Here is a 288,358-nt window from a genome sequence, read left to right as displayed (position 1 = left end):
ATAAAAAAAGAAAGAAATGAAGTTCTCCAGAGAGTTCATATAGTAATAACACCTACATGAATAGAAATAATGACAAAAATTAAAGATAAATGTACAAAGAGAAAAACTAGGCAAATAAAGTAATAAAAAATAGTTGATGATAATGAGTCGATATAAAAAAGTTGAATTAAATTCCAGTGTGTAATGATGAATAATGCAATGTGTATGTACTGAGCACACAGGTATTTCACCCTCTTTCCATATTAAATATGCTCGTTCACTTGTTCCTGTTGATGTATGTCGATTTGCATCTATGAGTGTCTGAAATAAATTGACTATTGATTGCCATGTGAATCGGGTGTAAATGGTCGGATAGAAAAGGTGTGAGTAAATTTTGATGAGTAACTCTATATCCTACTGAAATACAGTAGATCAGCGACAGTGTGTATGTCGTGAACGTATGGAATGGCTGAAATTGTGTTTACCGTGTGAATAGTTCAAATGTTTGCTAAGAATATTGTACGAAATGTAGCTGGTCGTGTTTATTGTTTGGTATCAGTGTGAGATGTTTATGGTAGTTTATTGATACAAGAAGTTGTGTGCAGAGTATAATGTGTATGTATGGTAATGTAGTATTAGTGGTATATGTAGCACTAGTCGTGTGATTTTCATAACTCTGGTGTCTCCTCATTTGCGGATAAATCTTTCGCCTTTTACTAAAGATTTCCGTGGGGAGGCACAACACAATGAGTCTTAACTCATTTTTTCCAACTCCGTCCTTGCACGGAGTATTATCAAACAATATAGTGAACATACTGTGATCATGCATGTGCTAAACTTACCAACCAACTAACTACTAACTAACTAACTAACTTACTACTGGTCAAACAAATCATCCACTCTTATCAACTATCTCACTAATAATACACACACACTCTTCAATCAACAAACATTCCCCATCATCTCATCATACACACTAACTAAGCCTACACAATCAACCATCACCTCACCTCACCTCATAACACTTACAATACAGATTAACCAGAATCCACTCATTAATCACTCACTCCTATCACCTATACTAGATCACCACAACTAATTGCTTCATGATAATGTGTCAATTGTTGGCAGCATCAATTCAAACTGTAATTCTTGATTATCATTACATGTGCACTATTGAATCAAATCACATAAGTTGAATTGAATTCCAGTGTGTAATGATGAATAATGCAATGTGTATGTACTGAGCACACAGGTATTTCACCCTCTTTCCATATTAAATATGCTCGTTCACTTGTTCCTGTTGATGTATGTCGATTTGCATCTATGAGTGTCTGAAATAAATTGACTATTGATTGCCATGTGAATCGGGTGTAAATGGTCGGATAGAAAAGGTGTGAGTAAATTTTGATGAGTAACTCTATATCCTACTGAAATACAGTAGATCAGCGACAGTGTGTATGTCGTGAACGTATGGAATGGCTGAAATTGTGTTTACCGTGTGAATAGTTCAAATGTTTGCTAAGAATATTGTACGAAATGTAGCTGGTCGTGTTTATTGTTTGGTATCAGTGTGAGATGTTTATGGTAGTTTATTGATACAAGAAGTTGTGTGCAGAGTATAATGTGTATGTATGGTAATGTAGTATTAGTGGTATATGTAGCACTAGTCGTGTGATTTTCATAACTCTGGTGTCTCCTCATTTGCGGATAAATCTTTCGCCTTTTACTAAAGATTTCCGTGGGGAGGCACAATACAATGAGTCTTAACTCATTTTTCCAACTCCGTCCTTGCACGGAGTATTATCAAACAATATAGTGAACATACTGTGATCATGCATGTGCTAAACTTACCAACCAACTAACTACTAACTAACTAACTAACTTACTACTGGTCAAACAAATCATCCACTCTTATCAACTATCTCACTAATAATACACACACACTCTTCAATCAACAAACATTCCCCATCATCTCATCATACACACTAACTAAGCCTACACAATCAACCATCACCTCACCTCACCTCATAACACTTACAATACAGATTAACCAGAATCCACTCATTAATCACTCACTCCTATCACCTATACTAGATCACCACAACTAATTGCTTCATGATAATGTGTCAATTGTTGGCAGCATCAATTCAAACTGTAATTCTTGATTATCATTACATGTGCACTATTGAATCAAATCACATAAGTTGAATTGAATTCCAGTGTGTAATGATGAATAATGCAATGTGTATGTACTGAGCACACAGGTATTTCACCCTCTTTCCATATTAAATATGCTCGTTCACTTGTTCCTGTTGATGTATGTCGATTTGCATCTATGAGTGTCTGAAATAAATTGACTATTGATTGCCATGTGAATCGGGTGTAAATGGTCGGATAGAAAAGGTGTGAGTAAATTTTGATGAGTAACTCTATATCCTACTGAAATACAGTAGATCAGCGACAGTGTGTATGTCGTGAACGTATGGAATGGCTGAAATTGTGTTTACCGTGTGAATAGTTCAAATGTTTGCTAAGAATATTGTACGAAATGTAGCTGGTCGTGTTTATTGTTTGGTATCAGTGTGAGATGTTTATGGTAGTTTATTGATACAAGAAGTTGTGTGCAGAGTATAATGTGTATGTATGGTAATGTAGTATTAGTGGTATATGTAGCACTAGTCGTGTGATTTTCATAACTCTGGTGTCTCCTCATTTGCGGATAAATCTTTCGCCTTTTACTAAAGATTTCCGTGGGGAGGCACAATACAATGAGTCTTAACTCATTTTTTCCAACTCCGTCCTTGCACGGAGTATTATCAAACAATATAGTGAACATACTGTGATCATGCATGTGCTAAACTTACCAACCAACTAACTACTAACTAACTAACTAACTTACTACTGGTCAAACAAATCATCCACTCTTATCAACTATCTCACTAATAATACACACACACTCTTCAATCAACAAACATTCCCCATCATCTCATCATACACACTAACTAAGCCTACACAATCAACCATCACCTCACCTCACCTCATAACACTTACAATACAGATTAACCAGAATCCACTCATTAATCACTCACTCCTATCACCTATACTAGATCACCACAACTAATTGCTTCATGATAATGTGTCAATTGTTGGCAGCATCAATTCAAACTGTAATTCTTGATTATCATTACATGTGCACTATTGAATCAAATCACATAAGTTGAATTGAATTCCAGTGTGTAATGATGAATAATGCAATGTGTATGTACTGAGCACACAGGTATTTCACCCTCTTTCCATATTAAATATGCTCGTTCACTTGTTCCTGTTGATGTATGTCGATTTGCATCTATGAGTGTCTGAAATAAATTGACTATTGATTGCCATGTGAATCGGGTGTAAATGGTCGGATAGAAAAGGTGTGAGTAAATTTTGATGAGTAACTCTATATCCTACTGAAATACAGTAGATCAGCGACAGTGTGTATGTCGTGAACGTATGGAATGGCTGAAATTGTGTTTACCGTGTGAATAGTTCAAATGTTTGCTAAGAATATTGTACGAAATGTAGCTGGTCGTGTTTATTGTTTGGTATCAGTGTGAGATGTTTATGGTAGTTTATTGATACAAGAAGTTGTGTGCAGAGTATAATGTGTATGTATGGTAATGTAGTATTAGTGGTATATGTAGCACTAGTCGTGTGATTTTCATAACTCTGGTGTCTCCTCATTTGCGGATAAATCTTTCGCCTTTTACTAAAGATTTCCGTGGGGAGGCACAATACAATGAGTCTTAACTCATTTTTTCCAACTCCGTCCTTGCACGGAGTATTATCAAACAATATAGTGAACATACTGTGATCATGCATGTGCTAAACTTACCAACCAACTAACTACTAACTAACTAACTAACTTACTACTGGTCAAACAAATCATCCACTCTTATCAACTATCTCACTAATAATACACACACACTCTTCAATCAACAAACATTCCCCATCATCTCATCATACACACTAACTAAGCCTACACAATCAACCATCACCTCACCTCACCTCATAACACTTACAATACAGATTAACCAGAATCCACTCATTAATCACTCACTCCTATCACCTATACTAGATCACCACAACTAATTGCTTCATGATAATGTGTCAATTGTTGGCAGCATCAATTCAAACTGTAATTCTTGATTATCATTACATGTGCACTATTGAATCAAATCACATAAGTTGAATTGAATTCCAGTGTGTAATGATGAATAATGCAATGTGTATGTACTGAGCACACAGGTATTTCACCCTCTTTCCATATTAAATATGCTCGTTCACTTGTTCCTGTTGATGTATGTCGATTTGCATCTATGAGTGTCTGAAATAAATTGACTATTGATTGCCATGTGAATCGGGTGTAAATGGTCGGATAGAAAAGGTGTGAGTAAATTTTGATGAGTAACTCTATATCCTACTGAAATACAGTAGATCAGCGACAGTGTGTATGTCGTGAACGTATGGAATGGCTGAAATTGTGTTTACCGTGTGAATAGTTCAAATGTTTGCTAAGAATATTGTACGAAATGTAGCTGGTCGTGTTTATTGTTTGGTATCAGTGTGAGATGTTTATGGTAGTTTATTGATACAAGAAGTTGTGTGCAGAGTATAATGTGTATGTATGGTAATGTAGTATTAGTGGTATATGTAGCACTAGTCGTGTGATTTTCATAACTCTGGTGTCTCCTCATTTGCGGATAAATCTTTCGCCTTTTACTAAAGATTTCCGTGGGGAGGCACAATACAATGAGTCTTAACTCATTTTTTCCAACTCCGTCCTTGCACGGAGTATTATCAAACAATATAGTGAACATACTGTGATCATGCATGTGCTAAACTTACCAACCAACTAACTACTAACTAACTAACTAACTTACTACTGGTCAAACAAATCATCCACTCTTATCAACTATCTCACTAATAATACACACACACTCTTCAATCAACAAACATTCCCCATCATCTCATCATACACACTAACTAAGCCTACACAATCAACCATCACCTCACCTCACCTCATAACACTTACAATACAGATTAACCAGAATCCACTCATTAATCACTCACTCCTATCACCTATACTAGATCACCACAACTAATTGCTTCATGATAATGTGTCAATTGTTGGCAGCATCAATTCAAACTGTAATTCTTGATTATCATTACATGTGCACTATTGAATCAAATCACATAAGTTGAATTGAATTCCAGTGTGTAATGATGAATAATGCAATGTGTATGTACTGAGCACACAGGTATTTCACCCTCTTTCCATATTAAATATGCTCGTTCACTTGTTCCTGTTGATGTATGTCGATTTGCATCTATGAGTGTCTGAAATAAATTGACTATTGATTGCCATGTGAATCGGGTGTAAATGGTCGGATAGAAAAGGTGTGAGTAAATTTTGATGAGTAACTCTATATCCTACTGAAATACAGTAGATCAGCGACAGTGTGTATGTCGTGAACGTATGGAATGGCTGAAATTGTGTTTACCGTGTGAATAGTTCAAATGTTTGCTAAGAATATTGTACGAAATGTAGCTGGTCGTGTTTATTGTTTGGTATCAGTGTGAGATGTTTATGGTAGTTTATTGATACAAGAAGTTGTGTGCAGAGTATAATGTGTATGTATGGTAATGTAGTATTAGTGGTATATGTAGCACTAGTCGTGTGATTTTCATAACTCTGGTGTCTCCTCATTTGCGGATAAATCTTTCGCCTTTTACTAAAGATTTCCGTGGGGAGGCACAATACAATGAGTCTTAACTCATTTTTTCCAACTCCGTCCTTGCACGGAGTATTATCAAACAATATAGTGAACATACTGTGATCATGCATGTGCTAAACTTACCAACCAACTAACTACTAACTAACTAACTAACTTACTACTGGTCAAACAAATCATCCACTCTTATCAACTATCTCACTAATAATACACACACACTCTTCAATCAACAAACATTCCCCATCATCTCATCATACACACTAACTAAGCCTACACAATCAACCATCACCTCACCTCACCTCATAACACTTACAATACAGATTAACCAGAATCCACTCATTAATCACTCACTCCTATCACCTATACTAGATCACCACAACTAATTGCTTCATGATAATGTGTCAATTGTTGGCAGCATCAATTCAAACTGTAATTCTTGATTATCATTACATGTGCACTATTGAATCAAATCACATAAGTTGAATTGAATTCCAGTGTGTAATGATGAATAATGCAATGTGTATGTACTGAGCACACAGGTATTTCACCCTCTTTCCATATTAAATATGCTCGTTCACTTGTTCCTGTTGATGTATGTCGATTTGCATCTATGAGTGTCTGAAATAAATTGACTATTGATTGCCATGTGAATCGGGTGTAAATGGTCGGATAGAAAAGGTGTGAGTAAATTTTGATGAGTAACTCTATATCCTACTGAAATACAGTAGATCAGCGACAGTGTGTATGTCGTGAACGTATGGAATGGCTGAAATTGTGTTTACCGTGTGAATAGTTCAAATGTTTGCTAAGAATATTGTACGAAATGTAGCTGGTCGTGTTTATTGTTTGGTATCAGTGTGAGATGTTTATGGTAGTTTATTGATACAAGAAGTTGTGTGCAGAGTATAATGTGTATGTATGGTAATGTAGTATTAGTGGTATATGTAGCACTAGTCGTGTGATTTTCATAACTCTGGTGTCTCCTCATTTGCGGATAAATCTTTCGCCTTTTACTAAAGATTTCCGTGGGGAGGCACAATACAATGAGTCTTAACTCATTTTTTCCAACTCCGTCCTTGCACGGAGTATTATCAAACAATATAGTGAACATACTGTGATCATGCATGTGCTAAACTTACCAACCAACTAACTACTAACTAACTAACTAACTTACTACTGGTCAAACAAATCATCCACTCTTATCAACTATCTCACTAATAATACACACACACTCTTCAATCAACAAACATTCCCCATCATCTCATCATACACACTAACTAAGCCTACACAATCAACCATCACCTCACCTCACCTCATAACACTTACAATACAGATTAACCAGAATCCACTCATTAATCACTCACTCCTATCACCTATACTAGATCACCACAACTAATTGCTTCATGATAATGTGTCAATTGTTGGCAGCATCAATTCAAACTGTAATTCTTGATTATCATTACATGTGCACTATTGAATCAAATCACATAAGTTGAATTGAATTCCAGTGTGTAATGATGAATAATGCAATGTGTATGTACTGAGCACACAGGTATTTCACCCTCTTTCCATATTAAATATGCTCGTTCACTTGTTCCTGTTGATGTATGTCGATTTGCATCTATGAGTGTCTGAAATAAATTGACTATTGATTGCCATGTGAATCGGGTGTAAATGGTCGGATAGAAAAGGTGTGAGTAAATTTTGATGAGTAACTCTATATCCTACTGAAATACAGTAGATCAGCGACAGTGTGTATGTCGTGAACGTATGGAATGGCTGAAATTGTGTTTACCGTGTGAATAGTTCAAATGTTTGCTAAGAATATTGTACGAAATGTAGCTGGTCGTGTTTATTGTTTGGTATCAGTGTGAGATGTTTATGGTAGTTTATTGATACAAGAAGTTGTGTGCAGAGTATAATGTGTATGTATGGTAATGTAGTATTAGTGGTATATGTAGCACTAGTCGTGTGATTTTCATAACTCTGGTGTCTCCTCATTTGCGGATAAATCTTTCGCCTTTTACTAAAGATTTCCGTGGGGAGGCACAATACAATGAGTCTTAACTCATTTTTTCCAACTCCGTCCTTGCACGGAGTATTATCAAACAATATAGTGAACATACTGTGATCATGCATGTGCTAAACTTACCAACCAACTAACTACTAACTAACTAACTAACTTACTACTGGTCAAACAAATCATCCACTCTTATCAACTATCTCACTAATAATACACACACACTCTTCAATCAACAAACATTCCCCATCATCTCATCATACACACTAACTAAGCCTACACAATCAACCATCACCTCACCTCACCTCATAACACTTACAATACAGATTAACCAGAATCCACTCATTAATCACTCACTCCTATCACCTATACTAGATCACCACAACTAATTGCTTCATGATAATGTGTCAATTGTTGGCAGCATCAATTCAAACTGTAATTCTTGATTATCATTACATGTGCACTATTGAATCAAATCACATAAGTTGAATTGAATTCCAGTGTGTAATGATGAATAATGCAATGTGTATGTACTGAGCACACAGGTATTTCACCCTCTTTCCATATTAAATATGCTCGTTCACTTGTTCCTGTTGATGTATGTCGATTTGCATCTATGAGTGTCTGAAATAAATTGACTATTGATTGCCATGTGAATCGGGTGTAAATGGTCGGATAGAAAAGGTGTGAGTAAATTTTGATGAGTAACTCTATATCCTACTGAAATACAGTAGATCAGCGACAGTGTGTATGTCGTGAACGTATGGAATGGCTGAAATTGTGTTTACCGTGTGAATAGTTCAAATGTTTGCTAAGAATATTGTACGAAATGTAGCTGGTCGTGTTTATTGTTTGGTATCAGTGTGAGATGTTTATGGTAGTTTATTGATACAAGAAGTTGTGTGCAGAGTATAATGTGTATGTATGGTAATGTAGTATTAGTGGTATATGTAGCACTAGTCGTGTGATTTTCATAACTCTGGTGTCTCCTCATTTGCGGATAAATCTTTCGCCTTTTACTAAAGATTTCCGTGGGGAGGCACAATACAATGAGTCTTAACTCATTTTTTCCAACTCCGTCCTTGCACGGAGTATTATCAAACAATATAGTGAACATACTGTGATCATGCATGTGCTAAACTTACCAACCAACTAACTACTAACTAACTAACTAACTTACTACTGGTCAAACAAATCATCCACTCTTATCAACTATCTCACTAATAATACACACACACTCTTCAATCAACAAACATTCCCCATCATCTCATCATACACACTAACTAAGCCTACACAATCAACCATCACCTCACCTCACCTCATAACACTTACAATACAGATTAACCAGAATCCACTCATTAATCACTCACTCCTATCACCTATACTAGATCACCACAACTAATTGCTTCATGATAATGTGTCAATTGTTGGCAGCATCAATTCAAACTGTAATTCTTGATTATCATTACATGTGCACTATTGAATCAAATCACATAAGTTGAATTGAATTCCAGTGTGTAATGATGAATAATGCAATGTGTATGTACTGAGCACACAGGTATTTCACCCTCTTTCCATATTAAATATGCTCGTTCACTTGTTCCTGTTGATGTATGTCGATTTGCATCTATGAGTGTCTGAAATAAATTGACTATTGATTGCCATGTGAATCGGGTGTAAATGGTCGGATAGAAAAGGTGTGAGTAAATTTTGATGAGTAACTCTATATCCTACTGAAATACAGTAGATCAGCGACAGTGTGTATGTCGTGAACGTATGGAATGGCTGAAATTGTGTTTACCGTGTGAATAGTTCAAATGTTTGCTAAGAATATTGTACGAAATGTAGCTGGTCGTGTTTATTGTTTGGTATCAGTGTGAGATGTTTATGGTAGTTTATTGATACAAGAAGTTGTGTGCAGAGTATAATGTGTATGTATGGTAATGTAGTATTAGTGGTATATGTAGCACTAGTCGTGTGATTTTCATAACTCTGGTGTCTCCTCATTTGCGGATAAATCTTTCGCCTTTTACTAAAGATTTCCGTGGGGAGGCACAATACAATGAGTCTTAACTCATTTTTTCCAACTCCGTCCTTGCACGGAGTATTATCAAACAATATAGTGAACATACTGTGATCATGCATGTGCTAAACTTACCAACCAACTAACTACTAACTAACTAACTAACTTACTACTGGTCAAACAAATCATCCACTCTTATCAACTATCTCACTAATAATACACACACACTCTTCAATCAACAAACATTCCCCATCATCTCATCATACACACTAACTAAGCCTACACAATCAACCATCACCTCACCTCACCTCATAACACTTACAATACAGATTAACCAGAATCCACTCATTAATCACTCACTCCTATCACCTATACTAGATCACCACAACTAATTGCTTCATGATAATGTGTCAATTGTTGGCAGCATCAATTCAAACTGTAATTCTTGATTATCATTACATGTGCACTATTGAATCAAATCACATAAGTTGAATTGAATTCCAGTGTGTAATGATGAATAATGCAATGTGTATGTACTGAGCACACAGGTATTTCACCCTCTTTCCATATTAAATATGCTCGTTCACTTGTTCCTGTTGATGTATGTCGATTTGCATCTATGAGTGTCTGAAATAAATTGACTATTGATTGCCATGTGAATCGGGTGTAAATGGTCGGATAGAAAAGGTGTGAGTAAATTTTGATGAGTAACTCTATATCCTACTGAAATACAGTAGATCAGCGACAGTGTGTATGTCGTGAACGTATGGAATGGCTGAAATTGTGTTTACCGTGTGAATAGTTCAAATGTTTGCTAAGAATATTGTACGAAATGTAGCTGGTCGTGTTTATTGTTTGGTATCAGTGTGAGATGTTTATGGTAGTTTATTGATACAAGAAGTTGTGTGCAGAGTATAATGTGTATGTATGGTAATGTAGTATTAGTGGTATATGTAGCACTAGTCGTGTGATTTTCATAACTCTGGTGTCTCCTCATTTGCGGATAAATCTTTCGCCTTTTACTAAAGATTTCCGTGGGGAGGCACAATACAATGAGTCTTAACTCATTTTTTCCAACTCCGTCCTTGCACGGAGTATTATCAAACAATATAGTGAACATACTGTGATCATGCATGTGCTAAACTTACCAACCAACTAACTACTAACTAACTAACTAACTTACTACTGGTCAAACAAATCATCCACTCTTATCAACTATCTCACTAATAATACACACACACTCTTCAATCAACAAACATTCCCCATCATCTCATCATACACACTAACTAAGCCTACACAATCAACCATCACCTCACCTCACCTCATAACACTTACAATACAGATTAACCAGAATCCACTCATTAATCACTCACTCCTATCACCTATACTAGATCACCACAACTAATTGCTTCATGATAATGTGTCAATTGTTGGCAGCATCAATTCAAACTGTAATTCTTGATTATCATTACATGTGCACTATTGAATCAAATCACATAAGTTGAATTGAATTCCAGTGTGTAATGATGAATAATGCAATGTGTATGTACTGAGCACACAGGTATTTCACCCTCTTTCCATATTAAATATGCTCGTTCACTTGTTCCTGTTGATGTATGTCGATTTGCATCTATGAGTGTCTGAAATAAATTGACTATTGATTGCCATGTGAATCGGGTGTAAATGGTCGGATAGAAAAGGTGTGAGTAAATTTTGATGAGTAACTCTATATCCTACTGAAATACAGTAGATCAGCGACAGTGTGTATGTCGTGAACGTATGGAATGGCTGAAATTGTGTTTACCGTGTGAATAGTTCAAATGTTTGCTAAGAATATTGTACGAAATGTAGCTGGTCGTGTTTATTGTTTGGTATCAGTGTGAGATGTTTATGGTAGTTTATTGATACAAGAAGTTGTGTGCAGAGTATAATGTGTATGTATGGTAATGTAGTATTAGTGGTATATGTAGCACTAGTCGTGTGATTTTCATAACTCTGGTGTCTCCTCATTTGCGGATAAATCTTTCGCCTTTTACTAAAGATTTCCGTGGGGAGGCACAATACAATGAGTCTTAACTCATTTTTTCCAACTCCGTCCTTGCACGGAGTATTATCAAACAATATAGTGAACATACTGTGATCATGCATGTGCTAAACTTACCAACCAACTAACTACTAACTAACTAACTAACTTACTACTGGTCAAACAAATCATCCACTCTTATCAACTATCTCACTAATAATACACACACACTCTTCAATCAACAAACATTCCCCATCATCTCATCATACACACTAACTAAGCCTACACAATCAACCATCACCTCACCTCACCTCATAACACTTACAATACAGATTAACCAGAATCCACTCATTAATCACTCACTCCTATCACCTATACTAGATCACCACAACTAATTGCTTCATGATAATGTGTCAATTGTTGGCAGCATCAATTCAAACTGTAATTCTTGATTATCATTACATGTGCACTATTGAATCAAATCACATAAGTTGAATTGAATTCCAGTGTGTAATGATGAATAATGCAATGTGTATGTACTGAGCACACAGGTATTTCACCCTCTTTCCATATTAAATATGCTCGTTCACTTGTTCCTGTTGATGTATGTCGATTTGCATCTATGAGTGTCTGAAATAAATTGACTATTGATTGCCATGTGAATCGGGTGTAAATGGTCGGATAGAAAAGGTGTGAGTAAATTTTGATGAGTAACTCTATATCCTACTGAAATACAGTAGATCAGCGACAGTGTGTATGTCGTGAACGTATGGAATGGCTGAAATTGTGTTTACCGTGTGAATAGTTCAAATGTTTGCTAAGAATATTGTACGAAATGTAGCTGGTCGTGTTTATTGTTTGGTATCAGTGTGAGATGTTTATGGTAGTTTATTGATACAAGAAGTTGTGTGCAGAGTATAATGTGTATGTATGGTAATGTAGTATTAGTGGTATATGTAGCACTAGTCGTGTGATTTTCATAACTCTGGTGTCTCCTCATTTGCGGATAAATCTTTCGCCTTTTACTAAAGATTTCCGTGGGGAGGCACAATACAATGAGTCTTAACTCATTTTTTCCAACTCCGTCCTTGCACGGAGTATTATCAAACAATATAGTGAACATACTGTGATCATGCATGTGCTAAACTTACCAACCAACTAACTACTAACTAACTAACTAACTTACTACTGGTCAAACAAATCATCCACTCTTATCAACTATCTCACTAATAATACACACACACTCTTCAATCAACAAACATTCCCCATCATCTCATCATACACACTAACTAAGCCTACACAATCAACCATCACCTCACCTCACCTCATAACACTTACAATACAGATTAACCAGAATCCACTCATTAATCACTCACTCCTATCACCTATACTAGATCACCACAACTAATTGCTTCATGATAATGTGTCAATTGTTGGCAGCATCAATTCAAACTGTAATTCTTGATTATCATTACATGTGCACTATTGAATCAAATCACATAAGTTGAATTGAATTCCAGTGTGTAATGATGAATAATGCAATGTGTATGTACTGAGCACACAGGTATTTCACCCTCTTTCCATATTAAATATGCTCGTTCACTTGTTCCTGTTGATGTATGTCGATTTGCATCTATGAGTGTCTGAAATAAATTGACTATTGATTGCCATGTGAATCGGGTGTAAATGGTCGGATAGAAAAGGTGTGAGTAAATTTTGATGAGTAACTCTATATCCTACTGAAATACAGTAGATCAGCGACAGTGTGTATGTCGTGAACGTATGGAATGGCTGAAATTGTGTTTACCGTGTGAATAGTTCAAATGTTTGCTAAGAATATTGTACGAAATGTAGCTGGTCGTGTTTATTGTTTGGTATCAGTGTGAGATGTTTATGGTAGTTTATTGATACAAGAAGTTGTGTGCAGAGTATAATGTGTATGTATGGTAATGTAGTATTAGTGGTATATGTAGCACTAGTCGTGTGATTTTCATAACTCTGGTGTCTCCTCATTTGCGGATAAATCTTTCGCCTTTTACTAAAGATTTCCGTGGGGAGGCACAATACAATGAGTCTTAACTCATTTTTTCCAACTCCGTCCTTGCACGGAGTATTATCAAACAATATAGTGAACATACTGTGATCATGCATGTGCTAAACTTACCAACCAACTAACTACTAACTAACTAACTAACTTACTACTGGTCAAACAAATCATCCACTCTTATCAACTATCTCACTAATAATACACACACACTCTTCAATCAACAAACATTCCCCATCATCTCATCATACACACTAACTAAGCCTACACAATCAACCATCACCTCACCTCACCTCATAACACTTACAATACAGATTAACCAGAATCCACTCATTAATCACTCACTCCTATCACCTATACTAGATCACCACAACTAATTGCTTCATGATAATGTGTCAATTGTTGGCAGCATCAATTCAAACTGTAATTCTTGATTATCATTACATGTGCACTATTGAATCAAATCACATAAGTTGAATTGAATTCCAGTGTGTAATGATGAATAATGCAATGTGTATGTACTGAGCACACAGGTATTTCACCCTCTTTCCATATTAAATATGCTCGTTCACTTGTTCCTGTTGATGTATGTCGATTTGCATCTATGAGTGTCTGAAATAAATTGACTATTGATTGCCATGTGAATCGGGTGTAAATGGTCGGATAGAAAAGGTGTGAGTAAATTTTGATGAGTAACTCTATATCCTACTGAAATACAGTAGATCAGCGACAGTGTGTATGTCGTGAACGTATGGAATGGCTGAAATTGTGTTTACCGTGTGAATAGTTCAAATGTTTGCTAAGAATATTGTACGAAATGTAGCTGGTCGTGTTTATTGTTTGGTATCAGTGTGAGATGTTTATGGTAGTTTATTGATACAAGAAGTTGTGTGCAGAGTATAATGTGTATGTATGGTAATGTAGTATTAGTGGTATATGTAGCACTAGTCGTGTGATTTTCATAACTCTGGTGTCTCCTCATTTGCGGATAAATCTTTCGCCTTTTACTAAAGATTTCCGTGGGGAGGCACAATACAATGAGTCTTAACTCATTTTTTCCAACTCCGTCCTTGCACGGAGTATTATCAAACAATATAGTGAACATACTGTGATCATGCATGTGCTAAACTTACCAACCAACTAACTACTAACTAACTAACTAACTTACTACTGGTCAAACAAATCATCCACTCTTATCAACTATCTCACTAATAATACACACACACTCTTCAATCAACAAACATTCCCCATCATCTCATCATACACACTAACTAAGCCTACACAATCAACCATCACCTCACCTCACCTCATAACACTTACAATACAGATTAACCAGAATCCACTCATTAATCACTCACTCCTATCACCTATACTAGATCACCACAACTAATTGCTTCATGATAATGTGTCAATTGTTGGCAGCATCAATTCAAACTGTAATTCTTGATTATCATTACATGTGCACTATTGAATCAAATCACATAAGTTGAATTGAATTCCAGTGTGTAATGATGAATAATGCAATGTGTATGTACTGAGCACACAGGTATTTCACCCTCTTTCCATATTAAATATGCTCGTTCACTTGTTCCTGTTGATGTATGTCGATTTGCATCTATGAGTGTCTGAAATAAATTGACTATTGATTGCCATGTGAATCGGGTGTAAATGGTCGGATAGAAAAGGTGTGAGTAAATTTTGATGAGTAACTCTATATCCTACTGAAATACAGTAGATCAGCGACAGTGTGTATGTCGTGAACGTATGGAATGGCTGAAATTGTGTTTACCGTGTGAATAGTTCAAATGTTTGCTAAGAATATTGTACGAAATGTAGCTGGTCGTGTTTATTGTTTGGTATCAGTGTGAGATGTTTATGGTAGTTTATTGATACAAGAAGTTGTGTGCAGAGTATAATGTGTATGTATGGTAATGTAGTATTAGTGGTATATGTAGCACTAGTCGTGTGATTTTCATAACTCTGGTGTCTCCTCATTTGCGGATAAATCTTTCGCCTTTTACTAAAGATTTCCGTGGGGAGGCACAATACAATGAGTCTTAACTCATTTTTTCCAACTCCGTCCTTGCACGGAGTATTATCAAACAATATAGTGAACATACTGTGATCATGCATGTGCTAAACTTACCAACCAACTAACTACTAACTAACTAACTAACTTACTACTGGTCAAACAAATCATCCACTCTTATCAACTATCTCACTAATAATACACACACACTCTTCAATCAACAAACATTCCCCATCATCTCATCATACACACTAACTAAGCCTACACAATCAACCATCACCTCACCTCACCTCATAACACTTACAATACAGATTAACCAGAATCCACTCATTAATCACTCACTCCTATCACCTATACTAGATCACCACAACTAATTGCTTCATGATAATGTGTCAATTGTTGGCAGCATCAATTCAAACTGTAATTCTTGATTATCATTACATGTGCACTATTGAATCAAATCACATAAGTTGAATTGAATTCCAGTGTGTAATGATGAATAATGCAATGTGTATGTACTGAGCACACAGGTATTTCACCCTCTTTCCATATTAAATATGCTCGTTCACTTGTTCCTGTTGATGTATGTCGATTTGCATCTATGAGTGTCTGAAATAAATTGACTATTGATTGCCATGTGAATCGGGTGTAAATGGTCGGATAGAAAAGGTGTGAGTAAATTTTGATGAGTAACTCTATATCCTACTGAAATACAGTAGATCAGCGACAGTGTGTATGTCGTGAACGTATGGAATGGCTGAAATTGTGTTTACCGTGTGAATAGTTCAAATGTTTGCTAAGAATATTGTACGAAATGTAGCTGGTCGTGTTTATTGTTTGGTATCAGTGTGAGATGTTTATGGTAGTTTATTGATACAAGAAGTTGTGTGCAGAGTATAATGTGTATGTATGGTAATGTAGTATTAGTGGTATATGTAGCACTAGTCGTGTGATTTTCATAACTCTGGTGTCTCCTCATTTGCGGATAAATCTTTCGCCTTTTACTAAAGATTTCCGTGGGGAGGCACAATACAATGAGTCTTAACTCATTTTTTCCAACTCCGTCCTTGCACGGAGTATTATCAAACAATATAGTGAACATACTGTGATCATGCATGTGCTAAACTTACCAACCAACTAACTACTAACTAACTAACTAACTTACTACTGGTCAAACAAATCATCCACTCTTATCAACTATCTCACTAATAATACACACACACTCTTCAATCAACAAACATTCCCCATCATCTCATCATACACACTAACTAAGCCTACACAATCAACCATCACCTCACCTCACCTCATAACACTTACAATACAGATTAACCAGAATCCACTCATTAATCACTCACTCCTATCACCTATACTAGATCACCACAACTAATTGCTTCATGATAATGTGTCAATTGTTGGCAGCATCAATTCAAACTGTAATTCTTGATTATCATTACATGTGCACTATTGAATCAAATCACATAAGTTGAATTGAATTCCAGTGTGTAATGATGAATAATGCAATGTGTATGTACTGAGCACACAGGTATTTCACCCTCTTTCCATATTAAATATGCTCGTTCACTTGTTCCTGTTGATGTATGTCGATTTGCATCTATGAGTGTCTGAAATAAATTGACTATTGATTGCCATGTGAATCGGGTGTAAATGGTCGGATAGAAAAGGTGTGAGTAAATTTTGATGAGTAACTCTATATCCTACTGAAATACAGTAGATCAGCGACAGTGTGTATGTCGTGAACGTATGGAATGGCTGAAATTGTGTTTACCGTGTGAATAGTTCAAATGTTTGCTAAGAATATTGTACGAAATGTAGCTGGTCGTGTTTATTGTTTGGTATCAGTGTGAGATGTTTATGGTAGTTTATTGATACAAGAAGTTGTGTGCAGAGTATAATGTGTATGTATGGTAATGTAGTATTAGTGGTATATGTAGCACTAGTCGTGTGATTTTCATAACTCTGGTGTCTCCTCATTTGCGGATAAATCTTTCGCCTTTTACTAAAGATTTCCGTGGGGAGGCACAATACAATGAGTCTTAACTCATTTTTTCCAACTCCGTCCTTGCACGGAGTATTATCAAACAATATAGTGAACATACTGTGATCATGCATGTGCTAAACTTACCAACCAACTAACTACTAACTAACTAACTAACTTACTACTGGTCAAACAAATCATCCACTCTTATCAACTATCTCACTAATAATACACACACACTCTTCAATCAACAAACATTCCCCATCATCTCATCATACACACTAACTAAGCCTACACAATCAACCATCACCTCACCTCACCTCATAACACTTACAATACAGATTAACCAGAATCCACTCATTAATCACTCACTCCTATCACCTATACTAGATCACCACAACTAATTGCTTCATGATAATGTGTCAATTGTTGGCAGCATCAATTCAAACTGTAATTCTTGATTATCATTACATGTGCACTATTGAATCAAATCACATAAGTTGAATTGAATTCCAGTGTGTAATGATGAATAATGCAATGTGTATGTACTGAGCACACAGGTATTTCACCCTCTTTCCATATTAAATATGCTCGTTCACTTGTTCCTGTTGATGTATGTCGATTTGCATCTATGAGTGTCTGAAATAAATTGACTATTGATTGCCATGTGAATCGGGTGTAAATGGTCGGATAGAAAAGGTGTGAGTAAATTTTGATGAGTAACTCTATATCCTACTGAAATACAGTAGATCAGCGACAGTGTGTATGTCGTGAACGTATGGAATGGCTGAAATTGTGTTTACCGTGTGAATAGTTCAAATGTTTGCTAAGAATATTGTACGAAATGTAGCTGGTCGTGTTTATTGTTTGGTATCAGTGTGAGATGTTTATGGTAGTTTATTGATACAAGAAGTTGTGTGCAGAGTATAATGTGTATGTATGGTAATGTAGTATTAGTGGTATATGTAGCACTAGTCGTGTGATTTTCATAACTCTGGTGTCTCCTCATTTGCGGATAAATCTTTCGCCTTTTACTAAAGATTTCCGTGGGGAGGCACAATACAATGAGTCTTAACTCATTTTTTCCAACTCCGTCCTTGCACGGAGTATTATCAAACAATATAGTGAACATACTGTGATCATGCATGTGCTAAACTTACCAACCAACTAACTACTAACTAACTAACTAACTTACTACTGGTCAAACAAATCATCCACTCTTATCAACTATCTCACTAATAATACACACACACTCTTCAATCAACAAACATTCCCCATCATCTCATCATACACACTAACTAAGCCTACACAATCAACCATCACCTCACCTCACCTCATAACACTTACAATACAGATTAACCAGAATCCACTCATTAATCACTCACTCCTATCACCTATACTAGATCACCACAACTAATTGCTTCATGATAATGTGTCAATTGTTGGCAGCATCAATTCAAACTGTAATTCTTGATTATCATTACATGTGCACTATTGAATCAAATCACATAAGTTGAATTGAATTCCAGTGTGTAATGATGAATAATGCAATGTGTATGTACTGAGCACACAGGTATTTCACCCTCTTTCCATATTAAATATGCTCGTTCACTTGTTCCTGTTGATGTATGTCGATTTGCATCTATGAGTGTCTGAAATAAATTGACTATTGATTGCCATGTGAATCGGGTGTAAATGGTCGGATAGAAAAGGTGTGAGTAAATTTTGATGAGTAACTCTATATCCTACTGAAATACAGTAGATCAGCGACAGTGTGTATGTCGTGAACGTATGGAATGGCTGAAATTGTGTTTACCGTGTGAATAGTTCAAATGTTTGCTAAGAATATTGTACGAAATGTAGCTGGTCGTGTTTATTGTTTGGTATCAGTGTGAGATGTTTATGGTAGTTTATTGATACAAGAAGTTGTGTGCAGAGTATAATGTGTATGTATGGTAATGTAGTATTAGTGGTATATGTAGCACTAGTCGTGTGATTTTCATAACTCTGGTGTCTCCTCATTTGCGGATAAATCTTTCGCCTTTTACTAAAGATTTCCGTGGGGAGGCACAATACAATGAGTCTTAACTCATTTTTTCCAACTCCGTCCTTGCACGGAGTATTATCAAACAATATAGTGAACATACTGTGATCATGCATGTGCTAAACTTACCAACCAACTAACTACTAACTAACTAACTAACTTACTACTGGTCAAACAAATCATCCACTCTTATCAACTATCTCACTAATAATACACACACACTCTTCAATCAACAAACATTCCCCATCATCTCATCATACACACTAACTAAGCCTACACAATCAACCATCACCTCACCTCACCTCATAACACTTACAATACAGATTAACCAGAATCCACTCATTAATCACTCACTCCTATCACCTATACTAGATCACCACAACTAATTGCTTCATGATAATGTGTCAATTGTTGGCAGCATCAATTCAAACTGTAATTCTTGATTATCATTACATGTGCACTATTGAATCAAATCACATAAGTTGAATTGAATTCCAGTGTGTAATGATGAATAATGCAATGTGTATGTACTGAGCACACAGGTATTTCACCCTCTTTCCATATTAAATATGCTCGTTCACTTGTTCCTGTTGATGTATGTCGATTTGCATCTATGAGTGTCTGAAATAAATTGACTATTGATTGCCATGTGAATCGGGTGTAAATGGTCGGATAGAAAAGGTGTGAGTAAATTTTGATGAGTAACTCTATATCCTACTGAAATACAGTAGATCAGCGACAGTGTGTATGTCGTGAACGTATGGAATGGCTGAAATTGTGTTTACCGTGTGAATAGTTCAAATGTTTGCTAAGAATATTGTACGAAATGTAGCTGGTCGTGTTTATTGTTTGGTATCAGTGTGAGATGTTTATGGTAGTTTATTGATACAAGAAGTTGTGTGCAGAGTATAATGTGTATGTATGGTAATGTAGTATTAGTGGTATATGTAGCACTAGTCGTGTGATTTTCATAACTCTGGTGTCTCCTCATTTGCGGATAAATCTTTCGCCTTTTACTAAAGATTTCCGTGGGGAGGCACAATACAATGAGTCTTAACTCATTTTTTCCAACTCCGTCCTTGCACGGAGTATTATCAAACAATATAGTGAACATACTGTGATCATGCATGTGCTAAACTTACCAACCAACTAACTACTAACTAACTAACTAACTTACTACTGGTCAAACAAATCATCCACTCTTATCAACTATCTCACTAATAATACACACACACTCTTCAATCAACAAACATTCCCCATCATCTCATCATACACACTAACTAAGCCTACACAATCAACCATCACCTCACCTCACCTCATAACACTTACAATACAGATTAACCAGAATCCACTCATTAATCACTCACTCCTATCACCTATACTAGATCACCACAACTAATTGCTTCATGATAATGTGTCAATTGTTGGCAGCATCAATTCAAACTGTAATTCTTGATTATCATTACATGTGCACTATTGAATCAAATCACATAAGTTGAATTGAATTCCAGTGTGTAATGATGAATAATGCAATGTGTATGTACTGAGCACACAGGTATTTCACCCTCTTTCCATATTAAATATGCTCGTTCACTTGTTCCTGTTGATGTATGTCGATTTGCATCTATGAGTGTCTGAAATAAATTGACTATTGATTGCCATGTGAATCGGGTGTAAATGGTCGGATAGAAAAGGTGTGAGTAAATTTTGATGAGTAACTCTATATCCTACTGAAATACAGTAGATCAGCGACAGTGTGTATGTCGTGAACGTATGGAATGGCTGAAATTGTGTTTACCGTGTGAATAGTTCAAATGTTTGCTAAGAATATTGTACGAAATGTAGCTGGTCGTGTTTATTGTTTGGTATCAGTGTGAGATGTTTATGGTAGTTTATTGATACAAGAAGTTGTGTGCAGAGTATAATGTGTATGTATGGTAATGTAGTATTAGTGGTATATGTAGCACTAGTCGTGTGATTTTCATAACTCTGGTGTCTCCTCATTTGCGGATAAATCTTTCGCCTTTTACTAAAGATTTCCGTGGGGAGGCACAATACAATGAGTCTTAACTCATTTTTTCCAACTCCGTCCTTGCACGGAGTATTATCAAACAATATAGTGAACATACTGTGATCATGCATGCGCTAAACTTACCAACCAACTAACTACTAACTAACTAACTAACTTACTACTGGTCAAACAAATCATCCACTCTTATCAACTATCTCACTAATAATACACACACACTCTTCAATCAACAAACATTCCCCATCATCTCATCATACACACTAACTAAGCCTACACAATCAACCATCACCTCACCTCACCTCATAACACTTACAATACAGATTAACCAGAATCCACTCATTAATCACTCACTCCTATCACCTATACTAGATCACCACAACTAATTGCTTCATGATAATGTGTCAATTGTTGGCAGCATCAATTCAAACTGTAATTCTTGATTATCATTACATGTGCACTATTGAATCAAATCACATAAGTTGAATTGAATTCCAGTGTGTAATGATGAATAATGCAATGTGTATGTACTGAGCACACAGGTATTTCACCCTCTTTCCATATTAAATATGCTCGTTCACTTGTTCCTGTTGATGTATGTCGATTTGCATCTATGAGTGTCTGAAATAAATTGACTATTGATTGCCATGTGAATCGGGTGTAAATGGTCGGATAGAAAAGGTGTGAGTAAATTTTGATGAGTAACTCTATATCCTACTGAAATACAGTAGATCAGCGACAGTGTGTATGTCGTGAACGTATGGAATGGCTGAAATTGTGTTTACCGTGTGAATAGTTCAAATGTTTGCTAAGAATATTGTACGAAATGTAGCTGGTCGTGTTTATTGTTTGGTATCAGTGTGAGATGTTTATGGTAGTTTATTGATACAAGAAGTTGTGTGCAGAGTATAATGTGTATGTATGGTAATGTAGTATTAGTGGTATATGTAGCACTAGTCGTGTGATTTTCATAACTCTGGTGTCTCCTCATTTGCGGATAAATCTTTCGCCTTTTACTAAAGATTTCCGTGGGGAGGCACAATACAATGAGTCTTAACTCATTTTTTCCAACTCCGTCCTTGCACGGAGTATTATCAAACAATATAGTGAACATACTGTGATCATGCATGCGCTAAACTTACCAACCAACTAACTACTAACTAACTAACTAACTTACTACTGGTCAAACAAATCATCCACTCTTATCAACTATCTCACTAATAATACACACACACTCTTCAATCAACAAACATTCCCCATCATCTCATCATACACACTAACTAAGCCTACACAATCAACCATCACCTCACCTCACCTCATAACACTTACAATACAGATTAACCAGAATCCACTCATTAATCACTCACTCCTATCACCTATACTAGATCACCACAACTAATTGCTTCATGATAATGTGTCAATTGTTGGCAGCATCAATTCAAACTGTAATTCTTGATTATCATTACATGTGCACTATTGAATCAAATCACATAAGTTGAATTGAATTCCAGTGTGTAATGATGAATAATGCAATGTGTATGTACTGAGCACACAGGTATTTCACCCTCTTTCCATATTAAATATGCTCGTTCACTTGTTCCTGTTGATGTATGTCGATTTGCATCTATGAGTGTCTGAAATAAATTGACTATTGATTGCCATGTGAATCGGGTGTAAATGGTCGGATAGAAAAGGTGTGAGTAAATTTTGATGAGTAACTCTATATCCTACTGAAATACAGTAGATCAGCGACAGTGTGTATGTCGTGAACGTATGGAATGGCTGAAATTGTGTTTACCGTGTGAATAGTTCAAATGTTTGCTAAGAATATTGTACGAAATGTAGCTGGTCGTGTTTATTGTTTGGTATCAGTGTGAGATGTTTATGGTAGTTTATTGATACAAGAAGTTGTGTGCAGAGTATAATGTGTATGTATGGTAATGTAGTATTAGTGGTATATGTAGCACTAGTCGTGTGATTTTCATAACTCTGGTGTCTCCTCATTTGCGGATAAATCTTTCGCCTTTTACTAAAGATTTCCGTGGGGAGGCACAATACAATGAGTCTTAACTCATTTTTTCCAACTCCGTCCTTGCACGGAGTATTATCAAACAATATAGTGAACATACTGTGATCATGCATGTGCTAAACTTACCAACCAACTAACTACTAACTAACTAACTAACTTACTACTGGTCAAACAAATCATCCACTCTTATCAACTATCTCACTAATAATACACACACACTCTTCAATCAACAAACATTCCCCATCATCTCATCATACACACTAACTAAGCCTACACAATCAACCATCACCTCACCTCACCTCATAACACTTACAATACAGATTAACCAGAATCCACTCATTAATCACTCACTCCTATCACCTATACTAGATCACCACAACTAATTGCTTCATGATAATGTGTCAATTGTTGGCAGCATCAATTCAAACTGTAATTCTTGATTATCATTACATGTGCACTATTGAATCAAATCACATAAGTTGAATTGAATTCCAGTGTGTAATGATGAATAATGCAATGTGTATGTACTGAGCACACAGGTATTTCACCCTCTTTCCATATTAAATATGCTCGTTCACTTGTTCCTGTTGATGTATGTCGATTTGCATCTATGAGTGTCTGAAATAAATTGACTATTGATTGCCATGTGAATCGGGTGTAAATGGTCGGATAGAAAAGGTGTGAGTAAATTTTGATGAGTAACTCTATATCCTACTGAAATACAGTAGATCAGCGACAGTGTGTATGTCGTGAACGTATGGAATGGCTGAAATTGTGTTTACCGTGTGAATAGTTCAAATGTTTGCTAAGAATATTGTACGAAATGTAGCTGGTCGTGTTTATTGTTTGGTATCAGTGTGAGATGTTTATGGTAGTTTATTGATACAAGAAGTTGTGTGCAGAGTATAATGTGTATGTATGGTAATGTAGTATTAGTGGTATATGTAGCACTAGTCGTGTGATTTTCATAACTCTGGTGTCTCCTCATTTGCGGATAAATCTTTCGCCTTTTACTAAAGATTTCCGTGGGGAGGCACAATACAATGAGTCTTAACTCATTTTTTCCAACTCCGTCCTTGCACGGAGTATTATCAAACAATATAGTGAACATACTGTGATCATGCATGCGCTAAACTTACCAACCAACCAACTACTAACTAACTAACTAACTTACTACTGGTCAAACAAATCATCCACTCTTATCAACTATCTCACTAATAATACACACACACTCTTCAATCAACAAACATTCCCCATCATCTCATCATACACACTAACTAAGCCTACACAATCAACCATCACCTCACCTCACCTCATAACACTTACAATACAGATTAACCAGAATCCACTCATTAATCACTCACTCCTATCACCTATACTAGATCACCACAACTAATTGCTTCATGATAATGTGTCAATTGTTGGCAGCATCAATTCAAACTGTAATTCTTGATTATCATTACATGTGCACTATTGAATCAAATCACATAAGTTGAATTGAATTCCAGTGTGTAATGATGAATAATGCAATGTGTATGTACTGAGCACACAGGTATTTCACCCTCTTTCCATATTAAATATGCTCGTTCACTTGTTCCTGTTGATGTATGTCGATTTGCATCTATGAGTGTCTGAAATAAATTGACTATTGATTGCCATGTGAATCGGGTGTAAATGGTCGGATAGAAAAGGTGTGGGTAAATTTTGATGAGTAACTCTATATCCTACTGAAATACAGTAGATCAGCGACAGTGTGTATGTCGTGAACGTATGGAATGGCTGAAATTGTGTTTACCGTGTGAATAGTTCAAATGTTTGCTAAGAATATTGTACGAAATGTAGCTGGTCGTGTTTATTGTTTGGTATCAGTGTGAGATGTTTATGGTAGTTTATTGATACAAGAAGTTGTGTGCAGAGTATAATGTGTATGTATGGTAATGTAGTATTAGTGGTATATGTAGCACTAGTCGTGTGATTTTCATAACTCTGGTGTCTCCTCATTTGCGGATAAATCTTTCGCCTTTTACTAAAGATTTCCGTGGGGAGGCACAATACAATGAGTCTTAACTCATTTTTTCCAACTCCGTCCTTGCACGGAGTATTATCAAACAATATAGTGAACATACTGTGATCATGCATGCGCTAAACTTACCAACCAACCAACTACTAACTAACTAACTAACTTACTACTGGTCAAACAAATCATCCACTCTTATCAACTATCTCACTAATAATACACACACACTCTTCAATCAACAAACATTCCCCATCATCTCATCATACACACTAACTAAGCCTACACAATCAACCATCACCTCACCTCACCTCATAACACTTACAATACAGATTAACCAGAATCCACTCATTAATCACTCACTCCTATCACCTATACTAGATCACCACAACTAATTGCTTCATGATAATGTGTCAATTGTTGGCAGCATCAATTCAAACTGTAATTCTTGATTATCATTACATGTGCACTATTGAATCAAATCACATAAGTTGAATTGAATTCCAGTGTGTAATGATGAATAATGCAATGTGTATGTACTGAGCACACAGGTATTTCACCCTCTTTCCATATTAAATATGCTCGTTCACTTGTTCCTGTTGATGTATGTCGATTTGCATCTATGAGTGTCTGAAATAAATTGACTATTGATTGCCATGTGAATCGGGTGTAAATGGTCGGATAGAAAAGGTGTGGGTAAATTTTGATGAGTAACTCTATATCCTACTGAAATACAGTAGATCAGCGACAGTGTGTATGTCGTGAACGTATGGAATGGCTGAAATTGTGTTTACCGTGTGAATAGTTCAAATGTTTGCTAAGAATATTGTACGAAATGTAGCTGGTCGTGTTTATTGTTTGGTATCAGTGTGAGATGTTTATGGTAGTTTATTGATACAAGAAGTTGTGTGCAGAGTATAATGTGTATGTATGGTAATGTAGTATTAGTGGTATATGTAGCACTAGTCGTGTGATTTTCATAACTCTGGTGTCTCCTCATTTGCGGATAAATCTTTCGCCTTTTACTAAAGATTTCCGTGGGGAGGCACAATACAATGAGTCTTAACTCATTTTTTCCAACTCCGTCCTTGCACGGAGTATTATCAAACAATATAGTGAACATACTGTGATCATGCATGCGCTAAACTTACCAACCAACCAACTACTAACTAACTAACTAACTTACTACTGGTCAAACAAATCATCCACTCTTATCAACTATCTCACTAATAATACACACACACTCTTCAATCAACAAACATTCCCCATCATCTCATCATACACACTAACTAAGCCTACACAATCAACCATCACCTCACCTCACCTCATAACACTTACAATACAGATTAACCAGAATCCACTCATTAATCACTCACTCCTATCACCTATACTAGATCACCACAACTAATTGCTTCATGATAATGTGTCAATTGTTGGCAGCATCAATTCAAACTGTAATTCTTGATTATCATTACATGTGCACTATTGAATCAAATCACATAAGTTGAATTGAATTCCAGTGTGTAATGATGAATAATGCAATGTGTATGTACTGAGCACACAGGTATTTCACCCTCTTTCCATATTAAATATGCTCGTTCACTTGTTCCTGTTGATGTATGTCGATTTGCATCTATGAGTGTCTGAAATAAATTGACTATTGATTGCCATGTGAATCGGGTGTAAATGGTCGGATAGAAAAGGTGTGGGTAAATTTTGATGAGTAACTCTATATCCTACTGAAATACAGTAGATCAGCGACAGTGTGTATGTCGTGAACGTATGGAATGGCTGAAATTGTGTTTACCGTGTGAATAGTTCAAATGTTTGCTAAGAATATTGTACGAAATGTAGCTGGTCGTGTTTATTGTTTGGTATCAGTGTGAGATGTTTATGGTAGTTTATTGATACAAGAAGTTGTGTGCAGAGTATAATGTGTATGTATGGTAATGTAGTATTAGTGGTATATGTAGCACTAGTCGTGTGATTTTCATAACTCTGGTGTCTCCTCATTTGCGGATAAATCTTTCGCCTTTTACTAAAGATTTCCGTGGGGAGGCACAATACAATGAGTCTTAACTCATTTTTTCCAACTCCGTCCTTGCACGGAGTATTATCAAACAATATAGTGAACATACTGTGATCATGCATGCGCTAAACTTACCAACCAACCAACTACTAACTAACTAACTAACTTACTACTGGTCAAACAAATCATCCACTCTTATCAACTATCTCACTAATAATACACACACACTCTTCAATCAACAAACATTCCCCATCATCTCATCATACACACTAACTAAGCCTACACAATCAACCATCACCTCACCTCACCTCATAACACTTACAATACAGATTAACCAGAATCCACTCATTAATCACTCACTCCTATCACCTATACTAGATCACCACAACTAATTGCTTCATGATAATGTGTCAATTGTTGGCAGCATCAATTCAAACTGTAATTCTTGATTATCATTACATGTGCACTATTGAATCAAATCACATAAGTTGAATTGAATTCCAGTGTGTAATGATGAATAATGCAATGTGTATGTACTGAGCACACAGGTATTTCACCCTCTTTCCATATTAAATATGCTCGTTCACTTGTTCCTGTTGATGTATGTCGATTTGCATCTATGAGTGTCTGAAATAAATTGACTATTGATTGCCATGTGAATCGGGTGTAAATGGTCGGATAGAAAAGGTGTGGGTAAATTTTGATGAGTAACTCTATATCCTACTGAAATACAGTAGATCAGCGACAGTGTGTATGTCGTGAACGTATGGAATGGCTGAAATTGTGTTTACCGTGTGAATAGTTCAAATGTTTGCTAAGAATATTGTACGAAATGTAGCTGGTCGTGTTTATTGTTTGGTATCAGTGTGAGATGTTTATGGTAGTTTATTGATACAAGAAGTTGTGTGCAGAGTATAATGTGTATGTATGGTAATGTAGTATTAGTGGTATATGTAGCACTAGTCGTGTGATTTTCATAACTCTGGTGTCTCCTCATTTGCGGATAAATCTTTCGCCTTTTACTAAAGATTTCCGTGGGGAGGCACAATACAATGAGTCTTAACTCATTTTTTCCAACTCCGTCCTTGCACGGAGTATTATCAAACAATATAGTGAACATACTGTGATCATGCATGCGCTAAACTTACCAACCAACCAACTACTAACTAACTAACTAACTTACTACTGGTCAAACAAATCATCCACTCTTATCAACTATCTCACTAATAATACACACACACTCTTCAATCAACAAACATTCCCCATCATCTCATCATACACACTAACTAAGCCTACACAATCAACCATCACCTCACCTCACCTCATAACACTTACAATACAGATTAACCAGAATCCACTCATTAATCACTCACTCCTATCACCTATACTAGATCACCACAACTAATTGCTTCATGATAATGTGTCAATTGTTGGCAGCATCAATTCAAACTGTAATTCTTGATTATCATTACATGTGCACTATTGAATCAAATCACATAAGTTGAATTGAATTCCAGTGTGTAATGATGAATAATGCAATGTGTATGTACTGAGCACACAGGTATTTCACCCTCTTTCCATATTAAATATGCTCGTTCACTTGTTCCTGTTGATGTATGTCGATTTGCATCTATGAGTGTCTGAAATAAATTGACTATTGATTGCCATGTGAATCGGGTGTAAATGGTCGGATAGAAAAGGTGTGGGTAAATTTTGATGAGTAACTCTATATCCTACTGAAATACAGTAGATCAGCGACAGTGTGTATGTCGTGAACGTATGGAATGGCTGAAATTGTGTTTACCGTGTGAATAGTTCAAATGTTTGCTAAGAATATTGTACGAAATGTAGCTGGTCGTGTTTATTGTTTGGTATCAGTGTGAGATGTTTATGGTAGTTTATTGATACAAGAAGTTGTGTGCAGAGTATAATGTGTATGTATGGTAATGTAGTATTAGTGGTATATGTAGCACTAGTCGTGTGATTTTCATAACTCTGGTGTCTCCTCATTTGCGGATAAATCTTTCGCCTTTTACTAAAGATTTCCGTGGGGAGGCACAATACAATGAGTCTTAACTCATTTTTTCCAACTCCGTCCTTGCACGGAGTATTATCAAACAATATAGTGAACATACTGTGATCATGCATGCGCTAAACTTACCAACCAACCAACTACTAACTAACTAACTAACTTACTACTGGTCAAACAAATCATCCACTCTTATCAACTATCTCACTAATAATACACACACACTCTTCAATCAACAAACATTCCCCATCATCTCATCATACACACTAACTAAGCCTACACAATCAACCATCACCTCACCTCACCTCATAACACTTACAATACAGATTAACCAGAATCCACTCATTAATCACTCACTCCTATCACCTATACTAGATCACCACAACTAATTGCTTCATGATAATGTGTCAATTGTTGGCAGCATCAATTCAAACTGTAATTCTTGATTATCATTACATGTGCACTATTGAATCAAATCACATAAGTTGAATTGAATTCCAGTGTGTAATGATGAATAATGCAATGTGTATGTACTGAGCACACAGGTATTTCACCCTCTTTCCATATTAAATATGCTCGTTCACTTGTTCCTGTTGATGTATGTCGATTTGCATCTATGAGTGTCTGAAATAAATTGACTATTGATTGCCATGTGAATCGGGTGTAAATGGTCGGATAGAAAAGGTGTGGGTAAATTTTGATGAGTAACTCTATATCCTACTGAAATACAGTAGATCAGCGACAGTGTGTATGTCGTGAACGTATGGAATGGCTGAAATTGTGTTTACCGTGTGAATAGTTCAAATGTTTGCTAAGAATATTGTACGAAATGTAGCTGGTCGTGTTTATTGTTTGGTATCAGTGTGAGATGTTTATGGTAGTTTATTGATACAAGAAGTTGTGTGCAGAGTATAATGTGTATGTATGGTAATGTAGTATTAGTGGTATATGTAGCACTAGTCGTGTGATTTTCATAACTCTGGTGTCTCCTCATTTGCGGATAAATCTTTCGCCTTTTACTAAAGATTTCCGTGGGGAGGCACAATACAATGAGTCTTAACTCATTTTTTCCAACTCCGTCCTTGCACGGAGTATTATCAAACAATATAGTGAACATACTGTGATCATGCATGCGCTAAACTTACCAACCAACCAACTACTAACTAACTAACTAACTTACTACTGGTCAAACAAATCATCCACTCTTATCAACTATCTCACTAATAATACACACACACTCTTCAATCAACAAACATTCCCCATCATCTCATCATACACACTAACTAAGCCTACACAATCAACCATCACCTCACCTCACCTCATAACACTTACAATACAGATTAACCAGAATCCACTCATTAATCACTCACTCCTATCACCTATACTAGATCACCACAACTAATTGCTTCATGATAATGTGTCAATTGTTGGCAGCATCAATTCAAACTGTAATTCTTGATTATCATTACATGTGCACTATTGAATCAAATCACATAAGTTGAATTGAATTCCAGTGTGTAATGATGAATAATGCAATGTGTATGTACTGAGCACACAGGTATTTCACCCTCTTTCCATATTAAATATGCTCGTTCACTTGTTCCTGTTGATGTATGTCGATTTGCATCTATGAGTGTCTGAAATAAATTGACTATTGATTGCCATGTGAATCGGGTGTAAATGGTCGGATAGAAAAGGTGTGGGTAAATTTTGATGAGTAACTCTATATCCTACTGAAATACAGTAGATCAGCGACAGTGTGTATGTCGTGAACGTATGGAATGGCTGAAATTGTGTTTACCGTGTGAATAGTTCAAATGTTTGCTAAGAATATTGTACGAAATGTAGCTGGTCGTGTTTATTGTTTGGTATCAGTGTGAGATGTTTATGGTAGTTTATTGATACAAGAAGTTGTGTGCAGAGTATAATGTGTATGTATGGTAATGTAGTATTAGTGGTATATGTAGCACTAGTCGTGTGATTTTCATAACTCTGGTGTCTCCTCATTTGCGGATAAATCTTTCGCCTTTTACTAAAGATTTCCGTGGGGAGGCACAATACAATGAGTCTTAACTCATTTTTTCCAACTCCGTCCTTGCACGGAGTATTATCAAACAATATAGTGAACATACTGTGATCATGCATGCGCTAAACTTACCAACCAACCAACTACTAACTAACTAACTAACTTACTACTGGTCAAACAAATCATCCACTCTTATCAACTATCTCACTAATAATACACACACACTCTTCAATCAACAAACATTCCCCATCATCTCATCATACACACTAACTAAGCCTACACAATCAACCATCACCTCACCTCACCTCATAACACTTACAATACAGATTAACCAGAATCCACTCATTAATCACTCACTCCTATCACCTATACTAGATCACCACAACTAATTGCTTCATGATAATGTGTCAATTGTTGGCAGCATCAATTCAAACTGTAATTCTTGATTATCATTACATGTGCACTATTGAATCAAATCACATAAGTTGAATTGAATTCCAGTGTGTAATGATGAATAATGCAATGTGTATGTACTGAGCACACAGGTATTTCACCCTCTTTCCATATTAAATATGCTCGTTCACTTGTTCCTGTTGATGTATGTCGATTTGCATCTATGAGTGTCTGAAATAAATTGACTATTGATTGCCATGTGAATCGGGTGTAAATGGTCGGATAGAAAAGGTGTGGGTAAATTTTGATGAGTAACTCTATATCCTACTGAAATACAGTAGATCAGCGACAGTGTGTATGTCGTGAACGTATGGAATGGCTGAAATTGTGTTTACCGTGTGAATAGTTCAAATGTTTGCTAAGAATATTGTACGAAATGTAGCTGGTCGTGTTTATTGTTTGGTATCAGTGTGAGATGTTTATGGTAGTTTATTGATACAAGAAGTTGTGTGCAGAGTATAATGTGTATGTATGGTAATGTAGTATTAGTGGTATATGTAGCACTAGTCGTGTGATTTTCATAACTCTGGTGTCTCCTCATTTGCGGATAAATCTTTCGCCTTTTACTAAAGATTTCCGTGGGGAGGCACAATACAATGAGTCTTAACTCATTTTTTCCAACTCCGTCCTTGCACGGAGTATTATCAAACAATATAGTGAACATACTGTGATCATGCATGCGCTAAACTTACCAACCAACCAACTACTAACTAACTAACTAACTTACTACTGGTCAAACAAATCATCCACTCTTATCAACTATCTCACTAATAATACACACACACTCTTCAATCAACAAACATTCCCCATCATCTCATCATACACACTAACTAAGCCTACACAATCAACCATCACCTCACCTCACCTCATAACACTTACAATACAGATTAACCAGAATCCACTCATTAATCACTCACTCCTATCACCTATACTAGATCACCACAACTAATTGCTTCATGATAATGTGTCAATTGTTGGCAGCATCAATTCAAACTGTAATTCTTGATTATCATTACATGTGCACTATTGAATCAAATCACATAAGTTGAATTGAATTCCAGTGTGTAATGATGAATAATGCAATGTGTATGTACTGAGCACACAGGTATTTCACCCTCTTTCCATATTAAATATGCTCGTTCACTTGTTCCTGTTGATGTATGTCGATTTGCATCTATGAGTGTCTGAAATAAATTGACTATTGATTGCCATGTGAATCGGGTGTAAATGGTCGGATAGAAAAGGTGTGGGTAAATTTTGATGAGTAACTCTATATCCTACTGAAATACAGTAGATCAGCGACAGTGTGTATGTCGTGAACGTATGGAATGGCTGAAATTGTGTTTACCGTGTGAATAGTTCAAATGTTTGCTAAGAATATTGTACGAAATGTAGCTGGTCGTGTTTATTGTTTGGTATCAGTGTGAGATGTTTATGGTAGTTTATTGATACAAGAAGTTGTGTGCAGAGTATAATGTGTATGTATGGTAATGTAGTATTAGTGGTATATGTAGCACTAGTCGTGTGATTTTCATAACTCTGGTGTCTCCTCATTTGCGGATAAATCTTTCGCCTTTTACTAAAGATTTCCGTGGGGAGGCACAATACAATGAGTCTTAACTCATTTTTTCCAACTCCGTCCTTGCACGGAGTATTATCAAACAATATAGTGAACATACTGTGATCATGCATGCGCTAAACTTACCAACCAACCAACTACTAACTAACTAACTAACTTACTACTGGTCAAACAAATCATCCACTCTTATCAACTATCTCACTAATAATACACACACACTCTTCAATCAACAAACATTCCCCATCATCTCATCATACACACTAACTAAGCCTACACAATCAACCATCACCTCACCTCACCTCATAACACTTACAATACAGATTAACCAGAATCCACTCATTAATCACTCACTCCTATCACCTATACTAGATCACCACAACTAATTGCTTCATGATAATGTGTCAATTGTTGGCAGCATCAATTCAAACTGTAATTCTTGATTATCATTACATGTGCACTATTGAATCAAATCACATAAGTTGAATTGAATTCCAGTGTGTAATGATGAATAATGCAATGTGTATGTACTGAGCACACAGGTATTTCACCCTCTTTCCATATTAAATATGCTCGTTCACTTGTTCCTGTTGATGTATGTCGATTTGCATCTATGAGTGTCTGAAATAAATTGACTATTGATTGCCATGTGAATCGGGTGTAAATGGTCGGATAGAAAAGGTGTGGGTAAATTTTGATGAGTAACTCTATATCCTACTGAAATACAGTAGATCAGCGACAGTGTGTATGTCGTGAACGTATGGAATGGCTGAAATTGTGTTTACCGTGTGAATAGTTCAAATGTTTGCTAAGAATATTGTACGAAATGTAGCTGGTCGTGTTTATTGTTTGGTATCAGTGTGAGATGTTTATGGTAGTTTATTGATACAAGAAGTTGTGTGCAGAGTATAATGTGTATGTATGGTAATGTAGTATTAGTGGTATATGTAGCACTAGTCGTGTGATTTTCATAACTCTGGTGTCTCCTCATTTGCGGATAAATCTTTCGCCTTTTACTAAAGATTTCCGTGGGGAGGCACAATACAATGAGTCTTAACTCATTTTTTCCAACTCCGTCCTTGCACGGAGTATTATCAAACAATATAGTGAACATACTGTGATCATGCATGCGCTAAACTTACCAACCAACCAACTACTAACTAACTAACTAACTTACTACTGGTCAAACAAATCATCCACTCTTATCAACTATCTCACTAATAATACACACACACTCTTCAATCAACAAACATTCCCCATCATCTCATCATACACACTAACTAAGCCTACACAATCAACCATCACCTCACCTCACCTCATAACACTTACAATACAGATTAACCAGAATCCACTCATTAATCACTCACTCCTATCACCTATACTAGATCACCACAACTAATTGCTTCATGATAATGTGTCAATTGTTGGCAGCATCAATTCAAACTGTAATTCTTGATTATCATTACATGTGCACTATTGAATCAAATCACATAAGTTGAATTGAATTCCAGTGTGTAATGATGAATAATGCAATGTGTATGTACTGAGCACACAGGTATTTCACCCTCTTTCCATATTAAATATGCTCGTTCACTTGTTCCTGTTGATGTATGTCGATTTGCATCTATGAGTGTCTGAAATAAATTGACTATTGATTGCCATGTGAATCGGGTGTAAATGGTCGGATAGAAAAGGTGTGGGTAAATTTTGATGAGTAACTCTATATCCTACTGAAATACAGTAGATCAGCGACAGTGTGTATGTCGTGAACGTATGGAATGGCTGAAATTGTGTTTACCGTGTGAATAGTTCAAATGTTTGCTAAGAATATTGTACGAAATGTAGCTGGTCGTGTTTATTGTTTGGTATCAGTGTGAGATGTTTATGGTAGTTTATTGATACAAGAAGTTGTGTGCAGAGTATAATGTGTATGTATGGTAATGTAGTATTAGTGGTATATGTAGCACTAGTCGTGTGATTTTCATAACTCTGGTGTCTCCTCATTTGCGGATAAATCTTTCGCCTTTTACTAAAGATTTCCGTGGGGAGGCACAATACAATGAGTCTTAACTCATTTTTTCCAACTCCGTCCTTGCACGGAGTATTATCAAACAATATAGTGAACATACTGTGATCATGCATGCGCTAAACTTACCAACCAACCAACTACTAACTAACTAACTAACTTACTACTGGTCAAACAAATCATCCACTCTTATCAACTATCTCACTAATAATACACACACACTCTTCAATCAACAAACATTCCCCATCATCTCATCATACACACTAACTAAGCCTACACAATCAACCATCACCTCACCTCACCTCATAACACTTACAATACAGATTAACCAGAATCCACTCATTAATCACTCACTCCTATCACCTATACTAGATCACCACAACTAATTGCTTCATGATAATGTGTCAATTGTTGGCAGCATCAATTCAAACTGTAATTCTTGATTATCATTACATGTGCACTATTGAATCAAATCACATAAGTTGAATTGAATTCCAGTGTGTAATGATGAATAATGCAATGTGTATGTACTGAGCACACAGGTATTTCACCCTCTTTCCATATTAAATATGCTCGTTCACTTGTTCCTGTTGATGTATGTCGATTTGCATCTATGAGTGTCTGAAATAAATTGACTATTGATTGCCATGTGAATCGGGTGTAAATGGTCGGATAGAAAAGGTGTGGGTAAATTTTGATGAGTAACTCTATATCCTACTGAAATACAGTAGATCAGCGACAGTGTGTATGTCGTGAACGTATGGAATGGCTGAAATTGTGTTTACCGTGTGAATAGTTCAAATGTTTGCTAAGAATATTGTACGAAATGTAGCTGGTCGTGTTTATTGTTTGGTATCAGTGTGAGATGTTTATGGTAGTTTATTGATACAAGAAGTTGTGTGCAGAGTATAATGTGTATGTATGGTAATGTAGTATTAGTGGTATATGTAGCACTAGTCGTGTGATTTTCATAACTCTGGTGTCTCCTCATTTGCGGATAAATCTTTCGCCTTTTACTAAAGATTTCCGTGGGGAGGCACAATACAATGAGTCTTAACTCATTTTTTCCAACTCCGTCCTTGCACGGAGTATTATCAAACAATATAGTGAACATACTGTGATCATGCATGCGCTAAACTTACCAACCAACCAACTACTAACTAACTAACTAACTTACTACTGGTCAAACAAATCATCCACTCTTATCAACTATCTCACTAATAATACACACACACTCTTCAATCAACAAACATTCCCCATCATCTCATCATACACACTAACTAAGCCTACACAATCAACCATCACCTCACCTCACCTCATAACACTTACAATACAGATTAACCAGAATCCACTCATTAATCACTCACTCCTATCACCTATACTAGATCACCACAACTAATTGCTTCATGATAATGTGTCAATTGTTGGCAGCATCAATTCAAACTGTAATTCTTGATTATCATTACATGTGCACTATTGAATCAAATCACATAAGTTGAATTGAATTCCAGTGTGTAATGATGAATAATGCAATGTGTATGTACTGAGCACACAGGTATTTCACCCTCTTTCCATATTAAATATGCTCGTTCACTTGTTCCTGTTGATGTATGTCGATTTGCATCTATGAGTGTCTGAAATAAATTGACTATTGATTGCCATGTGAATCGGGTGTAAATGGTCGGATAGAAAAGGTGTGGGTAAATTTTGATGAGTAACTCTATATCCTACTGAAATACAGTAGATCAGCGACAGTGTGTATGTCGTGAACGTATGGAATGGCTGAAATTGTGTTTACCGTGTGAATAGTTCAAATGTTTGCTAAGAATATTGTACGAAATGTAGCTGGTCGTGTTTATTGTTTGGTATCAGTGTGAGATGTTTATGGTAGTTTATTGATACAAGAAGTTGTGTGCAGAGTATAATGTGTATGTATGGTAATGTAGTATTAGTGGTATATGTAGCACTAGTCGTGTGATTTTCATAACTCTGGTGTCTCCTCATTTGCGGATAAATCTTTCGCCTTTTACTAAAGATTTCCGTGGGGAGGCACAATACAATGAGTCTTAACTCATTTTTTCCAACTCCGTCCTTGCACGGAGTATTATCAAACAATATAGTGAACATACTGTGATCATGCATGCGCTAAACTTACCAACCAACCAACTACTAACTAACTAACTAACTTACTACTGGTCAAACAAATCATCCACTCTTATCAACTATCTCACTAATAATACACACACACTCTTCAATCAACAAACATTCCCCATCATCTCATCATACACACTAACTAAGCCTACACAATCAACCATCACCTCACCTCACCTCATAACACTTACAATACAGATTAACCAGAATCCACTCATTAATCACTCACTCCTATCACCTATACTAGATCACCACAACTAATTGCTTCATGATAATGTGTCAATTGTTGGCAGCATCAATTCAAACTGTAATTCTTGATTATCATTACATGTGCACTATTGAATCAAATCACATAAGTTGAATTGAATTCCAGTGTGTAATGATGAATAATGCAATGTGTATGTACTGAGCACACAGGTATTTCACCCTCTTTCCATATTAAATATGCTCGTTCACTTGTTCCTGTTGATGTATGTCGATTTGCATCTATGAGTGTCTGAAATAAATTGACTATTGATTGCCATGTGAATCGGGTGTAAATGGTCGGATAGAAAAGGTGTGGGTAAATTTTGATGAGTAACTCTATATCCTACTGAAATACAGTAGATCAGCGACAGTGTGTATGTCGTGAACGTATGGAATGGCTGAAATTGTGTTTACCGTGTGAATAGTTCAAATGTTTGCTAAGAATATTGTACGAAATGTAGCTGGTCGTGTTTATTGTTTGGTATCAGTGTGAGATGTTTATGGTAGTTTATTGATACAAGAAGTTGTGTGCAGAGTATAATGTGTATGTATGGTAATGTAGTATTAGTGGTATATGTAGCACTAGTCGTGTGATTTTCATAACTCTGGTGTCTCCTCATTTGCGGATAAATCTTTCGCCTTTTACTAAAGATTTCCGTGGGGAGGCACAATACAATGAGTCTTAACTCATTTTTTCCAACTCCGTCCTTGCACGGAGTATTATCAAACAATATAGTGAACATACTGTGATCATGCATGCGCTAAACTTACCAACCAACCAACTACTAACTAACTAACTAACTTACTACTGGTCAAACAAATCATCCACTCTTATCAACTATCTCACTAATAATACACACACACTCTTCAATCAACAAACATTCCCCATCATCTCATCATACACACTAACTAAGCCTACACAATCAACCATCACCTCACCTCACCTCATAACACTTACAATACAGATTAACCAGAATCCACTCATTAATCACTCACTCCTATCACCTATACTAGATCACCACAACTAATTGCTTCATGATAATGTGTCAATTGTTGGCAGCATCAATTCAAACTGTAATTCTTGATTATCATTACATGTGCACTATTGAATCAAATCACATAAGTTGAATTGAATTCCAGTGTGTAATGATGAATAATGCAATGTGTATGTACTGAGCACACAGGTATTTCACCCTCTTTCCATATTAAATATGCTCGTTCACTTGTTCCTGTTGATGTATGTCGATTTGCATCTATGAGTGTCTGAAATAAATTGACTATTGATTGCCATGTGAATCGGGTGTAAATGGTCGGATAGAAAAGGTGTGGGTAAATTTTGATGAGTAACTCTATATCCTACTGAAATACAGTAGATCAGCGACAGTGTGTATGTCGTGAACGTATGGAATGGCTGAAATTGTGTTTACCGTGTGAATAGTTCAAATGTTTGCTAAGAATATTGTACGAAATGTAGCTGGTCGTGTTTATTGTTTGGTATCAGTGTGAGATGTTTATGGTAGTTTATTGATACAAGAAGTTGTGTGCAGAGTATAATGTGTATGTATGGTAATGTAGTATTAGTGGTATATGTAGCACTAGTCGTGTGATTTTCATAACTCTGGTGTCTCCTCATTTGCGGATAAATCTTTCGCCTTTTACTAAAGATTTCCGTGGGGAGGCACAATACAATGAGTCTTAACTCATTTTTTCCAACTCCGTCCTTGCACGGAGTATTATCAAACAATATAGTGAACATACTGTGATCATGCATGCGCTAAACTTACCAACCAACCAACTACTAACTAACTAACTAACTTACTACTGGTCAAACAAATCATCCACTCTTATCAACTATCTCACTAATAATACACACACACTCTTCAATCAACAAACATTCCCCATCATCTCATCATACACACTAACTAAGCCTACACAATCAACCATCACCTCACCTCACCTCATAACACTTACAATACAGATTAACCAGAATCCACTCATTAATCACTCACTCCTATCACCTATACTAGATCACCACAACTAATTGCTTCATGATAATGTGTCAATTGTTGGCAGCATCAATTCAAACTGTAATTCTTGATTATCATTACATGTGCACTATTGAATCAAATCACATAAGTTGAATTGAATTCCAGTGTGTAATGATGAATAATGCAATGTGTATGTACTGAGCACACAGGTATTTCACCCTCTTTCCATATTAAATATGCTCGTTCACTTGTTCCTGTTGATGTATGTCGATTTGCATCTATGAGTGTCTGAAATAAATTGACTATTGATTGCCATGTGAATCGGGTGTAAATGGTCGGATAGAAAAGGTGTGGGTAAATTTTGATGAGTAACTCTATATCCTACTGAAATACAGTAGATCAGCGACAGTGTGTATGTCGTGAACGTATGGAATGGCTGAAATTGTGTTTACCGTGTGAATAGTTCAAATGTTTGCTAAGAATATTGTACGAAATGTAGCTGGTCGTGTTTATTGTTTGGTATCAGTGTGAGATGTTTATGGTAGTTTATTGATACAAGAAGTTGTGTGCAGAGTATAATGTGTATGTATGGTAATGTAGTATTAGTGGTATATGTAGCACTAGTCGTGTGATTTTCATAACTCTGGTGTCTCCTCATTTGCGGATAAATCTTTCGCCTTTTACTAAAGATTTCCGTGGGGAGGCACAATACAATGAGTCTTAACTCATTTTTTCCAACTCCGTCCTTGCACGGAGTATTATCAAACAATATAGTGAACATACTGTGATCATGCATGCGCTAAACTTACCAACCAACCAACTACTAACTAACTAACTAACTTACTACTGGTCAAACAAATCATCCACTCTTATCAACTATCTCACTAATAATACACACACACTCTTCAATCAACAAACATTCCCCATCATCTCATCATACACACTAACTAAGCCTACACAATCAACCATCACCTCACCTCACCTCATAACACTTACAATACAGATTAACCAGAATCCACTCATTAATCACTCACTCCTATCACCTATACTAGATCACCACAACTAATTGCTTCATGATAATGTGTCAATTGTTGGCAGCATCAATTCAAACTGTAATTCTTGATTATCATTACATGTGCACTATTGAATCAAATCACATAAGTTGAATTGAATTCCAGTGTGTAATGATGAATAATGCAATGTGTATGTACTGAGCACACAGGTATTTCACCCTCTTTCCATATTAAATATGCTCGTTCACTTGTTCCTGTTGATGTATGTCGATTTGCATCTATGAGTGTCTGAAATAAATTGACTATTGATTGCCATGTGAATCGGGTGTAAATGGTCGGATAGAAAAGGTGTGGGTAAATTTTGATGAGTAACTCTATATCCTACTGAAATACAGTAGATCAGCGACAGTGTGTATGTCGTGAACGTATGGAATGGCTGAAATTGTGTTTACCGTGTGAATAGTTCAAATGTTTGCTAAGAATATTGTACGAAATGTAGCTGGTCGTGTTTATTGTTTGGTATCAGTGTGAGATGTTTATGGTAGTTTATTGATACAAGAAGTTGTGTGCAGAGTATAATGTGTATGTATGGTAATGTAGTATTAGTGGTATATGTAGCACTAGTCGTGTGATTTTCATAACTCTGGTGTCTCCTCATTTGCGGATAAATCTTTCGCCTTTTACTAAAGATTTCCGTGGGGAGGCACAATACAATGAGTCTTAACTCATTTTTTCCAACTCCGTCCTTGCACGGAGTATTATCAAACAATATAGTGAACATACTGTGATCATGCATGCGCTAAACTTACCAACCAACCAACTACTAACTAACTAACTAACTTACTACTGGTCAAACAAATCATCCACTCTTATCAACTATCTCACTAATAATACACACACACTCTTCAATCAACAAACATTCCCCATCATCTCATCATACACACTAACTAAGCCTACACAATCAACCATCACCTCACCTCACCTCATAACACTTACAATACAGATTAACCAGAATCCACTCATTAATCACTCACTCCTATCACCTATACTAGATCACCACAACTAATTGCTTCATGATAATGTGTCAATTGTTGGCAGCATCAATTCAAACTGTAATTCTTGATTATCATTACATGTGCACTATTGAATCAAATCACATAAGTTGAATTGAATTCCAGTGTGTAATGATGAATAATGCAATGTGTATGTACTGAGCACACAGGTATTTCACCCTCTTTCCATATTAAATATGCTCGTTCACTTGTTCCTGTTAATGTATGTCGATTTGCATCTATGAGTGTCTGAAATAAATTGACTATTGATTGGCATGTGAATCATGCAGTGTGTATTCACAGACTACGCAGGTATTACCTCCGGTTTCGTTACTAAAACCTGTGCGTAAAATGTTAAGGATGAATGAAATTCAACTTTTTCTCCACATCATTCGGCTTGTATTGAATAGCATATTTTTTTGTATGTGTAATTTATCTAAGTTCGTCGAGGTGAAGAAATACCAAGGAGGTATATATATTTATTGTTTAAATGAGATTTACAAAGATCCAGTAATTTATATTTACAGAAAAATTGAAGAGAATAGTACATGTGCTTATATTGCACCAAACTCTTTAAGTAACTTGATCTTTGAAAGTGTTTGTATAGGTCGTTGATAACATTTCATTTGTCCGTCAGTTAATTTCAGTAATTTTCCATGTGAAACATTGATTAGCTAAATTGAAAAGTGAACAGTTTGAACATACAATTAACGTAAGATCATAGGCAAATAAAGTAGATAATTAACTTATAAAATCAACGAATAGTACTAAGTGAACGATTAATGATACCATCAAGTAAATGTAGAATACAGAATATTGATCTATCAGAATCCTATTGTGAACGCATAGGAAGTACATATGACGACAGGAGACTGATCAATTACAGTCCTAAACATCAATGGGAAGATTCAAATAACCAATACAAAAATTGAATTAAACTTCACCCTATTACACAAGCTACCGGCTGCAAACATGCTCCATACTTTATTCAGGAAGATTCCGGAGGAAGAACAAATGCTGTTGGATTGGAAAGAAGGATATCTTATCAATATACCAAAGAAAGGAGATTTGAACAAGTGTGAAAACTACAAAGGAATCACACCGCTGTCAGTACCAGGAAACGTTTTCAAGAGTGTGTCGCTGGACCGGATGAAATAATAAGTAGACGCCCAACCACGAGATCAACAGGCTGGATTCCGTAAGGATCGGTCGTGCACAGACCAAATCGGGACACTATGGATCATCGTTGAACAATCAATTGAATGGAATCAGTCACTATACATCAACTTCATTGATTATGAGAAAGCATTCGATAGTGTGAATACAACATTATGGAAACTTCTTCGACACTGGAATACCTGAGAAAATTGTTAACGTCATCCGCAATTCATGCGAAAGATTACACTACAAAGTGATGAATGGAGGATAGCTGACAGACGCATTCCGAGTACGGACTGCATTCAGACAATGCTATCTCTTCTGGTGGTTGACTGGATTACGAAGACCCCCACATCTGAGGGGAAGCATGGAATAAAATGGACAGATTGGATGCAACTAGATGATTCAGACTTTACAGATTATGTAGGTCTTCTATCCCATACACATCAACAAATGTAGGTCAAAACAAACAATGTAGCAACAGTCACTGCATCAGTAGGCCTCAACATACACAAGGGAAAAAGTAAGATCCTTGAATACAACACAGGGAACAAGAACAGAAACACAGTTGATGGAGAAACTCTGGAAGAGGTGGAAAGTTTCACGTATCTTAATAGGTAGACAAATCAAGGAAATAATACTATTTATGATCAATTTTAAGTACGCTTGTTCCTGCATTCAATGACAATCAAAGTTAAAATTGCCAGATATTGTTACTTTATTACTTTTAGTATACTCAACCAAAGCGTTTCTAAAGAATTACAAAATAATCTTTCATATTATTCTCTCACACAAATGTAATAAAGTATCAATTTCATAGACAACACCCACACAGCGGGAGGGCAGTGAGTAGGACATCCCCGACGAGTGGCCATGTGAAGCATTTCCAGAAAAAGAGCTGACTCTCCCCACCCTCGGCCGTATCAGGGCACTTGGGGGCCGAAAAGTGAATGTCCGGCGCGTTATCCGGGTTGGTGGACACGGAGAGTCTACCTAGGAGAGTTGGAAAACCCAGATTCCAAACTAATAGTGTACATGTGCTAGCCCCAGTATCCTGAGGGAACAAATGACGTATGAACTAATTGTTGGTCACCGACCACCATGGGACTGCATCTCCCTACGTTGCTCCATTGTCTTGAAGATCAAACCACTAGGTCGAAGGCTCCGGTTGTGGCCCCTAGGGAAACCACCTGCCTCGATCTCGACACCCGGGAAGTATCATAGCCCATACACAAATCAAGTGACTTGTGTGGCGCATATGTATTCGGTGCCCCCCCCCTATATGCTCAAATAAATAGATAAAAATTAACTTTTAATGGTGAATATGTTAGACATACTGACAATGTGGCTATAATTAGTCCTTTAGGATTATTACTGGTTGATAATATTTATGGTATATGTTGACAATTTGGTTAAAGATTGAATTCAAAGATGTGTCTTTATAAACGATATGTGGATGATATCAAAGTTAGAAATGGCAAACGTGAGGATATGAATTGCTTGTTAACGAAATTAATACACCTCAAAAGTGTATTAATCTTTCATGTAATGAAGAGATAAATATTCATCTCCCTTTCTTAAGCATACTTATTAATATAAAAGACGATTATCCTATCAAACATTCCATTTATAGAAAACCTACATGGACAGAGTAATAACTCGGTTTTCATTGTTACTGATTAAGTTCAGTATAAACAAGGGTTTATTTAATTCGTACCTGCACTAGTGATACTATTGAAGACGTAAAGTGTTTGACAGAAACATTGATACAAAATGATTATACATTAAATCGATCAAAAAGCTAAAATATAATGAGATCTATAACGCTACTGGTATCGAAAACACATGTCTACATCAGCCTACCATTCAGAGGTGAATCAAATGGTTTTATGTTGAAAAGAACGCAACTAGTTTCAATGCTAAGGCAAGTTGAAATTTAGTTATTACCTACTTCAGTCACACATTATTTCGTAAAAAACAGTATAATTGTGATTTTGTGTATGCTCTCTCGAAAACACAAAACTACACCAGAACTTGTAAGTTAACAAGATATAGGACTGAATCTAAAAACAGTGATCAACTGGAAGTGAAAAGTCGAACTTTGGTACATCGAGAAAAAGACTCCACTTGTAGCTCTTTCAATGGTTACTGATGGTTTCAACACCGGATAAAGGAAGAGGGCTGGGTATGGGATCAGCAACCCCATCCCGTAGATAAGAACCATGCTAAAAAGAGAACGCTAACCAGAATAAACAATTTAAAACACTTAAACACTGTCTTCATAATTCACGGATCTTTATACAGAACAATTATGACACCTTATAGTGAAAGCTGAGATTCTTCGGAAGTCAAGAAGCCAATGACCCTCCCCCAACGTCGAAGAAAATTTGGATAGATTAGAGACAATTTTAACAACAAGGAAACTTAAGTTAACAACAACCCAAAATCATTGGTATGAAAACAGAAACCAATTATCGAAGTATTAAACTATGAGCTATATTGTTTGTGCATGAAGGCTAGTAATGATACTATTTGACTACTTATATCAAAATAAATGTTACGAGGCTCAAATCCGAAACCTGGTAACTAATAATTCAAGTGTGTAATAATAATAATAATATTTAACGAGATCATTTAGTATGCTGATCTGAGGGAGAAATGTAAACTAGCAATAGATTAATTTTTACATACCTGACGTAACTCTGACTTCAGTATTTTTGTACTGTCAAGTTTTTTCTTAGATGAGTTCCTTCTGAAAAACGAAAAGAAAACATTTTTAACTTTGGAAATATACTTGTGAGAAAGTGTTATATTTGAAAGAAGGATAAGTGAATGGTAACTGCTAGGATCTATTTATGAACTGTTATTATGCATATATATTCTTATTATATAACTATTAAGTAACTATATTATATGTATATTCATATTCCTTTGATTGTAAGTTTACATTTGATTTAATGGCTACTATTATACGATATACTATTCCCAATTTATTAGTAACAGTCTTTCACAATCACAGCCACTTTTTGGCTTGATTATGTATAATTGTTATTTTCTATTTTATGGAATGATGACGTTTGATTTGCTTGTACATAAACCAAGTATATCTGAAATATATGATTCATATCATAGAGAATGAGTTTGGCGTTCCGATCTTAACGGGAAAAGGTAGGTGAGAAAGACCAACAGGGATTCAGGGTGACACACGGCTACCAGTACTGATTGACGGACGATTGGTTTCACACAAGAACAAGGTCATATAAGTTGGTATTCTGATTGGCAATTTTATCTCTTGAAAGTCATAATGAAAAGAGTGTCAAATAGTATGAAACCTGGGTCCAAGGTTTCCTGTTGACTACCTCTAACTACCTGTTATGAACGGGGAATTAAGAAGCCCAGACAATTACGAAAGCTATTTTCTTGGGACGTTATTGCATTTCATTCAAAACCTGTAAAACACTTATATTTATTTTTGTCCCTATCTTATTCTACATAACACGAGCTTTCGTTCTATGTATCATTCACTAGCATACCCTTTTTTGTTCCAAAAATATTGTAATTTAAACATTATATTTTGCACTATAATTTCTACCCTAATTCCCTGTTTCGGGCATAACTGTATTTTTCCAAATTATCCTACGTCGTGGTCAAGATATGCACTTATTTATTCATGTACATTTTTGTAGTAATCCGAATTCAGAGAATCCAGAGTTTAGTGTTCCAACTGTCTTGTCTTCTTTCACGTGTGTGCTTGCCAACCAATCAGGATTTAGAATAGTTCTCTCTACCCCAATCGAACTCACGCGTATTAGACTCAAGGTTAAGCCACTCAGCCTAACGCGTCAAGGTCATAATTTAGACTACACAGACCAAGGTCAAGTCATAACAAGTATCACGGGGTAAAAGCGATCCAAGGTCATAACAACTGGCGACGGAGAATTTTTTTCTTTCCTATATTGATTGATCCAGTACAAAATGCCTGTTTCATTGGATGACCTTAAAACTATTCTTCAAATGCAGCAAGCACAAAATGAGGCAAATCAGACGAAGCTTTTGGATGCATTCGCACGAATGTTCTCATTACAGTCGTCCTCAGCTTGTCAATCAGATAAGCATGAAAGCATCATAAATTCTATTTCTGAATTCCAGTATGATCCTGAAGCTAATGTCATTTTCAGTTCGTGGTTTCACCGCTGTGAAGATATTTTCCGCGTTGAATGCTCGCATCTTGATGACGCAGCAAAAGTCCGCTTACTCTTAAGAAGACTGGGAACACAGGAATATAATAAATATGTGAATTTTATCTTGCCGCAAAATCCACGAGATGTATCATTCAAAGATACAGTCCAGATTTTATCTGATATTTTCGATGAACAGTCCTCATTATTTAATACTCGCTATAAATGCTTCCAAATAACGAAATCTCCAGAGGACGATTATCTCACGTATGCCGGGAAGGTAAATCGACAGTGCGAACGCTTCAAAATAAACGAAATCACAGCGGACCAATTTAAATGCTTGATTTTCATATGTGGTCTAAAGAATGAAGAAGATGCAGATGTCCGTACCAGAATGTTGGTACGCATTGAACAAGAACCAAATATGACATTACAAATGGTCACAACCGAATGTCAGCGGTTACTTAATCTCAAGCATGACACTGCGATGGTGCAACAGAAGGGTAAACCTTCCGGTTCTGATTCAATTAATGCGCTCCGATCCATAAAATCATCGAAACAAAACTGTACAAGCATGAAAAAACCTGCCAACCCCCCATCACCATGCTGGTTCTGCGGAGCATGGCATTTTGCAAAATTCTGTCCGTTTAAGAATCATAAATGCCGCAAATGTCATCGCATTGGCCACAAAGAAGGTCATTGTTCGTTAAATAAACGCAAGACTAAACATCGTAGTGAAAATTCAAAGCAACAATCAAATAGTCAGATTAAAACCACGTTTGCAACCTTTAAAGTTGGATTTAAAAATAGGCGGAAATTTGTAAATTTATTAGTAAATGGAAAACTTATACGACTTCAGTTAGACACTGCTTCTGATGTCACGTTGATTTCAAAGAACACATGGCACAAGTTAGGATGCCCATCCATCCGACCGACAGAACATGTCGCCCGAAATGCGTCAGGAGACATAGTAAAGTTGACAGGAGAGGTCCTATGCAATGTTCAACTTATGGGAAGTAAATTTACAGATGTTTGTTATCTAACAAATCGACACGATTTAGATCTATTGGGATTAGATTGGATTGCACATGTTGATACTTTGAATAAATTATTAGATGAGGTATGTTCTCAAAATGTTTCCTATGATTCTATCCAAATCCCTAATGATATTTCTAAATCAAATGCCTCCGACGAATCATCCTCTCTGGATATTAACGAATTAAATGCTTCTGATGAAACATGTTCTTATGATCTTTCTGAATCAAACAATTCAAATGTTATGTGTTCTCACCATGTCAAATCAAATACCGCCGATTCATTGCCTTCTCATAAAATTTCCAAATCGAATACTTCAGACAAAGTATGCGCTAGTGAAACTTCGGAATCTCATGTACTTCTTTCTAATGTTATGTCTACATCAAAGTCTTCTGCTTCCTCTCAATTGTCGTCCGTATCTTACATAAACCATCTTCGACAAATTCTTCCAGTGACAGCTGCTCGAATCGCTGAACACACTTGCCGCGATCCTATCTTAAGACGATTATCTACATTTATCCAGCGTGGTTGGCCCCCACGTATAACATCTCATGAACTGAAACAGTATTATCAACGACGCCAATCTTTATCCATCGTCAATGACTGTATAATGGTTGCTGATCGCGTAGTGGTTCCGTATAACTTACGCTCACTCGTCCTGAAACAACTGCATACAGCCCATCCAGGTACTGGAAGAATGAAAGCTATTGCTCGAAGTTATGTATATTGGCCTAATATCGATGAACACATCGAAGATTTCGTGCGTGCGTGCAGAAAATGTGCTGAGGTTTCTAAGTGTCCACGAAAAGCTGAACTACATTCCTGGCCATCTCCAGAAGAACCTTGGTCGCGTATACATGTTGATTTTGCTGGCCCATTCCAGGGTACGTACTTCCTCGTTTGTGTTGATGCTTATTCAAAATGGCCGGAGATTTTTCCTATAAATCAAATCACTTCGCAACAGACTATCATGAAGCTACGGCAGTTATTCTCCCGTTTTGGAGTTCCAGATGTTCTCGTGACAGATAACGGCACTCAGTTTATTTCTTCCATCTTCTCAGATTTCTGCAAGAGGTTTGGAGTCAAACATGTCCGTTCACCTCCGTACCATCCACAATCGAATGGTCAGGCCGAAAGGTTTGTAGATACCTTCAAAAGAGCGCTACTGAAGGCAAAAGGGGAGGGAAAGATAGAGGAGATTCTTGATGACTTTCTCTTGGTCTACAGAACAACTCCAAACCCATCAACACCAAATCAAATGTCCCCAGCAGAAATTATGTTTGGTAGAAAAGTAAGAACTGCCCTCGATGCCATGAAACCACAGCAAAGAGACATCGGAAAAAGAAACAGAAAGATGGAAAACCAATTTGATCGCCATCATGGGGCGAAACGCAGAATTTTCCAGAAAAATCAAAAAGTATACGTCCGCGATTTCCGATATTCACCTCCACAATGGACCAGTGGACGCATACTTAAGAGACAAGGGAACGTAATGTATGTGGTGGAAGTTGAAGGACAGAAGTGGACACGCCATGTCAACCACATACTGGAAAATGCTGGCACTTCACAGAAAACCGAGAAATTAGACTCAATGTGGAGAATCATTCTGGACAGTTTTGACATAAAATGCTCAGCGACTCAGAAGACCACGCAACCTGAACAAAGTCCTATTAGGAAAGCATCACGGAAACGCAGAAGACCAGATATTCTACAGGTAGACCCAAAGAGGAGAACATACGTTTCCGAAGGAAGATATCAATGATGATATCTCAGCACTTACCTGTATATAGTAACTAACCATTTTTTTTTCTTTTTTTTTAAAGGGGGAAGGTGTTATGAACGGGGAATTAAGAAGCCCAGACAATTACGAAAGCTATTTTCTTGGGACGTTATTGCATTTCATTCAAAACCTGTAAAACACTTATATTTATTTTTGTCCCTATCTTATTCTACATAACACGAGCTTTCGTTCTATGTATCATTCACTAGCATACCCTTTTTTGTTCCAAAAATATTGTAATTTAAACATTATATTTTGCACTATAATTTCTACCCTAATTCCCTGTTTCGGGCATAACTGTATTTTTCCAAATTATCCTACGTCGTGGTCAAGATATGCACTTATTTATTCATGTACATTTTTGTAGTAATCCGAATTCAGAGAATCCAGAGTTTAGTGTTCCAACTGTCTTGTCTTCTTTCACGTGTGTGCTTGCCAACCAATCAGGATTTAGAATAGTTCTCTCTACCCCAATCGAACTCACGCGTATTAGACTCAAGGTTAAGCCACTCAGCCTAACGCGTCAAGGTCATAATTTAGACTACACAGACCAAGGTCAAGTCATAACAAGTATCACGGGGTAAAAGCGATCCAAGGTCATAACACTACCATCTTATCTCAACATAGTGCACGCAATGTCGAATCACCTAGACTAGTGGCCACATTACAACTTCGCTGATAGGATTCGGTCTGCACTAAGAAGGATCTGACACACATGACATTGATCACCACCCGGTGATCAATCAATTGTGAGGTTATTTACTCTTGAATAATTAATACGGTATAGCCTTCTAAATTTAATGAAACTTGAGTGTGTTATGTCAAGGGAGTTTAGTAACAGGTAACAATGCACAGTTTCAAACTGCGACATTTCGCAAAGGTACAGAAAATAAAAAAATACAACGAAAACGGAAAGAATATTAGGTCTGTTATGCAATTCACTTCTCTATTGCTCGTTACTTTTGTATAAAACATCATACCACGTGTTAATATTCAGTAGTCTATGTAATATATATATATATATATACCGGGTTAGTTGTGAGATAGTAACTCACTGATGACATTGGTGGATGTGTTGCTCAATTTCGTGGATTAGTTAAAGTTAGACATTAACACCGTTGGATGCCGGCTGGCTCAGTGGTCTAGTGGTTAAGCGCCCGCGCGCGAGACCGATAGGTCTTGGGTTCGAATCCCGCGAGCGGAATCGTGGATGCGCACTGCTAAGGAGTCCCACAATATGACGAAACGGCCGTCCAGTGCTCCCAGGTTTTCCATGGTGATATAGCTTCAATTGAAATTTATGTAATATACATTCATTTTGAAACCTATATTCCTCAATTGTAATAAATTGTCAATCCCAAACATTGTTGTTATTATTGTTATTCAATGTTTTAATTCATTTTCTTACTGTTAAAAGCATTTTTCACTTCTTTTTATCCAGTGAACATCATATATACCACTGAGTAAACCGAAGTTCAACGCTCGGTTCTTTCCTTTATGATTCTCTTATCGAAGCTTGAAAAATCAGTAGACGATCCTACCAGTCCTAATGTTTCATATTTTGCAGTACATACTTTCTAAATGATTCAACATTGATAGTATAGCAGACACCTAGGAAATCTCTTATTGCTTACGTGTTCTTCTTGAATAGTGTATTTTAGATAAATACTAAGTTTTCTATGTCGAGATATCATGAATCATTCAATTGTTGAATAAAAATCACTTAAAGGATTCCATTATAAAGACAATAAACAAAACAAAAAGGAATTGACATCGAACAGTGTCATTGGATTTCACACATGAAGTATGACTCAAAGACCAGAATACGAATCAGCACTTGGTTAATGAGTTGATAATAGTAACAACAACGGATATGTATTCAAATCTCTAGTGTTGAATAGATTTTTAATTCAGTAATTAGACTAAATGACTTGAATATTATGTTATATTTGATAGTTTATGACATTATGACAATTATGAATGATGCTTCTACAAGGGATTCTAACTCTGGTCCAGTAGAGTTTTATCATATCAAGAGGTACCCAAATTTAAGTAGTTTAAAAAGTAATGCTAATATTTTTTTCCTAAGTAAACCATTAAAATTGAACTTACTTTCCACCATTATCCTCGTCATCGCCTAATTTATTATTATCATCATCATCATCTAATAGAATGTTGGCATCTTTTGCTGCTTTACTAAACCAATTATCATTTGCTAGTTGTCGAGAATTTCTATGCTCTTGTATATCAATTTGTTTAGCTAATTTAACAATTTGTTCACTGATATTCAATTGAATAGTTGTTGGTTGAATGATAAAATCATCAAGTTCCAGATCTGGAATAGTTGTATATGGAAAATTTAAAGAATAACTATGTATCATAATTAAAACAAAAAAAATCTGGATAATACTTATCAAGATTAGATAGAATATGAAAATTCTATCAATCTATTAGACGCTTTAGTGCCCTCAAATGCCCTTGTGCGTCCGTTCTCCCTCTTCAAATGCTTTCATATGGCCACGCGTATATAGCCTCTCCCAGGATAGTCCTACTCATTGCCTTATCGCACCACGGGTGTTCTTCACGAAATTGACAGGACGAAAAGCAAATGTAAACCGCATTAACCAGGTTGGTGGACAAAGAGAGTCTACCTAGGGGAGTCGGAAAACCTCCATTCCAAACCAACAGTGCACATCGGCTGGCTCCAGGATCCTGAGGGAACAAATGGAGTATGAATTAATTGTTGGTCACCAGCTACCATGGGACTACATCTCCTTACGTTGCTCCACCGCCTTGAGGATCAGACCATTAGGTCAAAGGCTTCGGGTGTGGCCACCTAAGAAAACTACCTGCTTCAGTTTGGGCACCCGGGCAGTATGACAGCCCTCAAACAAATCAAATGAGATTTGTGCGGCGCATATGTATCTGGTGCCCACTTGTACCAATATCTATGTGTCCAAATAAATAAATAAATAATTTAGTGTATACTTTAATAATATAACATTGAGAATTGTTTTCAGATAGTGATTACATATAATGATCAGATTATCGGTATAAACCACAGATTGTTGGAAATTAAAATTCCAAATTCCCCGTCGAATTCTACTCGTTATTACCTTAAAGGACAGAAATATATAATCAACGTAAAGCTTAGGATAAGTTGCTTTAGAACATTATAATGAAGGGATGAAAATAACATGAATGACGAAAGAGATCAAAATAATTTAGTCTCAATGATAATGAGAAAGATTGCATATTGATAATATGGTTCGAAAAGACATAGTAGAAAGGTATATATGGTGGGAAATCCAAATTCAAGATTGATAGGATGATAAAGAGTAAATGCATCTGTACTATATTGTAAACGATTCTTAGCCAACTTACCCAATGTCTCCGAACATAGATTGTCGTTATTATGTAGACCATAACCACCTAGTCTGCATTTACCAATGACTTTATAAACTAATACTATGTCTCGATTTAGCCACTACTAGCTTTCAACCCAATTCTACACTAGCAAACATCGCCCGTCAAGGTTGGCTGTTATTAGGCACACGTAATGCATGTCCTAACCACTACAGTTGATGATCTGCTTCGACCGATCAATCATGATTAGCCGTACCGCACACAACCTGTCAATATTCATACCTATTCTCCTAAACGTTACCTAAAATGTAGTTTCACAATGATCACATGTTAGTTTGTTTATTATATATTTCACAATGGGATAGTATTATTTCTTCTATTTAGTATTATTTCAAACACAATTTATTGCTCATAACAAATCATATTACTACATTAGGTTCAATAAGGCGCAATGCTGACTAGTGTTAGGGATGGTTGGAAGTTAGGGGTGGTCAAACCAAAACGTGGCATCATTCCACAAAGCCACTAACATCTAGTCTGAGCCGTGTTGGTAGATCCAAACTAGTTGGTTGGGGTCCGCCTGACTATCGTAACCAATGGTTGGAGACTCTAGGTGACATGGCTCAGAATCGACCACAAAGGTGTATACACGCTCTGTCTTCCCTTAAACTATGAGATTAACATCGCTTCATATCTTTCTTTCTACCAACTAATTCTTTCTTCCTGTACTATGTCATTATATGCAATCTTTCTTTTATGTATTACCACCACTGAATTAACTACTTCTATGAATCCGGTGTTCATCTTGTTGTGCTAATGATGTATGGCAACTTGGATAGATGTATATATGTTGAGTCGGCTTCCGGAGAACTTCAACGGAGCCTCCAGAAGCCCAAAATAAGCCGAAGGACCCTAGGCCGTTCACTACGTGTTTTCCGTGTCACCGAATCGATCAACAAAACGCTGCGCATCTAACCTGCAGTCACCCGTTACAACAATATATGCGCCTGGTCCTACGTTGTAGCTGACTGACTGACTGACTGAGGTTCAATAAGATGGATAGTGTTATCTTACAAATAAGGATGTGAGCAACTAAGATTTCAGAACATGAACAGATACACGAAACTTTAAACTATTTATATTTTTTTTATCATGAAGACCATTTAACTTCTTTGATTTAGGTGTTTCGTGGTTGTTTACCACTAAATATGTCTAGAAAACTACTAAAATCCCTATTCCTAGACAATTCACCTATCATTGAAATATAACTATACATTTTCAAGTTTCGAACAATTGTAGTTTTTTTCTCTAGATTTAAATCAATTCATTCATCAGGTACTTGGATATTAGCCACATACTAAGTGTGACGGCTAACGATACAAACCCGTTGCCTAAACCCAAGTATGTAGAGTGCAGTTCAAACCAGGAGCTGAAATTCAAACACCTTAACTACTAAGCCATTTTTTTATACAGTGAATATAATCAATAGTAAATCTGAAAAGCATGGTCAACATAATAAATGATTCTATTTACAGCATAATCACTTACTAGTTCTTTGAAGACTGACAGCGATTCGACGCCAAAACATAATTTCATTTGGTGAAATAAATAATAAACTAGTTCCTTGACGATTAGCTCTGGCAGTACGCCCTGATCTATGTATATATAATTCAGCTGTACGAGGTACGTCAAAATGTATAACCCATGATACTCCATTTTTTTCAACTATACTATCACTTGATGCTAAATCTAAACCACGAGCAGCTACATCACTAGCGAGTAAAATTCCATTTGGATCCGCTAGAATATGAAAGCATAATGTATTGAAAAACTGGATTTGAGATGCATACAAAGAGAAAAAAAACTGTTGAATTAGTTTAAATTGCTTACATAAAAAGAACCAAACTAGATGAATAACTTAATATAATTAATTGAAATTATATGTAAAAATGAAGAAAACATATAGATGGAATAACGAGATATAGTGACATTTGGTGTAATTTTATTTTATTTGAACACATAAATATTGGTACAAGAGGGCACCAAATATGTATGCGCCACACTTTTGTGTGAGGGCTGTGATATTGCCCGGGTGCCCAGACAAAAACAGGTGGTTTTCTTAGGGGGCCACACCACCAGCCTTTGACCTAAAGGTCTAACCTACAAGGCAGTGGAGCATCGTGAGGAGATGCAGTCCCATGGTAGCCGGTGACCAACGATTGGTTCATACGCCATTTGTTCCCTCAGGATACTGGAGCCAGCCCATGTGTACCATTGATTTGGTTTGGGATCCGGTTAAAGCGCCGGACATTCGCTTTTCGTGCTCTGATTTTCGTAAACAACGCCCCCGCCACGAGAAGGCAATGAGTAGGACTTCCCTGGCAGAGGTTATATACGCGTGGCCGTGTGGGAGCATTTCGAGAGGGAGGGCGGGCCCACCCCACTCTCGGCCATACCAGGGCATTTGGGGGCCATTTGGTGTAAAACCGAAACTGAACAGATTAAAGGTATATCTATGTCATTCACAGGTAAGATAGAAACCTGGTACGAATATGGATCAGTTCAACTCACCATAAATTATGGTATCACATAGATAGAGATTATCTGTTTTTTTTTAGCTGACTATGAGTTATCTTTAATATGCACTCTAAATATGGAGATTATATAGTTAAAAATAGAAGTGAACCTAGTCGATGGATGTCATATTATATATTTGATTATCATAAGATTTGTTTCATCGTAGTTCTGTTCAACACCAATTAAAATAAACAGTTTTAAGCGTGAATAAATTGTTTGACGACCTCTATCAGTACAAGTAACCTAGTGATTAAAGCAATTAATTCCCAACCGTTGGGCTAAAGGTTCAAAATATAATGAATTTATTACATTGTAAATAGTCGAGTAGGATCACCAACCCAAACATAATGTCACTTAAAGTCGAATACATAAACATGGAAAATAAGTTAAACTTCGTAAAGTTCACAACTATAATAACTGATTCCTCCCAATAGTACATAACTTCATAAGTTGAAGCAAAAATAACAATAACGACAACCAAGTATTTGTGTTTATTTTAACTTAATGTTCAATTTCGTAAAACAGTGAATACTTCTGGTAACGACAAGTTACAATGATATCAATAATGGTGAAATACAACACTGGAATATACCACCCAAACAAATAGTCACAGAAATTAAAGGATTAAAACTAAGACAAAAGAGATGACAATTGATTTTGAACAAGCAATGAGATCCTCTAGGAGGATAAAAAAGATAAACTGAGTAATTCTCACATATTTATATGTATTTTCCGATTGATAAGTTTTAGTCACATTGATCAGGAGATGGAAGTGTTCAATACTGATTTGGACAGAATGAATAGGTGTTAAATGTTAAGAACTACTAACACAAGCTCAAATTAATCGATTTTTGTCCATATGTCTATTGCATATCGAAATTCAGCAATTAATTTGCTAATGTTATGTCAAATAAAAATACAAGACCACGACAACAATACATAAAATACCTTGGAACCGTTCAAGTGCGCGTAGTCTTTGCTTCTGAATCATATCAGCATGTAAGACATTTACATACTGTAGTGATGGATACCCAGATACCAAAAAAGCATCTGAAGTGAGCAACTGACGTAATACTCCAGCTAATCGACGTACCCCAGATTTACTATTTAGAAAAATTAAGCACCGTCGATTGGGATACTCTGAAGATCCAAGATGACGGCCAAATGCAATGAACCAAAATAGTCGAATATCTTTGCTTGCCTGGTCTGGACATAACAACCGACATTCAGAAAGGCTATCAGGGCAAGTTGATTGACAGACTAAGCTGGGATTTGAAGCTGATTGACTAGTGGAATGGTTTGATGATAAATCGATTACTTTAGCAGATTTTTTCAAACCGAACATTTCACGTAGTACCGCTGAAAGTATAGAAGAACAAATGATCAACTTTATCCAGTAACCATGAAAAGACAAAAGTATTAAACTTTGTATAGAATATGCATTAGAGAAAGGGTAGAAATACGATGTCACAAAAAATAGTGACAAGAATGATATTGTAAGCCAGAAAATCGACATGATATCTCATCGGTAATAGAATAAAAAAAGGTTTGGCCAGAATTTAAAGATAATTGATGTGGTCAGTCTGTCCAATCTCCATGTCCATTTTACCCAACGATGCATGCTGGTTTTGAGGCAGTATTGTATTTAGAAGAACAGAGACATACCTTGAACATCTTCATATTACTACTTAAGGTAGTCATGGGAACGTGATGTGTTCATGTTCTTACTACAGGCAGAGCTATGTCATTTGTATACAACAAGCAAAAACAAAGACTTTTCAAGTAAAAAACAATCAGCAAAATATTAGGTAAAGTTATATTTGTCTCTCCAGGTTTGTTTGTGACAACGTTTAGTCAAAGTGAGTAGTAGAGAGGCTTGATGAACAATAATTGACATAGTGACTTTAGATGACAGTTTGCCATTAATTTTTGCTAGGTCAATATTTGTCATTAGACAACCTTTAGCAGGGTAATGTACTACTTCTTTGATAAGCCTATATAATGTTTGTATAAAATAACAATTGTTTTGTACATATTTAACAGCGTAATCCCAAGTTAAATACAATATAAACAAGAGTGTGTACACTGTATCCTCTGTTTTCAGTTTTGACCCAGTCGCGACTATTAGAGTACATACTGATTAGATATAGGAGTTGACTAGATCGCATATTACATTCAATACTACTACCGTTGATACTACCATTTCAAAGCACCTTGATTGTTCTATAATATAGTGTTATAAAACCTATTCATCAATGAAGTATGTACAACAAATAAAGACGATGGAGAAAAATACAATAAACTCTTTGTATTGAATAATAATAGCCCCCAAATGCCCTGGTACGGCCGACAGTGGGGAGAGTCAGCTGTCCCTCACGAAATGCTCTCACATGGCCACGCGTATATAGCCTCTCCCAGGGAAGTCCTACTCATTGCCTTATCGCACCACGGGTGTTCTTCACGAAATTGACAGGACGAAAAGCAAATGTAAACCGCATTAACCAGGTTGGTGGACAAAGAGAGTCTACCTAGGGGAGTTGGATAACCTCCATTCCAAACCAATAGTGCACATGGGTTGTCTCCAGTATCCTGAGGGAACAAATGGTGTATAAACTAATTGTTGGTCACCAGCTACCATGTGACTACATCTCCTTACGTTGCTCCACCGCCTTGAGGATCAGACCATTAGGTCGAAGGCTCCGGGTGTGACCACCTAAGAAAACCACCTGCTTCAGTTTGGGCACCCAGTTAGTATCACAGCCCTCACAAAAATCAAATGAGATTTGTGTGGCGTATATGTGTCTGGTGCTCTCTTGTACCAGTATTTATGTATTCAAATAAAATAAAAATAATAATATTCATGACAATTATTAATTTAAACAAAAAAGAGCATAAACTTTACCAAGTTTTATTTTCTTAGTCATAGTATTTTTATTGTTTGGTAAAAGTTTGTGATTTTTAGATCCAGTACCTGGTTTTAATGCACCACTATGTACAAATGTAAGAGTAGCTGAAAAAATTAATGTTTGTCGTTGTACTTTCATCATATCCGTAGAATTATCTGATATTTCAACTGATTTATGCTTTCTCTTGAAATTTAATGTTTTCTTCAAATGTCTTTGAATATTTGTTGTAGTTTCTTGATCTTCTTCTTCTTCTTTTTCGCCTTCATTATTAAAATTTGATGATGAATGTAACCAATTGAAAATTGAACGTAAATCATCAAAATGATTCGCTTCAATCATTCGATCAGCTTCATCAACTACAACTACATTAACATTATGTAATGTCAGAACATGAGGATCACCCTTGACAAAAAAAATAAACGAACAAAACATTTCTTATAGATACTAAAGTCGAACTAGGGGTTTCGAAATATCAAAATTGAAAAACCATACAATTCATAGTCATTACATTAGAGTTTATGTCACTCAATGAAGAAACAATTGTAAAAGTATTTAAGAGGTGGTTTAACGGCCCCCAAATGCCCTGGTATGGCCGAGAGTTGGGTGGGCCCGCCCTCCCTCTCGAAATGCTCCCACACGGCCACGCGTATATAACCTCTGCCAGGGAAGTCCTACTCATTGCCTTCTCGTGGCGGGGGCGTTGTTTACGAAAATCAGAGCACGAAAAGCGAATGTCCGGCGCTTTAACCGGATCCCAAACCAAATCAATGGTACACATGGGCTGGCTCCAGTATCCTGAGGGAACAAATGGCGTATGAACCAATCGTTGGTCACCGGCTACCATGGGACTGCATCTCCTCACGATGCTCCACTGCCTTGTAGGTTAGACCTTTAGGTCAAAGGCTGGTGGTGTGGCCCCCTAAGAAAACCACCTGTTTTTGTCTGGGCACCCGGGCAATATCACAGCCCTCACACAAAAGTGTGGCGCATACATATTTGGTGCCCTCTTGTACCAATATTTATGTGTTCAAATAAATAAATAAATAAAGATAGTTTAACGAGCAGTAATCTTTTTTATCCAAAGCAGTATGGAAGACGATCTTAAAAACAAATGTAGGAAAATGCACATTATTTCAAGTGCTCTAAACAAATCAGACCGGTACTACGTGGAAAGCGAATTTGAAGCAACTTAACAAGCTTACGCACTCGACTTTGAGTCACATAATTTGTGTAAAGACTAATGAGAGCCTCCCAAATAGATATAGAGTGGAGTTTGAAAATGTAGTCTATTGATTGAAGTGTAAGTGACTTGGTCAATAAGCTATCGTAGCGCAATCTAAACTTCGCGAAAACAAATGATCGGTTAGTTTTTGTGTTCACAAAACTTGATTAGAATATGAAGTGAATATTTACAGGGGTTAAAAACATTCTTATCTTACACATTCTATAAAACAGATGATAATTAGCTCCAAAATGTCGAAATCCATTAAACACGGTAAAAAACACTTTTATAGGGGAAAGATACTGGCTGAAGCAAAAACAATGAACTCGTTTTTTGAACTAACCTGAAACTCAACACTCAACGAAATGTCAAGTTTTCATTTAAGTCATAAGAAATATGTACTTGGAGGACTGAATGACGTTAAACCCATATATTATTGTTACCAAACACCAGACACTCTGGTTTGGAATCAATATCGGCGACTACATTCAACCAAATATTTATTTTTTATCATAAATCGAAGATGTTGATTTCATATTTTTACTTGTACTTCATTTTGTCATAGAAAGAAATACATTATTTGAAAACTAGGCAAAGATTTATACAGTAGGTTGGAGGTAGTATCATCAAAATGTCTAAACCTTGGTAATATGAAGAAGAGCTCGAAACCACAACCCAATGGTTATAAGTCCAATACGTAAAACATTAAAATACAATTAAGTATTTTGGTTGTAAATACTTGTTTCCCCTCTACCATTATGATTACAGTAAATGATTTCATTAAAGCTAGTCACTTGGAGGAAAACAAACCAACTAGCTGAAATAAATGAAGGTATAATCTATGAGGGTTTTCTTTTAATAATTTATAAATTATCCAATAATTCTTTTTCTTATTCAATTCTGATTTCTTGTGCTCATTACAAACCAGACTCCTATAGATGGTTCAATTTTATTAATCAATCTATACAAGACACAAATGAATAAAAAGAACTAACTTGTTGAATAAAATGCCATAATCTTCCAGGAGTAGCAACAAGTATATCCGGACAACGTCGAAGAAGTCGAAGCTGTTTATCAACTGATATTCCACCAACGATAGTTTCAATACGAATACAATCGACATATCGCATTAAAGCACGAATATGTTGTGTAACCTATATTTACTCGAGGAAAAAAATGACCACTATTGAAAACATTGACTTAAACGTACTAGCAAAGTCTAAACATAAAGCAGGAACGGAAATAAGAGCTATGGGTAAAATAGTGGCAAAGGACCAAAATAAACACATGTTTAGACTTGATAGAGATTACAGATTGAAAAATCTGTTGTCAGTAGAACTATCGCGGATGAAGACAAAAGAGGTAATTGTGATGATACGAAGACGTTGAGGAATACTTCAACTAGTTTCCAACAATCCCTCAGTTGGGCAGCACTCACCAAGATTTTGTAGGAGATGAACAACGATTTTTAGTGATGTTGGTTTAGGAGCGCCAGTTAGACTTTAATACTATCTATGGTTTGGACGTTAAGATAACTGTATTATGTGGGTTGTGATTACTAACTATTCCATTTTATAAGAACGAATGGGAATCTCATATGAATTTGGTTAATATAGTGTGAGAAACTGGCTTTCATAATTATCTGACGTTCAAATGGAGCACAAGAACCGCGATCCCAGAAATAGGCAGGTTTCAAACCTAACTGTGGATATGCAAACCACATATTTACCCTTCTACGGGTTTTAAAGCACAAACATATCTCTCGTGGCCCGACAGTAGTATGTTCTAGCCCAAAGGTTAGAGGTGAATCCGACAATTGAGATTTTATGGCACTATATATCAGTGAAAAGCATGTCAAAGGTGTACGCTAACGTGTTAAAGACTTGTTGATCGAAGAGTATTGGTCGAGTAAGAATTTTTAACGAGCCGTTGATGATGATGATCATGATAAGAATGCAAAGGATTAACTCGAGTTTTGCTTGTTTGCACCACTTTTATTACAGACGAGATATAATATCGAGGAAGAGGGCGAGTTTACATCAGTATGATTTACAAAGAGTGGACTGTGAAGGTCAAGAACGTGTGCAAGTTTCCAGCAACTAATGGTAAATGTCTTTCAGATAGCGCTCTTGAGTATAGTGAAATTAAGAAGTGACTAATACTGGTTTTCGGTTTGTTTTGTTAGATAAGGATGGTTGATGCGCGTACTAGCCTTCATTAACTAGAGTAGTTAGGTATCACGCATCTTCACCCATTGTTAATTCGTGCTATGCTGGTTACTATTGAATTGGCCAAGTAAAGATGCAGAACTAATTCACAGCTACATCTTCTGAACGTTTCGCTTTTTGTTTTGTTAGTTTCTTCTTGCTGTGTTGATGTGAAGGGTTACAGCTAGGACTGTTACATATTTGTACCAGATCATACGTTGTTCTATGACTGACCGAAAGATAACGGTTTATTAGTCTTGATTTAACACCTTATTTAACTGCAAGTTAAAGTGATTGGTGACTCTAGACATAAAAAGCAACTCTACATGAACATCTTAATACAAAATCCGGTTTATATAAATAATGACCTTATGAGAATATTTTTCAATGTGAAGTGCATTATTAGAATAGATATATAGAAAATTGGAAACAAATTGTAAAACAATCTAGATATGAGTATAGGGGGATATTACATGTGAACAAAGTCAAGTTTGCAAATCGTCAAAAATGACTAGAACGGAAACTTTCTTTAGAATAAAACTCTTTCATACTTGAATAGCTAATTCCCTGGTGGGAACTAGAACAAGCCCATAAACACGATTCCTTTTTGAATTCGGTTCAAAACAAACAGGAGATTTGGCAATTGGAAGTGTTTCAGGATCTGCTGTAACAGGATCGCCAAGGGAATGGACTGCGCGAATTTCTCCAGTATTTACATCTAACTCTTCTATGACATCTAAACCTGAATAAATGTCGGTTTCCTTCTTTTTTTTCTTCCTTTTCCCACAAGGTTTGACGCAAGATGCCACTTCGCATTTTTGTCGATCAATCAAGCCATTAATTTTGGACTCTTCCTCACAAGTCTGGTTCTGGAAAACAAATTTACAATGAAGTACACGATGAAAATCGCAACGAAGCTTTTGGCTAGATATCATTTATGAACGTTTGCATCATAGCTTAAATAGATTTAGTCACTGATGATTTCGATACAACATACCAGGAGTATCAGAATTTGAATTAACTACCACGTCCCCTTATCGGGATATGATTCATTCTACAATCTTGTACAGTAGACACCACCTATCGCGACTTTTTCACAGCCTTTGAAAGTTCCTATTATTCCTTTTATTATTAGAAACGTAAAGCAAATAAAGTACCTTTACACGATGTAAGTGTAAGTAAACTATATAGATGATACTAAGTCGACTAGTCAGATTAAGGATTGGTTTCTATGGAGAATTCTGGATAGCTGGAGATATCTGGCATCCTGTGTGAAGAGCTTTGTAAAAACTTGGCAGAACTTACAGATATTTTGCTACCTAAACGCTGAAAATTGGCATATATGAAGAGCCAAAAGACTCGGGACAATTGTAAGCAGCTCTTAAAATGACCAGAGGAAAATTATCATATTTTCGAAAAATTGATAAAAAAGCTGGGATTTTCCAAAGTAGCCTGAAAATCCTTGGAACGGTATTCTACTTCATAGGAGAACCAAACAGATTTGACACAGTCTGGTATATATGCTCGAAATTAACTTAGTCATATGACTAAACAGCGAAAATGTTTAATAACATTAACCTGCTTCGGTTTGGGCACCCAGACAGAATCAAAGCCTTCGTACAAACCAATGATAACCACTACCGTAAAAATTTCTCTTGCTTCAACGCTCGCTCAGACAAATCTTATTCACAATCACATGATAACATTCGTTTTTATTTCTTTTATACTACGTCATTTATGTATTCCCCTTTATTCTCATTTTACGCATTTCATTTTTCTACTTATACAGCAACTCACCTATGGTGGAAACCCTGTCCTATCCAAACGATCTCAAGTCACTAACTGGTCGAAAGCTGGATACTACCACCGAATACGAATACTAAACTAGTCTTTCTAAAACCACATATACCATTCAAACTGATGTCTTTTAACGTTCGCTTACTAATGCAGATCGGACAACAGATAGGGTTGTCTGTGTCTTTAGAAAGTCTCAATATCGATATATGTTGTTGACCCGAGACCTGTATTCAAGCCTCTAGTGAAGCACCACAAATTCTTTCTCCATCTGTCGCTTCGAAAAGCTTGTTTCACATGCGTTTAGTCGAGGGCCCTGTGGTATCTTTATCCGGTTTCGCTGGCGTTCGTGTCGCACTAAGTGTTAGAGCTGAGGCAGTACTGATCGATTGGATCCCAATTAACAGTCGGTTATATGCTGTTAGATTGGAAAGTTCCATCAAAGTGAGAAGAAATCGGTGTGAGAAACTATGTCTTTTTGTCATCGCCTATGCTCCGACAGATTGCAGCCCGAACGCGATCAAGGATGTTTTACCACCAGTTGACTGTTCTTCTACAGAAAGTGCGTTGAACAGATATTGTAGTACTGGCTGGATACTTGAATGCTCAGGTAGGGCGTCTAGGCACAGGAGAGCCGTATAGACAAGTATTGGTTGCGATTGCATGACACCACGGAAATGGGGAGTAAAGTCGCTTTCGGCTTCAGGCCCTTTACAACTTATTGAGGCCCGTCAGTTTACTCTGGATGACCGCGAGTTTGACCACAAACGACGACTGTTACGTAATGAAATTAGGCAAAGCTTGCGCAAGGACCGAGAAGCCTGGTGGTCAGAGAGCGCCAACGTGTTGGAAGCAGAAACTGCATCTAGTAAATGCCGGAAGCTATTTCAACCTATCTGAATCAGTGACGGTGAGAAGTTTAGTGTGAGCAAAACAATCTGTGAAGATGATGGGATGCCAGTCACTAACATCTATCGGCGTCTTGGACGATGAGCGGTTTTTCGAGGAATAGTTCAACTAGTCTGCTGCCCTGGAGAAATCGACCAGACTGTCTTGACTTCCATGACCTGTAATGACTAGTCCACCTAATGAGGCAGAAGTCCGCAAAGGACTCCAACTCTTGAAGCGCCACAAACCACCAGAACCATACGACCTACCTCCGGCCTTTTTTAATGAAGGTTGCGACTTTCTGGTTATAGAATTGACTAAGTTATTCACAAAAGTTAGGCAATTACAGTATTCCAACATCGTGGGATGAGTTGGTAGTTGTTCCTATCTTTAAAAAGGGTTCACATAGTTTCTTCAACAACTATCGAGGGATAAGTCTACTTCTGATTGTATCTAAACTATTGGCTTCCGTCATGCTTCGTAGGTTGTTCAAAAACTCGGGAAAGATTGACTTGAGAGGAGCAAGTTGGTTTTCGTTCTGACAGAAAATTTACAGATATCTTCACTCTCCGCCAAATGTAAGGACACCGTCATACTTATCACAGGTCAACATTCTTAGTGTTTCTTGACATCAGAGCCGCCTTTGATCTACTGGACAGGATTGTTCTTTGGGACTATGTGTTGCAGAAGGGTGTGCCTGCGGAGATTATTCACACCATAGAAACTTTTATATCAAAACGCCTCAGAAAGAGTGAGGGCATACAACCACCTCTCACCATTGTTTCATTCAAGTAATGCTTAGGCAATGTCGCCCAATCTCACTGTTCCTCTTCAACTTTACTATCGATGACGTTCTGGAAACAACTTTGGTGGATATAAGTAACGGTGGTGTGGATCTGTTGCCTGTAGAGGCTTCTCGACTTAGAGTATGCGGGTGATATTGTCTTACTGGGCGATGATACCCTAGCCATGAAATCCGCACTTAATCAGTTGGCAATCAGTGTCCGTAGGTATGGTACGTGCGTTTCACCTTCTAAGTGCAAAGTACGTTTACAAGACTGGCAAGACCGTGATCCTGCACTTACCCTGGGTAGTGAGCAGATAGAAGTAGTCGAGAACTTCGTGTATCTGGGTAGCTACGTAAGTGCTGGCGGTGGCGTGAGCGATGAGATCAATTCACGTATAGTGAAAGTCAGAGCGGCTTATGTCAATCTGGGCCATCTTTGGAGCCTTCATGACAGTAGTCTGGTTGCAAAAGGTCGGATCTACAGTGCGTTGGTGAGAGCAGTTTCGCTCTGTGTTTGTGAAGCCTGACCTCTCCGAGTTGAGGATGTTGGAGCACTCTCTGTATTTGGCCGTCATTGCCTCCGAAGGATTGCTAACATCCAATGGTAGTACCATGTTAGTAATGCAGAGGTTCGGCAACTTGTGTTCGGGCACAGCGACGATTATTCAATCGGTGTCACTTTCATGAAACATCGACTTCGGTGACTTGGACATGTTCTACGAATGTCGTCCCAGAGAATTGCACATCATGCATTATTTACCGACACTGGGACTGGTTGGAGAAGGCGTTCAGTGTATAACACGATGTCGTGGTATTAAATTAAGCTGTACAGGACTTGCTTTCGTTAGTCCTTCACGACTCTCTGGTTGGGGTCCTAGAGATGGTGCAACACAGAGGCTAAAGACGTTATTAGAAACGGCTCAGAATAAAGGCCAGTGGCGATCCTACTTTCTTCATAGTACAAGGAGGCACCAAATACATATGTGCCACATAAATCACTCGATTTGTGTGAGGGCTGGGATACTGCCCGGGTGCTCAGACCGAAGCAGGTGGTTTACTTAGGGGGCCACACCCCGAAAATGAACTGAGAGAATTATTCGGTTGTATTTTTGCTAAGAGAACAGTTTCTTCCATTATCACCACTATTAGTATTATTATCATTATTTCACTAATATAGACTGATTGCTGCTCGTTGTTGTTCTTTTATTATACGCACTTTACATTCTCTATCTCTTCACAACCTCATTGTTATTGTGTGGTGCATATGTATTTGGTGCCCCCACGTACCAATGTTTGTGTTCAAATAAACAAATAAATACTAGAACTATGGCTGATATCAGTTTGTAATGAAAGCCTTATCCTTGATTCCTAATCCCGAAACCTAGTCTAAACCCCCTACCCAGACGTATAACGTGAACTCTTAGTCCTAAATCTTTCCCCTTTATTGTTGGAAATCGGATATGGAAAGGTTCAATATTTGTCCCAAAATTCCTGATCCTATGTAGTTTTGCCACCTTTTTTATATCATAAGTCGCCTCATGACAGCAAAATGATTTCTAACTGATTAATGTAACAATCGAAGTTATTTGGAATCTCCACAGTCGTTCATGCATTTTACTTCTGCCATGTAAATCAACCTCAAATTTGAGTAGATAAGTCAATTACCATTCAACTCTGAAAAATACCAACGCAGTTTATCTGCGACATACTGCCGGAAACGTATGTACATCGCAGAACTAGTTCTAAGCATTATTTAAAGGGAAGGATTATTCCCATGACCTGAATTTTTAAGGTTATAATACTTCTCAAGCTCAACTCACACATGTGACTTCGAAACACGTTTTGACTAGTTTGACTACAAGTAATTCTATCCATCTTTCGAAAATGGGAATCATTTATGAGGGGTAACAATTTAAGGTGCATCCACAGACGACGTTATTAAAGCAAGAAGTAGTATTTAGTTTGAAACCGACGATTAAATCATGACTAAAATTGACTTTTATTCTTCGCTATGCAGACTTAAAAAGCGGATCCATGATGAGTTACATCAAGAACAAGCCTGATTATCCCTTAAAAAACCCTTAAACCGAATTTCCTGAATCTATCCAAACCATGATAGGGACTGAAGGTAAAGTGGAAAAGCTACCAAGGAGTTGTCTAGATAGTGTATAATAGACTTGAAGAAAGTACGGAGACACCATAACCTATGTTCGAACCAATAAAATTAAAGGCTGCAAGTCTTGGGATGTGGTGCAAATTTATTCATCCATATAGATAAACAGTATTTCAGTGTGATGCCACGTATCAGTTTATGATGAAAAGCCTTATATGATATGTTAAATTTAAATTCGAGATCTAAATTTTTGTTCTATTTCCCTCATACTAATTAAAAATCTATTTTAACTTTGTTAGACACATGGGTTGTCTCAAGGTCACTTCGGCGTCGCTCAAAGATCGTTTATAAAGTATGGTCTCAACGAGAAATATTGTTATACACAACATGATAAAACGGCTACTTACTTCAAGAGTCTTGAGAGAGAATACCTTTGATACTAGAGGAATTCCGAACGCCAAAGTCTTCCCACTTCCCTAAAAGAGGAAGTTAATAAAAAGTGTATAAACATCGTATACTGTTGGTGCTGATCCAAGAACATCGGAGAAACTGTGGAGTGCAGGAGGTATGGCTGCAGTTTGTATAGGTGTAGGATGTTCTAAGCCACAATCACTGATTGCCTTCACAATATAATCTGGGAGATTAAGAGAATCCCAACCCATCGCCGTAACACGACAACCTTGGGAATTCGAAAATTTGCGGTTATCCTGTATGGTTCAAATAATTCAAGTGTTTTTAGACGAATAGAAGAGACTTTTGCTTAATGGGCCTCCATATATATTAACAGTGAGTCAAAGATACCTCTATGTAGGAATCTAGGTATATAATCGGTGAAAGAGGAGAAGAAAAAACGTAAGTAAATCATAGTAAGATACTGTCCTTAGTCCTTAGGAATATGTCGTTTTCTCTCGATGTACTACTGGAAAGTAGCTTGCACTAGCTCACCCGGTAGAGTATTCCTGAATTTGATCAATCTTGAGGAGTAAAAGGTGTGTATACATTCCGTTCTGTTGTGTTGTGTCTCCAGTTTCTGCATGTAACCCCTAAAAATTGTATTGAGGCTAAACTTAAGTAGGTGTTTAAATGGGTGGCCAGAAGTGTTAAAAATGCCTTAAGTCACTGCGAGTTCAAAACAGACGCCTTTGCTCAGTGATTGAACGTGCTATTCATAACACTTGAATATGAGTCCTCGAGCCGATTTCGTGACTCATCGTCAGATACGCTCCACAGTGTCATTATTCTTATGAAGTAAGAATGAGTAGCAGGTGGCTGCGAAGGAGGAAGAGTGTGAAGAAATTAAGACAGAAAGAAGAGGAAAGGAACTTAACAATAACACTCGCTACAAGAATACAAATAATCTGTAGTCCCGAAGTCATAGATGAAGAATCGAGCCTTTTGAAGAAGATACTTATCAAAAACGGATATCCTTCGATATTCATTGATAAGAACATGGAACCGAAAACGCAAACAATTGAAGTAGAAAAAAGAACATTATACATGAAAATCGACTTTAATGGTGACAGAGCTGCATATATCCTAAAGAGGAGAATTTCTGATTCTTTAAAAAGAACATTCTTCTCAGCATCATTTCAAATAGTACTCTCCACCCGATCATCGTTCGCCAATAATTCTAAAGATAAATTAAAGCACCTGACCAACTCAATGTGCATTTATCAATTAACCTGCTCATGTGGAGCTAGGGTAGAGAAATATTTCGACGCGTACTTTATCCAAAAGAAATATCTGGCTTGGCTGAAAAGAGGAGGAAATGGCTCTATAGAAGCTCAATAATCGAACGCCATGTGAATACATTTCATTCAATCAAGACAGACTCTGTGTTCAAAATCATCTACAAAGTAAGTAGAAGTCTTCCAAAGACAATTAGATCGCATCTTCTTTGTATTGCAGAAGCAATAGCCATACATATGGAAGAACCAGAATTGTGTGTGCAAAAGACATTGGTACAACCGCTTCTTCTACCATGAACTTGATGTCTTATATTTTTTTCTGTTTTTCACGTTCGTTCTTTCTTCCTTTCTTCATACTCTTCCTCCTTCGCAGCCATCTGCTTCATCACCCATCTCCCCCTAAATCTTCTACCCTAACTGGTATATTTCTGTTTCTACGATCATCCTGATTACATTTAATCTCAACTTCAACGTTTTATCTTATCATGCTCAACCATCCTTTACCAAGGATAATTTCCCTGCCTAACTTTTGATGAATACTTAAGCCATTAACAGTCAAATGGTTCTTAAATTTTCCTTCTTTAAACATTTTTTAATACCTTTGTTTATTTTGCCTCATTGTCACCATGTCTAACAGAACTTTATTATCAGTATTATAATTATTACCATCCTGTAAAATAAGCATATATAGTTGCGGCTGTAAAGCCTTAAAAATCAATTCACCGAAAAGAAAACTATTCGCTGAACTAATCTTTCTTAGTAATGAAATTGCAGTAATATCTAATGTGCTTATGAAGATCTAGTACAAATCAGATTATTTGTTTTGGCTTGATTCTTCGTGTTTCGGTCTGGTATTGAGTCTCTAGTATCGTCGAAGGAAGGTGATTTAGCCATTCTATTAATCACACACAAAGCAACTTGAGAAGTTAGACTTTTTCACGCTGACTTGCCATGGAGTGGGAAGTATTTTGATCTTGATGCACAGAATAAGAAGAATTGATTATGAACATATTATATCTTCACTGTTCGTTCAATTTAGATCAGAACAACTCAGTGGACATAACAGGCAGGTACGAAAGCCAATAACGAACAAACTATTATTGATATTCACGTTTTCACAGCGAGTCATCAACCATTGGAAACTGATACTCGATGCAATGGTGTCCGGATCATCAACTGACTCATTCAGGAGAACACTTGGCGCTCAAAAACCTGCACTTGTAATTAGTGAATCATTTTCATCATATTGAGTTTGGTGTCACTGATGTTGTACTTGCGTTGTAAATAACTTGCTGGAATGAAAATGTACACATTCAGAATAACGTATATATCTATTTATATATGGACTCAAGTAAGTTTTTTCATAGAAGTCTACATTCTTCTTTAAACTTGATTGAAAGTTAGTCAATCAACAAAACACCGATACACCGTAACGACTATGTGAACTTAGACAAATTGTTGTGTAGTATGTCGTTAAGTCACGGTTGACTATGATCATCACAACAGGAAGACTACGTGCCAATTACCAGTTAAGATCCCTTTGTAGACGGAACATCAGAAGGCTGTAGTGTCAGTTATTATTTTAAGCCCATATACTTTATTCTAGTTTTCGGACATCCCATTCTATTCATTCTACTTGAGCCATACCTTAACCTTGATATTTATTCGCTTATCAATCTAGACTGTTTTTATATGAGCGTATACGTGTGTGCCCTTCTTATCCTATCAATCACATGTCTGTAGCTTTATTTTGTCTGACTATAAATATTGAGTAACGCTTGACTAAAATGGAGTTGGCCTCCCAGCCATCTTCCCTGCGAGTCATTTTGCTCTGCTCTGTTTCATTCGCTTCATATACGAAATATATGTATTCACAAATAAAAAAATGTCATAATTTAATGAGAGCACGAACAAAATTAATAATTTCACATTCGGTCATGATATTTGCAATAATGTAATAATAAGCATATAATGATAATTTAAATCGTAATGGGACAAACCGACGAATGGATCAATGAGAATAGTTGACATGAAGACAAAGTAACAATAAGATAATAAGATTTGTTCATGTCCATGTCGTGCTGCACAGGCTTTGTTGAGTGCGTCGGATTAGAGATTGAGCTGGACCCGTTGGGTTTGTTCGTAGAATGTATCAAGTGCAGAAATCTCTTCATCGACGTAGCTTACTGCGTTAAGTTCGATCACGTCGGGCTCACCAATTTGTCCTCATTTAGATCAGACGATGTTCGTTGAAGAGCCCAGCATTTTAGTGGAGGCCCGTGGATCTGACTTCAAGATCGTACGAATGTTCGTTATCACCTATCCTCGTATACAATTATCGACTTAAATCACGTTAGTCAATAACGGAATTTAGATAAGTCAATTAACGGGAATGGCCTTTGAATACATATATTTTGTATGTAAAGTGAATGTGATGGAACAAAGCAAAATGACGCGCAAGGGAGATTGGCTGGTAATCCAACTCATTCTTAGCCAGGCGTCACTTAATTCTTGTAGGCAGACAAAATAAACTACAGACATGTGACGAGACATGGGATATGAAGTGTACACACATATACGCTCATATAAAAACAGTGAAGATTAATAAGCGAATAATTAACAAGGTCAAAATATGACTCAAGTAAAATGAATAGATTGGGCTGTCTGAAAGGGCACACTATGCGTGTTAGCTTACGGGTTTTCGCGCACATGTAACATATTGTCGTGGATTTTATGTGTCGTTATTTATCAGCTATTAACAGCCTTCTTTCCATCATACGTGACTTCTCGTAATCTTTGTGATTGGAAGATAGTTTTTATTTCAATTTATAAGCAGTTTGACGTATTTCGTGCTCACCAGCTAAGTAAATATGTAGTTGGCGTAATATGGTTATTTTTAACAATACAAAGTCAAACAAGTCAAATCACCATTTTTCTAGTCAAAAATAGATTACAGATTGAGTTTTCATGAAAATAAGCCGTGAAAAGCATTATATATGGTTCACCTCCTTGATTATGGTGATGGCACACATAGATGTACGTAGTCGTTTATAAAATGTAATCAGAAAGAAGCAAGCGTTAAACTAACTATGAATATTATATAAATTGTTTGTATTTAGCTATAAAAGGTTATTTGGACTATAGGTAGCATTGTTTTGTACTGAAGTGACATATTATTGTGTAACGTATCAGAGAAAAATTATGTGAGTAACAATTGACGTTGATAGTCTTTTCTACCGGCTTTCTAAACGTATACAGGAACAGTGTATAACACCAAATTAAATAGGCACAAAATCTTCATAAGTGAAACGATGGGTGTCTCTTCTGAGCATGGTGACAAAAGCATGTCGTACTTAATACTGAATTATGATGTGTCTGTTATAGGGTTGACGAATAATTTTCTGTAAACGAAATGCACAAACGCAGACGAAAATGTGAACAAAGTTACGATGCATATTGTCGAGTAATATCTAAATGGTGCTTACCAATTTCTCTTGCTAATAGCAGATGTATAGACGAAATACTACAAGGGTCAGACACTGAATAAATTCCCAGTGCTTGTTACGATACAGATTTGAATAAAAAAACAACTATTAGTGAGTTAATTCATGAATTCCTACTGCATTACAGACTGACTCGTGCGAAGTAATTCATGCAGACAACGTGACGAAAAGTGAATGAGCAATGGAAGCAGAATCACAAGTTCCTTGTATTCATATCTCCTTTATGCCACATTAATTAAATACATTTTTTCTTCATAAGCCAGACTACGCTTGTATGTTGTGACGAAACTAACTTCAGCAATTTGTAAATAACACTGATATGTGTGTTGTAAAGATTACCTATTAATTTTTATTAAAGGAAATAGAAATCTCTAATGATTAGCGCTGTCTGCAAATAAGAGACTTATAGGTACATTCTGTAACCTGCTATTTGATGAACTTATTGAATGTGATACTGATAACTAAGTCTAATTCTTTATTTCACGGCTGATTTATTGTTTTTCAGAATTGTATGAATCCATTAAAGTCGTCAAAGCTTTGTGATGTTTACGCCGGTCTACAACTTATGGAATTTGTGATTATGGAAGACCATGTTAAAAACCGGTTTACAAGTTCACGTTAACTGTGTTCCGTATTGCCTAGTAACATTTTTATTCAACTAATGAATTAGTGAAATATAAATATAGCAACTACACTCAGTGTCTTACTTTATAAACCGTGTCCGTATTTATTAATAGTCGATATGACGCTAGAACAAATATAGATAGAGAATAATATGAACTCCTTATAATCCACGGAATAAACAAGTAATAAGATGGATTATGTAATAATTCATTTCACTTTTAAAATTTAGTTACCCATTTATTCCAGCACCCTGTCACTTACATCCGCTCACTTAATCCTCTGTAATTATGTGAACTCTTCAAATTGTAATCAATTATTACGTAACCCAAGTTTTCAGTTCTTAAATCCACGGATCATTTATAAGCTATAAGATTTTCACACCACTTATCTGTCTGTGAACTCCAGTCCACTATTACACCACCCATTCTTAATGTGTTATTGACTGTAAAAACAAATGACCCTTGACCTTAAACTGCACATATATATATAGTCATTATTTATAACCTATGTCATTTCAATTATTCATATTCAGGTATGTCAACTGTTCCCCACATCACTGTTAAATCCTAATGCATATTTAGTTGTAATGAATGCATACCACTGTTAATCAACATTTCTCCTGGTTTCATTTTAATTCATAAGCGGAACTAATCACATGAAATTAAAATCTACTTAGCTACTGATACGATTTTGATGATAAACGTAATCCGACGAAGGTTAATATGATATGTGGGTGCCTAATCTGCAAGACTGTACGTGGATGTAGGGTTTCTTAATCATTCTTAATTATTACAGACAGTTAAACATGAACATCATTGCTATTCATTCCCATGAAAGTAGGAATAAGATGAAAATTAAAATTATGAAAGTTTATTGAATAATCATTGCTGCTAAAGAAGAAAATCAAGTTTACAAGTTGGTATTAAGAAGTCTTAAGTAACAATTGTCCACTTTCTTCTCAACTTCCGTTGCGAAACGTTCACCATACTTCTCAATGATGCGATGCTTGTGGATTCTTTGGCTTCGTTGAATACTTATATACACTTCACTCGGTCGTGGTAATGCAGTTAATGTATAATTTTGGAAGTTCTGGGTATTATGTAACTTCCATCTGCTACAATACCTAAGAAGTTGATGAGCTATGCAGTTAGTATTTCATAATTGATATAGCTTACTTGTAAGATTTCGTCTTTTAACGTAGGCAAGTAGCATGTGACGGCAGGGATATCGACACATCATAAACGTACTACAATTGCATTGACAACTGCTTACATCCACTTCATAATGTTGTCCGCTTTCATACCTTTGACATCGGCAGCAGTTACTTGCTTACCAGTTCTCTCCTTAATACTTTCGATAACTTCATGTGCTGACTCACAGTGAAGTATTACGGGCTTCAAGTTCTATTTTTCTTCTGACGATAGTCTCCTTGTCCATGGATCACATACCATCCATGAACTACTACATGGATGATTGTTGAGCATGTTGTAGGATTTGATGACATATCCTTGCTCCTCTAGTCTTACACGGAATTTAGATTGACAGTTACGGAATTTAGACCTTAAACATAAGATATTAGTTAAAGATCTCACGATTTTTGCTTCACTTTCAAACCTTCCGACTTCCGTTTATGACCAAACGTACAATTAAACGTTACAAACAGGTATTTGAACCTGACATCCTTCAGCAATCTGCTTTCTGTGTGGATGTAACGAGTATAAGTAGTCTGAGAAGCGATAAAATTATAATTCCATACTTTTTGGAACTCTTTTAAGGCGCTTTCAAAATTATCCCACAACACGAAACGCTTGTTCAGTATCATACTTCGAAAGGCATCGGTTAGGTCGACTGAAATGTCACTTGAGCATGAAGCACTAAAAACAGACATGACTAATTATTAAAAAGTTATTCCTTGCAACAATAATAACCCAAGGAAATACTACAAATACTTAGGATTTACCTGTGACTTGACATTTCGTTGAGCGTTACTACAGTTGTTGGGATCAAAGATCAAATTACAAAGCAACAACAGAGCCAAAGTGTACACTACAAAACAGAGAACGCTAAATTAATGGTTTTGGTATTTATTTCGTGCTTTTTTATGTATCATAAGATGACTTATATATGAAAAAACTTGATACTCATGCAATCCAACCAACCCACGGCAATTGAAATACGGAATGACCGCCTCTAGTCAAGCCGTTCAAGGTCGTTGAAACGAAAGGGCGGGCACATTTCGAAAAGACCTAACGTTTAAACCGTGCCGTCTGAAAGTTAGAATAAAGTAAATGGGCTTAACATAATAACTGACACTACAAGTTCAACCATAGAATTACTGAAATCTTCACAAAACCCCCTTCTGATAATGAGTATAATATACTTTATTCATATTCTATCTTTGTAAACATCTAGTTGTAAATTACCTGCTTCTTTAGTCAATGTTTCTACTTAGTAACTAATTTGTTTTTTTTAAATGATCAATAATGTTTACTATTGAACGAATAAATATTCGATTTTCTCAGTGAAAAAATAAACAAACAAGAGTTTGATGTTGTTAGTAATAGAAATCATTTACAATTATGAAAGGTAACACCTAAATTGTTTGTATATAAATACACACATATTCTCATTATTGTCATTGCAATTTAATTCAAAACTCATTTTATTATTATGAAGTTGAATGTATTTCATTATTTGATATTCATTATGTTAGAGTATTATGGATTATGTAAATGTCAAATGACAAAGGAACAATTCAATCTCCATGGAATACATCATAAACTTAAAGATGATAATCATGATTTTAGAATTTTTGAACAACCTCTGTTGAAACATGTAAGTTTAATAAAAGAATTACTCACTTATGAATGAATAAAGATCATTTGTATAACCATTATTTGAGTGATATATTTGTAGGGTAGCGTCGAGTCGCGGTTGACTATGATTACTACTACTAAGATCTCTCGTAAGCCAAATATCAGAAGGCAGTTGATGGCTGTAGTCGAGATGTATTTGTTGGCGACCTCGTGGTATCGAAGGAATAATGAGATCGTGCAAGGTTACAAGCAATGGAGGAATGTATGTGTTTTGGTACAGTTAAACAAACAAGTACGGTAAAACAATACCTGGAACAATTGGTTATAATATTAATTGTTTCCATTACACCAGTCGTGTTCTCTTGATAAAAGTAGGTCAATACATATTAAATAGGACTAGGGTATCATTTGTCTTCATTAATGCTAATACCTATTTTTGTAATAGGGTTTCAGTGATTCAATGGTAAAACACTATCGTTGATATGATTGTCGAATATTTACTCTCCTATATGCACCGTTATAAATGTTCGCATTATAACTGCAATTGATATTTAATGTCTGAATAAGTGGAGATCATTAGACTCGAGCAATATATCGGCCATCATACTGTGGTATGTTCTACTTATATCAATATAAGTAGTTTATAACGCTGGTCAGGAATAGAATGTCTTGCAGTAGAAGGTTAAATACATAGAAAAAGAAAAAACAAGAATAGAAAACAATTGGTATGGAAATGTAGGAACCATAAAGTCTGAGACGATTGACTAAGATTTTCAAAAGGAACAGTCAAGTTTGAGACAATTGATTAATATTTTGCAAATTAATTATCTACTGTATGTAATTTAATAATTGAATTAAAGAGTCAATTGAAGCTAAACGACCATGGAAAATCTGGAAGCACTGAACGGCCGTTTCACCCTAATATAAGACTCCTCAGCAGCGCGCATCCACGATCCCACCCCGAGAGATTCGATGGTTCTCAGATTTTACTAAGACGTTCTGCAATTTCGTGTGTTCAAATATATTCCGTTGTCGTCCACTTGTGCTGTCGTAAAAGACACTTTAGAATAGCTATTTTTGGGAAATCAGTATATCTATTCTTTCTTCCAGTTTCATAATGAACAGTAGTGACTATTCAAATTGATTAGGAACTATATCATTAAAAAGCATTCTAATTACCAGATAATTTTCATGTTTTCGTTAATCTGCTTTATAAAAGAATAATTCCTCATTGTGAAATATATGATGAACCGGGAAGTATTTTTTTTCTTCAATGACAGTATATCACGAACATCCATTGTCTTTCAATCGGATGTAAAGATTCTGCTGCAATTTGGATGACTCTCAGGTCTCTTACATTGTACGAGCATTCCATGTACCTAAGTTGATCGTTGCCCTAGTTGTCAGAGGGGGCATCAGCCTTGTGACTTCCGAGGAACTCAGCTTTCACCATGAGTCGTCATAACTATTCTAAGTGAAGACTTTCTAACTCCCAAAGCAGAGTTTAAATGGTTTGAATTATTTTTCCTAGTCAGCGTTTTATTAGCGAGTTAGTTTTCTACGGGATGGGGTCGCTAACCCCATGCCCAACCCTCCTCCTTTATCCGGGCTTAGGACCAGCAGAAGTCCAAGACGAGCTCTAGGTGGAGTTTTGTAAAGATTCACTTATATAAATATTGATGTAGTTGTCACTTCAGGGAAAGTAATCGATTCAACTAATGATATACATTCTGAATAAGTTGATGCAAAACCAACATAAGTTTATGATCACACATATCATCTGTATATTTTGAATAGTTTAGATACTAAATGCTTTTCATGACACTCAAACGTACATCTCATATCTATATAAATCGACATGTTATCAGTCTGAGTGAATGTGATCTAAATATGTTAGTCGTATTAAATGGGAATAGATTGTGAAATCATCGCATTTGGATTTTTCTTACAAACTTTTATATTTCTCACACACCCGATGAGTTATAGATTATTTTATCTATAAGATTGCTATGAAAACAATTGGTTTTAAGACGGTCGGGCAATATCATGGACTGATCGAAGTTAGGTTTGTACATCATTGGGTTTCGACTAATCAATTGATTACGTTACGTGTTCAACCGCGTGGCCGAAATCCATGGGTTCGATTCTCGGTTGTGGATGAGCACCATTGATAAATCTCACACTAGAACGAATGGGCCATTCAGTATTTTTAGGCCTTCAAAGGCTTTTTTAACTACGATCGGTCTATGATTCCAATGAAATTTAACAATCTTCACAAAGTCATACTAACAAACAATTTTAAGAAAAATTCGTATATGTAGAATTGTTAATGGAAGATCGTCACTGGTTGAATTGGAATAACTAAATTTTAGATTATTGATCCAGTTTTCCATCAGTAAGCCTACTAAACGTGACAGGTCTTTTCAGATTTTGATCATACTATTAGATACTGTATTCTGTATTTCTATAAACCTCAAAGAACTCAATGTAAGCGTTTATAATACTAGTTTCCCAGCTAAATACCTTGTCTACATTTGCACATCGATTCAATCTCGAGACAGTGTGGTCAGTATTTCGACTAAACAGCCTATATTCATCTGATGGACACAAGATTTAATTGGAGAAGATGGTTGAGGAAGATTGACAAAGCTTGTTAATAGCTTTGTTTTATTGTGTCATTTAATTCATATATCATTATTTCACTGGTTCTGATATTGTCATTTATGTTGATGTTTATGTTATATCCCGATAAGCATAATGAATTATAACTGTTGGAATCTATTTCTGAACTATTACTATACGTATATTTTTATTGTATCATTGTTAAGTAACTAAACTATGCATATTCGTGTGCCTCTTATTATGAGCTTTATTTTGACCTATGAACTATTATTATACGATTTACGATTCTTGAGTTACTCCCTGTCTATCAATTACTACCTCTCACATTCACAGCCACTTTTGGTCAGATCTTGTACAAATGATGTTTCCTATTTTATGGTACGATGTAGTCTGTTTGGTTTGTTTATAAACCTAGTGTGTCTGAAATACATGATTCATATCGCGGAGACTGAGATTGGTGTTCTGGACTCAATAAGAAGGGCTAGACAGGAAGAAGGACCGACAAGGACTTTATACTGCTCTTACGGGTTTGGCAAGTCATTGGTCCGGTCGATAATTCACTGTTCTCTAATTGGCGGTGTCATTACGTTATACATTGATAGGGGGCACAGACCACAAGTTATAACAGTTTACTTACATCTAAACTTAACCGAGGATACTCAATAAGTGTATATTTCTATAAGTTAGTAAACTGATAATTTGATTCTATTTTGTAGAAACGGGATAATACATTACAACAATATGTGGAACGTTATGTGAAACAGTGCAATCCAAGTATTACTTTAACGAAACAATATTTCAATAATACACTTAGTGTAAATATTTCTGACAATAAAGATATTAAAAGGTATGATCATTGAGGAAGTTATATCATCACTGTCATATTCTTTTTCATTTCAGTATATTCAAAGTATGGTCAACCAAACATTATCCTTATAGTTGCATTGTTTATGATTGTTCATCCTATAAACAGGTAAATGGTATGTAATTCTTACTCATAAATATTTAACAGTTTAAACGGGATAATGAATTTATCGGTTTGATTTTGAGATGGTGGAGAAGATTTGTAGCTCAGGTGGATAATTTTGTCCTCTGAGCTGGATGGTTTAGTTGTGAAGCTTTCATCGTTCTTCTGAACGACATCATCAACATAAACTTCAGATAGAACTGAAGTGTTCGAATTTCTCCATGTGCGTTTCATAGCTTGCTCTGTATACCTCGATGTTGATTGGTTCTTATTGACCTTAAATTTGTCATTGTTTACTTCTTTGTTTTGGTTGTGTCCCCGATTGGTTTGATTCTTGTTCCTATATTTTTGCATAACTTTCCTGATTGGTTGATAAATTGGATCGATATCAATGTGTTTCAATGGTTAAGATCATGAGTCAGTTGAAGCTAGACCACCATGGAAAACCTGGAAACACTGGACGGCCGTTTCGTCCTAGTATGGGACTCCTCAGCAGTGCGCATCCACGATCCCGCACCACGCGGGGCTCGAACCCGGGACCTACTGGTTTCGCGCCGGAGCACTTAACCACTAGACCACTGAGCCGGCACCCAACGGTGTTAATGTCTAACTTCAACTAATCCACGAAATTGAGCGACACATTCACCATTGTCTTCAGTGAGTTACTATCTCACAACAGACCTGGTTGAACTCCACTGGTCACTACTTCTCACTAGAACTCCAGGATATACCTCGTGAAGCCAGTCACTAGTGAGCATATGTTGATTAATATCAGATGGGTTTTTTTTTGTGACTCATGATCTTAACCATTGAAATTACTACAATCTCCACAAAAAAAAAACCCATCTGATATCAATGTGTTTGCCTCGCACTCAGGTTAATCAGCAATCAACGAGGTCAATAAGAACCAATCAACATCGAGGTATACAGAACAAGCTATGAAACGCACATGGAGAAATTCGAACACTTCACTTCTATCTGAAGTTTGTGCTGATGATGTCGTTCAGAAGAACGATGAAAGCTCCACGACCAAACCATTCAGCTCAGAGAACGAAACTCCATCAAAATCGGTTTGATTTGCTTGCATCTCAGAGTTGATACTCACTACGGAACTTATAATAAAATGGAATAGACATTGCATCATCAACAAGTTAGTCAGTCACATAAATTGTGCTCTTTTAAAATCGATCTCCGAGTATTACCGTAAATACCTATCGAATGATCAATTAAAACAATCAACAGCTTCATTCATTAATATCTCATAGCCACCAGATGTTTCTTACAAAACTATCTGAAATACTGGTCAAGTGTCTATGAAGAGGGCAGTCTAATCCGAAATGTTGACATAATATGGACTTTAGTAATTTGACGATTCATTCCTTATCTACCTGTTAAATCGTCACATATTAATTCAAATCACTCATCTAGTGGTAAGAATATAATTTATGAACGACCTTTGGACGACGCTAAACTGACCTTGAGAGTGTCTACCTACTTATTAGGGTTAAATGAGGGTTATATAGCAGTTTAAAGAATAAGGATTATGATTTACAGTTGATGATTAAGGTTAGAAATTAGATTTAGGGTTTTCATCACGAACTGATATCAGTTATAATGCCAAAACTATTTAGCCAAATGGATGAATGATCTCGTGCCAAGAATCTAAGATCTGTTCTCGTAAATCTGATTGGTTCATCCATAAATTGTAGTTGATTTCATTTGTACTCATGTTATATTGTTTATAATTTAAAGTTATTTCTACAATAAAATTGTATTTTCAGTTAGTTACTTATGATACGAGAAATATTGCTTGTTCAATTGGTGATTGTAAGAAGCAAAGTAATTCAGGCAATATTATCCTATGTAACTATTATCCAGTGTAAGTTAATAAAGATTTGGGTATATGATGATTATGTTTAATGGATTATTATTATTATTATCATTATTATTATTACTAATAGCTTTATTCAATATAGCCCTCAAATGCCCTTGTATGGCCGAGAGTGGGGTGGGCCCGCCCTCCCTCTCGAAATGCTCTCACACGGCCACGCGTATACAGCCTTTGTCACGTAAATCCTACTCACTGCCTTCTCGTAGCGTGGGTGTTGTTTACGAAAATGAGAGGACGAAAAGCGAATGTCCGACGCTTTAACCGGATCCAAAACCAAATAAATGGCGCACATTGGTTGGCTCCAGTATCCTGTGGGAACAAATGGCGTATGAACCAATCGTTGGTCACCGGCTACCATGGGACTGCATCTCCTCACGATGCTCCATTGCCTTGTGGATCAGACTTTTACGTCAAAGGCTCGGGGTGTGGTCCGCTAAGACAACCATCTGCTTCTGTCTCTGCACCCTGGCAGTATCACAGCACTCACACAAATCGAATGATCTATGTGGCGCATATTTATTTGGTGCCTCCTTGTACCAAAATCTATGTGTTAAACTAAAATAAATTATTCAATATTATATAGAATCCTCAGCACGAATTATTTCAACAAGTTTCTGTTATAAGGATTGGTTTTCCACGTTTACATGTATGGGATGTTAATTTACCTTAAACGAATATCTACACTAGATTCCTTCGCAGTGTCTATTCTACAGAACTTCAATATAACTCAGATCAAGAACATGTGATAAGTCTGACTAGAAGGCAAATATATATTTCCACACCCCGACACAACACAACAACAATGAACAATCAATAATCATAATAATTATAAGCATAAGGGAATATATAACTCATCTAGCACCTATCAGACTATCTACATATCTCACAGATTAAAACCATGAGTCAATCGAATCTAGACCACCATGAGAAGTCTGGAAGCACTGGCCTGCCGTCCCGTCCTAGTACGGGACTCCTAAGCAGTGCGCACCCACGAGGTTCGAACCCAGGACCTACCCTGCCTGCGCAAAGCGCCTAACCTATTAATGGACTAATATTATTTATATATTCTTACGGTATAAATATTCAGTAACTAGATTATGTATATTTATATTCCCCTTGTTACAAGCTTTATTTTGACTTATATATTATTATTGTACAATTTACTGTTCTTAAGTTATGTTCAGTTTATTGACTACTGCCTCCCACGTTCACAGTCACTTTTTGGCTTTATTGTGTACACATGCTATTTCCTATTTCATGGTGCGTTGCGGCCTGTTTTGTTTGGTATATAAACCCAGTATGTCTGAAATAAAGGATTTGCATAGTGGAGGCTGCTATTGGCAATCTGGACTTAGCCGGGCGGGCTAGACGCTACGCTGACCAGACCGAACGAAAGTCATTGGTTTAGTACAGTATAAGAGTGAATGAGTCGTATTTTGATTGGTGAATAGATTACGTGATAACAAGTGGCTCATAAAGTCACAACAGAATGATAATAATAATTATGATAATTAAAAGTATTAGGATAATTAGTCGAATATAGAACCTCGAAGTAACACAATTCGAGTTAGGTAGAACTAGGTGAGCACAAACGAACGTATTGTATTTAAAAATCGAAATCAGGCACAAATCAAGTACACAGAATAATTAGTTCATACAAACACCATTGCTAAGTCTATCGAAGCGTTTAAATAATTCAATTGAGATATGCACAAAATCGAAGTTCGCAAAGCAGCGATTTGTCTAAAATAGCGATTCTTTAATAAATAATTCTACAAATATTAGTGACAAACATCAATTTGTGAAGTGTCTGTGGCGTTTACGACATCCTTTTGACTGAAATAAGAAAGGCTTTGGTAGAGCGAAAATGACAGCCGTTGGCTGTGTCTAAACTTGATAACGGTTTATCAACAAGCAAAAATTGAACTAAGAGAGAGCAATATGAAAACAATTGCGCTTAAACAAGGTTTAAACGATTGCACAAAATTGAGAATAACTGTTACAATGACTGAGGTGAAATAATTCTAATGATAAATACAATAAATGTTATAAGTATATGTAAATATTTCAGAATATATTATGACAAACTTGTTTTACAACATACGCGTAGAAATTGCTAGGAATACAATTATCTTACTTACTTATCATCATGAGGCGTCATAATTCTTCTAAATGAAGACCTTCTGACTCCCAGGGCAGAGTTTAGAAGGTTTGAATAATTTTCTCTGGTTAGCGTTTTTTTAGCGAGTTAGTTTTCTACGGGATGGGGACGCTAACCCCATGCCCAACCCTCCTCCTTTATCCGGGCTTGGGACCGGCAGTAGCCCCCGGAGGGACTCCAGGCGGAGTTAATACAATTATCTATTGAATAATAATAATAATAATAATAATAATAATAATAATAATAATAATAGTAGTAGTATAAAATAATACACGAAAAAGTCGAAGGAAAGTGAATAAGGACAGAGAGCGTAAAACAGACTTAACAAGCACACTGAGATATGACGAACTGACAACAATTGACAATAACAAATATATTGATCTACTGCTATCACTAGTTCAAATTAAAAGTCACAATAAGAATAACCAAACACCACAAAACGCCCTAAACAAATTACTAGGCTAGAGCTCATATCAACTTGAGAAACAGAGTCAATGAATATGACAGTTTAAATGTGGATCGTTTAAGTCTAATTATTCACTCACATTGAACTTAAACGACTCATCAAATTAATTTAATTATCAAACTAGTTGGTTGAATAGCTGAAATCTGTCAGTCATATTTTAATTTTTAATGACAACACCAGCAACATAGGTAATAAAATATCAACATACTTCAATACTCCAGTAAGTAAACATTTTGACTGTTAAAGCTCAGAATAATACAGTGTAAGCTGTAAGTGGAATAATTTTATTGTGAGATAGTAGTTAGTAGACAATCTTCACAATGATCTAATGTTCTTATTGTCTTCTTTCTGTTACAGAGTAAGTGTGAACAATCGACCAGATGAAGCCTATAAAGATGAATCAAATACGAATTCTTATACTGTAACAATTGAAGTTCCTCCAGAAACTACTTCTTATATGCTTGATCGTGGACGATGTGAATGTATTTGTTAGTAGGAACCGGTCAATGAAGAATGAATGAATTGTCAAATAAAATCATAAATGTTCAATGTAAAAACTTAGTTTGATTTGTTTTAATTTTAAGATAATATAATGAAGTTTGCAGATTCAGTGCACACGTACACACATAAATACAGAGAGTGTGTGTATGTGCAAAAAAGGCGTCTCTAATTTATGGACGACCTTTGAACGAACCTCAAGTGACCTTGAGAAATATCAACCAATCAGAAAACGTCAGTGTAGAGTAAAAATATATTATACAGAACCAAGGAACTAAAGTGGATACACATCTTATACGTGATTCAAAAACATGTCAAGGTTAGAAAGAGGTTCAGAGGTTCTAAGATCGTAATGCATGCAGTAGAGGGAATCATCCATATGGCTGCATAATAGTAGGCCTCTGGAGCCATGATAAGGTCGCAAAACGCTTTCACTCTCGACCACATAGCTTCAATATTGTTTGTGTGCACTCCGGTTGTTGGGTCCAAAAAATGCCACCCGTGGATAATGACACGATGCAAATAACCAAGCCTATGTAAGAGTCTGTACGCTCTCCAATCATCAGTATGTATTGTAGTACCTGGCTTCAGACAGTGTTACTGGTGTTTTTATTATTCGGTTCGCAATAATTGTCGTAATTTGCCTTAATTAGCAATTATATATAGGGTTTTCATCACGAACTGACATCAGCTATAATGCCAGAAATTTATTTAGCCAAATGGATGAAAGGCTCTCGTGTTAAAATCCGAGATCTATTATCTTATACCTGATTGGCTCGTCCATAAATTAGAGTCTCGACAAAATAAAATGTAACGGCTAGATTGCATTAAGACTACACAATCTATGTAAATCTTGTCATATTTGTCTTCATTGTTTATTCACGACAATACATGGCATTAATTATAATGCAGTACATTCATTTCGAAATCAATATCAAAAAGTCTAACCACTAAGAATGGACAATCAGTCATCACCAACGTAGAATCTTATACATATGTGTATTCATTTATTTGACATACTATATTTGTCTGAAATCTTAAGTCTAGCCTCACCATTGCATATCTGGTGGTTCCAAGAAAATTGAGTAGTGCTTTGATAGCATGAATGATCAAAAACACTCAACCTAAACATATCTCCAACTTTCAAAGACTGAGTTTCACAATCATTAAGTGTGAGAGAGAGAGTTCTTGAACAGGATACTCATCTTTTAACTGACAAACGAACATCTTGCCTACATTACAAGTGACGTAGGTTGGAAAACACTAATTGAGACTCCTGAATTCGCGAGGAAAATGTCATCGTAAACCATCCCATCAGAGTAGATGGGAGAAATATTTACTTCGCTTGCTGTTAAGATTCTCGAAGCTCAACTACCGACCCTTTTTGAATACAAACACCAAGTATAGACCTTACAATTACTACGGCCTCTGTTCATTTGGATAAGGCAGAGTTAGTTGAATAAACTCTCTGTATCTATTTTGTCTCACATGGATCGATTATACTCTGAAATTATTGTCATTTCCATTTTATTTAATGTTACGATATGTTGGAATATGGGATAATAGAATTTGTTACATTTAGTACATGAATACTGTGATGAAAATCACATTGCAATGATACTTTTATGTTGTTGACAAAACTCCTTCAATAAACAATCATAATTAACCAACATATTAATTTTGAAAGGTATCCCAATAGTGGCCCCCAAATGTCCTGGTATGGCCGAGGGTGGCAAGAGTCTGCTCTCACTCTCAAAATGGTCTCACAAAGCCACGTGCATACAACCACTGCCAGAGAAGCACTACTCGTCGCCTTCTCGCAGTGGGTTTTTTTTATAAAATTAAGAAGACAAAGAACTAATATCCGTCGATTTAATCGGTTTGATGAATACGGATGGTTCACCTAGAGGAGTTGGAAAACCCTGATTACAAACCAATAGTGTACATGGTTCTAGGATCCTGAGGGAACAAATGGCATATGAACCAATCGTTGGTCACCGTCTACCATGGGACTGTATCTCCTGACGTTGTTCCATTGCCTTGTGGATTAGACCTTTAGGTCGAAGGTTCGGGGTGTGGCTTCCTAAGAAAACCACCTGCTTCTGTCTGGACACCCGGGCAGTATCACAGTCCACACACAAATCGATTGATTTATGTGGCGCATAAGTACTCAGTGCCCCTTTGTACCAATATTTACGTGTTCAAATATGAAATAATCCCTAATAATAATCTCAATAGTTGTGAGGAGGAACAACTTAATTTTATCTTTACTACTCAATTATGTTACAAACTGACAATTTAATAACAACAGTAACAATGTTATTAATATGTGATGAAAAGGAAAGTAGTGATCGGTTATTTACCTAGTCCGACTAGTAGATAGTGTGACATGTATTAGATATGTGATATATTGTTATATCCTAACGAAGAATAAATGAATGACAACTGCTAGGAATTATTTATGGACTGTTGTTATACATATATTCGAATTGTATAACTATTAAGTAATTAGATTGTGTACAATCATATTGCTCTGACGATAAGTTTTCATTTGACCTACTGACTGCTAACATACGAATCACCATTCTTAAGTCATTCCCAAATTATTAGTTATAGTCTCCCACTCTCATAGCCACTTTTGGTCTGATCTTGTATAATTGTTATTCTCTATTTTATGGTATGATTTGCTTGTGTATAAACTGCATATGTATGGAGTACAGGTTTCATACAATGGAAGCTGAGATTGTGTTTTGAACTCAATGGGTAGGGTTAGGCGAGAAGAAACAATGGATACTCAGAGTTCAACACAGGCTCCTCGTATCGGTTAACGTGTCATTGGTTTGGCATATCGCAATGGTCGTATATGTTGGTGTTCTGATTGGTGATTTCGTCATGTGATAATTGGCAGGGAAAAAGACAGCATACATTCTCCTACCTTGATTATTAACGACCGTTTCTGCTACATTGATGTGGTGGTCGGGCTTGCCTATCACGATGAACCAGTCGGGTTGTACTGGCTGAAAAAACCGTTCCTCAAGGTCCTACCATGTCAGGCAGGTAAGTTGAAAGATAGTGAAACCAAAAGCAACAAACCGAAGGTCGAAGTCGTACTGCAGACTGTGCAGAGGAGTGATGGCAGTAAGGTGTTTCCCATGGTGGGCAATCCTGACTAGTGTTGGGGGAAAGTTAGGGGCGGCCAAACCAAAACGTGGCATCAGTCCACAAAGTCAATAACTTCTAGTCTGAGCCATGCTGGTGGATGCAGACTACTTGATTGGGGTCCACGTGACTATCGTAACCAATGGTTGGAGACTTTAAGTGACATGACTCATAATCGATCACAATGGCGTAGGTGTATACGTTCTTTGTTTTCCCTTAAACCGGGAGATTAAAATTACTTCATACCTTTCTTTCTACGAACTAACTCTTTCTTCCTATATTATAACCTTATACGCAATCCTTACTTTATATATTACTACCATTTAAGTAACTGCCAATATGAATTTGGTGTTCATCTTGTTGTGCTAATCAGGTGTGGCAACTTGAACTGATGCCTGGTCCTACGTTGTAGATGACTAACCTTTATTATTATTGAATGTTGGCGTGTGGATGTACCCATGTCCTAGTCAGGTCAGTCATGTGTTTCTCAACTGGGTTGTGTTGAAGTCCTATAGAATAGATACTGTGAGTGTATTCGTCTAAGACAAATTAGTGTTCCGTTAGTTTAAGGAAGAAAACAGATTATTATTCCACATACATCAATCGAATATTCATCTAAATTTTCGTACAATTTCATCATTCATTATCCAGCTGAAATAGATACATATTGATAATATTCATTCATATATGATTAATCAATATTGAATTAGATTTTCAGTGAAATTTATCTTTTAACACCTATAGAACATCATAACCCTTGTAGTGTAAAGAAGAAACAATAATTGTATGTACTTTATTCTTATTTACAACTTATTATCACCGTTTCTCTAATAATATAAGAATATTAGATAGTGCATCAACAGATGGTTCAGTCAGTCATTCAGTAACAAAGAAGAACTTCGCACGTACGTACATCAGTTCAAGTTGCCATGCCACATTAGCACAGAGATGCATTTGTCGATTCAAATGCCGTAGTGGTAGAGGTAGTAAGTGTGTACAAGCAGTTATTGTAAAGTACTAAAGAAGAATACAAATATACTATTAACATGTATAAACAAAATATGCGATGTATTCAGTAGTAGATAAAGTGAATTTTACAAGCTACTACTAAGTGATAAAGATTATTAGTGAAGTGAAATAAAACTTATAAATTATAAATTCAAATCTATTAAATTTTATGGATAGATTTTTTATGCCAAAAACAGTTATGCGTATAACTGCAAAACATTTGTATAATAAGCAAAGATAGATAGTGGATAGTAGTGGAATCAAGGACGTGCGTTTCGTCTTATTTGGAACTCGTCAGCTGGATGTACCTGCATGTCAGAGTTGATGTTCATTCTGGGATATTGTTTTTTTTTAATAATCAGAATGATGGGATTGAAGTTTTAGACCGACTGTCAGAAATCAATTGTAACCGAAAATATCGACCATTTTAATTTTGATCTACTTGCCTAAGTAGCAAAATATACATGTGTATGGATTTAGAAAAAGAGCAAGGCGGTGTCTTTGGAGTAAAGCAATATAAATAACAAATTATATATATATATATATATATATATATATATATATATATATATATATATATATATAGAATATCTGCTTTTCATTTGTATGTTGAACGAATTACGAATATTTGGTAGGAGTAAAGATGTCATAGATAGATAGTGTTTGACAACGCTAATGTCCAAGACCACTTCTAATACAATCATCCCAAAGTTAATCAGACCAGATATCAAGAATGAAGGCATGCTTAAATATACTTGGATAGTGGTTAATCTGTTGGATTGTAAATAATCTAAGCTGACTTAACACAATATGGTATATCCAAATATGATCTAGTGAGGATGCTTGACCGAGTATCTTCAGTTAGGGGTGTGTCGTTTTCAATAGAGTCAGTAGCAATATTCAAGACTAATAAAACTAATTATTTCAGGGATTTATTTACCGATAAAATAGGAAAGGAAATCAATGGAACTTATTTCTTTATTCAAACATATAAACATTAGTCAAAGAGGCACCAAACAGATATGCGCCACATAAATCAATCGATTTGTGTGTGGACTGTGATACTGCCCGGGTGTCCAGACAGAAGCAGGTGGTTTTCTTAGGAAGCCACACCCCGAACCTTCGACCTAAAGGTCTAATCCACAAGGCAATGGAACAACGTCAGGAGATACAGTCCCATGGTAGACGGTGACCAACGATTGGTTCATATGCCATTTGTTCCCTCAGGATCCTAGAACCCATGTACACTATTGGATTGTAACCAGGGTTTTCCAACTCTCCTAGATAGACTCTCCGTATCCACCAACCCAACTACAGCGCTGGACATTCGCTTTTCATCCTCTCGATTTTGTTAAAAAAAAATATACCCAATTCAAAAAACATATTACTGTAATCTGAGACAATTAGTTTGAACGGTTCAACACTCATCATCAAAACAAGTAAAAACTCAAAAGAATATACATTATTATCCAATAATAGTTTTAATTATTTGTCATAATAATAATAATAATAATAATAATAATAATAATAATATGAATCTAACAAGTCTGTACAACAGCAAGAAAAAATACTGATTGTAATAAAATATGAATTAGATAGATCGAGATTAATACATAAAAAGGAAAGGTATTAAGACGATTAGAAAAAACACAACTGAAGAGTATTTATTATTCACCGTTGGATTCATGTACCAGCATTTTAGTTATATAGAAAAAGTGGCATACAAACGATATATATATATATATATATATATATATATATATATATATATATATCTGTATATATAACATAGATACACTTAATTATCCAAAACATATAAATGATCGCATTTCAGTGACAAACAAATGAAAATATTGTTGAAATTCTGATCGAATTGAACGAGTTGGTTTAGTTTCATTAAAACATTTTATATATAAATTATTTTTATTAGTTTGATCCTCCATTATTAATTGTTGATCGGATTGTATTATTTCAGTATTATTACTATCATTATTACTATGGCAACAATAATTACCTAAATGTTTGAAAGCATCACTAAGACGTGTTTGTATCATAGGATTTTCACAATTATTAATCCACTGATAAACAAGATTTGAATAAGCTTCCTGAATAAAATGAATAAATTTATTTAAATGAATATGTTAATTTCTATTTTATATATATATATATATATATATATATATATATATATATATATATATATATATATTAGATTAATAAGTCTATTATTTTTATTATTATTACTATTATTCCACGTCGATTATTATTTGCCGACTCTGGGACTGGTTGGGAAAAGCGGAGAGGTGGTCAGTGTATGACATGGTGTCGTGGCATGAAAGAAAGCTGTAAGGGGTTGGCTTCTGTTGGTCCTTCACAACTCCCTGGCTGAGGTTCGAGAGATGGTGCTACACAGTGGCTAGAGACGTTATCAGATATGGCTCAGAATAGAAGCTAGTGACGATCCTGCTGTAAGCTTCTTTTACTTTCTTCATAAAAAGTAGTTGTTTCTTTATTAACTGAAAGATTTCTTCTGGTTGTACCTTTCCGTTTCCCCCATTATTATTACTATTACACTACCTTACACTAATCTGTTCGTGATTGTCTTTTTTTAACGCTCCTCACCTTTTTTCCTTCTCTTCAAATTCTCATTGTTTTGTGTGGCGCATATCTATTTGGTGCCCTCTTGTACCAATATTTATGTGTTCAAATAAATAAATAATTAATTGATTAAAAGATATTGTCTAAAGTATCTTCAAATGAAATGTAATTTACCAGTAATTCAGATTGGTAATGTGATGAAATTGATTGAAGTTTAAGTATACAGTAGCATATGGTAAAATATTTCGTAGTAAAACATTACTTGTAGTAAGGTTAAACAACAATGAGGAAATAATAATGACGAAATTTGAAAGGATGCGAGGTCAAAGACTGTAAAATTAATAGATTGAAGTAAGGTTTTTATAAATAGAAAGTGACATCCTTAAGAGTAGTAGTGACTTAGTGGTTGGTATGGTTGATATCGAATCATTGAACTATAGATTCGAACCCAGTTGTTCTACCTAGTTTGATTTGAAAAACAGTGTAGTAATAATAGCCCTTAAGGAAAAAGTGTTTCACAGCTCAGAAAATGAATTGGCAATCAGTGAATGAGCTACATTAAATTACCCTCCGAAGAGATTACGGGTGTGAACACGATATTAAATCAACAAGCTGGATTCCGTAAGGATCGATCGTGCACAAACCAGATTGCAACACTACGGATCATCGTCGAACAATCAGTTGAGTGAAACTCGTCACTATACATCAACCTCATTGATTATGAAAAGGCATTCGACAGTGTAGATAGGAGAACGTTATGGAAACTTCTTCGACACTACGGAGTTCCTGAGAAGATTGTCAATATTATCCGGAACTCATATGATGGACTACAGTGCAAGGTCGTGCAGAGAGGACAGCTGACAGATGCATTCCAAGTAAGGACTGGAATCAGACAAAGCTGTCTACTCTCCCCCTTCTTCCTCCTTCTAGTGGTCGACTGGATTATGAAGACCTCGACATCTGAGGGAAAACACGAAATACAATGGACAGCTCAGAACCAATTCGACGATTTGGACTTAGCAGATGACCTAGCCCTCCAATTCCATACACACGAACAAATGAAGATGAAAACAACTAGTGTAGCAGCAGCATCTTCAGCAGAAGGCTTCAACATACACAATAGAAAAGCCAAGATCCTTAAATACAACACAGAGAACACCAACCCAGTTAGACTTGATGCAGAAACACTGGAAGTGGAAAGATTCGCATATCTCGGTAGCATCATAGATGAACGTGGAGGATCTGATGCAGAAGTAAAGACAAAGATTGGCAAAGCAAGGACAGCTTTATTACGGTTGGACAACATATAGAACTCAAAACAACTGTTAACCAACATCAGTCACAATCTTCAATATGAACATCAAGGCAGTTAGTTCAACTGTATGGAGCTGAAACTTCAGGAACTACCACAACCATCATCAAAATGGTACAAGTATTTATAAATAGTTGTCTACACAAGATACTCAACATCCGTTGGCCGGATACCATCAGCAACAGCCTTCTCTGCGAGATAACAAACCAGCTTCCAGCTGAAGAGGAAATTAGGAAAAGACGAGGGATATCGATAGGACATACATTACGAAAATCATCAAACTGCATCACGGAACAAGTGCTAACTTAGAATCCTGAAGAGAAGCGGAAAAGAGGAAGGCCAAAGAACAAATTAGGTCGGGAAATAAAAGCACATATGAGAAGTATGAATAACAACTGGAAGGAGCTGGAAATGATTGCTCAGGACAGTGTTGGATGGAGAGTGATGGTGGGTGGTCTATGCTCCCCAACGAGGAGTAACAGGCGTAATTAAGTAAAACCACGATATTCTTTCAGTAATAAATAAAAGGGTGTATACACATGGCTATGCAAAATAGAGTACCTACACACAACTTGTAAACTATTATCAACATTCATATAAATAGCCAGGTATGCGTTATCAATTTGTAAGGCTAACGAGGACGATTAGCTAATCTTAACAATCTTCAGTGATGATTAGTTTATAAGTAAAGAAAAAAACAAAACCAATTATAAAATAATCATTCAATATCGTCGAATCGCAAAACTCAAAACAACTATTTACCGGACTTAAATGAATTAAATTGAGGAGTGCAGATGAAAATGATGCTTCTAAGTTGACCGAATAACTTTCTCTTGTTAGTAATGTGAATAAGTCAGACAGGAATTGTGTATTCAAACCGATAACATTGATCAAACGAATAGCATTTTGAAGCTCTTCTACAGGACAAGAACGAGAACGTGATCTAATCTCTAAAAAATGATCAGTCAATGAAATTATAATATCCAAACATTGCTGAACCACTGAATTGTCAACACATCCTGCTGAACATGATGCAGATCGTGAGGCAGATGAAGATTTAATGTGATTTGATTGATCAAATTCCACACCAAATATTCCAAATCGAAGAAGACGACCAAAAGATGTAAGTTGATTGTCTGTAAGTCGGATGAATCCCTGAGGACGTAATTCACATGCATAAGAGGCTAACGAATAAAATGCTTGACATAATTCTGGGATCTGAAAAACAAAAGTTGGCACACAAAAACACTAATTACGACTATCTGAAGCATTATAGAACTAATAACAAAATAATTAATAACTAACTTGTTCACCAAGTACATGGATACGATGGTTAATAATATTAATTCTCGATTGCTCAAACCAAAGTAGGTGGAGCAGCGTTTGAACATACAATTTAGTAGGTGAAAGTTGATTTATTTATTTGAACACATATATATTGGTACAGGAGTGCGCCAAATATATATGCGCCTTCATCAACACGAGTAGAAAACAGATTCATTACTGAAAGGATGGGAGGCAAAGTCCGACTTGTACTTACGTACAGTATGTGACCTTATTTCCCATGAGCAAAAGCAAGCAGCAGAACCGTATGGTACAGATTGAGTTAATCTCTCACTCTACCTATACCCACAAATGATTACAAAAAACTCGCAGACGAACGAAAGAACGACTACGGATGACTCAAGTAAATCGCACCGGGAGTTGGAGAAACCAGTTTTATTAAACGTCTTAAGTAGACCCTCTCAGATTTTCCCATCAACTTTGAATTTGACATGGCAAATTGAATAAAACTTATAAATCTCATCTCTTAAAAAAGGTGAAAAGCTAATTTAGCTACATATTTTTGTGGAATTCAATCCTGAATGTTATCAATACAAGAAGCAATTGATGGAAGAGGTTGAGTTCCAACTAGACTTTTGTGTCGGTACGGAAAACATAGAACAATGGATTGTGTACAAGTTCTTGTGAAGAATACAATTACACAGTAGAAAAAATATGGTCATTTTTCAACTTTGGATGAATTCAAAACCTAACTAATAGTATACTAAGAACTCAAGTAAATACTACTTGGTGTTTTCCTTCATAACCAGTATACGAATCGACTCGAAAATTAAATAGGAGATCTAAGTCAATTTTAAATGGTTCGGATTACCCCTTTGCTGATATTTCGACTAGATTTGATCAGCCTTGGTTGGCATATATGCATCCTGTGTAGATTAACTCGATGTAGACACTATGACACAAATTAATACAGAATAGATGGAATGCGATGAGCAGAGGAATTCAGGACTCACGTTTCGTCCTTCACAACTAACCCGATTGAAGAATCCCAAACGGGACGGCACGTGTGTCTTTGGTTCTACTGTTATTCACATTTCATTCATTCTATGTCAAACTGAAGATAGTTTGAATAGCTATGCAAGTTATTTGAAGTTGATAATAGTCTTTCGTACTGGGAGTATTTTAATTGCACGCTGTGATTTAACGTGAATAGTATTGGAGAAATTCAATTCAAAAGGCATCACCAGCACGTCAAAACTATTCATTTTTGTTTCTCCTCTCTATTTGATATCACCAATTTTTATGTTTGAATTCTCTAAGCTTCAATGTGTCAAATCAATTAATTGGATCCCCGTTTGAGAGGTCGTGGATGTGCACTGATGAGTAGTCCCATACTAGAATGAAACAGCCATCTAGATCGGTTCATGATTAAAATGTAACTGCCAACAACTTTTAAAGCATAAATATGAAGTCAGTGTATCAAGTTAACGATAAGATCTGACAATTACATGTAAAATTCACTACACTACTAAAATGTATTATAAGCGGTAAAAAGATAAATAAAAAAACCTACTGTTAAATTAGATTCTGTTATTAACGGTAATAAATGTCCTAAACCAATAACGGCTGCATCAACTGTCGGAATAGTACTACATGTTGCATCTTGAGAATTCATAGAATCTGGTTGAATAACTAGTTCATTATCAACCCGAGATAAAACTATAGCGCCACTAAGCCTTAATTCAAATTCATGATAAAGAACACGATTTAGGAGATTAAGTAAAAGTTGAAGTTCTTGAATTTGATCATCTTCAGCTGTCGCTTCAAAATTTAATTTACCTACAATTTATTCATAATATTAGTAAGGTAAAAAGTGTCAACTAATGTGAATACTTAAAATGAAATTAATTATTATTGAATAGTGGACCAGTATTCGAATTCTGAATGAGTATTTCGTTTTGCGTAGGACTTATCTGCTAGAAGATGCACCTGAATTTCAATGTTGATATTCATATGATGAAATCCAAACTCGACACCTACCTCTCACTTTAAACATTCACGTGTTATTCACTTAGCCACTAAGTTCATATAAATATTAGATAATGAAAAAGTATAAAAAAATAGACAATACCTAGTGATGTGAAACAATAAAAACACTAGATGATGTTGCACGTACCGATTTATTGTTTTCTGTTAAGACCCGAGGAACATAATGAATGGTAACGTTGGGATCCATCTATGGATCAATACTATACGTATATTTCTATCGTATAATTATTAGGTAACTAAATGTTGTTTCATATTTTATTGGTACGTTGTGGTTTGTTTGATTGGTATATAAACTCAATATGTTTGAAATATAATGATTCATATTTCAGATGCTGAGACTGGTGTTCAGGACTTAACTGGCTGGGCTAGGCGGAAAGCAGGGCCAATCAGAACTCTAGGCTGTTCTCACGTGTTTTACGAGTCTTTTGTCCGATCGATAAGTCGCTGCTCTCTCTATCGGCGATCACAAGTTATAACATTTTCCAACTTTAACATGTAAACCAATGAAATAAGGAAATTCACTTCCATATAATGGTTAAATATATAGATTTTTCGAAGGTATATACCATTGTTAGTCATGCAAGAATTTTTCGAATATATATTAACTATACAATGGCTTTCACACAAACATAAATGTACCCAGCTGATTACAATTTGAATAATCAGTTGCTATTTTCAACCAATCTGTTGATTTGAATTCAGACGAATTATTCACGAGGTCGATAAACAGAAGTAACCGGCTTAGTTCCGATTTTTTGGGAAGGTTGTTTAAGTTACATTACAGTTCTAAGAAAGCTAATGCAAATTCTGACACTTTATAATAGATTTCTTTTCTTCAACGACAAACCTAAATATACCACTTTCAGGGTAGAAATTAAACCAAATATTTCTTTGAAATGTAGTCATTCTTTCCAGAAAAAAACTAATATGTACCCCTATCCATGTACTGTGTAATTCAGGTATTCACATGAATAGTTTAGATCATCATAGCAGAATGATAGATAACTTACTTGAAAGTCAATATTAAATATTTAAAAAAGAACAACTAGGACATCTTATCTACTTAAAAATACTCCACAGTACATACATCACGATATTTTAAGTTACTTACTGGTGAATGAAACATTTTTACAAGGATTTGAACTAAATCTGACCCTTAGCATTATAATGGCTGGTTCTCAATGATATCCTCCTCCTTTCCCCCCCGAAAAAACAGACACTACTTAAACACCTATGCGTTTTACACTATATTTTCAATAGTTCGAATGATAATAACAATTTTGCACTCTTTTTTGAGGATTGATTCGAGTTATTGATGGGGTGGGTTATAGTTTAAGTTTGGTTGGAGATAATTTCATATATTCCACATATTCTATTGTTATATTGAAACCATATAGCTTTAACTCAATTATAATATAAACATTAATCGTTTACTGACAACAGTGAACGACAACATAAACTAAATAAAATGTTATGACAGTTTACTCTGACCAAGCACAATTTAACACAACACTAACAATTTGAAAGAACAGAACACTAATTATATCTACCTAGATTGAGACCGTGGATATTTACCTTGTGTAATTTTAGTATAATGTTTGCATAGAACAACTGTCCAATTTAAAAATGAACCAGAAGCATATGGAGTAGCACAACCATTTCTAGTTTCATTATTTGTTTCCAATGATGATTGTACAACTGTAGAATCATTATTCAATAATGATTCTGAAAATGATGATGATGATGGTAGACCGGCCAAATAAATTAGACAAGAATCAGCAACATCAGTGAATAAAGAGAGTAATGATTGTAAAGCTTCTGAGTAATTATGACATTTCTATGAATTGAGAACAAAAACAAGAAACATCACACATAACAACAAAAACAGTGAAAAAGAAAACAATCATAATTGCAGAATAACATCATATAAACCGGTGGATGAAAATTCACTGGTCGATTTGAACATATGTACTAAGTCTGTTATTTTTGTGGAATCATCGATGACTTCCACAGTTAAAAGAGTCTCATACGAAAAAAAAACTTATTTGCACAAGCAAGTGGCTATCAGGACTCAGTAGCTGAGTGGATAACGCGATAGCATTTGAAGTGAATGGTACTGGGTTCGAGTCCCAAAGTGAACATCAACTCTAAGATGCAGGTACATCCAACTGATGAGTCCCAAATAGAACAAAACGCGCGTCAAACTGGATTCCACTGCTAGCCACTATCTATCATTGCTTACAAAACTTATTTGGTTTTTTCTAGATTTCTTTCAATGTGCTTGTCTAAGATTAGTCTGTGATGTAGACTATCAAAATAACACAGTATAGATGCATATGTGAACTTCCAATTAGTAAGTAACCTTATTATACTACTCAAGAATCAAACAAGTGAAAATTATGAAATTACAGTTTAGAATATTGAGTTTTACATTGACAATATTTTCCAGTACTAGAAAATGCAGCATGAAAAATAAGAATGACACATTGTAAGGTTAAATTAATTTCCATTCGTCTAAATGTATTATTTCAATTTAAAGCAGATACTTGCATCATTTATATAAATCTACTTTTAATACGACAAATTGGAAATTCATCAATAAAAATAACTGATTTCCTGTGATGATAAGGGATTTCATTAGGATTTGTTCGATTTCCAGAGAAAAGTCAAACAATCTACGATAATTCTCCTATTCGTATGGAATGTGTAATAAAACGTTTATGCATTACAAAGTATAGTTTGTCTTCAGACATCTGAAAACCGACATTATCAAACCTTTGCTCCAATTAGACACACACACACACAGAGGAAAAGAGAGAATCGTCAGGGATCAAGCAAATTATGAATACTCTTTTTAAAGAATGCCCGAGTGTCCAATCAAGAGAAATTTGTACTTCTTCACCAGATACACATTACCTGTTAGAATTTCTAAAATAAATATCATGACCACATCTATGCAATAAATGTCTTAGCGATTATTCTCAACTTTTATTCAATATGAAACTGTGTGCTGTAAACAAATTCCCGAGAAAAGAAGGTTGGATTGAAAAGAACAGGAAAAAGAACATAGATCAATTGGAATAACAACAGAATTGGAACAATCATAAAGCATGTTAAAAACAACTGGAGAAAGATGTGCAAATAATGTATTTAATTTATGGTTTTCACATTTCACCAAGACAATATAATTTTGCACGAATATATACGTTACTACAACTATTTGTAGGCGAATATACCTGAAATCAGGATCGCCAATATGGTGTCAGTTTATCGAATTCATTAGCCAATAAAATCCCCACATCTCTTATCCCCATGATTAATCTTTCTCTTTAATTCTATCACCATGCACAACCAATTATAATGATTTCAGTTCATCAAATGTTATTCCTGGTCTCATGAAACAACGTTCTAAACTACATGTTGGGAATCTTAATGTTCAAACATCGCGTCAGAGAGAACAGGCTTCTTTAACTAGAACTTTACAATCTCCCATCATCGATGTCTGTCGAGTCTCCGAAACGTGCGCACAGGGTCCAACAACAGTCATTCATTCGACCTCACATTGTCAACAACAAAAACCAACAAGACTTACCATTTGAGCATCTGGAGACGCCACTGCTAGTTCCTGCGACGTCGCTGGTTTAGGTATAGCATTAAGTTCTAAAGCAGAACAGACTCTATTAGGATTTTTTCCAATAGACAGTCACGTGTGCACTGTTCAACCAAACGGGACAGTAATAACTCGAAAAGATAGGGACACACGCAGTCTCCTTCTCGTTGTCTCTGCCTACGCTCCCACTGATTGCAGTTCGAACGAAGTTAAAGATGAACTTTATGGGAAGCTATCCAACTCACTTCAAAAAGCCAAACTCTCTGATGGCAACTGATTTTAATGCTCAAGCAAATAGACTTAATCAAACCGAAAGGAATTTAAGAGGATCTAATGGTGTCGCGGCTCAGCAAACAGTTAACGGCTACCGTCTGCTGTAACTATGTTCAGACAACCGTTTGCTTCCAGCAAACACCAACTTTAGATATAGGAAGAAACATCATCTGACGTGGCGAACTCTATAATCAATTTAGCGATGGACTTAAAAAGACTAAATTCCCATCAGCCATTGTTAAATAGTTTCGATAAGAGACTGTACCTCATTCTGAAACACATGTTCAGACTCAAATTATGCTCTAGTTTGAGCACGTATTTGTCTGTGTCTTACTGGATATAGAAAAGCTAAAGAAATAAAATTTCATTAAGAATAGGGGATATTCGTAGGTTACTAATATTTGATCACAGGTGTCTTTGAAGCATTGCTCGTGTATTTTGGGACTACACATATTTCATTCAGTTCAATAATTTAGTAACTAATCAAACATGTTAGTGTTAGATAAGATAATGTAGAAGTTAATTGTCTTGACTATTAGTGAATCCACAAACTCTTCTCTAAACATAGTATACAATAATAAATGTTTGAAACAATATGGAGGGAAACAAAGATGTCTATTTGAACACTCAAAATTAACCGATTCAATTTTGTTACACAACTTAATCTATCAGATATTTTTTCCGACGGTGGTTAGGTCAGCTAAATTACTTTGTTAAAATTCAACTTTACTAAAATCCACTGTTATAAAGTCATTTACATAAAATATACAGACAAAGAAGAAAAACATGAGTACTAGGTAATATTCTTACCAACACTAAATAATTTGCACTATGTGATAAGAATGGACCTAAAAGACCATTCCAAACTAATGAAACTAAATCGGTAGTTGAGTTACTGTTTGTTGCTATTGATCCTACAGCACGTGAAACACCTCTTAAAACAGCTGTACAATTAACCAACATATTAGTGGCTGTAGAATCTTGAAGTGAACTGAAAGACGCTTCATCATGGGTAAGAACATTGATTACACGAAGAACATGTTCTCGAATCTCGCGGATAAGCTAAAATTCGGGACGAAATGAAACAAATAAATAAGATTCAAATTTGACGATTCATATTTCGGCGTGAATCTATTTGATAAACACATCAAGATATTAAAACAATATAAACTCAAGGAAATAGGAAAAATATGAATTAAAGTCGGATAAGAACAATGTGTTTTGATGCTTATCTCGTTGAGATTATTATCACTTGTTTAACTGCTTACAAAAACAACTCAACTGTGGATTAAACAAAACGTGTGTATAAGCTGCAGGTGAAACATTATAGTACCTCACTAACACATGAGCTTCTATACGTTCGATCTTGTTAAGCTCTTCAATTAACTTACTTAACAGACAGTGTCATCAGAACAGTAACGATATGTCTATATCTTAACATTATTATTGTTATCGTGACTGCATGAGCGTGTAGCCTTAGTCACGTGTTACAGCTTACACAAATCCCTCTTATTACTTAATAGCTCGATGAATCATTCTCTTACCTATATATGGCTCTCTCTCTCTCTTAAATTTTATCAATGCATTCGTCCTAATCCGCTACTATTCACGTTTCTACTCAAATTTGTTTTGTGTGCTTGTAGCTTTGTGATCTGCTCTCTACAATAATGAACTGTAGTCCAAGCTTTGTATTGTCTTCTGAAATTTATACACCATTGGGAGTTATCTTATAACCACTATCGGGACGAGAGATATACGAAGACTTGGGAATTATCTCGAATATAAACCACTACGACCCTATGAACAAATAATTATGATACATAACTAAAGTGTTACATTCGCTGAAGCCAGCCATGTCATATACAATACACAACCTACGAAAAACGAAAACAACGGTTATGTCATCGTAAGTTTGATTTATAAACTTATCATTTAATATTGATTTATATTCAGAGAGTCAACCTAACTACAGAAATAACCGTAAAACTAAACAGAACAAAACATATACCTGTAGTAGCAAGGTATCGGAGACATCTTCATTACTTTGATGCTGCTGCTGAACTAATGCCGATGATGATAGTTTTGTTTTATCAATTGCCCAACTGCCGCATAAACAGGCTTCAACTAATTGAATTAAACTATCTGTCGACAAATTAGGCCATGTGTGTTCTGAAGCCTGAGGACCAGCGACAAGCGTACATATGTCATACCACGCGGAACAAGCTAAATCAGATGATCTAACTCAAGAAAAAAAACGAATGAATAGAGTAACCATTAGGGCTTTTAATTTTAGTTAAATCATTACAGGGAAACTACTACTATTATTACCGAATACACTAACCCTGCAGGTCAGTTGCGCCCGAATAGTTCAATGGCAACGTCTCTAACTATGAACCTGGCTGACATAAGATCGAATCTGCTAAAGAGCATCAGTTCCCTCAAGATTAAAGGTATACCTCGCCGATAAGTGCCAAATAGCATGAAACCTAGGTTCAGAGTATACTATTGACTACCTCCAACCACCTACCTTACTGACTATATCATCATACATTTGACCAAATAAACAATTAGAAACATACACTGGACGACGCAAACTTAACTGAAAAAAATGGACTGGCTGCAACAGAATAATGTAACAATCCATACAGAAATGGGTCATTTGGTCTTTCCTTAACATGTGACAAGCAATATAACCTCCTCTATACAGCAAAAATAATGCCTCATCAGGATAAAATAGTCTTTTTATTAGAGAATAAGAATATTGAACTAGGGAGAAACAATTATTAGTCAGTTCTTGATATGTTCAAGTCGATAGTATTTTCGAATAGATCAATATTAAGACGAGATTTTCGATTATTTGACATTCGATTATGGAATTTATATATTCTGAGGGTTAAAAGAAATAGTAAAGGTAAAAATTCACTATCAATTTAACCTTTGAAATTTAAGTTAGGTAAGCTAGTGATTATTATCCAATCCCTATTTTTTTAAAAGAATGAACTGAAATCGGCCTAGTAACTAGTGAGAACTGTGAAAATAGAAATAGCTGTTCAGTAGCTCTTTATATATGACTTCTTTGGAGGTAAATATATGTGAAATAACACAAACATTTTAGTTTAGGATCACAATAAAACAACATTAAAATAGTCGAATGAAATATTGACTATCAGTATTTTCATCTTGTCAAGCGAAGATATTATTTCCTATCATCCTTGGTATGTACAGGGATTTATCCATTCTAGTTACTATTTAATTCAACACTACATTAGTTTACAAAAAAAAGTTTAGTGAAACGCAATATAAAGCTTGGTTATTGTAGATATTTTAGCTTATTACAAAAGCTTGCGAATAAGTGCTTAGTGCAATGAGATTGAAAAACAGATTTGAAGCTTAGTGAAAATACAAAAATGAAAACGATTAATGGATATAGTTAATACGTATATAATATTTGATACGTAATGGAAAGCAAATTAAAGCAATTTCGATAACGAACAACGAGAACCGACCTAGAAAACCTAATGATATTCTGTTAGACACCTTCGAGATCGAAATATCTGGAAACTGTGAAGCCAATCATTGAAAAGAAAAAGGATGATACCAATTCCTTATTGCCTGGAAGGTGGACATTTTGAAGGCACAAACTCTTTACTTTGATCCAAGATGACCCTAACAACAGATCCCATGAATCTGCTCAAATGGAGGAATTGGTAAGACAGAGACTTAACTAAAGTATGTTCCAGACAGGAGCACGTTGTAACACATTGACTGACCTATTTTTAACCCGCCAACTACAGCGGATAAGCGAAGACCCTAGAGTCTTCCTGTTTAAAAATTATAAATACATTAACATATTCTTATAGAATGATCTTAGTTTAACTTGTTCTATTTAGAAGATAATCAATTTCTTGTCAGAGCCATGTTTGAATTCGGGAACGGGTAGAGTGAAGTAAAATGTTCGAGGAATAATAAGCAAAAGAAGAATACTGGGTCGGAGAACGAAACTCGACAAAGGTTTGATTGACTTTCTTGATTAGTAAGTGTAAATAGCATTAAAAAACAGTCTATAAAATGTAGTGACACTTACGAATTAGGTGAATGCATACTGAGCACACTCAATAGTCGCGTTAGTGAACTTAGTGCTTGGGGTTCGTGTGACCATTTATCTAATGCTAAACGTACACACATTAATAAACCTTGAATACAAACTCGATTTATATCATTACAACTTTCTGGCAATAGATTTTCTTTTCTCTCTGAAAGTTGATTTTCTCCGTTATATGTTTTATTTGACAAAAATACACCTTGATGTGCTGGTAATGGGTGAACAGATTCAGCTTGAAGTATTGTCATGATCGGTGATCGAGAAATATTAGACTATAACAGATCATAACAAATAAATAACATTGATAAAGGGAATTAAAACTTAATATTTCATGAATGAAGTACAATATCGCTATGATACCTTTTATTTACGTATTTCAGCCACATGAGAAACTGGTACAAATGAGCATCAAAAATAGTATGGGCCCGGGTACCCAAACCGAAGTGGGTGGTTTCTTCAGAACGCCACTTCGAGCTTTTCACGTAGATGTAAAATCCATAACGGAGTGGAGTGAGATCACGAGATGGTAATCAGTGACTAAAAATAGGTTCATCTGTTATTCGTCCCTTCAGGATACTGGAACTAATGCACAACATTGGTCCTTATAGTAAAGATTTTACAACTCCCACAGATGGATCCTGTGAATCCACCAACTCAGTTTAAGCACTAGACATTCTCGCTTCTTCTATTAACTTTCGTAAATAACACCCCTGCCACGATGGTCTAGTAGTGTCAAAGCAATCGGTTTCTGAGTTATAGGTTTCAGGTTCAAAAACAATTTCAACTAGTTCGATCTAGACGGACGGTTAGTTTCACTAACTTCCAAACTTCAGTACATAAACCTGTTGATGAAGTTGATGAGTTAACATGCTTTTTTGAAAATTAATGAAAGACTAATGATAAACTACGGAACATGAGTAGCATAAAATTCCAAAAAGGAAATAATAGCAATTTATCCATAATATTTGGTAGTGAGAGTAAATGTGATTAGTCACTGAGTGTGGACAAAGAGGAACGCAGCTTACTGGCTATTAAATGTGCAATTTCCTTTCCTCTTATTGATTTCTACTCTGAACTTACTGGGAGTGATTGCTTGTAATTGTGTGGAATAAATTAGTGCCTAGTTTGTACTCTGATGTAGCGAGATCTAGTCTGTGCTGTTAGGATGTGCAGAAAAATATACCAATAATTATCAAGTCTAATGGTGTCCTTGGACTTTAAATGGACATTTCCTATTGGTCGATATCTGTTCCTTGTTGAATATTGTACAAAATGTTGTTTTCTATTTTATGGTACGATGTGGTCTGGTTGATTGGTATATAAATAGAGTATGTCTGAAATATAATGATTCATATCTCAGAGGCTAAGACTTGTGTTCTGGACTCAACTGGCTGGGCTAGACAGGGAAGCGGGACCAATCGAGACTCTAGGCCGTCCGTACGTGTTTTCCGTGTCACTGAATCGATCAATAAAACGCTGCACATCTAACCTGCAGTCCACACGTTACAACAGTGCATAGCGGATCGTTCGAGCATCCGATCTAGCAGTAGTATGAACTCGATCATTCAGCCTAATCTTATTACCGTACTATCATAGGAACGTAGTATAACGCAAATAAAAACATTTAAATCTATCCGTCATATCAAATCTTATTTGACTGTATATTTCAATGAGGAAAATAGAAAAAGATGCATAGAATGCTAAATAATTCAAGAAACCAAGCCAGTCAGTAAGTAAACTGACCAGAAACCTCAATAAACAATACGGCATCAAAATTTTACAAACAAAACCTAGAGATCAAGTTATCAGATCAATCGACTACAATGAATAAACTAATTAATGATATTGAACTACAGATTTCAATAAATCTGTCAGCAGGGATACAACAATTCAATATACTAACCATTAATGTATCCCGATCGACTACATTATGGCAGAAATATGTGACAGCTAAACGTGTCATTAACCAAAAATTATCCGTAACCAATTGAGCACTCCCAACACCATAAGCAACTTGTAACCATAATAGACGGAAGAGAGAACATAACAAACTGGAAGTAAGAGAAAAGAGACAAAACAAAACGAAAAACATAATTTCATTTGGTTCATAGAGTCTGGTTTATTTCATTAACAAACAAACTAATGAAATTCAGCCCTAGAGAAGTTGAACTATGAAACAATGCCTTTAACTAACACTATCCAATTTAACCATTTAAAAGGATGGATAGTTTATGTTAATCACTTAGAAAATATTCAGTCTAACTCACACATTATCATCGCATATAACTAAGCCGATACAATGGGCTATTATAAATATTTGTATTAATAAAACATGAGAAAAAAGATATTTGTCAAGTGAAGCAAATCATTTCGAGATAAGATTAACCAGATTTACTGCTGCGGAGTTAATAGAGGTCCCAGTTACTAATTTCGTAACATAATGACTCAAAATCTGCTAGTCGAATTAAATCTTCAGTCTCATTAGCACAGCTAGTTTAATCGTTGTATTCGAATCTAATTTGAATGCGAAATTTATAATTTTATGAGACAACAAATTGTTCATAACTCTGAAACACAAAAATTATTGGTTAAAAAGACGCTTTTCTTAATTATATATATATACATATCCTGCTTCGATTTGGGCACCCGGACGGTATCACAGCCCTCACACATATCAAATGAGATCTGCGTGGCGCATATGTATTTTGTGCCTCCTTGTACCAATATCTATGTGTTAAAATAAATAAGTAATATTACATATATATATGGAGAGAGAGAGATTTGTGGAGATTGTAGAATTTCCAAAGTTTACATGACGAACTGACCTTAGACCACCATTCAAAACGTGGACGGCCGTCTTGTTCTAGTATGAGACAACTCAATAGTGCCTGTCTACGACCTCGCGTCCGGAAAATTGGACCCAAAACCTTCGGTAAAACTAATGAACGCCTAATCTTTAGACGACAGAGCCGACATCTAATGATGTACACGCTGAGATCAGTAAAGTTCGGCTATGTAAAGTGTGAAGAAAAATTATCTCAAGAACGACAGTTGTGCAATATTGTGAATCGATTAAAACTAGACATAATTAGTACGACAAACTAAATTGATAAACTAGTTATTCATGTTTACGATAGTGTTTTCCTTTTTTGTCTATAAGGAATGAGTACCATTTAGGTAATAATGGCAAGATCTTAAGTATTCTATCAATTAAGTTTAGATTGGATATCATTTCAGAGCTACTGAATTTACAAGCTGATAACTATGTGAGAATTTCTAGCCAGTATGACAGCTATAAATGGATAGATGAAACCATTGTACAATCTTTGTTTACTGCTGCTGTGATGTAATAATACTCTATTATAAAAGAAAATTAGAGAATATTATGTCAGTTAAACATAAAGAACGTAGAAGCTGAGATATATGTGCGTCGATTCAAGTTGCCGCATTGTATCAAAACATCAAGATGTCAAAGTGATCTGAGCAGTAATAGTATTAGTGATAGTAGAAACGATCAGAGCACAGAAGAGATGATTTTAAAAGCAAATATGAATTCATGGAATGAGGAAATATTTTTTAAAGTAATTAAATCACTTATATGATTAATAACATAAGTGAATGAATATGCATAAGTAAGCATATATATGGGAAGCAAAATTCGGCTCACACGTCCGTGTCGTGCCTCTTGGACCGTGGAACGGATGACCCATGAACTAACGTGAGCGGTAACCCGGGTGATAGAGGTCAGGCTAATTACCCACTCAACCGATACCCCCAAACCGATTACGAACTCCACAAAGAAACACAGCATAATTACTCTTGGATGGAGAAACGACAAAAAATTGACAAAAGTGATGCAAGTAATGTACGGAGTTGCTCCTTACGTGGCAAACTCTAACTGGTTGCAAAAACAGCTAGTCTAGCCCCGGTAGTTGTGCCGTGTTTCGATGTGGCCTGTTTTCTCTCCATAAGGGCCTACTAGGCTTCACCAAATTGTTTGGCTTGAAGGGGGGGACAAGCATATATATGTTTAAGATAACTTGGTTTCCTAAATTGTATTGTTAATTTCCTTGATTCTAACATCAACTGTTTAAAAAATTCGTTAAACATCCAGTGAGGAATAATAAAAATGTTCTTTTCTTTCTTTCAAAATAAAAGTATTTATGAGAAAAAAACACAAATGAAACATACATTATTAAAGAAGGAATATGTGTATATGGTAAATTGTCTGGAGGCCAACTACTATTCATATCAGGACATTGTGCAATAGACATTAATATTAAACGACGACTATTTATCACATCAACTGTATCATTAGAACCAAGATATAAAATTTGATGAGGTATCTGAACAAAATTAGATGAAAGAAAATAAATAAACAAGAGAATATCAATTGTTTATACATAAAATACGATATATATGTCAAGTAGGTAAAGTTTGATAGTTCTATCAAGCGTATCTATATCTTAGAGGCTATGCGTTCGCGCGCGAGACTGAAGGTCCTGGGTTCGAATCCAGCGAGCAGAATCGTGGATGCGCACGGCTGAGGAGCTCCACGATAGGACGAAACGGTTGTCCAGTGCTTCCAGGTTTTTAATGGTGGTCTGACATCAATCAGTTCATGATCTCAACCAAAAACTTAATAATCTCCACAACCCTATACTGATCTTAAGTAAATCTTGTACAGATTAATAATTGATATAAATTGGAATTCAATTCAATATTATTAACCAACTTAAAAGTTAGAAACCGGGTAGGATTAGTTAAACCAATTTGTTAGTAAAAAGGAAACATGAATAAGGTATTTTTAGACATTTTACAAAGTCAGACTTAATAAATGTACTTGAATCGAATTTCATAATTTAATTAATACTACATAGTATATAGTAATAATGATGAAAACTAACACACTTACTGAGAATTGTGTATCCCATGGAGAACCCATTCGTAGAACACTTGTTAGTGATGCAGGACCAGAGACAAGAAAATGTCCACTAATCAACAATAGCCAATGAATATCTTCGAATAAATCAATTGATTTTAAAGATTCACAGCTTTGTAATTGAATCACTTGGGTAACACGTTCATTTATTAAACGAACAAGTGTAGTGACTGATTCTTCAGGAGTAGATAAACCACAAGATCCTACAGCGAATAAACTATCCTGAATAAAATGAATGAAAATGTACACAGATATAATATAGGATTATATATATATATATATATATAGTAGAACCGAAGTTAAACAAGGCTGCCTAATCTCTCCCCTTTTCTTTCTTCTGGCGGCTGACTGTATCATGAAAACCTCCACATCTGAAGAGAAGCACGGAAAACAATTGACAATTTGGATGTAACTAAAGGATTTGAACTTCATACACACGAACAAATGCAGATGAAAACAACTAGTGTAGCAGCAGCCTCTGCATCAGTAGGCCTCAATATACACAATGGAAAAGCTAAGAGCCTCAAATACAACACCAAGAACACCAACCCAGTCACACTTGATGGAGAAACACTGGAAGAGGTAGATAGTTTCACGTATCTGGGTAGCAACATAGATGAACGTGGAGGATCTGATGCAGACGTAAATGCGAGGATTGTCAAACCAAGGACAGCATTCCTACGGTTGAACAACACACAGAACTAAAAACAACTGTCAACTAACATCAAAGTCACAATCTTCAATACTAACGTCAAGACAGTTCTACTGTATGGAGCTGAAACTTGGTGAACCACCATAACCATCTTCAAAAAGGCATAAGTATTTATAAATTTATTTATATACTGGATGTCCATTGAATAGATAGCATGAGCAACAGCCTAATGTAGGAGATTACAAACCAACTTCCAGATGAAGAGGAAACTAGAAAAAGACGATGGAGGTGTAGAGGACATCATGAGGCAAGCCTTAACTTAGCGTTATGAATGGAAAGGGAAAATAGGAAGGCAAAAGAACATTTGAATCCCGAGATTTCTTCATACTTTTTTCCTTTTTCTTTACCTAATCTCCTCTAACAGTACTAATATTGTTACAATTCTTATTGCTCTGGGATTTGTCTCGAAAAAACTTTAGTCCGTTGTGTTAATTTGGTTACAACAACTTCAACCGATGTACAAATGTGTCAGGTTTTACGTTGTGTACGACTGACTGACTAATTGACTGAGGTAATGCAAAACAATAAACTAACAATTTAACAGCTAACAACTACTGCTATAATTCAATAACACAAGTACTCAAGTTGATCCATTTAATCGAGAATCACATGTTACAAAAAAATGTAGAAGGTTAAAAGGTTAATTTGTGAATTCCTTGAGAAATTGCAACAAGTGACAAAACCTTTTTTAAGAAAACAGATTGGTGATTGTTTCTGCTATAAACCAGCAATATTTGGATAATCAATATAAATTATTGTATACTAAACAGTTAGTTCACTTTATTAGGACTTATCATTGTAATAATCGTTAAAACTTGTATTAGGATCATTTTCAGAATTCGGAAAGAGTTTGCTAACGTGAACACCAAGCAATGAAAATATTTTGTTTGGTTAGCCTTGAAAGGATAACTAGATATGTGTTGGTGAAACATGGTTGTTGAATAGATTAAGACAACTCCTATAGAACTTCAATGATTAATCAACTCTAAAAAGCTATCCTCAAAAAGAATAAAACGCTAACACCGAGATTCAAACCAACTACCTCTGAAGAAGTCATATCATCTTCATCCAATTCAAGATCAATCTCTTCATTATTATCATGACTGCAAGTTCGACGCAAACCAACCGGTTGAGCCATTTTGGATGCAAGGAAAAATTGGAATAATTGTGATTGTCGTGATGAATTACTACTTCGTAACAATCCAAGTAGCTTTTTCATTTTCTGAGCCAACTGGTCTATAGTCAAATATGTAAAACAAATGAAAGGAACACAGATATTGTTGAAAATTTGAGAAAACATATTACAGGTAGACAAACAATTTACTTCTCTCATTCAAACTTCCAACGTGGCGGTTGAAAGTTTGAAAACAATAAAGTAATATATTCTTGTTCTTAAACCTAAAGTATCTACATTTAGAAGATTACATAAAGTGTTTTGTGTCACTGATATCTTGAGAGCGCTACTCGTTTTTTATTGTAGTTAAACGAATAAATAGCCAGTAAACTTAGAGACAGAAATCCAGTGACAATTAAAATAGTTTGGATATGTACAATATATGGCCAGACGACGAACTTCTTGTATGAATTAAGCAAGATGGAAAAGCTAACCACACTACACAATGTCAGATTTGTGTTGCTTAAGTATATTGCTTATGAGTAACTGTATAATTGTCTTGTTTACATTGATTACATTATTACTGCTTGATGTACCCATTATCCGTTTGACCATACCTAAATGGTAAGATATTGAGACATCTATACCATCAAAAAATGTTTACTTATTAAAACTGTAGTCCGTCGAGTGATTCTATTTTCAACCACAATATCAATAAAGCAGAAAATCGCGAGTTTGATTCCAACAACCTCCCCCCCCCAGGTTTCGCTATTTCAATCATCTTTATTTCATATACTATCACGAGACATGGCTTAAACTGGAAATACAACCAAAATACATCAAATTTAATCAAAACGAAACGATGTATAACTAGATAACATAAACAATGTAAGAATTACCAGAGTTTTGTACTTGTCCAGTAGTTAAAGGCAACGGTGAATTATCTTCATCCGTAGAACCAATTGTTGTTAGATTGTGATTCTTTTGAGATCGTGCCTGTTCACTTAACGATGATGGGATTAAATCAAGAAGATCACTCCAACAGTTGAATAGACGTTCAACAGCTTCATGAGCTAACTGACCATTATCATCTCCATCTGTGGAACATTCTGTCTGTATTCGTATACACTGGAAGACAGATGGTAAGTAGCAATATATAAATAAAGATTATCAAGTGGACAATTGTAGAAACAACTCACTTTAAAAAGTTCTAAATACTGAGCAATTAAAAAGACTGAACTCATTGGTAATTTAAGACAGATTTTTCGAAGCAACTCCAGAAATGATATCATCAATAGTAGGAGCAACAATTTTTCTGTCTTCAAATTAATTGCCAGTAACTAGTAAATTATTATTCACCAAAATGAACTATATGGTTGGTCCAAGCCTCATGTATAATAAGACATTACAATGGGACAGTTGTACCACAACTTAAAAATCAGTATCTTGTTGATTCGCTTAGGATGACAAATTTAAATGGTACTGTGGTGTGGATTACTTATATCCATATCAGCAGTATATAACGGTGGTCAGGCATAAAGTGTATTTTAGCAGAAGATCGATAAGGAAACAACCGAAACGGAACGCAACCGGTACAAAAATGCATGAACAATGAAATCTGAGACAATGGACTGATATTTGCAAAGGGACAGTGAAGTTTGAGACGATGGATTGATATTTTACAAATTAACTATTTATTATATGGCTCTCAGATTTGAATTAGATGCTCTGTGATTTCGTGTCAAAATACATTCAACTGTCCCCACTCGTGTTCTTGTTCACTACAGTACTATTGTTGTGTGAGCTGCTTATATTGATATGAGTAGTATATGACGCGAGTTAAAACGTAATGTCTGGCAGCAGAAGATGAGGTGAAGATCAAGAAAGGAAGAGCGAGAACACAATGGAATTTGTAAGAAAACGCATGTACAATGGAATGGGAGACAATGGATTAGTGTTTGCAACGAAAACAGTCCAGTTTGATATGATGCATTGATATTTTTGCAAATTGACAATTGACTTTATGGTATTCCGATTTTATTGAGATAGTCTGCAATTTTCGTGCTAAATACATTCGATTGTCCCTACCCGTGTTCTTGTTCACTACACTTTTACTAAAGATAACAATAACGCTGGGTTACACTAATAACTAAACCAGATATGAGATAAATGATGTAATGGTTATTTTATTACTTTGGAGAAAATCAAGGGCTCACATTATTTACAATGAGTAAAGTTGAAAAAATAAAAGAGTTCTCCTTGTGTTTCCTTATTTTGAGAATATTTTCGATTACTGCACCTCAAGAAATTAAATTTTATCCTACCTATTTATCTTTATTCATATATACACAAATAGAAGGCAAGTAACTTGTTAGTAATAAATGATAAAAAAACTATAATACATAGAAAAACCAACCTGTATTAATAGGGAAGAAAGAAAAGCAAAGAATTTATCCATCACCCATAAACTAATTAAACCAATATGAAACATAGACTGGCATATTTCACTGGATAAAGATTCTTGTGAGCTGAATTTAGGCAATGATAAAACTCGTTCAACAGGTTCCCATGCACGTGAACTATTCAACATTAAATTAAGAATGAATTCAGATAAGATAGATAACTCATATGGTAATAAATTTTCTAATGTTATACTTGGAATTGAACGACTATCTGCTATTCGATTAGATATTTCATTACGTATTCCTGGTATTTGATCTGTGAGCGACTCGAATGATAATTGTATGGGATCTTCCATAGGTATTTCTTTTCCTAGCCAACAATTTAAATTTTCAATTAGTATTAGGTAATGCATTGTACTTGGTGAACCCAGTGATTGATTTTCATTATAATTTGATGAAGAAATTCCATTGTGGTAAGATGAATTATTATTTATACAAGTTAATGAAGAAATTGGATAAATCAGAGGGCCAGACATTAAAGAGAAGCGAACTAAACATGACAATGTTCGTGCACCAAGCAGATCTGAACCGCGAACCCATGTGTGTAACTGATGAGAAATTATAAGAATTAACCAAGTAGAATGGCATAAATAGACAATGATGTGCGTTAGGTAAAAAAGTTACTCAAAAACAAGCGTAACAACTTTTTTAATTTAGTTACTAATAGTGGAGTCCACCATATGTTCAGCATTCAACTTGTCAGTCATAAGTTAAGTTAATTGTTTGTCAAATTGTGTCCACATATCCATTTATTTATTTAAATCATTATACATTCTGGTAAAATTGAACTGTCATGATGAGGGGTGTCCGAAATCTGATATTGATATAAAATGTGCTAAACGCTAACCCCCCGCCACGCACCTGACCACTTGAGCGAGAACACAAGAGAGGATGAGAAAGCATACTGGGCTATCGAATAATATGCACAAATACTCATATATATATATATATATATATATATATACCTTAGAAAATCAATCCATTTCTTAGCCAATGATAGGCACTAGTCCTTTGGATCACTTCTGATTGATCCAAGAGCTCTCGAAAAATACACCATGCAAATAAACAGATAACATTGTGAAAGAGTAAAAGAGAAAACACCAGTAAAATCAGTGAACAAATGAATAGGAATAACGCTCATTAAGAGATACAGATCAGTTAAAGATACAGTACAGAAAGATAGCCGCCAGCTTCCAATTTCGAGCCACATCTAATAACGCTTCAAGCAACTGAAGTTTCACTATCTCTAAGACCTCAACTGGGGAGTCATAATGAAACGACAGATCCTATTCTCATACAACTTCTCTTCATAATACAGCACCATATCATAAAATGACCGCGTCTCTGCTTTTTTCCATTCAGTCTCAGTGTCGAAGCTGCTGGGACGACATATGTTGGCCTGCATTTAGTGGAGAGTAGATATGTAATCAATACGCACAAGATCTGACCAAAAAAACAGTCCACACCACACAAGTCAGTCTTTTGAGGGTTTTTTACAATCTACAGAGTAGAATGGATGGCCTTATTGTTACAGTATTTCAATATACATCATTTGAAATGTCGAAGAGGTATCCAGTATGAATTGCCATAGAAGATTTCCAGGCTTTTTACTTATTTGGTTATAATGATCTGCCATTCGTTCAGCAAATAATATGCATAAATATTTTCATTAATCAAATCACTATATTAAGTACTCATTAACATCTGCATTCTCAATAAAATAGAAAAATGAACGGTGAAGATTTACTTGTAAACACTTGTTCTGAAAATAATACAATGAATTACTACTACCACTACTACTATTCATGAATTAAACTTATAGGACAGTCATATATATGGAACTAGTACTGAGTTAAAGATTTGGAACTTTGATCTTTTATTGGGAGGAAGGGGTGAGTTTTAAGAAATGAGAACACAAATAGAGGATTTCATAGTGATGATGTATCAAGGTCATGATGACAATTAAACTAAAAACCTCTCCACAAGTAACCTAGATACTAATATATTTCAATATACAAGCCTAAAATATTACCAAATTACATTTATTGTCGACAGATCCCAATGGATGAAAACTGTAATGAACACTTTCACGTTGAATAAAAATAAGGAGAACTCAGTGAAGAAAATGATTTCGTCGAAAAGAAAACTCTCTTTGTTGAATTCTCTTTATTTTTATTCAATGACACAATGGATTATTTTAACTTTCACGTTAGTATGAAATTCACTTGGGAAAAAAAGGATAAACTATGAAGTGAGAATGTGACAGAACAATAAATTTTTTTATGTCCATGGGAAAATTGCTGAATATGTACGTATAAAGTGTAAGCTTAATTTCGTCATATGACGAGAGCAAAGTAAGTAAACCTTACAGAATATTATTCAGCATAGTAAAACGGTTTACCTACTTTAATAAATAGTAATAAAGTCCTCGGAAAGGCATCTGTTCCCATCGTATCACTCCATTTATCACTAGGACGAAAACGAGCTTCTTGATCAGAACGTCTTAACTGACTGGCATGAAAACGAATAACTGAGAGAAGAAAAAAGAAAACGCATAAAGAAAATACTTAAGAACCTGAAAATATGTGAGATGAGTACAAAAATTTGTGAAGATTTCTAAGGAACTTGGAAGTCATAGGTTTTGTACGCCTACATGTTAGGAAATTTTGGAGTAAATAAGAAAGTTAAGAATTTATGCTGAAAACTAGAAATTGTGAGGAAAATATTGAGTAGATAAAATGTGTTAGATAAACAAATATTGACATGTGAAGTTCATCAACTCCGGAGTTTGTGTTAAATAGCAACTAGATGTTATGATTCCTAAATTTGATCAAACTCTGAAGTTTAGAGACAAACTAGTCGTTAGGATGGGTTATAAATCCTATAAGAGTAAAGTGGTTTTAGAACATTGTAAATAACAATTAAGACTGCAGTAGTAGAATGTGTGAGAAATTTTATTAAAATTAGAGTAAGACACAATGCAAATTTATGAAATCTTTCAATGCCAGTTTCGATAATTAGATCTTATGATAGATTTTGTGACATACTTGATTCACAGATGTCTTAGAAATATTACTGGCATCTGCTGATATCACAGGGTAAGTAATAGTGAGGTTAGACGTAGGGTATAAGAGAATGATGGTAAATCAGTTGATGAGGTTGTGAATCTTCATCAACTGAAATGGTTGGGCCACATACTAAGCATGTCCAACCACCGATTACCACGACGCGCAATGCTGACTAGTGTTGGAGACGGTTGGAAGAAAGTTAGGGGTGGCCAAACCAAAACGTGGCATCAGTGCTTGAAGACACTAACCTCTAGTCTGAGCCATGTTGATAGATGCAGACTACTTGGTTGGGGTCCGCGTGACTATCGTAATCAATGGTTGGAGACTCTGGGTGACATGGCTCAGAATTAATCACAATGGCGTAGGTGTATACAATCTCTGTCTTCCTTTAAACTATGAGATCAAAATCGCTTCATATCTTTCTACGAACTAGTTCTTTCTTCCTGTAATATGTCATTATTCGCAACGTCTCTTTTAGATATTACCACCACTGAATTAACTACTTCTATGAATCCAGTGTTCACTTTGTTGTGCTAACGAGGTATGGCAACTTGGACCGATGTATATATGTGCCTGGTCCTACGTTGTAGCTGACTGACTGACTGATACTTGATTCTTAAAGCAGATTCAACACAGGACATGTTGTTAGTATACGTATATATTTTTAACTAATCTTTTCTGACCCATCATCCAAGCTACTCTAATCATAAATAACTGACTGACACCTAATAAATGGGGTAACTTTAATAACAATACTACCGTATACATAAATTCCACGTTATTCTGAATAGTTATAAAATCTAAAATTAATATAGCACAATAAACTCACGTTCACGTGGTAAGAAATCCCAACCTGTAATCATATCCAGGCAACTTATTACTCTGAATACTACTTCACTTTGTCCTTGACTTAATGCTGAACAGTCCAGTGACGACCAATAAACTAACAGTTGATTTGCTAAGCAAAGTAAATTTTTAAATAATCGTACTAGTTCATAGTCCTGATGGTAAAAAGTACAAGGTAAAACAATAATTACATATACACAAGTGAGACTGAACAATTGTTTACAGGGAAAAACGAAACTGAATATACAATTAAATCTATCAGCTATGTATAGAACGGAGTTTACTTGCTGTACGAATCAGTAAATATGTGAAAGTTTGCACAAAACAGGGTTACACTTATTACGAATCTTAACGATATTCAGTTGGTTATAATTGACAAACAGTCTAGAACAAATGTGCGTCAGTTCAAGTTCCTATACCGCGGCAGGATAAGAAAACGAATAGTAGAAGAGTCGAAATAGTACTAGAATCAATAATAGTAAGATTAAACAGTGAAGAACAGGGTTAGAATGCGATAACTTCAGTGGTGTGTAAAAGAGGAACTCGTAAACCAAGTGATAAACTTGATGGAATACGGTGGATAACTTTACTAGCTTTATTCAAGTCAACTCGACATCCAATATCCACCGAGTGAGCGACAATAGAACTCTCAGTTATCTTTATTAGCTGTCCTTTGGTCAGCCAGTCAAAGTGAATACCATTTTCTATAACTGTCCGATGATGATGAGTACTAACAACAAAGAATGAATTCGCCACATCCTTATATGTTTATTAAATCAATTGTTCCTGTGGAACCAGTTTTATAGAGCTTACAAGCCTATTATTGAGTGAACAAACCTACTTTGTCAAATGTTTTTACTTTTGTGTTCCTACAAAATTCTAATTTCTGTATCTTTATTTTCACGTAACTACTATTAAATTCAATTTTCATCAAAGTGTGTTGTTGATTATCGTATTATATACAATACAATCTGACAACCGCTGATCTACATGTTTACAACTCCCACAACTAATTACTTGAATTATTATGATTGTCTCACCCTACATCTTTCAGTTACTTAGTTAATCATTTAAAATTACTACCATAATCACTTGTGAAACTGTAACGCTATTATATAACAATATTTCGCAATTAGTATTATCATGTCATTATGTATAGAGTGTGAACTCATCATGAGAAACTAATTGAAAAATATTTTTCGCTCTATTTATCTTTACACTAAACAACAATTAGACCAGTTCTATGATATGGAATGACATTGTCGATAGACATTAATCCAGTAATGAAGGGGGACTACTTGTCCTGCCATCGTTTATCGGACGAGATGTACATTTCTAATGAAAAATTATAAATAGGAATAACAGTATAAACACATTTCAATATTCGGTGTTTTAAAGAAGCTCGAATTACTAGAGATAAACATATAGATTCAAAGTAAAAAAGATGGTTGGATAAACTGAGGTCCTGGATCCAATCACTTGGAAATAAAAGCTCAATTATGAATAATTTGGAACTAAGGCGAATACAATTCCAGTATATTCACCAACAAACCATCTTTAAACAAAACAGAATAATACACGAAGACGTAGATACTTTCAAAACAGTTGACCTATCACAATATACAGCATAGTTTTAGTGGTTAGGGTCTACAATCAATTGGTGAACTAGACACTCCAGGATCTCTATTCATCAAAATTATCAATAACATGCAGTTTGATTTATTTTATAAGCAACAAATAAAATTCATATGAATAGAAATTTTTCCCAAAAGGACAATGACTAAACTTTTCTAAAGTGTTTGTTGACAGAAAAAAATTGGTATACCTGAAATCTAGCTCGAAGGAAAACATGTGCTTCCAATGGCATATTCAACTGTGCACTGTCTTCGGAGTAGGAAAATTCATCCAATAATGCAGACAATATAAACAGACCTAATAATCCTCGTTTAAAAATAGGTTCCTAAAAAGAGGGTAGAATTCAAAATCCATAACAAAGGAAAAGTATGATGCAAAAGGATGAGAATTATTAATATAGGAATGCAATATATTAGTCACATGAACCCCGACTGACAGGCCATTTTGTAATTTCAGTGAACTTAAATAACAACCTCTTAATTGACAGATGATCATAAAATGGTTTTTCTAAATTCAAAATAGGGTAACTTTAACATCAACTACATTAAGAATTGACGCATCAATGATAGTGTGTCGGAGTTTAACTTAAATTAACAGAATAAGGTAAGTGACGAGATGATTCCATTTACCTAAAAAGCGTTGGAAATGGAGTCAGAAACTCCACAAACGTTTGCACTTCTGGGCGAGAATACCTTATCAACTGATGCGATTGTAATCACAGATTCTTTGTATTTTTAATGGTCGCGTACCACTTCAAGAAAAAAGTATTAGCAGAGATCCAATCTAAGAAAGTTAAATACTTTTATTTTGTGATGGACTTATTTATTGGTTTAAAAACTAGAATAAACCGATGATAGAAATCGAATTGAAATTAAGTACTTGGGGTATGGACCACACTCCAAATGTGAGGGTTAAAAATACTACACGGTTTCATAAACCGAATTAGGTAGGGTGTAATTAGAAACTGGGACTGAGTGGCTGGAAGTCGAACACCTTAGACATTAAGTAACTCCCGATATAACAAACAGATTCACTCTGAATCTCCATAGAAAGCAAGGTTCTTTTGATTCCGCCTCTGTCTACCTTTGAGATATTGTTTTTTAAAAAAGCGAATAGTTAAACACACACACACACTGCCGGCTAAAAATCTAGACGTGAGAAAAAATCAGATGAATTGAACAAACAGACGACGACTACTCCGTACAAAATTTGACAGAATTTTTGAATATAAAAACATTTTAATTCTTATGCTTACAAGGATGGAACTGTCATTTGATTGTAATAAGCCACAAAATTAACTAACTGAAATCATATAAGAAAACAAATTTCATAAAAACAAACCAAATTATTTGAAATCCACATACTTGATCGTTATTTATGCCAGATAAGTCTGATTGTGTAAGCGGCTGGATCAACTCTTCGATGTGTTCAATCAACTTAATCAATAACCAACAAGCAGGTCCTGGATCATCTGGTGGTGTGGTAAGTATTCGAGATCCTAGGCTAGTTGTATGAATGACATTTTCATCAACCTTTGTAGATCTCCAGGCAGCAGCAAGTTTTTCGGCATGGGCTGCTGAAGCTCTTTTAACGAGTGCTCCAGCAGCGCTTAAAATTCGCTGACGAGCAGCAGGACCGCACTGAAAAAGACATTTCATCATTATTGTACCATGAAAGCAAGAATAAGAGCACACTTAGTATTACAAACAGATACATATAGATACACCGTTATATTGTAGTGAACGGTAACTCAGGTGGGAGGAAACAAATTTATCTTTGAATGCAACATTACAGTTTCCGCAAAATATGGAAACCATATACTGAACACTTCATTTGCACATTTCCCATCAGTTATCTCTTACAAACTTCGTGGTTCATTCAGTCCTGTTGTTATTACAATTACTCTCTGTTTACATTCCTGTACTCTCCAATTCGATCTTTTCAATCTTCTGCTGCCAGGCATTCCAGTTCTGATTGTCGTTACATACTACTACCTTCAACATAAGTAGCATGCACACAATATGTTTATATTCTTCATCTAGACTTTCACTAAGAATAGTCTGAATAAAATAAGAGACTGGTTCAATTAAAAGCTTTTTAATATTCCTAAAAGGACTAGAAACACAGTCATGACTAAATAAGTTAAGCTTAAAGATAATTGAGTGGCGTCTTTGAAACTCCAACCCAAGAAAGACATTGGAGACCAACACAACCGTCTTCATAAAACCACCTATTTTAAGCAAGTATCAATTTAAGGCATTAACAAGACATTGTAATTGATGATAGACACAAAATAGACCATATCGGTAACATTCGTCCCTTGAAATTATCGATAAGATACCATTATTTCTTTTGAGCTAGGACTTTTCATAGATGTTTCGGTTCACGTTCGCACACCACACATTAACAAGGCAGGAGTCAGCAACATCAAAATCAGAGAAGATATGATAGAGATATGCATTGTATTTTAAGACTAAGGGTAAGAAGCATTTTCAGAAAGACGAATGGGATCGAAGGAAATCAAAGTGTAGAATGATACTGATTTACAAGCTAAGAGGAATTTGAATATGAACCACTGCCACCGATTTCGCACTAGTAGTCAGTGACTTATGCAGTGACAGCTTATTTACCACTCACCTTTCAACGCTATTCATAAGCTACGCAACATAGCATATTGATTGAATACGCGTGACATATGGCGCAAGCACGTCAGTAGACAAAGAACAACGTCATTCACCATAAACTTAACGTCTAGCTTCAACATCACTCACTTGACGGTTCCCCTACATTCAATTAATACTCAAAGGACCTTTTTGGTAAGACTATAATTTATGGACAACCCATGACCTTGGGATTCCCACATACTTACCAGGGTTAAATGAGAGTTATATATTAGTTTGAGAAACTAGGATTAGGATTTACAACTGAATGTTAGGTTTGGGAATTAAATTTACTGTTTCATCACGAACTGACATCAGCTATATATCCACCGACCTGGTAAATCGCTGGACATCTGCTTTTCGTTTTGCCAACCTCGTAAACTTCCTGGGAACCCAGCGTTTAGTTACTTTGAAAATGAATGACTTAAGATAGCCTGATGGGTTGAGCTTCAATCCCGGTCAGCAGTTAATTTCTAATTTATGGCTTCTAGAATACTATGAATAGGTGGGGCGGAATAAGAACATGAGACTTCGTGGCTAAAAGTCGAACGCCCTAACCGCTAATAAACGGGCGAAACCGAAGTGTTAAAGGGGATATACCAAGTACAGTCTGTGTGAAGGATATTCACACTACTCTACCATGACCAAAGTAGGTGTAGTACAGTTTAAACCTAACCTACGGATTGAAGGCCGAGTACCACTACGGAACCATTCAGCGACAAGGCTAAAGTATAGATATCTTACAAGCGAACAAGATTCGACCAACAATGGCACTGACAAATTGAGTGTATTAACGTTGAAATACACAGATGTATGTGTGTAAAAATTTAAAGAAATTACCTCGAATCCACGACTTTGTGACCATTCCAAGATGAAAGTTAGAAGCTGCAGTGCTTTACAGCCGTCTATACTTTCAAATGACGAAGCGAAAACAGAATTCCATTCTCTAACCACTGCATGGGACAGACATCGACCAGCTTCATATAGCAGACAATCATTATTTGAACGAGCTTTAAAAATTCGAAAAGCGAATGAGAATTCCGACAGTCATATTTATACTAATAACACTGGCTCATTGGTTTAAGAATAAACGCATTTGATTGATAGAACAAAAGCACCAGAGCAAGGAATCGTATTATTATTGTGAAGGAATAAAAAAGGCGAGAAACTAAGATATGAAAAATTAAATATTCTTAAAATTATCATGGCATGATTATATGAACGACTTGCTTCTTAGTACTTAAATATTCATATTACCCACATACTTCATAGGTACTGTATAATGACAGAAATTTCAAAACTTGTCACACTAATCAAAAACCCACTTGATGATGGAAGAGTTACCAGGATCTGTTTGGCGATGGAGTTGAAAGCACTGGTTCACGTAACCATTACCGAGAGTTTTGCCCCCATATGAGGTCACTAAAACAAAGCGGTATTTCGAGGAACAAATTAAATTGTCCTCCACTACTTGACTAGGGCTTGTGGAGAGCGAACCCAGGAGGGCCAGGTTGTCTCCAGATCTGGACGTGAATACGTAAATCGTTCTTCAGTTCTGGAATCCGGACCTACCTACCGGTGATCATTATGGATGTAATTTCTGACCTTAGAAGGGCATTCAATCAGGTTGACCAAGACTTTCTATGATACTGTGAACCAAAATTTGGGCGGAGTATGTACGCTAAGACTACTCATGTCAATAAAATACGCTTAAACATGTTAGGCACACTCATAACTAATAAACAACTCACTTAAAATAACAGTGCAGATTTCGTAAGGCTCAGAGCATGAACGGAACTGTAAAATCTTCTCTTCTGCTCGTTTACGATCTTCCGACTTTACCGACAGCTTTTACTGAAAATATAATAGACTCAAAATGTTACCAGTTGTGCAGTAGCTGCATCTTCCAACTGCTTAAGTACATCATCCATCAAAAAACAAGCGATATCCAAACCGTCCGCCCGTCCGATATCCAATAATTGTCTCGAATGGTTCTGCACCGCATAGAAGAAACTTTTGCTTAACGAGCTTCCGTATCTAATAACAGTGGATCACCAGTGCTGCGAGATAGGAACCTAGGTATATTTAACGATAAAAGAAGGAAATATTAGATTGTGGTGAGATATTGTCCTGTAGGGCCAGTGAAATGTCACTGAGCCCTAGCCAAATCATCCGGCAGTTGGATCACTGAATGTCGAACAGATCATCGCTCCCTGCCAAGGTCATGTACAACCAACGCACATTAGTAAATCGTATGCCATGGACTGGCCCATGCGGCAGTGGTCTTACTTTCGTTTGTATCTACCTTAACTAATATATTTCTGTAATAACGTCCTCTGTGTTGTAGTCTTCAAAGCATCTATGGTACCTTGATACGTCGATGGGGGTAGTCCATGTAAGGTGCTGACCACGAGGTTTGACATCGACATTAGCTAGTTTGTCACACCATTCACGTCTAACTCGAGTAGGCCTCCAATCATTTCGACATGGATCATCTACGTTGGTGATCTACACTGGTGAGCCTTCAGAATATATCACGTTCTCTCTTAAGGACTACTGGAAAGTAGCTTGCACCAGCTAACCCAGCAGAGTATTCCGGAATTTTACAAGCCTCGAGGAGTAGAAGATGTGCATACACTCCGTTCTGTTGTGTTGTTTCCAGTTTCTGGTTGTTACCCCTAAGGTGTATGTCGTAACTAAGCTTAAGTAGGTGTTTAAGGGGATGCCCAAACGTGTTTAGGAGGTTTTAAGTCATTACAAGGCCATCTCTAAGAGCCCTGTACTCTAATGAGTAAAGATTCAGTGATTGAAAGTCCCCTTCATAACACTTGAATTTGAGTCCTCGAACCGATTTCGTAGCTCACGTCGGTTATGTTCCAGAGTGTCCTTATCCTTCTGGAGTGAGGGATAAAATACTACGTCTCCATATTCTAAATGTGAACGAATAAAACTGATGAAGATTATGTGAAAGTCCTTCCATCGGACTGGTCAAAAATGCGCTCCAGTGTTACCAATGAAAGGTTTGCACGGGAGATATTTTTGTCACGATTAGCGTAAGACTTCAGATCGTAAGATGCCAACATATTTCAGATGAACTGCCTTACACTTTGAAGTCAAATCAGATCCTTCTGCAGTGCCAGGTTATCCTCCTGGTTGCATATTTCCACAGTTCCACATCATCAACGAGAGTAATGAATCGGAAGATACTTGTCGAGGGGGGTCATATGTATCAATAAAAAGAAGAAAAGAAGTTAGTGAGTAGTATGTAGTCACGTGAAACGTCGCATTTTAGACACTATAATTTTTGAGGATATTGAGAAAAGTGGTACCACGTGGTAGGTTGAAGGCTCCCTGCGTCAATATTCTTTGAGAATTGGTGTAATGTGAGTCAGCTTCCAATTTCGTGGTAATGTGCCTCGACTTAGCGAATGTTAGAACACCATGAATAGAGGTGTTGCTAGAGATTGAAGCCAAATCTCTCAGTGTAGTAGAGTGAACCTTATCTGATCCGGGTGATGTGTCCTCGTCTAGGTATTGCGGTTTCTTATTCATGAGGTCGGCGCTCAGGTCTACTTCTGAGAGTCTTGATGAGATGCGAGTGGTGCTCTCGTCGACGTGGTTAGTATGAGACGGTTCAAATGTCTGAAAGTGTTGTTCTGTCAGAATGTCGGCGGCGCTACTGTCTTTATAGATTTGGTCATTGGGACCCAACAATTAAGAAACTCTGGTTTTAAGTTGTCGAATAGAGGCTACACGATGGAATTAGCAGATCTCATTGTTGATTAGTTTGTCGACCAGGTTTATGCGATACTGAGATCTGTCTTTTCTCACAGTCTTTGTGCATCTGTTCCTTGCTTGTTTGAACTGCTCATATGTGTTGTCGCTAGTCCTTTTATAACCTGCTTAGTAGTAGTTTTTATGTTTAAGCATTCGAATAATGTTATTCTTCATATCATGAGTAATCTATTATTTTAGGATTTAGTCTATCATTATATGAACAAATGTAAATATACTTATTTCGAAACAGATAAATATTCCATATCGGTGGGACCGACTAAAGGAACACAACTTGCTGTAAATTCTCATTTTCACTTCTACTTTACCGATTGATTCTTTCTTATGTTGAACCATTTTTATATTCATCTGTTGAATAATGCTCATGCGCATTGTATTTTGATATTGATTAATACTCGTAGTTTACTAGCTCGAACAATACCAATAACTGACCACTCACGAGCGGATTAGTTATGGTGATTATGTAACGAGCTTTATTAACGTCTACATGCTTCAGTGTTAGACTCTTTAAAACATCAACCATTAGCAATTATTGCTCTTAGTCGACGTAAATATACAAAGGCAGGTAACTGATACAGGCAAATTTTGGTTAGGTATCTGATAAGTCTTCTAACTGAATGCTAGATTCGGTTCCTAAGCTCTTCTAGTAACCCCGGGCTAGATCTACACAGCAACTTGAACACAAGAAAAAAGGGACTGAATACAGAATAAACGCTTTACTCCAAAAGTTCGCTTATATGCAGAAAATCTAGGGTTTTTATAATGTTCCAGGTGGCCTGGGGATTCCGGGAAATTCTAGAACTCCACTAAACGTGGTGGCAGTATAGGTAATCATCCAATCAAAAACTTGACATATGACTTTTCACTTCATAGATGTTTCTGGCGAAACTTCTAATGAATGCTGATTGGATAATAAGCTTCTCAATGTTTTCAGAGCATTTTCGGCTTTTTTCGAAGAGTTTTCTGGATCTCCCCAACACCTCACTCTTTCGAAAAATAAGATCTCTTCTTCGTGTCTACCCGAAGTTTGATAACTGGTTTTCTACAGCGTTTGGACCTTATTGGTATCCAGCGTCTATGAGCGTCTTTTAGGAATCCTGTTATTGGAGTATCTGTAATTATCTCCAGTCAAAGATTAACTCGACTACCTACCGGGTTTAGCGTCCGTTCTTCTTTGTGTATTTGCTAATCCATGTGTCAAAAGTTCCACGCGCTTTGTACAAAACATTTACCATTCTCTTTTCTATGACTCCCGATTCCTGACGATTTTTCTCAATGCATGGCTCGACGAACACTTTATCGCCCACGTTAAAATTATGGATATTCTGATATTCTCCGCGTCCATCCAATGGTTTAGGTGGTAACATGGCGTTGACTCTCGTTCAGATGCTCCGTCCGGACATCACTTCAGCAGGGGACGGGTTTGTAGAATTATGGTCCACGCCTGCAAGGCCGAGTCATGCCATTCGACAAACTCCAACTCATTCAGCCCATAGTTCCCGCCTTCTGCAGCAGTAGGTATTTCTCCGCGTTAAGTATTGAATATCTATTTTCCAAGTTGTCTCGTGTTCAGCTTTGAGGATTGTGTGGTTATGGTCCAGTGCCATTACAGGTTCAAGAGGTCCGAAAGCCGACTAGGGGGAATAATATACTTGATTTATTGCTTACAATCAACATAGACTCAGTATCAGTGCATACCAGTCATGAGTTTTTTATGAGTGATCATAGAGTTGTATTTAGTATTATTCATTCTTTAAACGCCATACAACTGAACACTAAAGCTTCAATGATGTACGAGAGCAGACATTTCGATCGACGAACCTGGAAACGGACTGAAACCCTCATTCAATGTTTACCATAGGAAACTTATTTTGCCACAAATAATGTTGACATTGCGCTTTCCAATCTACACCACAACCTGATATATTGCCTTGACTCCGCTGCTCCAGTTACTGGATATGCGGCTTATAATGCTAATAGGGGCCTGAATACTTTTAGAACTTCTAAAAGAAGGCTTAGGAAATTAACACACCGCTACTACGAGCACAATGACGTGTATACACTTCAGAGTATGCTTAACTTGATCGACAGTAATGCTTCATCTAAACGCAAGTGTTTTATGAATATAGAAAATAAAGCCCTACGTTATAAAAGCCCAGAATTATCAATACTTCGGCTTTTTAAATCTCATGTGAATTCAAATTCTCATCTCACGACTAAATTCTTTATGGGTAAGGGAAGCAATGTTGATGACCCTATTATTATTCGCGAACAATCCAACAAACACTTCTCGCAATGCTGCAAAACTGGAACTGAAAACATTATGAACACATTTCCAATGCCGACATCCAGACAACTATCGAAAATTGATTTTATACCCTTCAAAATCAAGTAGACCATTGCTGCCCTAAAAAAGTCTCATGATGGTGGACCTCATCTCCTCGTCATTTGTGAAATATGGTAGTAGAGAACTCCCACTATTTTGTTTGGAACTTTTCAACCTATCTATGAAATATGGGATCTATACATCTGTATGGAAAACATCTCTTATCACCCTTAGATTCAAGATCACGTAGTGATATTGTTGACCATAGGCCAATTAATTTAACATCCGTGCTCTCAGGAACCATGTAAAAAATCATTCACAAACATCTATTATCATTTTTACTTTCGGCTAGTCTGATTAGCCCATCTCAACACGGGTTCATGACTAAACGCTCAGGTTTCACATCGCACCTGGAATTTTTTGATCGAATTACCCAGAGAAGAGATGTTGGTCAGTCAGTGATAATTCTTTACTTCTATTTTAGTAAGGCTTTCGAAAGTGTCTCACACAAACTTCTTCTTTTAAAACTCTCTTCATTTGGCATACAGAATCCGCTTTTATCTTGGCCCAAATTTTTTTTAGAAGAACGTAACCAAACAGTTCGCTTCGGGTCTCGCTACTCTCAACGTGTGAATGTAACCAGTAGGGTTATACAAGGAAGTGTGATTGTTTCATCACTCCTTTTATACAATGAGGTGTGTTTCCACTTTCACTATGGTAATTTTTTTCTTTTTGGCGATTACCTGGAAGTAGTTTATTCATTCTCTTCTCCCACGAAAAAAAGCTATATTTCAGCGGTAATCCAAGAGGAAATAAACAAGTTATACAAATGAACTGTTTCGTGGAATATGCCACTTAATGTTGACAAAAGTGGATATATTCACATTGGCCGCTGCCTAAACTTAAATCTGACTGCACACAAACATACACTCAAACCTCTCAACACTGTTCGTGACTTGCGTTTAAGATATAGCAACAGTCTAAACTTATCTGAGCACATTGCATTTCAAGTATCCAAAGCTAGAAAAATCATTAGAGTAATAATGATAAAATTCAAAAGTATCGAATTGAGAATGCATCTTACCCATTCTTGGACATGGTACTGTAGTTTACGGTAATTGCAGGCATAATAACATACGTACTTAAATTACGCCTGTTACTCCCAGTGGAGCATAGGCTGCCGACCAGCATTCTCCAACCCACTCTGTCCTGGGCCTTCTTTTCTACTTCCATCCAATTCTTGTTCATTTTTATCATGTCTATTTTCATTTCCCGGCGTAATGTGTTCTTTGGTCTTCCTCTGCTCCTATGGCTTTGAGGATTCCATGTGAGGGCTTGTCTTGTGACGCAGCCGGGTGCTTTCCTCAATACGTGTCTTATCCACTTCCAGCGCTTCTCCCTGATTTCTCCCTCCGCTGGGATCTGGTTTGTTCTCTCCCACAGTAGGTTGTTGCTAATAACAGGATAACAGGATATTATTATTATTATTATTATTATTATCAGTAATGTTTGAATAGTCTCTCTGTTATCATCGAGAACTTGATGCTTATCACTTTGTTAGCATATATGCATCATTTGAGCATTGCCTCAATATTAGTCATTATGTTACAAGTTATTTTGAATAAATGAATTGTGTCTAACGGTAGAATCGTAGAATTGTATTGAAAATCCTGACCTTGGTGTTGGTTGATAGAGAGTTGTTTTGAGTTCCAGATGTTCCTCAGTTGTAAATATGCTGCTCTTGCTTTGCCGATCCGCGCCTTCACATCTGCATCAGATCCACCCTGTTCATCAATGATGCTGCCCAGATATGTAAAGGTTTTTACATCTTCCAAATCTTCTCCGTCAATTGTGATTGGATTGGTGCATGCTGTGTTGTATTGGAGTATCTTGCTTTTCCCTTTGTGTATATTGAGACCTACTACTGCTGAGGCTGCTGCTACACTGTTCGTCTTCTCCTGCATTTGTTGTTGCGTTTGGGATAGAAGGGCCAGATCATCTGCGAAGTCTAGATCATCCAACTGCATCTTAGATGTCCATTGTATCCCGCGCTTCCCTTCAGACGTTGACATCTTCATGATCCAGTCGATCACCAGGAGAAAGAGAAAGGGTGAGAGTAAGCAACCTTGCCTAACACCGGTCTTCACTTCGAACGACTTTGTCTACTGTCCTCCATGCACAATTTTGCAGTGTAATCCATCATATGAGTTCTGTATGATATTGACTATCTTCTGAGGCACGCCGTAGTGTCGAAGAAGTTTCCATAGTGTTGTTCTGTCCACGCTATCAAATGCCTTTTCGTAGTCAATGAAGTTGATGTAGAGTGATGAATTCCATTCAATTGATTGTTCCACAATGATCCGTAGAGTTGCGATTTGGTCTGTACACGATCTATCCTTATGGAATCCTGCCTGTTGGTCACGAAGTTGGGCGTCTACGCAGTCCTTCATCCTGTTTAACAATACCCTGTTGAAGACTTTTCCCGGTATTGAGAGAAGAGTGATGCCCCTGTAGTTATCACACTTGCTGAGATCGCCGTTCTTCGGTATTTTGATCAGAAGTCCTTCTTTCCAGTCTTTTGGTACTTGTTCTTCATCACAAATATTATTGAAGAGAATGGGAAGTATCCTTGCAGTTGCCGCTACGTCTGCTTTTAGTGCCTCTTCTGGGATATTGTCCGGTCTTGCTGCTTTGCCACTCTTGATTTGTCCGATGACCATGCTGATTTCTTCAATTGTTGGTGGGCCAACATTGATTGGGAGGTCCGTGGGTGCTGCTTCGATGTTGGGTGGGTTCAGTGGAGCTGGTCGATTCAAGAGTTTTTTGAAGTGTTTTACCCACCTGTTTTGTTGCACTTCAATGTTGGTGATTACCTCGCCTTCCTTGCTTTTCACTGGTCGTTTTGGTATAGCGTGGCGTCGAGTTGAGATTAACTATGAACACCGCTACCAAGAAACACGTGCCAGATAAATCAGAAGGCGAAAATCGAACGTAACCAGATTTATTTCGTTGGCGATCTCGTGGTATTGAACGAATACCGAGATCGTGCCAAGAAATGGTACAAGTGAAAGCAGAAGACAGGAGTACGCGCGAACAGTACCAAAAACCGCGGAACAATGATGGAAGGTAATGGAAGCACAAAATGGCTATAATTAGCACAGCTAAACAAAAGCACATTAAAACAAACACTGGTATAGTTGGTTATAATAATAATTGTTTTTATTAAACCAGTCGTGTTCTCGTGATAAACGTGAGTCACTACACTGGTTTGTGGCGATTTCCAGAGAGTTTCTTTGTCGTGTCATACAGTTGTCGCATGTTTCCTTCTCTTGCAGCCTTTTCCGCCACTGTTGCTAAATCTTCCACATATTTACGTTTGTCGGTTCTGATGCACCTCTTCACTTGTTTGTTTACTTCTGTGTATTCAGCTTGTGCCTTGGCTGTTTCTGCTCTTGTTTGGCTGGTATTGATCGCTGCCTTCTTGTTCCTCCTTTCTTGAATCTTATCCAGTGTATCAACAGTGATCCATTCCTTGTGATGGTGCTTCTTGTGACCCAGGACCTCATGACATGTTGAAGTGATTGCCTCCATAGTAGTTCCTTCTCCATTGAGTAGATCATGAAAGGCCTGGAACTTGTTGCTGAGGACTATCTTGAATTTGTTGAGTTTGTTAGTATCCTGAAGAAAGGCCGTATTGAACTCTTGTGATATTGTCCGCCCCGTTGTCCAGTGCTTCTTGAGTTTCAATTTCATCTTGGCGATCAGCAAGTGATGATCTGATGCTATATCAGCTCCTCTCTTTGTTCTTACGTCCTCTATAGTCCTCCTGAACGTTTTGTTGATGCAAATATGGTCGATTTGGTTTTGCGTGGTGTGACCTGGTCAAGTCCATGTGGTTTTGTGTATGCGTTTATGTGGGAATATAGTGCCGCCTATGACCAGCTTATTGAAGGCACATAGATTTGCAAATCTCTCACCATTTTCGTTTCTTTCTCCCAGTCCGTGTCGTCCCATGATGTCTTCATATCCAGCGTTGTCCGTTCCAATCTTGGCGTTGAAATCTCCCATCAGAATAGTCAGGTCCTTTTTTGGGCACTTCTCGACGATTGACTGCAACCTATTGTAGAATTGATCTTTAGCGTCTTCATTGTAGTCGTTGGTAGGCGCATAGCATTGGATGATGTTCATTGAAATACCCTCTTTCTTTGTTTTGAACGAGGCTTTGATGATCCTTGGTCCATGAGATTCCCATCCTATAAGCGCATTTTGCGCTTGTTTGGACAGCATCAATGCAACTCCTTGTGTATGTGGTGCATTTTCATCTTCATGGCCGGAGTATAACGGGAGCTCTCCTGTAGTTAGTCGTCGTTGTCCAACTTGTGTCCAATGTGTTTCACTGATCCCAAGTACCTCTAGGTTGTATCTTCTCATTTCTGTAGCAATTTGGAAGGCTCTCCCGGTGTCCCACATTGTACGAACATTCCATGTACCTAAATAAATGGTCGCTCTGGTTGTCAGAAGGGGCATCGGCCTCGTAACTTCCGAAGGAATTCGGCTTTCATCATGAGGCGTCATAATTCTTCTAAATGAAGACCTTCTGACTCCCAGGGCAGAGTTTAAAAGGTTTGAATAATTTTTTCTGGTAAGCGTTTTTTTAGCGAGTTAGTTTTCTACGGGATGGGGTCGCTAACCCCATGCCCAACCCTCCTCCTTTATCCGGGCTTGGGACCGGCAGTAGCCCCCGGAGGGACGTCAGGCGGAGTTTGCAGGCATAATGACCTGATTAAAATTGAACGTGTTCAAAGAAGGTTCACCAAAGTTGTTCTGAGGTATTCCGTCAACAAAGACTATCGTCAAAGATGTCAACAACTCAAATTAGAGCCTCTCTGGATCAGGCGTATCAAATTAAATTATGCCTTTATCTTCCGGCTTATTGACGGTATTTCCTACTCTTCGGTATCCACCGCTTCATACTCTATGATGTCATCCCACAATCTACGGGATAAGGAAAATATTCTGGCGATTCCAAGAACCCATACAAACTTACGTCAGAATTTTTTCCTTATTCGCTACTCAACCATATGGAACAGACTGCCAGTGAACCTCCGTTGCAGTGAAACTACAACCCGGTTCAGACGTCTTTTTGATGATTTTCTTTCCGAAAGTGGATTGTGTCACCTATTGAATATCAATGTATTCAATAATGATTTATACAAACAAGATCCGTCATCCATTTAATTGATTGAAAAGCAAAATGCAACCTTTGAAACTGTCCACATCTATTTTATTTTATTTCTATTCATCTTAACATATGAAGTTTGCTTATGTTCGTGTTTATAATTATTACTGTTATTAATATCATTATTGTTCCCCCGATATATTGGATATTCTTTTTATCTCTTCTTATCCTTCTTAACATATTTAATACCTGATTGTCCTTTGAAATTAATTGTGACTTTCATAGCATCATCCTTAATTATTATTGCACAAATATTTATACTAATATCCGGTTTCATTCTGTATACTATTACATAAATCTAAATGTATTTATCCGAGTGCATTGAAGGATTTTTATTTTATTTTTCTAAATTGTTGGTTTCCTTGTGAGGTTGATATTCATTACACAATTATTATTATTATTATCATGGATGAACCTTTTCACTAGGTATCCACTTCTTTTGTCTCTCTTTTTCCCTTCTATATAAATATTATTCTTAAGATTAAGAAGTTTATAATTAAGACAATAACTTGTGTTACATTTAAATGAACTTCTCAGACTCGTTTTATCTTCACTATGCATATATGTCTCATACATATCGATATTTCGTCACCCTTTTCATTTAATTGTGACTTTCATCGCATCACTCCAAACTGTGACGGCACAACTATTTATTCTAGCGTCATATCTTACTACAATAATAAGTTATTTTTTCTTAATTATTTTCTATTTTATTTCTGTTACTAATTTGACGCTACATACATGGTCGTTTCTTCTTGTTCTGTGTTCATAAACACGCCTGTTAAACTATTTGCGTATTTCACGTCTCCTTTATTTTTATTCCCTTATTTTCTTCCGTTCCTTCTTAAAACTCAATTCAATATTCTTCTCAATTACACAGAACCTGATTTATCATTATTTTTCTATTTTTATTACTCTCTTTTTTCAAATATGGCAAATATAATGCTAATATTATTGAAACTTGTGTATTAATGCGTTTTTTGAAGAAACCCGAAATGGTTTCTTCACAACACTTATCTACCCATAAGATGTTTGTGAATAATAATAATAATCTGGGATGATAGGGTTAGGCGTAATTCTATAAGCTGTTAGGAATTTCGTAATCACCTGATTTGTTTCCTCTCCTTCCCTTTTCAATGGTGCTCTTCTGAATGTGTCCACAAAGCGCACTCCATGTCCATTTGATTAAGGGTAATAGAGTGAAAAGCGTATATATATAGTTCCAATAACGTTGAAGAATAGCTTGAATGATTCTGCAGTGAATTGTGATCTAATTTTTCATCTCGTCTCTTCACTTGATATTTTACTCTATTTCAAGCTATGAAGTATTCATGATATCCTTTCTTCCGACGATTGTCTGCGTGATTTCCGAATTTCAAGTTACTAAACAAACAACGAAGACAATATTCCAGGAGCTTTGGCCAGTTTAGGCCATAAAGTTTCCGCAATATTAAGCTCGTTTCAAACTGTTCACAAGGTGAGAGACACGCATTTTTCTGGACTCTTCGCAATTTCAGTAAATTAAACAAGTAACAAAGTCAACAGCACCACGTGCAGACAGGAATTGGTTGCGTTAATACGTGTTCAATCTGGGTTTATTAGGGTCAATACTACTCGTTACAATTGGCTTTTCACGCGTCGAATCTAGTGGATAAGCTAAATTCCAAAATAATCCAAGTGATTTTCACTCTTTTCCCTCAATACCGGGAAAAGTCTTCAACAGGGTATTGTTAAACAGGATGAAGGACTGCGTAGACGCCCAACTTCGTGACCAACAGGCAGGATTCCATAAGGATAGATCGTGTACAGACCAAATCGCAACTCTACGGATCATTGTGGAACAATCAATTGAATGGAATTCATCACTCTACATCAACTTCATTGACTACGAAAAGGCATTTGATAGCGTGGACAGAACAACACTATGGAAACTTCTTCGACACTACGGCGTGCCTCAGAAGATAGTCAATATCATACAGAACTCATATGATGGATTACACTGCAAAATTGTGCATGGAGGACAGTAGACAAAGTCGTTCGAAGTGAAGACCGGTGTTAGGCAAGGTTGCTTACTCTCACCCTTTCTCTTTCTCCTGGTGATCGACTGGATCATGAAGATGTCAACGTCTGAAGGGAAGCGCGGGATACAATGGACATCTAAGATGCAGTTGGATGATCTAGACTTCGCAGATGATCTGGCCCTTCTATCCCAAACGCAACAACAAATGCAGGAGAAGACGAACAGTGTAGCAGCAGCCTCAGCAGTAGTAGGTCTCAATATACACAAAGGGAAAAGCAAGATACTCCAATACAACACAGCATGCACCAATCCAATCACAATTGACGGAGAAGATTTGGAAGATGTAAAAACCTTTACATATCTGGGCAGCATCATTGATGAACAGGGTGGATCTGATGCAGATGTGAAGGCGCGGATCGGCAAAGCAAGAGCAGCATATTTACAACTGAGGAACATCTGGAACTCAAAACAACTCTCTATCAACCAACACCAAGGTCAGGATTTTCAATACAATTCTACGATTCTACCGTTAGACACAATTCATTTATTCAAAATAACTTGTAACATAATGACTAATATTGAGGCAATGCTCAAATGATGCATATATGCTAACAAAGTGATAAGCATCAAGTTCTCGATGATAACAGAGAGACTATTCAAACATTACTGATAATAATAATAATAATAATAATAATAATAATATCCTGTTATCCTGTTATTAGCAACAACCTACTGTGGGAGAGAACAAACCAGATCCCAGCGGAGGGAGAAATCAGGGAGAAGCGCTGGAAGTGGATAAGACACGTATTGAGGAAAGCACCCGGCTGCGTCACAAGACAAGCCCTCACATGGAATCCTCAAAGCCATAGGAGCAGAGGAAGACCAAAGAACACATTACGCCGGGAAATGAAAATAGACATGATAAAAATGAACAAGAATTGGATGGAAGTAGAAAAGAAGGCCCAGGACAGAGTGGGTTGGAGAATGCTGGTCGGCAGCCTATGCTCCACTGGGAGTAACAGGCGTAAGTAAGTAAGATTTTCACTCTTTCTCTGGATAATCGGCCATGTGTCCGACACTTCTTAACACCAACTGCATATATTTCATACAAACCACTCACAAGACCGTTTTGTAAGTAACGGAATATATTTATTAGCTTCAAACAGCAACATAGTTCTATAAGAAAGTGTGTTATTTCCAAGGGGATTAGATTCCAAATTAATTTGTAGTGTGGCGTCGATTTGCGGTTGACTAAGATCACCACTACAGGAAGACTACGTGTCAGTTAACCGATAAGATCTCTTGTAAGCCAAATATCAGAAGGCGGCTGATGGCTGTAGTCGAGATGTATTTGTTGGCGATCTCGTGATATCGAAAGAATACTGAGATCGTGCCAGGCTTCAAGTGTGGTTACTGAGGGTAACCGAATTCGTGCAGGGTCACAGTCAACGGAAGAATGTATGTGTTTTGGTACAGTTAAACAAACAAGTACGGTAAAACAATCCCTGGTACAATTGGTTATAATAATAATTGTTTCCATTACACCAGTCATGTTCTCTTGATAGAAGTAGGTCACTACAAAGTAGACACTTTAGTTATGATTATCATTACACATTTATAAATGTCATCAGGCTAACTATAGCATTCACTTATGAAAATTCTATATCATACCCTTCACCCACCTAACTGTGGTTTCATGAGGCATGTGTCAACACTTAAATTTTTTCTGACAAGTATCTTCTCTTATTGTTGCTTTACTCATCTACATACACGTTAACCTGGTTTGTACACTCGTTGCATCATGTCAACTCGATGCCATTCGAATTTAACGATTATTTGAACGACCTTTAATAGTTTCCACCAAACACATCATAATCGTTATCACAATATGCATATGGGTTTATGAATCAAGCCATCGTATTGGGCACCTGTAAAGACGCTTAACACAGTTACGATAATAAAGTTACTGCACTAGGATGTCATCATACTTCACTGATATAATGATTAAATTGCCATTTAGTTGTCAGCCAACCGGGCGTTCAAAATAAACATTCTGGAGTCTACTATCAAAATGAACACTAACTGAACAAATATTTCTTTGATCTGGTTGGCGTGATTTAACAAAATATTTTTTTACGTGGTTGAATTGCCGACCTCATGCCGAAACCTCCTCCTTTTACTGGGCTTCGTACCGGGAGTAACTCTAGAAGAGCTACAGATGGGCATTGGAAGCAGACATGAAAATGGTGAATAGCAACTGGGAATGATTGTTTAGAAGATATTGGAATGTAGAGTGCTGGTGGGCGGCCTGCGTTCATCCACGAGGGTTAACAGGCGCAAGTAGGTAATTAGGAACGAATATTTCCCTATCGTGACTCGCAATATAATCGGGCTGCCCGGATCCATTAATGCTACAAACGTTTGATATTTAATAATTACGTAAAACAACAATGCTGATTCTCCACTGGCTAACTCCGTATCAATATTATGAATAGTTATTCACAATGATTTCTATATATCGTCATGAAACATTGTTATGACTTGACAATCATACAATGCGATTGATAAAATTGGTGAAACTGTTGATAAAGTCGTCTGACAAACTGACTGATAATTAGTGACACAATCATCTATGTGAGTCGTCGGTATAAACGATCGAGCAAATCTGCAAACTGGAAACATCGCTGTCGAATCTACCACAACACTGACAAAGGTTCATACCATTATCATAGACATGAGTTGGGAGTTGTACTCCCTTTGGCTACAACCCATGTCCACGACCATAATCACTTGAGTGGGACTCACTGTTCATCATCTTCTGAAGTTTTGTCTAACCAAATGTATCGCACAACACCATTTCATTTTATAATCGTTCAAGTTCATTCAGATCTGTCTCCATATTATCACAGACTTTATCCTTACAACTTGTATGTAAGAATATAAATAACTGGTTTATTACACGTGAAATCAGTGAGCCTAGAACATGCATCTTACGGATTTAATTACTGTTAGCTGTCTATTCAAAGTTCACATGATTATCTTTTTCCACGTATTTAATGGATTTTTGATAATAGTTCATATGTATTAGTAGTTTTATTGAATCTTGGCAAGGTTAACCAATAATGATATCGAAAAATTCTTTTTACAACTAAATAAACCATATTAGACTTAACAAACCAACGGAAACACTAGTTCATATTCTTCATCTCTGTGATTATGCTTTTGTTCTTCCAGTTAGCCTACTAATTCAGATGTAATTGGAAATCAACTCAAATGGATAGCATACCTAAACGAACATTGACTGAATTCCTAATTTAAATCAAAGATAATACTAATATCAACATTTCTACAATATTGATTGTCCTTCTATTTCTAAGCACTAAATACTTGTACTTCTTATAAGCTAACCTTTTAACTTACGATTATTACTATGTAACTTGATGTGACTTGTTAAGATATCTCTATGCTAAACCGTCCTTCATTATTATAATACCACTTTGTTTTACTTTTAAATAATGTTGAAGTAGATTTTCATTTTGTTAGTATTAAGAATTGAATCAAAAATTTTGGAATTAACAATCATCAATAATATATTTCTGCCAGAGCGGGTTCATACCATTGTAGCGTGGTGTCGAGTTGGGATTAACTGTGAACACCGCTACCAAGAAACACGTGTCAAGTAAATCAGAAGGCGAAGGTAGAGCGTAACCAAATAAATCCATAAAATCCCCGAGAAGCCAAATATCAGAAGCCAGTTAATGGACCAAATCGAGATATATTCGCTGGCGATCTCGTGGTATCGAAAGGATACCGAGATCGTGCCAGGATAGAAGCTTGGTTACAGAACGTAACCGAATTCGCGTGAAGTCACAATCAAAGTGTAAGAATAAGAATGGAAGCAAAATATAGCTGTCATTAGCACAGTCAAACAAAAGCACATTAAAACAAACACTGGTATAGTTGGTTATAATAATAATTGTTTTTATTAAACCAGTCGTGTTCTCGTGATAAATGTGAGTCACTACACCATTTTCACAGGCATAGTTTATAATTTACAACATTTATTTTTAGCTAAAATGTTTCATATGTAGGGTTGTTAAATAGATGAAATCAATAAAAATAAAAGGCAGGACATTCATAAAGTCGTCCCAGAAAGTTAATGATCAAGTTTTTGTTTTAGTGTCGCTCTATGAATTCAATTTTTATAATGTTTCGAAAGTGACATATCATCCATGTTCTGACCCTGGAAAAATCACAGCAGGTCCAAACTCGACATTATGTAGAATGGTCTAGTTCGGTATTAGCACTACTCTAATAATAGACCTAATCCTAAAATTGTACATTTGTCATGATGTGACTATCTAATCTATGAGATATTAAGTGGAAGCCTCATCATTGTCTATACTGACTCGTAGTAACGTAAGGATCAGCAATATAACGTCTAATATGAGCCAGTCTAGGTGACTCGACATTTGTGTATTAGTTCCCTCAAGATTACAGGTACACCTTGCTGAAGAGTGCCAAGTAGCACGAGACCTAGGTTCATAGTTTTCTGTTGACTACCTCCAACCACCATCTTACCTGCTACATATTATGAATAATCACAACATTATTTATATTCCCATGTGTTCGAACTCCGAATTCTATGTTGCATTATGTGTCAACCTAACTGAATAACATATTGCAATAAACCTTGTAACGTCCTAATCTTGCTTGTAAGCTGACGTGCCTCATGTAGTATAGTGTTATATGAAAATTAATTACTAATTATTATTTATAAAATGATGCGATAATCTCATTATTGTATAGCCTTTTGTCAATTCACAGAATGGAGGCTTGCATAAATGTGCCATATAGGTGTAAATTTTAGTGGATAGATGCTCTATATCTTCTATATGAATGAGCTCAAGCTGCTAGAAGCTCAGGTTTGAAGTTGGTAGTATGGTAATATGACATGTAATAATCACAGATTGAAACAATAGTAATGAAAGTCTGTCAACATAAGTAGCATGTAACACCAGTTGGAAGTGGAGAACCTGAAAGCAAAAGGCTAATAAGATCGAGCAGAAGAGAATAGAAATGGAAATATAAAGAAACTAAGAACTGAAAGAATCATACAGAATGTGAATGACAAATGATGGAAATTTGCAAATAAATATTCTGTGAATGTTCCTTATATTTTACCAAGATATTTTGGCACCACCTGAATTTTCGATCATAAAACAACAACTAACTATGACTTCCAATGCATCATTCCAAACTGTTACTGCTTAAAAAACTTATTTTACTAACGCATCTTGCTTTATGCCATACCACACAAGTTTATATACTTTTACCCAAGCTAACTTAAAATTGATATTTCACCTAAGATGTTACTATGCGATTTACTTTCATTATTGTGATTGATCCCATGAAACATCTGACAATTTTAGCATAAGTTTTGTTCTTACTCTTCCTGAATTCTTAATTAAAAACAGAAGTTTGTACTCCACTAACTCAAACAAAATAAATTGACTTTCAACGTTCTTTTTTATTTTCGTCGCGTAAATATCACTCTTACAAATTGACGATCTTTTTCTGCTTTCAATTAAGACTTTTATTGCATCATTTTAAACTATTACTGCCTAAACTGTCAGTTCACTACCAAGTCCTTTTACAATGACGATCTATCTTAAATTCTGTGTAATGCATAAAATACTGCTTATTCGTATTGTTTTCTATGAACATGCTGTAGCTTCCAAACTAAAGCGGTTCGGAATGAGAAATAAACCTGTAGGGTTATTGAGACAGTTGTGCTACTGTCCAGTCGTAATCCGAAACAAAGCGCCTGGGTAAGGAATAGTTCTATATATAGTTATCGATTCGAATGTACATTATTGCCTAAACAAACTTCACCATCAGGTTATACAACCGATAATTGTTCAATAGACAATTAAATCTAAATAATATTAGGTAGATAAATTGACGAAAGATATGACTTACCAGTTTCGATAAATAAACGTTTCTGTCAATACAGGAATATTGCTCTATCCTTTCTGGATTGACCATGGACAGATTTGTGGTGGACCAGACGATATATAAACGCAAAAAGTATCAACAAAGTTAATAAAGATCAATAGAAATGTTAATATATATAAGTTAATTATTACAAATACAATAGAAAGTTGGAACTTTACTTAAGTTCACCAAATTGATGTGTGTTCAGCTTTAGTCTGATACACTAAATCCACAATTATAAATGCTTGATAATTCCAATCGGGTTGACGAACTCTCCAGTGATAAAATCCAACGTAGGATGTGATATATTCCAATTACAGTCTATAAATGTAGATAGTATTTGATTTAGACTTCAGTTAACTCAATCACAAACGAAGATAGAACGAGGAATGTGTGAGAAGCAGTATATTTGTTAGCCAGCAACAGTATGTCACGCTCTCAGTATCCCAACGGAAAGTATGTTCAAGGTCATTTACTAAAACAACAGTTACAGTCATTTAAAGTTAAATATAAATACAGTGGAAGGTTGACAAAATAAATACAAATAACACTGAAAACTATTTGCAAAATAAGCTTGTCAGGCCTATCTCCACAGATTATACAAAAATATCAATAACAAATGAATCAAGAATAACCTGTTACAATACTAAGTGTATCCAGTTTTGGAAATGTACTTCAACCAACAACCAAAAAGTGCACAATCCTTGTCAACTCAGAAAATACAATAAAAGAGATGAATCAATCTATGCGGTAGTCTCCAAGACCTAAATATCGAGCAAAATAATCTAAACGTAGATCAAAAGAAATATGGAAACTCACTGGAAACTTAAGGAGAACAAATAGAAAAAAAAACAAAAGAATATACAACTGAAAAGATCAAGGAGAACAAATCCCAACGGTGTGCAAGTGGAGAGATTTCCAAGACTTTTAAAAAAGATCTTACATGTGGTTATTAAAACATTAACATCTACTTTTTGACGCCAACTTAATATTCTTATAAATATCACAGAAACCGTTAAAATATTGTAAGCATTATATGGAAACTATTGAAACTCTTGTATATAATTGCATCTGTAATGAAACGTGGAGTGGCTTCGTCGAAATCCTTATGTGTGGATAAGTTATTTGTGAATAATAATAATAATAATAATAATAATAATAATAATAATAATAATAATAATAATAATAATAATAATAATAATGTAAAAATATAAATTTCGTGGTGCGAACATACCTCACTCGACTATTCCATCAGCAGTCTCACTTCTGGTGACAACCTTCCCAGATTTTGATTATTACCCTGAAGAAGTCCAGACAAGTTAGCTGAACGAAACGTTGGAATTATTTAAATTTCAATCGCTGAGAATATTTCAAATATAATTTTCACATATAATGACTTGTCTATACTCGGCGCTCAATTACTGTCAAACTATTCGTTATAATCTTGACGAATATTCGTATAAACTTCCCAGAATACTTTTTTATTATTGTCCGAACAACAAGGTCCCAGGTAAATGGACGTTAGTACATAATGCCGTAGTCTCCGCCTGAACAGTATAGTTTTGAAGTGCTCGCTCCTAAATTGAGTCTTTGGACTTGAGTGGATGAGTCGATCAACACCCTTGATTACAAGAGTGCAGAATTATAGTCTAAGTCAGCATTAATACATTTATCTTTGCTAATATGATGATAGGCATAATCTCAAAATTGTAGATTTGTCAGGATGTGATTACCTAATCTATAAGATCTTACGTGGAAATCGTGTCATTGTCTTTACTGAATCTTGTAGCAACCAACAATGTAATGTTTAACAGATCTTAAGAACACATTTGGGTTGGAGATAGAATAACATATTTATTGTGGGTGGGGAAAAGTTATACGGATTGACCGCACCCGCAAAGCCGAGCCACGCCATACGGATTCCGTCCAGGCGCTCATCATTTTTGACCTTTGCGTGTTACACATTGAATTTAACTCTTCTCAGGCAATATATGAACAGATAAAAGAATCTTGTGGTTAGTGCTACGTTCCTACGACAATATTGAATGTTAACTGTTGGGATAAATTTACCGACTAACACTATACATAAATTTTCATTGTATAATTACTCAGTAACTAAACTATGCATATTCATATTCCTCTTATCATCAGCTTTATTTTGACCCATAAACTATTTTTATAGGATTTACCGTTCTTGAGTTATTCCCAGTCTATTAATTACAGTCTCCCACAATCACAACCACTTTTGGCTAGACCTTGTACAAATGTTATTTCCTATTTTGTGGTGTGATATGGTCTGTTTGGCTTGTATATAAACCCAATATGTTTGAAATACATGATTCATATCTCCGACGCTGAGATTGGTGTTCTGGACTCAACATGTAGGCAGGGCTAGACAGGAAGCGGGACCGATAACGACTCTAGACTGTTCGAAAGGGAGTATGCGTCATTGGTCCGGTTGATAATTCACTGTTTTCTAATTGGTGGTATCATTACGTTATATATTAATACAGCACAAGGCCACAAGTTATAACAGTTACGACCCAATATCAATACAAGAGTAAGGTTTATGGAAGGTATCTGAACTTCTCCTAAATCTCTGATCGGATCAGTTATGTTCACATTAACAGTACAAAACTTCCAAAATTTGGTATGAATGTAGATGATGATATGGCAAACCAAAGTTTATTTCAAAACATGTTCTTCTGTATAGTACGTGGAGATTTTTCGAGTCACTTACATTCAATAACATAATAATTGTGCACAGAATTTGTGTTTAGATATAATTATTGGTTAGGAGTGACTCGAAAAATCTCCAAGTACTATACAGAAGAACGTGTTTTGAAATGAACTTTGTTTCTTGTATCGTCATCTGCATTCATACCAAATATTAGAAGCCCGGTCATTACACAAACAGTTAGCTATTCGATCACTGATGGTTAGCTGATCGAAGTCGTATTTTAACAATGTTGCATCTAAATTCAGGACAAATTATTCATTTCTTCACGATTCAAGATGTCATATTAGGGTTGCCCAGAGTTTAGTACTAAATCATTTAATATTTTTAGTCTATGTGAATGACATTTTTCAACAGATATCCTCCGAAATATAACTTTTGTTGTGTAGCTTTGAAGAGTTTTCATTACTATTATTATTTTCCTACACATGCAACCTACTCATAGATGGCTACTCTGAAGAAACCATGTCAAACTTCATTAATCACGCATTGCATACAATAGATTTAACAATAAACCCATGATATTCACAATATTTTAACCAATACTGTATACAAAGTCAACAAGATTTTGGCATCCACATAGATAAGAACACCACGTATTGATCATCAGTGAATGTCCTCAAAAATTGAATACATCATACAACATTTTCATTAGTACTAGTTCAACAAAAACGAAAGAAATGAAAAAATATATTCTATCTTTTGTCAGACGAAAATAGAAATCGATGACCCGATAGGTATCAGTTCATCTCGTAAAAAAAGATTAAGAATACATAGAATAGTACATAACTTTGTATGTTAGATGTCACATGAGTGAATTACATATAGATATGACTGGTTAGTGAAATGATTTTGTTCATATGGATGATTACACTAAATGAGAAACTAAATATTTGGAGATTGGTCACAACCATATATACAAATACAACAATAGTGTATAAATAATGAAGTGCATATGTAATAACCAATTCCTTATACTGATCATGTATTCAATCCATACAGTGAAACAACTGTTGATCAAAACCATTCTCTTCTGTATATTTCTATATTGCATTTACTTTCAAATAGTGGATGGAGGACCGATCCATCCAGATTTTCTAAGAAGTGAGTTCACTCATTCAAACAGTATAAATCACATTTAATCTGTTTTTGTTTAACACGAGGTAACCAAACGTTTCTTTTCTTTCCCAAGGATATGATCCGTTTTTAAGATTTGGATGATGTCTCCACAAGGATGTGACGTTCAATATGAAATGACCTCATCTAAAATTATTGTACTCTGATATAAATAAATACGTTTATGCTATTTCGTTTTACAAATCTGTTCTATATACACTGAGATGTAAACTCAAGTTTTTTCATGTATGTTAGATCTATCACTTTGAACTTCATATCTTCCCGTCGATAACTCTTCCACCCAGGAGAACGATTTCATTAATCAAATAAAATAATCTCACTAATCTATTGACTGACTAAATACAACAAATCTAAACAGAACTTATCAACGTAACATCTATGTGAATGTCACATTCATCTTCAAATTTCCATAACACAATCGGTGAGTTTCCGTGTCTGGATAAGTGATGCCAACGAGTCAATTAAACTCGTTCTTGAACCCATCTATTACAACTTAGTTCATTTCGGGAATACCTTCCTAAACAGGATTGTAGATGTTCAATAACAGATTTTTAAAAATTAGATCGGTACTGCCTCCACTGCTTAATGGTCTCTCCATCCGACTGTCTTCAAAACTATTTGTCAACACTTTGATTTCTTCCTCATTCTCTACGTTGAATGGTGAGTGAGTGACTCCATCAAATGTTGGACGAATCAGATCGAAGGAAAGTAGAATGTGGAATGGTACTGATTTACACTTTAACAGGAATATGAACATTAATTCCTACGGAACCACTACCACCGATCTCGTACTAGTAATCAGTGATTTGTGCAGTGACAACTTATCTACCACTCAACTTTTCACGTTACTCATAAGCTACGCGACATAACATATTGGTTGAATACGTGTAACATATGATGCAAGCATTCCCTCAGGACAAACCATATCATGCAGATCGATTAGAAAGTCATGAGATTGAAAGCAGTTCGATTGAGCTTGACTATTGCACTCTACATTGTTAAGCTAAACATTATTGCAGTGTAATCTGTACAGTCCAATTCCTGAGTTTCACTCAGGTTGGTATTTTACATGCGATGCATTGTGTTCTGGAGCACAGTAGTGTGCAACAAGCCTTATAAATAAATAAATAAATAAATAAATAAATAAATAAATATATATATATATATCGGTCCGTTACAGTATGCCGTCTTGCGCGAACGCCTACGCTCTAGACGATGGACCCGGCATCCACCGTTGTTAATGTCCAGGGTGGAAGATCGTGGATGTGTGTTGCTGAGGAGTTCGATGCTGAGACGAAATGGTCATGATTTCAATGAGACTTAGATGTCATGGTGGTTGAAGGAAATCAACTTGCAGGTCATTAATTCTCTAATCAATAAGGTTCTGGCTGTTTTGTCCAGTATTTTTCATCTTATCAAAGGAAAGTGAGATATTTTACTGAATTTCATGCTGTAGATTGTCACTAACTGAATAAACGACGGTGACGGAATGTTTAGTGATTTTTCGGGACACTAATAAGAACACTGTTTCAATGACTACAGAAAGTATTAAAATTCTTTTGCAATCTGTTCACTAACATGTAGTTAGGAAATTTCTCCACTCATATTCATATTCAGGCGGTATGCTTTAGACACTCAGTGAACCGAGTAGACGGGAGAAACTTATATTTTCTCCGCAGGTAAGATTCCTATTATTCACCCATTTTTAAAACACTCACATTCATATGACAATATACAGAACATTTCTGACCACAAACAACGTCAATTAAAAATTACATTGTGCTCATAACTGTACCATAAGTGAAGGATAACTGAGAAATAGCTACGTAATTAACTAACAAGAACTTAAGCAAGGTAAAAATGTAATAACTTGGGGCTTTGTACCCTATTAATATATAACGTAATGATACCACCAATTAGAAAACAGTGAATTATCAACCGGACCAATGACGCATAATCCCTTTCGAACAGTCTAGAGTCGTTATCGGTCCCGCTTCCTGTCTAGCCCTGCCTACATGTTGAGTCCAGAACACCAATCTCAGCGTCGGAGATATGAATCATGTATTTCAAACATATTGGGTTTATATACAAGCCAAACAGACCATATCACACCACAAAATAGGAAATAACATTTGTACAGGATCTAGCCAAAAGTATATATATATATATATATATATGGTATTTGTCTATAAATTGATCCCAAAAGTCAGCATTCAATATTCTCGTCGGTATATATCAAAAAACAGAATTGTGTATTTGTCAAACGAAAGCTTACATGTAAGTGAATATACTGAAACAATAAGGCAACCGTTGTGGAATTATTATATTGTGGGATGTATTTGCACAGTAATTGATTGCATTGTGTTCTCTCACACTTTAAGCAATATCACTCAATATAATAACTCCATTATGTTAGAAGGTAAAATAATTTGATGCAACGTTGAAACACTGCGTCGTAACAATAGGTTTGTAGTAATCTATAATTAACACATTGAGTTTTTTATTGCCTACCTGCTGTAATTTAACCCATTATGTTAAAGTATCTGTGGGTCTGATTAAACGCATATCTACACCTCAACCTTTATCTATCCTCCCATTGGTTGTTTACACAGACAGCCAATAACTTACCTACAATTGATTAACACAAATAGAAATTTCGATTTTGACTCACACAATCACTCCCCCATGTACTTGCCTCACTCGTAATTATGAATTTTATGATTAACAGTACACTACCCCAACAACTGGTGTTCTGACTTTTGGATATTCTGAAGTAAATTCATAGCACTGCTAGGGGAGAATCGGCCTGCTAAAGTTCTGCTAACCGGACATCATATGTTGGAGTCAAATTGTTAGCGGGACATAGACTAGATTAAAGCATGCTCAATGCATGATTGCTTTGGTGCGCGCTGATTGGCTAATTCTTATCCAATCAGCACTAGTCGATAGTTGGAGAATACTCTGGAATCTTCTCATGTAAAAACTATAAATATACTGACGTTTTCTCTATTGTGCTTCTGGCTTGCATCTTACTTCCATCTAACCTTGTTATTTGGAATATAATCTCTTTCCTGTTCAACCGTGTTCTGATTTGGGGTCTTGTCGAGTGAATCGGTGTCCTAGAATACTAAGCAATAGGAATAGCTGGGTCTGACAGTAAGAAGAAAGAGATTATAACACAAATGGAAAGGAGACAACCTCTACAAGTCTGTGGTATGCAGCGTTGTAGTTACACTGTCAATGACTTCGACATCAGTAGGACAATCTACACGTGGGAATTCACTTGAACCTTTACAAGATATGCTGCATTTATTTCGTTTGTGAGGCTCACCAATTCTCGGAAGCATATTCGACTACATTTTATTGGTCTCAGGTTAGTGGTACGACTTTTCCTGTTGTATAACGAACTTTGATTACAATATAATGTTGGAAGTCGAATACGAGATGTTTAGGAGGTAGATTTCACACACAGTGATTCAGTAGAACAATTGTATAGAGTATTGAGTTTGTATGAAATGAGAATCATATATGGTGTATGCTGTGAAGTGATTAATTGATTGATGTAAATATCAATCGTACTGTATGTTTGAATTCTCAGTCAAAAGCAATTTGAGTTTATATAGTCCAAGAATAATATGGTCCATGGGTGAAAGTTCACAATTAATAGGATTGTGATTGACGCATTTAACATTCATAAGATAATTTAGCCATAAATCAGTTCAAAAAAGGATAAGCTTTTGTAGATATGAAGCCGCTACAGAAGTGAGCAAATGAAAGGCATAAATGGTTCAACGCATCAAAAATAGTACTGCTTGCATTCAACATCAATGACTCATTAACATCATAGATGCATCACAAAGCACCCGTATGACTTGACAATCAAGAAATATGATCGGTACACTCGATTATCCATTGAAAATGACTTTGTCGACAGATATATATAAGTAACTACTCGACAAATGAGGTATTGCTTTCTAATGACCGTTTTTATCTAACAGACGATTTCAATACATACACTCTTATAGTAAATAATTCACAACCTGATCGTTTCAACTGGTGGTCTGGTGACACAAACATGACCACGAATCTCAAGCAAACCTCCTGAAAACTAACATCAACAGTATCGCACTTATCAAGCATCGACAACAGTAGGGACCAATGTTGTAGAGGTGTCATAGGGAAACTTATGATTACTACTCATGTTCTGCTTGACGATGATCTGGTGATTAATTTTTGGACTACAATGGAGCACTTACTATTTATCATCACATACATATGATATATCAGTCGAGAACATATCAAACATCAAATGCCACCGTTAATTGTAGTTTAGGAGTCTTACCGATTGTAACAACATACAATTATCTCATCTCTCAAACATCTGAGTACTAACCGACTGCTAACTTCATATGTTCAAATAATGGTCTGCTTTCTCCGGTGCTTTCAATTAGCTTGCTAATACAGATGTAACAGGAGGCCGACACTTGTGATTAGGATTCTGTCGACGATACATAATAACTAATTATTGTAGCGTAAAATTCACACTAAAGCAAATACAACTACTAGCATCATTCACCAGTTAGTGCTATTTCAGTGTGACTTACTAAATCATTTTTATGTTAAATTATTAGTGACTATGCTAATTCATTTTACTCTTAAATAGAATTCATGTCATTTTTACATACGTTAATAATAAATCGACAATTCTAATTCACTATTTACTGATCCTCTGACATTTCCTCATTTTCATTTATTCTCCAACTGGTTAATATCCGGTAAAAATGTTATTAATGGCTTGATGACTAACTTCAGCACGCTATATTGCCTCCACTCAGTATGAAACATTATTTTCCAGCAGATTTACAGCAACTACAAATTTCAGTACTGTATTTTCATTCTCGTGATAAATTTTGCAAGAATTAGACCAATTTATTTCACCGCTTCATTAAAGATGTCGTAAAGTCACTGAGTGCAACCTCATATGAAAGTTCACGAAGTTAGGCAGAATGTACATGCCTTTATAACATTCTACAATAATAAATTCATTTTCAAGAAGTTCATTATAACAGTAATCTACCATATTCAAAACACAACGGTCTACCAGTTTTTGTTCTCATATATTGTTGACACCATTATTGTAAGAACTACTAGTACAAATGCGAATTCCGTAACTAGAAAAAACAAGAGCATTTCAGATTACCTAGACAGTTTTCATGGATAGTTTCAGGATACAATCGATCATCAACTGTCTAGTCTGAATAAAGTGTGACATCCTAGACACACCGTAGCTAGAAAATCGTAGTTAGTAGCCATCAAATCCGCTAAAATGTTACGGATAGTACCTTCCAAGTCATGCAGCATCAAAAGGTTTGGAATCTGGATGTATAGAATGCATTATCCACAAAATAGCAGACGATTTTTGAAGTAGCAGACGAGTCCAGGAAATTTCATAGAGCAATGAAAAGCACAACTCTAAATCTGAGGAGTGCAAAAATAACTAGACAGACATTCAAAAGTCATTAATAGCTGCTTCCCTAGTTCGTATAATAATTAAGGAATGGATTTCCGATATAACGGACGAATTCAGATAGATTTCCCTCTGCGGTATTCTATGCTAAGACGGTAATAAGACTGGGCTGGATAACCGAGTTTATACTACTTCAGGATAAAATACTCGAACGATCCTCCATACACATGTAGATCACATTATATCAGATACAAGATTCATGATCACGAAGAGAAAACTGGAGTACAAATTATACAATACTTTGTGCCTTACAATTACAAGCAGTCACTCTCAGTGGGTCTGGAGTAGAAATCAATAAAAATTAAAGGGAATCACACATTTAATAGTCAGTAAGTTGTGTGTCTCTTTGTCCAAACTCAGTGACCAACCACACTTTCACTACCACATATCAATCTCATAAATAACTCGTAAACAGAGCAAACTAATGAATCTTGAAGAGACGGGATACAGAAGATAGTCGAAGTGCAACAAAAGGTTCTGATGAAGAAACGATACTTGTAAACCATTGAAGAACGAAAACGTGTATTTTCTTCTGAACTTCTTGAAGTTTAACTGTATTGAGAAAATAGCCAATGAATCTTCTGAAAGAAAAGTAACTCTTTGTCAAAACTTTAAGAAATCAATATCGAATTCATTTATTAATGGTAAAAAACATTTTCATTTATGTAGATGGCCGATCCAAAAGAATCAATCCCAAGTATAGCATATGCTCTAGAAGGAGTTGTAAATGAAAAAAAAGCCTAAATCGAATCAAGCAAATTTTCTACTTGAATCCTAATTTCGTCATGCAATTGGTAAATTTTGTACTTGATCCTAAGAATAAAGTTGGACTTTATACAGGGACTTTTGAAATTTTTTTACCTCTATTTGCCATTTAGGAATTGATCACAATGGTGTAGGTGTATACACTCTCTGTCCCGACGTGCGATGTTCAGTGGTATAGGAGTAGGTTGAAAGAAAGCCAGGGGAGGCCAGACCAAAACATGGCACAAATCCATGAAGTCACTGACAAGTGGACTGAGTCAGATTGGTAGGTGTAGACTAACTGGTTGGGGACCGCGAGATGATAGCAACTGATGGTTAGAGACCCTGAATGACATGGCTCAAAATCGCTTGCAATGGCGCAGGTGCATCCACTCTCTGTGTTCTCCCAAATTCTAATCTCCTGATTCCTCCTTGTCTCTTTTTTTCTCTTTCCAAATTTATTTCACTGGATTATACTCCTTGAATAACATCTCAAAACCCTAATCTTTCCGACCACTGCCTACACTCTTTCTACTTCTACCACTGTGCGATTCGAATAGACAACTGCACCTCTGTGCTAATGTGGTATGGCAACTCGAACTGATGTACGTACGTACAAAGTTCTACTTTGTCACTGGCTGACTGGATATCCTTATACACAATCTTTATTTTATACATCACTCCCACTGAAGTGACTACTATGAATTCGGTGTACATCTTGTTTTTGCTAATGAGGTGTGGCAACTTGGACCGATGTATATACGTGTCTGGTCCTACATTGTAGCTGATTGACTGACTTATGCGAACCATTGATATGATACAGTACATGATATGTTATTCATAAATTAATTATTTTGCCTTTAATTCCATTACCATATAATACTTATGCACTACAATTTACATAGTCATTATGATTCTTTCTTTTTTACCATTTAGTAGTATTAACCATTATAACACATTTCTACTGTTTTAACAAATGAATACATGTAAGAATGATTATGAAAATAAAACTTCACATTGAAAAAGATAAAACATGATTATGGCAACATGTAGCCAACAAAAAACGCCAAAAGTACAATTTATAGAACTATTTACAAAATTCAATTTAATTAGAAACAATCAAACAAACAAACAATCTACCAATTTTAAAGTAACTGAGATGGACATGATTGAGAATGATAAGCATGAATCAATTCAAATAAATCTTCTTCTGTACATGTAGATTTACGAATGAATTGTTGACGTATAATTAAAGCTAAAAGTGTATTTAATTCTAATAGTATTGCATCATTATATACCCATTCACTTGATCCAACCTTTCAATGAAATAAAAAAAGTATTCATGAATTACTGGGGAGAGGGGTTAACTCACATTAAGAGAACATTCAATAAGAATTATCGAAATTTGTTAAAATTGAGTAAACACAATCTTTAGACTAAACAATCTATCAACACACTTTGAAACATGAAGTTTAAGTTAAATTTTCATATATACTTATCAGTAATTGATATGGAAAACAACTAATTGAGATCTTATTGAAGTCAACTGATTGATTAAAACATATCACTAAACAACGAATCATATTGTGCAATGACTTGATCGATAACTAAAATACTGATTACTAGGATTTCGATAAACAGTTTTAAGCTCAACACACTCCCGGAAATAAATAGACTTCGAGTAGTGTAGATCATTAGAAAAGCCTGGAGAATCACGGGTGATGAGGTACATACTATCTAGTAAACTTTAGTTCCTAGTTGTTACCTCCCTGTTATGAGAATGATATAGTAGAGCAACCAGACATATAATAAAATTACAGGTTACCACTTCCAAAATTTTATATGAACTGTCAAGCTCACTAACTGCATTCGAGAAATATCAAGGCAATAGCCAATCTTGAACGTTTTCAAATGAATGATACTGCAAAACAATTAACGGCAGCTTTCAGCATCATCGACACAACACGCACAGGACGACAAATTGCATACTGCCTTAATCACGTTGCAAGGTAACTCTGACTGTAGCTGTTCTAGAGTTACTGCCGGTCCCAAGCCCGGGTAAAGGAGGAGAATTGCAACACTACGGATCATCGTCGAACAATCTGTTGAGTGGAACTCGTCACTATACATCACCTCCATTGATTATGAAAAAGCATTTGACAGTGTAGATAGGAGGACGTTATGGAAACTTCTTTTCCTTCAGGTGTCGAGGTCTTCATAACCCAGTCGACCACCAGAAGAAAGAGGAAGGGAGAGAATAAACAACCTTGTCTGACTCCGGTCCTTACTTGGAATGCATCTGTCAGCTGTCCTTCATGCACGACCTTGCACTGTAGTCCATCATATGAGTTCCGGATAATATTGACAATCTTCTCAGGAACTCCATAGTGTCGAAGAAGTTTCCATAACGTCCTCCTATCTACACTGTCAAATGCTTTTTCATAATCAATGAAGTTGATGTATAGTGACGAGTTCCACTCAACAGATTGTTCGACAATGATCCGTAGTGTTGCAATTTGGTTTGTGCACGATCGATCCTTCCGGAATCCAGCTTGTTGATCTCGAAGTTGGGCGTCTACTGCATCCTTCATCCGGTTCAGCAACACTCTGTTGAAGACCTTCCCTGGTATTGACAGTAGTGTAATGCCTCTGTAGTTCTCACATTTGCTCAGATCTCCTTTCTTTGGAATCTTGACGAGGTGCCCTTCTTTCCTCCTCCCAAATCTTTTTGAATAGAAGGTAAAGCATGCTTGTAGTTACTTCGATGTCTGACTTCAGTGCTTCAGCTGGTATGTTGTCGGGTCCCGCTGCTTTCCCGTTCTTGATTTGTCTGACGGCCATTCTGATTTCTTCCATCGTTGGTGGGTTGACATCTATAGGAAGATCTGTGTGTGCTGCTTCGATGTTCGGTGGATTCACTGGAGCCGGCCTATTCAGGAGTTCCTCGAAGTATTCTACCCATCTGTTCCGCTGTTGTTGAATTTCAGTGATTGGCTTACCTTCTTTGTCTTTGACCGGTCTCTCTGGTTTACTGTATTTCCCTGCTAGTTTCTTCGTTGTATCGTAAAGTTGTTTCATATTTCCTTCTCTAACAGCTTTTTCCGCCGTCGTTGCTAGTTCTTCCACGTATTTCTTCTTGTCGGCTCTAATGCTCCTCTTCATTTGCTTGTTTGCTTCTGTGTATTCAGCTTGTGCTTGGACTTTCTCTGCTCGTGTTCGGCTGTTGTTAATTGCTGCCTTCTTGTTCCTCCTTTCTTTGATCTTGTTCAGAGTTTCAATAGAGATCCACTCCTTATGGTGGTGTTTCTTTAGACCCAGAACCTCTTGACACGTTGAAGTTAATGCTTCTTTGATGCCTTTCCAGTTGTCCTCCATAGTAGTTTCTTCTTACTTCAGTAGATCTTGTAAGGCTTGGAACCAGTTGTTGAGAGCTATCTTGAATTCATTGAGTTTGTCAGTATCTCGAAGGAAGGCTGTATTGAACCTTTGTAGTGCTATTTGTCCAATTGTCCAGTTTTTTTAGCTTCAGATTTGAATTGGCCACAACTAGGTGGTGATCTGAAGCTATGTCAGCTCCTCTCCTGCTTCGTACATCTTCCATTGTCCTTCGGAACTTTTTATTGATGCAAATATGATCTACCTGGTTCTCTGTAGTGTTGTGGTCCGGTGAGATCCATGTAGCTTTGTGTATACGTTTGTGTGGAAATATTGTGCCTCCTATGACCAATTTGTTGAGTGCACACAAATTTTCAAATCTTTCCCCATTTTCGTTTCTCTCTCCCAGTCCATGTCGTCCCATGATATCTTCATATCCGGTGTTGTCTATTCTGACCTTGGCGTTTAAACCTCCCATCAGAACGGTGAGATTCTTTCTTGGGCACTTCTCTATGATTGATTGCAGTCTATCGTAGAATTGATCTTTAATGTCGTCGTTACTATCATTGGTGGGTGCATAACATTGGATAATATTCATTGTGATCCCCCCCCCTTCTTTGTTTTGAATGATGCTTTGATGATTCTGGATCCGTGAGATTCCCATCCTACAAGTGCATTTCGTGCTACTTTGGACAGCATTAGAGCGACTCCCTGAGTGTGTGGGGCATTTTCCTCTTCGTAGCCGGAGTATAGCAGCATCTCTCCTGTATTTAGCTTTTGTTGTCCAGCTTGGATCCAATGGGTTTCGCTGATTCCCAGTAATGCCAAGTTGTATCTCCTCACTTCCGTTGCTATTTGACTGGTCTTCCCGGTCTCCCACATTGTTCGGACGTTACATGTACCTATAAAAATTGTTGCTCTGGTTGTTAGAAGGGGCATCGACCTCGTGGCTTTTGAAGGAACTCGGCTTTCACCATGAGGCGTCATATTTCTTCTAAATGAAGACCTTCTAACTCCCAAGGCAGAGTTTAAATGGTTTGAATTATTTTTTCTGGTTAGCGCTTTTTAGCGAGTTAGTTTTCTACGGGATGGGGTCACTAACTCCATGCCCGATTCTCCTCCTTTACCCGGGCTTGGGACCGGCAGTAACTCTAAAATACTAGCTTCGATAATTATCAGACTTGCTTCAGGACTGGTCTGCGTCAACACCTGAACTAAGGATAGGGAGTGAAGTAGTTGAACGCGTTGACAACTTCACTTATCTTGGAAGTCTGGTCAGCCCTAATGGGTTGGTGTCTGACGAAATCTCAGCACGGATTCGGAAAGCTCCCTTGGCTTTTGCCAACTTACGTCACCTATGGCGAAGGCGAGATATCCGTCTATCAATAAAAGGACGAGTATACTGCGCGGCAGTCCGTTCTGTTTTACTTTACGGCAGCGAAACATGGCCATTAAGAGTAGAAGACACTCGTAAGCTATTAGTATTTGACCACAGATGCCTTAGAAATATTGCTGGCGTCTGCTGGGATCACCGGGTAAGTAATAGTGAGGTTAGACGCAGGGTATTAGGTAATGATGGTTAATCAGTTGATGAGGTTATGAATCTCCATCGACTGAGATGGTTGGGCCACGTGTTACGTATGCCTGAACGCCGATTACCACGACGGGCAGTGCTGACTAGTGTTGGGGATGGTTGGAAGAAAGTTAGGGGCGGCCAAACCAAAACGTGGCATCAGTGCTTGAAGACACTAACTTCTAGTCTGAGCCATGTTGGTAGATGTAGACTAGTTGGTCGGGGTCCGCGTGACAATCGTAACCAATGGTTGGAGACTCTTGGTGACATGGCTCAGAATCGATCACAATGGCGTCGGTGTATACACTCTTTGTCTTCCCTTAAACTAAGAGATTAAAATCACTTCATATCTTTCTTTTTACGAACCAATTCTTTCTTCTTGTACTATATTTCTATATGCAATCTTTCTCTTATATATTACCACCTTTGACCTAACCACTGCTATGAATCCGGTGTTCATCTTGTTGTGCTGATGCGGTATGGCAACCTGGACCGATGCACATATGTGCCTGGTCCTACGTTGTAGCTGACTGACTGACTAAAACAGCTACTGGCGGAGTTGATAGTGATAATATTATCAGCTTATTTGTGTATCCAAATAAAAAGTTAAGTCACATTAACAGTATATCGACATTGTGAGATTATGATAACCGGACGGTTCGGATATTAAAATAGTAAATTTCCTACCCATTATTGTTTATTAACGGTTAATATAAACTTAAAAAAGTGAACTATCATTGATATTACTCACTTTATCCAATAATACTTCAGGTAAATGTTTAACAATATCAAATGCTAATTGTTGTAGTTTTTTAAAAACATTAAATCTAGCGGGGAACCATCTTTCATTTAAATAACAATTAACTTTGTTCTCAGATACGAATAGTGTTAAAAATCGTAATCGGAAGTTGTGTACTTCATCAGTCTTAAAAACAATAAAAAAGAAATTCATCATGATAATGATATGAAAGAGAATAAGTAATCACTTAAATGTGACTAATTCGAATTTAATTATTGTAAATTATTGAGACACTGATTATAATAGTAATAATAACGAAATGAAATAAAAATATGATTCAAAGTGATTAAAAGTATTTTTGATTGAGATCATGAACCGATTGATGTTAGACCACTATTGAAAACCTGGAAGCACTAGACGGCCGTTTCGTCCTATTGTGGGACTCCTCAGCAGTGCGCATCCACGATCCCGCTAGTGGGACTCGAACCCAGGGCCTTCGGTCTCGCGCGCGAACGCTTAACCTAGTAGCATCCAATGGTGATAGTGTCTAACATCAACCAATCCACGAAATTGCGTGACCATCTTCCATTGTACTGAGGTAGATACCTGTTTCTACCCGACATGGATTAGCTCCACTAATCACGGCTTCTCACTAGAACTCCGAGAATTCCCTCACGAAGCTAGTCACTAGTGAGCACATGTTAATTACTAGTATAGGGGTTGTGGAGATTACTAAGTTTTTGATTGAGATCATGAACCGATTGATGTTAAAATACACAGTAATTAATAATTATTGTGGAATGGTGAATTGATTTCGCATTTATAATCGATGAAATTCGACAAATACATAAAACCTGATTGTTGGATAATGTATTCTTAATGCATGAATTGGTTGACTATGTGACTATGATTTCTTTAGGATTCATTGAGGTTTATCAGTCAAATTTAACCATGAAACATTGAAGGTATGTGTGAATGTAAAGAAGATAAAGCCGATACATAATTCAATAACTTGAATTAATTTGAATACAAGACTTAGAAAAATCGTTAATAAGATTTTAGATAAAAGTTTACATAAGAACTAGCAAAGAAATAAATTCCTTGTGTGAACTTTCTTGTTTTAGTGTACAAATTCTATAGATGAATTAAAATGCTCCAGGATACAAGCATAAATGTTTTATCATAATATTTGGACAATGAAGCTAAGCAAAATACATATATTATCATCCTTTTGTTGGCTTTGATTTTAAGTATGGATTCATAACAAACTCAAAATAGTTTTAATACTTAAATGTATCGAAAATATCCATAAGTCTTCCTACTACCACCTCCGAATGCCCTGGTACGGCCGACAGTGGGGAGAATCAGTTCTCCCTCTCAAAATACTCTCACACGGCCACATGTATATAGCCTCTGCCAGGGAAGTCCTACTCATTGCCTTATCGCACCACGGGTGTTCTTCAAGAAATTGGGAGGACAAAAAGCAAATGTAAACCGCCTTAACCAGGTTGGTGGACACAAAGAGTCCACCTACGGGAGTTGGAAAACCCTAATTACAAACCAATGGTGCACATGGGCTGGCTCCAGGATCCTGAAGGAACAAATGGCATATGAACCAATTGTTGGTCACCGGCTACCATAGAACTGCATCTCCTTACGATGCTCCATCGCCTTGTGGATCAGACCTTTAAGTCGAAGGTTCCAGGTGTGGCTCCCTAAGAAAACCACCTTCTTCGGTCTGGGCACCCGGGCAGTATCACAGCCCTCACATAAATCAAGTGAGGCGCATATGTATCTGGTGCCCCCTTGTACCAATATCTATGTGTTCAAATAAATAATAAATAAACTCCCTACTACCGAATTGTAATTGTAACTGTCCAGTAGCACCGGACTTAAGGTTATCAATAGTTAGACTGTCTTTTCATCTAGTCAATATCTTTTTAGAAACTATGTTAACAGTTTTGTGTATCTGAATATAAAAATTATTATACGTTATAATGAATTCATTTTTCTATTTTCTAATATTTATCCTTATTTTACTTAAATTTACAACCAGAATAAATTGCATGAGCTTGTTGGAATAAATAACTATCTTTAACAATGAAGTTGGCGTGACCGCAGTGTCCAAGGAACAACTGCCTGAGGTCGGTCACTCATGATCTTTATGTGAGTAATTTCTGTGTTAGCTTCGAACTTCTTGAGACCTTACCTTCGGAGACGGATATCCGTGGGACAAGGCGAGGTGTGCATTTTTAGGGTCTGCCTTTTCTAAACCCAGCCCTCCTTGTAGGAAGGCAGTATCGCTGTTATGTTGGTTGTCTGAGGGAGACACCTTACTGCCGTCACACCTCTGTGCAGTCAGCAGACTCAATGGTAGTACCGACTTATCTTAGACGAAAAACATTTTAGCTTCGGTTGAAATAGAGAATTTACAGTTTATAATTCTCGATTATAGATTTATTAGAAATAGGTTAGATAACCGCTATCAAACTAGTATGTCTTACATCAAATAAGAGTCTACAGTAGCCCGATGATGTTTTAAAATTTACTACGAGATTGACTAAGTCCTATCCATTTTAAAGAAATATCATTCAGCTAAAATCGTAGAACTAGCTTTATTAATAAGCAACATAAAAATCTCACCCTACCTTCTGAATTTGAGTAAACTTCCCTGGAAGACATTTTTATTTTCATTTTCAACTAAACGAGTGTGTTTTCAGGACATTAAACTATAACCACTTATTTCGACACGTTCAGGATGAGCTAGTTTTGATATCTGGCTACCCGAATCCAGTTGAATGAAACACAATTTCCACCTGAAATCAGTGACTGAAAGTTAAATATTTCAGCTGTTAAGCTTTGTCAACTCGGGACGGCTATATCTTATATCTGAACATTTGAGTAGCTCGCTAGAACTATAGATGACGCAATTTCTTAAATGTGTAAGGAGCTTTAGTTAACCTCCAGAATAGTAGTATTAGAAGTAAAACATCCCAGGGAACACTACTCACTGACGTCAAACTAACTAACTAAGCAGATAACAAGAAACATTGAAAATTACGAAGAGTATTTACCAGATGTTGGCACAGTTTTTTTTTGATATTGTAAACTAATTTTATCACAAATGTAACGAGAAAGTTATCCAAAACAAAGCTAATGACTATAATAGCTTAGCCCGTATCAAAGGAACAGAAAAGTAAAAACTATTAGGCAACTGTATACGTTAGTCACCAAGAACATTTTCCTCTTTCAACTAGAAAATATAATCCAATGACAAACTGAACAGATTCATAGAATATTGACATAAAATAGCTAACTTACTAGATCTGATTGAGAATAATGTTGATTCAATTTGGAAAAACACAGAGTATAATTACTTGTTGGTGCAGATGATTCCAAGTATAGATGCATAATCTAAATTACAGAATGATAAAATAATTTTTTTGTGTGTATGAGGGATGGTGGTGATTAATTAATCAACCTAAGAGGATAACGCTCTAGAGGAACAGAAATTCTGTACCAAACTGATTTGTTTTTGCAAACTTACAGAAACAAGAGGTAGTTTAAATTTTACTTGAACTCAAATATTGTTTCATTGACTACACAGAAAATCCAGACTACAAAACCGTAATATAACGGTTGGATAGTTGTAAGAGTATTCAAAGATTAAGTAGAAAAGAAAAACGTAACAGACAGATAACAATAAACTTTGTCCTGTGTATCTCATAGGTTTAACTGTTAAAATGTTCTGAATATAATAACGAAAAACCACATAGTTCTAAACTAGTCTCAACTACTTTAAAACATTAAGATAAGTAGTTTTAATTAGATAATAATGATTTACTCGATGTCGGTTTGTTCTACTAGCTCGAAAATGATTTAATTTGTGATATACTTGAACGAATTGAGCTGATATTATGAACGTCGAAAGCTAGATAGTAAACCGTCAATTAGATGAATAACTTACTAGATAATGATAAACGAGAGATGAACTAAAGAATTTATAACAGACAAGTATTGTGGTTAATTACCGTTACGATACAAATGAAGACATGAGAAACAAAAGTAAATGAATGATACTATAGCACCTCACTTACACTTCAATTTGTATGCGCTTAATTTTGTTAAACCCTTCAATTAACCTAGTTAACAGTATTATTAGATTGGCAACGACGTATTTATATTCTCACATTATTATTACCATGCTTGTATGAGCAAGCATACTTGATTACGTGTTCAGTCAGTCGGTCAGCTACATCGTAGCACAAGGCACATATATGAACCGGTTCAATTTGCCATACCTCATTAGCACGACAAAATGAACACTGGATTCATAGTAGTAATTACTTCAATGGTAGTAATATATAAAAGAAAGATTGTGTATAAGGATATAGTACAGGAAGAAAGAATTAGTTCGTAGAAAGAAAGATATGGAGCGATTTTAATCTCACGGTTTAAAGGAAGGCAAAGAATGTATACACCTACGCCATTGTGATCGATTCTGAGCCATGTCACCAAGAGTCTCCAACCATCGGTTACGATAGTCACGCGGACCCCAACCATGTAGTCTGCATCTACCAACATGGCTCAGACTAGAAGTTAGTGTCTTCAAGCACTGATGCCACGTTTTGGTTTGACCACCCCTAATTCGCTTCCAACCATCTCTAACACCCGTTAGCATTGCACGACGTGGTAATCGGTGTTCAGGCATACGTAACACGTGGCCCAACCATCTCAGTCGATAAAGATTAACAACCTCATCAACTGATTAACCATCATTACCTAATACCCTGCGTCTAACCTCACTATTACTTACCCGGTGATCCCAGCAGACGCCAGCAATATTTCTAAGGCATCTGTGGTCAAATACTAATAGCTTACGAGTGTCTTCTACTCTTAATGGCCATGTTTCGCTGCCGTAAAGTAAAACAGAACGGACTGCCGCGCAGTATACTCGTCCTTTTATTGATAGACGGATATCTCGCCTTCGCCAAAGGTGACGGCAATGCTAAGAAGACGGGTTAATAATAATAATAGTATCATGTTCAAGTGCAACAATATAATACATAAGTGAGAACTTACAATACGTCTAGCCTCCTTTAAATAAGTGTTAAGGCATGGTTTATACGGCGATGAATCATTTAGTGTGGAAAATAAATTATTTCCCACTGTAATTAAAGTCTCTAATTGATCTTGATAATTAGTAGATAAATTGCAATTGTTAGAATCAGTCTCAATCAAATCTTCATTTAAAGTTTTGGAAAATAACACCGTTGCACAACACCATACACAAAAAGGTGGTGGTTTAAGACATAATTGACCGTAAAGCTGAATAACTAAAAAAATAAAACACAAGAGGGAAGATAAATATTCAAATGAGTATGCTAAGTTGTGTAGAAACAATTTTAAGAAAATTTCTATTTGTCAACTGTGGTAATTTTAAATTATCGATGACAATTATTTAACTGATCACTTCGATTTAATTGGCCTGGGACAAGTATTTTTATTGGAAGTTTGTTTTAATTTTCATTATAACAGGAACGAAACAAATTCTGATCAAACGAGCATTTGAATTACTTGACCAAGTAGATTATCGTTAACGAGTATGAAGCCCATATCAAGTGGACAAACTTCAAAAGACAGAAATATTAACCAATGAGTTAAGCATCCCTGTCTGAAATAAACCTCTAATTCACAGACGAAATATTTAGTAAAAATATTATATAAGCTGATCATCAAAAAGAGATAAAGCAACGCTGCATCTAAGGTCAGTAAATATCTAATGATGATAAAGTTTTATTTATTACGTAAGTATTCAGAGACAACCCAACTGACCCCACTGTTCACCACTTTGTAATACCGTCCTAACCAATAAATGTCTCATAGACTTTAATTTGACCCAAACTTCAATAAACAAAACTTATGAATAAAAATGGTAATACTGATAATGTAAACTTCATGATTACCTTCTTTTAAAATTGCTGTATACCCCTTCCGAAGAACAAATATTAGGATGCTATTAAGCAAAAATCTATCCCGACTTTCTGATCAATAGATTGTTAGATGCTAGAACGAACTTACCACACAGGTGTCGGTCTGTAAATGTGCTACTTGGCTCTTCACCTGCATCAAGATCGACTGTGGCACTCTAAGATGTATGAAAAAAACTGGTAAATAAAAATAAGATTTTTAATTTTTAAATAGTGATATCCAATACCTGACAGAAATATATTTAAACAGACGGGTAAGTGATACAAAATTAAGCAGAATCAAACAGATACTCAATAATTTTAGGGTTTCATCCCTAGGTTCAAGTATCCTTGGTTGTTCCATAATCCAATCCCAACCCAAATAACACAACAAGCTGAGGGATGTGATGACTAACCACGAATTGATAAAGCCCATACTAATTCACTTTAAGTGGTTATACTTAATGTTGACTAAGATACTCCTTTTTCGGTTTATGTTGCATATGACAAGTAAATCCAAGTCGTGTGTGCTTCGATACAGCATTAAAATATACTATACATTTAACAACTTTCCTAAAGTCTACTTCCTTCGGTCTTACAGATCTTGAGGGTGTTTAACCAGCCTGTGATATTAATTCATTATCGTATCACTGTAATCCAAATATAATAGAAAATCACTTCAAACAGACAGTTATTCTGCAAAAGGCATTCAAATCCATAACAAAGATATATTTGGAAGCATTTGAGGAATGCAGTGAAAAATATTGGAATTGTGTTATGTACATAGCAGGATGTTAAAAAAATATTTTGTTTATTTTAATCCTCGACTTTCAGCTTGCCCAGCGAGAAATGCAACCAATCAATAAGGCAAAAGTACTCATGGGCTAAAAAGCTCTGAAGTAAATAAAAGGTAATTAATCTATTCTTACCTTACCCGTCTTTTAAAGCAACTTGAAGATGTTTTGAGTACCATAAGAGCCACGACTCCAAGACAAATTTATTAAGGAATACAATTTGACGACCAACATAATGCCTACCAGTAGACAGAAAAACATAGATTTCAAAAATATATATCATTAAAACATCTAAGTAGTGGAAATTCTGTGAAATTATTGAACATCCTTAACTATGAATGTAAAAATATCCCAATACATTGAATAGATCTACTGCTTACTAGGAAAGCGTTGTATACAAGCGCATCGTCTTAACTATCTAAGGCAGTACAAGTAGCCGAAGGAATATATTTGACTCATAAATGGTAATATATAAAACTGTAGAATAGGAAAAGCACTTTAATTACGACAAATATGAGCTCACATTGAAATAACCAACAGACTAGTCAATATTTAATCACGGATCACTTTGCTGAATTTCCCTTCAGGTGTATTCATAACACCAGACCCTAAATGCTATGGTACGACCGAAGGTGAGAAGAGTTGGACACCTGCTACCATGGAACTTCATCTCCTGACGTTGCTCCACCACCTTGTGGATTAGACCTCCAGGTCAAAGGATCGGAGAGTGGCCTTCCAAGAAAAATACTTACTTATTTTGGAGGCGAGACTATAATTTATGGACGAACCAGTCAGATAGAAGATAACAAGTTTTGGCATTATAGCTGATGTCAGTTCGTGATGAAAATCCTAAGTCTAATTTTTAACCCTAACCATTAACTGTAAATGACAATTCTGGATGCTTTATAACCCTCATTTAGTCCTAATTAGTAGTTGTCCACTCTCAAGGTCACTTCAGTTTCGCACAAAGGTCGTCCGTAAATTGTAGTCTCGCCTAAAGAACACCTTGAGTGTTTGTCGTTCTAAGGCATTTTGATTAAACGATACACTGCCCCTAATTTATAAATGTGAATTCATATTTAGACGAATATACGCCAGAATGTGTGACAAAAATCTTTGTAGTAACTTACTAGATTATAAACAAGATATATATATCTTGTTTATATATTGACAGGTTTTTAGATTAGAATTTAAATGTCATTCCACTTGAGGATTAGTGTTTTTTAAGTCGTGATGCATTTTCCAGGTACAAAGTACTCAAAGTCAAATTTCTTATGCAAAATCAGAATAAACAGTTGCAAACGTGATTACAAATGTGCACAGTAAATTAAGTATCCACTAATAGAATGAGCGTTCCCAAGGGTATTCATTGCAATGATTGTAACAAGTTGACCATGCTTAAGCCACAAATTCTGGCTTTTTGCTGCGTGATCTTGATCAAATTTTGGGGAAAAACCCAGGCCTAAGCACTTCGGGCAAAAACAAGCACATGCCGCCAAAAAACAATGTAACGCACATTCGGTGCAGTTCACAATTTTGCACGGGTTTCTTCAAATTTATTTGAAAGATATGAAACCTGAGGTTCTTGGAATGCATGGCATGCATTGACACGAATACTAATCATAACGTTGTTTTAATATATCTTCAGGAGGAAGTGTCGCCTCAATCCGCTTTTACCAAATAGCTATTCAATTGAGTTTTAATTCTAGCTACTGCTAATTGATATTTCGATTCCGAAGCCGATTTCATTTTCGTATTTATCTTAAGTGAGTTAAAAAAAATCAGGGAGTTGAAGTGGTTTTTCATAAGTGCCTGTCAGTAAAAGAGGAGCCAAGAAACTTGTGATAAGTATGAGGATTGGAGGCGATATAACTGCGAAAAACGCTGACCCGATACTTCAAAGATTATTTTGACTTTCTCTCGAAACTTACTAAGTTCAGACAAAGCGCCATCGCAAGCTGTGGCAATGTACTGCCCGAACGATCTGAAAACTGCCGTTAACTTATACATAAGGCTGTAAAACAATCTCTTCCGTCCTGATGAATATTGACTACCAAAATATTGTAGTGGTGATGTTTCCTAACCATATGGCTTTTGAAGTTGAACGTATAGTTACCAAGGAGATTTACATCCTACATATACCACTTGGGGAATGTCAACAATGATGAGTGCGGGAAAATCACAATCAATGACAATGACATGGGCATGTCTATTCTGTGTGGCATATATACATTCACACTAAATATACTATTCCATCTTCAGCCTAAATGTGTTGCTCAGAAGTTCTAGGCAATGTATTGATAATTGTCACGATACGAGGGGTCAGGGTCAACAGTTATGTGACTCCCACGTAAGTTCTTATAGATCACATAATCAAATTGCGTTTTTGAAATGGAGTGCACCATGGATAAGATAAGGAACATAATGTGTTTTGTTTCATATTGTTTCTATACACCCAAGCTCTTACAAGACGTTACCGGTTAACTCTTGATATCATGCTCGATAGTGTTATTAGTGAAGACATTTTACTTCGTCCATAAACCTAATGAATATTTAAGGAGTCAAAACAGCGGTATGTATGAGCTTACTAAAACTTCTCTTATTTTGATTGTCACATGTACATTCTCATAATGTGACTACCTGATCTATAAGACCTTAGTAATTTTTACAGTAATGTTTCCAGTTTGCAGATTTGCTCGATTGCTTATACCGAAGAGTCACACAGATTATTGTGTCACTAATTATCAGTCAGTTTGTCAGACGAATTGTCAACAGTTTCACCAATTTTATCAATCGCAATGTATGATTGTCAAGTCATAACAATGCTTCATGACGATATATAGAAATCATTGTGAATAACTATTCATAATATTGATACGGAGTTAGCCAGTGGAGAATCAGCATTGTTGTTTTACGTAATTATTAAATATCAATAGTTTGTAGCATTAATGGATCCGAGCAGCCCGATTATATCACGAATCACGGTCGGGAAATATTCATTCCCAGTAAAAAGAAGGAGGTTTGTGCATGGGAACAGCAATTCTGCCACGTAGAAAAATATTTTGTTAAATCACGCCAACCAGATCAAATAAATATTTGTTCGGTTGTGTTCATTTTGATAGTAGACTCCAGAATGTTTATTTTGAACGCTTGCTTGGCTAACAACCAAGTGGCAATCTAGTCATTATATCAGTGAAGTATGATGACATCCTAGTGCAGTAACTTTATTATCGTAACTGTGTTAAGCGTCTTTACAGTTGCTTAATACGATGGCTTGATTCATAAACCCATATGCGTATAGTGATAACGATTATGATGTATTTGGTGAAAACTATTAAAGGTTGTTCAAATAATCGTCAAATTCAAATGGCATGGAGTGGACATGATGCGACGCGTGTACAAGCCAGGTTAACATGTATATTGATGAGTAAAGTAACAGTGAGAAGAAGAAACTTGTCAGAAAAAGTTCAAGTGTTGAAACATGCCTCATGAAACCACAGTTAGGTAGGTGAAATGTATGACATAGAATTAAGCCAACCGAAGCTACTAGAATATTAATAATAATAATAATAATAACAATTATTATTTATTCTCAAATAACAGTCTGTTACATGAGGCATCACAGTTTATAGGCAAGATCAAATTGTTACAAAAGATACAATTTTCACTTTAGTAAATTACTCAGCTGAGTTGATGTTTTATAAGAAATGAATGTAGATGGTCTTAGGGAGTATCACAGTTGGCGCGCTTTGTGAAATTTGTAGAATCCAAAATTCGGTTTGGACTGCTGGACTGCCTCTCAGACACGCTCTCCAAAGTGCATGATCCCGCGCTTGTTGAGGTTAAATGGTAATTGCCATTTTCCACTCCAGATACTTGGGTTTTTAAGGTTATTTTGAATCAGGGATGCACTTTCAATTAAATTCTCTGGCTTATAGCTGCATACTGTTTTGAGGTCATCAGCGTTTAAGTATAGATTCCCAAATTTTATGATGCTACATATATCGTTTATATACATAAGAAACAAGGGTGGACACAATACGCTTACCTGGATGACTCCAAAAATTATTGATTTAGGTGATGAGAGACAGTCATTGTAATTTATCATATGTTTACGTTCTGTTAAGAACGAAGCAAACCATCAGTACAGTGGGTTGTTTAGTGCGAAAAACTTTAGTTTGGCGAAAAACCTTTTGTGTGGGACATTATCTAACGCTTTCTTAAAGTATAAGAATAGGATTGATACAAGGAGTCCGTTGTCTCATTTCGGAGTTATATCATTCAGGTAGTCTACTAGGCATGTATCGCATGATCGGAACCTAAGAAATCCATGCTGGGAGATCGAGATGAGATTATCAGTAAGATGTTGGACTACTACTTTTTCCATCACTCAAGTTATGTTTATTGGCAGGTAATTGTCAATATTTGCTTCAGGTCCTGCTTTAATTTTGGGAATGACATGTGTAGTTTTCCAGGCAGCAGGGTAACACACTCAAAACGGATCTTACACCGGCACCCAAAATCCCTCCATACCACAGAAGCTACCTTGATGCCTACGGTTATGGTTCATCATATAACATATTACGCTATAGGAACGAGCAGGACTTACAACAGTACGTCTTCTAGACCTATCTACATTAATCACAACAAAGACTTGTCCGAAGCTTCAAGAAGACCTATTTTACTCGATCATTAAAGTCTGTTCTCTGATGATCAACAATAACAGTCAAGGTATAGACCTAATCATTCTTTCCCAAACTCCACCCCTGTTGCTGGATGAGGGTGGGTTTGTGGAATTATGGTCTACTATGATATTAGTACTGCTCTAATAATAGACCTAATCCTAAAATTGTAGATTTGTCATGATATAACTGCCTAATCTATAAGATCTTACGTGGAAGTCACACCATCGACTACACCAACTCACTGTATCGTATTAATTGCCAATACATGATGTAGAACAAGGTTAGGCTAGAGAAAGAACAATATATTTAATATGAATAGAAGATATAAGGTAACCTTCAGCAGAGACCACACCTGCATGGCCGAGCCATGCCACTCGATCAACTTCAGTCCATTTAATTCTTTGTTCCCGCCTTTTCCATCGTTAGGTATTTCTCCGCGTTAAATATTGAATATCTATTTTCCGAGTAGTGTTGTGTTCAGCTTTGAAGATTGTGTGGTTGTGATCCAATGCCACTACAGGTTAAAATGTCATTAAACCTGCCTAGCTGACAGTTCATTATTTATCTTCTGCTGGTTCAACTGTTGCACAAACCTGTTTAGTCCAGAGACTGCACCCACGAAGCTTGACCCACTGTAAATCTCTGGAGGTTTTCTTCTTCTTCCTCCAATAAAACGTAATAAGGCCATTAAAAACGAATCAGTAATCAAACTATACATCAGTCCAATATGTACTGCCCGTGTTCGCAAACAAGTAAATACATATCTATATCTTTTTTCCAATGAATTTCCTATGCGTCCTCGTCCTTTATGATAATGTCTAATTATCACTTCCATCACTAGGTCTCGACTGGGTAAAATTATTGGATGTCTAAAAGCATTTGTGAAATGTGCGTATCTTAGTCGACCTCCAACGCAGAGTAACCCATCAAGCATTATCAGTGATAAACCCTTCAGATCATCATGACTAACTACTTTACTGCTGTTTTTAAATTCACTAAATAATTCTCCATACACTTCTCACTGAACCATCAATAAAATCTTACGCTCGACGATATCAAGCTCATTGACCTTTAAACATCCTAGAGGAACCTATCCTTCACGACTCGGTAAACGAAGCACCACCAGGAATTCTATGAACCTTTTAAACCAGGTTACAGCTCTGACTAATAGCAACCACTCGGAATAATAATGGAGGATAGGTGACATGTTGTACTTTATACTACTCAAGTTAACCACAGCAGATTTTCTAAACTCAATAGTCAGGCGTAAGTTCCGGACAGTCAGTAATTGTTATACAAAAATCGGTTTGCAGTAATGTAGGACATTTAACCCAAGATTCAAGATCCCACATTTTTTATATACCTCTCGAGGTTCAATCAGCTGGATTCTGTGACGACCTTACATAACTCCATTGTTCAACCTTCATATACTGGTGTACAATAGCAAAGCGGCTGGCTATATAGGTGCTATGTCGGTTTCCGGTATTCTTAACGTAGTATAACACCATCATGGAATCTGTACGGAAGTTCACATCGCAGAAGAATTAGGCAGACCCCTCCGTAAGACGTCACTTGGCCTTACACTTAACACCGATGGCGCCATCTCGAGCTGCGGTATAGTGATTTGTTTGATAGGTGCTACACTAGACTCGCTGTACAACAAGGTACAGCATGGTGGTTTCTTCAAATAACTAACTGATGCGTAAGCAGCTGCTCTATAATCAATCTCTGGAGCAATACTGAACAAATGTAATTCTAGCTTCACGTCAGGTTCGTCGATTCTCTTCTTCATCCCTTGGGCCACAGTGACATGACCTAGCCGATGCATATAACTCACCCAAATTAGCCACGTGGACATGTATGGCTTATTGAGAGTCTGATCCCAGCCTATTTGAAATTTACATAATTTTTGCAAAAGAAGTTTGGTCGTAAGGCAGACTGGAGCAATTAGACCCAGTGGATCGAACCGAGGAGAAACAACAGATAGAATTCCTCTGCTTGTCAAAGGCCTTTCCAGTGCATCAAGGTAAAACTTAAATACATGCCTTTTGAAGTTGCATTCTACAACTAGATTTCGATGAGCGGTATCGCAACTCATTGACATTTCTACCAAAGATCCTCTATTACATACATCAGGTAAGATAGTCCTTAACTTTTCCGAGTTGGTAATCCGTTTCTTCAAATTGAAATATCCTCTACGTAATAACTCAATTATCTGTTTAACAAATGTCTTTGCCGTATCACAAGCAGAAACGGATATCAAACAATCATCAACGTTGTAATTGTTCTCGACAGCATCCACGATATAACGATCGTAACCATCAGAGAATTTTCGGGCTGTCTTGTTCATGGCAAGGTTCGCATAAAACGGCGAAGACGTGACACCAAAAAGATGAGAGGTTATCTGAAATTAGGGTGGTCCCTCTAACGTCTGTACCCTGATAGTATGATTAACAATTCTCTTCCTAAATCCCGGGCATGATGGCTTATCATTTACGCCGTTGCTCGTCGAGTCGGTGTGCAGCAGAGAGTGATGTCTATACTCACAACTGTAAACGTTACAGCGCCTTGTCATCTTACATTCATTAACCTTATGTCCTTGTCTAGAACAGACAAAACAGATACCCTTGCTTTTTGCGTGAGACCATCGGTCTTGAACTGTAAGCGCTAAGAACTGTGGACATTTATAAATAGCGTGGTCATAGGAACACATACGGCATTTAGTTTTCGCTGTCGAACTACTCCCCCGCTCCGATTGCACGTGACATTTCGTCTCTAAGTTATGTCCTTTTCTTGAACGACTCGCTAACCGTCCAAATCTACTACAAGCTACTCTCGCACGAGATCCGATAAACTGAGTGAGCTCTTCAAACGTCGGCTCTCTATCATCTTCAGTCAAGTTATCCACCCAATCCGCCCACTGGGCTTGCATAGGTTGAGGCAGGAGTCTCACTATTCTTTCCAAGGTAACTAAAGAATTCAGATCAGAAGTATAATTCATCTGTTCCAAGACCATAGCACAATTTTCCATCCTAATAGCCAAGTTTGATAGTTGCTCCCCGTCAGTATAATCAAAATTTACAGCATCGAATAAGTCTTCTAAAGTTTCTCGAGCGATTACGTGAGACTGTCCAAAAAAACGTTTTAGGATTTACCTTGCCGTCTTATAACTAGTGGATGCTTCCATCATGACACAACCCTCAATAGCTGTTTTTGCCTTGCCCTTACAATAGTGCATCAAATAGAGTAAAAGTTGGCTATCATCAGTGACTCTTGATGCTACATAAGTCTCAAATTGCCTTATAAACTTCTCATACCCTCTTGGCTGTCCATCGAAATAACTCAATTCAACCTTTGGCAGTTCTAGACCTACAACAGACGCTATAGGCTAAACGCTCTTCCCTGATAATTCAAGCCTTTGCTCCTCCTTTAAACTAAGATTTTTTGCGTCATCTAACCTCGAATTAAGACTAGAGTCACTATCATGATAATCAACCCTATCTGAGTCTGAACCATGACACTTAAGGACATCAAAAGGCACTTGCTTTGTAATAGGGGATTCATCATTAACATCGACGAGCTTTGAGCTTGATTTCCTTCGACAATTAGTTGGCCTCACAGACGAACGATCAAATATTTCCAGAAACGATTATCAAAATCTGCGAAACGATTGCCAAACGACTTTGACCAATTAATATTTGTTTAGAACTGTAGAATCCAAACTACGGTTTGGACTGCTGAATTGCCTCTCAAGTAGGTTAGACACGCGCCCTTGCCTGTCAAAATCAAAACAAGTAATCGGGTAAATAGCGGTTCTAAACAAATATTACCACCCGGCTATTCGACCAATAATTGTTCAACCAATCAAACCAGTCACAACAAATGAACGCTATTCTATCCTGACTGGATAGAACACACAAAAGGAGGGGCAACTCAATATGGCTGCCGCCACGAACAAGTATCAAGTAAAACAACACAGATGCAGTTCGGGAAGAAACGCAAAAACTTAGTGAAGGCGTAAGAAAAATAAAAACTACAATAAAAAACATAAATATTGACAATTCAAATGTGATAAAAAAACTAACAATGTACAGCCAAAGGGACCAATAGGAACAAAGTGCAAGTATATACATCGAGGGATTTTCACGCACACCAAACATTCAAAACGGATCTTACAAAGGTTGCGTCTCGACGTGCTACTAATGGTCGAGAATAGATCCACTGAAGTTGTGGGCTTCTGGAAATCGCAACCCTATGTAACTCTGGAATATCTGAGGCTTTAATGATGTTGCTGAACGACATCACCTGTTCCATATCTGCTTTCGGTGGCATATCTCATGGGGGCAGATAAAGGGTGCAAGAAAAAGAAAGGACGAGTAGCAAAGCAGACAATGTTCATGAAGGAATGCTTAAAGTATGTTTGCCCAGTCTAATTCTCTTTTATTAAGGTATTTATTAAGCAAGAGCATTCTAATAGGTTGAAGAAAATAAGTGACAGGAAGTTGGAGATGAGAGTCCATATATCGCTTTGTAGAGAAAAATTAAATTATTCCTTAGCCTATGGTGACATCGAGGTTCTAAAGAGAGGAGCTTACTCCTATCTGTGTAATCGAAATAGTAGTTGATTCCTAGCAGTTGGCGTGTGAAGCGTCTTTGAACGTCTACTCTTATCTTGTCTGTGGTATTCATATTAGAGAAGATAAAAGAGCAGATTTCAAGGGAAGGTCGTACACATATTTTGTAGAGAGTAAACTTAGCCTTTGTTGTGAAGAAATTTCTCGTTATGAAACCGATTAGCTGTCTAAATTTAAAAATAAAAAAAGAGGCATGTTTTTCAAAGTTCAGGCTCCCTGTGTGCTTAATTCCTAGATCATGTACTGATTTGAGTGTCTGTACTCTACCTTTATTTAAGTAAAGTTGTAGTTCATAGGGATGCTTTACAAAGTGCATGATCCCGCACTTTTTGAGGTTAAGTGGTAATTGTCATTTTTCATTCCAGATAGTTAAGTTATTGAAGTAATTTTGGATCAGGGATACACTTTCTTTTGAAGTAGAAAGCTCAAACACTTCTGAATAGAGCCACAGTTACAAAGATAACTCAGGGGAAGGTCTCATAGCACCAAAATTACCCAAGAATCCTTCGCGTACCGTTCAACTACTGATGAAAAGTATGCTCTAATGGCGAGTTAGTCATTGAAATCAGATGGGAATGTAAGAATATTGCCTGATATACCACTTTCTGGGCAGAATTTTATCAGGAACATTCCTGAGAAGTCTCACGAGACGTTCTTCGCGGAAAAAATATCGTTGTGAAAGGCGTGCTAGGAAGAACGTCCCCTGGTTATGGAGACTCCAGTATTCGGGAGTGGAAATTCATCAAGCTGTCCTTGAACCTCAAAAATATATTGTGTGAACAAGTGGTGAGACTAGCCACGAGGGACGCATTTCTAGATCCTGGCTGATGACGGTAACCTTCACATAATCCTACATTGTGTTTGCCAATCTTGAAGCATTTCGTGCCATGAGACCACTGTTGCCAACCAGAATATACATGCATTTGGATAGGCCACATAATGCCATGATCAAGCACAAAAGCAAATTGATACTGACAATTCCACTTGCACACTATCAAGAGCATGAAAAAAACGTGTATAGGGAAGGGCCATCAACTTGTAAAACCCTGTGAAGAACCTGTGCATTCACATAAGGGTTAAAGAGGTAAATAGAATAGGAAGTTAAATAAAGCAAGAACAAGAATAGTTGCAGAATAGTATGAATTCATAATATTTGGAGGTTTCTCGTCAGCTGCTTACAACCAAATATGTTATAGAATTTTATCTTGAGATAAGAAATAGTGTAAAACAATTGACATAAATGAATGTAAATGACTGGAATGACAAAGGTTTACAATAATAACTATATATATATATATATGCAAGAAAAGGTCAGAGGTTAATTAGTGTTAAAATTAAGAAAACAATTAAGGATGGGTTGTGTAATGGTTTAGTGGAGTTGTAAATTGTGTGATAATTTTAGAGGTAGTGAAGGATTCGTGGAATTAAGCAGTGATAAAATAGGTTACATAATAAGTGAATGTAATTTGAAGAGCTAACAAAATTTAAGAGGGTGAGTGGGCGGAAATTTGTGAATGAGAAGTTGGTTTACGAGTTCGGTTATAGGGGAGGAGGGGATTATAACACAAAATAAATGTCTTAAAAATAATTAAGATTACGCAAATAACCAACAAATAAAATAAAAATAAAGAATGAAAATAAAATGGATTACCAGGGTCATAATAAGTTAACTACTGTCTCTTTCTGAATACATAAATCCAGTTTAAGTTTTCTTATCGCGATCGTTTCAGCAAAACGGAGAACAACCGTGCCTGTTGGTCTACTGATAATTTTAAAGGCGTGCGGAATATTGATGGTATGCTCGGTGTCAATTAAATGCCGAGCTATTGCACTATTGAGAGCCGTAGTCCCTTTTAGCCTCAAGGTTTTTGGAACATGCTCAGAAATGCGAACATGTACCCTTCTCTCAGTTCTTCCAATGTATGTGCTGTGGCACGTACATGTGAATTGGTAAATGCAGTTGGCTCTACCGAGAAAAGAGGACTTGTCGATTTTAGTTTGTTTGAGAGAACAGTTCGTTTCCCATAATGTTTTCAGTTTAACTGCTGGATAGGCCACTTTTATTGAGGAATTTATTCTGTGATTGATTATTCCAGTGACTTCATCTCCTTTGGCTCCACTAGATTCATCATCGATAATACCCAGAAAGACTTAACAGATGCGATAGAGAAGCGTCTCTTAAAAAAGTTGAGAGAACTCTATAAGAAAAATCTAATAGATTACCATACGTATAACGAACCCGAACCGAAAGGGTCATAATTTATAGTTTATTCTGAAGTAACAAGATGTTTCACGAGGCATGTTGGTTCACAGGTACGATCAAATTGTTAAATATGTCACACGCTTTATTGTAATAAGTTACTCAATTGAGTTGAAATGTCACAAAGAAATTTGGTCATAGAAACAAGCGGAAAACAATTCTCACATATGAATGTAAATAATGTCAGTAAGACCTGAATGATCAATATGAGTACTGGCGCTCTTTATAAATGTTGCGTTTTTGACGTGCAACTGTTGGCCAAGAATCAATCCAAGTAAAATTGAGAGTTTCTGGAAACCGCAACGTCGTTTCCCTCTGGAACATCTGAGACATTAATGATGGCGCAAGAAGTCATCCTATTCATATGTTTTCTGTTGCATATCATGAGGTGACTGAAACGGAGAGCAAAAAAGAAGGGATGAGAAGAAGAGCAGACGATGTTTATGCCTATTGAAGTTGAGTCATTTGTGATCGGATAAATTAGGCGTGACTAATTAGACCCATTCTCTCTAAGTAATTTTAAAGCAAGAGCATCCTAATAAGTCAAAGAAAACAAGCCTAATTATGATGATGAATGTTTAAAGAACTGTATAAATGGAGGTGGTTTAAAAAGAAGCCGAATGTTTGGGATTATGTTAAGTTTCAAAATATATCACAGAAAACAGTATTCGGATACGCAAATGGCTCTCTCCTTTCTGTTTCTGATTTTTTCGTCGATGCTATTTCAGCTCATTTTTATATTTACAAATTTTGTAGGATCATGCGTGGGCTTCATTTACGCATAATCATCCCGTTTTGCCTGTAATAGGATTTCTCGGTATGAAGTGGACCCTACTCAAGTTTACAAACATGAGTCGAAGAGGCGATTCGTATAATATATACGCTTCAATAGCATTGGTTAATTATATCCTGCTATACCATAAGGATCCATAATTTAACAAAATGTTCTGTAGTATAGGCGTAAATTAATTGATGTCGTCTTCCAATCATCGTGCTTGTTGGTCACTAACTCCACCCTCCCTCCTCCTGTAACGTTAGGTTCTCTAACATTTGTGGTGTGCATGAACACTACTTCGACCTAAATACCACGCTGAACACCTCTTTAGAATCCACTATCTTTACCAGTTCCATGTTACAAATGAATCAGACAAATAAAGCTTATGTATTGTGGGTTAGATTTCCATTTACCATATCACACTGCTATGAAGATAAATAATGGTATATGTTATAAAATACTGGTCAGATTACATGTGGTCTAGAGATGATAAGGATAGATAGCATATCAAAGAATATGTGAGAATAGTTTGGGATTGCAAGATTTCAGAGTAAGACGGTAAGTAAGCAAACCAAACGTTAGAAGGAACTCATAAGAATTTGGGATATTATGAACTTCTTGTGATCAGCCAAGGGACATGGCACTTCTCAGCAAAAGTGATGTGTCTTTGAGCATTATTGTTATACACAAATAGCTTGTGGGTACATGATTGTTGTGAAGGAACCATTTCAGGTTTCTTCAGAAATTCAGTAATACACAAGTTTCAGTAGTGTTGGCACAATATTTGTCATATAATAAAAAGGTTCCGTGTAATTGAGAAGAATATTGAGTTGACTGAAATGAAGGAAATGGAGAAAACAAGGGAACAGAAAGGAAGATTAGGAATCTGAATTTTAGGGTTAGGAACATAAGGGCATGACTTATAATGAATGGAAAATAGAAGAAAAGGAACTATGTTTCATTCGGTCATACCTATACAAATGACAATAGTTGTCCGTTATATTTATAATCGGCCTAGATAGTGGGAGGTCCATACTAAAATGCCTCATTGATGAGTGGGAGTTCAGGGAGTAGTCGAACGTCTGATTTATGACACATCATTTGCACAAAATAGTGTGTTCGGTTCCTAAGAATCAATAGGAGTATTCACAACAAGACGGCATCAAGTATCTATCTGCGACGATTAAACTAAACACTTTTAGAAGCCAATCAAAGATTAACAGTCATCTACGGAGTAACACAGAAACCTTAGATTTAGCAAAACGCAACCTAATTGTCGATGGCCTGGCATAGTGCAATAACGAAACTACATAATGGAGGTAAGTAATGACTGAATTCAATTAATAAAAGCTTAGACAAAGAAGAATGGGGAATGTAAATCATGTTTACAAGAGTCCCGAATAAAAGTTAGAACATAGGATAAAGCGAAAGAATAAGTTAATAAAAGTATTGTCCAATAAGACACTTAAGAGTGATTTCAGAGTATTCTTTCTGCTATGATTATTTCCACTTAAGTCAATGTACATATTTACCGATAATTATGGATACACAATCGGTCGGCAAAACTTCAATATTTTGGGCAGACATAACACAAAGAAGACTGGAGAATTTTCGGAAACTTGGCATTCAGATTAATCAATAATCAAGAAACATTTTAAAATCAACTCATTTCATGGATACACATAGTATTAAAAATCAGGTTTAAGGGACGGACAATATAAAACAGTGGTTGGCCAATGATAAGACAATGGTTGAAAGAGTTAATCACGGTTGCTAACGTCAAAATGAGCCGTCATCCATGAACAAAATGGTTCTTATAGTTCACTTCTATACATAAATATTGTGCTGATTGTGTTGACCTGAAGAACGATGCCTTAGTCTGTTGGTCCTACAAAGAAAAAACCAATAATTTAAACTTTATGGTCATTTACCCCCAGAGTTATCCATGTCTATGATTCGAAACTAGAGGAGGCTCTTTTTTACAACACTAAGTTTACGAGCTGTTTTACTTTGTTTATTAGGCTCCAAGAATTTGTATAGTGAATTGTTAGTTTTGCGAAACACTTTTCCGTACCAAGCAGAGTGATTTGGTGATATGTATTTTAAAACAATTCGTCTCTTTGATAAATTCTGATAATGCAGTGAGATGAAGTCTATCAGAATCATGTGATATATCGACACAATAAATTTCGAACAACTTGTTAAGGCCTACCTTTAACCTGTCTAGTTGACGTTTTAACAAATATATGTGTGATCAGATTGTTCGAAATGTATTGCGAAAATGTATCACATAATTCTGATAAACTTCGTCTTCTCATTGCATTGACGATACTCATTTCACCAACAAATTTTAGTTTTTCTTGCCTAACATGTTTAGGTACCCACTACTCAACAAAGATCCTGTTGAACAGAAGCTTGAAGCGCTTGGACAATGATAAATGGCGCAAAACCCATCAAGGCCGTTTGTAATGCAAAGGGTATACTGTGGCATAAAGTAATCAGTATAACAGTACTGAGGGTTGCGCGTAATGGATATAAAAGCCGGTGTGTTTTCAAAGCTTTCGGATTATTTTTTTCAGAGTTGTTTTTCTTGGTAGTGAAGCTGTTAGAAGATGAGGGGTGTGATATTGCGGCTGAGGTAAGGGCTATTTTTTTTCTAAAGTTCCGACAATTTAGTCTTTGAAAAGATTCATTGACGATAACAAAGTAGGTTTGTTTGTTTCTCGTCAACTGTTTAGCTGTTGCCTTCTCGTATCAACACTGTCGGTGTCCCATTTGACAACACATTTGATAACTATGTTTGTTGTATTTCTAATTATGATCATTATTGTTGTAGAATAGCCTTCACAATCTAAGCAAGCCGTCTGTTTTGGTTGAATATTACCAGCTGCTGGTAAAGTTAGTGCATGATAGTAACAGATGTGCTTCCCACCTAAAAACCCTAATCGGAATTCAAAGTAGCCTATCTTAATTTTTAATTAATCTCTTTTAGATAAATTTGAAAAGGCTTTCAGCACAAGGCGCACAGGTTGCTTGTTTTAAACACTTATTTTATATACTTTTAGATCTTCATATAGTCTCGGAAGATCACAAAAAATTACGGAGGCCTTTAATAAACCATTTACATCAGCATTCAAAGCTGCAGTTCCACATTCTTGCTCACCGTACGGCAATTTATTGTTTAGAGTTTGATAAGCGTGGGAATTACGCTTTCACAGTAGGTTTAACAATGTTTTGTTCCTGCACAAGTTTAATTGAATTATTTCGGTTTGTTAACTTCACGGGCTTCATTGTTTTATAAGTAATGCACACTGTTTCCAGTGCTCTTATTTCAGATACTTGAAATGAGTACTGAGCAAAATATTTATCAAGGTTGTATCTTTTTATAAATAATGTCGAGGGATTCTTTAAAACTCGGATGTTTACCTCTACCCATTCAACAAACTACTTCTTTGATTGGCTCTGGTGTATCATGTTCTTTAGTTTATATTTAAGTACTTACAAAGATAACTAGACCGATTTGTTTGGGGTTGTCTCGCAGCAATAGAAACGTCAAACAATCTGAAAATAAATCAAATATTTCTTATAGAATATAGCGTTGGTTGTTTGTTGCGTCCCCATATACTCCACTGCGTATACTTTTGTTAACCGATGTGTTTTCTTTACTCCGCCAAACTATTAGGCTTTTTGACGTATGGTCTCAATTCAGCTTGGGACAAAATTAAATTGGTAGAATGCTAGTAGTTTCCGGATTAGGATATGACATTAATCACTAAATTCATCGACAGTTAGTATGATACGTCCATGGAAGCAGCCTTTCGGCTGAATCTTGTAGAGTAGTCGCCATCATTCTACCACAACTCGGACAAGGTTAATCATATGACTACATGCACTGTATTATTTGTTTGCAAATCATTTGACTTTGTCTTATCACAAAATCAGGCTGACCGAAATCCCAGTGTTTATTAAGCTACTTAGTTTGATTGTGGTCTTTAACAGTATTTAATTATTGCGAAGACATTTTAATTTTCACTTCAATGTCCCATTGTTTCAGGGATCCGACGATTACACCATTAAAATCTGGTCTGTAAAAGGATCAAGTACACCGTCATGTACCCTACGCCATACTCTTCGAGGTCATGTTGCTGAAATAATTGAACTAACTGTATCTATCGATAACCATTTGCTCGCATCAATAGATTCAAACTGCTGTCTAGTAATATGGTGCCTGAAAACTGGACAACCAGTAGTAGCTGTTCGTGGATCACGTAATAATCGGGTACTGTCTGGTCTCGCTTTCCTCAATGTACCTAAAAAATTGGGGCCAATGAACAAAGGTAAAAAGTATCAGATTGCCTATTAGTGCTTTCTTCGTCTCAAAGTGTTAACTTGTTGTTCTAGACTGTATGATTTAGTCAGTTTTTTCGTTTTTGCAACCCATCCTTATTTTCTCGAGCGGAAATAATCGATGTTTTTGATAAAAATTTGACCTTAGTTTTAATACGTTTCACAAGCTAAATTGCGTACTGTCACTTTAAAATGAAGAGAATTGGCTTATGATGTTAAAATTGATCTTCCAGGAGACTCAATCCTGTAGATCATGAACATGAAATTGCTCATATATGAGGGAATGTGTGATTTATGTAAAGTGGGCTAAAGACAAAAAATAAAACAGGTCATAGGTGGATTATAAAAATGTTTCCTTATTCGTGAGTAGTCTAGAATTAATCACTGTCAAAATCAGGGTTAGTGATGATTCTGAAAGTAATCTTGGTAATGTTAGAATTTGGCTGATATATTTACTTTGTTCTGTTTATGGTTGGCAAACTTTTGGGCGTCAATGACTTGATATCGGCTAAATATCAAACGGAGTTAGGTTTAAGGCTGGCTACCGCTTGTAATCATGGAGTTCCTGAAGACTCCTCATGACTGTGAGGCAGGTTGGTGTAATCCAACAAACTACGACTTTGATAGATGTCATTAAATCCTTGCATCAGGAAATCTCACAAGCCTTGCATAAGGACCGAAAAACTTGATTCTTAGAGAGTGCTAATGAGTTGGAAGCAGCGACTGTCTTTGATAACTTATAGAAGCTGTCGCAGCTCGTTTGAGCCAATAGCTGAGAATTCTCATGTCAGTTAAACAATTTGTAATGTTGATGTTATGCTAGCTAGTAACATCCGAAGCGTCTCGGACATTGGCTAGAGTTATTCTAAGGAAAATCAAGTTGGTCTGTTACCCCAGAAACATCGATCAAACCATCCTTTTCTCCCCGAACGTTAATGGCTGATCTACCCAACAAAGTAGAGGTTCACAAAGGACTTCAAACTCTGAAATGCTGTAATTCATGAGGGTCAAATGTTCTACTTTCAACCCTCTTCAAGGTTGTGTTGAAAAAGTGCTTGAGAAGTCTACTGTCATCTTAAAGGATCTTTATACAAACGTTAGGCAAAGTGGGGGCATGTCACCTCTCAGTTGTCTCAATCTAGCAATGGTATCAAGTGGGATTGCCGAACCTCACTATTCCTCCCAAATTTTAGGAAGGCACCTCTATAGGAAGTAGGTAGTGGCGGTGGTGTTGGTGTAGAGGTCTGTTACCTCCTAACAAACGTTTCAACCTTGGACAAGGGGATGAAATCGTCTGACTGTACAATAATACACAATCTATACAAGTTTCACCTAATCAGTTTGCAAGTGTTCGTAAGTATAGCATATAATTTTCACACTCTGAATGGAAAGTACTTTTACAGGGCTAAGAGAAGCCTGTATCCTCATCCATTGCATGTGGTGACTCGTTAAAAGTAGTCGTAAAGTACACGTGAGTGTATCAAATAATCAGTTTATTGATAGGAGTGGTATTGTTTTAATCATATAGTGTCAGGAATCACAACTAATGAACTTCAAAATAGTTACTGTTTTGCAATAATGTTGGCTGTCACTAGTAAAATCGTAGTTTTGAGAGTACAAAAGAAAGATAATACATCCTTTTAGTTGACTAGCATTAAACTAGTGATTTGTACTTGTGGAATGTTTATTTTTCTGTACTAAGACAAACCCTCGCACAATATATTTAACTCAGTCAGATTGTTTAAATATCGATATTAACGGAAAGTAGTCGTAATAACAATGGGATTAAAAGAATCGTGGAGCGTGTAAAGAACGACAGATGAAGGACATGCGGATTATGGATTTGATGTATAGTTTCCATATTTTACGAAAGCATTATAGTTTTGCATTAAACAATAGGTTGGTCTTCCCCACCTGGGTGTTCGTTCACTACAAAACTTCATATCCTCATTATAAGAAGTGAACATCACTTGCTATTTATGAACTAAGGATGGTTTAGAGATGTGTTCCAGATAATTGTAAATTTCCATGCTTATAGTCTTGTAAACGTTACTTATATTTACTCACCAACTAGATATAACCTGGTTTTCTGTTTTGGTTCTAAGTTAACAGCAGCAGGTCATTGAGACGATAAGTCTGTTTGAACTGTTGAGATAAAACTTGGTTATTATTATGGAGTAGAAATATCGTAAATCAATTTAAATTAAGCACAGCTACTTCGTGAAGTTGACTAAGTATCATTAAGCTAAATTTTGCAATTTTTTTATAGATTCATCGAATTCGAATGATGTTAATCATCCTTCTGGTATGCTCATAGTATCATCCTTTGGTGGTTATCTTCACATCATACCTTATATTCACACCGTTTATCATGCTCATCGTGACGATGAGTTCGGTAATGTAGCTAATCATTCTGAAAATAGATGGATTTGTTGTGCTGTCCAACTACTTCCTACGATTCGTTTTACAACAGCTCCTGAAGGTACACCAAATATATATTGGCCATCCATTGCATGTATTGATGTCAGTCCTGGTGAGTTGACCAAATAGTTTTTCTTTATTGATTTTGTTACCTTTTAAAACTAAGTTGTTGACTAGACTTTGTAATAAGTATAACATTGGTTTTTAAATTGATACTTGCATGCAATTATGATAATCGAGGTTGAAAGGAAAATCTGTATTGCTATAGGACTTAAGCCCACATCATCTTGGCTTAACTTTTTGCCTTCCATCAGTATAATCATTAGGCATAACAGTCAGTGATTGAAGTAAGATTATTGCTTAATTAACGTTTTTACAGTCCAGTCAGTAGGCCACGTAGTAAGTTACTGAAAGCTGCTTATCTAAATCCTTCAGCAGCCCTAGGTTTTCTTTTGACTCAGCTCAATAAAAATGTTTACCGACGAAGTTAACTGACAATCATGGTGTGTTGCGTATCTTCTGGAGCTGGACTTTGTTTCACTTCATATGAGAAAATATTAGAGCTATGGATTTAGTCTGAAGTTTCATACTGAGGTAAGACGACTGTTCTGTGCTTCTTAGTCTTCAGTCGTGGTCTTACTTATTCTAATCTTTGTTTGGGCCTCACTACGAATAAGAATATTTATGTTTTGTGCAAGTAGGCCTAATGTATTGTGTACCCGTATTACTTATTTTAAGACTATTTACAATGTATAATTTGAATGATTCTTTGCCTTGTATTATTTGTTTATCATTTAAGGTGGACTCTTAGTTGCAGCCGGTTGTTCAGATCAACGTATTCGTTTGTATCAGTTCATGAATCCACTCAAACCCGAACCAGCTGGTGTACTGGCTGCTCATGAGGTAAGTATAAAGTGTTATGTTATAAACTTGGAATGTTATGCTTGTCAATTTTCTGTTGTTTGTTCTATATTGACTTTGTTCATGTGTTTATGTTGTTAATGGAAGGTTATAAAATTGTGAATCGTAAGTATTCAAGATAAAAAATCATTTCCTTTGCATACTTTATTCCTCTCCAAAATCACCTCATATTTTATTGTGACTTTCTTCAATCATATTTCATTTCCTCTGCTGTTTTTTTTAAAGAAATCACAATAATAGCGATTATTGTAAAGGCTCAAGACATAATAATAAAATTACTATATTTCAATACTGTATGTTTGGTTACGATGAAGAGTTTTCAGCATAGAGGTGTAATACTGTAACAAATTCCTGCCATATTAAGGTTTAACATGTAAACACATTAAAATATGTGTAAAAACGTTTTCCAACGGTGACGAACTGCCATATGCACCTGTAACGACAATCGTTGATGATCATTTTAATTCATATGACATTCTTTTCACCACGCATTATATTTGATACATAGAATTCACTGTATTACCATTCCCTTTTTCCTAACAACAAACAGACATGAAAGTGTATCAGTTCTTCTGATGACTTCATTTGGATTTTGTTCTAATTAGTCTCAACGTAGGTTATAAACTTTTTATAAAATATCAAAAGTAGATGCCATTAACACCTACCTATTCATTCAATACAAATGTAAAACAAGAAAGTGGATAGTTGGAGCAGTGGTTTAATGATCAAGGTGTCTGAGTTTCAGTCGCTAACTCGCAAGTTCAAACCCCACCCCACCTATTTTAGTCTGAGCGATCTCATTGTATCATTAACCCCTATATTCTGCCTGTGACTCGTACCGAAGTACCTGCTAAATGAGTTAATTATTATTTTATCTATTCACTACTACATACTTGGAGAAAAATGACCTAGGATCTGTTCTCTTCATATTGCACCAAATCCTCTGACATTTCATAGTCTGTTATTTTAAATACATAAGCAAAGCTTACTTTTCTTTCTTTAATTCATACTATTAGTGTTAATTATTATCTTACGATACTAATTCTTGTTAACTTATTTTATTTTATTCACAAAATCTGGTATAGCGGGGCATCAGAATTTATACGTCCCACACAAGTGAGCTGGAATACTGGCCTTGTCTCAAAACCCAACCAGGTGGCTTTCTGAGGAAACCATTCTCAGAGTTTGTGACCTAGAGGTCTAATCCCCAAGTCAGTGAAGAAATTTCAGATGCCATCCCACGGTAGCCGGCGATCAGAATTAAGTTAATATTGCCATTCGTTTCCTCAGGACACTGGGACTCATGTGTACCATTGGTTTAATAACAGGGTTTTCCAACTTTCCCAAATGCCCTGGTACGGCCTAGGGTGGGGGGAGTCAGCTCTTCCTCTCGAAATGCTCTTACATGGTCACGTGAATACGAACACTGCCAGGAAGTCCTATTCACTGCCTTCTCGTCGCAGGGGTGTTGTTCACGAAATCGAGAAGATGAGAAGCGAATGTCTGGCGCTTTAACCGGGTCGGTGGACACGGGTGTCCAACTAGGGGGGTTGGAAAACCCTGATTCCAGACCAACGCTGCAGATGGGCTTTTGGATCCTGAAGGAACAAATGGCATATGAACATATTGTTGATCACCGGCTACCATAGGACTGCATCTTCTGACGTTGCTCTACTGCCTTGTGAATTAGACCTCTAGGTCAAAGGCTCGGTCAGTCGCCTCCTAAAAAACCATCTGCTTCACTTAGGGCATCCGGGCAGTATCCTAGCCCACACACAATTCCAGTGACTTGTGTGGCTCATATGTATTCGGTGCCCCTTTGTACCAATATTTATGTGATCAAATAAATAAATAATCTTTTGTATCCGTTAATTCAGTTTAAATTTCGTACGTTCGCTTTTTGTCCTCTTACTTTCGTAAGTACCATGCATTCCTATCGCGTGAAGGCTGTGAACTGGACTTCTTTGATAGTGGCTATAAATGCATAGTTGTATGTAAACGTATCACAACAGCGAAGGAGCTGTGTTTTTTCACCCCAGGTCGTACCAAAATCTAATCTACCGTAGCTTCTCACAATGATTGGGTTTCATAATTGATTAGAAGAATCATTAAGAACTCATAGTTTACTCATTTTAGAAATCAAGTTTTGTATTTTCAGTTATTTTTTGTTTTTCTGTATTTTACTATCTTTTATCTATTTTTTACTTAAAAATCAAATTTTAAAAATCACACGTTGAAAAAACTGACAAACTACTGTTCAAAAATATAGGAAAGTGTCAATAGCGTAGCATTCAGTCATTCTGGATTAAAATTGGCCACCGGCAGTTCAGATGGTGGAAGTTGTTGGCTTTGGAAATTTCAAGCAGGTCAATGGAGAAGTATGACGTTACTATTTCGTAAAAGGTACTTTTGGGATTTTTTATTACCAATTGTTCTAGCTGTTCATTTTAACAGTAGTTTTCTCATAGATTATTTATTTTATGCACAGGATTTATTGCTCATAATTCAATTATCTTCAGTGGGTTCAACACTATAATCTCTGTCTTAACATTGATCAGTTTGTTTGTCATTCTAATCCGTTTGAAACTTAATAGCTGGAGTAGCTGTTTCTTGAAGACTTTACTATACCAGAATATAGTCGACTACATAGAGTAGTGTAAATCAAAACTACTTTTTTGTCACAATTCCACATGATCATGTTTTTTCCTAAGGCAAAACGTGTTGAAATGTGATAAGCGCTTTGAATCACTTCTGTGTATATTCCATTCTGTTGAATATCCTCCATCTGAATTCAAACTCTGGAAAAAACCGCATGAACGAAAAAGTTAAAAATGGAAACTAAAACAACTCAGTTATGTTGTTTAGTGGGACACTTATGGAATTTAGTTAGGCAACAGCACATGTACTCCATGAAATATTAGTATCCGTAATCCATTTTTCCAAAAAGAGAGGGTATCTGTATTTGCTCGGAAAATCTAAAAAGTAAGAAAAGTATAAAGTTGCACAACACCTTGTCTGCGTTACACTCTAGAGAAATAGTAATCTTAAGATAATATTTGTAGTGTAATTCATGTATTGAGTTCACGCTGACTTACCTCACATCTAGTTACACAGCTTGTTTGCAGGCTAGTGATAACACTCTTCTAGGCAAATAAAATTACATGCAGTTAGGTTAGAACATGGGATCTACTCATCGTTAGAAGAGTGGTTTAACCACTAATTATCTATCCTTTTGAGCTGATAGATTGTTGAAGCTTGATTGTCATCTATGAACTATTTTAAAATAATGGAAGAAACTTACATTTTAGGTGTTACATTTTCTGAGGTGAATGGCTTGTTTGTGAAGCTTTTTTGCCATTCTGAACAACATATCGTGAGGACATAATTTAAATAGAAATGGGCCTTTCAAATTTTGTCCATATGCACCAAATAACTTCATTCTGATAAGCTTTTTATCGATTGGTTGTATTATCTTTGCGTTCCCATTTTCCGCTAAATCTTTTGTTCAGTTGACCTTTAATCATCTGTCCCTAATTCTTACATTTACACAATCAGATTTGCAATCATTGTTGTATGAATTGATATAATTGGCAGCGTGTCATGTCTTTTCACTGCTAATTTATGTTCATGTGTACATTGGTGAAGGTGGGTGTGCTTTTTGTCCGACGTAGTGAGCCCAATAGATACTATTTTGTGGATAGTGGTTCACTTAACCTCCTTATCTGTTGTACTTTTTCTCCATAAAATGCAATGAAGTTGTGTTGGGTTGTAAACGAAAAGCTTCTGAGGGTTGAAAAAATCCATTTCATAACCGTCTTCTGTAAAAATGGCTATCCATACAACTTCGCCAAAGATTGTCGGGAAAGTAGACGTGTCGTCACAAAATCACCCTCGAAACTCGATTATCCTACCGTATATGTAATTCATTTCAGAAATCCCTGCAAGGGTTTTGAGACCCTTCGAATGACGTCCAAGATGATAATGAAAGCTTCTCGGTCAAACAGTTAAGCTCAGAGAACACAATGTTACCAAAGATAAGATGTAAAGTGTGAATTATTTCATTGGACAGATATCATTAAACAACAGAGTTTCACGCCCGTTAAATAGTTTCAAAATTGCCGTTTAATTATAGAATAAGAGATTCAACGTAGTAATCATCTTTTTGACAGCTATCTTTGTTATCACACTGTAGTGTTGTTGTATAGAAGTATTACAGTTACTAGAAAATGTGATTTACGGTTTTATGAGCAGGACTTACGTTTCTTCCTGTTTGGGGTTCTTCAACTGGATGTACCTGCATCACTTTTGGACTCGAACCCAGTACGTTCCGCTCCAAACGCCGTGTTATCCACTTCGCTACTAAGTCCAGATAGCCACTAGCTTGTGCAATGGGGTGAAGTTTTAAATAGGACGAAATTCGCGTCCTAGATTCCACTGTTAGCTACTATCTACCTTTACTTATATAATGCTTGAGACTCGGGACAATATCGAGGCCATGCGCAGGATGCACATATGCCAGTAAGAGATTGGTCAATTATAGTCCTAAACATCAATGGGAGGTTTCAAACAATCAATACAAGAATGAATTAAAATTTACGGTTGTTGTTGAGTTCTGTGTATAGGTACGAAACAGCAGTTTGTTAGTAGTTTTATACATCATTTCCCATTGGTAAATTTGATGAAAACAAGCACGATGAATGTAGTAGACTAACATGAATTCACTTACATTTCACGGTTGCTCTTCAGCTGATTACAAATTAGAAATTGGCGTACATATTTTACATACTATGATATCGTAAAATAATAAATATATATTTTTTGTTATATCCCGATGAGTGGAATAATTGCATCTCTGACGTTTCATGACTTAAGGTAAGCCACTTCTTCAGAGTAAATATTTACGAAACGTCAGAAATACAATTTTCCTACTCATTGGAATATATATGAAAATAGCACGTCCAACCTTGGCATGGATACCTACAAATATCGGAAAAGTTCTCATCAATAAAAACTCATGAAGAGTAATAAAAGTATAGAAGAACTAGAAAAGATGGTTCCTATGTTTACGAACAAATCACAAAATAAAATGGATTCATGTTATTCTGTTATATTCATGTAGTGTTTAATACTGTGTCAACAGGCTACGAAATTGATTATTCCTACTTTTATTAAAATTAATGATTTTCTAGATGGATTTATACATAGAATATACTTTTTGTTCAGTGACATTGTGCATAATTGTTTCTGTATTTTATGAATTATTTCAGGGTGAAATGTCGACCTTGTCTTTTAATTTGGTCAATACATGATCAATACTTAATTGCTTCAATGAAGAATGGATCAGTTTATATATATTTTGGTCATAGTGGGCAATTGGTCACCATTATTGAAGTAGATTGAATTTATACATAACGTTTTATGAAATTTCATTATTTATTTACATTGATACTTTTTTTTTTAACCGGACCTAAATATTTCTTTATTGTTTGCGGTAATTAGTCTTTTCCAAATCTCATTATGTGGTCAAGTTTTTCCTCATCTTTTCTCAGTCATCGATGTAATTTAAGGTTACTCTGTCACTTAAGTAAGTTCCTCATTGTTAGTGGAAGTACTTTCTTTTTTATATTTCGAAGAAAAAATTTCAGAATATTTCTTATAGGTTATGGCAAAAAATGATATGAAATTAATCCACAGTTTCTGAGAGTCTTATATCAACCTGCTCCATCTTTAGTACCGTCTTGATGTTGGTTTAGCTGTAAAATGTTGAGTGGCCTTTCTGTATGTTTATGAAACCTGACATCTCCAAAATAAAGATATCCAATGACCCTCTTTATCTGATCATCCGAAGTATTTATGTTATCACTTGGCAACACTATTAATGCTGAAATTCAGGAATGTGTGCTTAGAGGCAGTGATGATAAGTCGATTAGTGTCACCATTTTGTGACACCAACTTCAGTGATTTGGACATGTTTTTGCTCGCATCTACTGGGATCACCGGGTAAGTAATAATGAGGTTAGACGCAGAGTATTAGTCTAAGCCATGTTGGTAGATGCAGACTACTTGGTTGGTGTCCGCGTGACTATCGTAACCAACGGTTGGAGACTCTGGGTGATATGGCTCAAAATCGATCACAATGGCGTAGTTGCATACACTCTCTATCTTCCCTTAAACTAAGATTAAAATTGCTTCATATCTTTCTTTCTACGAACTAATTCCTTCTTCCTGTACTATGTCATTATATGCAATCTTTCTTTTATATATTACTACCATTGAAGTAACTACTTCTATGAATCTGGTATTCATCTTGTTGTGCTAATGAGATGTAACTTGGATCGATGCACATATGTACCTAGTCCTACATTGTAGCTGGCTGAATGACTGACTGACATGTTTTGCAAATGTTATTCTAGTGGTTTCTACATTGTTCATTAATCACCAATTCTAGGACTGCATAGAAAATCTGAAAGGCGTTCAGATTATGACATAAAGCCGCGGCATTATAGAAAAATATGTAGGATTAATGACAATTATCAACCCATCACGATTTCTCTTTGTTTATCTCCTCACACGTTTATCAATTCTTATTCTGTATAGCCTATATTTTTGATAATTGTACCAAAGTTTACTTGTAGTAAATATAACGTACATTTCCATTATACCAGATAATTTCTTGTTTATATTATTCTTTCTAAATTAGATTAATTAACCACTTCAATAAAACATTGCTTATTCATTTCTCTTTTGAAAGACAATACCTTAAATGTTTTATGTATCCTTAATAGTTCTAATTTTCATTTTTTATGTTTCTAAAAAAATGCCAACCAAGGGACATGAAGGTGCAATTCACGCTGTATCACCATCACCATTTGATGAGAATATTTTAGCTACAGGTGGAGTTGATGGTCGTTTTCAACTGTGGAATATTTCAAATCTTCGACGTTTTCAACAAAACCCACAACATGATGAAGATAATCACCAATCAATAGATAAACCTTTATTATTCCATTATCGATTTCCTCCTGGTGATTTAGATATCATACAAGGATTAGTATGGCGTTTTGACAATCCACCAGATGATCAACCTATATGGTCTGGTGCAAATACAACTGCAGTCAATCGTAGAACTACTCGTGATAACCTACAATTATCTGCATTAGATCCGTCAAATCACACAATTGATTTGCTAACTGACAATACTACTAATAGCACTATTAGTAGTAGTAACAATTATGCTAATAGTGCATCTTCTCATCGTGCATTGACAGGATCTCGTTCTCAGTTGAATAATACTGCTACTAGAACAAGTTCATTGTCTAATACAAAAATGCAAAGGATAACCGCTTGTCGTGCAATACCTACCATTGAAGGTGTTGGATTTCTTGTGGTTACTAAAAGTGGTGTTATGTCTTTATTCTCTCCGGCAGACGAGTCTACAACAACTGGTTCATCATGTAAATATAATATTCAGGTAAGACTGGATGTGTTTATATATTACCTAGTTTTCTGCTTATTCAAAAAGACAGGGAGGCATAAAGCATTATGAATTTACTGGTTAGTTTTCACAACAGAGAACTATTTAAAATCTTCAGTCTTATAGTTAAGAATCTGAATAATGTAGTTATTATTTATTGGTCATTCACTCCTTTATTGTTTAACTAAATTAATGGCTACTAAAGTGTTTATTAAATCTTAATTGTTTACTTTATTACAAATATATTTCTCTATGGCAACTCGAACTGATGTACGTACGTACGAAGTTCTACGTTGTCTCTGACTGACTAGGATATCACCAATCAACTTACAATAGTCTCTTTTTTGCTTATTAGACTTCATTATCTACATAAATAACAAAGTTTTTGACATAAGTCTGTTGTTTATATTCATCAACAATTACAAGACAATTTATAGATACGTAACTACAATAGAAATAAAAGTCATAGAAATGTATTTAAAAGAGATGTATTACAAAAAAAGAATGAATAAAAGTTAACAGTGAGAAGTATAAATGGATATTACTAAGCTAATGATGTCATGGAAATAAGAGAGAAATGAGGGAATCTATTACACTGTGACCTATTAGAATTCGTATAACTTATAACTTCTCTAATTATAGGATACGATTAGTTTATAGATTCTAATCTAAAAGTTTGCATCATTTTATATAGTATACCAGAATAATGAATGGCTGTACAAATGAATATTTTATGATGATTGAATTTCATGTAAACTTTGTACAACCAAGTTGTACGCTATTCGACTGCGTATTGTCTCGAAGTAACGTAAATAAGTGACTAGATAATTATATACAATGAATTTCTCAGTCAGTCAGTCAGTAACAACGCAAAACTTCGTACGTACGTACATCAGTTCGACTTGCCATACCACATTAGCACAGAGATGTAGTTGTCAATTCAAATCCCGTAGTGGTAGAGGTAGTAAGAGTATAAGTAGTAATCGTTCATTGAACAGTGTGATGAAGCGAAACATTAAACACTTTGATCTTTGCTATTTACTGTTTCCTTTTTCTGTTAAATTTGCTGAAGATATCCTACAAGTTATTATTATTATTATTATTATTATTATTATTATTATTACCATTGTTCCATTTACCTGCCACTTTCTTTCCAGCCATCACCAGTTGATGAACAGTTTCTTCATTGGGAATTGGATACAGCGGAATGGAGAGAAGTTGTACCCGATCCTAGTAGTAGTAATAATACTAATAACAATAGTAATTTTAATTCTAACGTACTTCGTATCTATGAAAATACTCTACAGGCGTTAGGAAGTCCACCAGCTCAACAGTCAGCTAATTCACCATCAAACGGTCGAGTTAATTTATCACGAGAAAATTCACAAAATAATCATCATAGGGAATTAATCAATAATCATAACAATGACAATGATAATAATAATTCTGGTCGAATCATTCGTTATAGACCTCCTCCAGCTGTACTATATGAAATTATACATGCACCTAGCGGTGTACCATTTCATCGATTACCACCGGGTTATTTGACCAATTTAAGAGGATTCCCATATCCATCAAAACGTCAGTTACAAATACCAGGTCGTAGTCATTTAATACAACCATCAGATTTATTACCATCAGTCACATTAGATGAAGAAAGTGAGTAATTGAAACTATAGTAGTATTTTCAAGTAACTGATAATGGATTTTTTAAAGTCATGTTGAATGTGTCTTGTAATCTGTTGTTGTTGTTGTTATTGTTTTAATGGGATTCAGTAATTTAAAAGTTTCTTCTATTAACTGACAGGATCTATGCGAATTACACAGACCGGACGATTAACACATTACAAAACTTCAACATTAATGATCCACACACATATAAAAGAGATAGAGAAGTTCAAGTTTTATTGAAAGAAACCATTAGAAGATTTCAATTTCTATCCAAATTAATTCAATTACAAAGCGATAATTATCAATTAAAGAATTCATCATACTGGATAATTGTATTAATTGAATGCAAAATCATAATAAATTAATTAGTACAATGAAAATATACGGATAGAAGAATTCATTAATGAATTGATTCATGCATATTCGACCCTAATCAATAATTGATGTTATCACTGTTAGTTATTAATGAATAACTCATTTACTAAATACAGGTTTGTATACTTGATTTTAAACCACCCTCTAAATATGAAGGCTAGTGATACACTACTCAATTGATCGAACGAGAGTATGTAGAGCAGGGTGATTGAAAGTCGATTACCTTAATCCCTGAGCAACTACTCTTGTATATATTAAAGTCTTAAAAAATATTTTGAATGCAGTGAAGGTATAAAAGGTTTTAAAATTAACTGAATTTAGCAATAGAAAAGATATCCATTCTACCTTCGACACCGTCCTGATCAGTTTAGATTGATAAAGTCTACATAACAGACCACTAACCAGAACAGTGCTCTAATCTCATTTATAGTATAAAAATATTTGTAAAATTAATCTAACACGTAGTTGTTTCTTGTTTATTTTCCTAACCCTTCTTTACTCTACTATTTATTTAGCTGGTGAAGATATTGTTGTGGATGATATTCAATTTTGTTCAAATGTTCCAATAGATTATTGTCCAACACCTGAATTATCTAGTACTCAACCGATTTATGGTAAAAATTATCTTTGGTGTTCACCATGGTTAACTAATAAAACACCATTGATAGAACCTTTGGATTCAAATGAATTGAAGTAGGTATTTATGTCTATCTCTCATTATCATTGTCAATTGTACATTTTTAATTTTAGACGTTTTTGTTTGACAACTTTATTAATTTGTGCGTGGGTAGTCATTTTTTATATCTATAGAATCAGGAATTGTTAAACTGAAGCTTGTTAATAGGTCCAAATCACCCAGTTGGAGTCCGTAAAATAATGGCGTTCAGTGAATAGAAAGATTGGGTGATTAGACTGAAAATCGGTCACTATGGCGCATATGTACGTTTTTCTTAATCTTAGGTTTCAATATTCCTTCATGTATATATTCTTTTCGAACTATATTCTAAATGTTGAGTCTTACTATCGTTGGTTGTAATGTTATTTTGACTCTTGCTATTCATTCTGTCAGTTTCACGTCTCTGTAATATTTTTGAGATATGACATCCTGGACTGATCAAGAGACCATTGAGTGTATGTTCATTTTATGTTCAGCTTTTTGTTTCTTTCATTATTTCTCTTTTTTGATGTAAAATGTTGTGAAAATCATGTTGATCAGTGAAAGCGACTATTCGGAAATTCCTTATACATATATTAGATTTGTATTTGTGGTAACTGACTCAAATCTTCCTAATAGTAAACTTATTTGAATCTACAAGGATGTCACCTATAGATGCTGTCTAATCTATATTTATAATAGCCATATTCGCTAACGCATTTACATTAAGTTTAAATATGAACTACTAGAACTTTGATTATTTCACATTTTTTAGTGATTATATCAGTCATGAACAAGGTAAATCCTGTTTTCAGATTTATCGACCAGTCACAACATAGAACCTGTACTCACATCGGTTCATGTTTCCATACCCCCATTAGCACAGAGAAGTGTTGTCAGGAAAATCTCAATATTAGAGGTAGTAATAGAATCAGTGGTTGTAGAAAAGATCAAGCATCTAAGATGCGACTAGAAAAGTAAATATAAATTTGTTGGGGACGTTAGATCCCCAAAACTCACTTGGAAAGGGACCTAATTTTGTAATTTTATCTAGAAAATTTGAATTTCTTTGTTTTCGGTCCAAAAGCGCTCTTTTCACCTTCATGTCATATTTCCCACTTAGGAGAATCTTAAATGCTATTGGTCCGTTGTGTCTTTTAGTATGCTATTTTGTAACTTTCTCCAAGGACGGTTTTGTGCTGTATATATACGTTTTGGTTTGTGTTTGTTGTTATCGCTCGTTTCTGGCTGTTTGCGGAATATACTTCCCCATTCCAAGCTTGGACTTCTTCCTCTAGTTGGCGGGTCTGGGACGCGTCGAATAGCTAGCTTGTTGGTCTTTGGTCACCGAGTCTTTGTTCCGTTCGCAGTCTAAGTGAACTCGTAACCGCTTCAAACCTAGCAAAATTAACAAAACAAAAAGGGCTATAGTAAATTTAGAATATCAGGATTTGTGGGAAGACAAGGAATGGATAAACTTGTGTAATTGCAAACGACTTTGATCTATGTCATCCAAAGTCTAACCATTGATTACGATAATCATGCCGACCTCAACCAGGTAGTCTGTACATACTAACAGGGTTAAGTTCAATTGCCAGTGACTTCAAGGACTTATACCATGTTTTGGTTTGGTTGCTTACTTCTACACAAGACAACACCAGTCGAGGTAGGCGGTGGTCGGGCATACGCAACATATGTCCAAACCACCTCAGTTGATGTAGACTCATTGCCTCATAAAACAGAACAGGGAGAACTGATGCGTAGTGAACTCACCTTTGAATTGACAGACAAATGTCTCGCCTACGCCACAAGTGATGCAAGTCGGGAAAAGCCAATCGAGCCTTCGAAATCTCGTCAGACACCAGACCATCAGTACTGATGAGACTCATAAGATAAGTGAAGTGGTCTATGCGTTTGAATACTTCACTTCCCATCACTAATTCAGGTCGTGACGCAAACCAATCCTGAATTATCATTTTACATTTGGAGGGAGTGAACCGAATACCAAACATGTTTGCATTGTTGCTTAAGGTCGTCAAAAGACTATCTTTATTCGGAGTCCTTACTAAACAGGAATATATCATCTGTGTATTGTATGTCAACAAGTGAATCTTCTGATTGAATATAAACTACTGAAAAGTCAAACTATGAGAGCGTTTTCCCTAAAACCATGTATATGACGAAGTTAAATAAAAATGGGAAGAGCGGGCAACCCTGACCAACCAATTCCAATCACAGTCCGCCATAAGCTGACTCGATTAGTGGTGTTCGAATCGAGAGCCTGTAAAATTCTAACATAATTCGTTGATACACGTTTCAATGACAGACACTGCAACAGAACCTCACGATCAACAAAATCGAACGCCGCATAAGGTCAAGGAATACAACTATTGTCGGACGTCGAAAACTATGTCTGTGTTTTAGAACCTTCCAAAGGGTTAATATTTCGTCTGTACACTTGCGTCTGCCCCCAAATGCCCTGGACATGGAGAGTCCACCTAAGGAAGTTGGGAAACCCTGACTCTAAACCAATGGTGCACATGGACTGGCTCCAGTATCCTGAAGGAACAAATGGCGTATGAACCAATCGTTGGTCACCGGCTACCATGGGACTGCATCTCCCTACGATGCTCCAGGTCCTTTTGGTCGAAGGCTCCGGGGCAGCCCTCTAAGAAAACGACCTGCTTCGGTTTGGGCAACCGGGCAGTATCACAGCCCTCACACATATCAAATGAGGTTTGTGAGGCGCATATGTAACTGGTGCCCCCTTGTGCCAGTATTTATGTGTTCAAATAACAATAAATACATTTGCGTCTAGGTCTGAAATCAGCCCGTTTTTCTCGGGTCCGCTCTTCATGATACTCTAGTTAGATGTTGAAGTACTATTGAGGCTAATATTTGAGACACAATACTATTTAAACTAATTATTCTCTGATTGTCACAAGAGAATTGTTGTCATTTATTACAGACTGGGACCATCAATGATAGAAACCAGTCAGATGGGATTATGTCCAGTTCCCAGATCATAGCTAAAATCTCAGTTAACCTAGCTGCAAAGACTAGGCAACTATCCTTAAAAATCTCAGCGGTTAGTCCATCAGGTCCTGCTGGTTTTCATTTCTTTAGATTACTTTTCGCTCTTTCAACCTCACTAAGAGTTGAAGGGTTAACATCAATTTGCCATTCACGTTGTTTGGATATAGTGTGCAATTGAAGTGTGACTGGAGGCCAGTTGGACTGTTTATCAAAGTGTTCTGCTATTAGTTTCAATCTCCTGGATTGAAAGGGAATAATAGTCCCATATTTTTCCGAGAAATGTTCACTAACAGCTGTATTTGCAACACGCGTTTCCTTATTAAGTGTGAACAGTTGTCTACTGTTACTTATCGCTTCTACCTTTCCCATCTCTTATGATTCGCCACCCACCACTGTTCACGATCATTACGTAGACTTTTTATCAACCTATGTTTAAGCTGCCTCTGCTCCTCATCGTGTTCAGTGTTAGATGGAATGAGTTTCCGAGCGGCTATCAGTTCTGTATACTTTGCTGATTTTTCTAATCTTTTGGTTAAAGTTACTAGCAGGTATTACTTCTGTTTCTACAGCTTTTCCGATATCACACCAAGCTATATCAGGATATATTTTTCACGGTTGACTAGCTCATCGTCTAGTTGTCACTGAAATATATTCCTAACTTTCTCACCACTAATTTGTACTCTTCTAGTTCTGACCTTTTCTAATCAATTCCTTCTTTGTAGCAAGGTTGTTTGAGAGAAGTACCCAGCTGTCATGATATCTCAGTGGAATCACCCTGGGACCTTAAGTTTGCCACGTTCACTGTTACTGTTCTCCAACTAGCTGGTGGTTAATGCATATGAGTACTTGGTTTCAGGTTCGAAACACACTGTTCTGGTAGTATCAATATCTATCACACTTCGACTAACTCAAAACCAAGTAAACAAATTTATAATTAATAAGTGTTTATTCCCATATTCATTATAAATGAATCTTTCCATATTTCTTGTTAACTCGTTACTGAAAATCTAAATCAATTCCTTTCAGTTTAAAGTTCGTTGAACAGCAACAACGTTATGAAGATGAAAGAAACTTCTTTTCTGCCGGTGGTGAACCTGTTGTGTCTTTCGGAGACGAGGTAAGAAACGTTTGTTAAGTATGTGTTATTTATACTGATGAACTATTTTATGCAAAAACGTAAATATTATTTGTCAAAAGTTGAAAGTATTGAATGTTATTGTATTCTATTTTTATGCGAAGCAATAGGAATGAATGTACCTACTGTTAATTGTTAATTATTTAATTAACTTTCTATAAGCATAAATTACAGTTATTATATGCGAGTTCAAACCAAGAACTCTGCACCAATACTCATGGCTTGCATTAGGAGTCAATGAACGACCTCCCAACCTGTTTTCATATATATATCTGTTATTCTGTTATCCGTCTATTCCTTTGCTAACCCGTATAGCACTTCGATGTGGGTGACACGGATTTAAATCATCGAGGTTCTCTGAGCAGCAAAATTTTGTCAACCAATTTTTCATATTTGACTATTCCTATGTTGTATGCTCTAATTCAACGCTTATCACTTAGTGGTTCCATAGGGTATACAAAGATGTTGTGATATAGATTGTATTCACTGTATTCTGGATTGTTCATGATTGATTAGATTTTAATAAAGAGGTTTTACGGACTTAGTTAATTTTGATGTAATATTGCATTTCTACTTACATTCAGTCTGTTAAGATCTTTTTTTAAAGACCCGACTCCTATTACTTAATATTATTCAGACACTTTGCTTCATTTGAAAAGTACCCAAAATAATAACAGGAACGAATTATATTTTAAATAAAAAAGTTAGTTGGGAATGACCATCGCAGTGAGAAAACTGTTAGTAAATTTATCTTTTATACACATATTTCTTCTAGCGCTGATTGACTAAGAAATGGGTCAATCAGCGTGCCTCAGAATCATCCTGCATGGAACATATATTAATTCAATCTATAACCTGCTAACACGGTCCTTCTGTAAGTTTTCATACAAAGATTGGTTATTTGAAGTTTATTTTTATTTTGACATTCGTCATTTAATGATATCAACTTAGCTATTCAGACTTTAATTAAAGCACTCATATTGTACCACAAGGTTCACACTGATAAAGATGACCATCTAAGAGGCACATGTTATTAAAGTTGAGCATTGAAAGGGGGAATACTATTTGTAATGATTTGAAATATGAATCGATTCGCCCTATCTTATGGAAGTCCTTCCTAATGCGAACAATGCAATGGTACACGGCATAGAGGCTTTAGCCAGCCTATTGGTGCTGTTTATCCAAGTACGTGGAAGTTTATTCGTGCTCTGAAAAAAAGAACAGTCTAAACGGATTGAGAATTGAACAGTCTATTTCAGGAGTCTAGCAATTTGTAAAGTATAAGGATGTAGCAGTACGTATCAAACTAGGAGATTACGAAGATAGATCCACACTAGTCTATCTTCATGGAATAGCACGTTATTTTTTAATTTGTAAAAAAGTTATGCTTTAGCATTCAAAGCTTATTCAAAATGAATCTCACCACATATTTCTCAGGAATTTTCAAAAGCATCTTTCTAAATATACTGTTTCCCAACTGTTCGAAATATACGTACGAGATAACGTAACTAGGGTAATTAAAATAGCAATTTGTTATCAAGTTCGATAAATTACAGCATTTGCTGAAAGTAACCGCTTCATTAGACGTTTAAGAAACCACATTTTTGATTTGTCGTAGAACAGAGATATATATATATATATATATATATATATATTTCACATCATTACAAACGTTATTCCCCCTTTCAATACTCACCTTTATTAATATGTGCCTTCTTGATGCAACCTTTTTAACCAAGCACTTTTGAATGGATGTAGTGCTGTAATCGTTTATTCACATATAAGAAGTTTCAATTGTGTTTGAAAATATATAGTATGAACATGATGTCATAGGAACTTTTGTTTCGTAATTCAAATCAATCAATTGAATTACTATTCATTCATTCATTCATTTCGTTTTCTTTCTTTCTTTTCCTAATAGTTTAATAGTTCAAAACATTCAACTGAACAAATTATTATTATGCAACCAGAACGAAATTGTTTCCGCCAATCACAAATATCTTGTCAAAAATCCTCTTCTCTTTCATTATCATCATCAATACATTACAATAATGAAAGCAACCATATAACCACTAATCTGTCATCAACTATTATTTTCAAAGAAAATAAAGAAACAGATGCATCACCGGTGGAAAATCATTGTTCAAATCAATTCAATAATATTTCCGATGATACATTGAATGAATCGAACAGTTCCAGTATTGCTGGTCCGTCATTTCTCCATACATATTTAAGGAAAACAAAAGTTAGTTGAGCTAAGTCCTTCTTTCTTTTTCGGTTGCTTTCCTTTCTAGATTCATATTTTGTTAATATATGTGTTTTGTGTTTCATGCCTCTGGATTATGATGCATTGAATTAATATGACTTATTTCACAATTTAGAAAAATGGTTCACTATTCTGCAAGTGTCAGCTTCAGCGTTATGAATCATTATTAATATGTATGTTGTTCATATCAAGCATGACAACGATAACAACACGTACAAAAAAATGAGATTCTGATTACCTCCTGCTTTCTGTGTTTAATAATTTGATGAAAGTAATATTCACTGTATATATTCATGATAATACCTGTATCGTAAACATGTCATATGAAGTGTTTATTTCTGTCAGTCACCGGTCGATTAAAGAATAACTTTCCAAATAAAGTATCATATTAATGTTAGTTGATTAGATCTAGTTATCACGAAATCCTGGAGCTAATTTTTCATCTAGTTAGCAATCGTCAGCTACGCTTACCTGTAATCTTAAGGAAACTGATACTTCTTGAACACCGACCACCAGTCATTGATCATTTCTTTTACAAATTTAAACAAAACAAGAACGGCAATACAAGCTAATAGGTTTAGTAACTATTTGTCATTAATATAGCTTCTGGATGAAATTTCCGGAGTTTTAGTGAGATGCTTTGACAATTGGAGTGAACCCATATCAAGTGTGAGACAGTTATCCATCAATAGCAATAGAAGACAATTGCACAATGTCGTGGATTGATTGGATTTAAACATTAATACTAATGGATGCTGACTCAATCCTGTAGAGGTTAGGCGTTCACGTGTGAGACCTAAGGTTTCGAGTTCAATTTCCACGTTCAGGGTCTTGGATAAGCGCTTCTGCGGCGTCCCTTACTATTCTAAAATGGCTGTCCATTTTTAGTAGTGGTTGAACTTAGATCTATTCGTGATTTCAATGAAATTCTATAATTCCCATAATCCCTTACTAACTATTAATGTAATGTTCAATTTAAAGAAATGAATTGCCATTAACCATTAAAATGTTTGCAATAAAGAAGTTAAGAATTAAAGTTATAAGGTTTTTATGATTGTTTAAGGAGATTGTTAAAGAATGTTTAAACTGGTAAACTTTCTCACATAAGATTTATGTCGTTACACAAACAAAAGTATCACCAACGTACCTTACACAGTACAGTCTCACTAATACCACGTGGTGATTTATTTTCCGAATTGGCAACGAATATATCAGCACGAACCAGTCCCAATAAAATTTCGCATAGCCATACCATCTGTTTAATAGTATAAATAATTGTTTTATTGAAGCTGAACTTTTCACCTATTCATATCAATTCTTTGAGTTGCATTTGTAGTATGGATATACGTTTTGAATGTTGGTTAATATTGGTCAATTACTTCCTCCAAAAGTATATAAGTGAAACAGTGAATACATATTTCTTGAGACCATCAGATTATTTGATGATACATTTTTTCGGTCTGCTACTTCCGCAAATTCAAGCGTGTCCTTTGCTCTGCATGCAGTCATTTCTTTACAAGTCGATCTCAGATTGTTAGCTGACCATCAAGCCAGTTAATTAATCATGAAGATTAGACTCGTTAGCACTCTAGGTTTATATAATGTAGTTTGTCTATACGCGAATTAGCATGCGTGAGTCGCATGGTCATTATTAACTTGTATGCAACTGAAGAAAAATCAACAAAATTACAATGGTTGGATTTGTCGTATTTTGCTAATATTTTAGACTAATTAAATCGCTTTAGATTTCGTAAGGCGGTGGTAATCTTGAAATAATCTTTAGGGAACTGATCGTCCATATTACAGTTACACCTTGATGACGAGTATCAAATAGCAGGAAATTTTGGTACAGAGTTCCCTGTCGTCTACCTCCAACCATCACATTACATCTGAATATAATGTACGCGATGTTGAGTCACATAGATCAGTGAGCACATTGCAACTTTGTCGATAGAACTCGATATGCACCAGGAAGCACTTGGCACACATGACTTTGATCACAACCCGCTGATCAATCAATTGTAAATACTTTATATTTTATACAAAATAGCAATAGTGTATTTTCATAAGTTTCTCTGAATTATTAGTAGTATGTTGAGAATCTTGCGATGATCATTAGTGGATGCACTTAGATGTAACTGAGTATTTCCAGTTTAAAATAACGAGTACAAAATCAATAATGGTTCTCAATAATAAATGTCATTTTACATTAATGTTTGTAATTGTCTTAGTTTTTTTTAATTTGAACATGACATTACTTCACCTTTCGATGATTATTCTAGTTTGATTATTATTATACAATATTATTTGATTCATAATGTTTTTAGAATGAAGTAAATTCGACTAAGACTCTACGTGTATCAACTAGATCTGAAACAGTACCTCAAAATAAATCAAATCAAATTTCAACCTCGATTTTATCTCCGATGGATGAACAAGATGATGCTGATGATCAAGATGATTCATCTGAAGAATCTGAATGGTCAGCTCATATCGATGTTGATATTGGCTGGTGGAGTCGGCAACGTCGTCGAAGAACTAGACGTCAAGTTAACACAAATGATGTATTAGCTCCCAATGATACTGAACAATTGAGTTCAAACATTTTGAATCGTACAGAGATGGATCTTGATAATGATGAAACAAATGAAGATCTAACTTCTTTTTATGATGTTGGAGAAGCATCTCTTTCTTCTGGTCATACAGACACAAATCAAAATGGACCAACTACTGAAGGAAGTATCCGACGATCTTTACGTCAACAACGTCGTCTATTAGTAAAAAGAAGACTAATGCGAGAAGCTAAAAAAGCAGAAGCAAGAGCTGCTCGTGCAGAAATCGAAAAGAAATGCTCTGTTGCTCGTAGATCCAGACGTTTTCTCAATCTAACAAGTGATGATTACAGTAGAATAGATGAAGATTCCACTAGCCGGGATACATGTATACCAGAATCTTCTAGTCGTAGTCAATCTACAGAAGCAATTACACCTATTCCCATTGATACATCTTCTAAAAGAGAACGCCTTAAACGACGTTTAATTCGTAGTCTTGATTATGCTGTGATGGTAAGTATGACAATTCATGTATTCATTTGAATCATTGTATTTATTAAGTTGAAAATCATTTAAATTTATTATCTATAAATGTTTATGAATTTGTTTATTTCAGTTAATCACTAATGGTATTCGGGTAATGTTTTAATTGTATCATTCATTTATTTCTTATTATCATCATGATCATGATCATGATCATCATCATGTTATACATTTAGTCATTAATTGATTTTCTTTACTTTGGATTTCTCTTTTTTTCCCTCTTCCTTTATTTTCTCTCTTTACTGTTGTTACGATATTATCATATTTTATTCATTGGATAAAAGGTGAATATGCATGATCTCATTACATACACATCATATGAAATAATTATTCTCGCCATTCTTTTTATTCTTTTTCTTTTACTCACCTTATTGAATTGATTATAATATGTATTCATTTTATGTACAGTCGTCTGGGAATCTTCATCGTCATTTTGGTGGAGTTTTGTTCTCTGGGTTGGATGGTTTGGTCGTGGAGCTTTCATCGTTCTTCTGAACAACATCATCAGCACAAACTTCAGATAGAAGTGAAGTGTTCGGATTTCTTCATATGTGTTTCACAGCTTGCTCTGCGCACCTCGATGTTGATTGGTTCTTATTGACCATAAATTTATCATTGTTTACTTCTTTGTTTGGTTGTGTCTCCAAATGGGAGAAGTGCACAGAACAAGCTGTGAAACACATATGGAGAAATTCGAACACTTCACTTCTATCTGAAATTTGTGTCGATGATGTCGTTCAGAAGAACGATGAAAGCTCAACGACCAAACCATCCAGCTCAGAGAACAAAACTCCACCAAAATCATCCACCTGAGCTACAAATCTTTTCCACCATCTCATCATCATAATCTTTATCCTTATATGCATAAATCTTTGTAATGGATTCATTGGTTGCTTGATTCATTCATTCATTCATTCATACACTGCGTTTCATGTTTGTTTCTGTTCAAAGTGTTTTGTAAACTGAAATTGTTAATTTTAGTCGCGGTATTTCAATCATGAATTGGTCTATTTTAATTTTTTCCTATATAACTAACTGTTTCACATTTAAAATATGGATGACTATGATAGAAGACATTCATTGATGTAAGGACGTCTGGGTAACGTTGAAAAATTTACAATGAAAAACACTGACTAATAATTAAAAAATATCTAACTAAGAGTAGTTTTTTATTTAAGCTGAAAATTCCACAATCTTCACAAATCCCTCTATGCTGATATTAACAGTTTACTAACCAGTGATTGGCTTCAAAATACGAGATATTGCAGCCGAAGGAGTACAACGATGCCGAATGTGAGGCAGTTTTACAAAATAGGCAATAATGGGTGTTGTGGAATGTCGTAAATTGATTGAAATTTTACACGCAAACTAGTGGTTAAGTGTTTACGCACCAGATCAGAGGTACTGTGTTCAATTTCTGGATACATGGTCGTGGAATCGTAACACTGAGAAAGTTCGTTGTAGAACGAAACATGTGTTCAGTGCTTCTTGATTCTCGTTAGTCCATCTAACTAACATCAATTTGTGTTTTAAGTTATGAAAATTCTACAATATTCATAAATTCCCTCATACTAATAAAATTTTTATATTTATACAACCATAGAAATTTGAATTCGAAATTCACTGTACTTCTACATAACTTTCTGAAGTTGTAAGTCATCAATGGAAGTATTCATTATTATGTTCACTGGCTTGTCTAATACCATCAACTAAATAAACTGTTTCATCAAAAATTTAATTCAAATTTTGGTTTTTAATATACACCAATCAGATTCTCTCGTTTATCAATTAACCTTGAATTGATATATATGAATACTTACTTACTTACTTACGCCTGTTACTCCCAATGAAGCATACGCTGCCGACCGGCATTCTCCAACCCACTCTGTCCTGGGCTTTCCTCTCTAGTTCCATCCAATAGTTGTTCATTCTTATGTCTGTCTCCATTTCTCGACATAATGTGTTCTTTGGTCTTCCTCTTCTCCTTTGGCCTTGAGGATTCCATATGAGGGCTTGCCTTGTGACCCAGTTGGGTGCTTTCCTCAATATGTGTCCTATCCACTTCCAGCGCTTCTTCCTGATTTCTTCCTCCACTGGAATCTAGTTTGTTCTCTTCCACAGTAGGTTGTTGTTGGTAGTGTTTGGTCAACGCATCCGAAGTATTTTGCGTAGACAACTGTTAATAAACACTTGTGTCTTCCTTACGGAGCCCCTCTGGGGTTACTGCCAGCCCCAAGCCCGGATAAAGTAGGAGGGTTAGGCGTAGAGTTAGTGACCACATCCCGTAGAAAACTAACTCGATCAAAAAAGCTCTAACCAGATAATATGATTCAAACCATATATGTGAATAGCTCAGTGTATATATGTTATCCTTCCACGAGTTTGTAACGTATCCATTTTATGGGTAATAATAATAAATAACGTTTTAACTTGAAATCATTGGAACATTATTTCAACAACAACAAAAAGTCATTTAGTACTCTGTTAGGATAGTCGGAAATGATATAATTATAATTATTGGTCTATTTTTCCGACTATCCTAACAACTCATAAAATGAAAAAAAGTGTCATTTGTGTATGTTTTCAAATTCCACTGACCGATAATCTTTCATCCATGTTATTTGTAACATTTGCTTACAATGCATATTGTTAAAGAATATTCAAACTTGTTAAATTTTATTATTTTGATATGATGATTATATATATATAACTAGGAAAAGATAATTACCAACCAATGATAGAGATTATATTATCACTAGACCAGATATCCTATCGATACAATATACCATACACATAGGTCTGTTTATCATTTTGAAAAGAGCAAGAATAAAGATTCTTGTAGAATAGCACTAATTCATTTTATTTCGTATAGTTCTCTTCAGCTGTTTACAACCTGTGATGTTTAAAAAGACACCATCACCAAATGGGTTTACATTACTTATATGAAACAGTTTAGTTAGAAATTATATAGAAGACACATTATTATTGTCAGTATAGGGGTTGTGGAGATCGTTAAGTTTTGATTGAGATCATAAACCGATTGATGTTAGACCACCATTGAAAACCTGGAAGCACTGAACGGCCGTTTCGTCCTATTGTGAGACTAGCTTCGTGAGAAAATTCTCGGAGTTCTGTTGAGAAGCTGTGATCAGTGGAGCTAATCCGTGTCGGGTAGAAACAGGTGTCTACCTCAGTACAATGGAAGATGGTTGCGTAACTTCGTGGATTGGCTGAGGTTAGACATTAACATCATTGGATGCCGTCTCAGTTATCCGGTAGGTTAGGCGTTCGCGCGCGAGACTGAAAACCCTGGGCTTGAATCCCACGATCGGGATCGTGGATGCACACTGCTGAGGAGTCCCACAATAGGACGAAACGGCCATCCAGTGCTTCCAGGTTTTCAATAGTGGTCTAACATCAATCGGTTTATAATCACAATCTAAAACTTAATAATGTCCACAACCCTTATACTGATGATTTGATAATTGTTTATGTTTGTTTATAATGCTTATTTGTTTTTTGTACTATTGGTAATTTTCATGAGTAAGTGTTTTCATTTTAGACTTGCAGTAGATTACCGTTAACTCGAATACCGTTAGATTGTTATCTATCTCCTGAATGTGAAGGTCATGAAGAAGAATTAAATAAAAATCACTTTATTCTTCCAAATACTGATGTTAATCATTGGGATGGTCCTTATTTTGATTGGTTATCTACTGTTCGACCATCAGCTTCCCCTTATCTACCTCAAACTGGAGATCGCGTCGTCTATTTATATCGTGGTCATCAAGATTATTTATCAAAAGCTTGGGAATGCGGCAATCTACCATTAATGGGTAATTTAGATCAACAAAAAACAAATTCTCCCCCTTCCTTACCGTGGACTACTTGGCCTGATTTACCAGTAAGTTTTATGTTTGCTATGACTTGTAACGCCAATGGATATCATGTGGAGAATTCACCAATCACAATCCCGATTATTATTTTATTGTGTTGTGCCTACTATTCCATCCTTAGTGTAGCGTCCTAGACCTATCTAATCATGCGTTCTGACCTACACAATTAAGTTTGAACCAACGTGAACCACAACCCTATTTGTCACCTATCCTCAAGCCTTTCTCTATTCCGAGCTCTAGATCGGTAAAGAATTCGCATGCTAAATTTCTATTATTATCATCATTATTAATATATCAGACTTCAAATATACTTCTCTCTCATGTATACTACGATAATACGTTAATACAATCATGAGACCAGTCACGTTACATCCGAACCAGGGATTCATGACCCAAAATGGGGAACCAGAATAACATTAGATAATACTTTATTCAATGCAATTACAAGCAGTCGCACTCAGTGAGTCCGGGGTAAAAATCCATAGAAGGAAAGAAAATTACATATTTATTGGTCAGTAGGCTAAGCGCCTGTTTTTCCACGCCCGACGATCAATCATATTTTACTTTTACTATCACATATCGATTATCACTCAGCCTAGTCAACACAGCACAGTTAACATCATTCTCAAACACTCATTATTAACTTGTACAGTACATAATTAATTGGCAATAATTAAGGAATTGTATAATACATGATACTAGGGATTATCATAACCAATAGTTAAATAAATACCTTGGGTAATATGATTGGAAATCGTTCATGATAAAGCAGGTGCATCCATTCTTTATCTCCCCTCAAATCCTGAGATTTTAAATTCCTCATGACTTTTTCTCACTAATTTATATTTTCTTCTTGAATCGTATCTCCAGTGCCTAATGATTCCTATGATCACTGATACTGTTACTACCTCTACTATTATGAGTTTCGGTCTGACAAACTCATCTCTGTACTAATGGGGTTATTGCCAATTTAAACCAATGTACAAATATACCAGATTCTACATTTTTCGTTTAACTGACTGACTGGTCAAATATTTATCAGTTTTTCTGAATTGGTGGTTTTATCGGTTAAATTGTTAATATTTTACTGGTTAATTTAAACGTTCAAACTCTATTACTATCCCTATCAAAAATTGTACCACCTTAAAGCCGAGTATATAAATCGGTACTTTATAAATGTTTTACATAATTCATGCATTTAATGATGAATAGTCCTAACCGTGATTACGATTCCATCAAATATATGTTTTGATATTCACACCATACAATTTTCATTATTTCTAAAACATTCTTAAAATTACTTTCATCAGTTTAAAAAGCAAAGACATCCTTGAACGTGAAATGGTGTGATTTTCCTATTGGTCAATGTTCACAGTAGTCCTAACTGTATAAATATGCATTTGTCTGTAAAGTATTATTCTTATTCTTCTCCTGATTCCATAAACAATTTTCATCTACGGTTCGTGTTCTGATATATTGGAGATTGGGGAGCAGTATTGGGGTCGTGCTGGGATAACTGAAGTTGGTCAGTCGATAGAAATTAGAGTAGCCACCCCGCAGTCCACAATACTACTACTATGAATAGTAGTAATAGTAGAACTACATTTAGAATGAGTCTACTCAATAAAAAAAATTCATTACTAATTGATTGATGTAATTATTCGATTGTTTTGTTCTTTTATACTTCTAGCAATTTCTATGTTGTTCAGTGCAAAAAATCACTTATCATATTGTACGTATAGCTGGTAATTATTATCATCCATCAAATGTTTCACGTTCATCATCATCATCCATTTCATCAGCTGTACATTTAAAGAAAAGGACTAGAAAATATTTAAATACTAAACTTTTACGACAATCAAAACAATTAATTAATTTGAAAGATTTAAAATTATCTTATCATAAAGAATATAAATCAACTAATCTAGCTTCTACTTCTTCCTTTTCTAATACTACTAATACTACCACAACGTCTTCATCATCATACAATAATGATTACCCCATTGCATCGACTAGTCTCAGTTGTGGTAATGCTTATTCTTCATCATTATTATCAGATGATGGAGATAGTTTTGTTCGACTTATCACTTTACAGTTACAAATTGAAGAGAATCAACCTTATAAAAAATTATCATGTGGAAAAATCAATACTGAACATTCTAAACATTGTCATGATGAGAAACAACAATATCCCTCGAATATTATTCATGTTACTTATCATGATGTAGATGGAATCTTAGAATTTATTATACTTCGACGAATATTTGATGCATCATTAAAACAGGAATGGAAACCAGGTTAGTGTTAAATTTTAGATATTCTAATTTGTTTGTAATATAGTATTTTGAAAATAACAAAAAATGTAATTGTTGGTTTATGTTAAACTGTTAAATTAGAGACGTTCACTTTGTTTCATTTAAGATTCGAATCCAATACCTTTTTCTTTAAATGTCCAATGCGTTATCCATTAATCTGTGTTGAGTTTACTACTTACTTACTTACGACTGTTACTCCTCGTGAAGGAACGTAAGCCACTCACCAGCATTCTCCATCCAACCCTGTCCTGGGCAATCCTTTCCAGCTCCTTGCAGTTGTCATTCTTCCTTTTCATATCTGCTTCTATTTCCAGACGTAATGTGTTCTCTGGCCCTTTTCTTTTCTGCCTTCCCTCAGGATTCCAAGTTAGGGCTTGTCTCGTGATGCAGCGTGACGATTTGCGTAGTGTATGTCCTATCCATTTCCATCGTCTTTTCTTAATTTCCTCTTGACCTGGAAGCTGGTTTGTTCTCTCCCACAAAAGGCTGTTGCTGATGGTATCCGGCCAATGGATGTTGAGTATCTTGCGAAGACAGCTATTTATAAATACTTGTACCTTCTTGATGATAGTTGTTGTAGTTCTCCAAGTTTCAGCTCCATACAGTAGAACTGCCTTGACATTCGTATTGAAGATCCTCACTTTGATATTGGTTGAAAGTTGTTTTGAGTTCCATATGTTCTTCAATTGTAGGAATGCTGTCCTTGCTTTGCCAATCCTCGACTTTACGTCTGCATCCGAACCTCCTTGTTCATCGATGATGCTTCGCAGGTATGTGAAGGATTCTACATCTTCCAGAGTTTCGCCATCAAGAGTGATTGGATTGCTGTTCTCCTCTTTGAATTTGAGGACCTTGGTTTTCCCCTTGTGTATGCTGAGGCCTACTGATGCAGAGACTGCTGCTACGCTGGATGTCTTTATCTGCATTTGCTCATGTGTATGCGATAGGAGGGCCAGGTCATCTGCGAAGTCCAAATCGTCTAATTGATTCTGAGCTGTCCGTCGTATTCCGTGTTTTCCTTCAGATGTCGAGGTCTTCATAATCCAGTCGACCACCAGAAGAAAGAGGAAGGGAGAGAATAGACAGCCTTGTCTGACTCCGGTCCTTACTTGGAATGCATCTGTCAGCTGTCCTCTATGCACGACCTTGCACAGTAGTCCATCATATGAGTTCCGGATAATATTGACAATCTTCTCAGGAACTCCGTAGTGTCGAAGAAGTTTCCATAACGTTCTCCTATCCACACTGTCAAATGCCTTTTCATAATCAATAAAGTTGATGTACAGTGACGAGTTCCAATTCAATGAATGAGTATCATATGTGATTATTGGTAAAGTTTTAAATCATCCCATTTATTCGATATTCAAGATCGAATTTCGAACAATCTTTATTGGACTATGAGCATCTAGTGTGGATTTTGTTGATATAGAAAAAATAACTGCGAAATAATTTTTTATTAGAATAATAATTTAACTTACGTCATTCTTCATTCCTTTACTATTCTATGGATCTGTTATCTAAATCAAGTACTTATACACATTTGTTGTTTGCAAATGAACTGAGCCATGTTGATAGATGCAGTCTATTTGGTTAGGATCCGTGTGACCATCGTAACCAATGATTGAAGACTGTGGGACACGGCTCAGAATCAATCACAATGGTGTAAGTGTATAAACTCTCTGTCTTACCTTAAACTATGAAATTAATATCACCTTATATCTTACTTGCTAGAAACTAATTCTTTCTCCCTATATCATATACTTATATACATTGTACTTGACACATTTGCTGTTTACAATTAAGATAAAATTTAAAGTTTTTATTTTCCTAATTATTTCCCACCATTGTGAAAATCTAAATACTTTCTTGTCTAGTATATCCTTAAATATCTCACTACACTTCTTTATTGACTTTTCATAAGTCAAAATAAGAGTAAACCGGGGAGAAATATATTCATTTCAATCTATCTGTTCAATTTGTCTTGTAAGCCCTCATAATTCGTGCATATTTTAGTCTCATGTTGTATATGTCACTTTCCCTCGATTCTGAGATCACTACAGACTGAAGATTGTTTACATCATGTGTTATATCTGGTCGTCGCTGATTGTTGTGTCGGAAAAACGCTGATCACTTATACTCGGAACGAGGGACCTCTGCAATTCCAAAGTAAGAACACAAAGACTGGTATAAGTGAAGATTTGTTAGCCCCAAAACACTATGACGACGACCCTAGTCTAAAATACGCTCATTTATATATTGATTGTACACCCATTTTGAATAATAATTAGGATGAAATCACGTATATGAAAAATACTTGGTTATAATAAATGACATAATGAGCATAGTTCATGTCAGCTGAATACAAGAATACCGTATATTATACAGAATAAAACATCGCCCCCAAATACCCTGGTACGGCCGAGATTGGGGTTGGTCCACCCTCCCTCTCGAAATGCTTTCACACGGCCACGCTTATACAGCCTGTGCTAGGGAAGTCCTATTCATTGCCTTCTCGTGACGTTATCAGATATGGCTCAGAATAGAAGCCAGTGGCGATCCTGCTGTAGTGTCAGTCATTATTTTAAGCCCATATATCTTATATTCTAGTTTTCGGACATTCCATTTTATTCATTCTACTTGAGTCATATTTTGACCTTGTCAATTATTCACTTATCAGTCTTGACTGTTTTTATATATGAGCGTATATGTGTGTACACTTCATGTCCCATGACTCATCACATGTTTGTAGTTTATTTTTGTCTGACTATAAATACTGAGTAACGCTTGATTAAAATGGAGTTGGCTTCCCAGCCATCTTCCATTCGTGTCATTTTGCTTTGCTGTGCTTCATTCACTTCATGTACGAAATATATGTATTCTCAAGTCAATTCTCGTTATTCGACTTATTTAATTCCGTTATTGGATAACGCGATTTAAGTCGACGATTATATACGAGAATCAGCGATAACAATCATTCGTACATTCTAAATTGGAGTCAGATTAATGGGCCGCCACACTGCTATAACCTTCTTTTACTTTCTTCATAAAAAGTGGTTGTATCTTCCTTAACTCAGAGAATTCTTCTGGTTGTACCTTTCCGTTTCCCCCATTATTATTACTATTACACCACCTTACACTAATCTGTTCGTTATTGTTCTTTTTTTACGCTCCTTACTTTTTTTTTCTCTTCCCATTTTCGTTGTTTTGTGTGGCGCATATATATTTGGTGCCCCCTTGTACCAATATCTATGTGTTCAAATAAATAAATAAATAATAAATAGAATATCATACGAGAAAACAAATCAAATACTACACTGAATGATCATCATATTGACTCAGAATGAAAGTAACTTTGAACAAAACCCTTAATTAGTAAATCAATCAGAAATTGGCTTTTCTTTCCATCATATCATCATGGTCTACCGTTGAATTCTGAACATAGTTGAACTCCATAAGTATTTTCAGATAGAACAAAATCATTGTTTACTGGTTTATTGTAAGTTTTATCTGTATTATTTGGCCTCACAATGGCATGGAATGGCCAAGGGTGGGTTTGCTCTGCCTCTCATATGGCCACGCGTATATAACCACTGCCAGGGAAGTCTTATTCATTGCCTTCTTGTGGTTGGTTGTTTTTTTACGAGATTTTGATGACGAATGTCCACTGGTTAAACCGAGTTTTTGGGTATGGAGCATCCGTTTGGAAAAACTAGTTACAAAACATTAGTGCACATGCGCCTCTTGATCCGTAGGGAACAAATGGCGTATGAACCTATTGTTGGTCACCGAGTACAATCAGACTGTATATCCTAACGTTGATCACTGGATTGTGGATTAGACGTGTATGTGAAAGTATGGAGGGGTGGTCTCATGAGAAAATCACTTGTTTCATTTTTGGCACCCTGATAGTATCTCAGACACACAAATTCACTGTACGGCGTGTATATATGTGCATATGCCTTTTCGTACCATTGTTGATTTGTTTATTTTTAATAATATATATAAACAATAACATGTATTCATTTATATTAGGTGATATGTTTATATGCCCTGTTGGTGGTGATTCGTGGTGGCGTGGTCTCGTAATTCGAAATCTTCCAGACGATGATTTATCAACATTACAACCTAGCACTTCCCTATTAGAAATTAATAATGCAATGTATTCTTTAAACACTACATATTTAGTTCGTTGGTTGGATGAGAATGAACCATGCTATGATGGTATTACTAGTAGTGGTAATGATATCACAATCAATGATAACTATTCACATAATTTATTAGCTTTATCAGAAACTAACCACACTGGATCACTAAATAAATTACCAGATAATATTGATCATGTTAATTCATGGGATATGTATAAATGGTATGCAGAATCTGCTGATATTGATAACCGGTCAACTAATACAACAGACTCAGGTTAGTGCTTTTTTTTCTCTTTTTTTGTTACTTATTTACTTACGCCTGTTACTCCTCGTGAAGGAGCATAGGCCGCTCACCGGCATTCTCCATCCAACCCTGTCCTGGGCAATCCTTTCCAGCAACTTCCAGTTGTAATTCATCCTTTCTTCTTTTGTACTTTATTTATTTATTTTAACACATAGATATTAGTGCAAGGAGGCACCAAATACATATGTGCCACACAGATCTGATTTGATTTGTGTGAGGGCTGTGATACTGCCCGGTTGCCCAAACCGAAGCAAATCTGCCCCGTTATTGTTCCTATTTCTTTTGTACTAGATGTCATTTATTCATTCTATCCTTATTTATTGCATAACATGACAGTAACTTTTTCTCTGTCTCTCTTTTTGGCTAACCTAAGTTATTTCAGTTACTGTTTGAGCTCATGATTTCTATTTTCATTTGAACTGTATCATCTTACCCTTATCAATAACTCTGACGATTAATAATCAGCACTTAAGATTAGTATATAGTTGATATTGAGGCAACATTTCAAAGGTTGTGAAATTAAAGATTTTTTTGTATTGTAAAAAAGAAAATTGAAAAAAAGAATAATGTAAACAGTTAGCTCTTTTTTTATTTTCTCTTTTATTGAAATTTCAATTTGTATCAACCTTACTTACTTACTTACTTACGCCTGTTACTCCTCGTAAAGAAGCATAGGCCGCTCACCAGCACTCTCCATCCAACCCTGTCCTGGGCAATCCTTTCCAGCAACTTCCAGTTGTTATTCATCCTTTTCATATCTGCTTCTATTTCCCGACCTCTACACATTAAATAATGTATTCCTAGTTTATTGGTCTTTTTTACATGATCCTTGACTTGACATACTCGAATGTTAAACAAAAGTCTGGGAATTCAAGTTATATCGAAAAAATTAAGTTGGATACAGGAAAATATGATTAGTTGATCCCTATATTTTTTTCAAAAGTTTTCAAAAAAAGCGCTAATTGAACAATAATGTTCTCTCTTCATTTCACCTGGATGCTCAGAGGTATTTTCAAACGGTAACTGTGAGATGGTGGAGAAGATTTGTAGCTCAGGTGGGTGATTTTAATGGAGTTTTATTATCTGAGCTGAACGGTTTGGTCGTGGAGCTTTTATCGTTATTCTGAATGACATCGTCAGCACAAACTTCATTCAGATAAAAGTGAACTGACTATGAGCCGTATGTGAAGAAATTCGAACACTTCATATCTGTTTGAAGTTTGTGCTGATGATATCGTTTAGAAGAACGATAAAAGCTCCATGATCAAGCTATGTAGCTCAGAGAGCAAAACTCCATCAAAAAACAGTAACTGTAGGTGGTACTCTAAACGTTTTGGGTACCTGTGTGGCTTCACCACACTTTGCTGTTTAGATTGTTATGGGCTTGAATTGTATCTAGCTCTCTTAAACATCAATATAAGATTATCCCCTTGTTGGATATATTTATAATTGTAAAAGAGAAGTCTTCACTTAATGGTTAACGTTATTCAACTTTGAACCACTAAGTCACAGGTTTGAACCTCACGGCCCTAGATAACTGGGTAGAAGTACCACCAGGTCTCGAACTTACAGTGTAACTCAATCTAAACTACACGTATGTACACCTATTGAATGAGTTCATTTAAGTAAATCTTAAAATTTCATTTTATATATATACTTCCTTTACAAACATTTCCTCATGTATCATACCAACTTTTATTTTTTCAGAATTTACATTATATGGTGGTTTAGTTGATGGTTATGTACATATTTCTCATGAACAAATATGTTTATTATATGGTACTTCAAAATTTTGGGATACAACTAGTCATTCAACTGCCTATCTTGCAGAAATTAAACGTCTCGTTGAGTGTATAACTCAGGTAATTATTTTCATTCATTCTTGTTACATTTTAAATCCTGAAATGATATTAGCTAGATCACTAGTAAGAACATGTGAGCACTGAACGACCGTTTCGTCTTAGAATGAGACTCCTTAACGGTGCGGATCCTTGACGCTGGATCCGTGTATCGAACCTGGCACTTTCGATCTCACAAATGAACGTTTAACCTATAGATACTGAGCCTGCATCCTTTGGTGTGAATGGCCAACTTTAATTAATTCACAATATTTCACAACCCTGGTCTGCCACCTGCAGTCAATAACTCACACTCGATATTATTTAGCTACACTAGTTACGTTTTTTTCACTAGAACTTCAGAAGTCGCATCTTGAGGCGCGAGACCGAAGGTCCTGAATTTGGTTCTTGAGTCCGAAATTGGGAGTCTGCACTGTCAAAGGGTTTCATACTAGGACGAAGCAGTTGTTCAGTGCTTCTAGGTTTCCATAGGTAGTTTTAATAAGATCAATCAACCAGATTCGTTTTTGGTAATATTTTAGCCACCTGTCATCACACTATAATCTGTAACATTCGTTATCCTTCAGTGCACATTACCTGTTAATACCGTGAACGTGATTGTGATATCAAACTTGTAATCTTTAGTTTGATTGAAAATTCCTTCTCCATTCGTATAAAATTGTAGTATGGATTATAAAATCTTCCACATACCAAAATGTATAACGATTTTTCCGGAATATAATCTATTTGTTGAGTTTGAAATTTGTTCAACATTTATGTCCATACTTTTCCTTTTGGGAATTTGATCATTTACTGTTTGCTGACTATGCCAAATTACTTTATCCAGGAACATGTTGTTAAGTAACGTGAAAATTTTTATTAACAATTTTTTTTTACATTTTATGATTACGATTTCACTAAACAAACTTTCTTTTCCTACATTCATCAACTTGGAGACGTCTATTTTAGCAACAGGCTTGTTGATTCTCGATTGTGTATTATGTTCACATGTCGTGTTGTTTACGTGCAAGGTAAGTGTTAATATATCTTCAATTTGCGAAGTTGGAATGAATAGAAGAATTCAGAAGATGATATAAACATCAGATATCGTAAATGAGATTAATGCATATATACTCCTTGAAATTCTACTTATATAAATTAAGTATGGCGAAGTTGTATCGGTAAAAGAATAATATAATAACGGCCTTAAGTTGGTCAGTTATAATTAAGATAAAGCTTCATGTATTTCGTGCAAAATTTAAAGTAGATAACTTGTATGTTTATATAAATGAAGTAAAAAATTGGTAATGCTTGGTTCTAAACACGCTTGAACTTAATAAAAATATCCATTATGTAACCACAAAGTAAATTTCAAATGGTCCTTAATTGAAATTACATAACATAAATGCTCTGAAGGTACATTTTATTTATTTATTTGAACATATAAATATTGATACAAAGGGGCACCACATACATATGCGCCACACAAGTCACTTGATTTGTGTATGGGTTGTGATACTGCCCGGGTGCGCAGACCAAAGCAGGTGATCTTCTTAGCGGGCCATGTCTGGAACCTTCGACCTAAAGGTCTGATCCATAAGACAATGTTAGGAGATGCAGTCCCATGATAGCCGGTGACCAATAATTGGTTCATATACCGTTTGTTCCCTCGGGATCCTGAAGCCCATGTGCACTATCGGTTTGTAATCAAAGTTTTCCAACTCCATCAACCCGATTAAAGCACCGGACATTCGCTTTTCGTCCTCTCAGTTTCGTGAACAACACCTGCGCGGCGAGACAGCAGTGAGTATAACTTCCCTGGCAGTGGCTATACACGCGTGATCACGTGAGAATGTTTGGAGAGGGAGAGCTGACTCTCCCCACCCTCGGTTGTAACAGGGTGTTTGAGAGCAGATTTTATGCTAAAGCTCGTGGTGTGGTTCATTGTAAATCTCAATTCAGGGTTTCTTAGATTTGTGAAAAGAAAAATGACAAGGCCATTGCATCATAACAACCGGTATCAGTTCATGTTGGAAATACTGACTCTAATTTGTATACCTAACTGTAAACCTAACCTCATCCTGTCCCTATTATTGTATGTAATTTGTATAATGTCTCAATATATTGCTATTTTCAAAATAAAAGCGGTAACAACGGTAATTATATTATTATGCTATTTTATTTTCCCAATGTAAACAGTCTTCTTTTTAAAATTCACTTGATATTGTTTGTTTGAATCTTCCCATTGACATTTAAGACTGCAATTGATTAGTCTCTTATTAGCATATGTGCATACTGTACGCATTGCCTCGATATAGCCTTAATTCACAAGCATTATATGCAAATATAGTGGCTAGCAGTGGAATCCAGGACGCGCGTTTCGTCCTATTTGGGACTCGTCAGCTGGATATATGCACATATGCCAGTAAGAGACTGATCAATTACAGTTCTAAATATTAATGGGAAGATTCAAACAAGCAATATCAAGTGAATTGAAACTTCACCCCATTTCACAAGCAAGTGACTATCAGAACTCAATAGCTAAGTAAATAACGTAATAGCGTTTGAAGCAAACGGTACTGGGTTCGAGTCCCAGGATGAACATCCAGCTAATGAATCCGAAATACGACGAATTGCGCATCAAACTGAATTCCACTACATCTAATCTCTAATCATTTATGTCATTGTAAAACTTTTTTTGTTTTATTATTATTTTTCTTTTCTTTTCTTAACTTACAGATCATGCAATTAGATATAAGTGAACAATTTATTAATCCAGTTGATTTAGCTGCTTATCCTGATTATTTATTTATTAATGTTTATCCAGTTGATTTAAATTTTATATTAAATCGTTTATTAAATGGTTTCTATCGTCAATCTATATCAATTCAATCAGATTTTTTACAATTACTTGAAAATACTAAACGTTATAATTTACCAGGATCATCTATTGTTAAAAATGCTCAATTCGTTTATCAATTAGGCTTGTATTGTATAGAAAATAAAGTGACATGTGTAAGTTTTTTTCTTTCCAATGTTCAATTTTCTCTACATTATTTGTATCATATTTAGTTTAGAGACTATCAATTTATGAACGACCTTTGAGCGATGTTTAAATGATATTGAGAGTGTCCCTCTCAATAACTAGGACCGAATGAGGGTTGTAAACTAGTGTGAGGAATTAGTATTAATATTTACAATTGATAGTTAGTGTTATAACTTTATGTCCGACTTTTATCACGTCATCTATCCATCAATCAAAATACGACTTATACAATCTTAGAACTATGTCAAACCAATGACGATCGACCAGTATGAACAGCCTATCGTCCTTATTGGTCCTTTGTCCGCCTAGCCCGTCCACTTGAGTCCAGAACACAATACCAGCTTCTGCAATAGGAATCATTTATTTCAAACATACTCGGTTCATATAACAACCAGACAGACCACAACGTACCATAAAATAGAAAATAACATTTGTGCGACATTTGGCCAAATGTGGCTATGAACGTGGGAGGCAGTAGTCAATAAACTGAACATAGCTTAAGAACCGTAATTCGTACAATAATAAATTATAGGTCAAAATAAAGCTTATAATAAGAGGAATATAAATATACATAATCTAATTATTGAATAGTTACACCATATGTATATATAGAGATAATGTTAGTCAATTAATATGTCCCAGGAGTTACTCGTGATTTAATCTTCGCTCGGATATAACAGTTAGGTTTTTCGTTATAAACTGACATCAGCTATAATGTCAAAACTATTTTAGCTAAATGGATGGGTGGATTTCGCACCAAAATCCGAGACCTGTTATCTTATACGTGATTGGTTCGTTCATAAATTATAGTCTCACTACAATTGCTTCTAAATACATTTCGCATGAATTACAGTTAGATTTATACATTATATTCAACCTTTGAATTAACTATTGTTGATATACATACGATCAGTGTTATGTAGGATCGTGTTAATTTATTGCATTATTTCTTTTATATATTACCACCTCTGAATTAACTAATTTTATGAATCCGGTGTCCATCTTGTTGTGTTAATGAGGTATGGCAACTTGGACCGACGCATATATATGCCTGGTCCTACGTTGTAGCTGACTGACTGTTAATTTATTAAAGCATGATTGATTTTTATGTTGAGTTTTTCAATCTAACGTTATTAGATGGAATCCTATTAGCGTTATTAGTCAATAGTCGGTGATTTTAAACAATATGACTTAGTACTAAAAAGGTTTCGCGCAGTGCTGACTAGTGTTGGAGATGGTTGGAAGAAAGTGGTTGAAGTCATTAACTTCTAATCTGAGCTATGTTGGTAGATGCAGACTACATGGTTGGGGTCCGCGTGACTATCGTAACTAATGCTTGGAGACGCTGGGTGACATGACTCAGAATCGATCACAATGGCGTAGGTGTATACACTCTCTGTCTTCCTTTAAACAATGAGATTAAAATCGCTTCATATCTTTCTTTCTACAAACTAATTCTTTCTTCCGCGAATTTGACCATAAACGAAGATTGTTACGTAATTAAATTGTGAAAAGGACTGTAAATCTGGTGGCCAGAGCGTGCTAACGATTTTTAAGCAGCAGTTACTTCTGCTGAAAGTTCTTTCAACTCATCCGAGTCACTGGCAGCAAAATGTTTGGTGTGAGTGAAACAATCTGTGATGACGGGATGCCAATTACTTAATCAGTTGGCAGTCAATGTCCGTAGGTTTGGCATATGCTGCGCAAGGTGTTTCTACAAGACTAGAAGCACCCTAAACCTGCACTCACTCTAGGTGGTGGGCAGAATTATGTAGTCGAGAAGTTCGTGTATCTGTGTAGCTACGGAAATGCTGATAGTGGCGTGAGTGATGAGATCAATTCACATATGGTGAAAGTCAGAGCGGCTTATACCAATCTGGGCCATCTTTGGCACCTTCGTATTGTTAGTCTGACTGTAAAACGTATATTTACAACGCATCGGTGAGAGCAGTTTTGCTCTTCACTTGTAAAACCTGATCTCTTCGAATTGAGGATTTTAGACAGCTCTCTGTGTCTGATCATGGTTTCTTCATGCTACTGATGAACTACCAAGCATTATTAAACAAAATACTCTTCCATCTTGTTTTGTGTAAACGGGTCCAACAATAGATATAGTCCGAACACAGAAACCTTATTTTTTTTAGAAAGGTGGACAGGTGTTTCCCATCTTATCGGTCGTTATTTTACAAAGGCCGGCAATCAACTACCATATACTGGAATTAAGCAATCAAATAAAAACTTCACCTTCCTCGTTTTTAATAACTGATTAGTACTATTATTTCCGTCGTGCTTGAATAGAATTTAACCAAATCGACTTGTTTAATAACCGTTTTTTTTATTTTGGACAGTAAAATTAACAAAAAACATAACAGACTGATCAATTGCATTCCTAACGTATCAGTGGGAAAATTCAAACAACAAACGCAAATGAATTGAAATGCACCCAATTAAACAAGGCAGTGATTATCAGAATTCAGTAGCTAAGTGGATAACGCGATGATGTTTGAAGCAAATGGTAATGGGCTCGAGTACCAAAATGAACACCGACCCTGGGATGCAGGTATATCCATCTGATGAATCCCTGCTAGGATAAAACTCGCATCCTGGTTTCTACCGCTAGCCACCAACCAGCTGTGCTTGTGGGAAATAACTATTTATGATCAGTTTACTGTTTTATTGCTTTTCACCTCTTAAATAAATTGTAATGTGATATATATATATATATATATATATACTTGTTCAATTTATCGTAATTTTTTATCTCTTTGAAACAGGATGAAGTTTTACGCCAATATAAGCTTCTCACTTCTACCAATATGCCTTCTCCAAATTTGGAGAACAGTAGTCAAATCACCGCAAAAACTTCATCGAATTCATTTAATGATAATCTAACTGTTGAGAAACGTACCCGAACCAAGACATGTCATATTGATAGAAAGGAAAAAATTGTAAATAAATGTTATTCTTCTAAGCAAAGGAAAGAGATTCACCGACGAAGGTCATTAAGACTGAACCAATCACTATCCAAACGTTCATATAGTGTGTATCTTAATGATGATGATGTAAGTAATAATTCAAACGAATTAAATAAACATCAAAGACATTTTCAAATGGGAGGAAGAATATCTGCAAGAAAGAAAATTTTGACAAATAATAGTTCAGTTACTTGTGGTTCTTCATGGATTTCTGATGCTTTGAATCTTATCCAAGAACTGTTGAATCATCGTAGAAGTTTTTATTTTCGTGTACCAATTGATCCTTTAGAATATCCAGATTATCATAGTATCATTGAACGTCCAATGGATTTATCTACTATTCAAAAGAAACTCATAAATACTCAATCAAGTTTGCATTCACCATCATCACCAACAACAACAAAATATCATATTCGTAGTCGTATCCAACAAGAATATAATCCTAGCGATTTGTTATTTGATTTAAATTTGATAGTAACTAATGCAAAATTGTATAATACTGATCCTGATACTCAAGTGTTTGATGATACTTTATGGTTAGAAAATTGGGTTAATGATGTGATGACACCTAATTTGTTACGATTTATTGAATGCTTTGATAATTATAATACGTCTTCTTGTACGAAAATGAAATTGGAGGCAATTTCTCATCAAGACATGAAGCATGACGGTCATTCTAGACGGCGTTCATGTTCAACACGATCTGGTAATACTTCTAATGATGAAAAGAGCTACATAATAAATGATGTAACATCATCGCTATCATCACCAGGTTTGTCTTATACTTGTTAGTGGTTGGAAACAAAGTTTGTTTCTCTTTTTATTTTCGCTTTATGTTACCTGGTGATTGGTTTATTTAACTGAATTAATAAATATCAGTCAAGTAAACTTCTACATCGGAGTATTTTCCAAAAAAGAAACGATGATATCTTTAAATTATTCAAAAGTTATAGTTTTAACCTATAGCATTAAGTTAGGATATCCTTAGATTACTAGTGATCCATTATAGATGTCTTCGAAACATTTCCCGCGTATATTTGAATCATTGATTTGAAGTAATACCGATAACAAATGTCGGGTACTAGGTGAATATGAGAAATCAGTTGATGAAATAGTGGATCTTCAGCCACTGAGATAATTGAGAAATGTATTACGTAGGACCAACCATTATCTACTTTGGCAGATGTTGTTTTCTGCTATAGGAAAGGAAGAAATCTAGACTGGAACAAATCAAGATGTGTTATCAGTCAGTAAAGTCATTGAATGTTGGAAGGTCAAAACTAAGATGTTAGCGTCGGCACGTTTATTGTAATTAATCTTTGAAGATGTTTTTGACGTGACTCGAAATCAGTTACAATGACTCAGGCTCATTTCACGCTTTGTTGTCTCTTATATTCTAAGTTTTTAAATTACTTTTTTTAGTTTTGCTAATTTATATTATCTTGACTAGTATTCTCGATAACTAATCTTTCTATTAGCACTAATACTACTGCCTCTGTTATTTTGTGATTTGTCTTGATAATTTGATCTTGTATAGCAACTTCAACTGATGTACTTATATTTCAAGTTTTACATTGCGTATAACTGACTAAAGTAACAGGATTCTCTTTTATTTAACTACTGCATGTCTGAACTTATCGACATCACAATATTATTGTTCATATAAAGACTAGAATTCGAAGGTACGTTTTGTACAAATACCAAAATAGTTATTCATAAAATGCTGTACTAATGTTTATATCCTTTCAGTATCAACTACTCTCTGATTTGCAATGTTGCTGATACAAGACATGAACGTTTACCACAATGAAATAAGTTTTATTACTTATGTCAGAGAGGATATTTTATAAAATAGATTTAATATGGGTAGCGTTGGAATCCAGAACGCGTGTCCCATTCTATTTGGGACTCGTCACTTGGATACATCTGCATCTCAGAGTTGATTTTTACTGCGGGACTAACTCAAACTGTGTACAGTTTGCTTCAAACTCCATCTTGTTATTCATTTAGCTACTGAGTCAAAATAGCTACTCACTTGTACAACAAATATGAGTTTTAACTTAAAATGGATTGAACTATTCCATTGTTGATTTTTTTTTACTGAAATTCGATCAATCATGGGTAAAACATGCATGGTAGATTCCACTGTTAGCCACACTCCATCTATGCTATTTTGTATCGTAAATGGCTATATTGATGCATTCCTCATAGCATGTAAATATACCAACTACGAATGATCAAATTTCCGTCAAAATACCAAGTGTAGGGTAATCCAGTTGAACTAGAGAGGAGATTGGTTTTGTTTGTATTGATTTTTACAACTAGTGTAGTACATGTATAAAATATAAATAAAAATACTTATGAGAAAATTTGATTTTCATTGCTTTTTAAATTCTTACTTAGCTTGTATTAACACTGCAACATCTTCGATGACATCTTTCACAACAGTACGTACTTCTAGTGGTCGGGTTGTTAGACCTCCACCTCGTGGTTCACAGGATCTATGCCCATCTTTTTCCGAAGATTATGGTCAAAAATATAATTGTTCATTTGAGCAAAAACAATCTCATCAAAGAAGAAGAAAACTGACTTCATATTCTTCAGGGAATAATGCACATTCTGTAAATAAATTATATTCCAGACATACAAACAAGAGACGTCGTCGTATTACAAATCAGTCAAAATCAATAAGAATGTCAAATTCTTCAGATCTATCGAATGCATCTCTTCGTCGTAGTGCACGTAAAAGAAAAATTGTTTCTAGTTTTAGTCACTTCTATGGATCAGAAGGAAATGATGAATTCGACTGATTTAACTGATTATAAATGTTAATCATGTGAAATGATAATGATAACATCATTTTTGTAAATTCTGTTTACTTTTTTTTTCAGTTTTAGGCAGCATGTAGATATTCCCCATTTTACTTTAGTACCAATACTGTAAACCTGTTCAATGTACTTTAACAACTATTTATTATAATTCTCTGTCCTTTACATATACAGATATATGTCTTTAATGACTGTGATTGTTTATATATATATATATATATATATATATATATATATATATATATACTTCCTTTTGTCTATATACTAATTTCTGTCTAATCATTTGTCTTTTATTCGCTAAATTTTTAACTTGAATACAATTTTTCTAGTCAAATAATTGTAGTTTTCTATCTACATGCCTGTGATAATTAGGAGTATGAACTAAGAATTCCAGAAATAATGTAATCGGATCAAGAATTACTAGACAACCACAAATGAATGTATTGTATTTAGAATTCGAAATCAAGCATTCAACAAGTACAAAGTAATCGTTAGTTCATTCAAACACCACAATGCCTTCTATCACCAGTTATTGAGATTGATTAATATGTACCAAGAGATTGGTTAGATGTATATTGATTGATGATTAAATTGAATTTGATTCCATTAGACACAAACTAAGATATAAAAATGAGTTAATTCTAAAGCAATAATTCTTTCGTATACCAATCAAATGGATCCATGTATGGTGTGGATGTATTCTTTATTCTAATTTCTTTTCATTAAGTTTCTGAAATCGGTTCTAAAATGTATAACAGTCGGTAAATGATCCATCGAAGTTAGGAGATGTAGAAGTTATGTCGTAGCTTATTTGCGATACAGTAGGCACAACCAAATTACTAACTTACATTTTTCTACTTAGATTCACCGGTTATTATCGCTAACTCTTTAAGAATGAATAGGATGTACGGAAACTCATTGAAATATTGAGACTGAGAATACATCGAAATATTTTTCACTGAAGATTTTTATAAGCCTTTATCGAGAAAAGAGATTATATTAGGTCATTCAGATACAAAAACTGGTAAGTGATTCCGAAGCAATTCCATTGTTTCATGATCCCAGTAGTAGTTCGCATACGGTTATTAATTGAAAAGTGTATCAAAATCACTCATCTACAACGTAAGACCAGGCAAAAATATGCTCCGGTCCAAGTTGCCACACAACAAGATGATCAACAGTTACTTCAATGATAGTAATATATAAAGAAAACGTTACATATAATGATATGCTATAGTAAGAAAGAGTTAGTTCGTTGAAATAAAGTAATCCTAATCTCACGGTTTAAGGGTAGATAAAGAGTGTATACAACACGCCATTGTGATCGAGTCTGAGCGATGTCACTCAGAGTCTCCAACCATTGGTTGCGATAATCATGCGGACCCCAACCAAGTAGTCTGCATCGAACACCAAGGCTCAGGCCAGAAGTTAGTGACTTTATAGATTGACGCCACGTTGTGGTTTGGTCGCCCCTAACTTTCTTACATCCGTCTCGGACACCAATCAGCATCCGTGATTGGGCATGCGCAATACATCCATGATAATATTTGTGAGGTGCTGCAATAACTCCACCTTGCAAATCAAGATATATACAGAAAATGCCTGTTTGCAAAAATGTTAAACTGGATAGAATGACTACAATGATCAAAATATCGACTTATACAAAATTAAGATAAAACTACAATGTTTATCAACATTTCTGGGTTCGCGAAAGCCCATAGGGTCAGCTAAAATAATGATAAAAGATCAAAGAGGATTACGTTTTTAAACGAATGTACATATATGCATAAAGATATATTAAATATGTCAAATTTTATAATAAATAGAGTAACGCGAGCCTATAAAAAGGAAAGGAAGTTAAATAATATGTATTAGAGTCAGTGAAAAAAATTATTAGTTCAAAATGGAGGCTTTTTAACTCTTCGACCACATCTAGTCGTTATCGGAGTCTCTTCTCTTTGTTTCATTTTCGTCGTTGATGTTTGAGACTCGCGTTATGGTGATGCGACGGTCTTTAAAGTGTCTGTGAATTCCGGTTGATGACATTCAACGAAAGCTGGTTTGGCTGGATTAATGGTTACCTCTATCTTCCGAGCTTATTTACGGTAAGTGTTATATCCATCCTCGCAATCACTCTAAACGGACCACCATAATTCGGCTGTAATGTGGTTGTACATTATCTATTCTAATGTGTATATACATGCTACTATACAATTGCTGCGGCACGAATAATCGTCGTTGCTGCCGTCTGAGAAGCGTTACTTGCAAATTGTTCATGTTCTTCTTTGAGCGCTGTACGTAGTCGGCCACACCAATCGGAAAACTTTTACCTGGATTGACAAATTCTCCGGGTAAATTTAGCGTACTTCCATATACCAATCCTGCTGGAAAACGTACAATATCCTGTTTAGTTTTTGTTTTCAAGCCCAGCAGGACCAGAGGAAGCTTATTAGCCTGATCGTTGTACGCAAAAACAATCGTGAGAGAATATCTTAACTGTTTACGTAAGTCTCCAGACACATTATTTGCCGTCGGAATGTAGGATATCTTGCGGACCCTTTTAATCCCGAGACGTTTTGTAAGCTGATGGAAGAGGCGACTTTCTAGTTGAACTTCTCTATCAATTACAATAACACTGAATCTATCGATGAATATCGACGACTGTATGTTCTAATCTAGTGTCGGAGTGAGGGACAGAACCCACTGCAGAGCTAGTGTGACTATGGACTTTGACTTTTTGATAATTCATGCATTTCGTTTAGTGTTCGCCTGGTCTTTCTGAATGCCTGTGTAGCCTCTGTTGACAGATAGAATGTCCAGGCATGTCCTCTCAAGGCACCCATCAGTGGTCGCAATACTGTCTCACAGTTCAGGATAAATCGTCTTTAATAATTTATTAGCTCCATAAGTCGTCGCAACTTCTTTCTTGATACGGATAACGGATATTTGCACATAGCATCAACGTCTTTCGGAAGTGGCGTAACACCTTACTGAAAAAATGCGAAACCTCGTAATGATCTAAGCCTAAAGGTTAAGCGATCACATCGGACGGATTTATGACTTAGTAAAAACAAAGAGTTGTCAATCTACATTGTTCGAACTGCATAGCATGAAAACAAAAATTACTTCACCAGCTCCAGCACATTAATAGAATTCAGATACATTGGTGTGGTGTTTGTATGAACTAACGAATTCTTTGTACTTGTTGTATGCTTGATTTCGATCTCCAAAAACAGCACATCCATTTAAGCTCATCTAGTGCTTCTTGATCTGGAGTGTTTAATTAGTTTCTATACACGCGATAGTTCGAGTAAAGGCCTTAGGTTTGCCGTTGCGCACAAGAATCATTGAGATTTGTCCTGTTAACATTCACTTGCAAGCCTTATGAGCTTAGAAAGCCTTCATTCAGAATACGTTGGTGATCAATCACTCAAATGAAAACTCAAATTAAATAGCATCTGGTTCCTAAGTCCAATACAAGTAATTACTCTTCCCAAGTGTTTATTTTTTATTCTTTTCGAATATCCAATAAATTTTTTTCTTTTCTTACATATCAGCCTCTGAGCTACTGTTACTGTAGTTACAACGATTTCAGCTTCAGTATGAACTATGAATTTAGAACCTGAAGTACTATCCCGTTGGTAGAAAAGGTGCTCAGGCTGTTGATCAACAACGAACGTCCCACTAGTGCCGGACCCCTGCATGTTTCGGCATGACGGAATACGTTAGGAGTTTGCGAGGAGCCGAATTCTCACACATACATGTGTACTTACGAATAGTTTTCATATCTCTTGGTATTTTGGAACTAGTACGCACAACGTACAGTCTACGAGACGTTGACGTGTAATTTTTAGCTGTCATGTAAGAAACCCATATCTCAAACTCTTCCGTCGCAATTCCAGTTGCTGTGAGCGGATATTAGTTTCACTTTCTGTTTGGAAAGGACAGGAGGCTTGATGGCCTGTGTTAGTCCTGGCAATATTCGTACCTCAGTTGATTCAACTTTCTCTTGAAAAAATCGATGGATGGAGCCTCAACCACGTGCTGAGGTGATGAATTCTACTCGTTGATGATTCGATGGGAAAGTCGACAGTCAGCTGAAAAGTAATTTGTTCTGGGCTTGTGAACTTTAACTGAGTGTCCTCGTAAATTCTCTGTTCTGGAAGACAAGAAAAATGAGGGAATATCAAGTGTATATTTATCACTGAGAAATTTGAAAACTGTAATCAAGTCGCCTCTAGTTCTTCGATATGACATTTGGAAAAGGTTCAGCTTGGCCAGTCAAGCATCATACGGAAGCTTCGCTATTCCGTGAATCAGCTTATTTTCTGTTCTCTGAACCTTTTCCAGAAGCTCACTTTCTTTTTTCAGCAGGGGCTAGCCGCTTGTATGCATTACTCAATTTTAGGACGTACGAACACTGTGTACAAAGTCAAAAACGATTTAACATCGACGTGACTAAAAGCCCTACGTATTGACCATAAGGTTCTAAAACTGCACACTGCCGTGCTGCTTGATAGGAGACGAGGACAGTCATTTACATACAAAATGAATAGCACTGGCCCCAAAATTGTACCCTTGGGCACTCCGCTAAGCGCAGTTTCACAGATAGATGACTTTGGGTTCACCCGTACTCTTTAATGGCGCCCAACTAGGAAGTCTTTTAACCACATCAATAGATTGCCCCCAACTCTGACATTTCTTAGCCTATATAACAGCCGTTTGTGCTGAACTTTGTCAAAAACTTTGCTGAAATCAACGTAGACTACGTCTAAAGGCAACTTTTGCTCTTTAAGAGCGCACCGGCTTTCACGAGTTACTAGTAAGTTAGTGAGACAAGAATAACCTATTCTGAAACCGTGCTGTTTCTTCGAAAGGATCCGGTTTTCATTGAGATACTAAAACAGTTCCTTCCGAATAATCTTTTCTAAGATTCTAACAACCACGCTAGTTAAGCTAACGGGTCGTTAATTCTCAGGTTTATGTCTCGTACCTGTTTTGAAGACAGGAATTACTAAGACGTTCTTCCAGTCTTTTGGTAAACGACCCTTCGTTACGGACAGAATAAAGCGTATACTTAAAGGAGTCGCAACGAAGTAAGATAATTCCTTCAGTAGCATAGGATGCAGTTCATCGGGCCGCGTAGATTTGCCATGTCAAGCTTGTTAAGCAGACCAATGACATCGAGTTCTTTAATGGTCACGCTATCCATTGAATGTGTGGGGGGATTTGTATGCGCTAACGGTAAGGGCGCTTCTATGGTATATACGTTGCTAAAGTAGTTCGAGAACACTTGAGCCTTACCAAAGTCATCCTCCACTAATGACGCGGCAGCACTGTCTCCCCGTAGTGCAGGAATATTTCCTCTTCTTTTTGTCCTTTGGTTTATATAGGAATAAAAGCGTTTAAGACATTCTCTGGATTCCTTAACAACTTCTTCTTCGCATAACTTTCTAGACTAACGGAGGGTCGGGGAACAGGTATTTCAGGCTTTTCGATAATGAGATTTTGTTTCATTAGTCCCCAGGAACCTAAATCTATCCCACATTTTTCTTCTCTTACGGAGAAAGGTGGGGACCTCTCTACTGAACCATGGTGGAGAGTTTCTCGGCCCCCTTGGTATAGTCCAGGGGATGTGAGGTGCGGTGACTTTTAAGTATAAATTTCGAAATGCGTCCAAAACCGTTTCAATTGATGACTCTGGGTCTATTGTTCAACCTACTAAAGATGCTGAGTGCAAGATATCTGGAACGCAACTCCGTCACTTTTGCATATAGACTGATTTGCGAGATTATTTTGAACACGTTAGTGAATGTGTGCATGAAAATTGGTCTGGAATTACTTTCAGAGCTTTTTTTGCAATTCGTCGCAGGCTAGACGTACATACAACTTCTCATGCTGTCGTTAATATTCTTTGCATTCATACTTCTCATATGCATCATCGACCTTGTACAAGAGTAATGTTGCTTCGTCCGCCGTTATAAATGAGGAGACGACCTGTAACCCAGCTTGTAATTCGTTGTTCGTTGTTGCATTCCTTTCAAATCCAACGAAATGACGTGCTGATTGACTGTCTATTCCAACTAATCATGGGATTCAGACAGTAGAGCATTTCCTTTGAAATTGGATGCTTCTGCCGCTAACTCATTTGGTAGTATTCTCACCACAAATCAATATTTCAAGGATTAACAGACGATATCTTGACAATGAAATCGCTCTTCAACTCATGCAGGTCATGTACGAGGGTCAGGTTCAGTAAATGGAGATACAATTATTGAACTTCCTGCGTTTAACTCAGCTGACTCATTGGCTTGAAGATGTCACAACTATTCGGAGTTTGACAACATCTTAACTAGTAACACTTTCTGTAATCGAAAAGTGCCAATCCAGTGATATTAGAAGTCAGGAACAAAGTGACTCGAATATATATTAGATAGAATATCGATATATCGTGAAGTGAATAATCTAATCTGGCTAGCGGTTATAAGGGTAGTGAAGCACGGTGTATTCACTGGTGATCTGTTGGGGATGCATGACCGAGTGCCTTCAGCTAGGTGAGTCCACTAAAACTAATGCGGCCAGCATCAAATGTCGAAGACTTACGAAGGTATTGATCTTGGGGATTTATTTACGCTACAGGCTTCACTGGATTTACAAGTCTGACTAATGTTTTGACGTTCTAATAAATACAGTATGAAGTATGAAATATAGCGGTCTGTATATAAACCCAAAAGTAGAGTTTTAGTAAGAAGTATCGTTCACTAGATACAGCACACATCGAAATATTCAGAGAAACTCCACATTTACAAGATAAATTGCCTTTGATTTCTCATGAAATATGAAACCTCTTGATTGTAAATACGCTGGAGTGTAAGTGATAAGAATTCTATTTGAACGCGTCAAATGGTATTGAACACTTGAAATAGTTCAGTAACTGCATCGAAAAAATAAACGATCTGCTGGAGGTTGATTTTTAATTATGTGCGCTTCGTGGTTACTTAAGTCCATTCTGGATGGTGTTGAGAAAAAGTGTCAATCAATTTTCGCAGTATGGGATGAGATAGGCGTAGAAGGTTCAGAACTTGAGCAAGAAGTGGGTTCCGTCGTAAAACGAATGGATGTATTGCTGGACAGTGTATTAACTGACAAAGAAATCAGGAAAACACAATTATCTCAATCAATTAATGAGCTCACCGTAAGCATATTAGTTCTATCTTAGGTTTATGGTTCAGGCATTCATTAAAGAAATATCTTCAGAAATTAACAGTACACCTTCTGATCCTCCAACAACCACAACTTTGTTAAATACATACAATTTTCTGTTGTCTGAAAAAGAGAGGCTTTTAAAGGACGCTGATGATTTTATTCAGGAGTTCAATTCGTTAAAGAAGCTGGAAAAAGATCTGTGTCATCGTTTATGTGAAGCAGAAATGACAATTGTTTACAAAGTGGTTCCATCTAAAGAACAGATGAAATTACTTAGCAGACGCGTTGATCATCTAAAGCTTGTTAAAGTAGGTTTTACAGTGCCTAATAGTTTTGCAGGCTGAAAGGTGTGCCAAGTTTTTAGAACTTAGGTCCCAGATGTTTGCGGGTTACGCAAAGCTTGGAAAGTCTTTGAGGCTGGTTTCAGACTCTTGTTGTCTCGTCAAGGAGATACTGACACCAGAAGCGTTAGAAACTTTCACCTTTTCTGAAGAAAATATGTTTTCTATGTCAGACATTGTTGATCAGTTGGCTTCTGACTGTGCACGTGTCGACACGGAATGCAAAATATATAGAGATCGCTTGAACCTTCTACTTCAATTGCTGAACCCGTTGGGCGTTACTTGTAGTGAAATTGAGGATGAAAATTCAAGTTCCACATTACGCATCGTAAGCCTACTATAACCATTAGTATTTTTTAAAATTCCGCTTAATCCACTCACTACGTAGAGTATGGAGTTTCTTATCTTAATGAAATTCCCTTAGAATTAACCTTATTTCCATATTGCAGGCTTCTTCGTATGCTGCTTGCCATAGTTTAGGGTGTAATTGTTCATACACTTATTCTTTATACAATACGAGCTCGCTACTTTAGATAATCAACCAAGATAAGTTACAGCATCTACCAATGCACAGTCAATTCGGATAAAGTATTTATTGACTAGGTAGTGAATAACATTAGTAGATTTTAAAGTTTACCATAAAAATTCCTCAGTAGGACATCTTTATGAGACATTGACTGGTCTCTCCACCTCGAGGTAGCTTTGTATGACATCCGGAAAGCTGTAGAAACAGCAGTAGTATCCACTAGCAACTAACCAAAAGATTAGGAAAAAATCATTGGATATCAGCAGAGTATACAGAACTGATAGTCGCTCGGAAACTCATTCCGTCTGGCTCTGAACACGATAACGAGTCTGAGAAGCTTAAACGTAGGCCGATAAAAAGATTGAGTAATGATTATGAGCAATGATGAGCGGCGAATCATAAGAGATGAGAAAGATAGAAGCGATAGGTAACAGTAAACAACTGTTCAGACTTACTAAGAAAACGGGTATTGAAAATCCAGCTGTTAGTGGAACTCTCAGAAAAAGATGGGACTGTTGTTCCTTTCAATCCAGGAGATTGAAACTATTAGTAGGACACTTTGGAAAATAATCCAACTGACCTTCAGCCACACTTCAGTTGCTCACTATATCCAAGCAACCTGAATGGCAAACCTGCTTCCGTTTGGGTGCGCAGGCAATCTTACAGCCATCACCCAAATCAAATGATTTGTGTGGCTCATATATGTTTTTGATGCCTCCACGTACTCTGAAAATTTCATCTCAGTATGTTGATAGTTTTATAATAAATCTTGATATTAGTAATCAGAAATAAGTGTTTTGGGAATTACTATTTAGTCGTGGTATTTTGTTCTCTAGACTATTTTAACTTTTTTTGTGGAGTTAAGTGAAAATAGTTAGTCTTCAAGCTAACGGTGATCATATCAGTAGTGTTTTGTAAATTTTAGTTGAGAACAGAAGTGGATCGGTTAGAAGTTCTACGTACACGTCATATGGATGCTTTGATTTCCGCCGCCCATTTACATGTTTGCCAGTGTTGGGATGATTGTTTTGTGGGCGACGAATATCGTCAGAATTTCAAATCTTTGTTACAAAATAAAGATAGTGAGAATGTACTAACCATTCTGGAAAAGGAAGTAAGACCTTAATCATTTTTCACTCAATCCATAGATTATCACGTGGAAAGGTTTCAAAGAAAACAACCATGAATTTCTTTTAGACGTTGTTAAGTGGTGTGACCAATTTTCTTCCTTTCAAAGTTTGAAGGTATTATGTATAACTTTTTTCAACCTCATTTTTCTTTTTGAGAAGTATTTTGTTTCAACGGTTTACTACCAGAAATCATATTTCCTTAAAATAATGTTGATATGTGAGTGGTTGTTATGTTTTTATCAGACAACTAACCAGTCCGTTAAGCATTTTAAAGCTATATTATCTGTTTTGTTTCATCCAACTAAGTAGTTGAATAGACTCCACATAGTACATTTTGCTCATAGCCTAGTCCATAAACTTATGTGTACTGAATTTTTACGGAAAATTACGAAAGCATAAAATAATTATTGTCAGAAAACGTCTATCTGTCTTACATACTCCTGTAATTACTAAGTTAATAATAACTTCTATCTAATCAGAGGTTTCAAAGCCTAATTTATCTCTTGAGACCTACCACTTAAAGATTTTCTACGTTCCCCATCTTAGTTGCAATGTTTTGGCTCAAATGAATATATTAAGTAACTGAGAGTTAATGTGACGGACATCTAATGCACTCATGACTACACACTTGTCGTTTTAATTACCTAAATTCTAGATTGCCTATATATTTAGTAATAAATTAACTTTCGAAGTGCATGGCGAACCTGTATTTTCAGCTGTAGGCCTTCATGTATTCCTGATATTGTAAATTGTTTTGAAAATTATTGTTACAGTTATGTTTAAAGAGACATAAATACATAGAGAAATAACGAAATTGGATGGGAAGGTGAGTCACAGTCTGACCCTTCTACTGTTGTTTTTACCGGTTGTTATTAATTCTCTTATCACCTTACGTACAAAAAGACTACCCTTTCCATTTCAGTGGTACTGATTTCAAGGGTACCAGCAGGACATCAAGAGGTATTCTTTGTCGTATCTCGTTTCTGACGATTGAAGTTGCTTTTAGTCGGTTAGCATAATTCACCCAAACTTTTGAACCAACAGATACCTCGTAAACCACACTTCCTTTCTTTTCCACGATTCGACCATCTATCCATATAGGATGTTTAACACATAAGTCCTTAGCAAGTACTTTTTGACCCACAGTGAACAATTGTCTTTGTACTCCATGATGTCGATTGATTTACTTCTTCATCGATATGTTTCATTGAGAATCAAGAGCTGGCGTCGGACGAATGACATCGAAATGTGATCGTATTTTCCGCTAAGTAAAACTGCTGCTGGAAAGCCCCCGTCAATTGTCTGAGAATTTGATGTAGAACCATAGATTAGCAGAAATCATTAAAATCTCGGTCATCTGCATCTGTAGCTCTTCTAGGTTACCTTTGATCTCAAACCCGGGTAACGAAGGAGGGTTGAGTCAAGCGTCAGAAGCCCTACCAAGTAGAAAACAACCTTGCTAAACAAAAATCTAACTACAATAACTAATTTAAACCATTCAAACTTCCATTATCGCCAACTGTTAATTCTGGAACCTCAACAACTGAATAGTTGACGTAGTTTTGGGATTGTGAAGCTTGCAGTGGGGTGTTCCCTCTTGCACCGGTATTCAGATTTTAATCTGTTATTATATTCAAGGATTTAGCTTTCAGTAGCAGTTATCTTAAATAATTCAATCTGCGACTGAATCATGGGTATTTTCGCTTTCTTACCTTGACCATTTGTTAGAGATTTAATCTAAACATTTCTTCTTAAGCAGTGTCCCAATAAATTTAGTAACCTTAATGGAGAATCACCTGTAATATGTTAGCTAAAAGGTTGAGATATTATTTTTTAAATCTTTACATTTTCGTTTACATTCCCTTTTATTCAAGAAACGAATGAAAGAACCTTCAGTGCTACAAAATCGTGGCGGTATATTGTTAAAGCTTGAGAAAGAACGCAAACAACTATCACGTGATTTACCGAGTTTAGAAGCTAGGATTAGAGAGGTGTTCTTAAGTCTTTGTGTTGCCAGCCCTTCACTAGCTTCAGCCATTCGATTGGGGTCTGAAAATTTGAATCCAGTAGATTTTATTATGAAATCATGGGAAAGTTTACAAAATGACAAAGAAAATGAAAAACAAAACGATCGTATGCCCAAATCTGCAAAGTAAATTCTCAATAGTTCGGTCTCTATAGTTAAATCATTTTTTTATTTTAAATAAGGCTTTGTTTATAAAAAATAGTTTACCCCACAATTAATTTTAAAACTCTTTTAGACCAAATAGATATAGCCAACTGATTTGTTGACACTCATCTCTTTATTATTGAGTTTTTCAGCACTGGACCTATGTCACAGTACTATAATCTTTTTAATTATTTCCAATGTGATCATTTAGCTATTTCCAGTCCCACCAGCTAGGAAATCCTTCCTCGTTAATTATTAGGATATTAACGATCGTTATGGCCAAAATCTTCCGACCTTTTCGATGTTACTCAGTTACTTTTTCGGATTTTAAATATCCTTACTGAGACATTTGAAGTATCAATTACACGGACAAATATAGTTTTTAAAATTCAATCTCATTTCAACGATCGTAGGTCAATTTACAGTATACTTTTAGGCTAGTCAATTATTAGTATAGAGCCTAACACAGATATTCGTTTGCCCAAGTTGTCATATCATATGTGCTAAAAATAACAATAAAAAGATGAGGCACCGAAAGTAGAATTCAAAAAGACAGTGGAGTGATATATGTGAAGAAATACTGAAGCTCAAGATTTACTGTAGAATAACACATTCGCGCCATTGTCAACGATCCTGAGCTATGTCACCTAAAGTCTCGAGCTACTAATCATAGTTGTCCTGCAGACTCCAGTTAGGTAGTCAAACTTCACCAACATTGTTTAGACTATTAGTCAGCGTCTTCTTGAGGTAATGTCATGTTTTTTCTGACTTACCCCTGTTACCGCTCGTGGAAGAGTATAAATCGCTCATCAGCATTCTTCATCGAACACTGTTCTGGGCAATCTTTTCCAGTTTCTTACCAGAATAAAAACTCTTGTATATGGACTGAGTATTATCTATGAAAGTAATAGTGATTACATTAGGATTTTATTCAAAAGATTTTGACGGATAAGAGGTGTTTATGAGGTTTGAAAGTGTATCTACTGAATAATTTAAGACATATTATCAATATTTTCTATAATGATTTGTGAATAAACCGAAAATTTTTATCGAGTGGTCACTATATACATTTTATTGTAAACAAAATTTGCATTCAATAAAAATTCAAACATATTTCCAAATAGAATCATTGAAACTAAACCTCCTGGTGCATTGAACTGTGGAAAAAGTCTCAAACGACCTAATCCATATTGTAATGAAACAACTATCTTACGTGATCATAGTTCTGGTAGCTCTGTATCATCATTATTAGCAGATAGTCAACCGAAACAAAGTCGTGTTGGAAACTTTCTCAAGGTAAATAGTTTTTCGTGTATTTAATACTTTGTTATCCAAAAACTTAGCATATCTTCCTTAGAGTAATATTTTTACGATGCAAACTGTTAGTACGAACCATTTTTAAGTAGCTAATAGAAAAGGGCTTGGTAACTGGAAAAAATAGCTAACTAGTATACCAGTTACGTCTTCTCGCATATACTTGTTGTGTGTTGAAAACGTGATCGAAACTAGCACATTTGGTGCCCCCAAATACCCTGGTACGACCGAGACTGGGGAGAGTCAGCTCTCCCTCTCCAAATGCTCTCACATGGCCACGCATATACAACAACTGCCAGGGAAGTCCTACTCACTGCCTTCTCGTGGCGGGGGTGTTGCTTACAAAATTGAGAGGACGGAAAGCGAATGTCCGGTGCCTTAATCGGGTTAATAGACATGGAGAGTCCACCTAGGGGAGTTGGAAAACCCTGATTCCAAACCAATGGTGCACATCGGCTGGTTCCAGTATCCTGAGGGAACAAATGGCGTGTGAACCAATTATTGGTCACCGGCTACCATGGGACTGTATCTTATGACATCGCTCAACTGCCTTGTGGATCAGACCTTTAGGTTGAAGGCTCTGAGCGTGGCCCTCTAAGAAAACCATCTGCTTCGGTTTGAGCACCCGGGCATTATCAAAGCCCTCATACGTGTCAATTGAGATTTGTGTGGTGCATATTTATTTGGCGCCTCCTTGTACCAATATCTATGTGTTCAAATATATGTGCCTAATCCTACGTTGCAGCTGACTGACTTATATATTGAAGTAGGATAGTGCTAGTGAAAAACAAGTCTAAAGTAAGGCTGACAAAGATAAGGAACAATTTGTACCTTCTAGTACTTTTTTTCTTGTTGATGCATGTCATTTTGCTTGGCGCTTATTTTAATCCCTTAATGTGCCATGCATTTTCTTACGATAACGAATTATTAATGACTAATCGTTCGATATTTTTATTACGACAATAAACCATAGTTGAAAACAAATAGATTTGATCAGGGAATTCATACATAATGAACTCATTCAAACTGCATAACTTTTAAAAAGTTTGACATAGGAACATATCATTTTTGAATGACAGTGATTTTCTTTGTTGTTGTTTATATATTTGAGCACTTTTCTCTGTTTTAACACAAAATAATTATCCAGAAACCGGGATTAGTAAAGTCGAAAATTGATTCACGTAGACGAAGTCGTTCAGTTCCTCCCGGAAGTCGAAAACTTATTCTCTCAAAAGTGGTTATTCAAGAAAATAATTATCCAATGGCATCTAAATGTGTGTTAGATGATATAAATTTATGTGCTAAATCTACACTGACAAAACAATCTGTTGCTGAAGTGGAAAGCTTTTTTGAAGGCTTTAAGGTTTGTTGGTGTATATATTCTGTTTAGTCGTGTCTATTGAAGATTTGTATATAAAAATTATTTCTTTTACATATTCTACACTTTCATTTGCTTTAAACTCTTCACTTAACTTCATCATTGTCTGTTAAGAAATGTATAAAAGTATATTCCCTAGATATAATATCCGTCACTTATACTATTTTCAGGCGTACTCACCGCTTGTATAGCTGGGAATATTGTACCTGACAATGTTAGATTACTTGGTTTACCCGGGTGCATTACATGATCCTAACTAATATCAAAGTTTGGAAATTTATTTGACCGACCGATGCTTAGAACTCAATTTGTATCATTTAACTGTCAGTACATTGAAACTATTAGACCCTATCTGATACTTATCAACAAAGAAACAGGAAAGATCAATAAATTTATATAAGATCTATATTCTAAGATCAGGACTTTTATCATTAACTCTGTGTCTACAAATATTGATACTGTGTTAGGTATGTACATCAAATCATTGGCAATTTTCGTATCAATAACTATTAATCCCCGGATTAGTTATTTTGTATGTTATAAATAGAAAGATATTGATATATGAAACATCAGATTAACCAAATTTTAGGATTTATTTTAGATGTTAATATACAACTATATATTGGGAGTAAAACCATCATTAATTCAGTTATTTCTCTTGATTGAATCATATATTTGTTACCAATTGTTTGTCGTTTTTGTTGATACTAAACGTTTAGGGCCCCTAAATTCCCTGGTCCAGCCGAGAGTGGGGAGATTCAGCTCTCTCTCTCTCACACGAAATGCTCTCACATGGCCACGCGTATACAACCACTGCTAGGGAAGTCCTACTCACTGCCTTCTTGCGGCATTACTGTTGTTTAAAAAATTGATAGGACGAAAAGCAAATGTAAACTGCTTTAACTGGGGGTTAGTGAATATGGATCCATTTAGAGGAATTGGGAAACCCTGATTCCAAACCAATTGTGCACATCGGCTGGCTGCAGTATCCTGAAAGAACAAATGGCGCATGAAACAATTATTGGTCACCGGTTACAATGGGACTGCATCTTCTGTTGTTGAACCACTGCTTTGTGGATCAGACCTTTAGGTTGAAGGCTTTGGGTGTGGCCTCCAAAAATTCAGCCCAAAAAAATTTATGCACACAAGTTGAAGTTAGCCAAAGTGAACTTTGTGTAGAGAACTGGATGAAATAATCACTTTAATTGAACAACTAATTTTACTCATTGGATAATAACCAGCTTCATTGTATTTTATTCAACCTACTTTTTACATCCATTCTCTATATTTCTAATATTTACAGGGTAATGATAAAGGACCTCATGTGTCAACATTCATTCATTGATTGATTCTCATCTAAATTACATCAAAAGGTACTTTGTTTGAACTATTGATTCAATTATTGTATCCTCCTCGTCCTCCTTCTATTTAATGCTTCTTTTTTTCCGAACAGTTATTTATTTATTTCAGTGTGACTTTCATACTTAAAAATATAATATGAAGAAGTGACTTCTTACTATTTAACATATTGAATTGTTCAATCCAATTGAATTTCCTAGTTTTAATAATGATGTTATAATCTATTTGTATATATGAAAATCTTATTAAGATCACAAACTGATTTAAATTAGACAACTAGTATGGAACTCCTCCTTAGTAGTTTATATTCATGAACCTGCTCTCAGTGATTGAACCTAGTCGTTTGCTAGAAATCTGTAGGATATAGTAGGGCCTGTAATTTCAGAATGAAATCAGTAATATTTTCATCAAAAACAATACTGTAGGGCCCGTTATTTAATTGTCATTTAAATTGGACGATGTTATCGAAAGGGCTCTCCAATTTAGTGGCCCGTGATCTGACACCAAGGTGATCGTAATGAATAATTGTTATTGGAATATATATGTCGCCTATCCTCGTATATAATCATCAACTTAAATTGCGTTAGTCAATAACGGAATTAAATAAGTCAAATAACGAGAAGGGACTTGTGAATACATATATTTTGTGTATGAAGCGAATACAATAGAGAGAAGAGAAACGACGCAGAGTGGAGATGGCGGGTAAGCCAACTTCCCTTTAACCAAGTGTTAATCAATAATTGTAGTTACACGAAGTAATTTACAGACATGTGATGAGTAATGGATAAGAAATGTACACACATCTACGCGCTCATATAAAAACAGTCAAGATTGATAAGCGAATAGATAACAAGGTCAGAATGTGACTCAAGTAGAATGAATAGAATGGGATGTCCAAAAGCTAGAATAAGGTATATGGGGCTTAGCATAATAACCGACACTGCAATACCATTCGGTTTTCAGATTTTCTCAATCATTGACAGTTGTGAACTGATTATCGTATTTTACAGTATGAATGGGTAAGCTAACTGGGAAATTATGGTTCACTGGTCGATTAAGGTAATTATGTTTTTTTTTTATAGTTTACAACATGGCATCGACAAATGATCTCTTTTAAATCAATTCCAATGTTGACAGTTTGCACTGTGTATTTAGATTTGAATAAAACTGATGTATGCTTCAAGGTGATCACAGTAATAACATTTAATGTGTGTGTGTGTGTTTATGCAGATTAAATTTCTATTGTTCGTTGAATGATAAGTACACGAACGTCTATTAATAAACAGGTCTGTTAGTTGTGGTAGGTAATCATTTTAAGGTATCTACTTAACTCTAGATTAATTCATCAGGCAACGGTAATAATTGACTGTATTTCATGATTTTAAAGTATTTCTCCTTAGAATTCTTTCATAGTGCAGCTTAATTCCCTTCAGAAAAAAAAGTATTTACTACTTTATTATCAACGGAATAGATTGGTTCATCGATTAAAGGTTAATATATAATTGTAAATAAAACGATCACATCTATTTTAATTATGTGTTGCCTTTGTTGCCCAAAGCGACAGTGGATATTTCACAATTCAATTTATTTAGCTCTGACAGTGCAATCTCAGTAAATATAAACAAAAGTGGGGTTTTTTATATAGACGGTACTACCAACAAATTATTATTTAAAATCTATCTTCACAATTTATAAAAGACATCAAAATCGATCTGGCGGTAGGCGCTCACTTGACGTAGTGGTCGGACATGTTTATCATGACCACTCAACCAAACTATATTGACTGAAACACATGTTCAGTTAGGTCCAATCATGCCGAGCAGATCACTTGATGGACATTAAGATCAAAAGTAACATTTTGGGGCTAGAGAGTGATGTCGTACTCCTGACCTTTGAGTGGCCTGATAGCCGTAAGGTGTTTCCCTCTGAGTTAGCATCTGTATCGATGCTGTTTTCTCACAACGGAAGGATAGATTTAGAAATGGGTCAACCCTAAAAATATTATCCTTCACCCTAACTCATGGAGTTTCATATCTGACGGTATGGTTTTTTTAATCGCAGAACTAACGAGTCCTTAACTATCTCTAAAGGGGCGGTGTGCGACTTGCCTCTAGGGCTCTGCGGTCACGCTCCCGCGTCGTCTAGACGACCACTAACTCAGCCCCATTTTTAGGTCCCTCAAGAGAAAAATACCCTCCTACTGTGTGTAATCGGGAAGTGGCGTCCACCCTCGTGCCTCTATGATCACCCGGAATTATCTTGTTGGTAATCAAACTGTGGTGAACACGAACATCAATGGGGACAATCGAGTGTATTTGACAACAGATCACAGAACTTGTTAATAAAATCTAAGAATCACAAAGTAAATGCTTAATTTGCAAAATGTCCATTAATTGTCTCAAAATGGCTCAGACTTCATTGTTCTTGTATTTTCATACAAATTGCATTCTGTTTTCATTCTTTACTGATCGATCTTCTTGTCGCTCTGCTGCCAGACATTATGTTCACGACTAACATCATATACTACTTATGTCTACATAAGTAGGACACACCACAATACCACTCCCTCGCTTAGTAATTCTTCAGTCGCCATGACTGGCCCTCCTCATTTATTTTGATCATCGCGCGCTACCAGTGCTAACTGTTTGGGTTCACAAGATATTATGTTCTCCCGAAACTACGCTCTTGAACTACTTGTTGGAGCTGTTAATTTTCAGACCTTGTGCCAAGTAACAGTACCACATTAGCACAGAGAAATGAAGTTGTCAGGATAATCTCAGAATATTAGAGGTAGTAATAGAATCAGTGGTAGTAGGAAAGATCAAGCATCGAAGATACGACTCGAAAAGTGAATATAAATTAACAAAACAAAAAGGGTTATGGTGAATTTAGAATATCAGGATTTGTGGGAAGACAGAATGGATACACTTCTACAATTATAAATGACTTTGATCCATGTCATTTAAAGTCTCTAACCATTGGTTACGATAATCATGCCGACCCCAACCAGGTGGTCTGTACTTATTAACAGGGTTAAGTTAGATTGCCAGTGACTTCAAGGACTTATGTTTTGGTTTGGTTGCCTGCTCCTGTTGAACAAGACAATATCACCCGTCGATGTAGGCGGTGGTCGGACGTACCTAACACACGTCCCAACCATCTCAGCTGATGGAGACTCATTAGATCTGGTCGATTTCACATCCCTACCTAATGCTCACACTTAACATGGGCAATTGCTTACTCCGTGTTTCCAAAATACACAAGGAATTCTTTGAAAACACCTATGATCGAATATTTGTAACATACAAATATCCTCCATTCTTAATGTCGATGTTTCATACCCATGAAATAGAACAGAGAGAACTGATGCACAGTAAACTTGCCTTCTGATTGGCAGGTAGGTGTCTCGCCTACGCCGCAAGTCGGCAAAAGCCAATCTAGCCTTCTGAATCTGTGTCGAGATTTCGTCAGACACCAAAGCATCACTACTGATTAAACTCATAAGTGAAGTGGTCTATGAGTTCGACTACTTCACTTCACATCATTAATTCAGGTCATGACGCAAACCAATCCTGAAGTAGTAACATTTTACATTTGGAGGAAGAGAACCGAATACCAAATATGCTTGCATTGTTGCTTAACGTGGTCTTACTTACGCCTGTTACTCCTCGTGAAGGAACATAGGCCGCTCACCAGCATTCTCCATCCAACCCTGTCCTGGGCAGTCCTTTCCAGCTCCTTCCAGTTGCTGTTCATCCTTTTCATATCTGCTTCTATTTCCCGACGTAATGTGTTCTTTGGCCTTCCTCTTTTCCTCTTCGCTTCAGGATTCCAAGTTAGGGCTTGCCTCGTGATGCAGTTTGACGATTTGCGTAATGTATGTGCTATCCATTTCCATCGTCTTCTAATTTCTTCAGCTGGAAGCTGGTTTGTTCTCCGCCTGTAGCTCTAGAGTTACTGCCGGTCCCAAGCCCGGGTAAAGGAGGAGGGTTGGGCATGGGGTTAGCGACCCCATCTCGTAGAAAACTAACTCGCTAAAAAAAACGTTAACCAGAAAAAATAGTTCAAACCATTTAAACTCTGCCGTGGGAGTTAGGTCTTCATTTAGAAGAATTATGATGCTTCATGGTGAATGCCGAGTTCCTTCGGAAGCCACGAGGCCGATGCCCCTTCTAACAACCAGAGCACCAATTTTTATAGGTACAAGGTGGTCAAAAGACTATATTTATTCAGTCTTTACTAAACAGAACTATATCATCTGCGTATTCTAAGTGAATCAACTTCAAGATCAAGTGAAATATAAACATCTTTCATTGATCGTTAAATTTGAAAGAACTGGATTTCCAGATGAAAATAACTTGACTACTCATGACAAAGCAAAAGGCGTTAACAACATACAATCTGATGTATACAACAAGCCAATTAAAAAAACAACTGATGCAAACAGGGAAACAAAAAGCTCTGACAAACTACGAAAGTTATTTTTCAGGACGTTATCTCATTTTATTCAAAGCTTGTAAAATACTGACATTTATTTTTGTCCCTAATCTATTTTATAGAACATAAGCTTCCGTCCAATGTATCATTCATTACCATACCCCTTTTTGTTCCGAAGCTATTGTAATTTAAACAATATTTTGCACCTTATTTTCTACTCTAATTCCCAGTTTTGGACATAATTGTATTTTTCCAACATTGTGGTCGGGTGAATCACCTACTTATTCATGTACCTTTTTGCACTAATCTGAATTCAGAGATTTCACAGGAAATCAGGATATCGCAATACAGCCAATAGTATTCCAACTGTCTTGTCTTCTCTCATTACCATACTTGTCAGCCAATCAAGTGATAGAATAGTTTTCTCCTCTTTACCCCGCCTCGAACTCACGCGTATTAGCCTCATGATTAAATCGGTCAGCCTATTGCGTCAAGGTCTTAATCTAGAGTAGACAGATCAAAGTCATAACAAAAACAATATATGTATTTTACAAGTGGATGTTTATACTACTTATTTAAGTAATCCAAAGTATAAAGAAAATATTTATAAGGTTTTGTTCACCATATACTTTTGTCACTAGGCAATTTTTATCATTTTATTTATTAATGTATACAACCATTGCAATTCATTGTTATCTGTCTCATTAAATTTTCTTGGTAAACTAGTAAAATTCTCAAATTGATTTATCATTAAACGTGTTAAACGTAAATAAAATTCTGGTGAATATGGTAAATAATTCATATACACTTTTGATTGTTTTAAATAATTCCTCCATTCAAATGGTATAGATGATTCAATTTGTGTACCTTCATGCCATTCATTAAATGATACAATACTTATACCATTTGATTGAATATTCATTGCTTTATGAAATACTTGAATATATCTTGAACCAAATTCACGTAATTGAATAGCTGCAGTATTCCATGGACGTACAGATAGATCATGATAACCTGGACCAATACTAGGATAGAATGTTAAATTATACATTGTACATTCGTTTGATAAATCATTCCATGTATCTGGTGAACTATAAAAAAAAAGTTATATATAAAGATTGATTAGATTATGATAATTTAAGTAAACTGATTGATAACGTATGATGATGATGGTAGCATGAGGTCGAGTCGACATTGACTATGAACACCAATACAAGGAAACGCGTACCAAACAAATCAGAAGGTGAAGATTGGACGTAACCAGATTTATTTCGTTGACGATCTCGTGGTATTGAACGAATACGAAGATCGTGCCAAAAGAAGTACAAGTGAAATCAGCGAGCAAGAGTACGAATGTACGAGGTCACAATCCGCGTAAAAAGTAATGGTAGAACACTATGTCTGTCATTAGCACAGTTAAACAAATGAGCACAGTAAAACAGTCACTGGTACAATTGGTTATCATAATAATTGTTTTCATTAAATCAATCGTGTTCTCGTGATAAAAGTGAGTCACTACATGATCATATTGAAATGGTGGAGAAGAGTTGTAGCTCAGATGGATGATTTTGATGGAGTTTTTGTTCTCTAAGATGAATGGTATAATCGTAGAGATTTAATCGTTCTTTTGAATGATATCAGCAGCAGCAGCAGCATAAACTTGTTTAGAAGAACGATGAAAGTTCTTATAACCAAACCATTCAGTTCGGAGAACAAAACTTCATCAAAATAAATAACATAATTTGTATAAAACTACTAACATTATTTACATTCACATCTATCATATTGTTATAGTAGTTATGAGTCAGTCAGTCAGCTACAACGTAGAACCAGGCACATATATGCATCGGTCCAAGTTGACATACCTCATTAACACAACAAGATGGACACCGGATTCATAAAACTAGTTAATTCAGGGGTGGTAATATATAAAAGAAAGATTGCATATAAGAATATAGTACAGTAGTTATGAATGTTCATAACAATCATTCATTAGAGATATATTAGCTGAAAGGTTTATTATTTTTGATGTTTTACAATAGTGCAACAGTTCGATTACAGAGTGATAAGATCTAAAACAGAACATTTTCAATCTGAGATCAAAGTTCTACTACTTGTTTTACTAAAATGTGCCTACAACATATTGTGGTGCATGCTACTTATAGTGATATAAGTAGTATATAACGCAAGTTAGGAATGTAATGTCTGGCAGCAGATGGGGAAGATCAAGAAAGGTAGAACGGGAATAGAAAGCAATCAGTATGGAAACGCAAGAACAATGAAGTTCGACACAATTATTGTATGGTATTTCTATTTTACCAAGTAACTCTGTAATGTTGTGCTAGTTATAATTCGGTTGTCCTCACCTGTGTTCTCCTTCACTACAATATTACTCTTTAAATCAAGTCAAATTCTTAATACGGTTTACCAGAATTACTGTAATAATAATCATAATAACACTTCTATGTTGGGTTTCTTTTAAAAGATGTGCATAATAAATTGTTTTCACGATTTCACATAAAACACTAAACGACCATATTATAATGAATGAATATTCTCTTCTGAGATATCTAATCTTATAATAAGCTTAATGTACAGAGACATAATAATCTACCTTGAATTAGATAGATATATGGTGACTGTTAAATACTGGTAAGCGGCTTATGCTTCTTCACGAGGAGTAACAGGCGTAAGTAAATAAGCTGTATGCTTACTGATTCTTCTCATTATGTAACAATAATTGTGCGTGAATTTGTAACGCATCTACTTTTCAATGTTTAATATTCACGCTATATCTATTGTTTTCCTGTTCATTTCTTGCCCACAAATGCCTTAGTACGGACGAGATTAGGGAGAGTTAGCTCTCCCTCTTGGAGTTCTTTCACATGGCCACGTGCATACAACCACTTTAAGGGAAGCCTTATTCAGTGCATTACTGTTGTTTACGAAATTGACAGGATGAAAAGCGAATATCCGGTGCATTAACCAGGTTGGTGGATACGAAAGATTCATCTAGGAGAGTTGGGAAACCCTGATTCCAAACCAATGGTGCACATGGGCTCCAGTATCCTACGGGAACAAATGGCGTATAAACCAATTGTTGGTCACCGGCTTCCATGGGACTGCATCTTCTGACCTTGCTCCAATGTCTTGTGGATTAGACCTCTAGGTGAAAGACTCGGGGGAGGGTGGCCTCCTAAGTAAACCACTTGCATCGGTTTAGGCACCCGGGTAGTATCCCAGCTCTCACACAAATCAAATGAGATTTGTATAGCGTATATCTATTTGGTGCCTCCCCTTATATCCATTTTTATGTGTCTAAATACTAATAATAATATCCTGTTCATTTTCGGAATGAATATTACATAGAAGAGAATAATTTTCATTAGGGATTCTGTTTCAATCAATAATTTCCCATTTAGTTACTTTTGTTTATCCTACCGGTAGTGTGTTCATAGAGAAAGAACAAAATAGATAGATTTCTTCATATGATTAAAATAAAGGCCCCAGTAACAAAGAATAATTACTCTCTTATATACAGTCAAGGTAAAGTGTGTTGCTGTCTTGTTTTTTTTTTTTAAAAAAATCAATATTGAAAACAATATTTATGTTCAAATATAAAAACGTGTTAACTTGTAGTGTCAGTTATTATGTTAAACCCATATACTTTATTCTAACTTTCGGATAGCCCAGTCTATTCATTCCACTTGAGTCACATTCTGACCTCGTTAATTATTCGCATATCAATCTTGACTGATTTTATATGAGCCCGTAGGTGTGTATACATTTCTTATCCCATTACTCATCACATGTCTGTAACTTACTTTGTGTAACTACAATTATTGATTAACACTTGGTTAAAGGGGTGTTGGCTTACTAGCCATCTCCACTCTGAGTCGTTTCTCCTCACTCTATTCATTTCGGTTTATATACAAAATTATATGTATTGACAAGTCCATTCTCGTTATTTGACTTATTTAATTCCGCCGTTATTGACTAACACGATTTAAGTTGATGATTATATACGAGGATAGACGATAACAATCATTCATACGATCTAATTGGAGTCAGATCTCGGGCCACTAAAAACTAAAAATAAATGACAAATAAACATTTTGATTGTAACTGTTATATCCTGACGAGAATAATGAATGGTAACTGTTGGAATCTGTTTGTAGACTATTACTATACGTATACTTTTTATTGTGTAATTGTTAAGTAACTAAACTATTTATATTTGTATCCCTCTTATCATAAGCTTTATTTTGATCTATGAACTATTACTATACGATCTACCATTCTTGAGTTATGACCTGTCTATTAATGACTACCTCCCATATTCACAGCCACTTTTTGGCTAAATCTTGTACAAATGTTATTTTCTAATTTATGATACGATGTTGGAGAAACATCCAGGCAACTGAATGTAAGATTGAAAGAACACAAACAATGCTTGAAAAATGTTCCAAAATCCTCGATCGATTTAAAGAAACTTGAAAATAAATCAGCGATAGCGTTACATGCGTTAGAAACAGGACACAAGATTAATTTTGAAGGGACCAAAATACTTCAGAAAGGTTTTAACACCCATAAAGAAAGATTGACAACAGAAGCGCTGCATATATGGGCGAACAAGAACGGCCTGAAGCAAAAAGATGGTATTCAACTGGCAACTACATGGAAAATTTCGTTTGACAAGTAAAATTTCGAACCCATCTCTTGTTTAAACCTGTTTTTAATATCACATGCATCGTTATTATTTTTGAATGAATTCAATGAGTTTTTTAAACAATACAATTTATGTTTTGACATGTACATCGATGTTTCATTATCAATTTTTCATCCTTGAACTTTATTTATTCCTTCATATCAATGTCTCACACATACATACATAACTACACACTCACACACATACGATTTGTTACTCAGTTAAGTTAGAAACTATCACCATTGGATGCCGACTCAGCGGTCCAGTTGGTTAAGCGTTCGCGCGCGAGACCGAAGGCCCTGGGTTCGAATCCCGCTCGCGGGGTCGTGGATGCCCACTGCTGAGGAGTCCCACAACAGGACGAAACGGCCGTCCAGTGCTTCCAGGTTTTCAATTGTGATGGTCTAACATCAATCGGTTCATGATCTCAATCAAAATATTTCCGTGTAGTTGAATTCTTCATTTTATCCTATTTTACAAAAAAATCAACATCCAAATATGATTGGTTTAACACAGTATAATCCTGATTGTTAAAAAGCTATATATGTCTTTGATAATTTTGATTTTGATTATTACCCTGAAGAAGTCCAGACAAGTTAGCTGGACGAAACGTTGGAATTAGTTATATTTCAATCGCTGAGAATATTTCAAATATAATTTTCACATATACGATGTGGTCTGTTTGGTTTGTGTATAAACCCAGTATATTTGAAATGCATGATTCATATTGCAAAGGCTGAGATTGGCATTCTGGATCGAACAGGTTGGGCTAGGCAGGAAGCAGGATCGATAAGGACTCTAGACTGCTCATACGGGTTTTATGCGTTATTGGTCCGGTCGATAATTCACTGTTCTCTAATTGACGATATCATTGCGTCATATATTCATAGGATACAGGTCACAAGTTATAAGAGCTACATAATTCGTTATTTACAACAACAACAACAAAAGAAAAGGAATAAAATATACACAATGAATGAAAATATAATTAGGTTATATGTACATATATATAGATTACCTGGCTTTTGATATTCCATGACCAACAAAATATGTATAACCACCGTTAAATCCTGATTCATACAATATTCTACAATCATTAGTTTCAAGTAATAAACCAATCATATGTACATTATACATTTTATTTCGTATAGTTGTTTCTTCATCATTTGGTTGAAGAATCTTAATACACAACAATAAACAGTACATCATTTGAACAATGTTAAACTGAATCAATGGAATGGTGATTATTATTATTAGATATAGTAAAATAATGGTTTAATTGAAGCTAGACCATCATGGAAACATCTGAAAGCACTCGATAGTCATTTCGTCCTACTATAAGACTTTTCAGCAGAGTGCGCATTTACAATCCCGTTCGTGGGATTCGAACCCATGATCTTTGGTCTCGTGCGCAAACACTTAATCTCTAGTCTTTATGCTATAAAACATATTATTATATATTTCAGAGACAATTGAAGGACTTTCAGTTTCGTAGGTAACAAAATTGTCAATAAATAGGAAATGTTAGATTACATTCTTAATCATCATTATCAATAATCAAAGAAATAAATATTATTTTGTATTAATGGTTAAGTTTGAAAATAAAAAAAAACCCGATGAATGTTTCGACCATGATTGACGGCATTCCAATCAAAATATCAACGACGAGATAATCCATTCCATGTCTGTTATATCCTAGCGAAGATTAAGTTATGAGTAACTTCTGTCAACTATTAATGGGCTTATGAATATATACCTAGCCCCCAAATGCCCTGGTACGACCGAGAGTGGGGAGAGTCCGCTCTCCCTCTCCGAATGCTCTCACACGGCCACGCGTATAAAGCCTCTGCCAGTGAAGTCCTACTCACTGCCTTTTCGTGGCGAGGGTGTTGTTCACGAAAATGGAAGGACGAAAAGCGAATGTCTGGCGCTTTAACCGGATTCCAAACCAATGGGGCACATGGGCTCCAGTATCCTGCGGGAACAAATGGCGTATGAACCAATCGTTGGTCACCGGCTACCATGGGACTGCATCTCCTTACGATGCTCCACTGCTTTGTGGGTCAGACCTTCAGGTCGAAGGCTCAGGGGGGGCCCTAAGAAAACCACCTGTTTCGGTTTGGGCACCCGGGCAGTATCACAGCCCTCACACATATCGAATGAGATTTGTGTGGCGCATATGTATTTGGTGCCTCCTTGTACCAATATCTATGTGTTAGAATAAATAAATATATATATACCTATTGTATAACTGCTCAGTCACTCGATTGTTTGTATCTATATTCATCTTATTATAAGCTTCATTTCGATCTATAGATTATTATGATACGATTTATTATTCTGAAGTTATGTTCAGTTTATTGATTTCTGTCTCCCACGATCACAGCTACATTCTCGCTTAGATCTTGTATAAAAGTTTTTTCCTGTTTTATGATGTGATGAGGTCTGTTTAGTTGGTATATAAATCAAGTATGTTCGAAATAAATGATTCGTATACTGGAAGCTGTTGTTGGCGTTCTGGACTCAACTTGACGGGCTAGGCGAACAAAGGACCAATAAGGATGCTAGGCTGGTCATACCGGTCGAACGTAATTGGTTTAGTACAATACTAAGATTGTGTAGGTCGTATTCAATTGACGAATAAATCACGTGATAACTAGCCGATCTTACAGTCACAACAATGTTAAATTGAGTTAAAATTCATACCTGTTGAACAAGTGAATAGCTATTTAGACTCAGTAGCTAGAATGGAAACGAGATGGTGTTTGAAGCAAACTGTACTGGGTTTGAGTCCCACAGTAAAAATCAACACAGATGCAAATTTAGTCAAATGAAGAGTTTCAAGTTGGGCGGAATGCGAATTCTAGATTCCATGACTAGGCACATTTCAATTACTGAATATTAAATATAAGGGTTGTCTAAAAATAAACATAATACCAAAATTAAATTATTACGCAAATAACTTCTAAAAATGATTGATTCGCGCCCTTGACTTGAGTAAATTAAATTTGTGTAATATCCGAGATTTTGAAGCATGTTAGTTTAGCTACTTTGGTGAGTCCTAGTTGATTCTGTAGTGTCGGCTCTTATGTTAAGCGCATATATCTTATTCTAACTTTCGGACAGCCCATTCTAATCATTCCACATTCTGACCTTGTTAATTATTCGCTTATCAATCTTCACTGTTTTTATATGAGCCCGTAGGTGTGTGCACATTACTCATCACATTTCTGTAACTAACATCTGTGTAACTATGACTATGGATTAACGCTTGGTTAAATGGGTGTTGGCTTACTCGCCATCTCCACTCTGCATCGTTTCTCTTCTCTCTATTCCATTCGCTTCATATACAAAATATATGTATTCACAAGTCCATTCTCGTTATTTGACTTATTTAATTCCGCCGTTATTGACTAACGCGATTTAAGTCGATGATTATATACGAGGATAGGCGATAACAAACATTCATTACAATCTCCTTGGAGTCAGATCCACGGGCCACTAAAATAGGATTTTAACTTCATACACACGAACAAATAAAGATGAAAACAACTAGTGTAGCAACAGCCTCTGCATTAGTAGGCCTCAGTATACATAATGGAAAAGCTAAGATCCTTAAATACAACACCAAGAACACCAACAGCTTTCAGAACTACTCTCAATACTACTGTATCAGATAGAAAGTCCTCTGCCGATGTCATGTTTGGAATAAGTATTTGGACAATAGTTAATGCTGTGTTGCCATTTAAAACAGAGGATGGGCACAGACGAAATCAGTAAGTGGTAAGTTTTAATGTGGAAGACAGAGTGTTTGTCAAATGATACCTTGGAAAATTCGATAGGAACTCGGAATTATTAGGAACAGAATAGGAAAGATTTTGTACAAAGTACGTGAAGTATTCAGAACGTGGGTCAAACATATAGACCAAATCCATAAACATAAAAAGAGTAAAGAATATGGAAGATAGACAAGTGAATCTACCACTGGAAATAATTAAAGAAACTTTAATAATGGTAAAGGTCAAAGCCACCATAACGAGAAAAAGAATGAAGGATTGGATAAAGAAGACACTATATAAGATGGGATGCCACCACAAGCCATTTATCAAGCTGAAATTAGATCCAAAGAAGAAGTCTTATCATTTTGAAAGGAAAGTGTTGGGGAAATTGAAAATATTGCTCAAAAGAGTCCATAGGTGTCCAGAAAACTCTGGAAAACATCAGCACTGAATAGAAGCTTCTCAGAAACATCTGGAAATATGAATATCTGTTAGTTATTATTTGATTCTGTTTATTGTTCAAGTCCATTCACCCTTGTGTTTTTTTGCAGTATCTCGTCCTATTTATAAACTATAATAAATTCGGCATGTTTTCTCTATTTCACTAAGTGATATCCATTTGTTAAAATGATCTATTTATCCTCACTTCCATATTTTAATTCAATTTTTATAAGTCAGTCAGCTAAAACGTAGGATTAGGCACATACGTGCATCGGTCCAAGTTGCCACATATCATTAGCACAACAACATGAACACCAAATTCATAGAAGTAGTTAATTCAGAGGTGGTAATATATAAAAGAAAGATTGTGTATAGAGATATAGTACAAGAAGAAGGAATTAGTTGGTAGAAAGAAAGACACGAAGCGATTTTAATCTCATAGTTTAAAGAAAGACAAAGAGTGTATACAAATACGCTATTGTGGTCGATTCTAAGCCATGTCACCCAGCATCTCCAACCACTAGTTACGATAGTCACGAGGACACCAACCGAGTAGTCTGCATCTACCAATATGGCTCAGACTAGAAGTTAGTGACTTCAAGCACTGATGCCACGTTTTGGATTGGCCACCCCTAACTTTCTTCCAACCATCCCCAACACCAACTAGTATTTCACGTCGTAATAATCGGTGGTTGAACATGTGTAGTTTGTGGACCAACCATCTCAGTCGATGAAGATTCACAACCTCATCCTTATAACCATCAATCCTTAAAACCATACATATTCTTATTTCGCCTATCGTTGAGTATCTTCTTATGTGATTTATCTCGAACTCATAACCTACTCTTGAAATATTATGCTTAAACGATTGACGTTGACTTGGATCGATTAGTGTTACATGCCACAACGTATTATTATGATTCATTTATCTAAGAGGTTGATTTCCCAAATGACTATGTTTTCGACAAAGTCAAAACTGCCTGAATAAAATATCAATCGTTATGTTTCTTTGATCATGGTAAAATACATTAGTACTGATCTCATTTTACTGCTTCTGGAAATTCAAGTTATGACTAGATAACTACATATGTACTGTAAATCACGTTGAAGAAAGGTTTTATACAAAGAATAAATTATATATATGTACATACATATATGCATTAAACAACTTACTTTCTTCCATTCTGATGGTTTTATTATATAAGAATCATACACATACACTACAGGTAATAATTTACCATCGTCATATTGATTAGCAGAAACATGATAATAAGCTGGATGAGAAGTGTATCCTTTTTCATAAATATACTTTAAATCTGAAACGATTGTACTGACATTACGATTTTTATATGGTTCCAAATGTAAACAAATCTGGGGCATAAAAAAGATATGAGCAAGATATTCATTCAATTACTTTTTGGTTATTTGATGAAAAATAGAGCAACTACTGACAAATTATTAAAGTAGTAGACTTAACATGGTAAAAATATTAAGGGTAACTAATTATTATTCCTGAATTGCAATCAAAAATTGTTTCTACCATTTAATGTATCGCTGGAGAATTTTTATCTTGAATTGAAGGTTGAATACTTGATGCAAAGGGGTAGCAGTCAAGTTGCGACTTGACATCACATACTATCGTTACAATAGTACAGCGATAAAAGACAGAAAATTTGCGTTTGTGATTGTGCAACAAAATATTGGATTGACACAAACCGCTAGTAGGACGTCACTAAACGCATAGTAACAGCTCACACATTCAAACACTTCCGAATTCAATTTGCATTCGGTATTTGAAAATAAAAATGCTAGAAGTATATTAAAGACAACACAACCACAAGAAATTTATATAATGACCGAGAATAATTATAAGTTTTACATTATCCTTGTCTTTATTCCTTCATAATGGGAAAAATCCCGCCAACTGGGAAGAACTATAAAGTGTATTGGAAATCCTGACACATAATCCAGATCATTATAAGAACCTATACAATTGCATGTACGAGGTGGTAGGTCAAATAAAAAGTAAATGATCAAAGAAATCAGATTTCCATTCGCGTTAACATGTTAAATGGATTTTAGTCCATTTAAATGGTTGTCTATCTAAGATCAGTCAATGATGTAACAATTTTAAATCACTCCTATAAAATCATAATTTGGTGTCGGAATTCGTATAAATTAATCAATTACGAGATGAAAATATACAATTTCACTCCTTTAACTACACAAAATAAGAGAAGAGCTGGAAAACATATACAATCTAATTAACAACGTCTTCGATAACATAATATTCACAATGAAAACAGTCAAATGGATGTATCGATTATCAGACTGATACAGGTAAACTAGAAACTCATGAATATCGGCAGCCACCTACACAGATCAAATTCTCAACTATAGGCAGCAGCAACTCAACAACTCACAAAATCAACTGCGTACAAACTTTAAATAAAAATAATATATTTGTAATATCCCAATGAGTAGAAAATTGGATTTTTCTGACGTTTCGTGGCTTAGTGTAAGTCACTTCTTCATTGGGATATTACAAATATATTATTTTTATTTATAACAATCAACCCAATGCTCAATTTATTCGAAATTATCAAATCAAACCTTGGTAATGACACCTGCGTACAAACTTTGTTTAAGAGGGTGATAACAGATTGCAGCACACTTACAGCGCGGAATAATGAAGAAAAGTATCTAATGCCTATCCTTCAAAAGAAAGATTACCTATTTAACTTCAACAAATATCAACCTAAATAAAGAGCAGAAACGAAATCAAGTATAAAACTAGCAAACGGATCATCCTACCATATATAAAAGAAGTATCAGAAATTACAACGAGGTGTAGCATACAATCCAATGCAAACAAAAGAACAAAATAACAAAAGAAAAAACAGACATATTCTACAAAATAAGCTGTTCGAATCGCGAAAAATACTACATATGTAGAGACATGAAAAAACGTTACTTCTACCTGACGTTTATGCTGATGATGTTGTTCAGAGGAACAATGGAAGCCCCGCAACCAAACCACCAAGTGTAGAGAACGAGACTCCACCAAAACAGTTTATGCTAGGTGGATTTCAACTAATCAGACTATAACAATGCACCATTTACAACTGATGACAACAGTCAATAAATGTTTTACGGTCACATGTTTTGAACTACGAGTTATTATGCATAAGTTCTATCGATACGTTTCAGATAGAGCTCGAATGATACTTTTAGCAGAATTACAATATAAATTCATTTTGTATTGTTTGTTTGAATCTTCCTATTAATGTTTAAGACTGCGATCGATCAGCCGCTTATCAGCATATGTATATCTTGTGACGATTGTCTTCATTTACTAAGATGATAAACAAAACGGTACCGGGTTCGAGTCCAGGAGTGAACATCAACTTCAGAAAGCAGGTACATCCAGCTGACGAGTCCCGAATAGGATGAAACGCGTGTCCTGGATTCCACCGTCAATAAAAATCATAATCACTTTTTCTTTCGAGTAAAACAATCACCGTTTTTCAAATTAGTTTTAATAAATTTAAGATTAAGCGCCAAAAAAATCAGTCATTTAAACGCTAAAATAAATTATTAAAAAGAATATTAGCACTTCCCATCTTTTTATACGAAATATCAAGACAAACAGGTTAGACAATAACACTATTGGATGCCGTCTCAGTGATCCAGTAAGTCAAGCGTTCGTGCGCGAGACTGGAGATCCTGGGTTCAAATCTCGCAGCCACGATCGTGGATGTGCACTGCTGAGGAGTCCCACAACGGGACGAAACGGCCCGGCTAGAAAACTATCCAAAAGTGTCAACACTTTCCATCTTTTTATATGAAATACCAAGACAAACAGAATCTAATTAATCATCATCATCATCATCGTGTCATTTAACAATAGACATTGTAATATCATTCATTATATTTGTGAATCACAGTACCTTTTTTCAATTCGATTTATCAAAGTTTATTTCTGCTGTTTTTGTTTATGTTGATGAATAAAAAGTAAAAAAATGAATTCATTTTCATTTATTTAGTCTATTGAATTATGTAATGATGAATACATACATTCAATACTACAAAAATTATAATGGTAATAATGATGTAGGGGTTATCATATTGAAAAGAACTGAGTCAAGCATTAGATCAAATTTAGAATAGATGGAATATAGTTAGCATTGGAATCCAGTATTCGTGTTTTGTTTGTTCTATTGAAGACTCTTCATTTGACTAAACTTGCATTCATTTTTATTTATTGATTGATACAAAGGAGCATCGAATACATAAGAAAGACACAAGTCACTTAGTTTGTATGTGGACTGTGATACTGCTCATGTGCCCAAAACAGAGCATGCGGTTTCCCAAGATGCAGTATCTTGAGCCTTCGACCTAATGGTCTGATTCGTAAAACAGTGGAGCAACGTAAGGCGATGCAGTCTCATGGTAGCCGGTGACCAATAATTGGTTCATACGCCATTAGTTTCCTCGGGATCCCGGAGCACATGTGTACCATTGGTTTGGAATCAGGGTTTTCCAACTCCAACCCGATCAAGGCACCGGATATTCGCTTTTCGTCGTCTGAATTTCGTAAGTTACACCCCCGCCGTGAAACGGTAGTGAGTGGGACTTCCCTGGTAGTGGTTGTATGCATGTGGCCATGTGAGAGCATTTCGAAAGGCAGAGTTGATTCTCCCAACTCTAAGTCGTACCAGGATATTTGGAGGCTTTGCATATCAAACTTCATTTTTACTCTCGAACTCAAGCCTAGTAAAGTTTGCTTCAAACACCATCACGTCTCACATTCTAGACACTGAGTCTAAATAGCTATTAACTTGTGCAACGGGTATGAGTTTTAACTCAGTTTGACAAGGATTGGATTATCTCGTTATTGATATTTCGATTGGAATTCGATCAATCATGGTGGAAACACTCATCATGCATTCTACTGTTAACCACATTCGATCTGTGCTATGTTAACTTGTATTATAAATGGTTATATTGATGCAAACCTCACAGAATGAGAATATGTCAGGTAAAATTGATCGAATTTCTTGTCTAAATATCATCAACAGACAGTCAGCTACAACGTAGGACCAGGCACATATATGCATCGGTTCAAGTTGCCATACCTCATTAACACAACAAGATGTACACCGGATTCATAAAACTAGTTAATTCAGAGGTGGTATCATATAAAAGAAAGATTGCATATAAGGATATAGTACTGTAAGAAACATTTACTACATAGAAAGAAAGATATGAAACGATTTTAATCTCTTAGTTTAAGAGAAGACAGAGAGTGTATACACCAACGCCATTGTGATCGATTCTGATCCATGTCATCAAGAGTCTCCAACCATTGGTTACGTTAGTCACACGGACCCCAACCAAGTAGTCTGCATCTACCAACATGGCTCTGACTAGAAGTTAGTGACTTCAAGCACTGATGCCACGTTTTGGATTGGCCGCCCCTAACTTCCAACCATCTCTAAGACCGGTTAGCATTGCACGTCGTGGTAATCGGTGTTCAGGTATACGTAACACGTGGCCCAACCATCTCAGTCGATGAAGATTCACAACCTCATCAACTGATTTACCATCATTCCCTAATACCTTGCGTCTAACCTCACTATTACTTACCCGGTGACACCAGAAGATGCCAGCAATATTTTTAAGACATCTGTGGTCAAACTCTAGTAGCTTATGAATATCTTCTACTCTTAATGTCTACGGCTCGCAGCCGTAAAGTAGAACAGAACGAACTGCCGCGTAGTATACTCGTTCCTTAATTGACAGATGGATATCTCTCCTTCGCCATAAGTGACGTAAGTCGGCAAAAGCCAAACGAGCTCGTTGAATCCGTGCACAGATTTCGTCAGACACCAACTCATTAGGGCTGACCACACTTCCAAGATAAGTGAATTTGTCGACGCATTTAACTACTTCACTCAGTACCAGCTTAATCTAAATCTTTCCAAATTGAATTGAACTACAATGTTTATAATCAGATTTTCACAATGAGCAATGAAACTTAAAATTGGCTTAATAAATACAATTATGAATTAGTAAATATGTATTTGAAACTTCTGACAACTTAAATACCCATTTCATACAATAAAAATCTATATGAACTTATTCACTGCAAAAAGGAGAACAAACAATTCGAGATGTGAGTGCAAAAAAAGTTTTTTTATAGTTGAATTCATCAGTCAATTGAAACTAGACCACCATAGAAAACCTGGAAGCACAGGATGGTCATTTCATCTTATTGTGGCACTCCTCAACAGTGCGCATCCAGGATCCCGCCTCACGAGATTTGAACCCAGGACTTATCGTTCTTGCGCGCGAGCGCTTAACCTTTTGACCACTGAGCCATCCAGTAACTCCAGGTTTTCCATGGTGATATAGCTTCAATCGACTCATGATCTCAATTACTAAAACTACTATAATATCCACAAATGTTTAAAATGACTTGATAATGTCTTTTGAATCATTTTTCATTTCGATAAGATAATTTACGAGAAGGCTCTTTTAACCGTAATATTTACATTAAGAAATACATAGCATTTTAATATATACTTAATTAGTGGTGTACAGTTGTATACTTGTGCTCTTATTCTACCTCAGTTGTTTAGCCGTGTAAGTGGTTTTGAAAGCTATTTCTGGTAAGATCAATATAACCAGAATCTACCTGTTTCCAATTCTTCATTTGAGAAGCATTCTAGTTAGTGATCGGAGGAGTGTGTGAAATACATTCGTCTATTTACATTTGAATCGAAATCGGTATTACTTATCAATGTACCATAATAAGTAGTAGCGTGGTGTATGCTACTTGTCTGTCGATATAAGTAGTGTGTAAAACCAATCAGAAGTGGAATGCATGACAGTGGAAGATTGGAAAGATCGAATTGAAAAGAACTAAAATGTAAACAAAGAGTAATTGTTATAATGACAGGAATGAAGGAACAATGAAAGAGACAATTTATGGGTCATATACAAATGAAGTATTTAATATATGGTTTCCATACTTTACGATCAATTGGTTATCCCTTATTGAGTTCTAGTTCACTACAGAAGTAATTTCATCATTAATCATCAGTGTTTTCTACAATCTCTCAAAGAAGACCAAATAATTACGTAATGAACCTTTTGTTGTGTTCACTTTATAATAAAAACAACCTCTCAACGGGCGAGGTCGTGGATGCGCACTACTGAGGAGTCCCACAATAAGACGAAACGGCCGATCAGTGCTTCGAGGTTTTCCATGGTGGTCTAGCTTCAACTGACTCATGATCTTAACCACTGAAATATTTTTGTGTTTCACTTTAATAAAGTTTGACTGTTATGTAATCATTGCAAGAAATATAGTTTCATTGTAAGTATTTAAGTAGTATAAGACTGATTAGTAAATAAATGTGTACACAACTTCTCATTTTCACCAGAAAGTCAGGAATTCAAAACTGACCTTCATTCGTTTACTGCATAAAAATATGACTGTCAAATAATTCCTCTATTATTCGACAACAAACAGATAACTATATACCAAAGGATTTACTTATTCACCAATTACTTAGATATAAGTCACACTGCAAGTATCAAGTGTACTGATATTACTGGGTTACTCGTAACCAATGATTGCAGACGCTGGGTGACACATGACTCAGAATAGATCACAATGGCATCGGTGTATACACACACTGTCTTCTCTTATACCGTGAGATTAGAATGGCTTTATTTATTTCTTCGTGTATTACATCCTTATATGCAATCTTTCTTTTATATATTACTACCATTGTAGTAACTACTTCTATGAATCCGGTGTTCATTTTATTGTGCTAATAAGGTATGACAACTTGTACCGATGCACATATATGTGTGCCTGGTCCTACATTGTAGCTGACTCACTGAATTACTCAAATGAAAGTAAGTGAAACGAAGTTCCGTATCAAAGCATTCTAAGTTTAGATTCATATAGAATGATTGAAATAGCATAGTAGACAACATGATTGACGGCTTTTATTCCTTATTGATAGTCTTTAAAACAAAAGAATCTATATATTCAATTCTTATATTAAATTAAACCGTCATTATAATAACATCTGCATTCATAAGATTTTCAATATTTTATGAAAACAACAACAAAAATGTTTATTTTCAGCAACTATATCCTAATGACCTTGAAAAATATCCGGTAAACATTGAACTGTAACAAATTTTTATCAATTATATTTATATCAATAGTTGAGATCATGAGTCAATTGAAGCTAGACCACTATGGAAAACCTGGAAGCACTGGACGGCCGTTTCGTCCTATTGATAATAATCAACATATGCTCACTAGTGACTGGCTTCAAGATGTCTATCCTGGAGTTCTAGTGAGAAGCAGTGACCAGTGGAATTCAACCGGGTCAGTTGTGAGATAGTAACTCACTGATGACAATGACGGATGTGTCGCTCAATTTCGTGGATTAGTTGAGTTTAGACGTTAACACTGTTGGATGCCGGCTAGCTCAGCGGTCTAGAGATTAAGTATTCGCCCGTAAGACTGATAGGTCTTGGGTTCGAATCTCGCGATGCAGAATCTTGGGTGCGTACTGCTGAGGAGTCACACAAGAGGACGAAACGGTTGTTTAATACTTTAAGGTTTTCCACGATGGTCTAGCTTCAATTAACTCATGATGTTAACTATTAAAAATATCATAATGATGAAAATGGAATAATTGATTAGATAATCAGATTGTATTTTACATATTCATTACTAAATAATAAATTGTATAAGGAGTTTGAATTTTTCCTTTATTGATATGAAGGATTACAGTTTGATCAACTTTTTCGTAAATTCCACATTCTAATTGGATATCATCGATATTGTCATTAGAGTTATAAGTTTTCTCTTTAATAAACATTAGATAATAGCTGATCGGCGGCCTATGCTACATTAGGAGTAATAGGCGTAAGTAAGTAACAATTGAATTCAAAACGTTTGTTTCATCCTATTTAAAATTCCTCAGTTCAATATATCTCTATCCATTGTTGATAGTGAGATTCATAAATAAGACAAAAATAACATACTAAATTCTTATTATAAGTACATATATATTTTATTTTAAATTGTTCAATATAATTTAATAGTTGAATGCATGAGTCAACTGAAATTAGATCACCATAGAAAACTTGGAAGCACTAGACGGTTGTTTTCGTTCTAGTATGGGATTCCTCAGCATTTTACATCCACAATCCCAATTCGGGAGATTCGAACCGAGAACGTATCACAGTCTTGCGAGAAAGCGCTTAATCTCTAAACTACTGAGCCAGCATCCAGTGATGTTAATATGATAATAATAATAATAATGTATATAATCTGTATGAATTTTATTTTATGACCTTCCAAACTAATATTTTGTTAAGTTTCATTGAAGTTAATCGTTTATTTCATAAAAACTGAACAGTACAATATGATGATTATGATTATTTCAAATTGTATATTACACTTTATGTTACAATGGATACATTCAAGATGTATGTATGTAGGTGATTAACCTTAAGACAAGATAACATATTTGCTAATTTTCATACCATCATCATCATTAAAACCGGTCATTTGTAACGTACTATTACTGTCTACATTAAATATTGTTACAATAATAATAAGTTTGATAATGCAATGAGAAGACCAATCTATGTGATATATTTGCGCAATACATTTCGAACTTGTCATGATCGAAAAGATAAGGTCTATGTTTCACCAAAAGCCTAAACAGCACGTAAACGATTGTGTCTATCAATTCACATGTATGTGCGGAAACAATTACATAGGGAGGAGCAATCGTGATTTGCAATTAAGGATGGTTGAACACATACCAAAATGGCTGCAGAAACAAATGAATTCCAATAACAGCCAAATAGGATCACAAACATCATCCTTCCATTGCGAAACATTTGACTGAGACTGGTCATAAGGTTGACATCAAGTCAGTTATACAAAAGCCTTCAAGGACGAACACTACGGAAATTGAAACCCCCTTTTATGCGTTCAAAAACAATTCGTCCTTACACTTAACCTACTCTGGCAATATTGATTTATTATCCAGGGTGGTAATCACATTGTTTTTGTGTACTTTCATATTATTATTTTCTTTCACAAGTTGAAATCATGAGTCAATTGAAGCTAGACCACCATGGAAAACCTGGAAGCACTGGACGGCCGTTTCGTTCTAGTATGGAACTCCTCAGCAGTGCGCACCCACGACCCCGCACCTCGCGAGATTTGAACCCAGTACCTACTGGTTTCGCGCGCGAGCACTTAACCATAAGACCACTGAGCCGGCATCCAACGGCTAATATCTAACTTCAACCAATCCACGAAGTTGCGCCACCGTACATCATTGTCTTCAGTGAGTTCCTATCTCACAACAGACCTGGTTGAACTCCACTGGTAACGACTTCTCACTAGAACTCCAGGAGTGTCTCCTGAAGTCAGTCAATAGTAAGCAGGTGATTATTATTATCAGAATGGGTTTTGTGGAGATTTTTGGAAATTTCACAAGTTGAAATCATGAGTCGATTGAAGCTAGGTGTGGGGTCGTGGATGTGCACTGCTGAGGAGTTCCATACTAGAACGAAACGGCCGTCCAGTGCTTTCAGGTTTTCCATGGTGGTCTAGCTTCAATTGACTCATGATTTCAACTTGTGAAATTTCTAAAAATCTCCACAAGACCCATTCTGATAATATTATTTTCTTGTTACGACTTACCATTAACCTGTCTAGTTGACCTTTTTTTAATTTTCATATACAAAATTTCTTAACAAGTACATTATGTGTGATCTGATTGTTCGAAATGTATTGCGCAAATATATTATCACATAACTCTGATAACCTGCAAGGGTCGCATTCCTACAATTGAAGAACATATGGAGATTAAAACAACTATCAATCGATATCAAAGTCACAATCTTCAATATGAACGTCAACACAGCTACTTCTACTATAAGGAGCTGAAACTTGCAGAACTACTACAACCATCATCAAGAAGGTACAAGTATTTATAAATAGTTGTCTACGAAAGATACTCAACATCCATTGGCCGGATACCATCAGCGACAGCCTTCTCTAAGAAAGAACAAACCAGCTTGCAGCTGAAGAAGAAATTAGGAAAATATTATGGAAATGAATAGGACGTACATTACGCAAATCACCAAACTGCATCACGAGGCAAGCTTTAACTTAAAATCGTGAAGAGAAGTGGAAAAGAGTTAGGCCAAAGAACACTTTGTGTCGAGAAATAGAAGCACTTATGAAAAGGATGAATAACAACCGGAAAGAACTGGAATGGATTACTCAGGACAGAGATGGATGGAGAGTGGTGGTGGGTGGCGTACGCTCCTTCACGAGAAGTAACTGGGGTACGTAAGTAAGTAAGTAAGTAAGTAAGTAAGTAAGTAAGTAAGTAAGTAAGTAAGTAAGTAAGTAAGTAAGTAAGTAAGTAAGTAAGTAAGTAGTAAGTGAGTAAGTAAGTAGTAAGTAAGTAAGTAAGTAAGTAAGTAAGTAAGTGAGTGAGTGAGTGAGTGAGTGAGTGAGTGAGTAAGTGAAGTGAGTGAGTGAGTGAGTGAGTGAGTGAGTGGGTGAGTGAGTGAGTGAGTGAGTGAGTGAGTGAGTGGGTGAGTGAGTGAGTGAGTGAGTGAGTGAGTGGAGTGAGTGAAGTGAGTGAGTGAAGTGAGTGAGTGAGTGAGTGAAGTGAGTGAAGTGAGTGAGTGAGTGAGTGAGTGAGTGAGTGAGTGAGTGAGTGAGTGAGTGAGTGAGTGAGTGAGTGAGTGAGTGAGTAGTGAGTGAGTGAGTAGTGAGTGAGTGAGTGGTGAGTGAGTGAGTGAGTGAGTGGGTGAGTGAGTGAGTGAGTGAGTGAGTGAGTGAGTGAGTGAAGTGAGTGAGTGAGTGAGTGGTGAGTGAGTGAGTGAGTGAGTGAGTGAGTGAGTGAGTGAGTGAGTGAGTGAGTGAGTGAGTGAGTGAGTGAGTGAGTGAGTGAGTGAGTGAGTGAGTGAGTGAGTGAGTGAGTGAGTGAGTGAGTGAGGTGAGTGAGTGAAGTGAAGTGAAGTGAGTGAGTAGAGTGAGTGAGTGAGTGAGTGAGTGAGTGAGTGAAGTGAGTGAGGTGAGTGAGTGAGTGAGTGAGTAAGTGAGTGAGTGAGTGAGTGAGTGAGTGAGTGAGTGAGTGAGTGAGTGAGTGAGTGAGTGAGTGAGTGAGTGAGTAGGTGGTAAGTGAAGTGAGTGAGTGAGTGAGTGAAGTGAGTAAGTAAGTAAGTAAGTAAGTAAGTAAGTAAGTAAGTAAGTAAGTAAGTAAGTAAGTAAGTAAGTAAGTAAGTAAGTAAGTAAGTAAGTAAGTAAGTAAGTAGCTCTGATAACCTACGTCTTCTCATTGCATTATCGATATTTATCAAAGAGACTATTTTTTTCAATAATAATAATAATATTATTATTATTATTATTTCATTTCTCATCTCTCGTTTTATTGTATGTTTTATTCAATCTAATTATCATTATCTTTTTCCTCTTTTTTTAAATGAATCGATTCGTATATAGATTGACATTGTATTAGTATAGGTAACGAATTAATTTATGTTACCATAGTTACTAAATATGCATTTATCGATTTATTATTGTATTTTTTTTTAGAAAGATGAGATTTATAATGAAAATAAAAAGAATCAAATGTTTCATTGACATATTCTTCCCTAAATTCATCATTCAAACATTATTGTCATTTATTCAATGTTGAGAGTGTATGTGTGTTTTGCACACGCACGCACATACGCACGTGCGCACGCGCGCGCCCGTTTAATAGTCGTTAATATAATTTCAATTATCAATGATTGTTTCTTTTCATTTTGATAAGAACAGAACAGAATAGAACAAAACAAACAAAAATAATAATGAACATAAGTTTTGTGATTGAATATAATGAATCGAATAGTAACGCCCATTGATGATGTTTGTTCTCATTAAAATTCTATATTTATTATTTTGTAATTAATTGAATCGTTAGTATAGGGGTTGTGGATTGGTTGATGTTAGACACTATCACCATTGGATGCCGGCTAGCTCGGTGGTCCAGTAGAGTAAGCGTTCGCGCGCGAGACCGAAGTCTCTGGGTTCGAATCCCGCGAGCGGGATCGTGGATGCGCACTGATGAAGAGTCCCACAATAAAACGAAACGGCCATCCAGTGCTTCCAGATTTACAACGGTGGTCTAACATCAATCGGTTCATAATTTAATCGTGTTAGAATAATAATAATAATAATAATAATACGATACAATTAAAATTTAGATAACGTGAAAACAACAGTAATTGATAGTTTGCTATCGAATTCAGAAATATTCGTTTCATCCTATTTAAGACTCATCAATTGAATGCATTTGAATCTAGTGTTCATATAAGTTTCAGCTGACAAGTTAGAAATAAGATGATAAGAGCATTCTGGATTCTCATCTACAAATAATCAACATTATCACTTAAAGATAGAAAAATTGAGATGATGGAGAAGATTTATAACTCATGTGGATGATTTTCGATGGAGTTTCGTTCTCTGAGTTGGATGGTTTGGTCGTAGAACTTTCATTTACGACCAAACCATCCAACTCAGAGAACCAAACTCCAACAAAAAGATAGACAAATTAGTCGATTGTAATGCTATACAAACGTTTTTTTATGCTCTACAGTTACTCGTTATCGATTGGAGACTTCTAAAGATAGAGTTCAAAATCGATCGAAATGATGCAAGTACATTCACTTCTTGTCTTAGATCTTAAGTTTTAAAATGATTTCATGATATTGTTTACATGAATTCATTCTTTCTTTAACGAATTATGTCGTTTATACTTAATGTTTTCTACTGCTGCCAATATCTATTGTGGTGTATGCTACGTATTTTCGCAGATATACGTAGTATGTAACACCAGTCGGAAGTGGAATGTCTGTGAGCAGAAGGTTGAGAAGATTGAAATGAACAAAAGAGAGAAAGGAAACTGAAATCAATTAAGATGACAAAAAGAATGAAGGAACAATGAAGCTTATAAGAGAAAATTCAAAGATGTGCGAATAATGTATTTGAAGTATGATCTTCATATTTTACTAAACAACTATGTAATTTCACAGGTTGAAATCATGAGTCAGTTGAAGCTAGACCACCACTGAAAACCTGGAAGCACTGGACGGCCGCTTCGTCCTATTGTGGGACTCCTCAGCAGTGCGCATCCACGAACCCGCCCCCTGCGGGATTCGAACCCATGACCTACTGGCTTCGCGCGCGAGCACTTAACCGTTAGACCACTGAGCCGACATCCAACGGTGTTAATGTCTAACTTCAACCAATCCACGAAGTTGCGCCATCGAACACCAATGTCTTCAGTGAGCTGATATCTCACAACAGACCTGGTTGTAATTGTTCAGTAAAAATTAAATTGGTCTTTCCCACTTAAGTGTCCTCTTCACTACGCTTTTACTACATTTACTTATTTGAGATTTTGAAATAATTCTTAGACTACTATGTCAACACTATTTAGTAACTTGAACTGTTGCACATAAACTATAGATTCTACACTGTATATGACTAATTGACCATTATAGATTCTTATTCTTTTGAAAGAATGGACAAAATCTTTGGAATGAACAGTATGAATAATCCTGCAAAATATGATGATTCGCTATGTAGACGACACTTTCGTCATCGTCAAAAAGAATGAGCTGGAAAACACTTACAAACTGATCAACAACGTTTTCGATGACATCAAGTTCACGATGGAACAGGAGTCAAACAACAAACTATCATTCTTGGATACATTGATCACTAGAACCGCCACAGGAAAACTGGAAACTCAAGTATGTAGGAAACCGACCCATACAGATCAAATCCTCAACTACAATAGCAACAACCCAAGAGCTCACAAAAAAAACTGCGTACACACTGTTCAAGAGGGCGAGGACACACTGGCAGCACGAAAAAATGGAGAGAAATACCTGGACGTATTTCAAAAGAACGGCTACCCAATCAACTTCATCAAAAAATACCAACCGTACGCAGCATCAGAACCCAAGTCAAGCAGAGAAATCAACAAAAGGATCATCCTACCATACATACAAGGAATATCAGAAACCGCAACGAGACTGCTGAAAACCTTCGGAATAGGTGTGGCACACAAACCGACAAAATCACTACAATCAATCCTATGCAAACCAAAAGATGAAATAACAAAGGAAAACAAATCAAACATCATCTACAAAATAAATTGTGCCAACTGTGAAAAACACTACATCGGACAAAGCGGACGCCACCTTCGCCTACACGAACATCAATTAGCAGTCGAACGCCATGATATCTCCTCACTTATATCAATACACGTGGACAACTGCGGACATTCATTTGATTGGAAAATGTAGAAATCTTGGACAGAGAAAATTCCAAAAACACCAGAGAATTTTTAGAAGCCTGGCACTCAGATCAATCAGCAATCAACAAGCATATTGAAATCGATCCAATTTATCAACCAATCAGAAAAATCATGCACAAATATAGGAACAAAAATCAAACCAATGGGAGACACAACCAAAACAAAGAAGTAAACAGTGACAAATTTAAGGTCGATAAGAACCAATCAACATCGAGGTGCACAGAACAAGCTGTGAAACACATATGGAGAAATTCAAACACTTCACTTCTATCTGAAGTTTGTGCTGATGATGTCGTTCAGAAGAACGATGAAAGCTCCACGACCAAACCATTCAGCTCAGAGAACAAAACTCCACCAGATTCTTATTGTTATTATTTAAAAAAAACATCAACAGGTTAAACGAATTATCGAATTGAAAACCTACAAACAATTATGTAAAACTCTAACAGTTGAATTCACAAGTCAATCTAAGCTAGACCGCTATTGAAAACCTGGAAGCACTGGATGGTCGTTTCATTCTAGTATGGGACCTCTCAACAATTCAAACAAGTAAGTGTAATACATTTTCAAAGCTACAGGAATATATGAAGCAAGTTTATTCAAAGCTTTTCACATCATTATCGCCCATTGATATGGAATAAGTTTTCAGACCTTATTTGTGTTTCTAGAACATCAAAATAAAGATCTTCTATAATGATTGTTTCGATAATAAAAAGAAAACGTTAGAACCAAAGTTAAATTTTCGTGCTAAATAGTGAGATTAGTTGATTAATGCACAAAACTAACAAATAAAAAGTCTTGTTGTTTACAAGAAAATGGTTCAAACGATGATGACAACCAGTAACCCCATTAGTCCTGTCTACTTACACTATCCGATAGAAATACATCTTGAGTCAAAATACTGAATGCTGATAACAATTTTATACAACCTGTGAGCAGTGGACGGCCGTTTCGTCCTAGTATGGAACTCCTTATCAGTGCGTGTCCACGATCCCACACCCAGCGAGATTCAAACCCAGGACCTATCAGTCACGCGCCAGGCGCTTAACCAACTAGACCATTGAGCCGGCATCCAATGATCTTAATGTCTAGCCTCAACCAATCCACGAAATTGCGCGACCACCTTCCATTGTACTGAGGTAGACACCTGTTTCTACCCGACACGGATTAGCTCCACTGGTCACGGCTTCTCACCAGAACTCCGAGAATTTTCTCACGAAGCGGGATCGTGGATGCGCACTGCTGAGGAGTCCCATAGTAGGACGAAACGGCCGTCCAGTGCTTCCAGGTTTTCTAGCTTCAATTGACTCATGATTTCAATCAAAAACTCAACAATCTCCACAACACCTAAACTGATAATTTTATACAACTTAGGAAACAATCGAAAGAACTTTATCGGTCAAGACTACAATAACACACGTTAGGCACTACTTAATGATCAATCAACTACGAATATATCTGAGTCCTAAAGGAGTTCGGTCACTGACCGTATAGATCAGTGGTAACATTTTTGACTAAAGCTGAGCGATATGGGATTTAACCCACCATGAAGCAACAATTCACTTAAGGTTACAGGTATACCTTACTGATAAGTGCCAAATGACATGAAACCTGGGTCTATAATTTCTTATTGATCATCTTCAACCATCTAATAAATCAATAGAACTTCTACTGTAATGAAGGTAGACTAGGATTTTTTTTTTTTGAATTTCTTAGAAAAATTAACTGATTGTGTTCAATATAATTAGTTATCTCTAAAAATTAGTAACATACTTTTATACCATATTTATTAGCTATGTTTAATAATGGGAATATTATATCATCCACAGGTTTTCCATTATCATCAGACATACCCTTTGGATACCATGATACGACTAAGACACCTGAAAAGAGAGAAAACATAAATATTATTTTATTGGGCAATGATAGAAAAGTAACATCTACAAAATGAAACAGATATTTGCTAGAATAAGATTCTGACTAGCTGTAGAATTTAGAACTCCCGTTTGGTTCTGTTATAGATTCGTTAATTAGATGAATTTAGATCTATGTTGTGCTCATATCAAGACTCAAACACAGTACATATTACTTCAAATATCAAACGTGTGTTTGAGTCCTTCAATAAACATAAACACTGGAATGTGATTGAATCCAACCGACGAGAGTCTCAAATAGAACAAAACGCATGTCTTAAATTCTAGTACTGGCAACCAATCAACTTTCCTAAAAGTAATCCCTACAGAATATATATGTGTCAATCAAGACTGACAAATTGAAGTCCTGAATATCAACATCAGGAAAACTTATTCCCTTAAATAATGATGCATAGTGGATAGCAGTAGAGTCGAAGACGCGCGTTTCGTCCTATTTGGGGCTCGTCAGCTGGATATACCTGCATCTCAGAGTTGATGTTCACTCTGGGACTCGAACTCAGTACCATTCGCTTCAAACGCCATCGCATTATCCACTCAGCTACTGAGTCCTGATAGTCACTTGCTATTCCTTTAAGTAGGTATCTATTATTTATTAACTAATATTCGTACAACGACAAGTAATTGTTTCATCTCGTACAAGTTTGAATTACATAACCACATTTACAAAAACAATTTAAAGAGATCAAATTTCGATACAAACGTGATCCATTTCAAGTTCGTCATGAATATGTGTGATTGCATTTGGAGTTACACACATACACACACACACACCAGTATACCAGAAATATTCGTATAGTGTAGTATTGACAATTTAAAACTTAATCATTTTGTTTTAAAGACAAAGTTGGTTCCATTAAACGGCAATTATCGAATATACAAAATATTTACCATTAATATTATCATCTATAAGACTCTTGATTAAATAACTGACTGACATAACATATGATCTTTCAACAATAAACCGGCTCAAATCATACTGAATACCAGTTGGACAGAAGATGAAACGAACAAATATTAAAATAAACTGAGAGTACACATCTCCTAACATTGCTCCACTGTCTCGTGGATTAGACCTGTAGGTTAAAGGCTTGTGAAATGGCCCGTACCCAAACACTATCCCATCCCACAAACGAATTCAATAATGTATGGCACATAAAATCAATAAAAATCATTTGTTCAAAATGTGAGGTAAAATTAAGAAATAAAGTGAATTACATTTTCTTTACTGATATGAATTTTAGGCTGTCATATGATAAGGTATACAATAATCTATTTCAGTTCTCTTAAAAAAGACAACACTTAACTATATCAATAGATTAAATAATCATTTAATTAATCTAAATCAGTTAGTAACATTTATTTTATTTTAACACATAGATATAGGTACAAGGAGGCACTAACTACATACGCGCCACACAAATCTCATTTGATATGTGTGAGGGCTGTGATACTGCCCGGGTGCTCAAACCGAAGCAGGTGGTTTTCTTAGAGGGTCACACCCGGAGCCTTTGACCTAGAGGTCTAATACACAAGGTAGTGGAGCAACGTCAGAAGATGCAGTCACATGGTAGCCGGTGATCAACGATTGGTTCATACGCCATTTGTTCCTTCAGGATACTGAAGCCAGCCCATGTGCACCACTGGTTTGGAATCAGGGTTTTCCAACTCCCCTAGGTGGACTCTCCGCGTCCACTAACCCGGCTAAAGCGCCAGACGTTCGCTTTTCGTTCTCTCAATTTAGTAAACAACACCCCTGCTACGAGAAGGCAGTGAGTAGGACTTCCCTGGCATTGGTTGTATACACGTGGCCATGTGAGAGCATTCGGAGAGGGAGAGCGGACTCTCCCCACTCTCGGCAGTACCAGGGCATTTGGGGTCAAAATTGATGTCCACTTGAGCATTCGAGCCCAGTACCGTTCGCCTCAAACGCCATCGCGTTATGCACTTCGCTACTGAGTAGCATCTAGTGCAGGACCTATCAGATCTGTGTATCAGTTCAAGTTTCCACATCCCGATTAGTACAATGAGACAAAATTGTCAATCCAAATCCCAGAGTAATAATGGCATTCACAGTATTATTGGTGATAGGAAAGTAGTCATTTGAAGAAGCCAAGTGATAATCGAAGAATGCTTATGGTGCAACTCTCCCTACCCCTACAGTATTGTTTAGTGGCCCCTATATCTGACTCTAGTTTGGAGAAGGCAAGTTAGCCAACCCCATTGAACCAAGCGTGAATCGAAAATAGCCAAATAAAAATAAGTTACAGACATGTGATGAACAGGATAAGAAGTGTAAACACATACGCTTATATAAAAACAGTCAAGATCGATAAGTGAATAATTAATAAGGTCAAAATGGAGCTTGAGAAGAAAGAGTATATTGGCCTGTCCAGAAGCTAGAATAAGTAATATGGGTTTAGTATAGTAACAGACATTACAATTGTTTATGAACCAGTAAGCGACCAATGCTAAAGTTAGGCATAAATTACTGACTAAAAAAGTGGTAAATTTAGCAATATGACTTTTATTTCAGTAACTGAGGTGATTAAGAAAGCTACTACATAATGCAGTGCTTAAGCCTACATTAACGTGAGATAGCAACTAGCGTAGAAGTAAGATGAAGAAAGATTAGAACTAGCTATTTAACTATGGATTCAAATACGGGATAACAGACCACTTGCTCGAGATTCACAGAGAAACATATCGTTGGTGTTTTAAGATGATATGGTGAAAAAAATTGGCCACAGCGGGGCAGATAACAATAATGATAACATTCATTGATCACTAACATTCTTCTAAATGTTATTTGATTTATTTTTTTATCGTACATTAAGTCTAGTACGATTGGGTTCCGGTAGACAGCTGTCAGTCTAGCCCCCCAAATGCTCTGGAACGGCCGAAGATCGGGAGTTCGAAATCCTCCAATATGGCCACGTGTATACAGCCACTGACAGTGAAGTCCTACTCAACGCCTTCTCGTGACGGGGTGTTGTTTACGAGATTGAGAGGATGAAGATGGAATTTCCGGTGCTCAAACTGAGTTTGTGGGTACGGAGGATGCACCTGGATGAGTTAGAAAATTCTGATTCCAAACTATCAATGCACATTGGCTCCAGGATCCTGAAGGAACGAATAGTGTATAAATGTATTCTTTGTCACTGGCTACCATAGGATCGCATCTCCTAACATTGCTGCACTGCCTCGTGGATTAGACCTCTAGGTCAAAAGCTTGTGAAGTGACCCAATAAAAAAATCACCCTCTTCGTTTTAGGCACCCAGGCAGTATCCCATTCCACACACGAATTCAATAATATGTGGCACATATATACTTTGATTCCTCTTTGTACCAATGTTTATGTGTTTAAATTAATAATAATAAGTACGACTGGGCATCAAAGACAGAACACACCACACAAAATATATGTTGGAAATAACGTTTACTTTGACTTTCTCATGCTGTTACTGTCGTCAACCTTACTTATTTACTTTTGCTTTCATTGATTTAAACTTATTATATTTATGCAAATTGTGGCGAATTAAACACTAATCAACCTTTAATTACTGGAACGTTTATCCTAGAGATTACTGAACAATTAAGTCGAACAGGGTCACAGTAACTTGGTGAGCCACATTCAGTCTAAGTTGGGTTTAGTGATATTTTTTATCTTTATACTAGCAATTCTACCAGAACTCGCTATTAAGTCCTTAGACACATAAACACTAAGTCATGGAGTCATCAGACTAATATCAGTTGTTTAACCACAATTTGTTATCTTACGCTAAGGTTCTCACAATAAATCATGGGTATAAATAAGCATGACAAATTTGACAACGACTAAGATAAATTCATGCTCTGCTAAAGTGGTAGTTTAGGTATTCAGTTTTCGGCTTCCAAGTCCCAGATATATACACAACTCCATCTACTTCGGTTTTGGTAATCAGGTGGTATCATCAACTCTCACACTTACAGTATGGTTCATACCTATGTACCTGGTGAATGAGTTCATTGAATTTAACTTTAATTAATTAAGTTGTTCATACTCTTACCTATTAAAAGTAATGATGTCTTCTTTATACAACTCAAAAGTAAAACTAAGTTATACGATTTCATATTGGTTGAATTATTCAACTTCATCACATCTACACAGATATCATAGTCATCATGAAAATCCTGATATGTTTATGATGTCCCAACAAATAGTAGATTAAACTTCTAATACTTTTGCAGTTTAGTGTACGTTTCTTCTTCAGATAATAAATAACCAAATTGAACCAATACAAGTCTAATTAATACATCAGAAACAAAGTAGAATATCATCGGCTTAATCACAATAAGTCTAAATATATATTAATGTCATATTATTCAGGACAATAGTGATTCTTTGTGAAACATCAACGTATTTGTGTGTATTTTACTAGGTGTGAAAAAATGTGAAGTTTTCTAATGCCAAAAAACAGTTAAATTATGTTTCATTTTATAATATGGTGAGTCAGTCAGTAACAATGTAGAACTTCGTACGTACGTACATAAGTCCAAGTTGCCATACCACATTAGCACAGAGATACAGCTGTCAATTCGAATCCCATAGTGGTAGAGGCGGTAAGAGTATAAGCAGTAATCGGAAACATTAGGATTTGTTATTCAAGGAGCATAATCCAGTGAAATAAATTTGGAAAGAGGAAAAATAAGAAAGGGACATGAAGAATTCAGAAGATTAGAGTTTGGGAGAACACAAAGAGTAGATGCACCTGTGCGAACCATTGCAAACGATTTGTGCCATGTCATTCAAGGTCTCTAACCATCGGTTGCTATCGTCTCGTGGATCCCAACCGGACAGTCTACACCTATCAACATGGCTTAGTACACTTGTCAGTGACTTCATGGATTTGTGACATGTTTTAGTCTGGCCGCCCCTAGCTTTCTTCCAACCTACTCCTACACTATAAACCATAGCTTGTCGGGGCAGTCGGTGGTTGGACATATGCAACACGTGTCCCAGCCATCTCAACTGATCAAGTTTTACTACTTCATCAATTGATTTGCCATCCTTACATAGTACCCGTTTCCTAACAACTGTATTACTTGCTCGGTGGTCCCAGGATATACGAGTAATGCTTCGTAGACACTGATGATCAAATACTAGTAACCTACGAATATCCTTTACACTTACGGGTCATGGTTCACAGCCGTAAAGTAGGACGGAACGAACTGCTGCGCAGTAAACCTGTCCTTTGGTTGATAGACGGATATCTCGCCTACGCCATAAATGACGCAAGTTGGCAAAAGCCAGTCGAGCCTTCTGTATCCATGCTGAGATTTTGTCACACACCAAACCATAAGGGTTGATGAGACTCCCAAGATAAGTGAAGCGGTCTACAGGCTCAACTACTTCACTTCCTATTATTAGTTTGGGTGTCGATGCCACAATGAAACATCCAATGAATCATCGATTTTCAGATTTAGTGGTAATGTTTTTGTACACAACGGCTATTTGAATCTTTTAACTCACATGATGCGTCCTAATGCCAATGGGATGTTTACTTGAGAAATAAAGGACAATCAAGTACTACGCCAAATCCTATAAATTTATCTACAATTTAGACCATTATTTTCATCAACAGAACAAATCATTTGAAGAAAATAGTAACCGCTCGAATTGTTATACACATCTCTCGGGAATCTTAATTTGTACACCAATTTCATAGAACACATTTTTATTTAGCCTCGAAAAATTCGATACGAAACAGAAGCCTAATTTATAATTATGAATTGAACATTATTAAGAAATAAACACATAAAACTTTTGTATCACTGGGTTTTACATGTTCCATGTCTGTCTATTCCTGTTGGTAGTTGTAGCTTTTAAGTTCGACGGTCTACTTGTGAAATTGTCGTTGTTCATTTGAACAAAGAGAAGTGAGCTATAAGAATTTCTGTATAGTTGACGAAAAAAATGGTTTGTGGGTGTGAAATTTGGCTGATTATTCCCCTAACTATGTAGTCCATGAACCCTGACCTTGAAGTTGTTTATCTTTCTTCTTATTGGCTGGTAGATTCTCTATAACATTTATTGTGTGTTGTTTGTTTTCCATTTTTTTCATAATGAATTCATTATTAAAATATTTACTAACAGAAAACCTAACAACAAAAACCAAAGATACTAAATATGTTACAAATATGTGTAATCAGCTATGACATTGAACATAGTTTCAACTAAATTCACTGTGTTATTTTACTTGTATCTTCCCATTGCAGGTACATTCAGCTGACGAATCCAAAATAGGGCGAAAAGCGTGTCAAACTGGATTCCACTGCTAGCCCCTATCCATCTTTGCTTAAAAAGCTTGTGACTAAAGGCTAAATCGAGGCAATTCGTACAGTATCCACATATACCAATAAAAGACTGATCGATTGCAGTCTTAAATAACAATGGGAAGATTCAAGTAAAAAAAAAAACACCAAATGAATTTAAACTTCACCCCATTGCACAAGCAAGTGGCTATCAAGACTCAGTAGCTAAGTGGATAACGCGATAGTGTTTGAAGCAAACGGTACTGGGTTCATGTCCCGAAGTGAACATCCAGTTTACGAGTCCCAAATAGGACAAAATATGAGTTCTGGATTTTACTGCTAGCCACTATCTATCTTTCCTTAAATAGTTGAAACTAATATTATGTTCTATAAACTTGTTAAATAAATAAATAAATAAATAAATAAATAAATAAATAAATATATATATATATATATATATATATATATATATATATATACATAATTTTATTTATTTAAACACATAAACGTTGGTACAAGGAGGCAGTAACTACATATGCGCCACACAAATCTCATTCGATATGTGTGAGGGCTGTGATACTGCCTGGGTGCCCAAACCGAAGCAGGTGGTTTTCTCAGGGGGCCACACTCCGAGCCTTTGACCTAAAGGTCTGATCCACAAGGCAGTGGAGCATCGTGAGGAGATGTAGTCCTATGATAGCCGGTGACCAACTATTGGTTCATACGCCATTTGTTCCCGCAGGATACTGGAGCCCATGTACACCATTGGTTTGGGATCCGGTTAAAGCGCCGGACACTCGCTTTTCGTCCTCCCAATTTCGTAAACAACACCACCGCCACGAAAAGGCAGTGAGTAGGACTTCTCTGGCAGAGGCTGTATACGCGTGGCCGTGTGAGGGCATTTCGAGAGGGAGGGCGGGCCCACCCCACTCTCGACCATACTAGGGCATTTGGGGGCATATATATATAGGGAATATAATCGATCAATTTTACAAAAAACCTACCGATTCCAGCAAATCTAATCATTTCCATATGAATATGAATAATATTCAAATCTTTTGATGAATATGGACCTAATTTTGGATAGAAAGATGATGCTAATAAATATGGTGGATAATGAGGTTCCGTTGAATAACCAATCGCAACTCTAGCATTCCAATGTTTCAGGCGTCGGTGATTCCAATGTGACCAGTTATTATCATTATTATTCAATGAATTTTGATTTGATAATTTTTGTGGAGCATCATACCATGCATAATAGAATCCATGTACTCGATAACTCAAATTTAATGTTGAATCATCTGAAGTTGATTTGATATTATCCAATTGAATATTCCAATCTAGACCAGATTGATTCTAAACAATAGAAATTAATATCAAGAAATTCAGATAAAAAAACTACATAATAATAATTATAACTTTTACATGGAGTTTTCCTCAGAAAAGATAAACGAACTCAGTGTTCAGAATGGCACTTAAAGCTTAAGACGATTAAATGTGAATGGATACACCACAAATGGTAAGATGTTAAGTTACATACAATATTGGATTTACGACTTAGATATCCCTATCATTTATCCTTCTCAGAATAGGTCTCGGAACAGAAATCCACGCCTCATTCTTCTATGTTGCTTAATTCATAACTCCTACAACAACGAGTAACGTATTTATTGTACAAAGTACGTGTTCAACCACTCTTTGAATATTACACTTTTATTCCTAGTGTTTACATAAAGGATAAATTAAGGCTGGAATATGTTCAGAGACGATTTACACTTTGCATTCTTGGAACTGATTACACTTTAACTTATTAGGTTCATCTGTAATAAACTTGGACTGAACCCTTTATGGAAGAGAAAAGTCAAACTTAATCTAATCTTTTATTTAAAAAATACTTAATAAACCATTTCTTACATCCAATAAAGCAATTTAATATGCAGAAACTCTTAGTTACAGCATCTATAACTCTTTGTCACTAGTGAAACAATTATATTCTAAATATTCTCTCCATATGAATTATTTTCCCGGTAACATTTTCAGACTGAAATATTTTACCAGTCTATTCGTGAAATAAAATCACTCCCATCCTTTGTTCGCTACATAGATGCTTACTTACCCACTGAAAATCCCATGAATATCCTTATACCTGTAAATATATCCCGTTCCACAAGTTAGATTATAGGAACTTTAAATGTTTAGTCGTTTTTATTACTGGGCTCACTAAGCAAACCTCCCTACGTGTTGTTACTTTACACTAATACCGTCTCTGGTAACCTTAACTAATTTGAATAATATCTAAGACGAACGGTATATCATAAATTAACCTGTCATATGTATTATGGTAAACCTGATTGACCTATCATAGCAGTTATTACTTCTGATGTTCTGACATTTAATATTGCTATCTATACCAAGTTGATCATGCCAGTGAAATGGTATGAATTATGCAATTACTTTATTTTCACAATATATTATTAATACTTAACTATTTTAAACTAAGGGAAATTGGACACTTTATTGGGCATATGTCTTTGATTTGTACTACGGAAGAATCAAATGAAACAGATGAAAGGAAAACTTCGATGTTGTCTTGATGTTCAATAGAAAAAGCCAAAGAAAAGTCAGCAAAAAATTTGGAAATAAATTGATAAAAAATGAAATCCATATGAACAAAAAAAGATGTATATATGGGGGTTCGAATCCTGCGAGCGGGATCGTGGATGCGCACTGTTGAGGAGTCCCATAATAGGACGAAACGGCCGTCCAGTACTTCCAGGTTTTCAATGGTGGTCTAACATCAATCGGTTCATGATCTCAATCAAAAACTTAACAATCTCCACAACCACTATACTGATAATTACCATATGCTCACTAGTGACTAGCGTCGTGAGAAAATTCTCGGAGTTCTGGTGGAAAGCCGTGACCAGTGGAGATAATCCGTGTCCGGTAGAAACAGGTATCTACCTCAGTACAATGGAAGATGGTTGCGCAATTACGTTGACTGGTTGAGGTTAGACATTAACACCATTGGATGCCGGTCCAGTTATCCGATAGGCTAAGCGTTCGCGTGCAAGACTGAAGACCTTGGATTCGAATCCCGCGAGTGGGATCGTGGGTGAGCACTGCTGAGGAGTCCCACGATAGGACGAAACGGCCGTCTAGTGCTTCCAGGTTTTCAATGGTGGTCTAACATCAATCGGTTTATGATCTTAATCAAAAAAAACTAGCGGTGTAACGTAACTGTTTGCACAACGCTTTATAGACAAAACAACAAATTTATTCGAAGTTAGCTTTTTGTATGATATGATATTCAGGTGAAAAGATTGATTGAAAACTAAACAGAATGAATGGAACATTAACTATGGCGCCTTAATTTGCACCCACTTACAATCCTACTCACGAGATGAAATCTAACATTTTGAGTCTTATAATGAACATGGTATCGCTAAATTATTTAGCTTATATTTTTTTCAATCTAAATTAACTCAATTGTAGTGTAATAATCATCGAATCCTAACAATGATATTGCCTCAAATTCGACACGGTTTAACTCATTGCATCACACCTATTCCCAGCAAAAAGTTTTCTATATGATCACTCTTTGCTCGAATGAAGAAACTTGGTGAACATGCTAAGAATGATCATACATTGGGATATAAAATTAAATTCACAACACAAAATAAAATCGTCTTGATTGAAGTGAGAATAAGTGCTGAGACACTAACTGATCTACAGTCCATCACAAGGTTAAGACCTGTATTGCTCATCAATGCTAAGCTAAGAGACCAATACCGGTAGATTCTATAGACATACAATTAGATAATGCAATTTGTTCGGTCACAGTGATAATAATTTAATTAATGTTAGTCTTGAAACACCGTCATATGTAGCTTATAAATGTTTAAAGAATACCATCTCAGAAGCTTTGATATCTGCCATTATTTACCAGGGTTGGAAAAAGTTGAGAGATGGTCAATTTACGATATAGGAATATGGTATGGAAGAAAGCAGCATAGGACCGGTATCTGTCGGACCACAGAGACTTCTTGATTGGAGTCCCAGAGATAGTAGAGCACAATGGTTTGAGGCTTTAGCAGATACATCAGTATAGAAGTCAGTAGAGATCCTGCTGTTATTTTTCTTTGCATTCTTTATAAAACTGAAAGAAACTCCTTAAACTGAAAAAAAATCCATCTTGCTTACGTTTTTATCTAATCATTAGTTACTTTTTTTATTGCAATGCCCATCGTATCGTTATTTCTCCACAATCCTATCTCTGTATTTGTGTGGCGTATACATTATTGTTGCTCAGCAAAATCACATTTTATGTGCATTAAATAAGTAAATGATAGGTAAATTATATTAATAATTACTTAGTCTTTAGTGATTGCAGCGTTCGACTCTCAACCACAATGTCTCAGCTACGAACCCCACCCCCAAATCATTTACTCTAGTTTAGATAACCGGGTAGTATCATTGGAAATAAAATAAGCTGCAGTTAACATTTACTATCAAGGGAAGGTTTTAGTCATGTTGTGCATGAAAAAAACCCCAATTTTAATACCCAAAATTTCAAAAACATTTAAGACAACATTAGAAATTTACGAATAAGTTATTAAGAATTAAATGTTTAGATTAATGAACACAACTAATTCGATTTGAAAAGAAAAAAAACTGGAGAGACTATTACATCCATTACAATTTGGGATAACAAGGAAAACCAAGGAGTACTGAACAGCCGTTTCGCCCCCGTATTTGACTCATCATCAATAGCCCCCGAATGCCCTGGTATGGCCGAGAGTGGGGTGGGCCCTCCCTCCCTCTCGAAATGCCCTCACATGGCCACGTGCATAGAGCCTCTGCCTTAGAAGTCTTACTCACTGCCTTCTCGCAGCGGGAGTGTTGCTCACGAAAATGAGAGGACAAAAAGCAAATGTCCGGCGCTTTAACCGGATTCCAAACCAATGGTGCACATGGGCTCCAGTATCCTGCGGGAACAAATGGCGTATGAACCAATCATTGGTCACCGGCTTCCATGGGACTGCATCTCCTTACGTTGCTCCTCTGCCTTGTGGGTCAGACCTTCAGGTCGAAGGCTCGGGGTGTGGCTCCCTGAGAAAACCACCTGCTTCAATCTGGGCATCCGGGCAATATCACAACCCACACATGTGTGGCGCATATATATTTGGTGTCCTCTTGTACCAATATTTATGTGTTCAAATAAATAATAAATAAATAAATACCCAATCACGGATCAAAATGATAATCTTCAAGTCTGGTGATAAACATTTAACCATAAAACTCTTTAAGCTAAATTTGAGATTTATTCAAATCTTAGACTATATATGAAATATAAGATGAATCTAGTATATATGTCCATACATATTCTTTAGACAAACTTACAAAATTGATTGAAATCGGTGTCATGTCAGATTGATAAGAAATTGAAAGTTGTCTAAGAAACGTTAAAACCATGAACAAGGTTAACAAGAATAGTAGAAGCGATCGAATCCGACGCCTTGGTAATATATTATAACCCTGAAAAAAAAATAAAACATGAAAAGAGTAATAAACAAAGCATAATAAAATCAATATTATGGTTTACAAGCCATTCACACACATTATATAGAAACTCAATTATTCTTTGTAAGTGAACTGATAATATGTAACTATTCTAGTTTTACACAATATGAAAATGTCATTTATCTTATTTGAATAATTATACCATTCAGTAATTCTAAATGAGAATTATTCATTTCAATTTTCTTAAGAGAATATACTTCTGTATTCGATTCCTGGTAAACTTGCCAACATCATATAAATTTTGACCATTGAAGGAGATATACAAATTATGGATCGATATGAACCTGATTTAAGGAAGATATGAACTGATTGTTATAAACTATCGTTATAGATGCTGTAACTTGAAAATTTTATCAACAGTATTATATTCAATTTTCTTATGTTATCTTCTTAACTTTCACAGTTGAAATCACGAACCAATCTAAACCAACTCATTATTGAAAACCTGGAAGCACTGCATAGTCGTTTCGTCCTAGTATGAGACTCTTCAAAAATGATACGTCTACAACCCCGCACGCGGGATTCGAACCCAGGAATATCGATCCAGAGAGAGAACGCTTAAACCCCAGACTACTGATCGTGGATACGCACTGCTGAAGACTCCCATACTAAAACGAAACGGCCGTCCACTGCTTCCAGGTTTTCAGTGGTGGTCTAACTTAAATCAGATCGTGATTTGAACAGTGAAAATACTAAATTCTCCACAAATCCCTATGCTTATATATAAACTTATTGGTTGAAATGTGAGTACTTTAGTCACTAAGCATCTGCCCCGCTAATAAGACTGCCTACGTTCTTTATTAGAACTAAGAATTGGCATATGTTGAACGCTGTTACAGCTATACTCATTAATACACTCTCATCTCACATCAAATTTACGAACGAGAATAAAAATAAATACGGTGAGCTACCGTTTTTAGATTGCTTAGTTAAAAAAAAATCTAGATGGAGCTCTAAATCTAACCATCTACCGGAAACCAACACACTCAAATTGTTATATCGACTTCGATTCAGCACATCTATTCAATGCAAAAATCTGTCTATCCCTAAATCTCTTTAGAACAGCCAAAACGATCGTTACATCTGACGAGGATAAACGAAAAGAACGAAAGAATATAAATATATTACAACTTAATAATTTTTCTACGAAAATTATTAAAAGTGCAATAAAATGAGACATATTACTGCTAAATAATGATTCGAATGAAATACTATGGATTGATAATGTAGTTTTACCACACCACCACGATATAACAGAACTTTAAAGTCTTAAAACAACACAGAATTAAAGTCTAATACAAAACAACGAACACCCTTCAAAATAGTTTAGTTCACATAAAGAGGAAAATCCCCTTTATGTCAACACAGAATTTTATCTACAAATTAGGTACATAAAGAAACCGCGTAATAATCCCGTAAAACTGGCAAGACTCCAAATTAAATCGACAATAGCAGTTTGTGCTATTTTCAAAAACCATCAAATCGATATTAAAAACATCAAAATAATACAAAAAGGCTTTTCCAACTCCAAAAAAAGGCGAGTAGCTGAAGCTTTTCATATATTGCTTAATCCTACTGCCTTCAATGGAAAAGTCTCATTATCCATCCGACTAAGACTATCTATCCGAGCCATGTCTGTTTCTATTCACTTCTCATACTATTATCATACATACAAACTTAACTCTATTCTTTCTCACCAAATATATCACATGTTTTCATCATTTACCACACATACACAAATAAACAAATATGCCTCATATAAATCACCTTAACCGGAACGACATGACATAGACTTGGTCAGACCTGTTTTTGACTGATCGTAACTAATATTATTGCTTTGCACCTTCGTACTGTTAGTGGGACATAGACTAGATTAAAGCATGCTCAATGCATGATTGCTTTGGTGCACGCTGATTGGCTAATTCTTATCCAATCAGCACTAGCCGATAGTTGGAGAACACTCTGGAATCTTCTTATGTAAAAACTATAAATATACTGACGTTTTCCCTATTGTGCTTCTGACTTGCTATTTGGAATATAATCTCTTTCCTGTTCAACCGTGTTCTGATTTGGGGACTTGTCGAGTGAATCGGTGTCCGAGAATACTAAGCAATAGGAATAGCTGGGTCATAACCGTAAGAAGAAAAGAGCGATTATAACACGTACTATTTAAACATGTGTTAATTTAATTTGTTTATTTATTCTCTGAAGAAATGGCTTGTATTGAGTGACGAAAAACCAGGAAATCTAATTTTTCTACTCATTAGGAACAGTTTCACGAATATAAGGAATGAATAAATTGAAATTACTTCTTATTAAAGAAAATGAAATGTTAAAACAATAACAATATAAAAATAGTCAGTATGTGGTTATGAAGAACGTTTAGTTCTACTGAAATCACAAATCGATATAAGTCAGACGATCACTGAAGACCTGAAAGTACCGAACAGCAGTTTTGGCCTAGTATGAGAAGTTTCAGGAGTTTTATTGATCTCCAACCAGTGGGATCCAACCGTGTTGGGTGTGAGGAAAGTACCAAGCGAAGACAATGAAAGATGAACGCGCAATATTGTGGGCCGACTGAAATTACACTTGTACACCAATAGATTTAGCCTCAGTCATCTAGAGGTTATACATTCCTGTGAAACCGCAAGTATTGAGTGCGATTTTCTGTGGCGGGGTTGTAGATGCGCATTGCTAAGGAGTTTCATTCTGGACGTCTTTTAATTGTTTCTTTAACCATTTATAATTATTTCCGTAAACACTTTAATTGATAATATTACTTAATACATCACTGCCTTGTTGGTATATTTTTTTTGTAAAACACATACATATATATATTGGTGTAGAGATAATTGACAAGAAAAATTACTTCGCTCTGTTCGTCATTAACTAAAAGTCAACTTAAAGTCCATACAACACAAAACTGTATTACAGAAGATGAAAATATCAAAGGATAGTGATAAAACAGAGTTCAGCGCATAATAAGCATTTGTTATATCCCAATGAGTAGAAATATTGTATTTTTGACGTTTCGTGACTTAGTGTAAGCCACTTCTTCAGAGTAAATACTAACTCTCTACTCCATGCTCAATTTATTTGAAACTACCAAGTTCAACCTTGATATTGATACCTATAGAGTTCAGTGCAACGGTCAACCAGAACATAAAAGGATTAAAAGTTCGCATTTGTTTCAAATAATTGATGAATGAAATATTTAATGCCTTTCAATTCAACCAAAGTTTAGTCACTGTAACCAGTGCTATAACAAAACATGTTGACTTAAGCGGTACTAGAAACAACACCACAAATATATTGTAGTTATTATTAATGATCATAGAATTGCCTATAATTTTCTATTTGTATATATTGGTTAGCTTATTAACTAATATTCACAGAAAGTATTTGAAGATTCTGCAAATAATTGATTGTAATTACTTTTCTGGCAATAACGAATTTCCACAAGCTTCCATGATTAAAACGACGAAGTTAGTTTCTTCCACTGATGTAATATGCATCGACTTACCAATTATCAACCACACAGTAATGAACTGAGTTCAAAACCAATATATTTGTATGAATTTTTTGAATTTGTATTAGCGAGATTATGAAAATAGGAACGCTAGTAATTTTTTGTCCATATTAACTCGCGTGACTTACAGAATCCCCCATCAATGTTTGGAGCAGTAATAAAGAAAATCCCATGATGAGCGGGACAGATAATAAAAGAATAGAATGTACAAAATTACTGTCGAAAAACATTACTCATATCAAGTCTGACATCCCTAACACACGTTAAAACTGGTCAATTTGAAAGTAGCCATAAGCTTACACACATAATAGAACATATACAGAGAAAAACATGACACTAACATCAGCATTTACACTCTTTAGCTACGTTCTTCCTGTTTTATAGTTTTGATATGAAGCGCGACTACTCAGATAAATACAATTTTCGCCAGGTGTATTACCGACTGACACAAACTGTCACTACTGTACTAAGCTTTCATTTACTATTAAAATAATGCTTTTGATCCACACACGACTAACTGATATCTAAGTAAAGTATGGTTTTATGCTGAACCTCCTAAGTTGTAAAAGAAACTGGGTGGTCGTAATATAACAGATGCAAATGCCTTGTTACTAATTTCATTGAATGTAAAGATGTATATTTGACGCAAATACTATTTCCAGTAAAGCGTTGCCTCAGATACTCTAAAAAACTATCTCAGAGATCCTTGTTACCATAATCAACAAACGATGGCTTTTGCCAGAATTAAAGATTCTATGGCTATCTTTTCATTGAAAATCCACGTCTAGCATGTTGTGGCAGATCAATGTAAGACCTAAATTGTAGTATATTGTTCTTTCCTAGAATTTCATGACTCGATAAAGATAAATGTTCTTAAATGTATCACGATGGTAAACACCGAATCGATAGCCGGAAGTCTAAAGCCGACAAGTTGGTTATCTGCATGAAAACATCAGAACCAAAACTATGTGCTGACCCATAGAGATCAGACCTCTCAATACAACAGTACAAAATAACGCCTAGAATAAAAAGATAC

At 35.9% G+C, this 288,358-nt stretch overlaps 8 protein-coding genes across 13 annotated transcripts; 4 read left to right on the top strand and 4 right to left on the bottom strand.

Moving 5' to 3' along the window:
- Window positions 1–42,718: 42,718 nt before the first annotated feature.
- On the bottom strand, window positions 42,719–69,841 carry DDX24_1 (ATP-dependent RNA helicase ddx24). 2 transcript variants are annotated; one of them, XM_051216701.1, is made up of 10 exons: window positions 69,126–69,841; window positions 69,015–69,083; window positions 63,577–63,894; window positions 61,814–61,972; window positions 59,593–59,998; window positions 57,639–58,049; window positions 55,662–55,944; window positions 52,860–53,082; window positions 46,446–46,506; window positions 42,719–43,270 (listed from the first exon to the last, which is right to left on the bottom strand). In XM_051216701.1, exons 1-7 carry the CDS (start codon window positions 69,267–69,269, stop codon window positions 55,886–55,888), a joined length of 1,566 nt encoding a protein of 521 aa, XP_051065293.1. In that variant the 5' UTR covers window positions 69,270–69,841; the 3' UTR covers window positions 42,719–43,270; window positions 46,446–46,506; window positions 52,860–53,082; window positions 55,662–55,885. The 2 variants fall into 2 exon arrangements, with proteins under 2 accessions (XP_051065293.1, XP_035585788.2); XM_035732789.2 differs by having other exon boundaries at window positions 55,662–55,913.
- Window positions 69,842–77,059: 7,218 nt separating this feature from the next.
- Window positions 77,060–85,838, top strand: MS3_00008336 (uncharacterized protein; the record flags this gene model as incomplete). Its single annotated transcript, XM_012937097.3, has 5 exons — window positions 77,060–77,257; window positions 80,577–80,707; window positions 80,761–80,833; window positions 82,609–82,706; window positions 85,703–85,838. The coding sequence occupies exons 1-5, from the start codon at window positions 77,093–77,095 to the stop codon at window positions 85,836–85,838; spliced, it is 603 nt and encodes a 200-aa protein (XP_012792551.3). The 5' UTR covers window positions 77,060–77,092.
- A 5,641-nt stretch (window positions 85,839–91,479) lies between these two features.
- On the bottom strand, window positions 91,480–125,106 carry XPO4_1 (Exportin-4). 2 transcript variants are annotated; one of them, XM_051216697.1, is made up of 20 exons: window positions 124,561–125,106; window positions 124,429–124,525; window positions 123,518–123,687; window positions 121,382–121,657; window positions 120,208–120,342; window positions 118,366–118,537; window positions 116,874–116,998; window positions 114,423–115,016; window positions 112,906–113,134; window positions 111,935–112,128; window positions 110,154–110,402; window positions 109,430–109,584; window positions 107,142–107,289; window positions 105,221–105,510; window positions 103,145–103,373; window positions 101,947–102,198; window positions 98,829–99,090; window positions 96,778–97,043; window positions 94,683–95,138; window positions 91,480–92,115 (listed from the first exon to the last, which is right to left on the bottom strand). In XM_051216697.1, the coding sequence occupies exons 1-20, from the start codon at window positions 124,606–124,608 to the stop codon at window positions 91,813–91,815; spliced, it is 4,650 nt and encodes a 1,549-aa protein (XP_051065292.1). In that variant the 5' UTR covers window positions 124,609–125,106; the 3' UTR covers window positions 91,480–91,812. The 2 variants fall into 2 exon arrangements, with proteins under 2 accessions (XP_051065292.1, XP_051065291.1); XM_051216696.1 differs by lacking the exon at window positions 91,480–92,115 and having other exon boundaries at window positions 92,231–95,138; window positions 96,778–107,289.
- Window positions 125,107–147,136: 22,030 nt separating this feature from the next.
- MS3_00008333 (uncharacterized protein) lies at window positions 147,137–166,170 on the bottom strand. Of its 2 annotated transcripts, XM_051216694.1 has the most exons (9): window positions 165,780–166,170; window positions 164,785–164,888; window positions 163,968–164,749; window positions 163,853–163,930; window positions 162,969–163,222; window positions 161,208–161,300; window positions 157,899–158,072; window positions 153,340–153,515; window positions 147,137–152,036 (listed from the first exon to the last, which is right to left on the bottom strand). In XM_051216694.1, exons 6-8 carry the CDS (start codon window positions 161,295–161,297, stop codon window positions 153,345–153,347), a joined length of 435 nt encoding a protein of 144 aa, XP_051065289.1. In that variant the 5' UTR covers window positions 161,298–161,300; window positions 162,969–163,222; window positions 163,853–163,930; window positions 163,968–164,749; window positions 164,785–164,888; window positions 165,780–166,170; the 3' UTR covers window positions 147,137–152,036; window positions 153,340–153,344. The 2 variants fall into 2 exon arrangements, with proteins under 2 accessions (XP_051065289.1, XP_051065290.1); XM_051216695.1 differs by lacking the exon at window positions 147,137–152,036 and having other exon boundaries at window positions 153,210–153,515; window positions 163,968–164,034; window positions 164,790–164,888; window positions 165,780–166,156.
- Window positions 166,171–179,437: 13,267 nt separating this feature from the next.
- Window positions 179,438–226,044, top strand: MS3_00000565 (uncharacterized protein). 2 transcript variants are annotated; one of them, XM_051208280.1, is made up of 25 exons: window positions 179,438–179,547; window positions 179,583–179,641; window positions 179,680–179,709; window positions 179,742–179,801; window positions 179,840–179,960; window positions 179,996–180,031; window positions 180,069–180,220; window positions 181,058–181,340; window positions 183,620–183,883; window positions 184,571–184,674; window positions 186,962–187,095; window positions 189,960–190,083; window positions 191,522–192,163; window positions 193,324–193,825; window positions 194,728–194,905; window positions 198,930–199,020; window positions 200,960–201,283; window positions 203,632–204,369; window positions 204,473–208,303; window positions 209,986–210,592; window positions 214,643–215,029; window positions 216,767–216,921; window positions 219,637–219,912; window positions 222,718–223,690; window positions 225,322–226,044. In XM_051208280.1, the coding sequence occupies exons 1-19, from the start codon at window positions 179,532–179,534 to the stop codon at window positions 204,503–204,505; spliced, it is 3,891 nt and encodes a 1,296-aa protein (XP_051065287.1). In that variant the 5' UTR covers window positions 179,438–179,531; the 3' UTR covers window positions 204,506–208,303; window positions 209,986–210,592; window positions 214,643–215,029; window positions 216,767–216,921; window positions 219,637–219,912; window positions 222,718–223,690; window positions 225,322–226,044. The 2 variants fall into 2 exon arrangements, with proteins under 2 accessions (XP_051065287.1, XP_051065288.1); XM_051208281.1 differs by having other exon boundaries at window positions 207,962–208,303; window positions 216,767–219,912; window positions 222,292–223,690.
- A 6,640-nt stretch (window positions 226,045–232,684) lies between these two features.
- Window positions 232,685–241,428, top strand: PRC1_2 (carboxypeptidase C prc1; the record flags this gene model as incomplete). Of its 2 annotated transcripts, XM_012937077.3 has the most annotated exons (9): window positions 232,685–232,941; window positions 232,979–233,260; window positions 233,292–233,621; window positions 234,745–234,933; window positions 234,968–235,063; window positions 236,824–237,101; window positions 238,244–238,415; window positions 239,581–239,796; window positions 241,115–241,156. In XM_012937077.3, exons 1-9 carry the CDS (start codon window positions 232,726–232,728, stop codon window positions 241,154–241,156), a joined length of 1,821 nt encoding a protein of 606 aa, XP_012792531.1. In that variant the 5' UTR covers window positions 232,685–232,725. The 2 variants fall into 2 exon arrangements, with proteins under 2 accessions (XP_012792531.1, XP_051065286.1); XM_051216693.1 differs by having other exon boundaries at window positions 232,979–233,621; window positions 241,115–241,428.
- A 4,706-nt stretch (window positions 241,429–246,134) lies between these two features.
- MS3_00008330 (uncharacterized protein) lies at window positions 246,135–287,495 on the bottom strand (the record flags this gene model as incomplete). Its single annotated transcript, XM_012937088.3, has 7 exons — window positions 246,135–246,698; window positions 251,334–251,494; window positions 255,709–255,906; window positions 271,755–271,864; window positions 279,212–279,563; window positions 283,611–283,745; window positions 287,451–287,495. The coding sequence occupies 7 exons, from the start codon at window positions 287,493–287,495 to the stop codon at window positions 246,245–246,247; spliced, it is 1,455 nt and encodes a 484-aa protein (XP_012792542.2). The 3' UTR covers window positions 246,135–246,244.
- MS3_00008331 (uncharacterized protein) lies at window positions 268,068–287,426 on the top strand. The gene is made up of 3 exons (XM_051216692.1): window positions 268,068–270,530; window positions 283,979–285,952; window positions 286,002–287,426. Exon 1 carries the CDS (start codon window positions 269,227–269,229, stop codon window positions 269,968–269,970), a length of 744 nt encoding a protein of 247 aa, XP_051065285.1. The 5' UTR covers window positions 268,068–269,226; the 3' UTR covers window positions 269,971–270,530; window positions 283,979–285,952; window positions 286,002–287,426.
- Window positions 287,496–288,358: the final 863 nt, after the last annotated feature.

This window comes from Schistosoma haematobium, chromosome 6 (genome assembly GCF_000699445.3).
Source record: "Schistosoma haematobium chromosome 6, whole genome shotgun sequence".
NCBI classification, from domain to species: domain Eukaryota; kingdom Metazoa; phylum Platyhelminthes; class Trematoda; order Strigeidida; family Schistosomatidae; genus Schistosoma; species Schistosoma haematobium.
The sequence above is the reverse complement of the archived record's forward strand: the minus strand, read 5'-3'. Positions and strand labels throughout refer to the sequence as shown.

Coding starts and splice junctions, on each gene's coding strand:
- DDX24_1 (XM_035732789.2), bottom strand. CDS start 69,269: ATGGGTTGGGATTCTCTTAATCTCCCAGATTATATTGTGAAGGCAATC. Junction 69,084..69,125: donor TTCTTGGATCAGCACCAACA/GTATACGATGTT, acceptor TTCCTCTTTTAG/GGAAGTGGGAAGACTTTGGC. Junction 46,507..52,859: donor GACGAGGATAATGGTGGAAA/GTAAGTTCAATT, acceptor TTCGTTTTTCAG/AAGGAACTCATCTAAGAAAA.
- XPO4_1 (XM_051216697.1), bottom strand. CDS start 124,608: ATGGATGATGTACTTAAGCAGTTGGAAGATGCAGCTACTGCACAACTG. Junction 124,526..124,560: donor ATGCAGCTACTGCACAACTG/GTAACATTTTGA, acceptor TTTCAGTAAAAG/CTGTCGGTAAAGTCGGAAGA. Junction 105,511..107,141: donor TCGATCGGGATACATTAATG/GTTAGTATATTG, acceptor GATCTGTTATAG/TCTAATATTTCTCGATCACC.
- MS3_00008333 (XM_051216695.1), bottom strand. CDS start 164,828: ATGGTACTCAAAACATCTTCAAGTTGCTTTAAAAGACGG. Junction 164,035..164,789: donor CAAGTTGCTTTAAAAGACGG/GTAAGGTAAGAA, acceptor CATACATCTTAG/AGTGCCACAGTCGATCTTGA. Junction 163,223..163,852: donor TACAGCAATTTTAAAAGAAG/GTAATCATGAAG, acceptor TTATTTTTTTAG/TTATTCAGCTTTACGGTCAA.
- MS3_00000565 (XM_051208281.1), top strand. Junction 179,710..179,741: donor GATTCATTGACGATAACAAA/GTAGGTTTGTTT, acceptor TCAACTGTTTAG/CTGTTGCCTTCTCGTATCAA. Junction 179,802..179,839: donor ACAACACATTTGATAACTAT/GTTTGTTGTATT, acceptor TTATTGTTGTAG/AATAGCCTTCACAATCTAAG.
- MS3_00008331 (XM_051216692.1), top strand. CDS start 269,227: ATGATGATTCGCTATGTAGACGACACTTTCGTCATCGTCAAAAAGAAT.